We start from the raw sequence: 269,930 nt of genomic DNA, 5'->3' as shown, positions 1-269,930 counted from the left end.
GCATTATCAGCTCAGCCATTGTCTTATGAAGCAATCTCTTCTTGAACCATCCTGTGCTCCCTCATCCTTTAAACACGCGCAGCCGGAAGCAGCTCGATTCTCTCCAGCTAAGGCTGTATGGTGATGGTGAGGAATGAAGATGAATATCCTCATGCCTGTGACCTTGGCAGCAGCCAGCCTTGTCCTTGGCACTCGGAGCACCACCAAAGATTCCTGTTTGCTTTTTTTCATTCTCCAGGGATGGGTTGACAGTGCTGTCCTTCAGGCTGAAAAACGTGTCAAAGGGAAAAGCTGGGAGAGCATGAGGGAGCGGGTGACACCCTGCAGTGCACGAGGGCCAGGCTGGACCACGCACTGGGCAGGGAGGAGATGGGGGCCCTGTGTTCTTGGAGGGAAGCACCAGCACCGAGGCACATCCCCCAGCAGGGAGGACCCAGTTCTGCAGCACAGAGCAGCATCGTGGTGAACAGGGACCATCCTTCCAGCAGCCTCCAAATGTCCCAGGGCAGTGTGATGGCATGATTTTTGCTGTCGTGATGGATTAAAAACATCCTGCTGTGTGGAGGACAAAGCAAGGGGTCCTGGGGGAGGATGAGATGGGAGCCAGGAGCTGCTGCGGTGCTTCAGGCAAGAAAGACGATTTCAGCTTTAGAAGAAAGACTTGGGCACTTCCCCACAGTGATTAAGGGGGGTTTACATGCTGGACTTGTAAGGATGATTTCTAGAAAATGGGGATACACAGCTCTGGAAATCAGGAAGAAGAGAAGCAAAGGGATGAGGTGTGCTGACTGGATTGGCTGAGGGAGTGCTGACAGTGCCATGCCTGCCCAGGGACAGGGGAATCCTGATGGCGTGTGGCTGGGCAGAGGGATAGGGAAAGGCAAAATGATCCTTAGTGGTTAGGAATGAAAGTAAGACAAATTCTGGCAAGAAATATGGGACAAATTCTTAGCAGCATGGTCATAAAACATGGGAACGGTTTACCTAGGGATGGCAGTGCAGCTTCCCAGAGTCTTTAAATCAACACCAGGTATCACACGATCTCCAGGCAGAGAGCATCTGCAATCTTCTGAAGGCTTCCTTTGGGCTACGCTACCTCTGCTCTTAATTAGGGTGGTTTTAAAAAATTAAAAATCCTACTGGTTGATTTGCCTTTGCAGTGAATTTCCCCATTGGTTTCCATCTGAGTCCCATGAAACCAGGACTGTGTCTGCTGTTCTTATTTCCAGCTTCAGATAATTCTTCCAAAATGCCCTCTTGTACAAATTGAGCCCAATATGTGTGTGCTGTGGTAGCTAGGAGACTGGCAGGAACAGTGCTCTCCATGATTATCCAAAGCAGTTGTCATGTTATTCTCATTGCTAATGGTATATAATTATGTATTAAGGCTCTCTGCAGGTAGAGCATCTCGGGGCAATTAGAGCACGCAGCAGAGGACACGGAAAATACCCCAAGACAAGTCACTTTGTCCCTCTGGAAAGGGAAATAATTGTCCCAGAACATATTGTTCGCATTTTTGCTGCCTGACACGAAAGCGGATCCATTACAGTGAGCCAGGACATGGTGTGGTCAGAACCAGGCACAGCAGGATCCTTTCTCCATGGTGCTGACGGTGCCTCAGTGCATCCAGTGCATGCAGCACTCCTGGTTGGAGCCATGCAGCCGTTCACGCCAGGAATACGTTCCCCTCGTTTCCTTTACTTATCACTGTTTGTTCTGGAGGGGGGGATTTGATTAGCCCTAATTTACCTACTCTGATGATCACAGACTGACTCAGATCTTGTACAAGCTGCCTGTGGCATTTGACTGGGTGGGTGTTTGTGAGCCTGAGGTGGGAAGAGCGCGTTTCTCCAGGGGCTGCGGAGCTGTAGGCTTGCTCCTCAGCTGGTACCTTCCACCTGGGCCCGGTCAGCCTGTCCTCTGCAGAGGCTCACAGACCAAAAACATCATCCCAAACTGCACTGCTGCCTTGGACACGGACCTCAGGTCGGGGAGAAGGCAGGAGTGACAACACCAAGCATGTGACACGGATCACAGGGGAATCGGAGAGGTGGGACTCTCGCCTTCTGTGCTGACACATGCTGATACCTACAGGGGGGTTCAGCCAGGGCTTCTCCCTCCTTGTCTCCCCTGGAAACAAAGAACAAAACAATCCAATTCCTGCAGGAAACTCTTCTTCCCCTTGAGAACAAGGCATTATGTCTAGAAGGGCAGCGTGTACCCTTCAGACCTCCCTTTGACTGCAGGAGCAGTCAAAAAACAGCCACCCATGGGAAACCCATGGGCTCTGTGCAGCATTCCCACCCTGGCCCTGGCTCCATTGCCCGCTCCCTTCTGGAGCCGCTTCTCCGCCCGCTACCTCTGCTCTCAGCTCCGCAGCTCCCTGTGTTTGGGAGACACCACAAGACCAACTGCAGCAACAGCAGCGATGCCATCAGCAAATGGCAGCTCCGAGGAGTGGGTTGGGGGTGTTTCTCGGGCTGTTCACAAGTGGTGGTTTGAGTGTCAAAACTTGCGCAGGGAAAGGCAAGAGCATCGCAGATACACCTGGCAGGGAACGTCCCACAGCCCCTGGGCCTCCCTGCTAAAAAAAGCAGCTCCTGTCAGGGGTGTTGGCGAGCAGAGCACAGAAAATGGAAGCATGCAACAGGTTGGAGGACTCATGGGGACGTTGAGGGGATACAGACGTCCAGAGTCGACAGTAAGGACAGCAGGGGAGCCTTCCACGCTGCTCCCCAGCCCTCGGGGCATGGATGAGGGCTTGCTGCAGATACCACTACAGGCAGATACCTACTCCAAGAAAGGGCTGGGCTTTGAGTGTGTGATGGCACTGGGAATCCAGAGCCACCTTCTCTGTCGTTATCAGGAGTTTTATTCTGACTGGCGGGAGCAACGAGAACAAACACTGCAGAGTGCTGGCTGGCAATGAAAGTTTCTCTGAACCAACAGAGATTTGCTTCAAAGGGGCCTATGAAGAGGTTCCATTTAATTATGAGGCAGAAAGTGCCACATAACCAGTACATGCACGTTAATATGTACCCATGCATGCAGCAGTCCCCCAAAAGACTGAGCAATGCAGAGAACCAGGCAGATCCTTTCTGTGCCGTGGCCCTGGCAGCTCATGGACCAGACTGCTGCACTGGAGTCACGTTGCTGCCAAAGGGACGCGAAACTCAGTTTTATTTTTAACTTGGCTGGAGGGAAAGCGGAAGGAATATCTTACAGTGGAAGAAGTAGATGAGGACCCTGGAGATCTCAGCTCAGTTCTTGGCTCTGCTACAAATTCCCATGCGACCTTATGGAGGTCACTTCATCTCTCTGCGCTTCATTTCCCTTCTGCAAAGTTTGGAGAGCGTGATCCTCCCTCTGGTCTTGTCTGTTGGGTCGGGAGCAGACACTGATTTTATTCCCTTGCAAGTGCAGTGCAGGAGAGGACTCTGTCTGGGGAAGGTGCAGGGCAGCTTCCCCAGCTGTGCCCTCACATAGGCTGCATGGTTTTTCAGAACAGAGTTCCCCCCAGACTTCCCAGGAAAGGGGATTTTGAGGGTAAACAACAAAGCCTGGTCTTAGGCAAGCAGAAGGATTTGCACCCTGTAACCTGCCCTCAGTGCCCAGAGCTGAGGGGTCAATAGGTGCCACTTGACTCACCAGATGATTGTTTTCTTTTCCAAAATATGGTGTCTGCTAGGCCCTATCACACCATTATCACACCCATTTATGTTCTTCTCGCCGCTGGTGTTAGTGCCGGGGAATGGATCTCACTGACTGTCACCTCTCCCTCCCCGCACCGCTTGGCATTTGACTGACAGCCCGTGCCCCGCACGTGGCACTGTGCCGCTGCTGGCGGCTCCTCCGGCACGGGGATAAAACATTGCTGCAGCACCTGGCAATTTATGGCCATTTGGATCCCATCCATCAGTGGGGAGGTGGCAGAGAGACAGGTCCCTGATTCCAGAGGGACCCTCCGTCCCCATGGCTTGGGAGGCTCCTCCTCACGCTAACTGCTGTTTTGCCCCTTTCCCTCTCTTCCCTCTCCCCATGCTATTCCACTTGCTCTGCTGCTGGAAGGACAGTCCTGGGAGGGATGGGGGTGCCCCATCCTCCTGGGGCCTGAGCGGCTGTGGCAACTTCCTGACAAGTTGTGTTTTACGGAGTAGTCGCGGGGTAATCTTGCACGTCCTTGTTTTGTCATTTAGGGCACTTAAAGTGTCACAGAGATTTCACTACCCTAAAAGCTTATCTGTCAGCAGGAGAGAGTTATTCCAGTAAAAGGGTATCATCAGCGGCAGTGGGAGGAAAAAAAAAGAGACAAAAATCATGTCTGAAGGTTTTCTATTCCAGGCTCTCTGCAGCCGACCTTGAGCCGATGCAGCTGCACCCAGCAGCTCCCAAGGCCAGTGGGCAGCACTGGCAGCGGTGCCAGCGTGGGCTGTGCAGTGTCCCCAACACATCCCTGCCACCTCCAAGCATCCAGCTCGGCCCAAACAAACTGGGGGGGAATGTTTCTTGAGGGTCACTGTTTCATCCCCTGCCTTTATAAGGTTGATGTTATGTCCGTGCCGCAGCTGCCGAGGGCAGAAGTTCTTCTGGACCATTGCGGTGGAGCCAGCAGCTGTGCCTGGGAGCAGAAGGATTTCTCTAAAAAATGGGAACGGGAGAAAATCGCAGGAAGCTGGGCAAAAGTGTAGCATGAGCTGATATTTTTCCTAATTTCTGTGGTTTGCACCCAAAGAGTGCAGTGTGGATGGATGGATGGATGGATGGATGGATGGATGGATGGATGGATGGACAGAATGAGAGATGCAGGGAAGGGCAGAGAAAAGATGAAGGAGAGAGGGAGGGAGGGATAACTGGTTGCTTTTTGCCAAATGGAGGCTCAAATGGCTCCTGTCTGGAAGGAGCTTCCACATGGGAAACTCTCCATCCTGGCAGTGGCTGGAGCTGTGGGGATTCCTGTTCTGAACACTGAGAACGGGAACACAAACTCCTTGTGCAGTTAGAGGTTCAACGTGCTGTTAACCACCTCGATCCAAGAGATTTCCACAAGCATTCAGGGGTGGAGCCAAGGGCTCCCAGGAATACTTTGTACTTGCCTTTGAAGAATTTTTTTAGCTACCATATCCAAAAACACAGTAATTTGCATCCCTGTATCTGGAACCTCCATGATTGTGTGATGGTGATGGAGCTTTCAGAGCCTGCGAACAACAACTGGTGTAAGTGCTCCTACAGAAGGGAATGGTGTGAAGCCAGGGGGTCCTTGCCCATTCCCTCTACCCAGCCCCTGCTGCAGAAGGCAGCTTTGTTTCCAGACCAAAATAATACCCCACTTTGGTAGGGTTTATCTGTGCTCTGCCACGTGCATGACAAATTTGTACTAAACTGGAACCTCAAATAATGCCAGCACAGAAAACCAGGAATGCTATTGCATAACACAAGGAAATGAGATAAAAATCCTCCATACGGCACTGTTACTTCAGAAGCAAGAATAAACAATATTTAAAAATGTATAAACACAGGTGGCATACGTTCCTTAGAAAACATTTTGAGAAAAACAAAAGCATCTTAACAAGGAATAAAATTTGAAAAGCAGGAGAAGTAGGTCAGAAAGAAGAAGTCAAAGGAAGGGGAGAAAACCAACAACATGGAAATGAAAGCCAGAGTGGATTCTGCTGGCATGCAGCTGTGACGTGGGTCTGGGGAGCTGCTGGGACAAGGGTGAACCAAGAGTCCTTGGCTCCAACACGGTGCCATCCCAGGGCCCCAGCGGGTGGGGCCAGCAGCTCTATAGGGATGCATCCAGACATCTCTGCAGCTGCTGGCAGTGGTGGATAACCCTGTGCAGGGATGTCCCTCAGCTCTGCCTTGCTCCAAGCCTGCCCACACAGAAAACAAACCTCGTTGGAATTGCCGACTTACCTGGGAGTTGGTGACAGAGGAGAGAGACATTTCAGAGACTCATTTATTTGCCCCATTAACCATTTTAATGGCCTCTCTGCAGTAACAATCATTCCCAGGGTTGGCAGAGCAGGTGTTCCAACAATCAGCAGGACTGAGAAGCCCTGGATGGCCATTATTATTAATGCCCATAATAAAAACATGCCTGGGAGCTGCACACCCCGTGCTCCAATACACCCTCTGGTTTATGGGCTAGCAGCTCCCGCTCCAGGACTGCCCAGGGGAGACCAGGAACAGCAGTTCACCTGGCAGTGTGGTGAGCACCAAAGAAAGGCTGTCCAAAACCACCATCTTTCAACTGAACTGTTTTATTGTGTCATGAAAGACTGCACCTAAAACCAGGTGTAAGGAGTATCAAACAGCACGTTTTACCTACACCATCCGAACCTGGGCGCTGCTGAGGCCCAGTGTGCTGATTCCCCACTCAAAGTGAAAAGCAGCAGCAACTCAGGCTCCTGTCTGCATTGAACAGCTGGTAAGAAACAAGGTAACCCAGGGTGCAGCTTCCCAAGAGACTGGCAAACATAAAAGAACCAGGAGACGCATCTAGTGTGTGCTACGGGCTGGCATGGTGGGAGGAGAAATCAGCTGGCAGCTTTATCACTTTCCCCGTTCTCAATCAGTTTCCTTTTCTTCTCATCCGTTTTCCTCTTGAAGATGTGGTCTCTGTAGAACTGGAGTTCTTTGATGCTTTCCCTGATGTCATCAAGTGCTCTGAAAGAGAATTAAGGAGGGTTTCAAAGCGTCTGGGTCCAGCTCCAGCTACGCCCGGATCCTAATGCCGCTGAAAACTTCCAGGCTGCAGGAAACCAAACTGATGCACATGGAAGGTGCATCTGTCAGAAATGAAAATAACCCTCATTGTCTCAGGGAAGCAATAAAAGTCCAGCGGTGCCAACAGCTTATTAGTTTATGTCACCGTGGGACACAGCTGCTGGAAGCCAGCGGGGTCTACAGCGTTGGCTGTTAAAAACAATTCGATCCAAGGGAAGAGACGAGCGCTCCAGAGACCTGCCCTCTGCTCCAGCCAGGGCCTGCTCAGGGCTCAGCCCCATGCAGAAGCACACCAACCATGACTTTGCCAGAACCTCTGCCACAGCCAGCCCTCCTCCTTCTCTGTTTGTACCAGAGCCTCCCTCCTGGCCCAGCACGGTCACATCAGAGCGGAGCCACAGAGGTTCCCTGGCTCCTTCCCACTCCCTCTCTGGCACATTCCAAGCTCAGGAAATAGGCAGGAGCAGGACTCACCCCCCATTCACAGTCCTCCAGTTTTTGTGTTTCTGTAACCAACTCTACCCAAAAAAAGGGCAGATAACCCCCATTAAGTGATTGTTTGCATGGCCAACAAACATGCACCTCAAAGAGCTGAGTGAATCAGAAGGACTGAGGAAACTTCTGGTTCTCTGTATTTTAATACTCCATTTCCCTCCACTATCTAGGCTTTGGACAGGAGAATACAAACATCTGACAGGGTGCAGAAGCACACAGCCTCCACCTGCATCAGACACAGGATGCTGCAATTCACAGGGAGCCCCATATCCTGCTCAGGAAGAGCAGAGTTCCCTGCAGGACAAGCCCTGCTCAGTCAGAGACAGAAGCACAAAGCTCACCTGTGAGAAGCCGCCTTCTTTGGTGCAAACTCATACTCCTCTGGATACCAGCGCCTGTGAGCAGAAAAATTGCCACTCAAAAAGAAAACTGGGATTCAAAACCATGTCTGGTGACTGCTGCAGGTTTGTTACACTTGGTGAAGGAATTTTGGTTTCACTGACACCCAGAGGTGCCACAGCCCTGGGAATCTGTCTCCCTGCTGTGATCTGCAGAGCCCCAGCATCACGAATGGGCATCCCGGGGGTATCTTTCAAACCACTTAATTGGGGGAACATTTACCTGCAAAGTTCCTTGACAGTGCTCACATCAATGATCCTGTAATGAAGGTGCCTCATGAACTGCGGCATGTATTTGTCAAGGAATTTCTTATCTGCATGAACAGAGTTACCTACAAAGACACAAAACAAGATGTTTCTTCAAAGACGCTACAGAGCGACATAGAAACGAGCAGCGAGCTGGGAGAGATCACAGGGGACGAAAAGCCATTCACAAGCAGCTCATTTATCCCATTTTCTAGCAAACATGATTGTAAAGGTTTGTCAGATTTTCATTGCAGGATCAGATCACACAGGGTTTAATACTAACACCTCTAGTAATTCCTCAGTTACTACTCCCACAGTTTGTGTCACACAGATAAGTATCAAAGAATTATGCCAACATTGGGTTTCTTCCCAAGTGAAAATGGCCATTGGTATTAATTTCACTCAGCACCTGTCCCAAGATCATATATGAACATTCTGAAAGCAATTCTGGGTAAGAGGACACCTGGAAGATCCTTATTTGGCCTTTGGTTGGATACCCAGGGAGGAAAAGACACAGCATAGAACAGGAACACATCCCTGCCACAGGTGCCAGTGTGTGTTTGCATCCCACTGGGAGTGCAGGATGGATGATGATGTTGTAGTTAAGAAAGAAGATGCTTCACCTGCGAGAGGACAGAGCCCCGGGGGTGTCTGCTGCCGCACGAAGGACAGGAACTCGTACTCTGCCTGCTGCAGTGAGATTTTACTCTCCTTCACAGCCTTAGTAAGGCCAGACTGCAAAAAAGAGCCAAGTCATAAATCAGAAACACTCTGTCACAGACACTGCCAGGAATACTCCAGTTCTCAAGTAAATGTTTAACTCTGCAGTGAAAGGTCAACCCTTTGAGCGCTGTTTGTTCCCCAGGTACCTCCTGAACTCTGCATCTCAGTTCTCTGGGGCACCCCCAGCCTCTACTCTCCCCAGGGACCTCCTGCTTGGGAAGTAAAACCAAGGCAGGTAAATAGTCCTGGCAGCACTGACCTTGCTGTGGGGTTTGGGGTTTTTTCTTTCCCTTTTTTTGATTTCTTCGCTCAGACTTGTTCTCAGTTACCAAGACGTGAGGTGTTGTTTATCCACCTGCACATCCTTGAGCCAGGAGAGCGTTACATCCCCTTATATCCCTGTTTCAGGAGAGGCACTCGCCTCCCCAGCAGGGAGCAGCAGGTACCAGTGAACACAAACAAACAGGATCCTGCCTTCAGGGTTTATCAAGATTCCTATAAATCAGAGAAGTTCCTCCCTTCTTTTTTTTCAATAGTTAAATGTCAAATCCTCTCCAAGTGTTCTCAGTGATTTATTTCCATCTGGCTACGCTATATATTTCCACGACTGTGCCGCAAAAATCTACTTGACAGATCCAAGTGGTGGTTAAAAAATTCATTATGTGGCAGCATTTTCATCTATATTCTAATTGCTTCTCTTCTCTTAGTCAATTAAAAATAAGTAGCTCCTCAGGAGCAGCAAGGACGCATGCTACCATCTCCAATTCACTCCCGAGCTGAAGCCGAGCCGGAATCCTCAACTGGAGCAGGGAAAAGCACCCATCACAGTAAATTAATATTCATTTCCCAAACTCTTGCTAATTCTTCCTAGGGAGAGCAAGACGCCGAAGGGGGAGGAAGGGGGGTTATGGGTATCTTAAAACTAACTTGAATTTCAATTCATCATCAGGGACTGGAAAATCCATTTGCTCTCTTGCTGCTGGCAAGGAGGAACCTTTCTCTGGTGGCCCAAAGACCAAAAAATAATCTCTTACTGCAAAAGTGAAGCCTTCAGTGAAAAAATCCGCAAGGCTCACAGCACTGAGGGGACAGGCAAAAGCCCAGTGCTTACAGACCTGTTTAATCCCACATGCATCAGAATCCACAGGAAGAAATCTGCATTTCTCTGGCTCTGGACTCTTCTGCACTGATCCTGCACCTGTTCTTACTCAGGCATTCAAGCTTCACCTTCCCCTTCTCCACTGGAATTATTCTGAATTGTTTTATGCAAGACTTCAGCAGGAGGAGCTGTCAAGAGGAGCCCACCCACCCCACCTACACCATGGCTCCCACACAGGCAGGAGGTGGCCAGCAGCTCTTTGAGAGGACCAAGGAACCAAACCCCAATTCCCAACCTCACACTGAGAGAGGGAGGCTGAGCCCTTGTCTTAGGAGATGCGAGCCAGTGGCACATCCCTGAGCAACAGACCCTATTCTGGCCCCTCCTGCCTGCTCCAGCCCTCTCAGGGGAGCCTCACTGCTGCTGGGCTGTGCTGATGCTCCCGAGCTCTCTCAAACCACGAAGTAGCTTCCAGCACTATTCCAACTTATCAGAAACCAGCCTGCGAAGCACAGGCTCCTTCAGGCAAGCTGGAAGCTGAAGGCTAAAGATCCCCGAGCGCAGTTTGAACTGTGCCGCAGATGACTTGTGACACCTTGGGCAAAACATTCCACAGAGGCTCCTCAATACAAAATAATACAGATACTGTCTCCTGTCTTTCAACCCTCTGTCTGACTGCAAACTGCTCAGCACAGGAGTTCTGCCTGCTAAGGCGGCCGTACTGCAGCTCATCACTCAGAATTACACGTCATTCTCATCGCGGCCAAGACGAAGGGCTTTACCTTCCCGTGATGCTCCTTGCACCACTCGGACATGCTCTCCAACAGCTCGTCGGGCTGGTTGATAATCAGGTTCGGGCCCTGTCGGGGAGAGGAAAACAGAAAGGTAATGGAATAAAAGTTTACAAGCATGTAAAAGTTTAGTCCCAAACACAAGCAGAGCACGGAGCAGTTTCAGCCTGGAGACCCGAAGTGCAGTGTGACGCAGGTCCCCGCGCTCCGGTGCCGCTCCCACGCTCCCGGTGCGGAGCAGCGGATCCCAGCGCGGCCGGAGCAGGGCATCGCCCGGGGTTACTTTGTTCCAGCATCCCCCGCAAGCGGCGCGGTCCTGCCGGGGCCGGGGGTGCCCGCTGGGTCCCGCCCGGCCCCCTCACCTCGGCCAGCACGTTGAGGTCGCAGTCGGTGATCAGACACGCCATCTCCAAGATCTGGTCCTTCTCCACGTCCAGGCCCGTCATCTGCCAGGGGCGAGCGGCAGCGTCAGCGCGCCCGGGGGCCCGCGCCCCCCGTCCCGTCCGCTCCTTCCCCGCGCCCCCCGCCGCCCCGCGCCGCTGCCCCGCACCTCCAGGTCCACCCAGACCATGCGCTGCCCCATGTCGCCGCCGGCCATGGCCGCTGCCCTCCGCCGGCCCCGCCACAGCCGCCCGGCGCAGATCCGCAGGCGGCCCAGGCCGGCGCGGCCGCCGCCCAGCATAGCCGCCGCACTACAGCTCCCGGTGGCCCCCGCGCCGCCGTCCGCGCTTCGTGGGGGTGGACGCGCCGCAAGGGCTGCTGGGAGATGTAGTCCGGCGTAACCTGGGGCCCTCCTCCCGTCACCGATCCCACGGAGGAGCTCCGCTCCCCCCGCTTCAAAAGAGGGGGCTCACCCAGGGGCTTTGCCCAGGGAGACTTTTAATGTTCTCCAAGACGATACTGTCATATTTTAAATGGACAACGGGGAATGGGTTCAAATTGAAAGAGAGTAGGTTTGGATTACGTATTAGGAAAAAATTCTTTACTGTGGGGGTGCTTAAGCACTGTAAAAGGTTACCCAGGGAAATTGTGAACGCCCCATCGCTGGAGGCGTTCAAGGCCGGGTTGAATGGGGCTCTGAGCAACCTGGTCTAGTGGAAGGTGTCCCTGCCTTTGGCAGGGGGCTGGAATGAGGTGGTCTTTAAAGTACCTACCAACCTAGACCATTCTGTGATTCTACGACTGTATAAAAAACGACATGAGGAATGCTGCAGATACCAGGCAGCATCTGTCCCACCTCAACCCTGCTTAAAAGGCTAGACCCTTCCATCTGACACAGATGTTCCTTTCTCCTAAAAAATACTAACAGCACTTCTCTGTGACACAAGGACAGAGTAGTTGTTTCTCCAAATCTTCACCACAGCTTTGTTACCCCGTGAAAAGCCCTGAAGTGTGAGTTAAGACATTTAATACTGAGACCAGAGTTTGGCAGGACTGCACTGCTGGTATTTTTACAAACACTAAAAGGTGACTTCACTGGGGGTTTTGGGGGGGATTTATACATGTATTCAGTGAGAAACAGGTCACATTTGCTTTGCCCTCGAGTCCATCAATGCCGCGATGAGTGCCACTTGGCCTCTCTGTAGCTCTCCCTGCGGTAGTCGTAGCTCCAGCCGTCCCGGTGCCTGTCGTCGTAGTGCTCCTCCCGGCCGCCCCGGTAGTGGTGCTCGGCGTCGTGGCCCCTCTCATCAAAGCCGTACTCATCCCGTTTGCCCCGGCCGTAGTCGGGGCCGCGCTCCCCAAAGCGCTCGCGGCCGAAGTGGCGGGTGTCTGGGGGGTAGGGGTGGGCACCCAGCCGGCCCTTGCGCAGGGCCGGCCCCTCAGAGCGCCGCGGCCCCGGGGAGCCCGGAGGGGCGTGGAAGGAGTGCGGGTAGCCAGGAGGGGCAAAGCCGGGCTGCTCATATTTCCCCCCGAACTGCGGTTGCTGCCGAGCCGCACTGTTCATCTGGAAGGGAAAGAGGGAAAGGCATGCTTGGTTTGGTACACTCGCTGCCCAGTGCAGTGCTTGAACTAAACCCTGGGCTGGACCCTAACTCACACTGTAAATACCAGGAGAACGGAATAGGTTGGTTTGGAAGTGAGACCGAATGCAAGCTTAATAACCACTACCCACTACTTCACCCACAGCTGGACTCCCACAGCCCAGAGCCCTCCCAACAGACCCCCAACTGTTCCAGGAGCTTCAAATCTTCTGGAATTGTCATCTCAGCACTCCAAAAGTACATTCCCACAACCTGTGCCTCTGAGTGTGCGCACGTACCACTGCTTGTCTCTGCAGGCTCGACGGGAACCCTGGTGCGGCCATGCCATCTGGAACCCTCTCATACCTGCACGGAAAACAGATCAGGAGTTTCAGCCTTAAACACACAACAGCTGCAGTCCAAGGGGTGTCGGTATCCCACTGGTGTTCCCTCCACAGGGAAGAAACACCAAATTGCCCTTGGAAGTAGCCAGGAACGCTGTGAGCCATGCAATGTCTATCTCCACTCCACGCTCCTGTGCCAACAAGACTCATACCTGCTGCAGTTGGATGCTGGATGAGGCATCCCAGGCGGGCTGGTGCCAGCAGCTGTGAGCGGGGGACAGGATGGATTGATATCCTGGGCTGCATGACTGCTCCCTGGGGAGAGACAAATATTTCAGGAGACCCACAAATACCAGATAAGGAACTTGGGTGTGAACTTGCAGGACATCAACACGTTTTGAATTGGCTCTCCAGTTTCCACGTGTTTAATTGGCTCTCACATTTCATCAGTGACCTGCAAAAGCACATGGTCCAGTTACCAAAATATGGCACTGCAACTGTCTTAATTCCCACCAGGAAAGGGCAGAGATATTGTAGCCAATGTGCCTCATTTAACCACCACCAGATGCAATTTTTAGTGCTTGTGTGATAATTTATAACAGATCTCAGAGGTGCTGCAGGAATAACCAATAAAAACACAAAGAGAAGGCTCAGCCAAGGGGGTTACACCGGCCACGAGGGACAAAAAGTCCCTGGTGGAAGCACTGGGACAGGAGTGTGTGAAGGGAGCAGAGCTGGCAGAGGAGGGTGAGCCTTGGTGAGAGGCTCCTGCAATTTCCCCGATTAACTGTGATTCTGTTGCAGGCTGGGGGCAGTTGACAGCAGTTCACTTTCCCTCTAGAAAACGGGTTATTTAAGGTTCCTCCGGTACCTGATCGGAACTGGATGCGCATGGGCCGCCCGTACAGCTTGATCCCGTTGAGCAGCCGCAGTCCGTACGGCACCGACTCCTCGTGCTTGAAATTGACGAAGGCGAACTGCTTGGGCCGTCCATCCCGGTCCTTCGGGATCTTCACGGTGATCACGGGACCCGCCTGGCATCGGGGGCGAAGGCATTAAGCAAACACCGGGAGGGAGCGACCGCCGCCGAGCACGTGCGCCCCGCCGAACCCTGTCCCGCGGCGGCCGCCGTAGCCCCGCCGGCCATGGCGGCCGCGGCCCCCCCGCCGCGTCCCCCCCCGGTACGCACAGCACGGGCGCCGGGCGATACCTGGTGGAAGAGCTCGAAGATGAGCTCCTCGGTGACCTTGGGGTCCAGGTTCCCCACGAACAGCGTCCGGTTCGCCTCGGCAGCCGCCGCCCCCATCGCCGCGCCGAGATCTGAGCGCCCGCGCTCGCCAGCGGCTGCGCCCCCACCCCGCGCGCCGCGCTTGGCGTGACGTCACCGGCGGCGCGTGCGTGCAGGGCCCGCCCTTCCGGCGGGGGCGGAACGGGAACGGGGCAGTGGGGAATGGGAACGGGGAACGGGAACGGGGCAGTGGGGAACGGGGAACGGGGAACGGGAACGGGAACGGGAACGGGGCAGTGGGGAATGGGGAACGGGAACGGGGCAGTGGGGAATGGGAACGGGGAACGGGGCAGTGGGGAACGGGAACGGGGAACGGGAATGGGGCAGTGGGGAATGGGAACGGGGAACGGGAACGGGGCAGTGGGGAATGGGGAACGGGAATGGGGCAGTGGGGAACGGGGAACGGGGAACGGGAATGGGGCAGTGGGGAATGGGGAACGGGAACGGGGCAGTGGGGAATGGGAACGGGGAACGGGGCAATGGGGAACGGGAACGGGGAACGGGAATGGGGCAGTGGGGAATGGGAACGGGGAACGGGAATGGGGCAGTGGGGAACGGGGAACGGGAACGGGGCAGTGGGGAATGGGAACGGGGAACGGGGCAGTGGGGAATGGGAACGGGGAACGGGAATGGGGCAGTGGGGAACGGGGAACGGGAACGGGGCAGTGGGGAATGGGAACGGGGAACGGGAACGGGGCAGTGGGGAATGGGAACGGGGAACGGGGCAGTGGGGAATGGGAACGGGGCAATGGGGAACGGGAACGGGGAACGGGAATGGGGCAGTGGGGAACGGGGAACGGGAACGGGGCAGTGGGGAATGGGAACGGGGAACGGGAACGGGGCAGTGGGGAATGGGAACGGGGCCATGGGGAACGGGAACGGGGAACGGGAACGGGGCAGTGGGGAACGGGGCAGTGGGGAATGGGAACGGGGAACGGGGCAGTGGGGAATGGGAACGGGGCAATGGGGAACGGGAACGGGGAACGGGAATGGGGCAGTGGGGAACGGGGAACGGGGAACGGGGCAGTGGGGAACGGGAATGGGGCCATGGGGAACGGGGAACGGGAATCGGGCAGTGGGGAACGGGGAACGGGAACGGGGCAGTGGGGAACGGGAACGGGGCAGTGGGGAACGGGAACGGGGAACGGGGCAGTGGGGAATGGGAACGGGGAACGGGAACGGGGCAATGGAGAACGGGAACGGGGCAGTGGGGAATGGGAACGGGGCAATGGGGAACGGGAACGGGAACGGGGCAGTGGGGAATGGGAACGGGGCAATGGGGAACGGGAACGGGGCAGTGGGGAATGGGAACGGGGCAATGGGGAATGGGAACGGGAACGGGGCAGTGGGGAATGGGAACGGGGCAATGGGGAATGGGAACGGGGAACGGGGCAGTGGGGAACGGGAACGGGGCAATGGGGAATGGGAACGGGGAACGGGGCAGTGGGGAACGGGAACGGGGCAATGGGGAATGGGAACGGGGAACGGGGCAGTGGGGACGGGGGAACGGGGCAGTGGGGAAGGCGGGAATGGGAACGGGGCCAGGGACGGGAACGGGAATAGGAATGGAGCCAGGCATGGGAAAGGGAACGTGGACAGGACCGGGGCCTCGTGAGCACGGGCTCGGCGGCAGCTGCGGGCGCAGAGTGCGGGCGGGACGGGCCCGCGTGTGCCGGGGCGCACGGGACGTGCGAAGCCCCCGCCTGCGGCCCGCGGGCCCCGGGAACTCTCTGATGACCTGTAATTAGCCAGTAACTGGCAATAGGCCCCGTTTGCCGTAAGGAAGTCGTTGATGCGTCACGTGCACCGGCCCCGCTATCGCGACAGCGCATCCCTGTCACCAGCTTGCGTCCAGGTCCTGCCGCTTGGCAGCCAGTGCCGCGTTTTCTCCGTTTCCCCGTTATTCCCACGCTGTTGTGAAACTGATGGGAAACTGAAAGGGTCTGAGGCAGCCAGTTAAAAACCGGGATGCAGGTGAAAAACCCCCAGATGGGTTCTTTGGGAGCAGGGAAGCCGCGAGGGCTCTGCATTCCGGGGGGGCTGCAGTGGGACACCGGGGGTTCTCCCCGGGGCCTCCAAGCCCAGCTGCTCCTATGGCTGGATCCCGTCGGAGTGGGACTCACATCAGCCTTCCCAGGGATTTCACTTCTCCAAAAAGTGGGGGGGGGGAAAAGTGGAAAAGTTGGAAAGCATCCGGTCGGCTCTCCCCAGCCACTGCAATCCCCTGGGTATCCCAGAAGATGCCGGATGTAAAACGGGTGTTCTCCATCTGGAAAAATTTTGAAAGGGGCAGTTGAGCCTTCATTTTTCATTAGATCCCCCCGCGTTGCGGCAGATCCGATTTCCTTGTTAATTGGGTGCTGTTCATTTTCTCCACTTCATTACTTGCCGCCGCACCTAGAATTTATATCCATTTGGTTTAATCGCGTTCGCCTGGTTAAATTCCAAACAGTCACTCGTTCAGAAAGGGAATTATTACCTCGCTTTGCCAGGACTTCCACTTTGCCTTAATTTCCCTGGAGCCTCATTTACTTTCGCTCTGCCTGTTTTCTCTCTCTGGGTCTCCTCAGGCTTGGCTGGGAGCGTGTGGCGCTCATGCCACCCTGGCTTGTTCCACGTGCAGGTGCCACGGCCCTGGCCAGAGACCACGGTAGGAGCTGGTGGGCTCAGGCATTGCCTGGTGCAGCCTCACCGAGCCCAGGCTTGAAAAATACACAGTGAGAGAAAAGGAACCACTTCAGGTGCTTCAGAGATGCTATTGGAATTCTGTTGTGCTTGTTTGCGTCACTTTTTGGTGCCCTTTTTGCTCTTCAAAGTAGCAAAGTGGAAACCCCCATTCTTTGGCTGCCTGTTTTCACTCTTAATGTGCAGGCACTTGGAAATATTGCTGAGATTTCAACCAATTCCACTTGCCAGTTTCAACTTTAGAAGAGGCTTGATGGTTTATTTGTTTGGAGAGTTTGTTTTGGGGTTTTTGTTTGCTTTTTTATGTGTTTATATAATTATACCCTTCTTCCTTCCAGGCACTATCCCTGTCCCTGGGCTGGGGGGAGCTGCTGGGGTTACCCCAAGCCTGGGTGCTGTGTGTGCTGCACAAATCCCAGCTCACAGACACAGCTGGAGCACTCAGGAGTTTATTTAGTGCCAGAAAAAGGGCTGTAGTAGGTGTCCCCAAGGGCAGTCACCATGACCAGGTGCCTCCCTGGCTTCAGGAGGGTGCTGATGTTCCTCAGGGCACTGCGGAAGGTGCCAGGTCCTTGCAGGCACCCTCCAAGCACAGGGTGGAGACGATGCAGTCGGCTGGCAGCAGGGACACGGGGCCCCTGGGGTTAACTTTGGTCACATCACACTTCAGAACCTGCTTCACCGTCTTCCTCAATTTCTCCTGCTTCTCAGCCCATTTCTCCCTGGCAAGAAAATGCAAAAATAAGTAGATGAAGGCTCATTCTGTGGATATTTAGCGTCTGTGCCTGTGGCTTCCTGTCACCGCACACAGCCTGTGCCACTGCCATGGTTGGTGACAGGCAGTAAGACACCAGCCTCACCTGTCCCCTTCCAGTTCACAAATTTATTTCACTGCTGGCTCCCAGTGAAAGGCTCCTGCTTTGTTCTTCAGCCACTTCTTCGTCTCCTGGTGGTTCTGGTCAGTGTAGTCCAAGGTGATCATCAGCAGACAGGAGCTGGTAGGTGGTGGGGCCACAGCCGACATCTATCAGGATGTCACCTCTCAGCCCATCTGGTGCAGAGTGGGGGGCAAACCATCCCGGTGAGGATGGAAACTGCCCCAGGGCAGAAACATCTCAGAGCCCCTCAGGCTGTGTTCCCCCTAACCCAGAAATGTGACCCCAAATGCCACAGACCCATGGCACAGCCCCATAGCCCAATGCCAGGGCTCCCTGGCCACAGCCCGGCCCAGGGGCAACTGCTGCAGTGGGTCCACAGCCTGTGGCAGGGGCAGTGCCAGCTCCTGGGGCAGAGGCACTGTCCTCATGTCCCCCGGCCCCAGCTGGGCTTGATGGTGATCCCAGAAACTGTGGCACAGCTCCAGCTGCAATTCCCTGTCTGCACGGACACACGTGCAGGCAGAGGGGTGTTCTTGACAAAGCAGGTGTGCGTCTGTGTCTCTCACAGCTCGCTCCATGTTCGGCAGCCCGGGAAATGATGCCGTCCCACGCCTCCGAACGCCTCGGGAGTGCTCACTTAAGGAGAAGATTTTACGCAGGTTCCCCAAGTTCAGCATCATAAACGCGCTTGCCCCTTCCCGGCTGGTGCTCATGCTGTAAAATTCTTTCAAATACTCGCGAGGGTCAAAATTCCGCTGGTAAAACTGCCTCCATGAAGATCGCTGGCGCTTCCATCCTGCCGAGAGCCAGCTCGGCTCCTCGCTCCTCCCGTGCTCCTGTTGTACTTTCAGTTTGCACGTCCCCTCTGCCTGCTTCGCTCCAGCTCCAGCTGGACACGTTCGTCCGCAGGACTTAGGCTCGCCCTCCAGTTTTCTGCTGAGCCTTGCTTTTTCATAATAACTCACTTCTGCAGCCCCCGGCAGCCTCTCGCCCGCCGTCCTGAGCAGCACGGAGGGGACACGGTGGTGACAACCCCTTCGCCGTCACCGCCACAAAGAGGCAGCAGAGCCCCGCACTTCTCGCGCTGACGGGTCCCCACAGCAGCTCGTCCTCCTCCCACTCGCCCAGCTGGAGCCGAAATGATCAAACAGTTTTAGGCTCATTACGGACTCCAAATCTATATAATTGGCCTTTTCTTTTTTGAGGATCCATCGTTAGAAGTGACAGCAGAGGAGCTGCCGCATCATCGTCAAACTAATAAGTGCGATTGTAGATCCAAGGTGCATTTGCTTCAAAACCCCCTCACTGAGCCAGACCTGCCCCTGCCAAACCCTTCTGCTGAGCATGTGAGGTGTATAGAGGACGTCAGCTTGAAAGATGAACATGGTAAAGAGGTTTTCTTCTGACAGCAAAGCCAACAATCAGTGCTCCCTGCAGCTGCAGTGCTGGGACACGGGGCCCTGCAAGAGCCCTGCTGGCCAGGCAAGCTGACCCAAGGGCATTTGCCAGTGCAGTACTTGGGTTTCAATCCTTAGAGCCTGGTTTTGTTCACTGAATGACATAATCTGGGGATAAAAGTACAAACTGTCAGCACCAAGAAGCCTCTCAGCAGGAGTGGCAGAGCATCTTGGAGCTGGCAAGACTTATTGCCCTCACTGTCAGCCTGGCACTGCCTGGTCCTGGGAATCGTAGAATCATAGAATGTTCTGGGATTGGCCTGCCATGGGCAGGGACACCTTCCACCAGACCAGGGTGCTCCAGGCCCCATCCAGCCTGGCCTTGGACGCTTCCAGGAATGGGGCAGCCACAGCTTCTCTGGGCAACCTGTGCCAGGGCCTCCCCACCCTCACAGGGAAGAATTTCTTCCTAATAACTGATCTAAACCTACTCTCTGTCAGTGTGAAGCCTTTCTCCCTTGTCCTGTCACTCCAGGCTGTAAATAGTAAATGCTCTAAACAGTCTCTTCCCATCTTTCCTGTAGGCTCCCTTCAAGCACTAGAAGGCCACGATTAGGTCAGCCCAAAGAGCCAGCCCCCGAGCTTGTGGCAGCCCCCAGGATGGTTCTGACACTCCAGCTTCCCAGCTCCATGAGAGCTTGGCTCCAGGCATCTGATTTCCATTTTCCCCTGTACTCTTATTTCAGTCAAAGTGTGTGATTAGGGCTGCACGAGCTCCATTGTCATCTCCACCTAAGTGCTGCTCTGATGGGTGGAAACAGCATCTTGATGTTTACAGCGAGGAATGCATCACTCTGCTTTCCTGGATAACGCACAAAATCTGCCACTGCAGGGAGGGAAAATCACACAAAAAAGGAGCAACACCTGCGGAAGGCTGGGGAGGGAGGAGGGGAGCTCTTCCAGCCTATGGAGGAGCACCTTGGCCTCATCCCCCTCACCTGGGCAGCAGCTGGGAGATTATAAAGGGCAGAGGGAGGAGGGTTGTTTTAGTACTTGCAGCACATCGAGGTGTTTCTGAGTTAGGCTCTACACGGCCTCTGCCATAAGCACAGCTCCTGTTGGTGTCCCAGAGGAGGTTTGGAAGCAGCCAGCTTGTGTGGCGGAACACTGGCCTAGGGAGGTGCTGTGGTGAGGATAAGCGTCCTTTAAGGGCACTACTGGGTGCTGCTGCTTTTGCGGGGGTTGGTTCAAGGTGGCTGGTTGTTTTGGTTGTTGTAGAAAACATTTTGAGTTTTCCCCTGTATTTCTGTGGTCAGAAATATTGTGCTTCAAGGTTCCCATCAGGGTCAGAGGAATCCACCCACTGCTGTGCCCTTCCCTCTGCCCCCTTCCTCCCAGGGACAGATGTTTGGCTGAGTCTCTGTCGCATGGGCATCAATGGGATCTTATAAACGATGTGTAATTAACAACTGGCCGTGCTGCTGGGCCCCTGCCCCGGGTCTCGCTCCCCAGAGGCTCTGCCCACAGAGGGGAGCGGGAGCAGCCAAGCTCCAGGAACAAAAGGCATCTCTTCTCCACGTGGTGCAGAGGATCCCAAACAAAAGGTTCCCATTCCCTGCACTCCTCTCTCTGCTTCTCACTCTCCTCTCTGTGCTCCCACTCTTCGATGGGGATTTAAGCTGTTCTTCTCCTGGTTTGAATTTCTCTGGGCTGCAACAAGAAAGTAGCAATTAACTGTTATAAGGCTGTTTTATAGTCCTGTGCAAACCCTTTCCATCCACTCTGCTTTAAATGGGTACATCTTTTATTCCCAGTTTTCAGGAGTGTAAAACTTTACAGCATTTGCTGCAAACCTTCATACTTTGCTTTGCGGTTTATTGCTCCCTCTGCGGATATATCTCACTCATAAATACGGCTTCCAGCTCCCAGTACTTGACTAGGAGCCGCAGTGCCTCGGAGTGGTTCCGTTAATGGGACTTTGCCTCCATATCGTGGTGTGATTCATCCCAAACCTCTGTCTCTCCTCTGCTCAAAGGTGCAGAGCTCTGTAGAAGAGCTGTGGCAGCAGCAGGTCACTCAGCCAGGGCATTCCAGTGCCGGCAGCACTTCCCTGTGGCTCTGGGAGGTGTCGAAGGTGGCTGTGGAAAGCTCAGTGTGAGCTGGGGCTCTGTGCTGGGGTGGCTTTGGGCACTGCCACTGTGGAGCCTTGGAGCAAAGGTTGTCTTAGGTGGAGAGTTTCCTCTCTCTCCTATGGATTTTTTACAGGTTATTTATAAAAAACATTTCTTTTCCTAGGATTAGCATGGAGTCTCTCTGTTCTCCCTGTACTAAGAGGGACAAATAAAGAGGTCAAATCTTGAGGTTCCTGTGGGTTTAGGTCGGACATGGGTGTGTTGTTTCTGACCCCCCTGTAGTTTTTATTTCCATGGGAACATTGAGGAGCTCTTTTACCCTACCACCCATTTTTGGAACACTTTGGAGATGTGCTGTGCTTGACACAGGCTCAGGTGTCCATGAATGGAGCCAGCCAGGTTTGTGGACACCAAGCGCCAGTGCCTTTGTTCTTCAGCAGCCAAGCCAAAAGCTGAAGCTGAAGGTGGAGGCAGAGCAGGGTTCTGTGTACTGCTGGTCCTGCCAGGGCTCTGGGAAGGGGACAGAGCACTTGGCACCCGTGCACTGGTGGTGGGCTTAAGGGGAGGAGTGGGGGTCCCTGCTGCAGATCCCAACCAGCTGCCATTATTCTGGGACTGTCATGACACAAAGGATTTGGAAAGGTGTGGGATATTAAGTGCAGCTTTCAGACCCCTGCATCCTACATGGTAATTTCCTTGCATTACAGTGATGGCGGCTTTAAAACCACCCTCCTCCCATCCCCTTTTAACAAAACAGAAAAGCATTTAGGGCCGATTTGTTTGGAGTCCAGAATGGCAGCGATTACAGCAGCGTGGTGCATTTGGGGTAAATAGAGTGATACTGGTGTAAGAATGACCTCTGTTGAAAGGGTGACACAGGGTAGGGGCTGCTGCTTATCCCCTTGCATGTGCCCTGCCCCATTACCAAAAGCAGGGTGCTTTGTCTCATCCCTTTGAGCATCCCACCACTGCATTAAAGCTGCTTTACCAGGGAAAAATAAGATCTATTTTAAAAAGCCTTGGTTGCCTGTGTCCATCCCCACAGGCAGGCCAGGTGCTCCCCTCAGCCCCGCAGCTGCAGGAGGGAGGAAAGCAGGGAGGGCACACGTTGGCAGCACCGCGTTAGCGGATGGTTTATGGGACCATTTGCCAGTGCCGGTACCTGCCGATGAGGCTCCAAATGTCAGAGCTGGGCGAGGGAACAGGTGGGCTCTGTGCATCTCTGGGGCCCCACTTATTCACAGGCAGTAAATTAATGACAGGAACAGGGACAAAGTCCTATTCTGGGTGCCGGTGACTGAGCAATTCCCTTCTGGCAGGCGGAGGGAGGGAGACCTGCCACTGTCAGGCTGCCTTTGATTGTGTTGTCTGAGCCAGCCTTAAAGGTAGCCCGCACTCGAAACCAGCTTTGCTCCTGCTCAGGGCTTTGGAAGCAATGGCAAGTCTCGCTTAAAATAATGAGCACCTCTGCTAATTACCTGAGGCTGCCTCTTTGAACCGCAGGCTGTCGCTTGCATCATCCCCATAAAGGAACCGAAGGTTTCCGTCAATCCCAGAGAGACAGGAGATGTTCAGAGCCAATGACATCAGCCCTGTCAGGAGAGGGTGTAAACTGCACCTATACAGACCTGGTCCTGGTGCCAGGCATGGGGCAGGAGGTGATGCTGAGAAAGCCCTCTCCCGGTATCCACTTTTATCCCACCTGCCTCCAGGAAGGAGAGCTGGCGCTGTGCAGGAGGGAAAGTATGGGTGAGGGTGTGCTTTTGTAGCGAACAGGGCCAAAAATAGTGGGGAGAAAAAGAAAAGTACAGGAGTGATACCATATTAAACAAGCTGTACAACAAGCTGTCGTACACAGACAGACCCAGTATCAGCGCGGTTTCGGTTTTGTCTGTGCCATCTTTATAGAATTCCCGAGGGATTGTGAGCTGGGAGCAGTGATCCGGCGCCGGATGGGAGAGCTGTGCCGGCGGGAGGCAGGGAGCGCTGGGCTCTCTCTCTCGCCTCTAGGAAGCACTCTGACCTCAGGGAAGTGCTGCTGCACTCCCCGAAACGGGGAGGATCGCTCCGAGCAGTGCTGCGAGTGTGCGCAGGGTCCTTAGGCTTGGCAAAGTGCTTTTTTTGGAGAACCTTGGCTTGGGAGTGGGCGAGAAGTGAGGTCGAGGGATCCCAGCATGGCAGAGCTTGGGTCTCGGCAGTTGTCTGTCAGCTCAAGGGAGAGGGCTCTGGGAAATGCCCCATGGGGATGCACCAGCCTGGTCCCAGAGCCGGGAAACCCCTTCCCCTGCAGGGATTCCCTCCGAAGTGGGGGTGAGGCGAATGCCAGCCTTGGAGGATGTGGTTAGATACGGGGGCCTGGTGCCTGGAGAGGTTGGATCGCTCAGGAGCCACTCTGGGCTCTGCTGACGAGCCTCCTCGCCCTGCAAAGTGCAGGAGGGACGAGGCTTCCCGGAGCAGGCGGCTGCGCCCCGGCCCGATGAGCCCGTGCAGATGGCGGAGAGATAAACGACACCATCTCCGTACTGTAGTGGCTCGGCCGTAATTCCTGAAAGACATTTATTTGGAGGCAGCCTTCCCTTTTTCAGGGCTGTGACTCCTCGGGCAGGGGGAATTGCGACGGGGAAGGTGGAAAGAGCAACCCGGCGTTACTGATGAGACCGGTGCCCAAACCCCCATCCATTCCTCTCCTCCAATTTTCTCCTCTGACAATTTATAGGTTAGTTTGATGCTTGAATAGCTGAGTCTCTCTAGTAATATGTATTCTCCGTAAGTATTCCCTGCTGTGGCATATCCTAAGAGAACTCCATCAAATAATTATCTTCCCTTTTATTTATTCACAGTCTTTTCACTCGATCTGCATCACGATAAAATATTCCAATGGCTTCCTCTTAGCACTGAGCCTTCCCCAGATTGTAAAGTGTATTTATGTACAGTATTAAATCCGCCCTGTGCTGCTCTTTATCTCGCCGCTCTGCCCGTTCGATGCTGCCGTCGTGCACTGGCCCTGGCCACCTCCTGCCCTGATTCCCTGTGCCACGGGTGGAGCCTGTGCCACGTGCCCGAAGCCCAGGGCAGGAGAGGTCTGCAGGTGGCCAAGACCCGGCTGCAGCTGGTGCTAAGGGATGGAGAGGGGCAGTCCCACCAGGGAACCTTCCTGTCCTCCCTCGCCAGTGCTTCCAGCCGGGATTTTGCTGCCTGGCAGAGCTGGGCTGCCCACCGTCAGCGGGAGACGTGACTGCAGGGCAGCTGAGCGCAATCAGAACAGGGAAGAAACCAATAACCTCCTGTCTCCCCTCCAGAGGTGCTGGAGGAGCAGCACTACTCTTCTCCAAGGACTCCGCGGGTCTCCCTGTGGAGCCAGTGGCCTCTGGGGAAGGATGAATCCCTAAAAAGGGGCTGCAGCTTTTCATACTAAAAGAGGCTATTTCAGGGGATGATGTGCAGAGTCTGAGCGAAGGTTTCCTATGCTGATGAGCACTTGGAGTGCTTGGAGCGGCCCTCAGAAGGTGCAGGCATGCTGCAGCACAGCTCTGACCTGTGGTAAGGGATACCCTTTCTCCATGGGATAGCAGGTCCATGTTTGCACCTGGGATTGCTGCAGGTTTTGAAAATAGTCCTTCCAACACCAGTATTTCCTCTTTGTCTTTCTGTGGATTTCTGTGTGCTGCACAGCAGCCTAACAGGGAATACTTGGTGTTGTGCATCCCTCCTTGCTGCTTTAAAAGACCCCATGCAGGAGCAGTGGCCTCTCCACCCCGGGATGCACAGAAGGCATCTTGACATCTCTGCAGGCATGAGTTATCCAAGGGCGTTCTGGACTGAAGGGGCTCTTGTGGTCACATTCAGAGTCTGTAGCAGTGCCAGAGATTCTGTTGGGCCAGAAGAGCTCTCCCCACTCCAGGGCTGAGGGAGTAAAAGCATGTTTAACTGTGTTTTTAGCTTTGCTTCTGCTGCTCTGCCCACAGGAGCATTTCCTGGGAGCCATGGGGCAGCAGCAGCACTTTCTGCTATGCTGTGTCACTGTGATGCGGGAACAGCAGTTATTAGGTTGGTCACAGAGAGAAGTAGCAGTGACCATTCACAACTGTGGCTCTTCTTCCTGGCTTTGCCCACAGTCAGCTTGGTTGGTAGGCAGGTGGGCCAGGGAAAGGGGTGTTTCCCAGAAGAGGGAGATGCCAGGGTAGAGGGCCAGTCATGGTGAGGAGGATGAGGATGATAACCATGATGCTCCAACTCACTTGGCTCTGGTACCTCTTTGGAGTGGCATCCCCTCAACTCCTGGAGAGCCAAGTTCCCCAGCAAGGGTTAACAGAGTGTATAAAATTGATTGCGATTTTAGTAATTCAGTATAATCACAGTCTACCAGCAGGTTGCTTTTCCAGCAGGAGGGTTTGGAATTATTTTCTGGAGTTTGCAATATAGAACTTAAATTAAGCCTCAGAAGTCAGAGGAGCTCTGCTGCATCTCTAATGTGGTGCTAAATTCTCAGCAGCACATTCCCTGTATTAAAGCCTTTGCTGGCAATTAGGTTCATTAACTATCACAATACCTTATTTATTACTCGGCATGCCATATGGTTTCCCAGCTAAAGAATGGCACCCGTTCTAGCACAGACCATTTGGCATCATAAAAATGTTAACAAATAATGTTATGGCTCTCAAGGGCAAAAGGGCTCGCCGGGCTGCAGGTCTGCACGGCAGGAGAGAATATGAAAACATTTTTCTTCTATGGCAAAATAAAGAATTCCTCGAGACAGAAGTATTCAAAGACTATCCCGCTTGCATCACGCAAATGGGAGTTTTATACATGCCCATAATGGTTCTGTCAATATTTGCAGCAGGCAGCGCGCTCACTCATCTCCTTTCCTTCCCCTCGCTCCCTCTGAGCACGGACAGTGTTGGAGCACCAACAGGAAGGACCCACCTCCATCTAATCGTGCCGCGTTTATGCCTCTTGATTTTTATTTCTTCTGATGCCACTGGCTCTTTCATGTATGCAGCTCTTGGGGAGAGGATTAATTATCCAGCACCAGCCTTTATTACTGTCCAAGCTTCAGCACTGGGCACTGCACCGAGGCACCCAGTGTGTCAGAGAGTGTACATGGCATCAATGCCTACACAGCAGAAGAGAGAGAGTGTGTGTGTGTGTATTTGTGTGTGTAGGGGGTGAAGCTGCACCAGTAGAAACAGCTCTTTGGGACCCCCATGACAGAACATGAAGTTAGGCATTCTGACCCTGAAAAGGGGGAAATCCTAATTGTAGTTAGTTTAGTGCTCTTGGGAGGAGATCAGGACCTGTTGCAGCCCAGGCTGTGAGCGTCACACAGGGTATACCACACTCGGTTCCTATTTTCAGCAGGATTAGGATTACGAGAGCCAGGGACATCATTTCAGGTCACAGGGACTCGGACTGTCTCCTCTTGGGTACTGTGTGGCCAACAAGGAAAAGGTACTTCTCCATTCCTGTTCTGTGAGTGGATTCTCCTAGAATAAACGTGTCCAAAGGGTGACTTTGGCAAAGTGCAACTTAAAGTGGTACTGAAAGCACAGATTAAACCAGACTTTGTGATCCTGTTACAGTACCCCTTGACAACCTCTGAATTTCCAGAAATGGGTCAGAAAGCCGAGTTTGAGGCACAAGTAGCACTGCTGCCAAGTTTCCTAGGCGATGCTCATTTGGTGCCTAGGTGAAGTTGTTTCCTGGATCCTGCTCTTCACTGATTCCCCCGTCAGCTTTCTGATTTGCAGGAAGACAATTCTTCCAGCATGAGCTGAGGAATGGCTCTGGGCTCCTGCAGGTGGGCCCCGGTGGTCTGTGCACAGGTAGCTGCAGTAGCACAGTGCCAGCTCCCCGATTTCCTGCCGAAGATCGGGTGGGTCAGGGCATGCCCAGGGCTCGGTGCCCTCCTGCCAAGAGGAGGTGGTGAGGCTGGAGCAGCTCTTGGATAACTGCCATGGTGATGACCGCTTCAAGAATGCTTTGGTGTACAGAACAGCTGCTCTTCCCGTGGGTAGTGGCAGCAGTTAGGTGTTCGGCTGGCACCAGGCTCAGCCTGTGTGCAGCAACTTCACTGTGCCCTGGTCTGTCGGTGCCCACTCCAGAGCCGCCTGTGTCCTGCTGGAACTGCTCTTTCCAGGGAGGGATGTGACAAAGAGCTGTATTGCTGCAAAACTCACAGGCTTTAAGCCAGCTTGGATTATTTCTCATCACCTCATCTGAACTCTCAAGCAATGTGGGTGAAGTATTCTACCTGCCAGTTCACACAGCACTGCTTCCCATTGGGATTCCAGCCATTTCTTTGGGAGCCCCTCTGTTTTGTTTTTTATTGCAGTGGATGGCACACAGTACTCTAACATAGGCAGAGCCTGGTCCTGAGAATAGCTGTGCTCCACGGGAGGATGAGTGTGGCCAAAGATGAAGCTCTGTCCCCCCAGACAGTTGCTGTAATGTCCCCTTTCTGCTGGCCTCAGTGCCTGTCTCCAGAGTCTGCCAGTTCCTCTACCACCTAGTACGTCTGGGTTTTCACTATTCCATGTCCTCCATTTTCAGCTGATTGCCTTCTTCATGGAAGTTGTGATTTGGTTTTTTTCCCCTTCAGGTCCCTTGAAGAGACATTCCAAAATGTGCCCCTTCAAAAAGCCTCTGGGCTGGAATATCTCACCCCACCTCTCCAAGCAATTTCGCTCCCCACCTACCCTGTCGGTGTGTCCTTTGCAGAGCTGCAAGGACCCTCGGCCATCTGGTGATACTTAACCCAGTTTTGTAGGTAGCACGGTGATGCCAGTGCTCCAACACTGAACTTTTCATGGAGAATTCTTTGTGAATGGAGAGCTGTTTTCCAAATGGCAGAAAGAAATGGGATTCTGGTCCATTGGTGGTGGAATTGGCATTTCCCAACCAAAGGATGTAGCACCTGAGGCAGCAGAAGCAGTGGAGGGAGAGGCACAACAGTGAGAAAGAATGGACTGGGTTCCAAAGAGAATTAATACCTGGAGAGGAGCTGCGGGGTGGTGGAAGCAGCTGCACTCCAGTGACAGCCATGTCGCACACCCTGCTGCCTCCCCCCGTTTGCATCCCTGGCTGCTGGCAGGGACACGTGGAGCCTCTGGCCCTGGGCAGATAGGTCTTATCCAGGAATGACTTTGCAGGAGTGTTTACTTTCATTCCTGGGAGGCTGATCGAGCTGTTCCAGCTAGGAATGTGCCCTGGCTGAAGGGGGACCCTGCCAAGCTCCCTCCAGCATGAACATTGCATGGTCCAAGGGCATTGGAGCCCTGGCTGGACTCGCCCCCTGCTCCCAGGGCTGACCCCACTGCACGACTGGAATGTAAAAGCCTATGTCCATGGGACTTGTGGCAATGGATGTGTGTGCTGTGACCAAGCTGGAACACACCAATTCCTCACGACCTTTGGGAAGGATTCATAAATATCTGCCCTGAAAGGGCAGATTGTGAGCTGCCTTGCTGCACCAATGTTATCTGATTTGGTCACTGAGGAATCTGTGACCAGATAAGATACTGGGGGTTTATTGTATTTTCTGGTAATTATTAAGAAAATAAAATCAGTTAATATCTAACCTTGAACCTAGACCAAAACATTTAGCTTCAGACTTCGTTCTGCCTCTCTTGTAAATTCAAGAGTTGTACAGTTTAGAGGGCTGTTAGGAATGATGGAAGAGATGAACAGGAATTTAATCTGAGCCTAAAATACCATCATTATGCAGCTTGAGCATCTCAGAAATGAGGTCTGTGCCATGTGTGATGCAGCCACTCGATCTTTTTGTCCTGGTGCAAGAAAGGGAAGGAGGAGGAGGAGCTCCTTTGGCAGAAGTTTCCCCAGCTGTGAAGGCATTTTGTGTGAATATTTAATGCAGAGATATGTTAAGAGCAGGGAAAGGAGCGGGGGGGAAAGTCTTCCATGAGTGTGGGCTTTTGTTTGCCCTGTCAGAAACAGTAATGCGTTCTCTGTGCGCACACGGAGCACATAAATACATATAAATATCCTCTCCCCTGGAAAGGGAGAGCAGAGGACTGTGCAGCTGGAAATGGGACATGGAGCGCTGCTAGAGAGGAAAGATTGAATTAGGGCTGAAGGTGTTTACCGAGTGATTGGGATTCAGGATGTGGCTTGCTTCCCCCAGTAAATGAACTTGAGCATTATAAGGGTACAGAAACTGGCTGCTTCCAGTGGGACTGAGGATGCTGCTTGTGGTCCTGGATGACTTTTTGGTTTTAAACTCTAAAGCCATTCAGGGGCTCTTGGAAACCATCCTGTTAAAGGAAGGGAGAGTTTTAATTGTTGATCTTGTGCTCAGATAAGCATGCAATGAGTCTTTAACTCACCTGGAATTCTTATTAGAATGAAATTGGGCATGATCCTCCTGGAGAAGGAACTGGGTGGAGGTGCAGCCCTGTCCCCCCACTCCTGAGAGGACCAACCAGCATGAATGGTGTCTGGACAGACTAAGAACATCTCCTTCTCCAGTGCTGTATCCATCCTGAGGAGAGTCAAAACCAAAGGGAGACAGAGGAAAAGCAGGATGAAACTGGAACACAATCCCTCACTAGAGTATCCCCTGTTTTGGGAGGCAGAACAAGCCCCCAGAAGTGCTTTGCTGAGGTTCTGGTGTAGATTCTGCTCTATTTAAAGGACTTTTTTCTGGGATGAACTTTACTGAACACACATGCAGCCTCCACACCACCATAAAGTCGGGACTGACATTTAATGCCTCGGCACATCTCTTTCCTTGTCCCATGCAAGATATCAAATATGTCAGGTTAAGAGAAGAGAAAAAGAGGAAAAATAATTACACAGTAAATTAAACAAGGCCAACCCCCTCCCATTTATTAGGGCTTCAAAAGTTGCTACCTCTGGCTTGAGCTCTCTCAGATACATACCAAGGGTAACACTAAAAATAGGTCCTGTACTGATGGTTGGGTCACAGCCTGCTAGAGGGAGACATTTTTATTTAATTACAAGCCCAGCAGCACGTTGCTGGGGGGGAATACATAAACACGATGCTCGAAACCTGGCTGTAAAGTTTGTGCTTCTTCGCTGAGTCACTGTGGCTAAATTCCCCTTTGTGTGGGGGGATTTAGGGGAGGAATGTGGGAAGGCTGGCCCAGGCTGCCGCCCTCCTGAGTTACCACTCAGCTCATCCTCCAGCCCTGGCAGGCTCAGGGCCCTAAGCCACTAATTAGCCTCATTGTCTTAGGGCTGCAGCATCCATAACCTGGCACAGGGAGGGGGGAGCATGGAGGGACAAGCTCCTGGAAACCCATGAGCTGCTTGTATCTCCTGGCACTTGTGTTCCGTGTGTCACAACCCACTTCTCAACAGTCTCAGAGGGACACTGATCCACTCCTTCCGTAGGATGGCACTGATTCCACCAACCCTATATGCGAGCGAAGCTGTAACTTGGAGCGGTGCTCATAAGCAGGAAGGATTTTAGCGCACAGACCCCGGCGTGCAGCAGCCTCGTTTGGAGCCGTGCGGATGCGTGCAGGTACCCTGGCTGCTCGCTCACGTGGCGGCGACACGATGATCCTCATCTCTGCTGCCTGTGCCTCTGTCACATGCTCGAGCATGGCTGGGTGGCATCCCACATCCAGCCAGGGCCAGGAGGTTGACGGGAAAAGACAGGCTTGTGGGGAAGGGCAGATGAGGGTTTCTGCAGTGTGACAGCACACATGTCCAGTCGGCTCTGTCCGAATTATCAGGCTGGGCGTGTTCTCCTTTTCCACGACAGTGGGCAGCTCCTGTGCAGCTCCACTGGGCTGGCTACAGCCAAGCTTCAGCAATAACTTATTTTAGGATTAACTGCAATGTGGATAACTTGTGTCCCACCACCCCATGCCACAGCCCCCGATCCAGTTGCATCCTCGGCGCGACTCTCAGGTTCCCTTTGTGCAGCATGCAGGGGCACAATGAGGGGCCTGTTCCAGGCCCCTCCACTCCCCCGGGCTGCCACAGCGCGTGCGGGTCCAGTGGCCGTGCTCGGATGGAGCCTGGTGCTAATCAGTGGGGTACAGAGGAAGCTTAATGCACCGTGGCTGCACACTGAGCAGCTTTCCTGGGGCTTCTGCCCTCCCCCTTGCAAACAGCTTTGTGCATTTAGAATTTTTTTTTTTTTAAATAAAGTCTAACACATTTAATCATCTTTTCATAAGCTGTCAGCCTGCCGCGTGCCAAAGCAGAGCAGCACGCTCTGCCCCGGCTCCCAGCAAAGCAAATATGCCTGGAGAAATCCTGGTCCTGGGAGCGTGCATGCAGGGGATCAGGAGCTGTGAACCCCCCAGGAGTCTGGGGTGAGACCAAAAATAAGTTTTTGGAAGTCATGGATTTTTCACTGAAGTCGAAACAGATCTTATTTTGCACAGCATCCTTGCTCCAGTGTTTCATAACTCAGCTCTGCACCAGCAGGGCTGGAAAACTCAGAATACTGGAAAACTCCAAATACATCAAAAGCAAAACACAACTAATCCTAGGAAAACATGGGAATGTGCCTGTCCCCCACCCTGTAAGGAGCTGGTTCTCTGCAGGAGCAGGGAGAACAGGTCCAGGGGGCAGAGCTGGGGTGGGCACAGCTGAAGTCAGGGCCTAGCAAGCTGAAGAAGTTGGAGCTGTGTCCTTGCATCCCTCTATGGGGTGGAAGGTGGAGGTTATGTGTCTAACAGCGCTGGAGGAGTGTGTGTGATGGAAAAAAGCATTCGTCTGCAGAGAGGTGAAGAAGACATTGTTTTGGGCTTGATGGAGAGGAACTGCTCCTCTTCCCTTTCCACTCATACAGGGCGGGTGATGTTGGGGCAGCTTCTGGCTGAAGTTATCTTCCAGGATGTTTTTTGTGGACTAAGCATCCTGAGCAAGGAATTTCCTTTCTTACTGCAGTTGCAGAGACTGCTCAGTTTTACTCTCCTCTCCACACACTAGGTGCCTCTTGGAGAAGCATCCCAAGGCTGCCCTTGCCATCATCCCTCGAAATGGTTACAGGCTGCTGCATTGCCCAGTCCTTGTCTTCCTGCAGACCTGGTGCTGCTGGTCAGGTTATTTCCACTGGGAAAATAAATGTTTGTGTCTCCCTGTCCAAGTAACTGATTGGGCTGGGGGCTAGAAGTGGATCTGAATGGATGCGTCATTTTCCTGGGAAGGATGACCATGTTTCACCTGGTCCTCACACAGAAAGCCCTTCCTGAGGAACCACCGACTCAGGGGTTTAATGCTGGAGGTTAATAATAATCGCACCAGGCAGCACATCATTGCCCCGTATCTGGTTGAGAGATTTACAAGTGAAACTCGTGGCAGAGGAAGAAATTGCCTCAATCACTTGGAGTAATGGCACATGGAGAGGCACTTGGGCATGACTGCTACTTAACACGGAGCCCAGCTTGGCTTCATTTAGCTGCTGGTGCCTTTCTAATAAACACGTTACACTACAAGGTGGGGATTAAGATCAGAAAAGTAAATAAATTGGAAACTGATGGGGACAGATGGGAGGAAAACGGAAGATACTGGGGAGGAGTGAGGAGGGATTGACTCCCATGCCTGGATGTGGGGAAATGACCCTGAAGACCATGGTTATAGCTTCCCAAGCATCTCTGTGGGCCTCAGCTGTGGGCTGCAGGTGCTGGGCAGCCCACTGCCGAGGCACGCAGGGCGTCCCTGCTCAGGGTCACCAAGCTGGTCGCTGTCTTTGGCAAATGGTGGCCATGGGAAGTTGGTGTCTTAAACAATTCAGTAGCTTTTACTATATGTATTAGAGGAGCAACAAAAAAGTGCAATGCACCAGTTGACAAGAAGGACTGGGGGGTTAATTTTCAGGATGCTGCCTGGGAATTTAGCCGTGGGATTTCCATTATTGCTAATGGGACTCACGCAGCTTAATTTCATGTGAGCTACACTAAAAACATACCCCTAACCGCCTGCAAAATTTCAGTCCTGAAATCAAGCCTTTTAAAAGTTAGAGAAGGGTAAACAAACACCTGAAACCACAGTATCTCGCTATTTCCCCCTCTCAGCTGTTTGGATTTTCAAGTCAGGAAGAGGGAGGAACTCAAGCAGTTTGACACAATTAAAAACCCCATCCCGCAGGCACGCTGGCTGCCTGTGCAGCGCGTCCCTGCTCTCTGCCAATTACAGCGGCAGAGTTATAACCCCCGAAAAAATAGGAGTAAGCTGATGCCTTACCCTTAACTATAGTACGGCGAGCGCGGCGTTGTCATACGCATCTAATAACCCACGCAGCGCTGCCGTGCATCATGAGGCCTCCGTTATTAGGCTGTTCTCGTTAAATGACTGCTATCATCTGGTCCCAAAGTACATTAAATCCCATTATAATTATAAACACACTTCCCCATAACGTTCTCCTTAGATTACATTTGCGCTGCTTTACCCCAAGGGTATCTTTGTACTAATGCCGTCCGCGTTTGTTGTTTTAGCTGACGACGCCGGGCCCTGCGCTGGCTGTGTTGTGCCACGGGTGCAGCAGGGAGGGTAGGAAGAAGGGAGAGCTGCGCGGCTGCCACGCTGCCCCTCCCTGAGGATTACACAGGTCTCTGGGCACCGCCAAGGAGCTGAGACACGCGCAGGGCCGAGGGTCGAGGACGCTCAGGGCACACAGAGCTGCTGGGCTCGTGGCCCGCTGCCGCTGCCAGCGCTGTTGTCGGTGTCACGGTGTGGCCGGTGCCTTCCCGTGTGTTTCGCTCCCTTCCCGAGGCCGACCCTTGCGGCAGAGCCCCATGGCCCGTCCTGGGCTGCGGGCACCCGCCACATCCCTACATACAAGTGGTGCCGTCACGGCGTCAGTATTTCATCGCGGGGGGGGGGGGAAGGGAAAGCAGCTTCGTCGGGGCGACAACGTGCTCGGCGTCACACCATGTCACAACCACCGGCTTGCGGTCGGAATCCGCCACCGGACCCCAAACTGGGCTCTGGGGTTGGTTTTTACCGTCTCCACCCCCGGGGCCGGGGGTCCGCCCAGGCGCGGCGCGGGGGGCGGCTTTGTCTGGCGCGGGCGCGGCGGTGGCGCAGCCCGTCGGGGCGGTGGGCGCAGCCCGTCGGGGCGCGCAGCCCCGCTCGCACGGGGCCGGGGGCAGCCGCGCCGCTGCCCGGTGCCGCTCCCCGGTGCCGCCGGGCTTCCGGGTGCCGGGCTCCCCGCCGCCGCCTGCGGCTCCTCCATGTTTGTTGTCGGCAGCGCTGTCCAGCCGCTCCCGCTCGGCTCCCGCAAGGTGCGGGGCTGCGCGGGGCGGGGCGGGGCCGGGCGGGGGCGCCCGCACTCAGCCCGGCGCGGCGCGGGGGGCGCGGGCGGAGGGGTGGGGGCGGGGGGCGGCCTGACGCGGGCGCGGGGCGGCCCGTGGGCCGGCGCCGCCGTGATTTGCTGCGCGGCGCGGCGAGCGGCGGCGGCGGCGATGAGAGCGGGCAGTGCGAACTGCCGGAGCAGCCGCCGGCCGCCGTGAGTGCGGGCGGGGGGGGGCGGCACCGGGACCCCCCGCGTCCCGCGCCCCGGCACCGCCGTGGGGCCGGGGCTCCGCCGCTTCGCCGCGCACCTGATGGGGCCGCGCTGCCGGCGGGACGGGGCGGCCGGAGCTGCGGCCGGGCGGCGGCGGGGGATGCGCACCTTCCTCTCCCTTCCCTCCCTTGCCTTCCCCAGGCGGCGGCAGCGGGGACGCGGCTCCGGCAGCTGCGGATCCGCCGAGAAGCGCGGAAACTTTTGGGCGAGTCGCTGCTGGGCTGCGGGCTAACTTCTCTCTCCTCCCCGCTCCCTTCTCCTCTCCTTTCTCCCCCCGGCTTTTCTCTCTCCCTCTCCTTTTTTTCTCTTTTTCCCCCTTTTCGCTCTCTTTCGTCTCTTCCCTCACCGCTCCCCCTTCCCGCTCCACTCTGCTCCTCTCCCCCTCCGCCTTTTGTTTTCGCAGATAGTCGGCACACAAAGCTGGTCCCAGATTTGAGCGACGGCGAGACACCCTGATGTGTGAGCCTGGGGCGCGCCATGGATCTTACTAAGATGGGGCTGATCCAGCTGCAGAACCCCTGCCACCCCACCGGGCTGCTGCACAAAGCCAACCAGATGCGCCTGGCGGGGACGCTGTGCGACGTGGTCATCATGGTGGACAGCCAGGAGTTCCATGCGCACCGAACCGTGCTGGCCTGCACCAGCAAGATGTTCGAGATCCTCTTCCACCGCAACAGCCAGCACTACACCCTGGACTTCCTCTCACCAAAGACGTTCCAGCAGATCCTGGAGTACGCGTACACTGCCACCCTACAAGCCAAGGTCGAGGACCTGGACGATCTGCTCTATGCCGCCGAGATCCTGGAAATTGAGTACCTGGAGGAGCAGTGCCTGAAGATCCTGGAGACTATACAGGCCTCCGAGGAAAATGACACCGAGGTCACCATGGCTGATGGAGGTGCCACTGCCACCACTGAGGAAGAGGAGGAGAGGAAGTCGAGGTACATCAAGGGCCTCTTTATCTCCAGGCCCACTGGTGAGGAGAGTGGCTATGCTGGCATGGCCAGCCAGAGTCTGCCAGCAGCCACAGCGGAGCAGAGCCCCTCTGCCTCCGCATCCTACTGCTCCCTCTCTTCCATGAGCCCCACCAAGGCGGCAGTGGACAGCTTAATGACCATTGGGCAGTCACTGCTGCAGGGTGCCCTGCCACCCAGTGCCCCCGAGGACTCACGCCCCGCCACCACCTGCCGCCCCCCTGGCCTCGCTGAAGTCAAAACGGAAGCGATGCAGGTGGATGAGGCCTCCAGCCACGACAGCCCCCGGACAGCCGAGCCCGGTGCCTCCAGTGGGGAGAAGCCTGACGAGAAGGGCAAGGAAGGACCTGGCACCCCAACCCGCAGCAGTGTCATCACTAGTGCCCGTGAACTGCACTATACCCGTGAGGAGGGTGCCGAGCCAGCCCCTGAGCCTGGCCAGGGGCTGCCACTGGGGCCAGAGCCGTCCGGCACTGCCCCGGGCGAGAAGCCCTTGGGCATCTACTCGCTGCTGCCGAACCACAAGACTGAGCCGGTGCTCGGCGTGCCGCCCACTGTGGCGTCCGCCCTGCACGTGCAGCCGGCCCTGGCTGTCTCCATGGACTTCAGTGCCTATGGCGGGCTGCTGCCCCAGGGCTTCATCCAGCGGGAGCTGTTCAGTAAGCTGGGGGAGCTGGCAGCCGGCATGAAGACGGAGAGCAGAGCCTTGGGTGAGCAGTGCAGCGTGTGTGGGGCAGAGCTGCCGGACAACGAGACCCTCGAGCAGCACAGGTGAGTGCCGAGGCCGTGCTGTGGCATGCTGCACCGGGCAGCCAGGATCTCGTCAGAGGGTTTCGTTTCTGGCTGAGCATCGTACGTGCTGGTGCAAAGTTTCCATCACGTACCCCAAAAACAGCTTGTGGAGTAGCATTCGCAGAGGGATGGCTGTTGCAGCTCCCCCACATCTGGCAACCGTGCCAGAAGGTTCCTTCCAGTGAGTGCTGGCTGGGGAGAACAGCTCGGATGAGCTGGGGCCGTCGGTGTTTCCTGCGACCATAAACCCCACCAGTTTCCCTGGCCGGCATCAACCAAGCAGCCCACAGTTGCTACGCTTTGAGTTCAGGGATCTGTGTGTGGAGAGATGCAGTGGGGACAGGCAGCACTTGCCCACCACCCTCTGCTGAGAGCTGGTCCCTCCTGTGCCAGTGCTGGGGCACACCAGCACGGGCAGTGGTGGCACTATGCGGTGACTTGCCAGCTCGGGGGGAATTTGTGTTGCTCAGCTTCCCGGTTTATGAAACATTTACACTTTGCACAAAGTGGCGCGGGGGTCAGGCTGGGTAACGGCGGGGCGAGCGCAGAGGGCTCAGGCTGCCGCAGAGCCGAGGGTCTGTCCCTGCGGGGACGGTGAAGGGCTGAACATCCAATCGCTGCGGATGCGGTTTTGGGGCTCCCCTGCTCAGTGTGGGGGCATCTGTGTGCTCACTCCAAGCCCTGCACCCTGGGGACTTGCTGCGGGGTGCGAGCGTGGTGGTGGTTACTGACACGTGAGCTCAGTGCTCCGCTGTTTGCTGCCTCCTGGTCGTGGTTCAGGGATCAGGGCTTGTTCCCCGATTTGGCTGGGGAAGGAAGCCACGATAATTACCACACCAGAATTGACATCGCCAGTCAAATCCCACGGCTCTGGACGTGCTTTGGCGAGCGCTGCTCTGGCCCCCGGTGTGGCTGCAGCCCCGCGACAGGACAGCAGCGTCCTGCCTAGAGAAGGCATCACCAGCACGGTGCCGTAGCTTCTCCCTGCCTCCCCTGGCTGCGCACCCCATCAGATTTTTAATGAATCAACAGGTTAATTAGTCCTGATGCGCATAAGGCGCTCCAGGGCCAGTGTCCGTGCCGGCACGCGCCTCCGGCGGGGAAGTCGGGGCTGCCGGCACGCTTGCTGCCCGTGAGCCGTGCGGGATATCTGCTGTCGGGTGCCGGAGCAGTGGCTCCCCGTACGCTCAGCCCGTGAACACTCCGGGTGCAGGGCGGCAGCTGCCGAGCCGGGATCCTCAGCCCTGCGCGAGTTCTGGCAGCATCGCCCCTCGCTCAGCCGCGTGGACCCTGCGGGGAGCAGCCTTCACCCCTTGAGGGTCCTCGGCTCCGTGTGGGTGCACAGCCGCTTTCGGCTTTGTTTCCCCTTCTCACAAGTGGGAGAGCTGGGGCTGGCGTTGGTTACGTGCCCGAAGCCGCCTCGGCCGTGCGGTGATGCAGACCGAACGTCACCGGGAGAGCTGCAGTGAGGGCTCAGAGAGAATTTTAACGTGCCTTTCCGCCACGGTCTCAAGGCTCTCCCTTTCCCCCTCCAAGCCCAGAGCAGCAATTGCTGTGGCCGCAGTGGAGGGCGATGCTGGGGCTGTCCGAAGGCTCCTATCACCAGCCGTGGATCTGTCCAGAGGGAGGGAGAGCTGCACGGTCAGATTCTTCCCCGTGCGGTCGAGAGATGAGGGAGCACGGCCCAGCTGTCCAGCACAGCAGCCCCTATTTCACAGCGCCTTCCCGGGTTCAGCTTGTTTTGACAGCCGCGGCTGCAACCGTGGCTTATTTCTCACTTATTCATGATCCTTATCGGGAGGCTGGGCACACACCATGCTCTGCGGGGCTCAGGGTCTACCTGGAGCATGGAGCTCAGCACTGGCCCCTGCCAGCGGAGTCTTAAAGGCAGTTGCTGAAGCCAACGCCAAACTCCGTTTGCCTGTTCTTGCTTTCAGACCGATTACCTGGCACTGGCAAACTTTGCAGGGTTAGCCAAATCCTTTGAGCCGTGTTTAAACTGATCTGTAAGACTGTCCATGTTGAAAGGCATTGGGTCACAGTCCAATGAACTCACTCCTCGGCCCCCAAAGTCTAAATCCCAGGCGGTTTGTGTGTAGACAGGGTCTCATGTGGCTTTTTTATAGTGTTTGCTTTCTAATACGTTGTGAGAATTACCATTTGGGGAGGATTTGTGCGATCCTATTGTATTCATGGAGCTGTTAAACAGCATCTGCGCTGGGTTGGGATCCGCAGCTCTCTGCCGGAGCAGCTCTGGTGGCAGCTGCACCGTGCTGGCTGCGGGCTCCTCTTCGCTCCACTGCCTGGTGGTAAGGGGGCCTGGGGATCTGCACCCTGCACTGGCGTCTGTGCACCGGCTGGAGATGGGGGCAGGAAGTGCCAGGGGCGCCACGGTGTCACTCGTCAGCTTTCGCTGACCTCTTTCTGCCGTGCACTCGCTGCTGTGGTTTTGCTTTCCGACCCTGATGCGAGCGCGGAGGTGCCCGATCAGAGCCGCTCCCAGCTGTGGTGAGCTGGGGGCCAGGGGCAGGGGGCCAGGGCTGGGGGTACCTCGCTGTTCCGTGGGGTGTTTGGCTGCCAGTGTGACAGCTTCCATGTGCTGCTTCCCTAGCAGGTGACAGAGCCCAAAGCCACCCAGCACCAATGGTGCTCTTTGCACAAGGATTTCGGTGAGCCAGTGCGCGCCGAGCCTGTTTACAGAGCACAGGCAGCCCATGCATATGGCGGGGCTGTTTGTTTACACACACACATGCCTATAGAAGTGTAAACATATATGTTTATAGTCTTGGAGCCTTCTGAGTGTTGTTCCTGTCTTCCTTAGTATGGGAAGCATGTGCATGAAAAAGGAGAGCAGAGGGTTGGCCTGGCCTCGGTGAGCACAGGGGGCCACTGGCCCTGGGTGACAGACGGTGCCCGAGGGACGGTCATCTGCCCTAGCCCAGCGTGGTAACACGGCTCCTTGGCCTCGTGGCAGCATCGTCTGTGCCGTGTCATATCCAAGAGCACTGAGTTGTGACCTTTGGGGGGCCAAGTGGCCACAAGCCTTGGCTCTGCCTCTGATCGGGGTTTTCAGGTCCCTGAACGCACCGGCTGCTGCATGATACATTTTTTTCTCCCTTACTGAGCTTATGATTTTGACTAATTGAGTGTAGATTGAGTCGTCGAGTCTTTAATTTTTTTTATAAAAGATTTCCTTCTGGGTTCAGCAAAGTTCAAACTTAATCTAATGTTAGTATCGATCATCGCTTCTAATTGCAGACAAAAAAGCCATAGTTCAGTGGCCCTTTTTGGGGTTGTTTTGTGAAGGAAAACCTCCAAGCTGCAAGGCGAGAGCTGTGCCGAGCTGCCAACTGAGCCTGGCATAATTTGTCATTGGGAAGTTAAATACCTTTAAACTTTAAAAAAATTAAACCACGTCTTTTATAAAGTGATAGCGGCTGGGAAGGCTGTCAGTGGGATGTGATCCCATACGCTTCATTTATGGCACAGTTGAGGATCCCAAGCCAGTGCTGCCTGGGAATTGGCCCTCCATGGCAATGCAGCTGCTGGCAGTGCTCGCCACGTGTGTCAGTGCGAGATGGAGATGCTGGTCGGGAAAGTAAAAGTGCCTTGTGGTGGTGGTGTCATGAGGCCAGTGGAGGCCAGTGGTGTGCATATGCTCCTTGTGGGGCAATTTTGGGTGGAAGGTGCTTGTTCTCACTGTCATATGGGGGGATGGACCTTGGGGAAAAGCTTCCATGCCAACTGTCAGGTCTGTTCTGCATTTCGAGGTTCCATGGCTGAGCTGTCAGCTAAAGATGTGTGTGCGCCAGTGAAGGACTTAAAGACAGGGGTAAGGAGGCTCGCTCTGCTCCAGTGACTGCTGGCCAGCCACTGTACCTCAAACTCCAGATTTGTGCCCTCTTTCCCCATTGAAAGACAGAAAAGCAGTGGATCTGCCTGTCTGCTCCCAGCAGCACCAGTGTTCAGGGCGGGCCAGGCATCGATGCTCCCACCAGTCTGAAAGGCTCCTGCTTGGGAAAACTGCAGCTTCCCATGGGGATCCAGCCTTTGGCTCTTCCTCTGGCAGCCTCACCTCCCCTGTCTCCACCTGGATTAGCTGAGCGTTGTACTGCTAATGCCATTAGGCACGTTGGCACTGCTCGGCATGTCACAGTGAGAAACAGATGCAGTGTACCATTAAAGCAATAAACGTGATAAATCGGATCCCAAGTGCTTTGTGAGATGTTATTAGTGTTAATTTCAGTAGCCGAATACAGTAGTTATTTTTATTTTATTTTAAGCATTCGTCAATTTATGTTCCACTGCAATTTAAACTTTTGAAAAAAGGAGGAAAAATAGAAAGCAAGGGGGAGAGGGAAGGAAAAAGCCAGGGCAGCAGCCCCCCAAACTCTGCCCATGATTACTTCCAGAGTTCGAGGATGACCTGGCAGCTCTTGTTTCTTGCTGATGGGCCTTATTAGCAGCACCTGGCATCATAAGGGGCTAATGGAAACCAGCGTTCCCGGCTGCTGGGCTGCAGTGCAGGGCAGCCGGGCGAGGAAGCTCTTATTAGCTTTATGGTCAGGGGGACGTGCCCCGCTCAGGAAATGAATGTTGCAGCTAAGGTCCACAGCGCTGACCCTGAGCATGTAACCTGTGAGCGCCGGCCGAGACCCCGTGCAGGATGCTTGGGATTTCGGGGGCTCTCTGGTTCTTGTCATGGGCAGAGGGGGAATACAGCATGGTATGTTGCAGCCTTGAACTTTTGATTTATTCAGTGGGTGACTTAACTATTTCCATACTCAGCTCCAAGTGTGGAGGGAGAAAAGCCCCCTTCGGCTTCTACATTATTCCATCCATTATTCTGCATCAGTTTAGTTATGCATGCACTGCATTTGAAAGTGAAGCTCTGAGGTTCCCATCAGAAAACACCTATTTTCTATGTATTTGTTTGTTTGTTTCCCCCTGCCCAGTGGAACTCTGGTTTCTCCTGGCCATGATGCCTGGTGCTTCTGATACTTTGCAGAGGGACATCCAGGGGCGTGATAGGGTCATTGCCTGCTCTCTGCCTGGTGTGCAGCCCCTTCCCCAGCACCGCTCAATTCCCAGGGACCAGGACCCCATTGGCTGCAGGGCTGGGACCCCAATGCATGAAACCTGCCGCGCTGAGGACACTTGGGTGGCTCTTCCCCAAAGCTGGCTGTGGCTGCAGCAGCTCGATGAGATTTGCAGAGCATCCTCAGTCCTCGTGACACCTTGCAGAGTGATGTTGGTTAAAAAGCCTTTTCAGCTGTACAGAGGGCCCCTCCGAGAGCCTGTGCTAGTTCAGGAGTGACTCTCCAATGTTTCTTCCTTTCCTTGTGGAGCACGGGAGTGGTGCAGAGCAGCCTGGGCTGTTGGTGACTGAGCATTCCTGCAGCCTTCCCCGCTTCTGTGGGATGTTGGCTCTTTAGTTACACCAGTCTGTAAATCTGTTTTCCTTGGATAGAGTAAAATGATCTGCATTTTCCTTTTTGCCTGCAATTAGCAAGATTTTTCTTTTATTCCCCCTCTACCCCCCTTGACAGCTTCAAGAGAGGCTTTAAATGAGTAATTACTAAATATTTCCCGGCAGCCAAACACGGGGCCATGGCATCTCCTGTTGCAAAAGTGAAAAATATTTCTGTTTGCAGTTAATTTTAGTGGCAGGCAGATCATGTTAACTGGGTGTAATTGCTTCCAGATATGGCAGAGGGTTTTGTGTGTTGGGATGAAGGGTCTGGTAAGTGCTCACTTCCTGTGTAAATTAGCCTATTCCATTCATTCCTCCTCACCCGGCAGTCCTGGCTTGTGTCATTCTGCCGGTGAGGGGTTCTTCCCCCCGGCCTGGCTCAGCGCTTTATGGTGGAAGGGATCTGCATCCCACTCTGCGGCCGGTGACCTGGACAGAGCTTGGTGTGCACACTGGCCCTGGTAGAGATTGGTGGTGTGACAGGTACCAGCTGAAACAGGGAGAGTGGCACATAGGGAATTTCAGACAGGATGGATTCATATAATATGAGCAACAGGAAAGGGTTCATGCATCCTCTGGAATACATGCAGACATGGCAGGGGAGTCTGTGTGTGGCCAGAGGCCTTTTCATATGGGCTGATGAGTTTCCACTGCAGTCGTGACATCTGCTTTTGTTCGCAGGCTCAAGCCCAGTTGCTCAGACCTGCTGTGGGGTGTTAAGGAGCATCACCTGTGCGTCCGATCTGGATAATCTTTATTCAGGCTGAGGCATGCCTGAACCACTTGGTTTCGGTTTGGAACACGCTGGTTTGCCTTGGCAGCGCTTTGGGTAACATCTGTGCTGACAGCAGAGCAGCAGGTACCTCTGATAGAGTACAAGTGCTGTTGGACCACGTCATTCACAAGAAAGGTGGATTCCTCTTTTTGGCAAGAGGTCACTCTGCGTCTGAAGGAGGGAGCATTGCCTAAAACTGGGGTTGCGGGAGCGAGCCTTTGTGGCCCAGGCTTATGCGCTGGCCAGGGGCCAGGGCCGCCCAGATCATTTTCGCTGTAGTGTTCTTAACTGATTTTAAGTAGATTATGGTTGGATACGCGCCCTGCTGTGCTGGTTCAGGTTTCCATCGGCCTTCGTTGTCTCATTGCTGTTTTATTGGCATGTTGTTTAGCAAACAAGCCGGCAATGTGCGATTGAGGAAAGGCTTCTCCACGTAGGCACGAGCGCTGCAAGGCGCGCAAAGCCTGGCTAGCGCTGCCCGCCCACCATAAATCAGCGTTAAACACCCTGCTTTGTTACCAGTGTCAGCGCGGGAGATGGGCTGGTTATCTGCGTGTATCAGCCGGGCTGATAACCCCTGCTCTGTTCAGTGCTGTGCGAGGAGCGGCAGGCTCGCTGCAGCGGGGGAGTGCACTGGATGCCAGCACGGGTGATGCTGTGGTGTTTGCCGTACACACCGCCAAGGGGACCTGTGCACCCCCTTCTTGAAACAATGCACTTTCATCCATCTGCAGCTTGTGGTGGGGAGGAAGATGCCTGCTTTCACCTTGGTGACCTATAAGGAAGGGGAGCATCGGCTGAGCGTAAAAACAAAGAGAAACTCAAAAAACCCACAGCCCCAAGCGCCAGGCCATTTCCGTTGCCAGTGGAGGGCTTCAAAAGGCGTGTGGTAGTGGTACCCAGAGACGTGCTTTAGTGGTGGGTTTGGCAGTGCTGGGGGAACTGTTGGACTCAATGCTCTCAGACATCTTTCCCAACCATTGTGATTCCCAAACACCAACTCTGCCACAGAGTCCAAGGAGCATTTGGACAATGCTCTCAGGCACATGGTGGGATTTTTGGGGCTGTCCTGTGCAGTGCCAGTAGCTGGATGTTGATGATCCTTTTGGGTTCAGGGTATTCTGTGATTTTATGATTTCCACACCAGGTACTGCACCAGTTACAATCCACGTGTGGTTTGCTGCTCCCTCATAACTACTGGATGTGCTTTTGATGCCGTTTTGGTTTTTACCCTTTTTTCTTTTATATATTCTCTGTATCCTTTACACATATACTTGTAGCTTTGTAGCTTCATATTGTAGCTTAGTTTCAACATTTTCCTAGGCAGAAAGACAAAACAAATTCCAGGATCCCTGTGCTATCTTGGTTCTCCTTAGAAACCAAGGCTGAAACCAGCTTTCCGAAATATACTTTTGTAAACAGGGCCTGGGTGTCATCCTGAGGTGGGAGAATCTAGAAGGTACTAGAACTGGGGGAATTACTTCACCAGGCAGGTTCCTAATTGGGGGTTCTTGTCAGATATGCTAATTTGCAGGATCTGTAAAAATTGTACACACCTCACACGGGATGTGCATCTTCGGCCTTTTCTACCTGACGAATCTGTGCGTCTGAGGATCCTCGTATAAAAGTACCCTTTTTTATCACCGTAACTGTGTTTGACACATGTTTTTAGGACCAGAGGAAAAGGCATCACTTTTATGCTTTTGCCACTGAGTCTGGGGATGGTGCTGGACTCCACATGCTTTGCCCTTGGTCACCTTCCCTCATTCTTGTCTCCACGCAGTATTTATAGTAAATCATATTAGAAAGGAGTGCTAAGGAGGAAGCATGATTCATCCTCCTTGAAACCAGCACTGACATAAATAAAGGCAAAGTGCTTACTACGCGTTTTTTATTATGGTACTTAGGGACAGGTTGTACTAATTTTGGGGTGCACAGAGTAAACCCAGGAAGGCTACGACTCCAAGAAGTCCAGTTTCACCACAGCACAGGCTGTGTTTTTAAAAAACCCAACCAAAACCCAGCTGGCCTTCTTGAAAGTGCATGTGCATGGCAGCACAAGGCTTTTGGGACAGCTCGTTGCCTTCCAGATTTCACTGCGTGTCTTTGGCTGTTCCATTGGTTTCTCAGGGCTTTGCTGTCACGCAGGAGCAGAGATGGCTGTGAGCTCAGGTATCATCTTTACCTGTGAGGATGGTGAGGCCCTGGCACTAGTTGCCCAGAGAGGCTGTGGCTGCCCCTGGGATAGTGGAAGGTGTCCCTGTCCATGGCAGGGGGTTGAAATGAGATGAGCTTTAAGGTCCCTCCCAATTTAAGCCATTCTAAGCCATTCTATTGTCACAGGTCTGGAATAGGATGTGCAAATTGTAGCAGAAAAGGGTTCTCTGATGAGGGGATGGACAGAGAGGATGTACAGAGGATGCTGGGTGCAGAGACACCCTGCCAGCGGCTCTCAGACCGTGTGAATCTGGGCTGCCAGCAGCGCGGCACAGGCAGCGCCGGTGACAGATCGTATCTCAGCTGGGCACGGGCTGCGGTCCCAGCCGGCTGCACAGCACACTCGGACGGCCTTTGCGTGGGAGGGATGAGGCCCCGGCGCTGTGCAGCAGCCGCACCTCGCTGGCCCCTCGCCCCGTGCGCCGCGGCACCGGGCTGGCTCCTCTGTGCCCTGGGGTGGTCGGGGCACAGCAGAGCGCCACCAGCCCACAAACCGGGGCCCCTTTCTGCGAAATGGAACAGCGCTCAGAACCGAAACCCTCTGTATGTCCCGCCCGCCCGCCTCCCCTCCGGGGCGGTCTGCTATTTTTACCAGGAACGAGGTGATTTCCTCTTCTCTTTCTTCCTTCCCCCTGTTCGTAGAAAAGATCCCAAGTGCCGAGCACAGGGCAGGGCACTCCTGCGAATAAGAGCAGTGACCAGAGGCACTTGTCACAGAGAAGCCTCTTTGGTCAGCTCTGGCCACACTGCCCTTGCCTTCTCTTGCACGTGTTGCCTTGGTGGGAACCAGAAGTGTGCAATGAAACTGGCAGAAAACCTGCTTCCCTGTGGCAGGAATCATCTTAGGAACATTTTAACTTGGATGAAAACCTTTCCAGTGGAAGAAAAGTGAAAAGCAATTGGTTTTGCTTCCCAGGTTCCTGTCCTCTCCTTGGGTGAGGGATGAGGAAATGCCATCCTGACTTTGCTGTGCCTCCCCCAGCCTTTCAGATCATCATCACCCTAGCTGAAGGGCAGCATTTGGTTGGGGTTTTTGGGGGGAATTTGGGATTTGCATTTCTGGGTCTGTGGGGAAGATTGCACATAGGGCAGGGTTGTAGGAAATGGGTGCTGTGGTGGGAACCGGGCCACTGGCAGCTCCCAGCCTGCAGGGTGCTGAGTCAGCAGTACCCGAGAGTTGGGGCAGCGCTGGAGCTGCCAGGGGATGCCCCAGACCTGCATGTGGGATTCCCCCAGCCCAGCCCTGCCCACGGATCTGGGGAGGGACACTGGGATCTCGGGATGCAGAGGCAAGCACTTGTATTGATTTCTGGCTTCTCTGACCCTTTAGCTGGAGGCAGCTCTTCCCTCAGTGTTGAACCAAACGTAGCTTAAAGCGGTGCAGAAATGTTTATCAACCCTTCCCTTGCAGCAATGAGCACTGGCCAATGCATTATTTAGCAGGGTGGGATCTGTGGCAGGCTGCCCTGGAGCAGGGGCCATGACCAGCCAGCACATGGGTGGTGGGAGCAGGGGCCTCTGGTGGGTTGTGTGCCAAGGATGCAGGCATCACTGGGAGGAGAGCTTACACTGGACCTTGCTCTGGGAGAGAGACCCGTCCAGCTCTGCCTGGCCAGAAGATGGGAAGAGGATGGCAGAAGAGTGGACCGTGGTGCTGGGGGGGCTGAGTGAGGCGTCACAGAGGTGGCATCTCCTGAGGATGGCACTCAGGATGCTTTTTGCCTTATCCCGTAGTGCCGTTGCCGCATGGTGGGGCACCAAAGGCTCAGCCGGCACCGGCAGCTGTGCCACATCCTCCTCTGGCTGGAGGTGGAGAACAGCTCGCTCCCTAATTAGCACCTTTGTTGCTAAGTGAATGAAGCGGCCGTGCATGGCGAGCTTCCCGCCAGCAATCCGTGTGTCGAGGAAGGGGCCTTCCATCATCACCACATGCAGTGCTGCGGCGTGCAGCCGTGGGGACCAGGGTGCCAGAGCCGAGCTGCTCACAGCCCTCCTGCTCTGGGGACCGTGTGCTCCAGGGACTGTGGCTCTGCTGCTCCGCATGCCCCGGGCAGCCCAGCCCTGCCTCAGCAAAGTACTGATTTACCGTGGGCCCGTGACGGTCATCCTCCAGGTGCCACCACTGTCACCTCTTGTGCCGAGGGTTGCTGCTGAGGCAGCCCTTCTGCTCCGGTCTGCCGCACGTGTATTTTCAATTACCTCTGGTCACCTCTCACACAGCATCTGCCCTGGCTGGCTGGGTCAGACATGAGTTAGCTGCAAGTGTCACTGTGTTAAAGGGAATAACCGTGCTGTCTTCGGAGGGATGGTAACGACGGATGCCTGTGGAATGACAGCCTGTGGCAGTGCTCATTAAACAAGACTCCATTTGGATTGCCAAATCCCTTTGACTCTTCCCGAATCATCTTCTGCCCCATCCTGGCTCTGCATCCCGGCATTGGGGTTTTATTATTTTATAGGTGCTGTAACGTTCAGGCTGTGCCGTGCGGCAGTGGTCAATACGCTCTCCCCATCATCCTCCTCCTCCTCCTTTTCAGAGAAGTGTTGGGTGCCTGGAGCATGTGGGGGCTCCTGGCCTCCAGACGTGTTTTGGAGCCAGAATATCCCGTGTTTAGGGGTGTTTGTTGGAAAATACATAATATTTGTACTTATGAGTGATGGTTTTGTCATTTTCAGTGTCTGTTGCTGGTGACTGTATATACTTTGTGTATAAACTTTGCCTTTTCCTTAGTAAATAATGCCAGGGAAACGAGGGTTAAAAGCATCATGACTGTCTGGGCACAGAGGTGGGGCTGTCCCTGTACTGCTGCCTGTCCCAGCCCAGCTCTGGAGTGGCCAGGCAGTCCCAAAAGGATGTGCAGAGCAAGCTGGATGCAGCCCCAGCTGCCGACACTTCCAGCGCGGCACTGAGCCGTCCACGGGAAGGACCAGCTGGGGAGCAGGAATGGTGCTGAGCATCATTTTCTCCCAACAAATTATTGTTCTTGCAAGAGCAGATTTGAAATCTATTTAACTTTTCAGTGCCCTGTACCCCTTTAAACGTTACCCCTTTAAACGTTTCCAGTGTGTTCTCGCTGATGGGTTACCTTTTCTTTCCCCTTGGGCTATAATTAGTGTCCTTTACACAGAATTGCCTTAGAATTGGATTTGAAGAAGATAAGAATCAAATTACCAGTATTTATCTTGTAAATTCCAAAAGATCTACTGAGAGGCACTGTACAAGAAGGATTTTTAAAATATCGTGCTCTAAAAACACCAACCTCCCCTGAGGGTCACATCTGCAAAATACCTTGGGATGCAGGACAGGGTCAGAAGGGAGACCGGATGGTTCCTTCCCCACCAAAACCCTGCTGGTGGGCTGGGGGAACAGCTTGCTGGCAAAATATCTCCCCAGGTAGGTGAAGGTGCCGAGTCAGGGCAAGCATCCCCACTCCCAGTGGGTGACTGGACGCAGGTAGGGAGCATTTATCTCAGGCTGGGCTTTGGTCTTGGCTTTCATGTCTGGTCCCATGTAGGCTGGAGAGGAGGAGCCTTTGAAATGCCACCTCTCTCCCACTTTTCCAGGCTCTGACCTTTTCCCCATTCTGACAGGCAGTTCTCAGATGATGAGGTGAGTTGAGCGCCAGAAGTGGATGGAGGTAATTTTGGTGGGCTCTGTTTTGGCAGAAATTAAGCATCTGCATTTAAATGAAGGAGATGGAGAGCCCGGCCAGCTAAGACTGTATTTTCATAGCATAAACAGTTACAGAAGAAGATTAATGGCATCTGTGTAAACAGTTCGTCGCAGCAGCGAGGGGTTGGGGTTTTTTAATAGTTAGAAAATACTAAGGGTGGCTGGAGGCAGGAGACACCATACTTCCCTCCTGCTCACACCTTCCACCTCCCTGTCCATCCCACAGTAAATATTCCAGCCACCCTCAGCCCCTCTCTCCCTTCTCACCGTAAATTACATATTAAAGTAGCCTGGTAACTGAGCGCTGGTTGCTGCGCGATAAGCTCCGGGAAATCGATATGTTTGCCATGTGCCTGCTTGTTTATGACACCTGCCTGCCGAGCAGTCGAGCAATGCTCCGCGGGCCCGGGCTGCGCTCACGGGAGGGGCTGCAGCAGCACTAAAGGATTTTTTTGTTCCCCAAGTGAGATGTTGCCCCGAGCTGCCTGGCAGCATCCTGTCAGGGGGGTAAAATAACAGCAGTGATGATATTTGGTGATGCAGAGCACAGGGAGGCGGGTACGATCAGGGTGTGGTTCACAGCTTTGTTCATTTTTGGGGCTTCTCCCGGCCCCTCCAAAGGTTTCTGCTCTGCTTCCATTTGCCACCTCCATGGGTAGGTGTGGGAGTGGAGCCCAGGAGTTTAAGCACTCATTTTGTGCACCCTGGGCAGGGAGGAAGCTGCCCACACACAGCACTTTGCAGGGGGGGTTTGGCATCTTCAGAGCACTGTGCCACGAGCCGCGAGGCAGGGACCGTGCATTCGGCACTGTGACACAGAGGGCCCGTTGGCTGCATCCCGGTGCTCGGGATGTGCCCCAACCCCTCAGTCTGCAAGCAGCCAACCCCAGCTCAGCTCATGAAATGGGATAGCCCTGACTTGAGAAAATTCTCCTCAGCTTCCCAGCCCAAGAGTTTGGGTGCTTTGCCAGTGCAAGGGTGGGTGCCTGCTCCTGTCCCCCATGCACCAGTGGGGCTTTGGGGTGGGAGCAGACATTTTTTTCTGAAATCCCAACTCAGCAAGCTGCATTAATTGACCTTTTGACCCAGTTGTGAAGTTGGGAGGTAAAAGATACAGCTTGCAAGATTTTTATAAAACTGTTGACCTCTCACAAGATTAACTCAGAGATAATAGTAATTATCAACAGCTTATGGTGAGTCCAATCGATGGTGAACTTTACCTCCTGCCTAAAACTGAAGGTCGGTCATCTGCTGCAGCGGAGATAACTGCCACGGGCGTTCCGACCGCCGTCAGCCAGCAAACGTCCCTGTACAGAGGAAATCCCTGAATGGAGCATGTGTGGTTCCTGTGGGAAAATGGACTCACGGGACAGCTCAGTGCAGTGCCCAGGCATGGGGTTTGGGGATGCTGAATGCTGCAGCTGAGCTTCAGTACAGAGCAAACAGCCTCCCTGGCACTGTGCTGGCACACCAGGACAGTGGCTCCCTTGGGATGCTTGGATCGGGGAAGTGGACAAGGAGAGGCAGCACCCTGCTCCAAAAAGATACTTCATCTTCCCTAGCTTTTGATTGTGTGCTTTCACTTTTTATGTACAAAAGATTGTCTATTTAATTAACTTGAGAATGCAATTTCAAAACCACTAATGCTTTACACATGACAGCTTTTAAAATACAAGTAGTGTTCCAGTACTGCTCCGTGCTCCCTCTGCCTCTTCTGGGTTGTTTTGGAGACAAACATTCCCTCCCAGCAGACCCCGATTCTTGAACAGGATTTGAACCGATTTGGGGTGTTTGATCCTGGGTTTGACTTGTCAGTGTGCCTGGGCTGGCAGGAGCCCTCCATAAGCAATGGCAGCAATTCTCTCCATGTCTTTGTCTTTTCCTGGATGTCACCTGTTAAGCTCCAGCCAGCCAGTACTGTGAGCAGGAGCATCTTCTCTCTGGCACTGGCGAGCAGGCCTAATTTCTGTTCCTTAAGCCTTGGGTTTCTCTTTATTACCTTTTTTTTGGTAGAGCTGGTTTCTAATGGACATGCTTCTGTGCACACCCTCACTTTGACTCCTCACCTGAAACACCCTTCAGCCTTTCCAGGTTCATTAGTTTTTACCAGGCATCTTTAAGTTGTCCTGAATGGATGAGGTGGGGGGATGCTGCAAAGGCTGGCCAAGTGGATGCAGCATGGTCAGCCCAGGCAACTTATCCAAAACCTGCCCACCCTTGCTGGTGTGAGACCCCAGGGTGCCCTCACTGCGACCCCCACCCAGCGCATGGATGAGCCCCAGAGCCGACTCCTCTCACTTCCCTCCCTATCAAGGGGAGTTGCAGGTGGCTCTGGGGAAACCCCCGATTTTCCCTCCCACGTGCCTTTCCCCCAGCCTGGCGCAGGGAAACCGGGTGGGAACCTGGAGGCGAGTACTGGATTTGTGGTTAAAAACTTGCATGCGCCACCCCCCCCCCCGCCCCGTTTTTTTTTTCCCCTTTTTTTTTTGTAGCTTAGAAACCTCTCTTTGTGGCAGAAGGCTGGGAGGGTTTGAATGCCACATCCCGGCGTAGGAGGCTGACTGGGACCATACGGCTTTATCATTCATTAATTCCTGTGCTCATTCATCCCCCTATTTAAACTTCTCTGTAAAGACGGGAGCTACAGATGGTCTTTTGGTACCCGCTTTAGCCGTCAGCCCTCGGCCCTGACAAAGGGGTACAGAGGGAGCAGCAGAGTGTACAAAATATTTCCAACCATTAGAAATCAAGGTCTCATTCACCGGCAGCTCCTGTTTTGAAAGCGAATTTATGCGAGAGCATCGTAACCCCTGAGCCAGAGCATGGCCAGGAGTGCGGCTGCACTGAGGGGCAGCATCAGCCACTTTTGCCTGCGATAGTTTGGTGCCAGGTCACTGTTTCCAGTTTTCTTTGAGAATTTGTTACCGTTATGACACCAACATCACGCTCTGGTGCGGGAAGCAGTGACCAGAGTGTGCCTGGCAGGGATGCTGTACCTCAGGTATCCCAGGGCATCTCGTGCTGGGTGGTGGTTTGTCCTTGCTGTTTGCTGGCACAGCGGCCACCACGTTCCCAGTGTGTCGTTTTACATGTGGTGGCAATGACATGCTGAGCCAGGGATGCGCTGGGGCTGCAGTGCTGGGAGTGACACCCATGACACCTCTACCTGCCCATGCCCCAGTTCCCACAGGTGTTTCAAGTCCCACAGGCACAGGGGGAGCTCAGGGCTCCCACAGGGCTGCCCTCAGGAAAGGTTTTCAGGGAGGCACTAGGGCTGCGGGGATGCCGGCGTGTGAGGGGGTCGCAGTCGCACTCCTTGGCAGAGGAGGAATTGCCAAGGTCGTGGAGAGACTGTGGAGCTGCTGGGGCACACGGGGGACATTTCCTTAACAAACAGACTGGCTGGCTGCTGCCAAGGGGGCTCCAGACCTGATCCTGGGCACAGCATTCCTTGGCGTGCTCCATCCTTTCTGCAGGAAAGTCGGGACCAAAAGTTTTCTCATGGAAAAACCAAATTCTGCGATCTCGTTTTTGCACATGCTGTGCTTAAATATTAACACCAATTGAGCAAATTGCCTTTTAACTGCCTTTATTTGCTTTCATTAACGGTATAATTTAAAAGCTCCCGAATTTGCATGGAACCTGTTGTGCATGTTGGGGAGGGGATGAGGCTGCTCATAAATGAATTAATTGTGAGCGAGCCTCCTTGGGGAGGTCCCATGGTGCCAGGATGGCTCAGCAACGCCTGGGTTTGGGACGCCGCGTACTTTTGGCCGGGGCCAGGGGGAGTGGAGTGTGTTGTCAGTGCTGGCGTCCCACTCAGAGCTTGGCTCGCCCGGAAGGTATTTATTTATTTTTCAGCAAAACATGTTGTACACTGAGCAAAACTAATTATGGAGAGCTGAGGCAGCGTCTTCCTGTTGGTGCACCGGTACTGGAACCAGTGCAGGAGGGTAAAACTGCAGGGGAGAGTTGCCAGTGCCGTGCCCCTGTCACTGTGCCCCGGTGTGGGGCCCTGCAGCAGCCAGCAGCATCTGCCTGCATAGCTGTGCCATGAGATGACAGGTTCCAGCGTGACTCCAGCCAGCGGCCGCTCGCTCCCTCTGCGCAGATGTTTGTGTGGTTTTGGGAGCAAAGCCAGCTCGGACACAGTGCATGCAATGCGGTCCTGTGTGCTGCACCATGCAGTGCTGACGGCTCCGCTCAGCCTGTGTGAGCTCCTTTGACACCTCCCATTTCCATGGTGTTTCCCAAAAATACATGTTTTCCAAGGGAGATTTTGCAGTCAGATGGGCAGCAGTGGCCCCAGTCCCTGAGCTGCTGAGGTGCTTCCTTTGCTGCCACCTCCTCACCCTGGGCACTTGGGGCTCTCCCCAAAGGCCAGTGCAGTGCAGATACATTAATTTGCTGCCTTGACAAGGTGCATAATGTTCACTTCCCAACTTGTAATTGGAAATAATTAGTTCTTTGTCCTCCCCGGGAACTCCTGAGGAGGCGGCGCAGACCTGGGCAAAGGCAGCGGCACTGGCGGAGGACAGGAGGAGACCAGTCCATGGCTGGGAGAAACCTCTGGGGAATCCTTGTGGAGGGAGGCGTTTCCAGCCTGTCCGAGGGCATCTCTCCTGGCGGAGAAGGACTGTGTAAGAGCCCAGCGTTACAGTTTCATTAATCAAAGACACTTCCACTGCCCCTGTACAGCAGTATGGCTGCTGCACCTGTCCCTCCCTGATGGCTCCCTAATTTATCTTCTCAGGGAAAGGGGGGATGCACTGCTGCTCCCCAGTCCTGCTGCCAGTGCTGAGGCCATCGCACTGTGCTGTTCTCCTTCCCAAACTTCTGAAGCCCAGCCAGCATGAGGAATACTTCAGGAGACTATCTGGAAGCCCGTGAGCACAGGGCAGGCAGTGTGCACAGAGCAAAGGCAAGACCCCCAGCTGGACTCCTGCATGCTTGAGGTTCTCTGATCCCCTCTCCAAGGGAGATGTCTCTGCCCGTCCCCAAAATACAGGCATAAAACCCCAGTGGGTGCCAGACAGTCACATCCCAGGAGCCCAAACCGTCCCTCCAGAAAGGAGGACAATGCACAGATCCAGGCGGTGGCAGATTGGAATTGGGCATCCTTAATTCTAGCTACAAAAACACAGTATTTTGGAGTTGCTAATAATAAGAAAGTGTTTTCATCAAAGCTTTATTCGTCTGTGTGCTGACATCTGGAGAGCCAAGATAGATATTTTCCTTACGACTGTATTTCCAAGCCATGAGCTCTTCCCTGGCTGTTAATTAATCCTTTGTAGTTTAGCAACTGATGAAATCATGACTCTATGAAATTTTAATCCTTGCACTGTATAGGCACAGCTGACATTATCAGAGGACCCCAGGTGTGTGCTTGAAATTAGTTTGTTGAATCTCTTGCATATTTGATTACCTTATAAAACTCCTCGGGATCTAGGCCGCTCATGGGAGCGGCAGCGTTTGTCTGTGGTTCGTGCCGATTCCTGGCTGCAGTTCCCAGGCAGGTGAGCCAGGGCAGAAACCAGGGATGCACCAGGGAGGGGCATTGGCATCGTCAGCATCTCCATAGGGAAGTGAGGGGTGGGAAGCACATGTCTCCCTCATGGAACAGAGCAGCCAAGCTGTGGATTGATTCCATCTGGTACCTGGGGGCTGTTCCTACTCCCTGAAGGTGCAGTGCTCAGTGCAGGGAAGCAGCTCCTGGGCTCATCCGAGCTCATCCCTGCGGCAGCTCTGTGGGTACCACCCTCTTCCTGATGCATGTCCAGCCTTAGCCCTGTGGTCGGGTCATCGGTGAGAGTGGAAATTAAGACAGAATTCCCCCTACCCTAAAGTTCTCCCCCTCATTTAAGTTGCTCTGTGCTCCAGCACCCCAGTAGCATATCCACTTTCCCCTGTCTCCCTGCTTTTGGCTCCATGGGGACTTCTGCCATTTCCTTGGGGCTTCAGGAGCTACAGGCTCCCCCTTCTCTGGGGAGCAGCAGCATGATGCTGCCTGGACCATCCCAGGACTGTTGTCTCTGGAAAGCATCCAATGCGTCGTGCTGAATGCTTTCCCTGTGTCACAGAATCCCAGAATGGTTTGGCTTGCAAGGGCCCTTAAAGCTCATCCAGCTCCAATCCCCTGCCATAGACAGGCACATCTTCCACTAGCCCAGGCTGCTCAGAGCCAGGTGTCCCAACCATCCTGAAGGTCAGGAGGAAGGAGTGGCCGAGGCCAGCACTTCGCTGGTGCTCCAATGGCACACGTGCTGCTACGGAAACCAGATGACGAATATATTTTTAAACTTGGAATCTGTGAACCGCTTATTATTTCTGAATTAGGAATCAAAACATCTGCATAATCATGCCGCTGCTGCGGCAGATGTACTCAGCACGAAGGTCACTTTGCTGTTTTGTCGAGATCTTGTATGATTTTAAAGAAGCAGCTCCCCCCGTGCTCTCCTGACGCCTCTGACACCCGTGTCACGTCGGCTCACCACGATGCCCGGCGCAGCCCGGGGCCGAGTTTGCCCGGCACAGCAGCAAGCGCTCCTCTCCCAGTGCTCAGCACGTCACTGTCACCAGATGCCTGAAGAATGGGGATGATGATTTTGGACGGCGCATTAGCGCCGGCTATTCCGAGCAGGGCCGCGTGCATTGCCACGCGTTAACCCCTCGGTGCTCAGCGCTCCAGCCCCACTGTGACAGTGTGGAATCATGGAGCTGTTTGCATCGGTCTCCGGTATCCAGGCAGTGCAGCAGAGATGCAGGGCCAACCCCTGGGGTGGCAGAAGCTGCTGACACCCAGTACCATCACTCAGTGGACCTTCAGTAAATTGTGCAGTGGCTGCATTCCGAATCCCCTTTTGAAAGCTGCAGATCCACCCAACTCTGGGCCTGGGCAGCATCTGTGCCCCCATGGTCCTGCTGTGACGGACAGGGGAAACTTCCCTCTGCCAGCTGCACCCCTTGGATACAGCTGATGGCTTCCCATCTGTGCTTGTCCCACCTGGTGCGAGCCCATGGACCCTCTTGCTCGGGGGTCTGGAACACACAAAGGGAATGTTCACATGGATAAAGCTTTCTCCTGGGGAATTCCATTCAATAATGAATATTGAACACAGATCTGAAACCAGGACCTCAGAATAAGTTTAAAAAAGAAAAATCTGTATGCTGCCCTTTTTGCTGTGGCCAGTTTGTCTTTTCCCAACCTGTGGAGCTCAAGGCATCATTCCGGTGGGATGCTGGGAGCAGCGGATGGGAGATGCTCCACACGTGCTTGGCCCTGGCCAGCAGTGCATTTTGAGAGTCACTGCCCTTTGGCAGCATTTGTTCACATTTGTTGTGGGCAAGCTCTAAAAAAAGATTGGAATTGTATGTTCGGTGTTTGTGGCCTGGTTCTTTTCAGGTAAGGCAGGACAGCAGGATCCTTTCCTTGGCTTTTTTCAAAGGGGAAGTGTTGGCATCATGTGGAATGATGTCACTCCGCAGCATCTGGTTTGAACTCATAAATTAGCTCATGGTAAGTATAAATATTGTACGGGCAGGGAATTTCAGTGCTCTCTATTGATAGCTGTCCCCTCCCCCTGGTTGTTTGTTTGGGATTTTTTATATTAAACCATTCAGAAATAGTAAAATCTTTATTTCCAGCTCCTGTAAGATTTCTTTATTTATTTGCTTATTTTTAGCAGCAGTGGTGGTTTGAGGGCAGGTTTTTTTTGTTAGTTTTTTTTTTCTTCTTAATTTATTAAAGCGAAAGGAAGGTCTCAGCTCCCTTCCCCCTTCCCCGTGTCCTTAATAGCTCTCCCTGCTATTTTAATCCACCGGGCTGGAAGCTGAGGCCAGAGCAGTGACTGCAGGAGCTGAGCCACCAGGACCATGGCCCGCACGCTCCGGTATCAGTCACCGAGTGTTGTAAATAGCCATGTCAGGAGAAAGATCACCCTCTTGGCAGCTCAGGTGTGATGCTGGTGTCGGATGATGGAGAATGTGGGGTTTGCAGCCGCTTGGTGCCCGCTGACCTTGGCTTCCTGCTCTGTCCCCGCTACAAACAAGATGTGGCTCCACTGCCTTGATCTTGATAAAATAGATCGGGGATGAATCAGTTTCATATCAATTTACCCAGGCAAGGGAGGCACCAGTGGAAAGGGGGTGGCGGGGAGGTTTTTTGGGGAATGCAGAGTGGCTCTGGTCCCGTTTTGGCTGTCCAGTGTTCAGTGCACCACATGTGCCGTGGTGGGGCTGTGCTGGCTGGCGGCTGTCCCTCTGGCAGGGCACTGCCATGGTGGCCCAGTATAAATAAAATCAGAAGGCTCCCATAAAACTCCATTATTGCTGTGGCACAAAGTTAGCACCACTGGAGGTTTGTGCTCCCTGGCACTTGTGCACAGCAATGAATATTTTATAGGAAAGGAAATACTTAACGTCTGAATCTTTTTATAGCTCTGACATTCCCATGGGTGTGAGCTGCCCCTCGCACCCTCACCCTTCGCCAGCACTCATGGGGCTGAGCCCCCGCAGCATCCCCCGCTCCCGCAGCATCCTCTGGTCCCACTGCCCACAGCATCTGCCAGCCCCACATCCGCGCAGGACCCCCGTCCATCCCATGGCATGGCGTTCCTGGGAGATGCAGGGGAGCAAACCAGGGAAATGCAGCAGGATGGATGGGGAAGATCTGTGGAATGGGGATCTCGACCTGATGCATGGGCATTGGGAGATGCAGAAAAACTGCCGTGGAAGTCCCAAGTACAGATTTCTGGTGCAGGACTCTGAGCACTGCACTTTTGCATGCTTTTGCCTGGCTTTGGGCTGGTCAGGACTCAGCTGTTTTGCTTGTATCATGCAGCCTCCCAATTCCCCCACTGTGTTTTGTGTCCAAAATTTGGATTGGGCAGGATGTGGGCAGGGATGTGCAAGCCCCTGCAGCCGTGGCTCTCCCATGCCAGGCTGTGTTTCAGCCACACACTGCTCCAGGCTTTGTCTCGGGGCTCACTGCTCCAACAGGTACCGAGTGAACCTCAGCTGCGCCGGTGCCTTTCCTCGGCAGCGAGTGGTTCTTGCCTCCCCTCGGTAGCTGGCCACCCTGCCAAGCTGTGCCCTGGCCTGGAGATGACAAAGTGCCCTTTAGTTAATTGCAGAACGGATCGCCTGGAGTTAAAAGTTCTGATTTATATGACTATGGCTCTAACTGCTCAATAACATGGGCCCGTAATCTACTTTCATTTCAAACAGAAGGGTGATTTATGGGGCAGCATGCCACTTTAGCTCAGAAATGAGGTGTTCAACATATGCTCTGTTGACATAAATTTGGAATTTATCGCTCCTGTCAAAACTGCCTGTTGGACAAAGGTGCGCATTAAGGCAATAAATGGCTTGGAATAGTTTTCTGTCAAATTTCCTAACCATTGTATTCACTCTGTTTGTGGGGGAAAATACACACTTAAAAGTAATCAAACGGCCAAGAGCCATGCGTCTTGTTCAGGGTGGAGGGAGGGGAGGGGGTCTCCTCCTGCTTCCCGAAAGGGGTGGTGGGGAGGGGCTGGGATACAAGAGTTCCTCAAGTAAGGACAGCAGAAGGCCATTTTAGGCAGGGTTTTAAGCAGCCAGAGCAGAGATTTACTTGTGGTGGTAGTGGGACACTTGCAGTGGTCTTTAGGTACCAGGGCTGCACCCATACCCACACCCTGGTATGCTCCACCAAACTCCTGCACCCTGAGATGCTCTGCCAAACCCCTGCATCCCCGAGGAGTGGTCATCCGCGTTTGCCACCAACCCCAGCCTTTTCACACAAAGCACCCTGTGGAGAAAACTCATAATTTTTACACCACGCAGTCTCGCTGGAGTCGCCGTCCCTTTGAAGTGCTTTTTGTGGGGCATTTACAGGCCTTTTTAATTACTGGCAGCTTGCGAGGGGCCAGCCTCTCGCCCAGCTTTTGTTTGCCGGTGCTGGGCGGGGAGGGAGTGTAGCTCGGTTTGCATTCTGCCTGGAGAGCCCCTAGCCAAAGCCCTGTGCTGGGGCTCACTTGGGAAAGTCGGATCCAGCCCTGGGACACTGTGCCACGGGCATCCTTGTTGCCCTGGGCATCCTCATCGCCCTGGGCCATCCTCTATGCAGGAGCATCCTTGAGTGATACCTCACAGCCTGGAAGCTTTGGCTGACTTTGTTTCCATGCAGTTCAAGTGGGACACTGAGTAGGAATTAGAGGAAAACCCCCTTCTTACAAAAAAGGTGCTTTATCCGCTTGCCTCTGTTCTCCATCCCATGGGCGCCTTCTCGGCTCATGTGCTTGTAGGGACCTTGCAACAGAAAGGAGCACGATTTCAGCCTCAGATCAGAATAATAAAGCATGGTTTATCTTTTGGCACAGAGTTTGGGCAGCACTGGAGCACTGGGATGTATTATAACGCCCTTCACTCCCCCACCCACTCTTTCTGGAGGCACAACTTCAGAAGCACATATTGATCTTTCTCCTCAGATCTTAACAGCCCAAGCAGCCGTAATACCTTGCTTACATCTGCCAGGTTTTTGTGCAGTTTTGCAACATCTCCTTAATCCGGCAAGCAGAAATAGAACATTTCAATCATATTTCGCTACCGGGAAATGGAGCAGATAAAGCGCTTTAAGACCTTGTTGAAAGGGACCGTGCAAGATGGCGAGTGATAAGAACGTCCTAGAAGCAGGCGCTCAGCGGAAAACTTTTGTCGCCACTAAAATTTGTTGATAGAGATATTGCAACTAAATTACTCATTGAGCACCCCTGTGCCCCATTGAAACAATAGAGAGAGGATGTGACTTGGGGATATCGTAGCGCCCTGGGCAGTAGCAGGTGCAGATTTCCAGGGCACCATGGCACCCGTGGGGTTGGGGGTCTCCTCATTTCATTGTTGCCCCACTCTGCGCTGGGAAGAGGGGAGAAGAGGTCGTGCTTGCCATAGGTTTGGGAGATGGAGAGGAAGGAAACTTGTCATTCTGTTTCTCTGTTTCTTGAGACTCACTTTAAAAACCCCCAAACCTCCATGTTGTACTTCTCAATTAGACTGTAATTTGGGAAAAAGGCGTTCTGGCCTCAGAAGGAGCAGTGTGGACCTGGAGTTTGCAGTGCTCTTCCTAACAAAGTGGTTTTAACCTGGTGTTAAGTGCAGGAGTGAACACAGCCCAAGCCAGGGAGTGTGACAGGCATGTCCCAAATTAAAAATGCAAAATGAGAAGGTTGTCACTTATTGAGCTGCTCGTTGGCAGAGGAGCCCTGTCAGGAGGCTGGTGTTTTATTTATTTTTGCCAGGCGGATAAATCCTTTGGATTGTAAACCTTCTTGGCCTGAATTCGTGCATGACTCCTAATCCTCTGCTATGACACAGTGAATTCAGGACAAGCCTGATTAATAATTACATTATACAGCAAAGTTGAGAGTTGAAACCAGCTCCTGCTCCTTTCCCTTCTGCTCTGCAACATTCACTCACTGCTGAACATCACAGGGTCTTCTCCTGCTGACTCTTCCTGTGCTGCTGTTCAGTATCCTGCAAGGTGGGATGTGGGGCTGGCAGCCAGGGAACAAGCCCCTGAGCCCCATGGGGCAGGGGTGGTTTGGGGCTCTGGGCTCTCTGAAGCAGTGAGGGGTGATCCTGCTTGGAGTCAGAGCAGCAGCAGCTTTGCGCCAATAAAACTTACACCTCGGGGGAAGTACGGCGGGAGCTCGCAGGCACATGGTCCTCGCAAGCCTGCACAGCTGGGGCTGAGCCCTCCCACAAGAGGATCCACATCCAGCCCTGGACAGGACCATCCCTGTTTTGTCTTTGGCAGCAAGGCAATAGAAATACTCTCGTCCTGCTGCCGCGCGATGATAAGTGGTGGCTGCGATCAGAGGTCAGCAGGCAGCTATGGGCTGTGTTACTCCTCAACACACACAAATACTTCTCTGTTTACAGCATCTGATGTTGAAACTTTGCACATGCTGCTGTCCGGAGTCCTCCCCAGCCATAGGTCTGAGTGGTTCATGGTGACTGAGGGCTGGCGGGCAGCAGCCTATGCATTTGGGGCTCAGGGGCATTGATCAGCATGGCTGTCCAGCCCAGAGCCAGGTGGCTTTGTAAAGAGTCTATTTGTCACCAGTGGAGGTTGTGAAATAAAGCACCAAGCCCCCATTCCGGGGCTGTGCAACTGCTAGTTCCGGGCACTGTGTCCCTCCATGCGCCCTTAGCAGCAGAGGCTGTCGTGGGGACCAAGCCTCAGGGTGCTCCCCTGCAGGGTGGTGGGGGCTAAGCAATGGCTGGTCCCAAAGGGGAGGGGAAATGGGTCTGGAGGGGCTGCCAGGGGCAGCAGCGATGTCTTTGGAGAGAGATGGGATTAGGTTGAGTTCATTGATAGTTGTAGACTTGGACAGTGCTCCTGTAATGCTGCCTGTTAAAGGTCATTCCACTTGGTCCAGAGCTTGATCACCCAAAGATGGAGCATCAACGTCTTCACAGCAAAGAATGGGCAATAACGCAGAGTTTGGCCACTGTGGCCGAGCCTGGCACCCCTTGCTGTGATCAGTGCCTGTGGCCAGTGCCCTGGGCAGAAAGGCCCTTCCTGGTCGCCAGGATGTGGGGGATGCTCAGCCCTCCAGCACGCTGTGGGGTGGGAGACGCAATCGGAGGTTGTGCAATGCCGCCTGGGCGTAGCTCGGTGTGTACCTGGGGCTGCCAGGAAACGGTGAGTGGCATGTTTCCTGTTTGCAAGCTGGTGGTTGTGTTTGTTGCTTGTGATTTGTGTCGTGCTGAATTTGGATGGAAATTGGGATTTGGTAGGAAATGCACACAAACAACCTCTTAAAGTGGTCAGGATTTTTTCTTGGAGTACAGTGCCTTTTTCAAAAGCACTCCGAACATGGGGAAGGAGTTTGCCAACACAGACCTTGCCTTAACTCCAGATTTCAGATGTATTGAGTTTATCAAAAGACTCCAACAATAGCAACAATGACAAACACTGATGGGAAGAGGGTTGTCTCCTCAGTCCTGGGGAGTCACATGGGACCCCCCGTCCATGCCCTCCCTGCAGTGCTTCTCAAGCCAACACTTACTTTGGTCAATGTGTGGGTTGCGGGAAGCACCAGGTGGTTTTTTAGTGTTGTTTTGGGTCACTTTCCCCCCATTTCAGGACTAACCCTTCTTTGTTCTCCCCTAGGAAGCTGCACAGTGGGATGAAGACATACGGATGCGAGCTGTGCGGGAAGCGGTTCCTGGACAGCTTGCGGCTGCGAATGCACTTACTGGCTCACTCAGGTGGGTTGGGAGGGGGTGCTGGGCTGGGGGTGGGGGGCTGCTCTGTGTGTCCACCCAGGGATGCTGTGGCCGCCCAGCTCACACGTCTCCTCTACAGCAGACACGTGCAGAGCTGGCTGCACCCTTCCCCGGGCAGCACATTGCAAACTTGTTCTCCAGTGCCCAGTAATTTGATTTATTTAAATTTTCTTTTTTGGAGTTTGTTTTCAATTCCTTAATTCTGGAAATATTTACCAGACTAAGGAGCTCAGAATAACAAACTCTACATGCCACGCAGCTGCTCATGGTCAGCCCTGCTCGTAGCGTGAGCATTGCTTTTACCTCGGGCCCCCGCCGCAGGTTCGTTAGCAAAACTGCAGAATTAGGCATTCTCTGACTAATGAATCCAAGTAGCAGGTTCACGGGCTGCAGGGTCTTTAATTAAATAGATAGGGGAGGGCTGGAGTGCTGCACTGGAGGGAAGATTTGTGCTCTGCAAGTCCTTGTCAGCTGATGTTTCCCTTGGGGGTGCAGTCCTGGCACAGCTGGGGGTCTGATGTGGAGAACTGGAGACAGCCAGGGGACCCCTGGACTCAGACACAGTCGGGAGCCCTTGTTCCTCCTGTTCCAAGGACCGATCTCTAGGGGTTGGCAGGTACTGTAGCCACAGATCTGCTTGCACATAGCTTGGCAGGGAAGCTGTATTATATTTTAAATGCTTTTATACACTTTTATCTAGTTTTTCACCTGTTTTCACTTTTTTTTCCCCCACTGCCTCTTGTTCCTGAGGTAGGGGGGTGCTCCATCTGGCCAGGTGCTGCTTTCTGGTTTTTGGGTCAATAGACCCAGCCCTGACCCCACCCCCATCCCACCATTATGTGGGCCAGGTACCAGCTCCTCAGGGTGCCCGCAGGCAGCAGCAGGTTGCTGGAGGAGGTCCCTGGGATGCTGGTCCCCTCCAGGACTGGGGTTAAGGATGCTGTTCCCCCCCCAGCACTGGTGCACACGGCTTGTGTTTGTTATGGTCGTGCTGGCTCAGAGCCTGTCCCTGGCAGGCAGCCAGCTTTGTGGGTACAGTATGTACAGTGAACGCTGAGCCAAGCTCGTCATCGCACAGGATTAATTTTTTTTTTTTTTTTGGTAAATCCGGCGAGGATGGGGGGGGGTGGGGTGGGGCGGGGAGAGCGCTGCCTCGAGCTCACAAACAGCCGCTGTGAATTCCAGCGCTGTTATTTATTAAAGCAGGAGACCTTTGCACCTCTTCCCTCGCCTCCCCCCCGCCACCAGCCCTGGACGCAGCAAGGTTGTACTCGAGCAGTGGTGTGGGGCTTGTTTTCAGCTCTGAAGGCAGCTTTGCCTCCATACCAATGGAGTGTGTGTTTAACTGAGAGTTGCAGTGGGATGTCTTGTGCCCCCTGGCACCCTTCTCCAGCCCCAGTGCCAAAGGGTTTAAGGAGGTTAACATCTGCAGCTTCCCCATCCGAGTGTTGATGCGTTATGGTAAAGGTTCCTATTGAGGACCTGGTTGGGGACCAGCCCTGGGGGGCTGTGGTGCTCTGTGGCAGGGTGGGCTGGGTGCACAGTGCTGTTGTGCCGCAGCCTTGCAGGTGCAGGGTAAATACTCGTCCCCATGTTGACTCTCAGTATAAAGCGTAAATGTAAAGCCTTTAATGCCATGCAGAGTCTTTCCCTACCTGCTGCCCGCTCTGCTGGCAGGCAAGCTCTCAGAGACCTCTAAGGCTGATGAAGAGAGTTGCTCCTCTCTCAGAAAAGCAAATTGCCAGGGAAGGCGAGGTGGGAGACCCAGCTTGTTGGTTCTGTGGTTCAGAGCACCATTGGTTTGACCAGGGAGGCTGATCCCAGCACTGCTGCTCCCTCAGTTGTATCCTCTCCAGAGCTGATGCTCAGTGGGTGCTCATTCTCAGCCTGGGATGTCGGTTACTCAGCACCTGCTGTGAGCTTGGTTTGTTCCCCAGGATAGGGAGGAAGGGGGGCTTCTGCCTGTCCCCACTTGCTTTGCCTCTCCATCCAGCAGAAATGGCTGCTGTGGAGATGGCTGTGCACCCCTTCTCCACTCTGGTCTGGGAACAGTGGGAATAGCCGATAGTGTGCAGGGATGCTCATGGGCAGCGTGGGCAATGTACAGGCAGCAGCCCTGCAGACCCCTGCCCTGTTGCTTCACACCCTCCCTCCCCACCCAAATATGCTCCTTCATCATCAGGAGGGGCAGAAGAAAGCCCCAAGGTCCTGTTGGGTTATGGACACCTGTCCAGGCAGCAGAGGTTACTGAGGGAGTGGGGTCCAACGGGCTGGTAGGGATGGTACCTCAGACAGAAGGGATGGGCACATCCCACCCTTGCCTCTCTCTGCCCAGTGGAAGGAGAGGGGGCTCATCCCAGGCCATTCACCTGCACCGAGCATTGCCCCTCTGCCCCGGTGTCGGCGGTGCCCCGCGCGGGTGGGATGTCGGGGGCGGAGGGGGGTGACCGCGGCTCTGGCCCCCTTGCCCCGGCCGGTACCCGCGGCGGCTCCCGGGGGAGGCCTCCGCCCCCCCGGCCCGGCTGGCCGGCGTCCCGCGCTCCGTCCCGGGTGATGTCAGCGGCCTGCCGGCAGGTCTGGATGTTCTGCCAGCGTTCCCGCGTTTATGATCATCCGCAGATGTGCATCCAAGAACACACTGTACCCACAGCAGAAATTAATGCAGGCTTGACTGCCGGCCAAGCCGTGTACACGGGGGAGAGGAAGAAAGAAAACAAAAACTGTTTAGTGCTGTTTATAAATTATACACTGGCTGATGAAAAATACATTTCTCCTATTCCGCCCCCTCCCCCCCCCAATCCTCTCTGCCTCAAGAGCCTGAGCTGAGACCAGAAAAATATGGTTTGCTTTTTAGCTCCTGTTTTGGCCGAGTTCCTGGACCTGGCCACTGGCTTGAAGCCAGCTTCTTGCTTCTCCCCACCCTCACCTGATGAAATATGTTTATTTTTCACTCACTGTCTCTCACCGCTCCCTTGGTTTGGCCACCCCTTGTTATTGACATTATTGACATTATTGACATTATTGAAGGCAGCGTGCCAGGACCCCTCGCACATGCCCAAAGCATCCGACGGCCATCCCTCCGTCTTGCTCCCTCACAATGTCCGTGGCCATCGCCACCCACTCGATTTCTGCTGGAGGGGCGAAACTTCCCTAACTTCCCCCAAGGTTGTGGTGCTGGAGACCCCCCTCACTTGGGCTGGGGGGCAAATGGGGCAGGACCCCCCCCATCCCTGCCCACCCCTGCCCGTGCGCTCGCCAGCCATTTACGCAGCTTTTGTGTTGTTTTTAATACTGCTAATGTTTATCATTTGCCCAACAGGCTTGACAGATTTTGTTTCCTGTCGAGCGGCGGCGGTGGCGAAGCCCCCCCGGTTGCCAAGGAGCCGCCTCCCCGCACCGTCACGGGCTGATTTGGTATTCCGCGCGGCGCCCCGCCGCATTTCTGTATGCAAGACAAAGTGTTTTGATGGAGGACGATTGCAGGAGTGTCTGGAGGCTGTTTGGAGTTTTATGGGCTGTGCAGTACGCGCCGTGCTCGCTCGCCGCGCGGGGCTGCCAGGGATGGGGTCTGTCATTTTTTCCCTGTGGAGAGGATGCTGCTGGAAAGAGTGGCACTGGCAGGGGCAGCAGGAAAGGGGGTTATGTAAAAACCTGCCGGTTTAGGATCGCAAGTTAAAAATCTGCATTTTAATTATTATTTTTTAAATTAAAATACCCCCTGCTCCACCAGTCCCTGTGTGGTGCAGGAGTTGGTGGCACTGCCTGGCCAAGGTTGGGTGATGGTGTTGCCACTGGCCACCACCTCACCCATCCCCAAGCCCCTGCTCCATCACTCCAGGTGCTTTCCCAGAGCTCTCCAGGGCAGCCCTTGAGATGTTGCCACAGCATCCTTCTCAGATAAGTCTCCGGCACTCCAACTCAAGGTCCCTCCTCACTCTGTAATGCCCACACCTCACTCTTTCTTATATTATTATTGCCTTCCCATGGCACTTTGGGAAGCAGGAGCTGAAGCTGACTCTCCAGGCCTGCTCTGCAGCTCCGTCTTTTTTCGACCCTTCTCGGGTTTCTCCACAGTATTTTTTTAGCACAGGATTGCTAGACTTGTCTCTTCCACTTGGGTGAAACAGGGGAGAAGAGAAATAATAATAGTAATAATAATAGTAGTAATAATAATAATAATAATAGCAATAATAAAAACCCCAAAGGGGCTTGATATGGGCAAAAGAAGAAAACAAGAGAATGGGGTAGAGAACAGGCTAAATTTAAAATTGTAATTGGCTGACTTCCACAGGCTTGCGGGTGTTTTAATGACTCATAATAACTTCATTTAAAACCAGCTGAGCAGAAAATAGATTGGAGAGGAGCCTCAGGCCATTATGGATTTGTTTTTTTTTTTTGACAAGCTCTGTTTTCGGCAGCCAGGAAGGCACTCGCAGAGGGCTCGGCTGCTGCGCTCCCCGAGTTGGTGGTCTGCCCAGCAGAGATTGTATAGAAGCCTGGCTGGTTCTTCTCTTTTTTTCCCTTTTTTTTTAACTGATTAAAAATAGATGCCTTGAGGTATTATTTTAGCATCACTGTGGTTTGGTGATTTTTTTCTTTGCACTTCTGATGTGGTAAACGGAACATAAATAAAATTGTTTTTGAAATTACTGAATTAATTAGGTAGTAAAGCAACGGCAGCGCATAAATTTTCTTGCCAATTTTTTTTAATCCATATTTCCCCCCCCCATCTCTATCTTCTCACCAATTACAGCCTGTTAATAATATATAATCCCAAATTTTTATTAATCCTTTCTACTGAGGGAGGGGATGTCACATTCTACTGATGGGGCCATTGTGCCGAAACAGCAGCAGGGAAGGCTGGATCCTCCCCCACCACTCTCCTCACCAATTTCCCATCTTCCTCCTCCCTTAGCCATCTTCCTCCTCCTCCAGAGGATGCTGGCAGCCCCTCTTTTTCTTTTATTCCTTCTTTTTTCCTGAGCTGGAGTTCAGAGCGCCTCTTCCATAGCCCCACGGAAGTTTCTCCTCCCCAATAAAGTAATTAAGTGATGGACATTGGGGGGATCTGTTGGGATAAAGGTGGCTGAAACAAGATGGTCTCTGTCATCCAACCCACCGAGCTAAGCCTGGCTGGTTGGGAGGGAGCTGCAGCCCCTGCCTGTGTCATGATCCATGGGGCATCCTGCTCCCAAGAGCCACTGTACACCCCTGCAGCCTGTTCCCTCACATTTATTGGAGGGGAAATTAGAATCATAGAACCATTAAGGTTTGAAAAGACCTCCAAGATCATGAAGTCCAACCTGAGTTCTGCCCCTCCTTGTGGCTTTGCTGGGGACACTGCAGACCTGGGCAGTTGCAACCTTACTTGGAGGCAGATGGGGCAGCAATGACTACGCAGATCGTGCAGGATGGAACAAGCAGCGGCTCCTCACCCGTTTGCACCAGGGACCTTTATTAGGTGGGGGTTATAAATTTGCTTGTGCAGATATAAATGTACGGCAGGGGGGTTGGTGCCAACAGCAAGGCTCACGCTGAAACACGGCTGATACTTGGCAGCACGCGGCGTCCTGTCCCATCCCATCGATAAGATCATCTGGAGATATCTATATATTGTAGGCAATACGAGGCACTGGCTAAATATACCCTGCCCAAACCTGCGTGTGTGTTCAGAGAGGCTGATGGTTTCTGTTTAAAGCAGGGAGAAAGGCAGGGGGGGAGAAGAGAGCCCTGCCATGAGCTCCGCTTTCCAACGTGTCCTGCTCCCTTTCATAACAAACAGCAAGCCATGGTGGTTTTTTTTCAGAGCCCTGTTATAATAAGCTCAGATGTTGGATGACATTTTCCCGGTGACTCACATAGTAAAATTAACCTTGAACTATTTACATATTCAATCGCCGCCCTCCTCCTCCTCCCCCTCCCCGCCGGCGTGTGTACATTACAGGAATTCTGGCTCCGTTTCAGTTTTTGTTTTGCTGATGAGAAAAAAAAAAAAAAGAAAAAAAAAAAAAGAAAAAATTCCCCCCGCCTGGAGTACACATCTACTTGAGGGAAAGAACACGCAGTCCTGGCCTTTGGAAATTGGCAGGCGGCGTGCTGTTCCCGCGCTGATAAGAGGTACTGTAAATAAAACTGTACGGCAGCGCCTGCTGTAAATGCCCCGCGTCTGTACTCATTGTTCTGACAGCTCCGGCTTTTTTTGGGTCCGCTGTTTTGGTACACACTGTGCTTCCTTATGTAAGCCAGTGCGCCCAGCTCCTCCCTGCGTTCACCCTGTTTATTTTCGCCTCGCCAGGAATTTTTCCTCCCCCCCCCTCCGCCCGCCCCCCAGCCAGATGCTGGCTGCCTTTGCCTCGCTTGGCTGTGCCTCCCTGCGTCTCTGCGGCCCCTCTGGCCACAGCTTGTGGAGGGCACTGGCACATCTCTCCTCCCCACTAATCCCACGTGGAAATGGGGGAAGTAAAAGCAAACCCCGTGTTTAGCAGGACCCTGCTGTGTCTCAGCCTGCGGATGCAGCGAGCCCCTCCAAGCACAGAATGCCCACTATTGCTGGTGCACAGCCGCAGGGAGGGGGCAACACACCAGCAGCCGCCCTGCCTGGGGAGAACCTGTTGCTGCCACAGTTGTTGCATCCTCACAGATCATGGGTTGCCATATCCTCATGGATCACACTTTGCTGCGGTGGGGCCGGCAGAGCTTTGAGTGGCGATGGAGAGCCATTGCCTTGGCAACTGCCGGCTGCGCGTTGCCCGCACCGTGTGCCGAGCGGAGGGCAGCCCGCGCTGCTGCCCTATCGATCCGGCCCCTCGCCGCCCTGGCAGCTTCTCCCCATCCTGGCACCTTCGTGGACACACTCTTCTCCCTGCTGTGCCTGGAGGGGGGACCTCTGGCAGTACCCGCATCTCAGGGATGCCCCACATCCCTGATGGAGTCCCGGGCGCGGGGTCCCCTGGCCGGTGGCAGGTGCGAGGGAGCCACCCTGGAGCCCCCCAGAGTTGGGGTGTGTTCGCCCCTTTGGAGCAGCTAACAGCCCAGGTGCACTCGGGTTGTTTTGAATGCAAACTTGACATCGCAGCGAGGGCGGCGACGAACAGCATATGCACAGTAAACAGGCAGACTGTCATATTGATTAACAGATGAGACCTCTATTATCGATCAGCTCTTGGCGAGAAAATTTATCACTTTTAATTTCGCCGCTGCCAAATATTTCTGCCTGCGAGCCAGCCGTTACCGAGACAATTTAAAGGCAAAGGAATTCTCTTTTCAATGCATCTCGTGATACCTCTCTCCCTGTCGCCTTCTCTGCCCACCCTTCCTCAAATCCCACCTTGACTATGGGACAGAGGGCTCAGTGGGGTAGGAAGGAGGGGGGAGAGGCAGTGTGGACCCCGAAAATGGGCAGCACAGCATTCTGCGGGGCAGTGCCCCCACCTTGAATGCTGCTCTGTCACATTCAGCTCCTCACAACGGATGAATCAAACCTTGAAATGGGGCCGTGGCTTTGTCCCGCAATGCTGTTGGATATGGTGTGTCATTAATCTGGTTTCATCTGGAAGTTACGTGTCTGCTGCTGGGTATCCTCGGTTTTTCCTCACCCAGACCAGCAGCACATGCTGATAGTAATTTTCTAAGAATTGCCCCCAATCCCATGTCTCTTTCCAATAGTCAAAGATGCCTCTGAGCTTCTCACTCAGTTGCCCCATTCCAGCCACATCCCTGATCAGGTGCATCTTTGGGTACCGGCAGCAGCAGCCACGATGGGAAGGGACAGGAAACCAATTGCAATTGGATAAGTTACAGTGCTAATGAAATGCACTGATGTTTAATGATTTAAAAAATAATAATAATCTTTTCCTGGCAAGCAGCTCTGTATTGTGCTGTGATGTGCAAGGAACGGGAGCACAGGGCTGAATGAGGCACTGCTTTTGCTGGCTGCACAGGGGACATTAAACATGAAACCCCTCCATGGCTCTGGTCCTGCAGTGTTAATGGCAGCAGCAGTGTCCATGTGCACGTTCAGGTGTGGATCTTTCTGTCCCTTGAATAACCCTCCTCTCTCTTTTCTCTCCCCAGCGGGTGCCAAAGCCCTGGTCTGCGATCAGTGTGGTGCCCAGTTCTCGAAGGAAGATGCCCTGGAGACGCACCGGCAGACGCACACTGGTACGTGGCACTCCCTTTCCACCCTTCGCTTAGGCACAGGATTTAACTTTTGGGCTGCCTTTGTCACCCTTTGCCCAACAGAGAGCTGGACCCTCTGCGGTTCCTGCGTCTGGGCTGCCCAGGCAGCCCCAGTTCCTCTTAGACTAAAGCACAGGTTTAGGCACCAGTTGGTGCAGTCCTGTTACACCATTGCTCAGCATTAACATGGGAAACAACAGCAGAATAAACATGAGGTCTTTGTCCCCTTTGCAAGCAAAGCTTGTCCCTGTCCAAACACCTCCCAGAAGCTAGTTTCTGCCATGTTTCTTCTCTGGCACTTCCCAGTCCTTCAGTGGTGCCACCATCAGGAGCATGAAGATCTCTTTAAGCCTCTTGCAAAGGCTGCCATGCCTGGGAAAGGTTTGCTTGGGGGAATTCACAGCTGGGCAGTCCCAGGTGGAGCCCTTCACCCTCCAAATCTAGACTGGAGCAGGACAGAGCGCCTGCTCCTTCTGTGCTATATCAGGAGCAGTTTAACCAAGCACAGGTTCGTCTTTCAGTGCTGAAAACCCTGATAAATGCCACTGGCAGTGAGTTTGTGCTCAGGGCTGGCACAGAGAACCTGGCCAGCTTCACGCTGGGGATGCAAGGATCGATGCAAAGTGCTGTGTCACCGGGCAGGAATGGCTCTGGCTATCACACGGTCATGGAGCTCTGCTGGCCAAGCACCAGTCCATAAATCCTAAAGTACTTGCCCTCCCTGTCCATAGCCATACAGCTGTAAGCTGGGTTTTGCCATTCCAGGTCTGTTTGGAAATGCTGTATGCTGTAAGCTGAGGAGAAGGGCTGTGAAGGGGCAGCCAGCACGAGGGACTGGCTGCACAGGGCTGAACGACCCAAGCCCAGGCAGGGGGTTCAAAGTGGCCAAGCAAATAGCAGCTAGTTCCCCCTTTCCTTCTGTTTCCCAGACCCCTTGAGCGTCCTGGGGTGACCAGTGGGAGCCCAGCCGTGGAGCTCAATGATGCCTGCACCAAAACCATCCTGCAGATACAGAGCAGTTTGGCTCACAACCCTGACACTCCTGTAGGGATTAAACCCCCTTTGGCTGGTGAATCCTTGGGGCTGGACTGTGCCAAAGCTCAAAGGGCAATGGGCAACCAGAGCGGCGGGACATGGTGACCCAAGGGGAGCTTGTCATCACCACCTCCAGCTGTAAGCATAGCAGAGAGGGGCTGGGTGGCCAGGGCAACCAAAATGAATTGCTTCCTCTCCTCTGCTGGCATGGAAAGCATCCCTCCCCTGCATTGCTATGATTAAACCCCTTCCCAAATAACAGCATCTCCCAGAATGTGTTTGTTTTGGGCATCCTCCCTTTGCCCTTAGCTGCAGTTTGGCTGGCAAAAGTCCTTCCAGCTTTCCAGGTAAAAGAAATGCATAACCCCTTTTGGTAGAGGGGCAGGTAGAAGCCTTCAGGGATGGCATCAAAAGCTGAGTAGGGTGTCTGGTAGAGGTTGACCAAATCCACCCACATTACTCAAAAACAGTGTTCAGGGGAGACATGGGACCTCTCCACAAGAGCTTTGTGCAGGAGATGAACAGTTCTTGGGGTTTCCTTTCAGCATATGGCACTATTTCTCAAGTGGACTGTCAGCACCCAGGACCCCCTTTATGTTATTTCTTTTCCCACTGCCCTCCCTGCTGCTTCAAATGACAGTAACACAGAGCCAGGCTGTTGTACATGTGCTGCACCAAGCACTTCTCATCTCTACAGCAGAAAACTAACACCCCACTTCCTGAGGCAAGGCAAAAAACAAGAATAAATACAAAAAAATAGTTCCTGCTTGTAAGCACAGTGCTGGCAGTACTGCTTGCAGCCCCGTCGACACGGGGCCGAGACGCCCTCTCCGGGTGTGTGCTGTCCTTGGCCCCCGTCCCGTCGCAATAGGAAAAGCAGCAACTGTTTTGGCTCATCTGCCAGCAGCACAAGCTTGGTGCTGGGGGGGAGAGCATGGAAAATTCCTCACCCTTCTCCTCAAATGTAGAGGGAAAACCAGAATGCATTGAGATGGCAGCCTGAGTACCCCCAGGCAGCACCGCTGGCAGTCGGGATGTGCACACGGGCGGTGTTCGTGCTAACAGGTTTTGGGCTCGTGCCAACGTTTATAAATATCAGAGGTGACTCGTCTCGAGTTTCCTCCCGTGTGCCAAGGCAGTTAGCGCACGGCAGCCGGTGTCAGTCAGCGGGACAGCACAGATTTACTCCTGACCCAATTTCACGTGGGCATGATCGACACCTAATACAGAGCAAGTTTGCTTTGGCAAGTAGTTGGCTTTTTGATTTGTGGGGTTGGCGTGCCCCTGGCCGTGCTGCCAAGGATGTGCAGAATCCTTCACTCTCCCTTGCCCACATCCCCTGGGAGCATTCACTTCCTACATACCATCCTCACATCCCTCATACCCCTCTTATCCTCTGCCCTGAGACACCAGTAGCAGAAAAGAGTTAATGAAACCAACATGTAACTGAAAATTGAAAAGCTCTATATCTTCCCCCCTTTTCTTCCCCCCCATTTTTTTCTTTTGCTGGGATGTTGGTAGCGTTTTGATTTAATAGTTGGCCAAACACAAGGGTCTATTTTATTCAGAGTTTACAGGCCTCAGGGCTGTTATTCCTCCAAATTTAATAGCATTGAAATTGCAGGGTTGGCGATAATTTGCCTATCACTTTCTGCTCTCCCATTGATGTTTATTGTCAGCGGGATGGAATCTCAATCCGATTCACTTAGATAACATGTCTGTTAAACATTTAGATAATTGTGCCATCATTAACTTGTCACATTATTTTAGAGATTCAAAACAGTTGTGCAGTATAAACGGAGGTACAAAGGGAGAAAGATCTGGCGTGTGAGAGCAGGAACCCGGGAGCAGAGGTGGCAGGATGCCCCCACACTGGGTCCCGTGGCAAGTGTTGCTCAACAACCACACAGGGATTTTTAAAATTTTTAAATTATTTTTGTGCTATATGCCAGAGCTCTCGGTGTTTTTCCATGGACGAGCATCCCAGCAACCCCGTTACTGGCTTGGGTTTGCCAAGGGATGCGTGGGAGCCTGGAGGAGGTGGAGGGGGCATTGCGCCGGAGCTGCGCTGTCACACAGGCACACACCGCCCCTGTTCTTGGCAAATGTACATTGAGTCCAATTTATTACATAGTCGTGTTAATCTCCTCACATTTGCTTTGCTTTCTCTGCCTCAAAATGGTTGCAGCCCAAAACCTGACAGTGATGCTGCAGATGTATGGCACACTGCTTCTTCTAGTGTGGAAATGACAAATTTTGAGCAAGTGGAACGTAACACGTGAGTTTGGTGATGTGAGCTATAAATCACACTGGAACACAAATTCTGTTTGCCTCACACTCAGTGTGGCACTGCAAGTAATGGTCAGGCCAGCACTCCGCTAGGATGCTGGTATGACTCTGCCGGTGGCTGGGGCTTGTCTCAGTGGTGCCGCTGGCCACCATCAGCCATCTGCAATGTCCCCAACAGCAGATTTGGGAGACGCTGTTTGTGGCTCGTCCTGCTGCATTCTCTTCCACAGCTTGATCAGAGCAATGCCTGGCACAAGCAGCCAGCACAAGCAGTTGGCACACTTCCTTACCAAAACCAACCTGACGTCTTTCTGGGCTGCCTGTGACTTCCTATTACCATTTCACAGGAATCAGGAGGGTTTTCTGAGAGCAGCCCAATGAGGCTTTGGGGGGAAATACCTCCAGATCATGCTTTTCTCCATAGCTAGAGATAATGCACTGTAGTATTAAGTACGCTTAGAGGTAATTATCCCTCCCGTGCTCGCCTCGGCTCCACAGTCCCACGGCAGGAGGGAGTGCCGGCAATGCTGTGCTGTGATGGACAGTTGATGCTTCTTTGGGTGCAAGAGTGGATTTTGGATGCTCAGGTGCCGGCCCCAGCTCACAGAGGGTCTGGGGGAAGTGGGTCCTAGGGGCACAGCACAGAGCCCCTTTGTCTGACAGTAATGTCCTGTGACAGCACTTGAAATCTGAGTCCTGGCGCGCATTCCTGCAGCCGGGAATCTCCCTGCCTCCCAAACCACAGTTGCTTCTGCCACCTTGACAGCAAATGGCAGCAAGAATTCCCTGTGCTTCTTGGTGCACACGTGGGGAAATGTGATGAGGCCAGTCGTCATGCAAGCTGGTGGATTCACCAAAACAAGCAAGGAGATGGGAGTGTGGCAGAGCCATGCAGCCACGATGGCATCAGGGCCAATGGTCCGCCTTTAATTTTCCTGTGCAAATACTATTTAAACTGCAATGAGAAAAGCCCTCTCGCTAAGCTACGGAGAAATCTTTCTTGTCCCTTAATTCTAGATGAAGGGGATTAGTGTGAACATATTTAACCTCTGACCCGTGGACAAAAGCATTATCAAATTTAGTTGCCAAGTGGCTCCCCATTTAACTGAACCAGTGCGGTATCACAGCAAGTTTTTTCCCTTCCCTCTCTTGAAAGTTTTAGCATCCATTGTTGCCCTGGAGCACCAGAGGGACTCAGCAGCCTTCCTCTGCTGGCAGTCAGGGTGCTGGTCAGAGCCCCATAAGGGAGCACAGCATGACACGGTAGTCACTGCTAGAACCCACAAAGGCTTCACAAAGCCAGCCCCCCAGAAAGCAAAGCCTTCTGTAAATGGGGCTGGTTTCTCCCTGGTTTCTGCATGCCCAACTCAGTGCTGACCACGTGCTGGCCTGTGGTGGCACGGAGGATGCTTGGCCATCTCTCCAGAGCACAAAGAGAAGTCTCTGTCCCCCTTTGCTCTGGAGCACGAGGGATCAGCTATGGCAAGCTTGAGGATGCTCAGCATTTCCATGCTGGGCTTCATAAAAGAGGGATGAAACACGGTCTCAGAGGCGGCCGGGGTCTCCTGGTCCAGCAGAGGAATGCCGAGAGGGGCCTCCCGTCAGGAGCCGGTGTCCGTTTACAGTGCATCTCTCATAAACCCGGCGGCGGGGGCGAGGGCAGGGGGACCGGCCCTCCTGGTATGTGATTGATTATCTGGTATTTATGCCATTGAGGACTTTTCAGCGGCTCAGGGTCAGGGGGTCATCTCATGTGTCTTGCTGCAAATCCGCTTCCTTTTGTACAGTGCGGGCTGGGTGAGCAGACACACAAAAACAGCTTTTTCTTTTCCTTGGGAAAAAGGGGAGGGGGGCGGGCTGGTGTCAATGAATTTTTTTTTTCAGCCTTTCCTGAATAGTGTCCTTTTTAATTCCAAAGAACTTTTAATTAAAAGTAGCAGGAAAGTTCATCTCGACAAGGTTTAACTTACCTTAGCAGTTACTTTTGTCCCCCAGGATTCGCGTCTCCCCGCTGTACAAAAACCCCCAACAACTGGGGGCCAGGCTGAGCTCGGTGCCGCTCCACGTCTCCCCAGCTTTCCCGAGGGGGCCTTTTCATCTTTTCTCTTTTTTTAGTGATGGGGGTGCAGGAATAATAAGCAGATGCTGCGAGTCCCAGCTTTGTGCCTCACGGCAGCCGGTCACTCCACTGGCCAGGCTCTGCCAGGCAGCCGCCTCAGCGCCAAAAAGGTCATTTTGTTGCATGAGGTGTGAACCAGGGCTTCACGACAGCTCCGTGAGACTGGGGGATGCCAGAATGGTGCCACCCTGAACAGGAGAGATGCACGAGTGAATGGATTGGCAATGGGCAGGTGGAGCTCTGTGCCGGGTGAGATGATGGCAGTGGTGATGGTCATAGTGGTCTCCCATGGGAAGACCCCTCGGTCTCCTCACCAAAGCTCTTCGTTGGGAGATGGAGCAGTTTCTAGCACATCAGTTGAACCACGGTTTAGAAGCACTGGGGGAAATACACTGGGTTTTCAGCAGAAAGTCAAATTGTTTTTTCAGCTGGTTTCAGTCCAAATTCCAACTGGGAAATCTGGGAAGCTGGTGCACTGATGACAAGTAAGTGTGTAGATGGCAGCTTCCCATCTGATGCAATGGCCAGAAATGCCACCATGATTTGCCGCTGGTTGCCCCAGAGAAACTGGTCCTCAGGAAGGGCAGAGGTGGTCCCTCAATGCACAGCTTCCTTGGGAATGGCAGGGGTGAATCCAGCATTCTCCAGAATGGTGTCAGCTTAGGGGAAAGCAGCACAAAAGGGAAGTGTTGCACATAGGTGTTCAGATACCAGATTACTGGATTTTGGCCAGGTGATGAGTTTTGCCAGGAAAGGGGGCAGTTTTCCATCAGTACCTTTAGGGCTAAAACAGCTGAGTGACAGTTTTTGCCAAGGATGATCGTGAGTGAGGCTGCCTGAATGGGTTTAATATGTACTGATATATTTTGACAGATATCCAGTACAATAAAAAGGCTTTGAGGGTTACAGCTTTGCAAGGAGGATGTGCCTCCAGCTTCAGCCAGAAGGCTTTAGGGACTGCAAATGGTTTCAAACAACTGTTTGGCCTGAAAAAATGGAAATTGGGCTGGAGAGCACAGTGCACCATAGGTGTGAAGTGTTTGCAGTGCAATCCCAGGCTAGAAGTATTAAAAGCTCAGGAACCTCCCACCTTCCCCAGCCAGGAGGTGGAAATGCAATAAAAAGGATATGCCCTTAAAAACTCCGTCTGCCAGGTTTGCGTAGCAATCAGTTTCTTCAGGGAGAGGAGGAAAGCCTGCTCAGGCTGTGTCAGTGTGGGCTGGGATGATGCTGAGCACATCCCTTCCTTCCAAAGCCTGGGGACCACATTCAGGGAGCAGACCAGGGAGCAGAGGTGGCGCTTTCCAGTGCTGGAAGAAGGGGTCAGGCATGCAGCGCTCCAGGGTGGCTTGTTCTGGGGACAGGGGTGTGTCTGGATCAGGAGCATTCCTCACAGGCCCAGAGCTGCCCATATCCCTTGGACTGCATCTCCATGGTGGGCTCAGCATCCTGCCCTAGAGATGGGGGATGCGTTGCGGTCCCCCACAACAGCTGATCCCACACCCACCCAAAAACGTATTTCCCGTTGAATTCCCCATTTGGGCCCACAGGCAGCCGCGGAGCCTCACCCAGCGCGGGTCCAGCTGCCGCCGTGATTGACGCAAAGCCAGTCTATAAATAAAGTCTTTCTCTCCTCTCATAAAGACTTTGCAGTTTAGTTTGCTTTCAAGGTCAAGATCAGACCTTTCTAAATAAACACATATCAAAGGATCATTAGCGGAGCAGCACTGTTAAATTGAGATATTAACTTCTGTCAGCCGCGCGTTTCCTTTTTGTTCTGTAACTCACGACTGCAGCGGGTTTTTATTATTTTGGCCCTAGGCGGTAGCATCTGGCTTCTGTAGAGACTGTAAAAATTAAAAAGCAACACAAATCATTGCGAGAGAAAAGCAGTAAATTCAATGATAAGAATTTAAAATTAAAATGTTTCAGCGCTTTTATATTCTGCAAAACATGAAACGAATGAGTTGTGTGCCTGTTGCCATAAAGCCACCGCCGCTAATCGTCGCCAGGCTCCTTCCCTCCCCGCACATGCCCTTGTAATCGCTCTGCCTGAGCAATCGCAGGAAACATGGTGAGGGAAGGTGGTGATGATGGCAACGGTGACAGTGATGGAGGTGGAGGGTGGTGGGGAAGGCACAAGGTGCCATCAGCTGGGCACAGGGGAGCAATGGGCCACCAAAAGGGAGGTGAGAGGGGGATGCTCTTGTCCCACCATACTCAAGGGAAGACGAAGAGGTCAAGCTGCGAGGGTGTGACTAATGAGCCAGGTCACCAGGATATGGGACCACATTGTCCCCCAGGTCCAGATGGCCCCTGGAATAAATCACCCCCAGCAGTCATGAGCTGCCCATGCCAGAGCTGCAGCTCAAGGCCTGACACCCATTGCCCACGCTGCTGGGGGCACCAGCATCCCATACATCCTCCATGTGCATTCTGCCCCAGGCAAGGGTGAGAGCAGGAGCATGGCTGGGTGGGAAGCAGCCCTGTGCATCACTGCAGGAGCAAAAAATGAGGCATCTAATTTGGGGGGGTTGTTAATCCCCTGTGCTTGCAAGGTCAATGTTGTACAACTGCTCTGAAATGCCGGCGTTCTCCTCAGCATTTGTAAAAGTGTGAGCTGGCACGGAGGCAGCAGGCAGTGCCAGAAGCTTGCCCTGCCCTCCTGTTGCAGCCATCCAGCCCAGGAGGAAAACCAGCAGGGGCAGGAGAGCAGGCAGCAACGGCTGCTTTTTAAGAATTAATTTTCCATAGTCAGTTAAAGTTGGGAAGAAAGCTAGGCTATCTCTAAGTAAATAATAATAATCAAACAAATGCCCCCTTGGGAGAAGTTGCCTTCCATAAAGATGTTAATTAGCACAGAAGCTGAGCTGTGGAGTCCAGAGGCAGCCTTTGAAACTGGGATGATTTGGTGACTCTGGCACAAAATGCCTGTATTTCCTCTGTTTATCTTAGGGGGTTCCCCCCCTTTCTCCACTGAACCATGAAGGTTGTAGGGGCTGTTTGGCTCAGCACAGTAATGAATGCCACCATCACCCCTCAATAGCACCGGAGCAGGTGGCTCCGCACGACACAGCTCTGCACAGCACCCCTACATCCAGGCAGGCATCTGCAGGTGTTGTGTCCCAACAGCAGCATTCAGGGAGAGCTCCTTTGCACCTGCCCGTGGGTGCACTTCAGTGCTGCCACCAAAAACACCACTTTGGGTTTCATAAGAATCCTGAAAGCAGACACCAAAACTGGGTTAATTTTCTTACCCTGCACATGCATCCACCATCATCCTGGGGAAAAACACAGCCTTCATGCTGGTGCCACCACCAGTGTCCCCAGGGTCCCTTGTGTCCAGCTGAGCCGGGCGTCTTCAGGCTGTCCTTCAGGCCAGCTGTGCCTGGGCTTGGGTGCTGGAGCTGTGACAGGGATGCTCCAGGCAGTGTGCCCCTTGCCAGCACTGTTGCCTCTCCCAGCCTTCCTGTGGGCAGGGCTGAAAGGGAGGGTTCTCTGCCACTCTTTGGCCACTGTTGCCAATGGCACCTTCCTCCCCAGTGCTGCCGTTCCTGCACACTAGGGCCTGCAGCTTCCCCTGCAGCAGCAGCCAGCAGTGTTGGCTGGGAGGTGGAGGCTGGTAGAGGGCCTTTGACATGCTGACAAAAATCATCAAATGTCCCTGAAATCTCATCTCAGGAGAGCCAACAGCCCTTGGGCTCCTGCTTTGCATGGCCAGGATGTTTTGGAGCCATTCACCTTCGTTGTAAGGACAGCAGCAGTGTCAGGTCTACTCAGGCACATGCATCATGTAAGAGATGATGTTAAACATGAAGAGTGAAGGAGGGGCGAGCCTTGTGGGAGACCCTGAATTAGCAGGACATGAGCTGAGGGTTTGGGGGTTTTAGGGTGTGTGCGTAAGGCAGCAACAGGCTCTGTCAGCATCCTTTGATGTGAGCGTGCTCGTGCCCATGGTAATGCTGGAGCCTTCCTAGTGTGCCCCTCTACAGCCTTTCATTCTGTGTTCCTGATTATTGCAACAGTGGATGGATCTGCCTCATTTTTCAAGTCTGATAACATGGCTCTGAGGACAGGCAGGGAAAGATGGCAGTGTTATGAAGTGGACTCAGGGAGGGGCAGTTTGGTTTGCACATTGCGACGTTGGCGCTGCGTGCCTGGGGACTCCCAGCCCTGTGCTGCCTCCATGCTGGGGCTCAGCGGGGATTGCTTCACCAGCATGGTGGCTCCGCTCCCTTTCTCCCCCCTCCCCTGCTGCCACAGCATCCCCGAGTCACCCCATTCCCAGCCACACAGCAGGTCTGGACTTGGCAGTGCTGCTGGGGGCTCTGGGGGGCCGGCAGGCTGGCACACGCACGTGTGCTCTAGCATGGGGGGAAAAACTTGAAGTCAAATGTCTGAAAGTCAGATCCCTTTTTAGTATGAATTTGCTGTATCTCATTCTAAGCACTAATTCCAATTTAATTGCAAGTGGCCTGAAGCCTCTTCAATAGGAGTAACAAATGGTTTGATTTTGTAAACTTCATCAGACTGCATTTTAAATGCGACACACTAGCCCGGCTCGAATGCCAATGAAGCACTGAAGTAGCTCTCTGTTTACTAATTATCCGTTTTTACTTCAAGCCACGCTGGCTGGCTTGTCTGATTAAATCGGATTTGTGGGATAGAGAACAGCTAGCAGAGTTTTCTCTATAGTAAACGAGATTGAAACTATGGCCCGCCTGGCTGCACACTGTAAATTATATTTCCTTTTAAAGGGGACGTGTCGCCTTTCTCCTGCGGTGCACCTCCCGCATCCGTAACTCCACCAGAGCCCAGTGCCGAGGGAGTCCCACCCCACCCTGCCTCTCTCACCCGTCGCCACGCCGGTTTTTAGTTTAATTCCTGCTCTGGCAGAGGCAGCGGGTGGGGGGCGGTGCCACGCTCGACGCCGCGGTGCTGCAGCATCCCTCACTGTGACTCGGACGGGGCACGCTGTCACACGTCGCATCTTGCTCGTCATCACGTCTCTGGCGATTGCACTGCTTTGGGATCAAGCTGCTGGAGAACAGGGATGTGTATCTGCAGGCTTGCAGCCACTGGGTTTTCCCTCCCTCCATCAAGCATCCCTCCCCTAAAGATCAGTTTTGGGACCACCTCCTAGTTAAAAAGGCCCTGCAAGCTGTGGCCAACATGCTTACCAAAAGAGCATCTAACACCCAAATCACTCCGGCTTCCACCTCAGAACCCTGCGGCAGTGCTAACAGCTGCTCCACTAGTGGCTTTCAGCTGCTGGCCCAGCATTGGGTCTGGCAGGGACACAGAAACCAGGGACAGTGGGCAAAGGTGGCAGCTGAACGCAGCGTGCGGGGCTGTGCTTAAACCTCCCCAGCTGCTAAGAATCCAATTCTACAAGCATGACCTATGCTGCCCCCTCCCTCAGTATCTATCTTTGAGCCCGGGGGCTTTTATATTTTAATTTGCTTTTGAACGTCCTGCAAAATTAATGGTGCGCTCGGGGCCATTGTGCGGTGTACAGTAGAGGGAAGGGCCGCCGGCGCCCGCCGAGAGCCAGCGCGTTTCCCGGGGAATGAATTGCTCACCCGCCTTCACCCCTTTTAATTGTTGACAGTAAAAAGCATTTAAATGCTGCTTAATTTGTAATCATCTTCCCGCAAAAAGGGGAGAAACCATTAAAATGTCAGGGAAATGAATAAATCCGTCTCTCACTGATTTGGGGTGGCAGCATTTCTTTATCAGGGGTGATTTTTCTTCCGATGGCTGAGGGCTGGCTCAGGGCTTCTGTGGCTGGAGCCCAGGGATGCATTCACGACAGGACACAGGGCTGAGTCCTGTGTCGCACCCTGTCAAGAGTTCTGCCATTTTTTCCCACTTCCCATCCTCTCTCCAAAGGTGTGACATAGTTGACATGCAGCTTAAAAAAAAATCAAACAACTTGAAGGCTGGCAGTGGGACGGTACCCAGCAGACCCCCCGGCATGGTGCCTGCCGCGCCCCTTGGCTGCTGGACAGTGTCATCTGCGGAGCCTCAGGGCTGGGAACAAGCGGTGCCTGAGCTCTGTGCTCCGTGTGCCACTGCTGAGCTCAATGCTGGGATGCAGGGCCATCTCCCACACCCTCCACCTCTGCGCCCGGCCGGTATCAGGCTTTGTGTCACGCAGATGCTCTGCTCTCGGAGCACAACCGGAGCCCGGTGCCTTCACAGGCCATGCCAGTACACGTTGACCTCCTGGTCTGGGGTATTTATTTACTGATGCATTATTTGGGGGGGGAAAAAAAAAAAAATTAAAAACTGCCTTTTGCAGGTCCCAAGAAGCAGTACCTGGGGGATGCCCAGGTCCAGCAACCAGCCCCGTCCCCCCACGCATGCACAAGGCAGCTCGTCTCCATCACTGTGGCTGCTGGAGTCAGCCCATTTTTTTTTCAAGCGGGGGCCAATTAGTTTCACAAATGAGGGCCCTACGGTGCCAGGGAGGATTTGTTACGGCCCCGCGCGCCGGCCCGGCGGCATTGTCCTGCCCTCCGCCCCCACGGGAGCCCATTGTCCCCGGCCCCAGCGGGGGCTACTGGCGGCAGATTTATCGGGGCCGGCGTCCCGCCGGCCAGGGCCTCCGCTCCGCAGCTGGCCGCGGCGCTGGGGGCTCAGCCCCGGGGACCTTTGACCCGTCCTGCTGTCACCGCCGGGGCCGCCGAGGGCCGCGGGGCCACATACCTCTTGGGATTTGCTTCGCACTGCCCGTTTGGGGCTGCCTGCTTTTTTTTTTGCTTTTTTTTTTTTTTTTAATTTTTTTTTTTTTTTTGTCTCAGGAGCGTTTTGTCCGCAGCTGCGTGGGGGGCACAAGAGCCTGCAACCCCCCTGGGTAAATCCCTGCAGAGGGAGAAAGGCAGCTCCCGTGCGGGGCCACCTCTCTTGCTGCTTTTATTCCCATTTCACTGGGGTTTTTCTTCAGATTTCGGAGCATTTTTGGGTAGCCCAGCACACGGCTGGGATTGAGCATCCCCCCAGGCAGCTCCTGCATCCCCAGCAGGACAGAGCTAGCCATGGCATGCCACCACACCTGGGTGGGTGATGGCACAATGCCAGAGCAGGTGACGGTGTGAACTGAGATGCTCTCTGGGATGCCCATTGCCCATGGTTCCCAAGCTGGAGGGGTGGGTCTGCCCAGGAGCATCCTTCGCTGTCACCTGCCTGCATGCTGGGCAGGACCGTGACGCCGATAGTGCCACTGCCCACCATGTCCCTGCCCTGTGCTGCTGTGGTCCTGGTGGTCTCCCCAGGGTTGGTTTTGGCAGTGTGGCACTCCACCCTTGCTATTCCTGAAGGCTGCATGGATCTGTTGGTTACCTTGAACATCTTGTGCTGCTAATGAATTGCTAATACAATTTTCTAGCTAATTTTATTTCCATAGTCCTCACATTTTAATGTCTCCAAAAAGCGAGCATTTATTTGCTTAATCTCCCTGTGTAACACAATTTGCAGTGACTCACAGTTCTGAACAATCAGCTATGCATAAGCAAAAACAAACTGTTTAACGGCACAGAGGTCTGAGATGTTTATGGACAGGGTAGGAGCACCTGGGTTGGGGTTTTGTCCCTGTTCTGTTGCTGCAGCCAGGTTTGTACCCATGAGCAATGGGATGGAGCCTGGATCTGAGTTGGGGCTTGGGGTCGCACACAGCGCAAGGGGTGGGCACATCGCCCTCTCGCATCCTGCCTCCTGCCCCCCAGGGCAGCTTCGTGGGGCACTTCTTGGGATCTCCTTTCCCCTGGGCATCACAAGGTCTGAGCTCAGCAGCTGCCAGAGGTGTGTGGGGATGCAGTGATCACTCAACAGCTGCCTCGTGTTTGGCCATCCCTCGGCATTGCCAGGGCTCCCAGCTGCCTTCAGTGCAATAAGAGCCACTTGTCCTCTTCAGCTGTTCCCCTCGGAGGGCCAGTGTCAGCAGGCTCAGGGTGGCCAGGGTTCTGATGTTGGGACTTCCAATGACACCCAGAGCCCTGCAGCTGTTGGGGTCCCTTCTGCTGCCAGAGCATCCCTGCTGCCATGTAGGAGTAGGTACCCCCACACAGTGGGGTGATGGGACAGCGGGCTGGGGGTCCTGGGTGCCAGGCAGTGCCTAAGCAGGGTCTCTCCCTCTCCCACAGGTACAGACATGGCTGTTTTCTGCCTGCTGTGCGGCAAGCGGTTCCAGACGCAGAGCGCCCTGCAGCAGCACATGGAGGTGCACGCTGGGGTGCGCAGCTACATCTGCAGCGAGTGCAACCGCACCTTCCCCAGCCACACCGCGCTCAAGAGGCACCTGCGCTCCCACACAGGTACGGCAGCACCACCGTGGGGACTTGGGGCTGGGGCAGCCGGGACATGCTGTTTCCCCATAAAAAAGAAATAGGGGGAAGAAAGGTGATTTGTATTAAAAGTGTGGAGGTGACTGAAGTGGCTTGGATTTGAAAAACAGAACAAAAAAAGGTGCATGTAATGAGTTGATCCGGCCTGAGGTGGCACGTGACCTTCGTAGGGGGTGTGCGATCATATCTGCCTCATCAGCTTACGGCGGTAGATGCACATAATCAGCTGGTGCTCGGCCCTAATGGGATTAGGGCGACCTGCGCTACGTGTAGCTGGTGCTGCCGTGGCCCCACGGGGGCAGGGCTTGGCTGCAGGATTGCCAGGCGGGAGAGCACGGCTTGGCTGCCTCACGCCGTATCCTCAAAGGGCCCGCACCGTGTCCTCAGCTCCTCTGATGGCGTCCCTGGGCAGCTGTGTGGTCCTAGCCACACCATCAGCACCATCATTTGGGGCCAGTCACAAAACACTCCAAGCTGATTCTTGGGGGATGAGCAGGGTTGTGCAGGATCACAGCCAGTGCCATGGCTCCTCACAGCTGCCTGGGTGAAGCATTCCTCGCCCATCCTTTGCCCACACAAGTGGGAGGCTCATGCGCCCTCCTTGACAGCACTGCTGTTGCTGACAGGGAACAAAATGTGTGCTGAGCCAGGATGCCCCTTCTTTCTCTTGTCAGGCAGGGGGCACGCACACAATCTCCAAAAGGGATGCAAAGGTGGCTGCTGGGGGTTGTGCGGGTGGTGTCGCAGAGGGTCACTCTGTCCAGCCTGTGGCTGGCAGCTGCCAGACCCACACATGGGCTAGGGGTCCCAGTGTGGGAAACGGGAATCCTGTGTTGATGATAAGCATGTTAATGCTGAGCACTGGAGCTATTTATAGCCAGTAATCCGGTGACCTGGGCTGCGGGTCGGGCTGCGCGTGTCCCAGCCCAACCTCTGCTGCTTTAGTAGCTCCCGGCTGTGAAAAAACACTGGGATCATCGGTGCTTTAGGAGCATTTAATCGTGCCACGTGGTGCCATCCTGCACAGCTGCAGGATGCTCCCTCTTCTCCCAGGGCCAGGGTGCTCTGTGGGCTCAGGCTCCCCTGAAAAGTGGGCGGGTGGAAATGCTAGCTGCCTCTGGCTGCAAAATTGCTGTCTTTGACTGTAGGATCAAAAGCCGAAGTGGCAGCTTGGAACTGGGCACAGGGAGGGGAAAGTCAACAGCAGCCCACAGGCACCACCTGCATTGCCTTTGGAGGGGTGCTCCAAACTGCATCCCAAGCATCCTCCTCCCCCCAGGTGGACAGGCAGCAGCTGTGGGAGGGGGTGAGGGGCCGCAGGGCTGGGCTGCGGCAAATGGGGAGAGAGTAAAATACCATTTTAAAGAGGAAGCGAAAGCACAGGCATGTGAGTATATAACGAGAAGGACAATTTATGCCCAGGCACGAGTGCAGTTTGACACGGGGATAATGAAAAAACGTAGGTCATTGTGGATGACTTAAGCCTTCACAGCTGAAGAAAATGTATGAAATGCGGGGAACATTACACGCTTGGCAGCTCCGCACATCTGCAGCAGGACAAGTGAAATACAGTTCACCATTCTTTACCATAAACTGTGCTTGTAGGATATGCGGCACAGAGAAATTGTAATTACAGTGACAAGACAAATCAGTAATATTTAAATATTCATGAACAAAGTCTCGGACGATCAATCTATCTTTATTGTCCTTGCCTTCGCGGCTGTAATAAATAAGTAGCTGGAGCCCTCACCTTTCCTTCAAATCATTCTGCCTTTGGTGCCGAACCAGAGTTCATTTATCAGCCGCCTGGTCTGGAGTGTGGGAGATGCCCAGGGCTGGGTCTGTGCCAGTGCTGCTGGGTGAAAAACCTGGGAATTGGTGGTGGGAGGGTTGCAGCACGCTCCAGTCTCTCTGCCATGCCGTGGACCTGAGCATCCCCTCTGTACAGGCATGAAGGGACCAGCACACTGCACTGGGGAGACGGGGGTGCTCTCTCCTCAGGATGGCACTGGGTGCCAGTGATAAAAAGGCATGGGAGCTGGTTTTGGTGTGGCCCAGCGGTCACGGCAGCCCTGACCCCCACGTGTGCTTGCAGGCGACCACCCCTACGAGTGCGAGTTCTGCGGCAGCTGCTTCCGGGACGAGAGCACACTGAAGGGCCACAAGCGCATCCACACCGGTGAGAAGCCCTATGAGTGCAACGGCTGTGGCAAGAAGTTCAGCCTCAAGCACCAGCTGGAGACCCACTACCGGGTCCACACAGGTACATGCTGGGGTGTCTGTGGTGAGGCTGGCAATGCCAGACCGGTCCCCCGGCAGAAATGCTGGCACGTGGACCAGGGCAGCAGCCAGGGATACTGGACCCCCGGATGCACCGGCACGTTACTATCATAAACAGGGGATCAATAGTCACATTGGTTCTGCTGTTCATTACTTGGTTATCGGCTGTGCCCGCTGCAGCAGCATCGATGCCGGGCAGTTGATTAGCACCTGGAGACCCCGAGCCCCCGCTGACACCCCTGTATCCCTGTCTCCCACAGGCGAGAAGCCGTTTGAGTGCAAGCTGTGCCACCAGCGCTCCCGGGACTACTCGGCCATGATCAAACACCTTCGGACCCACAATGGCGCTTCCCCCTACCAGTGCACCATCTGCCTGGAGTACTGCCCCAGCCTCTCCGCCATGCAGAAGCACATGAAGGGCCACAAACCAGAGGAGATCCCCACCGACTGGCGGATAGAGAAGACCTATCTCTACCTCTGCTATGTCTAAGGGAGGAGGCACAGGGGCAGCAGGGCCAAGTGGCAGATGACTGGGCAAAAAAAATCCCACCAAACCCGCAGCATCCATGGCCTTGTTTGTTTTCAGTTCTCATTCATTTCTTCTCACCGGAAGGATCCTGCAGCTCATGCTGGAGCGAGGGATGCACCAGCCCCTTCCCCAGCCCCATCCACACTGCTGTCCCAGCTGCTCATGCGCCTGCTGCCCTCGCACCCTTGCTGCAGGGCAGATTTCACCCTTTGCAACCCCGGGCCAGCCCCTCCATCACCCTTGGCATTGGCCACTGGTGCTGCTGGGAAGACCATGTAGTAAAGAGGCGCTTCCCTGAAAGTGTGAGTACAGCCAGTGCTCTGGGAAGGCTTTAATTCCTGGTGTCCTGTGTCACTGCGTAGACCCTGCCGTAGATGCCCTGCAGAAGACCTGAGCTCCCGTGTGAGGCTTGGGCCCCATTCTGGCAGGTTCTCATGCTCCCAGGCTGTGGCATTGCAGGCAGGAGAGCCACAAATGCTTTGGCAAGAGCGTCCTGGGGGGATCCTGGCCAGAGGAGGGTGTTTGGGGCAGGGAGCTGGCTGTGAGCCAGGCTGCCTTGAGGTGTTGCCTGGTGTCTGGGTGGGCTCAAGGGGCACAGGAGGCTGCTGCTCTCCCCATGACCAAAGACCTCTCTATGCATTTCTCCCTCCTTCCCTGCCTTCCCAGGGCAAGAGTGAAGCCCCCCCATGGGGAGATGCAGTTGGTTTGGTGATGTGCAGTCAGTGCCACTGTTGGGGCTGTTAGTATGTGGCATCACTCCGAATGCAGGGATCCTCTTTTCTTCTGCTGATTTGGGGCACCTGGAAGGTGCCACGTGTGGGGTTTTTTGCCCAGCCCTCAGCCGCAGGAGCCCACAAGCAAGGGGTGTCCGGTGGCAGGCAGCTTTGCTCGCCACTTTCTTTGCTTTTTTTTGGGGTTTTTTTGAACTTTCTTTTGGAATATTTCCACGTTTAGCACATTTTACTTGAAATTACCTCGTTTTTTTGTGACCTCATGAGCTTTTATTGATTTGGGAGGGACAGGGGACGGCATGGCTGGGGTGCACCAGCCATGTGCCCAGCATTGATGGTGGAGAGGTGGTGGGGCAGTGGTGTCCCTGCCCACCTCCTGTTGTGCATTATCCTTACCAAAACTGGTATTTTTTGCCTGGCCCCATGGGGCTGGGGGTGTTGGTTCTGAAGCTACCTCTTGTGTTCGTTTTTGTTGTGTTTCTCCTGCGCAGCCACGGGCTTGGTGGTTCCATCCCGTGGCTCTTTTTTTGTCGTTTTGCTGCGTTTGGGTGAAAAGGGGGAGGAGGGGTTGGGGAGAGTGGGACAGTGTCTGGATACAGTTTGGAGGGACACAAACCTCTGGGTTTGGGGTGCCCATCCCACCTCTCCTGGTGCCAAGCAGGGATACGGCTGTGGGAGCAGCATCCTCCCTCGCGCCCCAGTCCGGCTTCGCACGTGCGTGTGCCTCTGCGCGTGGGACCGTTGCTGCTCTGCGCAGGGTGGACACCGCTGCTGTACAATCCGGGATGTGACTGTGGAGAACGGCTCGTTTAATTGTTGTGCCTAAGAAAAAAACAGAAAAAATATTAAAAAGAGTAAACAGTTCTTTCACACAGAAAGTTGCTGCAATTTCTGGCATGTGCACGGCAGGCCCCTGTGGTGTCCTGGCGCTGCCAGACGCGGGTGCCATGGTGCCATGGAGCACATGGCCGAGCTCATGTGGCTCTTTTTTTTTTGCTTTAACCTCCCCTTCCATCTCACCATCCCTCTCCCTCAGAGACACAGCCCCCATTGCAACAGTGTTGGGGTCAGCATTGGAATGATGCTGCCGTATCCTGGGCGCACGTCCCTGCACTGTTTGCCGTGGCGCAGCCCCCGCCACCTCTCCATATATATATATATAAGTATATATATGTGTATCATAGCAGTGAGGACCAAGCGCCGCACGGGGCCCCGTGGTCCCGGGCTCCCTCTCCCCTGGCTTGTTGTCAGTGTCGTGAGCGCCCGCCTGCCCGTCCCGTTGCTCTGTGTTGCCGCTCGTGGTTCGGGTCCGTCGCTGTCCTCGTTCCGTCTACCTCAGCACCTCTCTGAGCCCGGGCGCAGAAGGTGCCCAAGTTCCCCTTTGGTTTTCTCAGAGTATCTATCAGCTCCTATTTTTTGTATGACTTTTCCTGTCTCCCCTCGCCGTTCGCTCCCCTGCGGTTCTGCTTGCAAGTCCTCTCTCTGTCCTCTAGCCACAGATGCCGTTAGCTAAAAGTTTCCTGAAAAATAAAGAAAAAGAAAAAAAAAAAAAAACCAGTTGTGGTGTCTCCTAGTTGCAGCTCTCCGCATCTGCCTTCGTCCTGTGTAGATTCAGATGCATTTCTTTGTAAGACTTCAGTGTTTCTGACAGAGGAAAAAAAAAAGACAAAAAAAAGAGAATATACTGCTGCAGGTTTTTTTCTCTCCATGTGTCACTAAGTGAAGTTCGTGCCTTCTATAGCAAAGAGAATATTTTTTACATCCTACTAACGGTAGATTTTTTTGTAGTAAACATTTTTTGTATTTTTATTTATAAGTCTCATAAGGAAAATAGCAATGTTCAGTTGTATACCTTGAATCTGCAGTTAGAAAACAAAAAAACTACCAATAAAGTTAATTCCGTTGTCTCGGCCTGCTGTCTCCTGTTCCTGTGCCTGCCGAGAGGAGGAAGAGGAGGAGGAGGAGGAGGAAGGATGCATTCCACAAGCTTGGGGTGAGCCGTGGGGGTACCCACGGTGGTGAGTTCGGGGGTGCCTGTTCTGAGGCGGAATCGCGAGGTCCTAGTCCTAAACCAACCCCAGTGGGCAGGGGCTCTCCCTGGACTGTCAGTGTCCCCACAGACAGGGAGCATCCACAGCATGCTGCCTTGTGCTGCTGCCTGCCCATGTGGCTCACCAGGGAGCGGAGCAAGTTTGCCTCAATGAAAGTGAACTCGTTCATTTAAACCTGCCTGCAGAGCCGTCCGGCCCCCCGCTGCGTTAATTATCCTGTAGTTCCCGACTGATTGCTGTACACTAAGCTTAAGCCCTCCTTTATTTATTTACTGACTACATTAACGGCAGCGCCTGCTCTCCTTTTGTGCTGTGGCAAACCGCACAACACCGCACACCGCAGCTGGGCCAAGTGGGTGCTGCCATCACCACCCAGCCGTGCCTGTGCCCGACGGGTCCTGTCCACCGCCAGCCTCGGCCTTGTGATGCTATTAGACATTTGTTACAGCACAGTTGGAGTCACCAAGTCCAGAGCATAATTTAGTTTTTCCCAGGGATGGATGGCATGTGCCAGTGTCAAGGCCAGGCTCATCCCCTGCCCCTGCATTTCCCAGCAGGTTTGAGGGGCTGCGTGTCCATTCCAAGGTCCTGATGGTGGTCCTGCGTCCCCCAGTCCACCCCAACACAGCTCTTCCAGGAAGGCTTTGGGCAAGTGGTGAGGAACTTTGGTCCAGTTTGGGGCAAGCAGAGGTGGTCCTGCTGTGAGCAACCTGCGGGCTGCAGCACCCCAGGAGAAGGGGGGGCAAAGCCCCTTGCCGGCGTTCAGCCTGGCACAAAGGCGTTGTTACAATAACGGGGAAATCGTGGTAGGACCGGGCCTTTGTGTGCACACTCACACAGCAGCTGGGAGCGATTATGCTGCAACAATGTTCTGTTCCATCAACATTATGTCCTCATTAAACCTTTATTAGGAGATTAGATTCAGATTTATTGATTTTTTTTTTTTTTTAAAGAGGAAAATCCAAGCTCCTCTCAGAGAGATGCCTGGAACTTTTTCCCGCATGCAGCACTTCCCAAAGTAGCAAGAGGGCAAAGGGAGAATCAATCTTTCCTCCAGCATGGGCAACCTGTCCTTCCAGGGGAAAGGACCGCTGAGCTGCTTGAGGAGGTTAGGTTGGGTGCATGATGGCTTCCTAGCACGGGGAGGACAAGGATAAGGACCAAAACGTTCCATGGGATACAGCAGCACAGGTGAGAATCTTGCAGTGCAGCCCTGGGGGACTTCAGGGTCACGGTGGGCAGGAGAGGGATTGGCAAGGCTGGCTCAGGAGTCTTGCTGCCCAATCCCCTCATCAAACACATGGGCTGGGCGGCATCGCACACCCGGGTCAATGGCCCCATTGGATTTGTCTGTTGGAGCGTTTGATGTTACACGAAGGCAGCTCATTCCAGAGGGTGTTAATTGCCTGCTGCACTGATCAGGTCTGTAGCACCATCGATCTCAGCAGGATCAATGGGCTGATTTAGTGTCTCACGAACTCTTTAACTGGACACCTCATCAATAGGCAGCCACTTACAGACCATCAGTGCATTAGTGCGGGCCGGCGCTGGCAGGAGCCCACTCCACCCGTCCTCAGCCCCCGTCACTCAGAGGTAAGTTTTCCTGCAGGTGATGGCTCTGGGATGGTGAGCGGGAGTCTTGTTCTGGGGCTGGTGTGTTTGAGGGCGGATGTGTGAGAGCCAGGTGGTGTCGATCCACCTGTCTCCCATCACCTGCAGGCCCACTATATGCAGAGATGCTCCTAGAGCATGGGATGGGCCCTTGCAGCATCTACAGCACTTTCCTCTGCTCTTCACCTTGTGCCTCTGCCCTGGCAGGGGCAGATCGACAGCAGGAGCTGGGACCTACCGCAGCTGTGATGGCATCTCTCCCAGTACCGCGTGCTCGCGGAATCCGCCCCGTTGCCATCCCGGTTTGTCCGCGGCCTGACACTGGGTCTCTCCCAGTTTGCTGAAACTGCTGAGCGCAAGCATGGTGGGGATCTGCTGGGCAAGCGTACCCGGGGGCCCGGGGTAGGGAATAAAGGCAGCAGCCGGGGTGAGGGGTAGGGGAGCCGAGGACAGCGGGACCCCTGTGGCGGTGGGGATCCCCCGGGGCAGGGGGGACCCCACCCGAGGCCGGGGGACCCCCGGTCGGGAGGCGGCTGGGCCGGGCGGCGGCGCCGCTGTCCGCGGTGCTGAAGCTGCGGCCGTGGCCGGGCCGGGCCGGGCCGGGGGCGCTCCCGGGGGTGGCAGGGGAAGCATGCAGAGAGCTTTGGGCAGGGTCATGGAGTCCTGGGGGCTCCTGCTCAGCTCTGCCTTCCCGCTGCAGAGCTGAGGGACGTGAGAGATGTGCCCGCCTGGGTGGACAGACACTGGCGAATCCCAGAGCCAGGGACAACGTGCCAGAGTGAGGTCCCCCGTCTCCCGCCCTGAACAACGGGCATTGCTCAGGCATCCCGCCACACCGACCAGAGGGTGCCCAGTGTGATGCTGTAAGCCAGGACGGCTGCCAAGTATACCCGGAACAGCAGGACATCCAACACGTAGCCCACTTGCAGCCACTCGCGGGCGACATCGCGGAATTCCTCGCGTTTCTCCAGAAGCTGGCGGATAGCCGTGGTCTCGCGCAGGACCTCCTGCAGTGCTGCTAAGCCCTCTGTCCGGCCAGCAAAGGCCAGTGTGGACCTCGTGCCCCCCACTGACCCGCACTCCCGGGGGTCCTCACAGCCGTAGGGGGTCAGCTTGGCTGAGGGATCAAAAGAAGCAAATGTGAAAAACCTATTAAGATGGGGAACTGGGGTTTCTGAGGATGAACTAGGCACCCAGTTCACCATCCAAACAGGGGCTATGTTGGTGTCGATGGCTACAGAGCACTTAGACTCCTTCAGATCCCACAGGCCCTCTCTGTGCAACCCTTACCTGTGCTGTCATTGTTCTCCACCTGCCTGGAGATGTCCAAGCTTTGCGTCCTGCTTTGGCTGAATTTCTTCCTGTCCCAGACACAGAGCAGGATGGTGGCTCGTTCCAGCAGCAGGTGTTTCACCCACTCAGGGACATGGGGTTGCAGGTCTTGCTTGTGCACCAGGCGCACGATCAGGATGGTTTCCGTCAGGCTGATGACGAGCAGTGCCATGCACACCACAAAGTAGATGCCTGCAGAGGCATCAGTGAGGTGAGTGACCTGCAAAGGCTCATGCACAGAGCACAGGCCCAAGCAAATCCTCCCTGCTCAACTCTCAGGGCCCTGTGGTCTCTGCTCACGACTGCCGTGGCAGTTGGATAGGCGTGTAGAACCACCGTACCTATCAACGGGGTGCCGACGGCAGTAGCTGGCAATGTGTCGGACACAATAATGAGGAAAACCGAGTAGCCCAGCAGGAGAGTGATCTTGAAAGAGACCCTCTCACCACTGTGGGGAGGAAGGTAGAAGCCCACAATGTCCATAACCATCAGAAAGATGCTGGGGAGCAGCAGGCTGACGGTGTAGAAGAGGGGGCGTCTCCGGATGACTACCTGCAGGACAGAGAGACAGAAAAGGCTGTGAAGGGTTGAAATGAGGCTTGCAGCTGGTGTGGCTCTTTGCCAAGGCAGGTGAGGATGGTGGGAGGCACTAAGGTGAGCCAGAGGAAGGGCCCACTACCGGGAGCCTCCCACCTGCAGGCAGGAGCTGCAGCACAGAGCAGCGACAGGGATGGGGCAAGACCCTTCCCTCGTGCCGTATCCCTGAGAAACACGGTGGCCAAAGGCTCTTACGTAGAACTTCATCTCAGCATAGCTGTCACTGCTCTTGACACTGAACTCCTGGAAGCGGCTGAGGACGTAGAGCAGCTCCCATTCGCCCTGGTTCATGAAGACACTTCGGTCGAACTTGACCAGCTCCGGCTGACGCCACAGCGAGAGGTTGATATCACGAACTGGGGGGCGGAGGAGAGGTGAGAACTAGGGGTGCCCTGCCCAAAGCGCCGGCAGCTGCCGGCACCTCCACACCGGCTGCGTGCCTGCCCGCCCCTGCACCCTTCCCCGATCCGCTGGGGCCATCTAGAGGGACGAGTTGCCTCCTGCACGGAGCTCCGGCCCAGCGGAGGTCCTGCCCGCTCCCTCGAGTCCCCCAGCCGTGGGCGTCCCGGCACTCACTGTGGTGCAGCCAGCTGGTGAAGGTGAGCGAGCAGTTCTGGACGTCGAAGGGGAAGCTGTAGATGTCCAGGCTGCAGGCGGTCATCACCTGGATGGGTTTGAGGTTCTGCACCTCCCCGTGATGGCTGACATAAACATAGGGGACGTGCGGGGACTTTCCAACATCCACACTGGGGGACATGAGGGACAGAGATGTGGACTGGAGAGCACTCTGGGCAGGGGTTCCTTCTGTCAAATAGCATTTCAGGGGGGAACTGCCCAAGAGACAGGGATTTGCCCCCCGTTCTGCTTTTTTGGTAATATCCTTGCAGGCATTTCTACCTGGCATCACCTCTGCACTGCCCAGACTGCTGCTTTCTCCCAGCCCGAGAAGTGTCTGTGTCATTGTCCCAGAACCCTCAGGAGGCAGTGGGAACAACTTAAATCCCCACGGAGTGGGAAGGACACCAGATAGCTTCATGGGAAGAGCCAGCAGCTCTGCAGCTGCCCTTGCATTGTACTGTCTTCACAAAGCCTTTCTCCTGATATCTGGATCTCACCCCCAGCACAGTGAGGGTAATTAACAATGGTTGTGGTTAGCCAGCATTGGAAATGGCCCAACTGCCGAGCCGATCCCCATCTGCAGTTCCCTGATGTGGGGAGGCTGCCAGCTCTGTGCCAGGAATACAAAGCATGGGACGGTACGTGCCCATGGTGGGCGAGGGAGTTCCAGTCCCAGGCTATCTCGCTCCGGACTTTGGCTGCACTCACAACTCATTGATGAGGATGTCGGGCACCCAGATGCTCTCTACGGGGAGGGAGATCTGCGTCAGGTTGTCGAAGCGAGCTGGGTCCCACCTGAGGAACTCATCTGTCCAGTGCTGGGGACAAGGGAGAGGGGACTTGGTGGGTGAGGTCCTTCCACTCTGCCAGCACACAGACCCCAGACTAGCACCAAGCAATCTTCCCACCCATAGGAGGGAGGGAGGAGTTATCCTTCAGCTCACACAACACCAAACAGTGCAGAAGATGGAGCATGAAAGCTGAGCCTTGAGGTTCATGTGCTACAGAGGTCTCGCCAGCCCCCAGGATAGGTTTCCCCTCACTGCTCTCCTGCAGGACTGCACGCTTCTCCCACAGGAAAACATGGGGTTTTGGGGGTACTTGACCCTGGGGGGGGGAGGGGGGCCCAGCAAGGAAGGGGTGAGGTTTCACGGCTACTCACCTGCCTGTACCAGATGTAGGTGGTCAGCACCTGGTTCTTCTCATCCTGTGGGAAGATGAGCACACAGTGTCAGAGCAGGGACATTTACACTTCGGAAGATGGGCAGAGCATGCTGGGGGTACGTTGCATGCCAGGTACCAGTCCCCTCCCTGTGGACACATGCAGATGGGAGCAGAAGACTCACCACACTGAGGATGGCATAGACCATGAGGTCGATGGCCACATTAGTGGTCGTTCGCCAGTCCCGCACAGGCCGGCTGCCCTTCTGGTAGTGGGCCAGGAGGTAGTGGGACAGGCGGCGCAGGGTGGGTTCGGACGGCTCCGGCATCCGGCCCCTGTGCTGGGTACCTGCTTAGCAGAGGGAGGAAGGGAGGGAGCGAGGGAGGCTGCTCGCACTGGGGCAGCGGCTGCCATCACCCTGCGGTGTGCCATGGGCTGCGGGATGCTGCCAGCTGCCAGCCCTCACTTACCTGTTGGGATTTCCTATTCAAGTTAAATAGGAGCATCCTGATGGGAAACAAGCCTGGCCAACCAGAACCATCACCTAATATGTGTGTGCTGTGCAGGTGGTCAGCGCTGTGACCTTCCCCAGCCTCAGAGGGCACAGCTGCCAGCCTCCGTCTTTCTGGACAGGTGCCAGGACAGCAGCAGCAGGGACCACGAGGGACACACTGCCCCTGGGTAAGTTTCATACCACTCACTCCCTCGAGGGCCCGTTTTTTGTTCAGCAGGTGGAGGCGGTGAAGGTTAGAGATGAAGCAGGATGCTAAATTCATTTATTAGGTATCTTGGTGTTTGCTTCCTGTGAAAACAGTCCCTTGACTGGTGACAGCAGCATCAATCAAGGCCAAATTGCTTTCAGCACCATGTCCTCACTGCCAGGCAGCTGGAACGCAAGGCAGCTGGAAAGCCACGGCTGGACCAGGGCAGCAGTGCTACACTTGTGGCTGTGCTCTACAGCACACCCAGCCCCAGAGTCCAATTCCAGCATAATGGAAGAGACTAATTGGAATAGATCTACAAGAACTTGGGAAAAGCTGCTGGAAGGGAATTTTATTCTGTATTTTAAGCTAAAAAAAAGAAAAAGCAGCAGCCTCAGCCCCTCTGACATTGCTCACTAGCGGTAATACTGGGGAGCCAGCCAGGTGCATGATGCTCACCCAGGCAGGTATGAACCGACAGAGGCAGCGAGATGGGGGGAGAGGCAGCAATTAGGGTGAGGCGAGGAAATAACAGGTGCTGCCATCACCACAGCTTGGGCCAAGGGGCCTTTCCTGCTGCAGCTGATGGCAGCTGGCTCACGCTTGCACTCCTCCTCACACCTTCTCCTCCTCACATCCATGCCACCCAGGTCTGCGTCAGGATGCTTTGGCAGCAGGGAAATGGCTTTGCAGAGGAGGACTGGGCTGGGTTCACCTCAGATGCTCTTTGCCTCTTCTCCAGACACCACGCTGGTCTGCTCAGCCCAAAGCTGTGCCAGGATTGTGCTGGCAACTCACCTGCTGCAACTCGGCACAACCCTGGCACAGCCCTGACACATGGGGATCTGTCTGCACAGCCCTTCCTGCCTCCTGGCCGGCATTGCCAGGGTGAGAGTATCACTGTTCCCACTCCTTTTCTGCCACCTTTGGTGTGCTAACGGTGGGAGAAGGTTTGGGAGTTGGGTGACAGGAGCTACATGACCTATCCAGAGATTTGAGTCACTAGCCTGCTGAACACTTTCAGCTGTGCTGGTGCAAAACAGCACAAGGATTTTTGTGCTATTTCCCAGGAATATTAGGTAAGAAAATAACAATGGAATAACAAGGGAATATGTTGGCCGTCAATTTTGCACTGTGCAGAGCTGCAATTACAAACTATAGGCACAGCATCATGCCCAAAACCCAGCTCTAGGTTATGACGGACTAAGCATTATATCGGAGAAAGCCCTTCATCAGGCAGGGGGCTCGGGCAGCACCTCTCAGGCAGTGGGGTGCAGACAGGAGACCCCCATGTCTCTCTCTGTCCTCAGGGCTGTCTCTTGGCACAGCTCTAGAGTACCTCAAGACCCCGCAGTGACGAACCCACATCGTAGAGCTGGGTTCTAATGCCCCGTTGCGTTGCTGCCAGCGTTACCCAGGCAGGATGCACCTTCAGGCTCCGCACCGGAGCTCTCCCATGCTCCAGCTTCTCCCAGGTATGTCGCTTCCCAGTAGCATGAAGGCTTCCTTAAAAGCAGCCTTTGCCTGCCACTCAGCACGGCTCAGGTTCTGGGAAGCTGCTGCTCCGTGCCAGGAGCAACCCGCTCTGCCTCAGCTCCCCAGCTCTGCCCACGGGTCCCTCACCTTACCTGGGCTCTGCAGCGTCGAGGCCAGCGGCAGCAGGGCCAGGAGCGCCCCGAGAGCCGTGGGCACCATGGATCCGCTGGCTCCAGCCGCCGCCGGCTCGGCGGAGGACTGAGCGGAGCAGGGAGGAAGGCGGCACTCGTATGGCTTTCCCCCCGCCGTCGGGTTTTTGAGAACGCCCAATTAATCTCGCGATCAGCCTCTCCCGCTGCATCAAGTTTCAGGCTGGGAGGATGCGAGAGGGGCCCACCCCGCTATCCCCCCACCCCCGCCCAGCTTTCAAAGAGCTTCCCCGTCCTCTGCCCAGGCGCCTGGTTGTGGCAAAGCAGATTTTGGGGTTGTACATCACGCCCATGGGCAGTGGGGGGCACGATGGGGGGAGAGGGTGCTGCAGGTGCCAGGGCTGTGCCAGGAGATCCTCAGCAGTTGGAAAGACGGGGTAAATCCTCTGAGAGGCAGGGGAGGGGAGCCTGTCCAGGGATGTGGTACTGACACAGGGTGGGTTTCCATCAGCAGGGGAGAGGGGAGCTCTGGAGGTACCGGGCTGCCCTTCACACCCTGCAGCAGGTGGGTCTGTCCCACTGACAGTGGCTCTGACAGTCGCAGGTGGGGGCCGCACGTGCAGCCTGGGGCAGCAGCTTTCCCCCAAACCCTCAGACCTGCACCTACACCGGGGTCCATTTTCACCGCAGCAATTTGCATTTGCTGTAAATTTCAGCAAACAAAGTGCTTCCTACTGGTATCAGTTTCCCAAAATATTTAACACCTTGGGGCAAACAAGACTAGAAGCAAAGCCTGGTCAGGTATTACTGAGAGTCAAAAGGCCCTCGGTGTCCACCCATGCATGGGTTCCCTGCTCAGGCTGCCCATTCATCCCTCCATGTGACAGCATCATAGCCTTGGGCTGGGCAATGTCCCTCTACCCGGCAGGGGAGCCTTCCCTCGACCCTCAGCCTCTATAATCTTCTGTATTCCTCAATGTCTACACTGTCCTTGTGTGTGTTGCAGGTGCCCGTGCTCCCACAAAGCTGCCAGCTGCTGGAAATCCTGGGGAAGCAGCGGGCAGGGACCAAAGCCTGCAGCAGTGGCGTAGAGCAAATTGCATCAGATGCCGGCATGGAGTCACTTAAACGAGATAAGAATTAGTGCGGGGCCCTGATGAACTCCCCCTTGGCTGCCAACAGCGGTGTCAGGGAGAGAGCAAGAGCAGAGCTGGGGCTAATTTGATTTCTCAGCTCCGTTAGTGGCTGGCAAGTCACCTCCCAAGGAGCGCCAGCAGCTCACAGCACTCTCCCCTTATTGAATCTGGGTAATGAAAATCACGGGCAGCGCCGCCATGGTGCTGGGGACTGTGCCCCACTCTGCCCCCTCTCCTCCAGCCTCCTGCGTCTGCAGCCGGCAGGATGAGGCCAAGGGGACGTGGACTGCTCCAGTGGAGCCTCTGCTGCAGCATCATTAACTGAATTTTCTCCCTTGGGTTTTACATCTTCAACTTAAAGAGATTTTAATGTAGTTCCTATCAGCCCTCCTGTTATTGGATATCTAATTAGCATGATCTACTGTAGCCTCATGTTACGCGCGCACGCAGGGGGCTCTTGCAGGACATTTTGTGGGATGGCTGATATCAATCGGCAGCGCCCAGATCAGATTTACTTTCCGAAATAGCATAATGGGATTTTATTAGCCCTGTAATCTGCTGCACGGTAATTGCTTTTCTGGGAATCGAAGTGCTCAGTGCCTGGGGCTTCCCACAGCTCAGACCCACGTCCTGTCCAGGCTCCGCTGCAGCCAGGCATGGCAGCATCTCTGCACTGGGATGGGCACTCAGGCCTCTCTCCTGGAGCAGCCACGCTGCAAGCAGGTTCCCTGGCTGGGCAAGCAGGTATTTAGCCCAGAGCTGCAGCGATCTCAGAGGCTGGGGGGAGCACAGGGGCACAAGCACAAGATCCCCAGCATGTGATGGCACAAGTGACGCCCTGCATTCCCTCCTCACCCCAACCTGACCTCATCCCAAGTCCTGGGTGTGCAGCATTATGCACTGTATTCCTTCAGCAGCTCCCACCCCGTGCCATGGAATGTGCTGGGGGCTGTCAGGCTGTGGCAGGAGCATGGCTGGGCCCTGTGCAGGATGGGGTGTTGTAGCCAGGCTGGGGACCACAGCGGGAACAGGGAGGGAGGCCTCAATTGTGTTGCTTGCCGGTTCGGAGCGGGCAGGAGACGGAAGCAGCTACTCCTCCAGGCTGCCAGGGTTCGCCTTTCAGAGCGCGTTTGGAGCGTCAGAAGCAATAAAGCATCAGCAAGGAGCCCTGGCAGCACAGCTGCCTGATGGCCCCGGCCCCATCACACGCCTGAGGCCGCCCATTACGGAGCCTCATGCTCCCCGAATTGCATGTCTGCTATGATTTAACGCTGCGAGACATGAAATAAACACTGCAGGCAGGCAGGGCTGCCGGCATGGGCATGACCAGGCTCACAGCAGCCCCCACTCCCATGGGGCCCTGTACCCAGGGACAGTGGTCCTCAGGGATCCCTGGATCACTGCAAAGGTCCTGGGGGACATACAGGATCTCTCCTCTGGCACTCGCCTTGTGCAGCTCCAAGACCGAAGCACAGACCAAATGCCATGAACAGCTGCTCAGTGTGGTGCCCTTGGCTAATTTAATTTAATTTGGGGATGCTGGTAGCTTTGTCCCGTGGGCGCAAACTGCATGGCCCTTGGAGAAGCCAAAAATTGCCCATTGCAGGTACCAAGCCCGTCCTCACCCCAGTGAAGGAGCCCAATGCTTTTAAATCCCCCAGAGAAGGGATGGGAGCGCTTTCCTTTCAAGTCCTCTCTTCCATTAGACACCCTTCAGGTGTTTGCAATATTCTTCTACCATTTCATTACCATTAAAGCCAGGTAATAATAAGTACATGAAGGTATTTGGAGCCCATTGCTGTTAATGAAGGAGATATGGCTGATACTGAGTGGGACGGCAACTATGCATCACAGGCTGAGCACCATCCAAGGTCAGGCAAGAATTGCCTTGCTGAGAGCTGAGACTTGGCTGTTTTTTCTTGTATGGCTGTCTTTTCCTTTTACCTTTTACTTTTGAAGGAGACCTGTGCTGGAGGCTTACTGGCCAGGAGAGGGACAGGGGGCTCCAGTGCTGTTGTGGCTGCATGCTACCACCTTGGAAAAGTCCCCATCCCCAAAGCAGGTTTGCAGCAAGGATTGTGCACACGATGACTGCCTTGATGTAAAAGCCTCGTGTCTGAAAAAGTCTTGCAGAAAAGTCTTCTGCCTCTTGTTTCTCTTGGAATTCAATCCATGGAGGACTGTGGCAATGCTTGAGAGGCTGGACATGCTGCAGGGTGTGGGGACAGCCCTAGAGGGCACAGTGACAGAAGACAGTCCACTCTGAGGGTTTTATTTTTAAAGCACTTATTGCTTCCTTTTGCTAAGTTGAGGCTGTATGGAAGGCTCTCAGGACATGGAAGGAGAGGGCATGTCTGCAGCTTGCTCTGTCTGAAGGTGTACAATGGTAAATTATCTGGGACGTAACAGTGCTGTGACTGCACTTAATGCTGCAAACAAATTGTTCTACACCCTAGTTAGTTATCACAGCATTAATCAGGCCGCTAAGCATTAAACACAGCCTGGACAAACCTGGAGCTAAAAATATGGGTCTGAGTTTATCTTTGTAACTGGGACATTCAGAATTTTTATGGTTAATAGTTTTTTTTAAGGTAGGAAAATCCTGGGGACTCTTCCCCGAGCAACGAAGTTCAGGTAAAGCACCACTCCCTCAGCAGCACATGGGGGTTCCAGAGTGTAAATCACAGTGCCCAGCACTACGTCCCTATCTCTCACTATTAATAGCCTAGCAGGATCCCAAAATGAGTGGAATTTCTTACTTTGATGCATTTAAACATTACTGGTTGTCTTGTTTTTCCTTTGCACATCAGGGAAATTGGCTAACAGTGGCTTCCTCAGTTTTACCTTATCTACACTGCTACCTCCTCCTTCTTGCCTCCCGAATTCCTCATCTGGAGTACCTGTGAGAACCAGGGAGCTGGGGCAATCCCAGAACAGCCTACACTGAGATTCCCACAGCTCTTCCAAAACAAAAGGCAAGGGATGGTCTGTGACTGCCCAGGAAAACAAGTGTGGGAGATGCCCACCCAGCTGGGAAAGGGCATTTTCGCGGGAGAATTGGCAACCAGGGTACGGCAGAGGCACCGTCTGACCCTACTATCTCCTTCCTCCTGCAGTGCCGCAGCTCCGCTGGAAATGCCAATGCCATCAGTATTGCAGGAGCTTCAGTGCCCAGTGGGGGACAAACCTAGGCTGTCAGTTGCAACCGACACGTCCCTGATGATGCAGGAGGACAGTTTTTCACCAGTTTCCCCCAAGAGAGCTCAGCCCTGCTGGCTCGTCAGGTCGAGCCAAGTTGCCCAGGTGCCTGAGCCAATCTCATCCGCGGGTCCAGTGGCTGAGCTGTGGACAGCGTCGGGTCTGCACAGATATACCCGGTCCTGCGCAGCCCCCGGGGGCCCCTTGCTGGAACGTCTCCATTTCAGCATCGTTTTATTAAGAGAAAGGCAGAATCCGGGCTGTGAGGAGAACACAGGGCCCTTTGGCTCAGCAAGTCTGAGAAATGCCTATCTCCTGCTTATTTATCAAGGCCCGGCAAAGTGTGGGTTTGGATGGAACAGGAAGCAGGTGCCGACCCCTCGGTTGTTTTGAACCTTTTCCTCGCGATTTTCCCCTGGGGCGCATCCACCCCTGGAGCATCCCAGGGGTGCATCCTCCATTCACCGCCCTGCTCGCAGCTTCCCGCCCTGGCAGCCTCGGGCCAGCACAGGCGGACACGTGTCAGCCGCAGCTTGGACCAAAACAGGGTTAAAAAAAAAAAAAAAAAGGGGGCGGAGGGGGTTGTTATGGTTGTAATTAAAAGAAAATAATTCACTTTTATCAGTCTAGAGGGGCGCGGCCGGGGCAGAGCGCCGGCTAGGGGCCGGTGTTCCCGGCTGCTGGGGTGGGGACGGGGGAGAACGGGCTCGGCGGCCAAGGCGATGCTCGAGGGCTTCTCGGGGGGAACACTGCCGGAACCACGGCCGGACAGACAGACACAGAGATGAGCACGGCCGGACCCACGGCCAGGCACGGCTGGACACGACCCCGGCGGGGGCGGCGCGCCCGGAACCGGAGCGGCCGCGCGTGCGCGCTGTGCGGCGACGGCGCCGCTGCCGGCGGCCTTATGACGGCCGAGCTGTGGGCCCGGGGCGGCGGCGGCGAGGTGAGACCGCGGGCCGGGCGGGGCCGGCGGGGTGAGACCGCGGGGCCGGCGGGGTATGTTGGGGGGGAGAGGAGCGGCAGGGCGAGACCGCGGAGCGGGGAGGAGGGTGGCGGGCGGTGACCCCCGTGCGGGGCCGGGGCTGCCGCCGGACCGACCCTCCCGCCGCGGCGGCCCCGCTGCGCCCCGAGTCTGCCGCTCGGGGCCGGTCCGCAGCGCTTCCCCGCTCTGCGCGCTCCGGGTGCCCCGTCCCGTCGGGCCGCGGTGCCGTCCGCGCGTGTTTCGTTGGGAATAACGGGCTCCGCGCGGTGACGCGCGCGATGCGCCGGTACCACGGAAAAGGGCTCGGGCGGGCGCTCAGACACCCTCCTCCTCCTCCTCTGCAGGGGCCAGAAACGCGTGTTCCCTCCCTGCCGCTGAGCAGCATCTCCTGGGGCAAGTTAACGAAAACTGTTCCTCCCAAACTTCAGGGCTCTGCGTAAATTGTCTCTGAAGGGACCCGGACGCGAGCCTGTGTCAGTGCTCAGGGGACTGCAGCCCAGACCCTCCCGAACTGACACAGGGCTCTACACTGTTCTGTAGCGTCTCTGTGCTCTTAGGACCCAAGAGATGCGTTTCAGAGAGGTCAGAGTTACAGGGCGGGATGGGATGAGGGTATCAGCCTTTTGGTTGTGCGTTAGAAGTGACATTAGTGCAGCAACCGTGCCCCGGCCGTGTGGGGGTGGTGACCAGACAGTGCCTACTGTGTGCATCTTAATGCAGGATGAAGTTGCTGCCTGCTCTTCTTCTCGTGATGGATATTGGTTTGTGAAAGCCTTGGCAAGGAACGTGGGCTTTGTTCCTGCTGCTGCCTGTGGGTTTCCAGCCCCCTCCATATCCAGTTTCCCCCACGATAAAAAGCATGGCTGAGGTGCAGAGGCTGAAGGCCAAGGCTCTGTGTGCCTCTTCTGTGCCACCTTCCTTCTCCTTGTGTCCAGTTATTTCTGGAACACCCTTGAACTCCTGCACTGCATTTGGTCCCTTCCCTGTTCACAGTTTCTCATCAAAACAAACTTTTGAGGGCAGTGAGTCACCGCGGAGCAGGGAAAGCAGCAAAACCTTTCTGTTCCATCATTCCTGGCTGACCTTGTAATTTTATCTCTAGTACCCTACTTCCTCTCAGCCTTTTGCTTTGGTACTCATCTCCTATTGCTGTAATTTAATACTAATAGGATTTGGGTTTGGGTTGTTATTTTTCCAGCAGGTAGGGCCTTGGTTCAGTTTGGGCTTGCAAGTGCAGGGTGTGTTAGCAGCAGCAGTACACTGGTGTTAATTACCAGCTACAGAGCTTGTTTTATAGCCCCATGGTGCGTAACCTCAGAAAGCAATAACCAGACTAGTTATGGCAACAAAACCACATGCACCCCCCAAAATCTTAACAAATTGGTTGCAGAGAGTGTGGTTCCTGGTGGCTTTTGTGGGCTGCCAGGCAGCCATGAGCCTCTCAAAAGTGGTATGGGATAAGCTCTCTGCTGTTAGCACAAACCTTTTCTCAAAGGCTGAATAAAAGCATACAGAAATCATTGAAAGATTAAATGGTAACTTAGAGCAGAGGATCCGTAATTGGCTTTTATGCTTACAGCAGCCTTTGTGAGTTCTCTGCTGTAACAGAAAAACCCCAGAAAATCATGCCCTGTCCTGCCTCAGATCTCATTATTATAGTGCAGTGTATTAGCAAGGGTGTTTGGGGATTTTTTTCTCCGCTGGAAAAATCCGCCCTGCGGCGTAAGGTGGGGTCAGCCGACATGCACGGCACGCGCTAAGGCAGCAAAATTAGCAACATGATTTAAGCGGTTTGCCTTTGTGAGAGTATGCCCACCCTGAGCCTCTCAGCCTTGGCTCCTCATTGGGCAGCTCCTCCTGGGGCTGCTGAGGTGTTCCAGTGCGTCTTGAATTTTCTCAGGATAAAAAGAGTGTGTGGGATGAGTTGAGGGGGTTTGCACACACGTATGTACTCTTTCTTGTAAAAGTTGAGTAAAAGTAGTATTTCAAATGGGACCACCATGAATAACTTGATGAGAGAATTCCCACCGAAAATAATCTAGGAGGTTTTTTGTTTTAACAGCTGACGTGGATGCGTGCTGTCTTTGTGCGTGGAGTAGCATCCATCACCAGTATATGTGGGGGGCTCAAAAAAGTAGTTGACTCATTACTCACTGAGTGAAACTTGTGCTCCAGGGGCCTGGAAGCATCTTACATTTTTTCTTAATGGTGAGAGTAAGTAGAAACTTGAGTTTATTTGCCTGCAGCTTTGCTGGTTCAAGATTAATTAAAAGTGTGATCTTAAGGAACTGGGATTGGTCAGGCTGTGCTGACAGCAGGATCCTAGACAGCCTCTGTAAATCAGGATACACGACACAGACCCAGCCGTTGTTCCTGTGGTAACGTCCTTCCCATACCACATTCAATGCCGGCATTACGGAGCTGCATCTCAGTTGTCACCTAGACTGGGCCGTTGGCAGCAGCATCAGCTGAACTGCAACCATGAACAGGGCTGGTGGGACCTCCAGCGCCAGGAGGCTCCTTGTGGAGAGCTGCCTCTCCTGGTAGTCATTGACTGAGGTTATTTGTGCTTGCCAAGTGCAGTGACTAACCTGTGGTAAGCCTAGGCTGCAAAGATTTTATAAGTCTGGTAAGGAGAATTTTTGTAATCATTTGTTTTAAGTGGCAGAACTGGCCAAAAGTTGTGAACCGTAGCTTGGGGCCTTGAGCAGTGAGTGTATCGCCAAACCTCAAGTGGTTTGTGTGGAGTGGGAAGGAGGAGTAACAACAGGCTCCTGGGCCCTTGCTCTGACACCTCATTGTCAGTGAGAAGTGACATGCACAAATGGCATGTGCCACAATGCTGAAAATAGCTCCTGCCAGCGCCCTGGGAGCAGGCGGCCGCCTTATATGTCCAGCTGCACATGCCACTGCCTCGGGGGGTGGGGAAGCCCCTTCCCACCACAGGTGCTGCACAGCCAACAGCGGGGGTAGCCTGTCCTCCCAGGCCTGCCTGCATTCTCCTGAGGATACAAGGGATTGAATGTTAGTCTGTGAATTTAGCAGGGAAAAAACCTGAGTGCGGTGTTCAAGCCGATGTTGGTATTTGCATCAAGCAAGTGTGACTGGGCTTGTGTGTCAGTCTGTCAGCAGAAGGGAAGGAAAGAAGCAGTGCTCCACTGAGCCCTCAGCAAGCCTTGCAGAAACAGCTTAATGTCCATCCTGGTCACCTTTTCACGTGAGCTTTCTTTATTTATTGCACATAGGATTGCCAGGTGCTCTTAAACCAAATGAAAGAGATCACAGGAATTCAGGATTCAGCATTCCTGCTTGCCGCTCTAAAGGTTTGTGTATATTGCCGTTGTTCTGGGGAAAGAGAGCTCTGATTTTGTCCAAAAAGTCAGGCAAGTTCAGGCCCCTGCCCAACATAGCACACAGGTGTTCGCTGGTGTGTTTGTCAGCTGATGATGAGCTGGTCCTTGTTAGAATGGTCCATGTGTGGCCTGTGAGAGCGATCCAGGATCAGCCTGGATGCATGAGAGGCAAAGGGTAAATCCTTTGCTGTTCTGCTCCTCACTGGTGCTTCGCTTTTCCCCTATCATTCTGCCAGGCTGCTGATGGAGACTTCATGGAAGCAGTCACCTTCCTGACGGAGGACCCTGCTCCGGAGCCAGTGCAGGACCCAGCCGCTGCAGAGCCATCCGCCTGGGAAGGGAGCGCAGTGGGCAAACAACTCCCACAGGGTAAGTCCTTCACTTCTGCTCACCCCTAAGCTTCATGTGTTTGTATGAGCTCAAAGGGGAAGTATCCATCCTCCCTGCTGCTGCTAGCAGTACATCCCTGCAGCTTCTGTTCTGGTGCAGATTTTGCCAGTACTGATCACCTAGTAGTGTTTTAATAATGTTTGGAGGTGACACATCACAGTTAAAAAGCTGATGATCCTGTTTTGTTCTTTCAAGAGCTTTGAATTGTTTCCTTAAGCTCTGAATTTGGCTGTAAGGAAATCTGGGTAGTGCCCAGCTGCATGCTCTGCTCTGTTCTCCTCATCCAGCTCACTCAGTGGCTCTTAGGTTGCCTGGCATGATCTGAAACAGGGATTTCTGTTTAAAACCTGAGCTAGAAAATGTTGCTTGTATTGATTGAAGAGCTGTATTTGTGGAGTGTGATGTTTCCTAGAAGTTCCTTTCAAAGAGAATGTTTGCTGCTGCTGGTGGAAAACTGATCAGAATGCTGCCTCCAATTCCAGATGTTAGTGCTGCACCTGCCCCTCACAACCAAGACAACCTCCGCACAGCCAACACTGTCAGATCACTGGAGTCACCAAAAGCTCCAGCTGCAGAAAGGGATGCAGCTGAAAGGTCAGTGAGGCCATAAATGGCCCCCCACTTTGGTTTTCCCAGGTATCATAAGTGGGTTCTGAAGCTGGTAACTGCAGAACTAACACGGATCACCTGCCTGGTGGACACCTATTGGCCGGAGGGGAGTTTGATTCCTGCAGCTTTAGGCAATCTTTGGCAGGTGTTTTACAGCACAGTGTTTCTCTCTCATGACAGACCACAGGACACCCATTCCGCTGAAAACAAATACCGCTCCAAAAGGAAACGCTGTGAAATGCTCTCTCTGTGGGTAGAGAGCCCCAAGCAGAATGACTGGAGAAGAGCGGGTGACTGGCCTGTTGGAATGAAAAATATTGGAAACACGTGTTGGTTTAGTGCTGTTATACAGGTAACCTGTAAGAAAGTTCTCTTTTTCTGATACAGACTTGCTGTGGTCTTGGAGTCAGTGTTTCTCAGTCAGAAGTAGACATGCAGCAGTTTTGTGAGGGAGTCATTGTATGCAGATGAGTGAATATGACCCTGCTCAAACAAAAACTTGTGGGTTTATGTGATGTGACTGTGATGTGTTCTGGGCCTGTACAGAAACAGCCAAAGAGCAGTTAAATAGGCTTTGCTTAAAAATAGCTACAGATACAGAGAATCTGTGTGTCTGTACACAGGGAGTTGTGCAGCAATGGCCAAGTGCCTACTGAAATGATAGAAGCTTGCCTGGCAAAGTGAACTGATAATTTAATTTTATGGCAGTTATTGTTGGCTCGATAACACACGGTGTATCGTATTTCAGTTAATGGAATACACTGGCATAGATGCTTGGACAAATAAACAACTAGGCAGCATATATTATTAGTAATGACCTAAGGAAGAGACAACAGTAAGTGGAACTGAGCAGATTTGTTTCTCCTAACCATTTCACATCAGCAGAGAGATGTTATCATTTGTCTTCAGCTCTGAGAGGAAGTAAGAAAGCTGCAAATGGGTTTTTCTCACCATGGCTTGTTCCTGGATGCTTTTCTGAGCCTGCCTGTGCAGAATAGAATGGTCTTTCCGAAAAGGTTTATATCTATCCTAGAAATGGCAGGATGAGATTTTGTCCTTGGGTGGGTACAAACATGCTGATGATCTTAAAGGTCTTTTCCAGACTAGTTAATTCTATGAGTCTGATTCTGTGCTGGTCCAGCACAGGGGCTGCTCACATTGTAAACATGCGTTCAGTAACACAGGACCACTGGGAATGTAAAGTTCGCAAAATAAACCTGTCAAGTCAGAGAGTGACAACAGGGCATCAAATTGTAGTGAGTCCAATCCTTGCAGGTGCTGACCGAGCTTTACCTCTCCTCTCCTTTCAGTCTCTGTTTCAGTTGCCAGAATTCCGGAGGCTGGTCCTTGGGTACTCCCTGCCACAGAATGTGCTTGAAAGTTGTCGTCACACTGTAAGTTTTGATTCAGTAACACTGTCAAGTGTCCTTCTTTTGTGGTGTAGCATTCTGCTCGTCCTCTAACCAGATTTAATTTGGGGCTATCTGAGACCTGTGGCTTTAAAATCATCTGGCTGCATTAAAGACAATTTTGGGAAATTCTCAAAGACAGAATCAGGATAGGAGAAAAAAAAGAGCTGCTTCTTGTACCGCTGTCCTCTAGAGACTTTAACTGCTGTGCATGGAGATGTTTTTCCCATAAAACTTCTTTGGCAGCTCCAGATTACTTGTTGGTTTGCATGCACGGTAGAAGAACTGGTATTTGAGCCAGTGCGCAGCTCGTTGGGTACGTTTTATGATATGTGCACATGGTGTTCAGTAGCACTAAGTTTTAAGATGCTGCTTTTTAGAGCTGCAGGAAGGCTTTGACTTTTCTTCTTTTTGCAATGCAGGGAAAAAGAAATATTGCGTTCATGCAAGAACTTCAGTGCCTGTTTGCATTAATGCTGGGGACGTGGCGTAAGTTCGTAGACCCTTCTGCAGCACTGGAACTCTTGAGGGATGTGTTTAGATCCGCTGAACAACCGCAGGTAAAACCACGTTTAAAAGCCTTTTGCTCTCTTCAAACCAGCAGTCACAGCCACAGCGACCCCATTTTGCCTCATCCTGCTGGTACTTTCAGAGGCCTTTTCCCATGTTTGTCAGCCGACAAGCAGCTGTCCCTGTGTCATTAGAGCAGAATGTACGTGCGTGCTAATTAACCAGCCAGCATAGCATGGCACTACCCAGTGCCATCTGCATAGTTGGGTAGCAATCATGATAATTTCCTCTGATCTAGTGTTCAGATGAGCGGTGTTCATTATCAGTCTAAATCAGCACAGCACTTCAGTCTCACACGTAGTTCGGCTGAGTGGGTACAGCAGTACCAGTCAGGTTGTGTTCAGTGGGTCTGTGGCACCAGCACACCGGGGGAACACTTTCTGGTGGACGTCACGATTGACTCTCCACTTTCATCTCTCTTCTAGCAAGACGTGAGTGAATTTACACATAAACTACTGGACTGGCTGGAGGACGCATTCCAGCTCACTGTGAATGCCACGTGAGTTCTGTGTGATCTCGGGAGTTTGACCTAAGGAGAGTTTTAATAAATGAGAGGACTTTATGTGAAAATTTTGAGCAAATGAGTGTTCTTTGTTTCCTGTGGATGAGGCTCCGTATGCTTGAAGCGTTGTGTCTGCGTCTCCTGTTGGTGAGTGTGGGACTTCACTCAGTGCCAATGTGGCCTGCAGAGTAAATTGGCTTTTGAGGGGAGCTCAGCAGCCCTGGTGAACAGAAAAGCTCTGGGTGTTTGAAACTTCCTTTCAGAAGCTGGCACCTTAACTTTTTTTCTGCTCTTGTCGGTGTAAGTGTTATAATGTGCTTTGGAACATGAAAATTAATGAGAAGCTTCCTCTTTATTTAGTGCTTGAGTAGAAAACTGTACTTTTGCCTGTAGGCTCCCAAGCAGAGGCTTAGATTACAACTTGGGGTTTTTTTGCAACCTCTAGCTGCAAATGAAAGTGTGCTTTTGCTCTCTGAAACAGGAGCCCTGGGGACAAATCCGAAAACCCAATGGTGCAGCTCTTCTACGGGACTTTCCTGACTGAGGGTGTCCATGAGGGTGAGTTAAGGCTTTGGTAGATTCAACTTTTTAACTCCTTTGAGTGTTTTAGAGTTAACCAGAATTTTTTGTTCTCTTGAGTTAGCTCATGGTTTCTGTATGGTTTCCATCATCCAGGCAACACCTTTTCCAAGATTGAGACCTTTGGTCAGTATCCCCTTCAGGTAAATGGTTACCAGAACTTGAATGAGTGCTTGGAAGGAGCCATGGTGGAGGGAGAGATGGATGAGGCAACAACATCTCAGTCAGTGAAGTATGGACAGGAGGTTAGTTTGACCTTTTTTGTTGAGCCTTCGGTTGCCTGCTGCAGAAAAGTGCAGCACACAGAGTGCAGGGGTGTGTCATGTATTCTGATAACTTTAAATGTCAACTTGTGAGTGTTCTCTAAGAATTGAACACAAAACATTTTCTGGATACCTGGAATCTCATGTAAATGTCTGTTAGTGCTAGGTGGTGAGACACTTAAGTCTTTGCTGATTTATAAAGATGTGTTGTCCTATGTAACCAGTTCAAAGACTTTATTTTAAATTGCAAAGGTCAACGTCTGCCTCTGAGTCAAGTGTGATCAAGTCTCTCTCTTTCTGTTGAAGCCTACCTGTACCTGAGTAGGGGGAGACCTACTGCCTCCATATTTTCGGAGGGTAAAAGTACAGTGCTTAACTCCATGGTATGCCATTTGGAATTTGTCTCTTTCTCCCTATTATATTGTGTATGGTTTGGAGTTTTTCTTCTTGCTTTCACTCTTATTTTCTGACTGTGATGGGGGTTTTTTTTGTTTTGTTTTGGTTTTATCTCACTAATCACAAACCAGTCATAAAAAACTTAGTTGCAGCAAGGTGAAGAAGCACCATTGCATTCAGCATCCTCTGTGTGTAAGTGCAGCAGAAGTTAGCTTGGACAAAGGCTGGGAAACAACATTGGCAAAAGTATCTGGTGTAGGTGGGGCAGGGAAGAGTATTTCAGTTCTATGAGAATGTCTGAAAATTGTGTTGCTGTGGTTTAAACTAGCAAAGGAGAAACGAGGTATTGGGCAGGGGAGCCCTGTTCTGACTCTGGACTCAAATGTTTGTTCTGGGTTTTCCTGGTTTCTGCCTGAAGCAGTTTAAGTGCATTTACAGGGGATGTGGGTGAAGCTGGTGTTGGCTGGCACTGGAGACAAAGGCACATTGGAGCTCATCAGGCAGGTTCATTTCAATCCAAGCTTTTTAGTTCCTCAAAATTCTTCTCCCAAAATTATGGGAAATTTGACCAATCATGGAGCTGGTTTAATTCTTTTCTGTGCACAGATAGGAGGAAAAGGCTCTGGCTTAATTTCTGAGAAGCCTTACTGGGAAAATTGTGCATCTTAGTTTCACTTCCTAGGATGTGGTGGGTAAAGGGTGGCATGATAGGGGACATAGGGTATAAGGTGATTTTGTCCTTTGAGCGCTTAGGCAAGTGTGCTGAAAGACAAAGCAACAGTGGGATTAACAGGAGCTTCTCCCAGACTACAGGAGCATAAATCGTTCTGTCTTTGTGGTTATGGGCTGCTTCTTAGAAAGCTCTGGTGTGGGGGAGGTTTGTTGTCGCAGCACATCTGACATGAATCCCACAAAGAAAAATTAGCTTGGTGTGCTCATCCTGAATCCAGAGGGGAGCATGAAGTGGGTAGTGCCAAGCTAAGATAGGTGAAGGAAGTTTCTGGCAGTGGATGCTGGAAGTCTTTGTGAATCCAGGAAGAGTGAGAGGAAGTGTAAATCCAACTGAGAATTTTTCTTTCAGCATGGTTCTTTGAAACAGTGTATGAAGCTGCAGAAAGTGGAGGTCTTCTCTGAATCCCCTAAATCAAATAGTTTGTAAATAGACTGAGAGAGGATGAGGAATCTGGTGCTGCAAGAGGACTCCTGGTTTGTTCATCACTGCATGTGATCTGCCTCAGAAAAGAGCTCTCTTGGGGGCTCTTAGATGATGTGCAGATTGTGTGTAGCCTCTGCTAATTTGTGAAATTCAGTGCTGGACTTGTTAATAATCCGTCAAGCTGGATGCATCAGGCAATGACGAGTAACTCTGAGAGCAATCATGAGGCTTTTTCACAGCAAAAATGTAAAATGGAAGCACACATTTTTAACTTGTAAAATTTGGCTTTCTGACTAGTCATTCTGCAAACAAAACCTGATTCAGTGCTTAAAGACAGAGACTTTTAAATCAGTCTGAAATCATACAGGATCAGTCTAAAATGTGCCATTAGCAGTCATCTTAAAACAAGTCCCTTCGGGGGCATTTCTGCTTTTGTTACAGCGCTGGTTTACAAAACTGCCACCAGTTCTGACCTTTGAACTCTCCCGATTTAAGTTCAATCAGTCACTAGGACAGCCAGAGAAAATTCACACCAAGCTAGAGTTTCCCCAGACTATATATATGGACAGGTGAGTTATCCTGTTGTATGGTATGTTTAAAGCTATTGCTTTGTTATAAATAAAGAAATTAAAAAGGTTGTTTGGGTGAGCAAGGAAAGATTCTAAAATATTTACAGAAGATTGTGGATGTTAGAAGTAAACAAATCTCACCTGGCAAACAGGGCTCTGTATTTTTGTTTAGGTACCTCTACTGCAATAAAGATCTTATTCAGATGAAAAGAGAGGAAATGAAGAGATCGAAGGAGAAAATGGTGACTCTGCAGCAGAAACTGGAAAGGTGAGTAGTCAGCTCGCTTTATTTTTATGCCCTCTGGAATATTGCAAGTGTTTCCTTTGAAATGTGCTTTCCAATAGCAGAGAAACTTGTAGGGGAAGGACAAACAGCAACATGTTTGTTCTGAAACATGTGGAGGGAGGAAGTGTGTTTTCAAAAACCAAACCTGTCTCTTCGATGGTTTCTAAATTTTACTGATACTGTTACAGAAATAAATTCTTTAAAGAGCACAGTTGACACTGTCAGCTGCACTGGCAATGGAGGTGAGGAAGCCCAGTAGTACATTACAGAAAAAGTTGTTCTTCTCTTGTCCCATGAGGTTTAACCCATCTCATTCCTTCATTCGTACAACACCTTGCGTTTTTCCGTAGGTACATGGAATATGGCTCTGGCCCAGCCCGCTTTCCACTACCTGACATGCTGCAGTACGTGCTCGAGTTCATTGTTACGAAGCCAGCTGTGGCTGTTTCCTCTGCTCAGAGCTCTCAAACAACACTACCGCACTCCCCAGCCAAGCCTCATGTTTTGGACGTGCTTTCACAGCCAAATGGGTCAGTAAGCAGAAATAAAAAGGATTCACAGGAGAACACTCCCAACCAAATGGTCCTGGGTGGCATTCCAAAAGCGGGTTATTTATCTGGGCACTGGTGAACACGATGCTGTAATGTGCAAATGCTTGTGCAAGTAGTGGGTCACTGCTTTGCTGGTCATTTGGTTCTGTTGATGTAAACAGAACACTGCATCTTGGTCTGTTCTTTCTCCTTGTCCAAAAGCATACCTATATTCCTTGCCTAAGCAGCAGTTAAGAACTAAATGACGTGCTCTTTTTGGTTAGGCTGCTCATTCTTTTGCTTCATTGACCAGTAAATTACAGCAATATTGGATTATTATAACCCTGGACAGCATGGTTGGTTTAACACTCTAAATTAAGCTGAGTAAATACACACGTTTCTTAGTAGTAATGGAAGGAATTTTTAGAATTGCTCATTGTGGATTTGTGCTTGGAGAGTTCTATAAGAATTTTCCCTAGTATTTTTCCTATATTTTAGTTTGTTCTGTGAAGGCAGAAGCACCTTTCAGTGTACTTGTTCTCTCTACATTTTATACTACTCTGGAAAGAAATCCTGCTCCCGCTCTGGAATAATTTTTGTTTGCTTTATTTCATATTCTTTTCCAAAAAAAGAAAAACTAGAGAAATATTTAAAAACCTGCCTGCTACTCTGGGATTTTTCTCCGCAGCATACAAGAGAGGACCGATATTAGGACTGAAGATGAGGCTTTCCTTGTGGCAAATTCTTTGCTGCAGCAGAACTCCAGTATGGAGCTCCAGCCTCCTGTTTCACCAGCAGAACTGTCTGAACGTCCAGCTCCTCACGTGGTCTCCGAGGAAGAGATGAAGCTGGTTCAGACATGTCTGCAGCGATGGAGAAACGAGATCGAACAAGACGTGCAAGGTTGGCCCCAAATGCATTTGTAGTGATTTTCCTCCTGAATGCCAGCCTGGTTTCCCCTCTGTAGCTTTGCGGGATACAGCCTGAACTACAAATAATTTTGTCCCTGTTTGAGCTCTGATGTTGAGTCTATCTGATAGTCTCTGCATGGCTTCAAACTCTTTGAAGTGAAAGGGGCTAGCATAGCCTGATGAGTAGTCATTAATTTTTATGTATTTCTCTCACTGATGATGTTTTTGGCAGATCTGAAGGAGTCTATTGCCAGAATCAACCTGTCCATCGAACAAATGTACTGTGACCCTCTCCTCCAACAGGTAGGAAATGAAGCTTCAGTACATGAATATTAAACTAATACTGCTGATCCTCATTTTCGTTTGTAGATGTTGGTTTGAATTGCCCTCTTCACTGTATCTTTAAATTTCCAGTGATGAAGCAGAGAAAGATTTACTTACGAAAATCTTGTTTCTTCTTTCCCTAAAAGTCAGTTTTCACATAGTAAGAAATTTATCAAATTGATCAACTCTTGTGCTATGCTACACCTACAAACACTCCTGCTGTTTGTGTACAGAGGTCAGGCAGAATCAGTCCCTAACTGCACATCTGAATGATGTCCATGTCACTTTGCAGGTTCCCTATCGTTTGCATGCAGTCCTGGTCCATGAAGGGCAAGCAAATGCTGGGCACTACTGGGCCTTCATATATGACCAGCCTCGGAAAAGATGGCTCAAATACAATGACATCTGGGTGACAGAGTCATCGTGGGAAGAGCTGGAGCGAGAGTCATTTGGAGGCTTGAGGAGTGCCAGTGCCTACTGCCTGATGTACATCAGTGAACAGGTGTCCCATGTTGGTGCAGGTACAGAGCCACAACTGCTGGTTAATGAGATGTTTGTGTGCTGGTGTGTCTCTCTGGCCTGCATGATCATTACGTTTCTCGGCTTCCCCAGCACAGCTGTCTTTTGACAAAGCACAAAACTTCAGATGGGATTTGAAATAATCTGCTTCATGCTCAATTCGTTTCTAAATCCCTGATAGGGCTGAAAACTGCCATCCGGGTGAGATTGGAAGCAGCACCTTATGTGTGTACAGACTCACACTGCCCTTTTGCCCCATTTAACATGCATCTAGTGCTGGAGTTCTTAATTTTGACTCTTTGTGGTGTTTATATGGTGTTGTGGTTTTAGGAGTTCTCCTTTTGGTTTTTTTTCTCTTAAGGAATTTTCCCCCATATGTGTTGCTAGGAGACAATAACAACTGGATATGTAAGAGAGACAAAAGACATGGCCACAGCTCAGGGGAGGGGTGCAGCTGGCTACTCTCTTTTACCTGGGTTTTTCTCGTGTAGGGCAGAGATGCCAAGAGATTTGGACTTGGAAAAAGGGGTTGGGTGCAGCCCCTGGCTCTCTTGTTCTCTCAGTGTGCACGGGTGGAGCGGGGGAGAGAGGCCGTGGTTGCTGTGGGGAGAATTCGTCACCATTGCGGGGTTCTGTCTTCTGCTGCCTTTCTTCCACTGTGCGTGGAGCCCTGCTCAGGGGAGCGGTTGTTGCACTGGGAGCTTATTAAAACCCTACCTCACTAAAAGAGGGACTTTTCACCATCTGCTTGGGTGCCTCAGGGGAAAACCCTGGGCTCCTGAGCCCACCTTTCCCTACCACGCTCGGAGCTGGGCCGCCGCTGCCCTGCCCCGCCGTTCCTTTGCCACTGCTCCGAGCCTTCGCTATTCTGTAGCTCCGCATGCCCTGCCTGCCGAGACCTCCCGGGGTTCCCGCTGCAGCTCCGGAGTTTGATACATCTCATCTGCCACCCGGGATTTGTGCTTGTCCCTGCCGTTCCAGCCTGCCGTTCCCAAGGGTCCGGCCGGACACCGGGATCGGCTGCCCAGGGGTTTGTGAAGCTTTTTTTGTTCCATCCCTTCCCGGGATCCCGGGGCACCGGTGCCGCGTGCTCCCCGAGCTCGCTCCGGAGCGCCCCCTGCAGCCGCGGGGGAACCATCGCACCTGCCCTGCTCACCGGGAGCCGCCAGCGCCCCTGCCGGCTGCGAGCGGAACTGCACCGGGGGAAAGGGCCCGGCAGCCGAGAAGGCTGGGACTGGGTTTGGGATTGTTTGATGTTACTGCCATAGGTATTGCTGTTTGTTTGCCTTGGTGTGTGTATATATATATATATATATATATATAAGGAACTGTTATTCCTATTTCTTGTATCTTTGCCTGAAAGCCCCAGTTATAATAACTCAGAGGGAAAGGGGTTACATTTTCCATTCCCAGGGAGGCTCCTGCCTTCCTTAGCAGACACCTGTCTTTCAAACCAAGACATATGGCAGCATTTGTTTCCTAAGGGCATGTGAAATGCCTCCTACTTTATGTCTCCCATTTTTATCACACATCCTGACTCATTTGCTTGGTCTTTGGTGATTCTGTTACACTGAATCTAAATGGGCTTTTTTGTGCAGCCTTTCCCTGAGAGGTATCCATATCTGAGTGGCTCAGACATACAAGTGTGTTTGCAGTGCCAGTGTATAAATAGTTTTGTGGAGAAATTGCTGTGCACATGGCTCTAGACATGGCAAGCAGCTGTACAAGAACCCAGTAATTTCACACGTGGCTCATTTTGATGTAATAAATAGAAAGAAACAATGGAGAGCTGTCTTCTGTTCATTGCTAAATGTAGCTGATGAGGATGTGGAGGTTGTTCTTTGTTTTCTTATGACAGTTCTGAAATGAACCCATGGGGTGGGTTTTTTTCTCCTGTTTAATGCAATTTTTGTTGTTTTTTAAAGCATTTTGCAATGGGTGCATGAAAATATCTGCTGTAGAAAGTTGCCATTTGCTTTTGGTAAATTTTAGGACTTGTTTAAAGCTGATGCTGCTTGGGTTTTGTGCTATTTTAAAAGTGAATACTGAAGTAGATCTAAAAAGCACTAACAAATGTCAATATGACACTCATGCTATGGAACCCATGCTGACCTTACCTTTACCTGGTGTACAGTGATGAAGGTGTGACATCTCTGGCTGAGCTGTGAACTTTCCAGCTGTTTGCAGTTCAGTGCTGTTCCCTGTACAACTGGAGGCCTTGGATCAGGATGTGTCTGACCTGCATCAGCAGGCGCTGGTTCTGGAATTGTTCTGTGTAAATGCTGTCCAGTGGTAGAACAAAACTGGGGTTTGCTTTAGAAAACTCTGTAGATTTGTTTTTATTTTTGCACCTTTGCTTCGGGATTACCTTAAATTACAAAGCTAGTAGAAAGTTGGCCTTCTTTCCCCATTTATCCCTCAGCCAATTTGCTTGTGGCTGCCCATGATGCTGTGGGTGTGCTTAGTCCCTAAGGGTGGTGCCCTGCCACAATGTGTTTCCTTATGCCAGTCTTGCATTTCCTCCAGATGAGGATGAGGGCCCAGAGGCTAGACAGTTCCAGAAGGAAGTGGAAGCTTTGTCCCCAGAACTGAGACACTACATCCAGGAGGACAACTGGCGCCTGGAGCAGGAGGCAGAGGAGTGGGAGGAGGAGCAATCTTGTAAGATTCCTCAGATGGAGCCTTCGCCTACTTCTGAATTGCAGGACCTCTCCTCTGAGTCAGGACCAGGTAATCCCACTCTGAATTTGCAAACCATGTTTGAACCAGGAACAGCCAGCTGGTCACCATTACCACTGCGTTGAAGCCTTGCACAAATGTGTCTGAATGAATGCAGGAGCAGGCGTGAATGAAGCAGCAAAGGCAGCTGCCAGAGGCTCTGCCCTGACAGTACAAAAGACTTCTGCTGGTTTTGGACGTGCATCCTTCCAGGCTTGTCCCCAGAAATGCTGTTTCCCATTCACTTAATAATCATGGGCTAATATCAGTTCATTTCCAGCTTTTTCTCATAAATACTGAGTGGGCAAGTGCTGTTCTCCAGAGTGGGAAACGTTACTTGGCCATCCCTAATGATGTACACCATTCCTGCTGGAAAGGGGTACGCGCACGCTCGCGTCAAGTGCCTTCACCTTGGGGATGAAAGCGTCTTGTGGTTTGATGCTGGCCCAACGCCAGGCACCCATGAGAGTTGCTTGCTCACCCTCCCCCGCCACAGCTGGGCAGAGGAGAGAGAAAAAATTAATGAAGGGAAAACACTTCAAGGGCAAAAGAGGTTCAACTTAAGGTTGCAAAGTGAATTTATCACTAACAGAATCAGAGGAAGATAAGGAGAAGTAAAATAAGCCCTTAAAAACACTTTTTTACCCCCACCCCCTCCCTCCTTCCCCCCAACAGTGCAGGGAGACAGGGCATGGGAGTTTTGGTCAGGTCATCATCAAGATTTCCTTCTGGTACTCCAGGAGAGGAGTCCTTCCCCTGTGAGGCCATGGGGTCCCTCCCACAGGAGACAGTTCTCCATGAACCTCTCCGACGTGGGTCCACTCTTACGAGCAGCAGCCACACCACCCCTGCTGCAGCCTGAGCCCCTCCCACGGGCACACAGCCCCCCAAAACTGCTGCACTGTGGCTCTCTCTTTCCACGGGGTGCAGCATTCCAAGGATGGGCTACTCCAGCCTGGGAGCAGGGGCCCCTCTCTCCACCAGGTCTCCCACTGGATCACAGCCCCCTGCAGGCATCCACCTGCTCCGGCGTGGGCACCTCCCCCAGGGGCTGCGGGTGGATCTCTGCATCCCCCGGGGATCCCCAGGGGCTGCGGGTGGATCTCTGCATCCCCATGGATCCCCAGGGGCTGTGGGTAGATCTCTGCATCCCCATGGATCCCCAGGGGCTGCAGGGGCACAGCTGCATTACCACGGCCTGCAGAGGAATCTTGGCTCCGGCGCCTGGAGCACCTCCTCCCCCTCCTTCTCCAATGACGTTGGTGTCTCCATGTTGTTTTCCCTCACATGTTCCCACCTCCTCCTCTTCTCTGGCTAGAAAAAACTGTTTGACTTTGTTTTGATTTTCTTCTTAAATATGTCATCACAGAGGCATTACCAACCTCTCTCATTGGCGCAGTTTTGGCCAGCAGCATGTCCATCTTCAGGGATTGGCTCTGCTGAACATGGTGATAGCTTCTAGCAGCTTTTCACAGAAACCACTACTGTGGCCCCCCTGCTACCAAACCCAGGCTGTGCAAAACCAGTACAAGGCAGCAGCTCTGTAAAACTGCATGGACAAGCTGCAAAACGTTCACGAACAAGAGAGAAAAAATCTTGCAGCTCTTGCTGACTAGTACCACACTGTCCTGACAGAGCAATCGTCAGTCTGTGAGCAGAGCGTGCGCTCCCTGTCCTCAGAGCATGCCAGGATTGCCAAGGAGCAGACTGCCAAGGCCATTGCCAACACTGCCGATGCCTACGAGAAGAACGGTGTCGAGGCAGCTCTGTGCGAGGTAGGAGCTGAGCCTTGGCCCTAGAACCTACCCCTTCTTGTCTCCATGTTATTCTTCTTGATAGACCCTTGCTTTTCCCATTTCTGTGAAGTTCTGTAGCTGTGCCATGTTTAGCTCAGTCCCCTTTGGCTTTCCTGTATTTTGCTTTGGATTTTCTTACTCTCTTCTTTTTCTTCTTGGCCACAGCGCAAGGAGGTAGAGCCGCTGAAGGCTCATCCGGGAGAAGCATCCCCCACAGTTCAGGCAGAGCAGCCCCAGGACACTCAGGAAGCAGAGGCTGCTGCCCAAACTAGCTCACAGGTCTCTGAAGTGGAAATCCCCAGTGTGGGGAAGATTCCCGTTAGATCCGATGCAGATGGATATAATGAGGAGGTACAGATCCCAGTGCAAGGGTTAATTACTGCTGCTTGTTAGCCTGTAGCTTTGTAGTTAGCTGGCTTTGAGCTGGGCTAAGGATGGGTGTGATAAGTGTCTGTCATAGGAACAATGCCCTGTACTAAGTTAGTTTTCCTAGTGCGGAAGGGAAGGGGGACAGACCACATCATTCCATAACTCCATTTTTAAATGCCATCAGAAAAGCAGCTCTGTAAGAGCACTCGATTTGTCGATCTGCATGTTGGTTGTAAGTCCTCTTTCTGGCAGGACTGTATCAAAATTGATCCTACCTATGTTAATTTCTTTACAACTCTCTTTGCTGGCTTCAGTTACTGTTTTGTCCCTAGTCAAAGACCTTAATCCCAACAGCATAATTTACGTACCCTGCCCGCTGATTTTTTGGGGTCTGACTTTAACCGCTCTCATACATGCTCAAGCAGTGTTTTGGAAGTTCTCTCACTTTCACAAGTTGGGTTTCACACAAACACTGGGGCTGTCACTCCTTGAGTAGGTTTGAGATGCACTTGTGTGAGGTTGACTCAAGGAACTGCTGCACCACAGGTTCTGCATTCATTTTACGTGTCTTAGGAAGATTAAGTGGGACATGGTGGGGACATGGCCAGCATGCTTTACTTTCTCACTTGTTGAATTTAAAAATTCAAGGGTTTGGAGTGACCAGCCTTGAGATCTTAAATCCCTAAAAAAAAACCCTGCATGTAAAGTGCATGTGATGGATAGAGTCAGTAGCATGCAAGTAACTCACAGCTGCAGTTCACACAGTTATCACACCTGTACTCATGCAATTTCCTTTAAACCTTACCTTGTGAAAGTTTCTGCCATTCTTCACTATGCCATCTCTTCTTTCCCTGTCCGTTACTGTTTTCCTTGTTCCTGTTTGTGTCTGTTCTCCTGCTTTCGTGGTAGGTGATGCTGAGTCCAGCCATGCAAGGTGTCATCCTGGCTATTGCAAAAGCCCGCCAGACCTTTGATCGTGATGGGTCTGAAGCAGGGCTTGTTAAGGTATTGATTTGTTTGCTAAATCCAATAGTATGGATATCTGTTTTCCCAGAATAGAGAATATGTGCCATATTGACAGATCAGGAATGTAAAGGGAGCGATTTGTGCAGTTTTTCTTCAGCTAATGGCCCTTGCCCTGCATTTCAGTTCCTTCTCTCTTACTGTGATGACATAACCATGAGCTCAAAATAATTTTTAGAGCTTGTAAGAGAACACCCTTCTCCCAAGACAGACAGCAACTTTTCATTCTGCTTATTCTTTTAGTACTGTAAAATTTGGTTTTTTTGGTCCTGAACATACTTGCTTACTGTGACCTCTGTTGTCAAAGATGTCCTCAAGAAATATCTGTGTGAACAGGGATTTGAAAGCATAACCAGTGCTGAATGCTGAAGCTGGGGTTAAGATTTTACAGGCAGGTAGATTTAACTAAAAATACCACATGGAAAGAACCATCTGTGCTGCTAATCTATGGGAATATAAATCACAAGATACTCTTGCACCTCCTGCAGGTACAAGTGTGTTCCAGTCGATTTTTGCAGCCTGAGCACTTGTAGGAGGGTTGCCAAATCTGTCTAAGGCAGCTGTACCCCCTCCCTCAAAGGCATTTAGACACTCTGGCACATTTGGAAGCTCACACTTCACACGTGGGGTTTGCCTGGCTGTGAGGGCCATTGGTTTAGAGTTGAGGTGTTGGTGGGCTTCCATTCACCACTGGAATATCACCAGCAGGGGAGGCTCCATGTCACCACAGGAGTCCCATCGAACAGGACAGGTTTGAGCTCCTGTTGGCTGCTGTGGCATTCCCACGGGCATAGGTGGATCTGTCAGTACATATGTTCCATTGGCAGGCATTCCATGAGGAGTACTCTCGCCTGTACCTGCTTTCCAAAGAGACCCCAACCCCCCAGAACGATGCCCGGTTGCAGCACGTGCTCATTTACTTCCTGCAGAACAATGCTCCACAGCAGGTGGTGGAACGGACCCTCCTTGAGCAGTTTGCAGACAAAAACCTCAGCTATGATGAACGGTGAGTGCCTGGGATTCCAGGGTAGGCTTTTCCCACTTGGATGTGGCCAGGGCCACTGTTCTGATTTTTTGTCTTTTCGGATCACGTGGAACAGGTCCATCAGCATCATGAAGGTGGCACGGGCAAAGCTGAGTGAAATCGGTCCTGACGATGTTGACATGGAGGAGTACAAGGTAAGGGACCAGAGAGCTGCTTCTGATCCTTCACACTGTCCTAGCTGGCTCTGTCCAAACTGGGAAATGGGGAGCATGGCGTGGAGCTGTGTGGCCAACACAGTGGTCATTGCATGCCTGTTAGCAGCGGGTGTCTGCAGGAGGGTGTTGAGGGAGAAGGAATACACTGGGAATCTGAGCTTGGAGGAGTGTCTGCAGTTGGCTAAATTCATTGATGTGTCACTTACGAGAGACATTTAAACGCTTCAAAGGGTAAAATCGGGGACCCCAAACTATGCATGTGAGTGTTCCAGATGAAGCTGATGCTCTGCTTCTCTGCTGCTCCTCACAGAGATGGCACGAAGACTACAGCCTTTTTCGCAAGGTGTCCATTTACCTGCTGACGGGGTTGGAGCTCTACCAGAATAGAAAGTAAGTTCCTCTAATTGTATTTGGACAAGATAAGCTGTAGCTAAAAGTAAAAGCCACTTTGACAAAAATTCTTCTTTCTGAACCACAATGGCCTGTGTTTGAGGTCAGTGGGTGCTTTTTTGACCTGCTAGTAGCTGTTCTTAAATCCACAATCGAGCTTGGTTAGCAGCTCAAAAAATATGAGGCTGACTGCTGGCTTGCTGCCTGACAGTTTCTGAGAGTTTCCCCTAAGGAAAACTTGCCTTTGGGAAGTAGAGCTTAGTATTCTGTTTTCCAGAGATGGGTTTGCAGGAATGATTGCATCACTTTGGGATATTTCGCCTTGGACTCCTGTATTAAAATGAAACTGTCTCAAAATGGGATGTTTTGTTTTGTGTAAACACACACTTTGGAGTCCTCTAGACTCAAAGGGCCTTGGTTTTCTCCTTACCATTCTAGAACCTGTATTTTCCATAAATGGTGCAGGCTTTCAGAAATTATTCCTGGATGGAAACAGAATTGAATTCCGAGGTGGTTCACAGTAACGAGCCACCAAATTCAGGTGGACAAATTGACGTGAGGCACGACAAGAGCAGCTTAGAGCTCCCCCGAATTGACCTAATCCCTGTCAGCGTTTCTGTTTTCTCACCTGAAGCTTGAAATGTGTGAGGGACTCAAAAAACACAACCTTCTGCCCTTCTTGGGGTGTCCTCTCATAGTGCAGTTCCTGAAGCAGTACAGAAAATGAACACGAACAAACACATTGCACATGAACTTGGTTTTAAGGGTCTCTGCCCAGACAGTTGTTTGGCATTCTGGGCAAAAAGGAGCAGGAATGGCTTGACATGGGGCATCTGTTCATTTGTGCTTTGGCAAGGAAATACAGCTTTTCCCATCCGGCCTGATGCTATTCCAGCCAGGCCCAGCAGGAAAGGTTTCCTGAGCTGAGCCAAGGGAATGGTTGTAGTCAGGGCCCTCACAGAGCCCGAGGCCTGCAGAGCTGACCCTCTTCTTCCAGGTATCAGGAATCACTCACCTACCTGGTCTACGCCTACCAAAGCAACACCAAACTGCTGCTGAAGGGAACCAACCGAGGCGTGAGCGAGTCACTGATCGCCTTGTACAGAAGGAAGTGTCTCCTGGTTTGTATTGAGGAGCTCAGCACTCACTTTTGGAGAGGAGGGGAGGGAGCAGCCAGGGTGCCTTGGTAGCCAAGACCAGTGTAACTGTTTTTCTTGCGTCTATTGCCGTGATTCTGCCCCTTGCTGAGTACCAGCAGCAATATGGAAAGCTAATAATAATCATAATTCAATTGAAGAACATGCCACATAAGTTTCAGGGAATCCAGGTGAAGGCAGATCTGGATCTTGCCATCTTAAAACGAGAATTGTAAATAAGCTGTATGCTCTCTGTATACAGATACAGCAAATTGCATGTATGTGTATGAATGTATATATTTACAAGTTTGTTTTCTGTGGTGTGTTTCCCATGACTGAAAGTGGCTGTCTCACCAGAGCCTGGTGCTGTCCTTGTTCTCTGCACGGCTGCTGGTGCAGGGCCCAAGCTGGGCCTTTCCTGGATGGTTATCCATGGTCCCTGCTTGCTCTTCACAAGTCTGTCCCCAATTCTCCTTCCACCCCCAGAAGCTGAACGAGGTGGCAGCTTCTCTTTTTGTCAGCTGTGAAGAAGCTCATGTGTCAGAGGGTGTGAACATCTTGAATGAGCTGATCATCCCCTGCATGCATCTCATGAACAACTTTGAGATCTCCAAAGAGGACCTGGATGCCATTGAGGTCATGAGAAACCGCTGGTGCTCCTATTTGGGACGAGAAGACATGGACGGTAGGAAACGGCTGCTGTTCATGGGCAGGGTAGTGTCTGGATCTGAACTGGGAAAGAATTAAAGGACCATTTAAAATTAAATTCCTGGTGTCTGCACTTCAGCACATCAGGGCCCTTCTAATGTGGGAGGAGAAATGCATTTGAATCACCCATTAAATTCTGTTACAGAAGAAATCATTGTTTTGCACTAAAACAAGCTGCAGAAGGGTCCCTCATCCCTGAAATGGGACAGCTGATGTCCCAAGAATGGCTTAGAGTTCCCTTGAGAGGCTTCTGTTAGGGTTTCTCCCTGACTGGAGGTACCCAGGGATGGCAGGTGAATGCAGACATGCTTGGTGGCGTGGTATGCCCCTCTTCAAGAGGGAGGAGTGGTGTTATCAGAGGCCAAGGTTATGGAAGATGGAACGGGGGAGCAGATTGGGGGCATCTCTGCCTTCTGAGGAGGAGTTTGTCATTGTAGAGCTGAATGTTGGTTCTGGGCAGCTGTTCTTGCTGTGTATTTCCTTCTGGAGTTGGGCTGCTGTGACTCCCCTCAGGTCATTTCTCTTCAGACAAATCGGTCCTGACTTGCCTTGTTCTGTGCGTGAATGTCTGGGGAGGCCCTGCAGAGTTTTTATCACTAACAGAGGGTAAACTTGATGAAAGAAAATTATGCAAAAACATAGAGGTTTATTCTCAAAATACTGTTGTAAAAATTAATATTGGATAAATTTATCCCAGTTCCTGTGCTGGATGTGACAGCCTTTGTTAACACAGAAGGTTTTAAAGAACCAGAAGTTGAGTGCTCACCCCTCCCGGGTCGTGTGAGGCTCAGGTGTTGCCTGCTCTTCTTCACCCCGCAGTGGCTGTGCTGTATCGTGCACTCCAGTGGCATCCGGGCACAGACCTTCACCAGGAGTGGACGGTACCAGCTCAGCACGGGCTGAACTGCCCTGTCTGAGGGGGTATAGGCTGTGAAGGCTCCGTCCCCCTCAATTGCACAGTCAATATTTGAGTGTCACCCTGAAGCGTGCAGTTACTCTCGACCTGGCAGCTCATAGAGCAGCGCCTTTCCTGGGAAAGCCCCGTGTCTCAGTGGGACGTGGCCCTGTGCTCAGGCAGCCAGGTGGCAGTGGAGCTTCCCTCACAGAGCCCTGGCTCGGCGGGCAGGACACGAGCCAGGCGGCAGCTGGTGCGAGGCCTCCTCTGCGTCAGCAGCCACTGCTCGTCCCTGGGGATGGGCTGGGCAGCTCTCAGCACAGGGAGAGGAGTCTGCGAAAGGCATCACAGCTCCTTAACTTGGGGCCTGGAGCCCTCTGCCATCTGCTGCCACTGACTGTTTCCTCCTCTCCCCCTTGACAGCAAAGCTGCAGATGAAGCTGGGCGAGCTGCTGCCCCGGCTCCTCGACGGCTCCACTGAGGTCATTGTGCTGAAGGAGCCCCCGAAGATCCGACCCAATTCCCCTTACGACCTATGCAGCCGCTTCGCGGCCGTGATGGAGTCCATTCACGGGGCCTCAACCGTGACCGTGAAATAGCCCAGGGGCTGCTCATCGTGCTGCAGTGCCACGCTGCCGGCCTGCCCGGGGCCTCCCTCGGGTAGTGCTGGACTGGGGGAGGAGAGGGAGCGGTTTGGATTCCAAGCTGTGTTCTTTGTAAATACGAGCGGATAAAAAGCAGTATTGCACTTCTGAGGCAGTAACACGAAGGACTTAACCACTGTTATAGTGCAAGGCGCAGGCCCCGGCAGCACCACGGGGCCCAACCAGGCTCCAGAGGTTCTTCTGTCCTGGCAACCTTCTAGATGCAGCCCCATGGCCCATGATGGCACAGGAGCCCAGCCCTGCTCAGCACTGCACACTGTGGCTGGGCTGTCAGGCGCTTTCACAGCTCCCTGAATGGTCACTGCCAGAGGTTGCATGTTCCAATCCAGCCAGACTCCTGCTTGCAGGAGCCTGGGCTGAGCGAGGAGGAGGCAGTGAGGAGCAGTGGCTCCCGCTCTGTCGCATGGGCAGTCATGCACGCAGCTGCGTGTTCTGCTCAAGTCAAGCAGGCTTTTGCCTTTTGTATTCCAGCTGGCACCAGAAAACACACAGGAGCCTTCCTCAGAGAGGCACAGGCAAATCCTGGCAGTGAGGAGCCAGAACGGGGCTGTGGGTTTGTGCCTGGCACAAGCTGACTGGCTCGGGGCAATCACATCACCTCAAAGGATATTCCCCTCCCGGCCAGAAGGCAAACTTCCTTCTCCCCTTGGGTGGTGTGTCAGGGCTGTATTAGTGTCAATGACAGCTGTGAGGGCTCTGATCAGCCCATTGTGTTGGTGGTGGGTATTTGTGTTGACTCTGTTAACGAAGTGCCCTGTTGGCATTTCTTTTTGTTGTTGCCCTGAGCTTGCGTTTCAGCTGCAGCAGTTGTAAGCCAAAAGTTCTGAGTCAGTGGAGGGAGATCCTGTTTTTTGGGACTATGCAGAGTTTTCTAACAGTGCAATAAAAGCATTTATTCTATGTTAGAATGAAAAAGCTCCCTCCGTGTCTTTATTTCACTCTAGGGTTCTGCCCGAAGGTTCCTCCTGTACAAAATGTGTTGTCAGCAGAGCTGCCTTAGGATGGTTCCACCATCCTGTCGGGGGGTGTTTCCCCAGTATTTAGGAATAAACTGCTCATGTGGGAGAATCTTGCACTCTCCCAGTGACTTTATGGTGAAGTAGAACTGTCATTATCCACAGGCACTCTGGCTGCCAGTGTCCCAGCAGTGACCCGTGCCTCCTCAGGGACCAGAGTGCTGCAGTGCCAGGGTGCTGCTTTTTCAGCTTTTTTCCCCCGTTGTTGTGACAGAGCAGTGGGATGAGGCCTTCAACTCACTGCTCAGGGTGCTTGACCTTCAGTGAATGAAAACATGGAGCTCTTGAACAGAGCCCCCAGGCCGTCACCCACCCGGAGGAGGCACGCTCCCTCCTCCCAGTCAACACTTGGCATTGCCAGGCAGCTTTTGTGCACTTGCAGGCTCCACTTGCTCTCCTCTTGGGGAGAGGAGAGTCCCTTTGTTCTGACTCACGAAGCAGTGGCTTTGCCGTGTTCTTTGTGTTGCTGCCAGAAGCTGAAATGCCCAGCCCATGCCCAAAGCCTGCTTTAAGAAACCAACCAAAAGTGTCAGGAATACAGTGGTGCCAGGGAGGTCATGGTATTTGGATTGGGCTGGACAGGAGGTGTGTTCCCAGGCTGGAAGCCTTTGCTCACTGTCCTGTCCTCCCATTTCCCAAGGGAGTCACAGCCAAAACAGCCTCTCTATGTTCCCTGGGTTGGTCAGCCCTCCAAGAGCAGCTGGAATGGGGTGCAGCTTCTTGGAAGGTGATGGCCAGGAACACTGCCCCCTCAGTTCTACCTCCTTTGATTCTTCTTTGGAAGAACTGAGCACCTGCCTCTCCCGCTTCACTCTCAGCACCACTAACTCTGTCCCCAGTCCTGCAGCATCAGAATTTTCAGGGATCATCACTGTTCCCTTTCCTTGCCCACCCACTCCCTCTCCTCCAAGTGAGCAAAGTGCAGGTTTCAAAATGGGACTTAGAGGGGAGCGGACTTTGCTTCCCCGAGGAATGCCGCTGTCAGCTGGGCCTTCCTCGAGATGGGTCACGCGCCCACAGCTTTGAGCCTGCAGGGATTAAACCAGCGGTGAACTCAGTTTTCAACCAGTGCCGTAGCAGCGGGCAGGCCCCTGTCAGGACTCCAGGTGCTAATCCAGCCTGATGGTCCATGCTCTTGCTCACAGAGGTGTGTAAGCAGCCTTTATTTTTACAGCTGAATCAGGAAAATGTGGAAGAACCCTTTCTTGCCTCTTGTGCACAGGTAAATGATGCAGTCGAGGAACTTTGACACAAAGGTCTGTGGCACTTATCGGCTTTATCATCTTAGCCATGAGAAGGTGAGGCTCCTGCAGGGCACGCGGTCACTGCCATCCCACCTTTGCAGCAGGAGTAGAACTTGGTGCCGCCTTGTTTCACATTTTCCTCCTTCCCCCTTGTTTTCCATTTTTCTCTCTCTTTTCCTCCAATCTTTTCTGGATGGACCAAACCATAGCTGCAGCAGCAGTGCTGCCCCTTGCAACTCCCACCCCGCATCCCACTTTTGCAAGATACAGCTGCATGTTCAGAGCACAGACACGCTGCCAACAGACATGATAATTTATTGCAAATACATCAGAGCGACACAGACATGCAAGGAAGGAGCTGCTGCACTGGGGCGCAGCATTAGCCATGACAGACTTGGCTACGAGGGACTTGCCAGGGATGCCAACGCAGTGTCGCCCATCAGTGATGGTACCACAATGTCACCAGCAGTACACAGTGCTGCCCGCTGCTTGTTGCCTTCCCTTGCTCGCTTGGTGAGTGCTGCGGGGAAATCTGCGGCTCCTTAACAGAGAAAAAGTGAAGCAGACACGCAGAGGAAGGAGAGAAACCTGCAGAGCTGGCATAGCAATTAGCAAATCATCCTGTGAAACAAGCAGGAGCCCTCCCTGCCAGGGGAAGAGCCATGAGGTGCACAGGGCACGGCACCCTGAGGCCCTAGATGACCAAGTCTGCATTTCTGGGGTGCAGGTGGTGGCCCCCACCCAGACCTCGCACAGCGGGGGCCTGGTGGCAGGCGGGGGCCAGCGGCGTTGCGGTCCTCGTGGAGCGGGCACTGCAGGCAAGGAGCAGCCCGCCAGCGACAAGGAAGGCTCCAGCAAACCACCCCAGGAAGGTGGCCTCCCCAAACTCCCACCTGGGGACGATGTCGGGGACAGTCTCGTCCCAGAAGTCGAGGACAGTGTTGTAGGCGACCCAGGAGATTGGCACCAGGGTGGTGATCCCTGCCATGCCAAGTGTCACTCCCCCAGCAAGCAGGAGCCGCTGCTTTCGCCCAGGTTTGTCCTCGCAGGTTCTCCAGCCCTCCAGCCCCAGGGCGGCAAGGAGACAGCCCAGCAGCCCCAGCCCGTTGGAGAGGCACATCAGGAGGCGAGAGATGCGCAGCTCGGGGGGCAGCGCCAGGAAGGAGCCGTGGGCTTGGCATTCAACCACGCCCTCCTCCTGGGTGATGCAGACCTGCCAGAGCCCCATGTTCCAGACCTCCAGCTCGTTCAGGTCCAGATTGAGGTTCTTCCAGAGCGGCAAGAAGGTGGTGACGCAGGAGCTGACCCATCCGAGGAGAGCCAGCAGCATCCCCCCCACCTGCGCCTTCGCCCACCAGCCCCCGGCCATGCTGTCGCCGCCCCGCTAACCTCTGGGCCCAGATGAGCCGCCCTGCGCGGCGGCCGCGGGCATTAACGCTTGTGGAGCAGTGTCCGCCCGGCCGCCGGCCGCGTCTGCCGCCCGGGGGGGCGAATTCAAGCCTGTTCCTCTAACGCCGGGGTGTGGCCACGGTCGTTTTTCAGCTCTTGTTGGTTTTTCCACGCTAAAAGGAGAGCGCGCCCGGCTCAGCAGGAAAAGCCGAGTGCATCCCCGCGGTAACTCCGGGCCGGGTCCCGCCGGTGCCTCGCCGTGCCCGGGAGGGTTAAGCCAAAGCATGCAAATCCTCCGAGCCTTGGCCACCCCGAAGCGAGAGCCTTGGCAGGGAAAACGCTTCTGGGCAGCAGCAGCTCCGGCCTCGGTGGGACACGGCTGGCACCCCAGCACAAGATGCAGGAAGCAGAGAGCTGGCATCAGGCTTTTCTCAGGAGTCAGTGCCTCGGTTGGAGGTCCTGATCCTCATTCGGTCATTAATTAAATATCCAAAGGAGCCTTTGAGAGCTGCGTTGAGAGTGGGGATGTCCAAGGGAGGAAGCAGGTTGCAGGTGGCCCTGCTTCTCGCAGGTGGGCATTGATCACCCTGTCATGTGCCCAGCACTTCGCCACCAGACACAGCTCATGGTGCTTGTATGTGAGGAAACTGTTGTCCTGACAGGAGACACCCTGATGCAAACACAAAGATGGGGAAAACCCATGTACATCAGCCTGGTCTGGTGGAAGGTGTTCCTGCCCGTGGCAGAGGACTGGAGCTGGACTGATCTTTAAGGCCCCTTCCAACCCAAACCGTTCTGGGATTCTATGAAAAGGACGAAAAGAAACGTCAGGAAAATCCCAACTTTTTGCTGGCATTCAGCTCCCATCCTCCCCCACGTTCCCTCTGCGGGGTCCAGCTTGCAGATTCATCTTCCCTGGGAGATTAGCGACTAATCTCTCCTTCATCCGCCGTCTTTCTTATCTGTATCGGGAGCCAGACTGGAAATTACTGAGTCCTGCTGGTCCCGGGGTCCAGCCCTGGTGAGTGTCAGGAGGATCTTTGCAGGGGGCTCCCACAAGGAGGGGGCGAGGGAGCACGGACCACATTCAACGTGGAAGCACAGACCAGGCAGGAGAGGGGGGATGTTCTCCAGCCCTTGCTGACCATCCTGTCCCTAAGAGCAGACAGGGAGCATCATCCCAAGGGCAAGAGCAGGGAAATCCGCTGGGAAACCCCTCCTGCTCCTTCCCCCAGGCATTGGGGCACCTGCTCCTTCCGATTAAGTCGTCTCAAAGTAATTGTGCCTGTCATTGAGACAGATTAACGGGTGACCTTCTGCTGCTGGAGCAGGATTGGCGGCCGCCACCAAGCTCCCAGTCCTCCTTTCCCTCCCACCGGCCACGGTGGCACAGCCCGGCAGAGGATTCCCATCCACAACCGGTGGGAAGATGCTTGGCAGTGGCCAGGGCACGGCGGGAGCCACAAGCCGAGAACGACGTCTGCCGGGCTGCCAGCCGCTCTGCCTGGACATGAGGTGGGTGTCCCGCGCGCCAAGGGGTCTGGGGAGCCGGGAGGTTGGTCCGTAGAGTGACATCCTCCATCGTGGCACTGAGGACCTCTGGTCCCGCTGCTCTGCAGTGGCAGGGGATGCTCGGAGGAGGCAGAGCACCAACACTCCCACCCTATCACCACCCCCAACCCCGCAGGTCGCTGCACTCCGGGTTGCGTTTCCAGGACCATGACCTCCCATCACGTCTCCCCATGGGCACCGGCTGGACTCAGCCTGTCCCGAGGAGCCCGGCTATGGGGTCTGCATCTCTCTCACAGGCTGTCCTTCCTCCGCACCTAGGGGCCATCCATTTCTGCTCAGAGCTTCTTAGAGAACCGGCAGCTACCGCCACGGCCTGGAACAAGTGTGGAACAGTGCCTTAGGCGCTCACCCAGAGCTTGCCGGCTGCCGGGGCTGCTTCCCACCGGAGACGAATGCGTCCTTCCCCGGCCTTGCGATGCAATTATGGCCCCTAATGGGCTTAGCCATCTGGAGCCAGCCCACAGCCACCCCGGCATAGCTCCGGGGCTGGCACATGCATTGCTGGGCAAGGGGGCCCCCCGCAGACCCTGGCCCCTGGGGATGCGGAGAAGGGACCGGAGCCGCAAGCTGCTTTCCGGGTCCAAAATAACTCCCTGCTTTGTCTCCCCCATGGCAGGACCTCGCACCCAGCCCGGGGCTGAGCCCCCGCCCCGGCGCCGCCATGGTGCTCCCCTACGCCCGCAACAGCGGCGGCGCCGGCGGCTGGCTGGCCCCCGAGGAGCCCCGCGGCCGCAGCAACTCCATCCCCCCGGCGCAGACCCCCACGGCCAAGCACATGCTGGCTTACCTGCCCCGGCCACCCACCGACACCAGCCGCTACGGCACCTTCCCCCAGAAGGTATGGCTCGCCCCGAGGCTCTGGGCATCCTCGGCACATGATGCCGCCGGGTGCTCGCGGTTGTTGTCGGAGGCGATTTCTCACCGACGGACTCCTTTCCCCCCCGCAGCCAGATCTCCCGCCCGCCCCTGGGGCTCTGGGGGAGGACAGCGGGCAGCAAGCCGCCGCCACCACTGCCAAGAGAAGCGCCCCGATGCCAAACCATCCATCTGCACCCCGTCACAGCGGCTTTGTCCCTGGTGAGCCATCCCTGCTGCCAAGCCGCGGGAGCCTGACCACCCAGCACCACCGTGGCCGTCCGTCCTGGTGCCCACCACCTGCCCCACAAGAGGCAGGTGCCCGCTTGTATCCGCTGCATGCACTGAGCGTGGCCAACATCCCCAACTCGTCACACGGCAAGACCTCTGCCCGCAGCTCCACCATCCCCACCCCGGAGGGGCTGCAGAGCCGGCGCTGCAAGCTGCTGGAGGAGGACAGCCCGATGGTCCAGGCTAGCAAGCGGCAGCGGCAGCGCTATGTGACAAAAGTGGGCAAGTGCCAGGTGAATCTGGGCAACATCCAGGACAAGAAGAGGTTCCTCTCGGACATCTTCACCACCATTGTAGACCTCAAGTACCGCTGGTTCCTCTTCGTCTTCATGATGTGCTACATCATCACCTGGCTGGTCTTTGGCTTTATCTACTTCTTTGACGCCTGGGTGCGGGGTGACGTTGGGCACCAGGGCGATCCCGAGTGGCGGGCGTGCATCGAGAATGTGGATGGCTTTGTCTCTGCCTTGCTCCTCTCAGTGGAAAGCCAGCGGACCATTGGCTATGGCACCCGGATGGTGACAGCCAACTGTGCCGAGGGCGTCATCCTGTTGATGGCACAGTCCATCGTCGGTTCCATGATCGATGCCATGATGGTTGGCTGCATGTTCGTTAAGATCTCCCGGCCCAAGAAGCGTGCCCAGACCCTCATCTTCAGCAAGAACTGCGTCATCTCCCGCCGGGACGAGAAGCTCTGCCTGATGTTTCGTGTGGGGGACCTGCGGGAAAGCCACATGGTGGATGCCAAGATCAGGGCAAAGCTGATCAAGTCCCGTCAGACGGCTGAGGGGGAGTTCATCCCCCTGGAGCAGTCGGAACTGAACCTGGGCTATGACACAGGGGAGGACCGTCTGTTCCTGGTGGAGCCCCAGATCATCTGCCATGTCATCAACCGTCACAGCCCTTTCTGGGACATGTCAGCCGAGTCACTGCGCCGGGAGCAGTTCGAAATCATTATCATCCTCGAGGGCATCGTGGAAGCCACAGGCAAGTGATCTGGGGGGGTCAGGGTGGAGAGGGGTGGCTCCCCTGGGGTCCTGGAGATGCTGGGGAAACCTGGGCCCAGGAGTGACATCAGGTCAAGAGATGCTCAGGGTCAAAACTGGCTGCAGTGGGCCATGGGTGATGCAGGGCTGGAAGCCCCTCATTAGGAGCAGGGGGCTCGCTGCGGTGCCCCGGAACAGCTCAGCCGTTGTCTTGCCGCAGGAATGACGTGCCAAGCCCGCACCTCCTACACAGAGGACGAGATCCTCTGGGGATACCGCTTCGAGCCCTGCATGTCCCTGGAGAAAGGCGCCTTCCAGGTGGACTACAGCCGCTTCGAGATGACCTTCGAGGTGCAGACACCAGCGGCCAGCGCCAAGGAGCTGCACGAGCTGAAGGAGCTGGAACAGCAGGAACACTCCACGCTCAGCCTCTACTGGGACCACCTCCTGCAGCCCTGTGTGCTGCCGGGACCCAGCGAGGACGTGCTGGTGGGGATGAGTGTTCCTGGCAGCGTGGCTGAGGGCATCCGGGATGAGCCACCGGAGCAGGAATTACCTGCCTGAGCCGCTCCGGGGACCGTGGGACGGGCCGCCTGGCCATGCCCCGGCCCGGTTGGTGCCCGTGGGTGCCCCACGCCAACAGTGCCATAGCCCACCCTCCTCTGCGGGGCTGAGACCTTGTGCCCTCGCCCCACACATTCCCCCAGCTGCAGCCACAGGGCATTATTTTTGTTACGCTTCTTTTGTAACAAGGAACAAGAAGTGTGACTAGTGGGCAAGTAAAGGCTGTTCATGACAAAACCACCCAACCATCAGCCGTGTTTGTTCTGGGGGAACCCTCGGGGGGCCAGGTGAAGAGGAGGCAAAGCCCAGAGCCCCCCAGTGCCATGGGCTCAGTCCTGCACCATGCCATCCCCCCCCAACACCCCAAGCTGCTCCCCCTCCCTGCCTGACATGGTGCCCCAGGACTCCTCTGGCATGGAAATGTTGCACCGGGCTGATGCTGGGAGAGGGTGGACACGGTGTAGTAGAATTAAAGTAATATTACAGGAGTGACATCACTGGAGTCACCTGCAGCATTTGGCAGGGCAGTGCCCAGGCCTGAGCCAGGGGCCTGGATTGAAAAAAAATCAGTAAGATCTGTGTACGCAGGGTCTGGCTGTGCTGGGGACCCTCCTGCAGTGCCCAGCCAGCTTTGCCTCAGGGAGCATTTCATGGGTTGCAGAATAACCCTTTGGATCTAACCCCCTTTGTCCGCCTTTGCTTTCCCTCTATCAGCCTACCTTTGTATCTTCCCATGGAGTCTTGGGCAGGGTCTTTTCTGACCCCACCTGAAATCTACTCAGAGGGGTGAGAAGGAGGGCTGGAGCAGCTGGGGGGGCCCTGGAGCCGATGTCAGCCCAGCACAGAGGGATGGATGGGAGCAGGGGTGTAATATAAACATAGACATCAGTGTCCCTACACCACACCCCCCCTGCAGCCCCAGCCCAAATCCCCTACAAACATAAAACTCCCCACACAAGAAAAAGGATTAAAAAAAAAAAAAAGCTGCAGCTTTTGCTGTGTTTATGCAGCTGCAAACAAGTGTTTGTAGGTGCAAAGTTAATAAGGGTCAATATGCGCATTGATTCGATATAAAATCGTGATTTGCATACTAAGCATGCCATTTACATCTCGTTACTATTCAAATGCAGGTCACTGGGCGAATAACAAACACAAACTCGGTTATCGCACAGACGATCGCGTTTCACAGTACGGGACACGCTCGGGTCCGTGTCCGTGTGCCCGTCCCTGTCCCGTTCTCCGCTCCGCTCCCGTTTCCCGGTGTCCTTCCCTCTCCGCGCCGCCAGGAGGCGCTGCCGCCCCCCTCACGCGCTAAGTTCCGCCTCCCGCAGCTTCGCTTCCGGCGCGTCGCGGTGACGTCATTACTGAGCGACGCGGTGACGCGCAGCGCTGTCCGGCGACGGCCGAGGTGGGACCGGAGGGAGCAGCTTTGGGACCGGAGGGAGCAGCTTCGGACCGGAGGGAGCAGCTTCGGACCGGAGCCCCCGCACCGGGCGGGACGAGCCCGCCGCGCCCGGGGGAGCGGGCCCGGGCCCTGAAGGCGGCCCTCCCTGCAGCCTTGCCCCGGCCCCCCCGTATGGCGCGGCTCTGAGGGGAGATGACCGACCAGGAGAACAACAACAGCATTTCCAGCAACCCCTTCGCTGCCCTCTTCGGCTCCGTTGCTGCCGCCAAGCACTTCGCCGCCGTCCAGAAGCAGCAGCAGCTGCGGCATCTGACAGGTGGGGGGGGCGAGGCTGGCCCTGGGACAGGGGCCGGCCCTTGGGGAGGGGGCGAGGCGGTCCCCTTGGGCGAGGGCTGGCCCCTGAGGCGCTGAGGGCTCTGTCATACAGGCGAGGAGACGTCCATCAGCCAGGATGACTCCGACAACAGTGTCTCCGAGAGCCTGGACGACTGTGACTATTCGGTGGCCGAGATCAGCCGCTCCTTCCGCTCGCAGCGGGAGCTCTGTGAGCAGCTTAACATCAACCACATGATCCAGAGGATCTTCCTCATCACCCTGGACAACAGTGAGCCCGGGAACCGCCCGGGTTGGCGGGGGTGCCGTACAGGCTGGGGCAGCTCTGCATGTCGGGTTTGTCTGACAGCAGAAGGAACAGCTGGGAGGGGGCAGTGCCAGGGGCTGTGCTAGGGGCAGGTCCTGCCTGCGGGTTCCCCGTCCATGTAGGTAGAACAGGTCCCTCTGCCCTTCCCAGGTGACCCCAGCATGAAGAGTGGGAATGGGATCCCAGCACGCTGTGTCTACCTGGAGGAAATGGCTGCAGACCTGGATGACCAGGACTGGTTGGACATGGACAATGTGGAGCAGGTGAGGACGCCTGCCTGGAGCCATCTGCAGACTTTGGCCACAGGACTGAGTTTTGTTTCCTCAGAATGTGCATATGATGTATCCCAAATCCTTGTCCAAAACTTGACGTGAAGCTGCTACTCGTGGTTTTGCTGGAAAAGTCCATGAGGTTTTTTGGGATATGAGACTGAGAAAAGTGTAGAATTTGGGGAATCCAGCCCTTTCTCCTGGAGGCTTCAGGAGTTTGCTGCCCTGCAGGTCTTTGTGGGTGGGGAAGGGAACAAAAACCAAAGAGAGCTCAGTCAGCATCGTCCATGCACTCACTCGTCTTCATTTGTGGCTGTATCAGTCATTCTTGCTGAGAATTTCAGTGGAAATGGTTTCTGTTGGGGGTATTGTTACTCCGTGAGGGACTGGAGGATTTGCTTAGGCCAGAAGCAGCTGAGGGTTCTTACTCCAGCACTCTGTTACTTAATGAGGGATAGAGAGAGCTCTTCCCAGCAGGAATCAATTAGCCTGTGTGGTGTGGAGCTTCCTACTCTGGAGGGATGAGCTCTGTGCTGGGACTGTGTCACTGTACCCTGTCTCTGCCGGTGCCCAGGCCCTGTTCACCCGCCTGCTGCTGCCGGAGCCTGGGAGCCACTTGATCCACATGACCTCTGCCAGCAGCCAGAACCTCTCGGCTGACCGTGACGCTGGGGAGAGGCAGATCCTGCGCTACCTCTATGCCTGCTTCCGCAGGGCACAGGAAGAGGTGGGCACAGGTTGCCAAGCAGGAAGGCAGCTCCGTCACCCAGCTCTGTGCTCTGGAGTGACCGAGCTAAAGTTGTAATGCCTGGGGTCCCTACACTGCCTTGTTCTCCTTGCACAGATAACCAAGGTCCCGGAGAATCTTCTGCCCTTCGCAGTGCGCTGCCGCAACCTGACAGTGTCAAACACTCGTACTGTCCTTCTCACCCCGGAGATCTACGTCAACCAGAACGTGTATGAGCAGCTGGTGGACCTGATGCTGGAGACACTTAGAGGGGCACGTAAGTGCGGCCGGGTTATGCCACTGCCTCAGCGCTGCGAGGCTGCCCTGGATCATTGTGGAGTTGGGTGAAGCTTTGGCTCCCCTCGCTGCCAAAAGAGGGGGTTGTGTTTGGGTCAGTTTGGCTGTTGGATCACTGTGAGTAACAGCCTTGTGTCGCCTGCCAGAGTTCGAAGACATGACCGAGTTCCTTGAGGAGGTCATAGAAGCCTTAATGATGGATGAGGAGGTGCGGACGTTCGGGGAGGTCATGGTTCCTGTGTTTGACATTCTGTTGGGGAGAATCAAGGAGCTGGACCTCTGCCAGATCCTGCTGTACACATACCTCGATGTGCTCCTCTACTTCACAAAGCAGAAGGACATAGCAAAGGTGGGTATCTGGGCTTAGGCAGGAGCTTTTTGCAGGGGCACATTTACAAGACCTGATCTGCAGAGGCCAGACCAGCAGTGTGGTGTAACAACACCTGATGTGTGTAGTCGTACCCCTCCCCTCCTTTCTCATAGCCTGTCACAAACCCATCAGTTTTTTGGGGTTTTTTACTGGGATTTTGGGCAACTGTCAGCATGTCCTGATGCGTTCCCCAGGTTTTTGCAGGCTACATCCAGCCCAAGGATCCCAGCAATGGGCAGATGTACCAGAAGACTTTGCTTGGTGCCGTTTCAAATATCTCCTGTTTGTTGAAGACGCCTGGCGTGGTGGAGAACCATGGCTACTTTCTGAATCCATCCCGATCCAGCCCACAGGAGATTAAAGTGCAGGAGTCCAACATCCATCAGGTGGGAGAAGCGGGGCTGTTCTGCTTCCTGTGGTGTTTAGTGGCCTCTCATTGCCTGAGGGTTCAAGATGTGGTATCGGGGCTTGAGTTCCACCACTGGTTCAGGAATAGCCTGGCTTGCAACTAGGCACATCCCAAAACCACTTTGAATTCTCCAGCTGGAGCATGGGAACAGTTTCACCAGCTGCCTTGGGTGATTGTAACCAAAGTTTTTGTGTCTTGTCAAAGTTGCTTGAGCTTTGGGAAAAAGGTTGGGTGGTACTGGTGGAACAGACATCAGTAACTTGAGGTGCTAAGTGGAGATCATCTACCTCAGGTGTTGCAATCACCAGGGAATAGCTTTCAGTACCTGTCTGGTAATTAAAACAATTCCCCAGTTGAGAAAGTGACAGGCAACATTCTCTGTCACTATGCAAGTAAATATCTTATTCAGAGGAACAGCACTAGGAACATTCCAGTAGGTCAGGAGTGAAACATAAGGATGCAGGATATAAATACAGGAGTGAACTGGGCTGCAGAGGTGATTCTTGAGAGGGTCTTTTTCACTAAGGTGAAATCTTTTTCACTAAGGCTGCCAGATTAGGCAAAGATACCTGGATTTACTCCGTAGGGGAACAAATTGCTCTCAACTATGCTTTTGAGGACATCCCTAACTGTTCTTTGCTGACAGCCCCAGGATCTGACCTGCTTGTAACACTGTGTGTGAGATGGGTGATTCACAGGGGTAGCATGAGGAGCAGGACACGGTCTGGATCCGGAAAGAGTCGATAGCAGTAATACCAGAGAGGCAAAAGAACAAACCCCAAGGACTCATTCAACTGTGTTATGTTTCCTGTAACAGTTCATGGCTCAGTTCCATGAGAAGATCTACCAGATGCTGAAGAACCTGTTGCAGCTGTCACCAGAGATGAAGCACAGGATTCTCTCCTGGCTCGGAAACTGCCTCCATGCAAATGCAGGCCGCACCAAAATTTGGGCTAACCAGATGCCGGAGATTTTCTTCCAGATGTATGCCTCAGATGCCTTCTTCCTCAACCTGGGGGCTGCCCTCCTGAAGCTGTGCCAGCCCTTCTGCAAACCCAGATCTCCAAAGCTGCTAACCTTCAACCCTACCTACTGTGCTCTGAAGGAGCTGAACGAAGAAGAGAGGAGGAGCAAGAACGTACACATGAAAGGTACACCTAAACACTGGGAGTAAGAGAATGGGAAAGGGGGTCTCCTCAGGTCCCCACTTTACCCAGTGGTGCCCTCTCAGTGGGTGCCATTAGGCTTAGGGAAGAATTAGAGGTGTGACTAGAGAGAAAGAGAAAGAGAGCTGAATACAAATAAAACGCTGCCAGCATCACCAGGAGCCCTTTTGTGTCCTCAGGAGAACCCTCTCAAGCCCTCTCCTCACCAGCACTGCTGGGTGGGACCTGATGCAGAGATGCTTTTCCTTACAGGTTTGGAAAAAGAAACATGTTTGATCCCTGCTCTGAGTGAGCAAGAGCCACAGTCTGCAAACAGCTACAACTTGGTGACGGAAAACCTGGTGCTCACGCAGTATACCCTGCACTTGGGGTTTCACAGGTACCTGCTCTCAGTTCCCCTGGGGCTGCTTTCCACCCATGTGCAGCTATGGGAATTTCAGTAAATACTCTGAACACAGAGTGGCCAGCTGAGCTGCTGCCTGAACTTCAGCCTGACTGACTGCAGGAAGAAATTTTGCTCACATTTTTGCTGATCTGGATACACTCAGGCTTTAAACAATCATTGTGGGTTTTGATTCTCAAATCCCCTTGGCCTTTCTGCAAGTGTTTTATCCTAATAAAGGAGTCCTACAGGCTCCACGTTATTTGTAGACACCAGTAGCCAAATGCTGTGTATTTGTGGGTTGCTCCATTCCCCCCTCTCTTTGGGGCAGGGGCCGCTGGCACCTCCCTTCACAACTAGAGAGCATCCAGGTAGCAGAGCACCTACCCACTGGGAGTGACCTAAATGCCCTGATAGCTGGGCTGTATGTGAAGCAGGAATGTGAGGTAGCTGTCAGCTTCTAGAAGAGGATTTTCTGGACACCAAAACACTCTGTTTTGCACAGCTTCCCTCTGCAAATCGTTGCCTGGATACTGTGAGGTCATGGCTGATCCAAGCAGAGTCCCCTTCTGGTTTATTCTCTAAATATAGACATTGACAAAAAAGTTATTATGCAAGTGGCTTGTTGCTGGGAGACTGAAGTGTCACCTTGCAGGCCTCTCTGGGCTGTGCTGGATCCCTGACCTCAGTGGCCCAAGGGAGCTCGGTGCTGCAAGAGGGCTCTGCCATGTGCCCAGGCCACTCTGCAGGTGCCATGGTCCCTCACAGGGTCTCGTATCCTCCCAGGACCTGGCAAGCCTTTCCCCAAGGCTTCCCATTGCCAGAGCCCCAGACAGGGTACCCACAAGAAATAATCTGAATCCACTGGCACAAACAGTCTCTCACCAGCTTCTGCATTGGTGAGGCAGGATGTGTTTCTGTCTGTCTGTCTCCTCAGCCCCTTCTTGCCTCCTTTCCTGGGCAGGTTGCATGACCAGATGGTAAAGATAAACCAAAGCCTTCACCGCCTGCAAGTGGCATGGCGAGAAGCTCAGCAGAGCTCCAGCCCCGCTGCTGACAGCCTCAGGGAGCAGTTTGAGCGCCTGATGACCATCTATCTCTCCACCAAGACAGCAATGACGGAACCACAGATGCTGCAAAACTGCCTGAACCTGCAGGTGTCCATGGCAGTGCTGCTGGTGCAGCTGGCTGTGGGGAACCATGGGACGGAGCCGCTGGAGCTGACCTTCCCACTGCCGGAGGTGGAGCACAGTGCACTGGCCTACGTGCCAGGTGAAGCCCCGGGTCCTGCTGGGGGTCTGTGCCAACACCTGTCATACATGAGCACTGGCAGAGATGCCTGAGCAAGTGCTTCCCTGTCCAGGGCAGGACACGGTGCTACTGCTGACATGGTGCAGAATAGTCTCTCTGAAGAGGATCACTCTTAGAAAATTTGGGGCTGTTTGAGGGGCCATACTTAGGGTAGTGAAGCTGCTGACCTTTTAAAAGGTCATTACTCATTGGCAAGTGGCAAATTCTGCATTGATTTACTATTTTCTCTATGTGTAAACTCTTTCTTCTGCGGTCTGCTTCAGATTCTTCCCTTGGGGGTTGTGTAACTGTGATCAGCAGACAGATGCTGGATTCACCCCATAAGTGACCTGACTTCTGGGAGGGGAGATGGGAAGTGAATCCCTGGTATTGGGCCATCAGGCTGGGCATCCTTCTCCATGGCAGGTTCTAATACAGCTTGTTAATTGCCAATACTTAATAAACATCAGGGTGGTGAGGGGAGAGTGGATGGGAGGCTGGAAAAGGGCAAGGTGAGCTGCCTGGGGAGGAGCTCAGCTACAATCTCTGTTTGCAGAGTTCTTTGCTGATAATTTGGGCGACTTCTTCATTTTCCTGCGGCGTTTTGCGGATGACATCTTGGAGACTTCTGCCGATTCCCTGGAGCACATCCTTCACTTTGTTACTGTTTTCATGGGTGATGTGGAGAGGTAGGTGCAGCCCTGGGTGCTTGTTGCAGAACACCCGGGGTGACCAAGCAAGCAGAAATTGCAGAGCTGTCTTGAGGCTTGGTTTGTGCAGCTGTGAGCAGGTTGATCTTTTTGGAACAGCTGAAATCTGCCTGCAGGAGGCACAGAGGGAACAAAGGCGTGCCTGGAGGCCACAGGCTTCATGCAAGGTTTAGATGGGATTTGGTGCTTAAATATGTGTTCGGTTGTATGATGCAGAAATCTCATCAGCTACAGCCATTTTGTACTTGTTAAAGGGAGCTTCTGGGGCTGATCTGTTGGGAGTGTCTCTATAATGTCCACTGAACAGAACTGAGTAGTTCTATCGATCTTCCTGGTAAGACATTGCCCTGCTTTCTGCATTTCTGCTGTTCGATCACTTACACTTACGTGTGTAAATGCAGTGAGCTCCTGGCAGCAGCAGCAGCAGATGGAGGTTTCCCGTGGTAGGCAGCTCTCATTGTTCCCGCTGTCCCCGGGAGATGGAGGCTTTAGTTCTTCCTGGCAGTCCCCTACAGTGTCACATGGGGCAGGTGGTTTGGCTTCTGCCCCACAGGTGCAGCAGAGGTATACTCTGACCTCAGTGCTTGGTGCTAGACAGCAGATGCAGCAGGCAAAGCACTTGGAGATTAGCAGGGTAAAAAGGAAGAAGGTCTATGGGCAGTAGGAAAATAGCTGGGATAGCTGGTGGGGTTTGCTCAGGAGCTCCAGCTGACAAGCAGGCATTGGGCTGTGAGTGGGAGAGCTGCTGTGGGAAGGGTGAGAGCAGCAGCTTGGCTGTTCCCACACTCTCTGGCCTCTGCCTGCGATTTCACTGCGGCATTGAGTGTGTGCGAGGGACTGCTGACCCGGGGCTGGCTTTACAGACGGTCTGCACTCGAGCATGGATGGGCACAGCTCCTGGAGTGATTCCTGAGCAGCTCCATTCTGCACCATGGCCCTCATGCCATCCTGGATTTGCTTTCTATTTTTTCTTGCAGGATGAAAAATCCTCACCTGCGAGCCAAGCTGGCTGAAGTGTTGGAAGCTGTGATGCCTCACTTGGATCAGGCTCAGAACCCACTCGTCTCGAGTGTGTTTCATCGCAAGCGAGTGTTCTGCTCTTACCAACATGCTGCCCACCTGGCCGAGGCACTCATCAAAGTCTTTGTGGATATCGAGTTTACAGGTAATCGTAGAATGGAAGAGTTGTGTTCCCTGTGTAGCACTTGTGTGGAACTGTCCACCTGAGAGGCTCTTTGGCTTGTGCCCAGGTGACCCGCACCAGTTTGAACAGAAGTTCAACTACCGCCGTCCCATGTATCCCATCCTGAGGTACATGTGGGACACTGATTCCTACCGGGACAGCATAAAGGTGAGGCAAGAGGTGCAAGTTGGAGTGTGCCCATGTGAGTGTGCAGCTCTGCATGGAGCACATGGGTCCATGTCCTGCCATTGGGGAACTGTGCTGCAGAATTTGCTGTTCTCCCTTTCCTTGCAGGCTCTGGCTGATTATGCCTCAGAGAACCTGGAGGCAATGAATCCCCCTCTCTTCTTGCGCTTCCTTAACCTGCTCATGAACGATGCCATTTTCCTGTTGGATGAAGCCATACAGGTAGGGCTGAGCTCACGTTCCGTCAGCACCACATAAACAAGTTTGCATTTCCCTGGTGTGATACTGACCTCCAGAACAGGCCAGCTTGCCTGGCCCTGCGTGGTGAATCTCTGCAGTAGGTACTATGCAGGAAGCAATCCCAAGATGGTGTGGCCAACGCCCTGGCAGAAGGGGCAAAGGCAGGAGGAAGGGGGGAGTCTGGGGCCCTGTCTGCAGGTTACCCTTCCTTCCTTTGGGCTCGGGAGGCAGCTCAGAACTAAGAGGAGCAGAAGGGCTTTTTCAGATCCAACAGGAAGCATGCTGGGAAATCTGCCTGTTGCTGATCTGGATACACTCAGGCTTTAAACAATCATTGTGGATTTTGATTCTCAAACCCCCTTGGCCTGTCTGCAAGTGTTTTATCCTAATAAAGGCCTCTTGTCTCCAGGCAGTTCTCCTTTGGGATCACAAGGGAATTCCAGGTGCCCTCATGTCCCTGGTGTGTGTTGAATGTCTCTCCACTCCTTTCAGAGCTGCTGTTGCTGCTAGAAAGGGCTTTTTTTGGGGAGCTGTTACCTGCCAGAGAACCGATAACCGGAAGGCTGGCAGATAAGATGGGTGATACAGATGTTGCCCGACTGGTTTTGACCATTTCTGGAGCTCCTTGGCATCACCATCCAACCAAACAGTCCATGTGTTCTGTCTTGCAGTACCTCAGCAAGATCAAAGTTCAGCAGATCGAGAAGGACCGAGGAGAGTGGGACAGCCTGTCCCCGGAGGCTCGCCGTGAGAAGGAGTCCAGCCTGCAGATGTTTGGTCAGCTGGCGCGTTTCCACAACATCATGTCCAATGAAACCATTGGCACTCTGGCTTTTCTGACTTCAGGTAGGTAAAAGAGCCCCTCCTGCCTGCCAGGACCTAGAGAAGAGCCCTGCCAGGGAGTGAGCAGGCAGGAACTTGGTTTCAGTGTGGTCAAATCAGGATGGAATTGCTGTGAATCTCTGCACTGTTGTTTTCCTTTCCAGAAATCAAGTCCCTGTTTGTGCATCCTTTCCTTGCTGAGCGCATCATCTCCATGCTCAACTACTTCCTGCAACACCTGGTTGGGCCTAAAATGGGAGCTTTGAAAGTGAAGGATTTCAGTGAGTTTGACTTCAAGCCGCAGCAGCTCGTGTCTGACATCTGCACCATCTACCTAAACCTTGGGTAGGTGACGAGGGGAGTGAGCCTGTCGGTGGCAGGAGCCATCCAGGAGCCGTCTTGGTGATACTGGGGGAGAAATGCTTAGTTACACGCAAGCTTTTCTTTAGCTTTTAGTTCCTTGCTATAGGAATGTGGCTGCTGTGGGGACTGTTCTGCAGCCCTGATAAATGGGGATTCTTAAACCTTTTCTCTCACGTAACCTGTGGTGCAGGGATGAAGAAAACTTCTGTGCCACAGTCCCCAAGGACGGCCGCTCCTACTCACCGACGCTCTTTGCCCAGACCGTGAGAGTTCTGAAGAAGATCAACAAGCCTGGAAACATGATAGTGTCTTTTAGTAACCTGGCTGAGAGGATCAAGGTGAGCACTGAAGAGAATTTAACATACAAAAAAAGATGGAGCTGGTTCCCTATGTCCTTTTCCCTCTGTGTATTGCTGCATCTTTGCTATGGTGCTGGATTTCTGGGAGTGGAGCTTTGTCCAAGGTCCAGGTGGGGCAGCTGGGAGGGTTCCCTGGTTTTTAAAGAACAGGGAGGCTGAATCCCTCAAAGCCACGTGTGCTCCCTAGTCTCTTGCAGACCGGCAGCAGCAGGAAGAGGAGACATATGCGGATGCCTGTGATGAATTCCTGGATCCAATCATGAGCACTCTGATGTCAGACCCTGTCATCCTGCCCTCCTCCCGCGTCACCGTGGACCGATCGACTATAGCCCGACACCTCCTCAGGTGTGCAGCACAGCCTTCATACCTTGATACTTTTGGGGATCTATTTCATATGTCCAGTGACTCTTCCTGACCTCTCTCTCTTTTTTTTTTTTTATCTCTAGCACCAGAATTGTCCAAATAATCTCCTTGATGTTTTATTTTTCAGTGATCAGACAGATCCTTTCAATCGGAGTCCCCTCACTATGGACCAGATCAGACCAAACACAGAGCTAAAAGAGAAGATCCAGCGATGGCTTGCAGAGAGGAAAAAGCAGAAGGAGGAGGAGCTGCAGGACACGCTGAATTGAAAAACAGGATCTCATCTCCAAACCTCCTGTCGCAGACAGGATTACAGCCATGCAGGGGTAATGGCTGGAGCTGCCACCCTAATGATGACCACAATTAATGCATTGCCACCACCTTTGGAGTCTCTTCTCGGATCTTCCCTGCTAGCCCTTGTTCTCTCTTTTCCTTTCAAGACTCACTCTTTAATACTAAGACTTTCCACTGCACTACAGCTTTGAGCCTCAGCCTCGGGGGAAGAGCACAGCCTCTTCACGATGTGGTGCCCTGGCCCTCTATTACCTGCTCTTTGTGTTGGCCACGTTCTTTTCCAGCAATACCAAACGCCTCCCTCTGTTCTGTGTTTAAACTGTAACCATCATTCACTTGGTGAAAGCAATGCCTCCAGCCACTCCCAGAGTGGGATGGGGGGATGAACAGGAGGGGGATGTTTTGCCAACTTGTACATGCCAGGGGTGTAGCAGGGTTTACTTCCCCAATGAGTGTTGGGAATGGTGGGCGTTGGAAATTAAACATAGAGATCATCTTAAAGCTGGTGGTGGAGGTCTGGCAGTGCCGGCAGCTGTAGAAAAGCTTCTTCGGGCTTGGTGCAGGGACCGGGGTGGTCCCGGGGCGGGAGCGGTCTCGGCCCTGCGCGGGTCTCGAACCCGCGGATCCGGCCCAGCCCCGCCCCGCCCCGCCCCGCCCCGCGCACGTGGCCCGGGGTCCTCGCTGCGGGCTGCCCGCGGCGAGCGCCGGGTGCGGTGAGCGGCGGTGACATTGAGCGCGCGCAGCGATGGCCAAGGCCGCACAGGGGCTCGTGCAGCGGCTCGTGCAGCGCGGGCCGGAGCTGATCGGGGGTGAGGGACGGGAAGGGCGACGGGGGAGCGGGGAGGGAACGGGCTTGGAATGGGATGGGCTGAGCTGAGGGGAGTGAGAACGGGCCGGGGGGGGCGGAGGGGAGGGGATGGGGAACAGGGCTAGGGGCAGCGGGGCCTGGGCCCGGGGAGGCCTCGCGGGCTCCCGCCGTTAGGAAAACACCGTCCGCTCCGGTCCCCCTCCCCGCAGCCGCCGTGACGTACTCGAAGCCGCGCTTGGCCACGTTCTGGTACTACGCCAAGGTGGAGCTCGCCCCGCCGACCCCCGCCGAGATTCCCCGAGCCATCGACAGCATGAAGGGCCTGGTCAGGGCCTTCCAGAGCGGCCGCCTGGCGCAGCTCACTGTCAAGGTACCGGCCGGGGCGGGATGTGACGGTGCCGAGGGACAGCTCCAACGGGAGCCTCCTGGCCACCCAGGAAATGCTCTGCTCCTGCCTTGGGAAGCAGTGGGAACTGTTGTCAACGACATATGAAGCTCATGGAGTTCAGGGGTCGAGAGTTTAAAGGGTTTTATTTTATCGGCTTTGCTTTAACTCTTTCTTGCCTGGCTCAAGCTGTGATTGTTCCCCTCTGGTCCCATCGCCTTCTATCCCAGGGAAGGGAGTATCCATAGGTGGCTGAATGAGCCCAGCCCTCTGATCAGCTGTGTCGTCAGTTGGCCTTGAAATTAATGTGTTTCCCGTGTGTGGGCTAGGAAATGATCCTTGAAAGGGCTGTAAAAAGCCACGAACAGCTGACAGTGTACTTAATGTTGTAGAACATTTCTGTGATGGGACATGTTGAGGGGTGGCTGAACACAGCAAACACTCTGCTCCACTTCTGGGTTTTTGCCTTGAGAACTGCTGGAGGGCATGGATGTGGCAGTGGGAGTGAGGGAGGAGCTGTTAAGGGAGCCTGGGATCTAACCAGTGGCTTTTTCCTTTCAGGACGCGTTGAGAAACGGCCTGGTGGCCACAGAGGTGCTGATGTGGTTTTACATCGGGGAGATAATCGGCAAGGGCGGCATCATCGGGTACAATGTGTGAACACTCACCTCAGCAATGCCAGCAGCGCCACGGTGCAGGGTCTGTAATGGGGTCTGCGACAATAAAGCCAGGAGCCCATATCAAGCTGTTGTGGTCCTTGTCTGGCACTCTGACAGGTGCCAGCCTGTCCTGGGGGCAGTGCTGGTGGGGATGGCTCCTCAAGAGGGATCTGCGGGCCAGTCCCGAGGGTGCCAGAGCTGCTTTGGTGAGGCCACTTTTGGTCACCAGAGCTCTGTTCGCTCTGGGACACTCACTGTGCTTCAACTGTGGCTCCAGGGGAGGTCTGCAAAGGGGAAACATTCCATTTGTTCCTGAATGTACTTCCCATCAGCTAGTGGGAACCAAAAGCAAATTCCAGTACTTTTTACATTATCAAAAGCAATTTCCATGGCTTATGCCATAGGGAATGTAGCGTAGTTACAGGCAGCTCTGCTGGTTTGGTGTCTGACTGGTGCAGTGGAAGCCTGTGTAAGTAAGCAGAGCTTTGCTGCATGTGTCACCTCAGCTCCCACTGGTCAAAGGTTGAGCTGTCCAGGGTTCTACCACCTTGCTCGTTGTCATCCAGCTCTTGTAGGGTTCTCTACAAAACCTGGTGAGTCACCTGTACTCTGCTGTGTTCAGAAAATAATTTGTAGGAGTTCTCTGAAGCTAGCAGCCTGTTTTTACTGTCTTAGAAGATGGTTTTAGTCAGTATTGCTCCTTGTTGATACTGTTGCTGTCTCAGCCTGCTCCTTTGCTCCTCTGGGCCTTGTGTTGTGCACACCAGTGACCCTGATGTCCCTGGGGTGACTGTGCCAGTGGCACATCACTTGCTCGTCTCCCTGCAGCAGAACTGGCCTTCTCAGCACGTCATCCCAGTAGGAGGCCTTGTGCGCTTCTGACAGGGAGTGCAGGTGAGCTCACACACTCCAGATGTGGTAACCAGTAGGTTGGTTGTGGATGGAAAGCTTTTCTTTTTTCTTGTTGAAAAGCAGCTCTGGGTCACAACTGGTCACAGGTCACTTCTGTGCCACAGATGGCAAAACTGAGGCTCAGTGAACTCCCCAGCTTCTGTGGGAGAGTCTGCAACAGGAGCAGTGACTGACTAGCTCCCTGCCCAGCCTGTGTCCTGTGCTTGCTTCTCCCACCAGCCTGGCCAGGACACCATGACTGCCTCGCATGGCCCTCCTCCCAGTGCTGGGGAGGGTATTGTGATTGCTCATTCCCATGGAGGAGGTGAGGCATCCTCCCAAAGAGCCCCAGCAAACCTGAGCTTTTTGCTCCTGTCATCACAAACCCTTCACCCAGCAGGTACAGAGACCAAGGAGGGGAATGGGCTGGGCCCTGCTGTGGGAGTCTGCAGCATACGTTCCTTAAAGAGAGAGAGATCACACAGGGGATTTAGTGTGTGAGCTTGAGTGGAAGGAGGATTCTGAACCCAAGAGAACCTCACTGAGAGCAAGGCTGTCTGATCTGGCTCCAAGACCTGCCTCTCCTCTCTGACTTGTTCTTGCCTGTGCGTGCCCCTCTCGAGGCAGCAGCTCACACCAGCACTGGCCTGGCAAATGCTTCAGTGGGAGGATGGGATTAAGCCTCACTAGTAAAGCATGGGAGAGCTCAGAAATGCTCCTGTCCCTTTCACAGTCCCTAGAGAGGAAGAAACCATCTAATTTTAGTTCTACTCCTTGGAAGTCCTCGGGAGGAGTCCCCCCAGCCCCGCTCCCGCAGCAGGGCCCCAGGCAGAAGCATCATCTGATCTGTGGACCCCAAAGGGCTCCAGCAGCTTGCCCACAACAGTGTCTGGCTCCCTCTCTGGGAGACAAACAGCCTCCCCTCCCCGCCCCTCGCTCCTTCCCTGCCCTCAGCTGATGCACTTCGGAAGAAAATGGGTATTTTATGTCCCCAAGCAGATGGATTTACATCTTATCCGTGTGTTTGCAGTGCTGTTCTCAGAGAATACGGCGGGCACTTGTTGGATGTTAACCCTGTTCTTGCTGTGCTGTGCACGACGGGGTTGCCAGCCCGGTGCTTTCGCCGTCACCTCCCTCCCCGGGGTGGCACCCAGCGGGACGCGGCACCGGCGGGGCGGGCCGCAGGTAGGACACGGCCGGGGCCGGGAGGGTAGGGCGGAGCCGCCCGCCCTCGGTGCCACAGCTCGGGGCCGCGGTCCCCCCCGCACGGAGCGGCTCGTACCCGGGGCCGCGCCCCGCGCCCCGCATACGACCCAGCGCTATGCAGGGGGTCGGCAGCGCCGCCTATGCAGTATGCGCGGTCCCGGGCGCCGGCGGCTCGTTCTCCCGCTCGGCATCGCCGTCAGGGTTATGCGGGTTGCTTGCGGCTCGATTATACGTCAGGCAGGTTCCGGGGCTGGCTCGCGAGGAGCCCCGCGCCTGTATAGCAGTGCGAGCTATGAGGGGCCGCGGCGGCCCGAAGCTGCGCTATCCAGGACGGGAGGCTCCACTAGGGCTCGGGCCTGGGGCCCTGCATATCGCTCAGCGTTATGCCGGGCTAGCACTGATCGAGCATGGCTTATTCATGTGTCCGGGCACGGGGATGGCGGAACCCCACAACCTGCATGATACCCGCTGTTATGCAGCGCCTCCGCGGGCCGGCAAAGCGCTATGCAGGGCGCGGGGCGCGGCCCGGCCCCGCTCTCTGGCTCGTCGCCTCTCAGTAAAGATGGCGCACAGCGGTCGGTGGCGCTTCCCCGCCCGGCCCGGCAGCGGCGGCTGGGGCCGCCGGGGCCCGGGGGGTCCCGCCTACGGGTGCCGGCCGTGCACAGCCTGCGGCCCGCCGAACCTGCGGCGGCGCCGGCGACGGCGGGCGAGGGCGAGCGCGGCGGCCCGTGCTCCGGCGGGGCGGCGGGAAGCGGCGGAGGCGGGGCAGCGCCGGGCCCCGGCGGCCCCGCGGCCGCGGCCGGTCCCGGCTTCGACGCGGCGCTCCAGGTCTCGGCCACTATCGGCATCAACTTGCGGCGGTTCCGCGCGGCCTGCGGCACCGAGGCGGGCAGCGGAGAGGTGAGAGGGGCAGCGGGGCGGGGGCGGGGGGGCGCGGCGGGCGGGCGGGTCCCGGGCGCAGCATCCCCGACGCCCCGGCGGCGGCGGCCCGAGCACACCCGGGCGCACCCACCCACCCCTGGCCGCACAGTCCGCCCGTCGCCGGGCACACCTCCCGCGCCCCGCACAAAGGGCGCGCCCAGCGGGAGGGGGGGGGGGTGTGGGGGGGTGGTGGGAGTCGGCGGGCGGGACCCGGTGCCGGTCCTGGTCCGGCCGCCCTCGCGGTCCCTCCCCGCGCACGCGACTTGCCGCCGGTGCGTCCTCCCTGCCGCCGCCTCCATTATCCGCCTCCCGCCGCTCCCGCGCCCGCGGCGGGGCGGGATGCGGTGCGCACAACCCGCCGCCGGGAGCGAGGTAGGATGGATGGGGCCGAGGGGCTCCCGGTGCGCCCCGGTGCCGAGGATGCTCGGTGGGGTGACGCGTCCTTCCCCGGGCGCGGGGGCTCGAGGGGGCTGGGCTGCGGGCCCGGCGGTGGGTGCCGCGCACCGGCCCTCCTCCTTCTCCTCCTCCTCTTCCTCCTCCTCCTCCTCTTCCTCCCTTTCGCCGCTGTGGATACCCAGGCGGAGCTTGGGGCGGCGGGCCCGGTGCGAGGCCGTTCGCCGGCACTCGGAGCGCTGGCTCTCCTTTTCTTTTGGTTTTTTTGGGGGGTTTTGTGGTTTTTTTGTTGGTTTTTTTGTTTGGTTGGTTGGTTTTGGGGGTTTTTTTTGTTGTTGTTTTTTTAGTTGCTCTTCTTCCTGCCTTCATTTTTTTTTTTTTTTAAGCCTTTCTAAGGCAGCCGGAGTGGGAGTGCGACAACAACCCACCTATTGACAGAACAGGGAAGACATGATGGGGGTGTGTTACTACGAGCTGCAGCGTTCCTTTCCCCCAGTTGTTTTGCATCACTCGTTAGCAGCATCCTTGCGCCAGCAAGAGAATTCCCCAGGTCCTTTGTACCAGGAGGGCTTTATTGATTTTTGAAGGCCAGTTCTGTCTCGTCTTCTCCAGGCAGGTTGTCAGCTGTAGGGTAGGTGGACGTATCTTTGTATTTTGCCTATATGAAGAGCAGTTGTTTTCTTTTCCCATTGCTGGCTGTAGCAAAGTTTATTAAAATGCACATGAAAATACAGTTTTCCTGTGTTTTTCTGACCCGGTTTTGGCATTTTCTATTGGATGCCTTGAAGTGGAGCTCTTCACTCATGGCTGAGCTGGAGGAATTCCTTGCCTGCAGAGTGGCAGCTCCTGTGGGCCACGGTGCTGGAGGAATGGGGCTGTGTTTGCACACACAGAGCTGAGCATGGGGACACTCCTACTGTCACCTGTGCAGACTTTGGGGCGTGAGTCGCACTGCTCTCATTAACGCCATCATCTCAGGGGCTGCACTTTGGGGTACTTCTCTTTTTTGCTGTTTGCAGTAGACATGGCTTGATGGAATTCATGGAGTCCTCTGGGAAGCAGTTAATACCTCACCAGTGCTAGTTCAGGGACAGAAATGACTGAGATCTGGCTAACCAAGCTGACCACAGAGTTAACAATCCAGGAGGTTTTTCATGTGGGGGGAGGCAAGTTGCTTTGTTTCTTTTTCTTTCTTTTTTTTTTTTTCTAAGATGACATTGGGCTGTGGTTTGTTGTTTAATTCTAGTTGTCTTAAAATATATTTCTGCATCTCAAAAAAGGCCTAAAACATCTTTGAGATATCTTTTTGAGTTTGGCCTTTAGGGTATTTTTGCTTTAAAATAAAATAGTTGGAATGCATTCCAGGTGTGGCAGCTTGATTAACACAGGGTCTCCTGGATTTTAAGAATTCTACTTATTACATCACTTTTCTGTTTAGCTGCTAAACACTTCTCTCTAATAACATTGCATACAGTAGAAAGTAATGAAAAATGTTGATTTGTGGCTTGGTGTTTGTAGGTTGAGTTTTACCTGACCCCTCATGAGCCAGGCAGGGGCAGACCCCAGGTGTTTTCCCTCACTCTGCATTTGCAGCATGCCAGTGCTCTTTAGCGTACTCAGAGAGGATCCCCACAAACATTCAGATTGAGTTAACTCACCCAGTTGGTTCCTTTCCTTTGGTGATGCGTAAGAAACAAAACACTTTTGCATCAAAGGACATAGTTCTCTTAGCTGGTGACTTGTGCTCTCGTCGTAGTCCTAGTGAAGATTACAGTCACCAGAGGCTGCTTTTCTGTCCTGCAGTACAAGTTCTCTGTGAGTTGGGGGTGAGGGTGTGAAAAGAGCTCTGGCAGATGTAGGAAGTCAGCACATGGGTGCTGCCTGTGGTCTCTCCAGAGGAGAGGGTGGCTGTGTGCAATGCAGCAATGGTGCAGTTTCTGCTGCCCATGTGGCAGCTGCTCTGGGGGAGGTGTTCTTCTAGAAGGGGGCTTCCAGGAGACCCCTTCATATTAGGGCTCACCATGTCCTCTCAGTAACTGCCTAGTGCTCTTGCTGTTCTTTTCCACAAGGTTGAGGGTCCTTCCTGAACCAAGCCAGTTGCAGTCTTCAACCGAGTTGGCATTCCTCATCAGGAATAAGCTCTGAGCAGTTGCTTTGAGGTCAGGAGCCAGTGGGAATCAGAGGAAGAAGCTGTGTTACCTTTTTATGTACAACTTCTGCTCTGCATGCTTATTTTTTTTCTACTTCGTTCTTGTGTGCGCTTGTGTGTGTAGGTACCTGTTGAAATTGGGTATTACCACCCAAGTTAGATGCAGGAGAAATGTTGTCTACAGCAAGTATTAGACTCAGTCTTTCCTGTGTCTTCTTGGCAGTTTCATAGTACATAGCAGGATGCATTTCTCATTTAAAAGGTACCTGAATTCTGGGGTGTCAGGGCATCCTCCTCAGATTCAGGTCACTTTGTACAAGCCCTTGTCTTCTGCTGCAGCTCAGTGATGCGCTGAGTTATCTCGAAACCAGCTCACATTAAAGGAGGCACGTTCTGATACTTGATTTTAACACCACAAGAGTTGCTGGGGGGACTTTTCGCACAGTGAAGCTGTAACTGGTTGAACAGTAGTGTTTGTACTGTGTGCTGACCTTTCACCTTGGTGTGAGTGGCACTGTAGGAATAAGAAAAATTTGGTTGCGTTTTCTTGATTCATTATGTCAATATTTGGTATAAAAGAAGCCTAGACGTACTTGTTAAATATCTGCTCTGCCTGTCAGTTTAGAGCTCCATGTCCATCTCTGAAGTGGGATTGAGGCTTTGGGACATAAAAGTTGAGAGTGTGCTGGATGCATGCTGACAGTTACCTCTATAAGTCTGTATTGGCTGAAAGTTGCAGAAGCTCGAGTTTGGCAGTAGGATGTGGTGGTGATGGTGGTGTCCCTGGTAGCACTGCTGTAATTATATGTGGGGTGTAATGTTTTATGACATGAATGTTGGAGCTGTGGATGTTCACCAGTGGCGTGTTGGAAATGGTACTAGATACATGTCCTGGGGACAAGGAGTAGCTTCCATACTGCCACCAGGGTCATGCCTGAGCTGGAAGTACAGATAATTTCTTCTGTTTGTCTCAAAATTTCCTCTCCTAGTGCTAGGTTGAATGGTCGCTGTCAAAATGCTTGAGTGTTTAATGTGTGAGTTGGAGGTGTAGAGCCTTTCCTGTCATGGGTAAGGTGGTCACTGCACGTGAACAGGGAGGGGACTGCTGCAGGTATTGATATCTTAACAAGAGGCACGTGGTGAGGATGATGCAGATCATGGCCCAAGAGATGGAGGCTCCTTCATGCACTTTCCCTTCCTGAAGAATTGGGTGCTGCTTTGTCAGATGTGTGAAAATAAAAGTATGTTTTAACCATCTTGGTGATGTTTCCGTTTCTGTTGTTTGGTCAGCTTTCTGCAGTGCTCCAAACCCTCAGAGGAGTGGTTTTGGGAAGTTTGTTAGGAGTTTGGGAAGCTGTTTTCAAACGAAAGGTGGTGTGGCTCGTCCCACTGGCACCAGCAGTGGGCAGGTAAGGCAACTTCAGAGCAGCAGCAGTGCACTGATGAGTTTGTTCCAGGGGCTTTTGGACATTGTGCTTCCTTCATCTGGAAAGCTCCTGGGACAGACTTGCAACAGTGCTTGACCAATCACTTCTGTATTAGCATCAGAGTGCTGACCTGCAGGTTTCACAGCACCATGTGGGAGGAGACAAGGGAAGAGAATGGGTAACTCCTTGAGTCAGTGGTTCATCACTTCTCAAGAATACCACAAAATTCCTAGAGTGGGGTTAGCTGTTCCCCCCAGGCTGAGCTACAGAGCATAGTTTGACTTTAGTACTGTTTCTTTAGGAAATATATGTTTAGGAGTGAAAGATGAGTTGACCACCACAAAAGACTTTTTTTATGCATCCATACAGCAGCTCTAGAGCTTTTTTCTCACCATCTGCAAGCTGGATCTTTCTAGGTAGTGGTTTGACTGACTGTCTTCCCTGGAAGTGGTATTATTGAAAGCTCGTTGTGGCCAGAATGAGAGTGTCTTGGGTGTTCTCATAAGCATTCCTCTGTATTCAGATTGGAAAGCATAAATCAGAATTTCTCATCCAGGTTGGGACCGGGACTCTGGCAAAACAGATCTGTGTGCTCAGTAACACAGTTGTAACAGACCCACCCTGAGCCTCAGCCCCATAAAGAGCAACATATTCTTTCTAATTCTAAAAAAACTGGACTCTGGAGGCTGCAGCCCTAATCACCATTGTATTGCCATGGGTGATGCCTGAGGGTATGGCTGTAGTGGTGTAGTTTGGGGGTTGTCATGTGGAGGTGACCAGGTCAGGAGCTGTTCTGTGCTCTCAGGATGTTCTCTGTAGGTCGGTGCTGCTCCGAGGTGAAGCCCCAGCAAAGTCTGTGCGTCGCTCCTGCTCAGAGCTTTCGTTGAATTGAACAATGAAGGGATGAATGTCCCCTCATCTGAGTTGGTGCATAACGGTCACCCCAAGTGCTCAGCTGTTTATTATTGAAGTTGCATCACAAGTAATGGCTTGGGAAGCATCTCCCTGAACTCCCAGCGGGCTCCGCTCGTCTCCCAACACCCAATGTTTGTCTTGGGGTTACTAACTGCCAACCTCCAAGGGTGTTTACTCTGCTGAAAGCAGAGGAGTCTGGTAGATATTGTGCTGCAGTCACTAAGTAGGCATCTGAATGAGCTTCTAAAAATAGCTTATCCCTTTCCAAGAAAATGAGGTGGTGTCTAACTGGGACCAAGCCCAAGATGGGGAGTGGGAAGTACAGCACTGGTCAGGTGACTCTATTGTAAAATAAAATTTTTCAGGTGCTGATTGGAGCGGCTGCATTGCTGGTTTAGTGCTGGTGACAGTCCCATGCAACTGTACAGATCCATAGTGGTATGGTTTATACTGTTACTCCTCGGACAGAGATCAGAACATCAGTTAGTGTCTGCAGGATAGTTTCTCCTTTGAAGGTGGATTTTCCTCTGAGATCTTTAATTGGAAAATGTTTGAAAAGTAATACTGCTCAAGAGCATTGTGATAAATATTTGCTTGCAACTTCTCTGTTCTTTGGTAGCTGGGTTACTTCAGGAAAAGTCCTCCTTCATCTGTGCACAGCTCTGAGGTTGAACCCAGTTGGGATAGTGTAACGTTTGAGTGGGAGATGTACATGGAAGCTGTGTAGCCCACAGAGAGATCATCCCATGCTTACTTGGTTAGTCTTCATGTCTGGCACGAGGCAAGCCTTCCCTCATCCTTTAATTTATAATCCTGAGTGGCCTTTTTTGCATTGCATTATTCTTTTCCAGGTAAATGAGGCCACGTTCAAAATCTTTACGGTTTTTAATCACTCTCCATCTGTCATGTTTATAGTCATTTCTGAAAAACTGGAAGGAGGCTGTTCTGCCTAGTTTGCCTCAAAGCTGCATTTTGACATGTGATGGCCAACTGGATGGTTTAGCCTGGCACATGCTTAGTGGTACTTAGTGGCTTTCTTGATCTTCTCTGACAGGTCACAGGGTTGCCTTCTCAGGTAGTGACAGCAACCGTTTTGAGGTCACCAATACACTCAGGAATGTCACCGAACAAGCAAACACAAGTGACATATTGGTCATACTACTTGTGGTTGTAAATGAAGCAAAAGTGACCGTTTTGTGGAAGGAGCCTTTTTGCTGTAGACACTTCTGGTGACTGCTTGGTAAGAAATGGAAAAAATTATCATTCCCAGGCTATTGGGCCAAAACCAGAATTAATGTATCCCACTGGAAAAGTAAGATAACAGAGCTCAGTTTGAAAATAATGCAAGTTCTAATAGTGGATTATGGCAGGTGATTGTCAAGAATATGGCGAGTACTGGTTTAGTAGTCAGAGATAAAATAATAATGACTGTAGGACCCAGAATAACAAAATGAAGAAAAGATCTGTAGCAGCCACAGGAACTTGGAGGTCAGTGCGAGTCAGGAAATTGCACAGGGTGAGCAGCTGATCCTGTAGTGTTTCTAAACCTGACTGTTCTTAGGTACTTGTTGTTTCTCTGTGCCTTCTCTGGGTTTCAGCCCACACCTGTCTCTGCTGACAGCCTCTCCCCCTGTCAGGGCTGGGGACCCCTTCCCTGCCCACGCCCACAAAGGCAGTGCTGCTCCGCACAGCAGTGTTTACATCCTGCTGTAGCCCACGTGCTCTGGAGCAGCAGGCAGGCGTGACGGGCCGTGTATCCGCAGTGCTGGGAGCGGGCAGCTGGGCACTCCCACAGCTGCTCTTGCTCTGCTTGCAGTGCTGCAGGACTGAACTTTGGAAGCAGTAGCTTCTCCCTTTCTGGGAATGGCCTTCAGGGGTTCTGTGTGATGCAAGGTGCCTCAGAAGCAATGTCTTGTGGCATCATTTTATTTCTTTTATGCTGCTTTATCATTGCTTTTTCTGGTTTTCATGTCATCTTTGCTGCAAGTGCAAAGAGCAGATAGGCAGCAGGGATGGGAGGAGGGACAGGGCCACCCTGTGCTCCAGCAGGTGTATGTGCTGGTGATGGCTTACAGCGATTAACTGCAGCCCAAGGGGGTACATGATGTATTTAGCTGGCCAGAGCATTATCTGCATTGAGAACCTGGATGTCCACCTGGTCAGAGCATACCGTGTTTGAATTGTTTACACTGGGACTCATCAGACACAAACCAGGCAGAAAATTTTGAGAAATACTTTGGTCTAAAGCCTTGCTGCTTTTCATCACATCGTGACTCTCCTGTAGACGCAGGTGCGGGTCTGCCAGACTGCAGTGTCAGTAGCCGAGATGCTCTTCCTGATCTTCCCTGTAAGTAGATGAAGTAGGAATTCCGTGTAAAAAAGATGAGGCAGAACACAAAGAAATAGTGTTATTTCTTTGTGCAGCTCACCTTGTCCTTTCACAGTCTTGTCCCTTTTCACTTGCAGGATACTGTTCTTGCAGTGCCTGCCCTTCTCAAAGCTTAGTGGCCACATTACACAGTGCTTTGAAAAAGAGAGCAACAAGTGGCATCTCTGTTTCCAAAGTTCATAGGAAAGTTAAGACTGGCCAACATAAATACGTGAGGTGAAAATGGATTAGGAAAGGTGGAATGACATATAAACAAAAAGATGTCACCACACATTTGGGTGGCCCATGAACTGGATTGATGCTTACAGACTCCCTGACACACCTGCCTCAGTGGGGACAGCGAGCCTTTAACCTCATGCCTCTTTCAGAGGGAGGAGCTTTCCAGCAGGTCAGGTTTTCATCAGTGAATTAAAAAGAGAGGATTTGCATAAGTTTGCAGGAAGTTGGGCTACATTTGTACTAGAATAATACGCACAGAAACATTTCTTTTGCTGGAATGTGTCTTTAGGGTGGTTTGAATAATAGCTTACAGGAGGAAAGCTTTGTTGTTTGATATGAGCAGCAGATTTTATGCATTAAGGGTTTGTTTCTGTATATATTTGGCCTTTGTTTTCCTGTAACTCTTTTTGGTTGTTCCACAGCTGTAAACTGTAGTTGCTGTATATGTGTATATGAAAGTTTTATTTCCTTTTTAGCAATTGTTTGTTAGAAGAAAAAATGCCAGTATCTTTTTGGGGGAAGGAAAATCCTCTAGAATCCTTTTGTGCTTCAATCACAGTGGAGTTCATTTCAACATTAATATCCACGTCCTCAAACTTCCATCCTCTTTCTCATTGCAGGATGAACAGTTTTTAGGTTTTGGTTCAGATGAAGAAGTCAAAGTACGAAGTCCCACCAGGTCCCCCACAGGTAAGTTCAAGTTGCAGGATTGGGTGTTGACTTTCTGTTTTCTTTTGTGATAGTTTTGCTGTGCCTCCCCTGTTTATTCCACCAAATCTCATCCACCATAAAAGCCACACCAGTCTTTAGATTCAGTGCAGTTAGTTTTGGATTCTCTGTGTCTGATCTGTAAAGGAACAGGGAAACTTTGAGTAAAAGAGTTATACCGATAAACCAGTATTTGAAACCTCATGTCAGTGTTCTGGAGAGGCAGCTATTTAACAGTAACGGTCTGAAACTGGTTTGGCTATTTCAGTATCTTTCAGTAGACTCCTTGTTGCCTTACTGTCAATAAATGCTCTCACCAGAGCACTCTGCTCTGCCACCATAATCATCTGCTCAGCTTGGCCTCAACAGCAAACTGTGGTGGAGCGCCTTGCTAGCACAAGGGCAGATCCAGAACTGAAATAGCTGGGCTTGGTGAGGGTGCAGTGAAATGCATTGATCAAGGTGAGTAATCAAAGTCTTGTGCTTGACGGCTCCAAGTCAATGCCAAGTATTAACTGTGCTTCGAAACTAAAACCAGTGTTTTGCAAATTGTCTTGTATCAGCCTCCTGTTGGTCTTGCTCTCTTGACCTCTCCCTTAGCAGTGCAGATGGATGGCACTTGAAAAAAAGGATTTTTTTTCCTTTCAACCAGCTGTGCTCTGTTTAAAAAAAAAATTAATGTGTTTAAAAGGTGGCATGTGCCCTTGAGAATTATTCCCAACATGAGGTTGGTACTGGGCTTGTGCCATTGCATATGTAGTTGTTGGGAAAAGACAAACTTGCATTTTTAAACAAGTTATCTGTGTGGTATTTTATGTGGGAAGAGACGTTTGTTGGGAAGTACACTACATGTACTCTATACATGTAGTGATAAAACTATTTTTATTTGTTGATTATCTGAAGCATTTTGGCAACGTATGGGCAGCATGACTGATACTGAGTATATACTTGTGTGACCTGGGTAGTGCTTATCCCACACTTGGAGAAATTTAATATGTTGCCTGCATTCTCTACTTCCCTCTCAGTTAAATCTAGTCCACGGAAACCTCGTGGGAGGCCCCGGAGCAGTTCTGACCGAAGTTCAGCTGTACTGTCAGACTCTTCATCAGTGTGTTCCCCTTCAAGCAAATCTGAAACCACATCCATGGAGAAAGTAAAGAAGAAGGAGTCGAAGAGTGGGGAAAAAAGACGAGGAAGACCTCCAACACTTACAAGTGTGAAGTTCAAATTGTCACAGGAGAAGGACACATCGGACACTCAGAAGGGCAGCAAAGAAGAAAAAGAGAGTCTGAAAAAAATCAAGAGATCACCATCCACTACATTTCAGCAAGCAACTAAAATCAAGAAATTAAGAACTAGTAAGCTTTCCCCACTGAAATCTAAATTTAAGCCTGGGGCAAAACTTCAGATTGGGAGGAAGAGTGTTCAGATTGTGCGCAGGAGAGGCAGGCCACCGTCCTCTGAACGTTTAAAGACTTCCTCAACTTTAGTCATAAACTCACAGCTGGAGAAGCCCCAGAGGATTCGCAAAGAAAAGGATGGCACACCACCTCTCACAAAGGAAGAGAAGGCTGCTATCAGACAGAGTCCACGCAGGATTAAACCCGTTAGGATTATACCTTCCACCAAGAGGACGGATGCTGCGATTGCTAAGCAACTCTTGCAGAGGGCTAAAAAGGGAGCACAAAAAAAGATTGAGAAAGAAGCGGCCAAACTGCAGGGCAGGAAGGGGAGAACCCAGCTCAAAAATATTCGACAGTTCATCATGCCAGTTGTGAGTGCAATCTCTTCACGGATTATCAAAACACCCAAACGGTTTATTGAGGATGAAGACTACGATCCTCCTATTAAAATATCCAGACTAGAATCCACACCAAACAGCAGGTTTAGCGCTACATCTTGTGGCTCCAGTGAAAAGTCCAGCGCTGCTTCTCAGCATTCGTCTCAGATGTCTTCAGATTCCTCACGGTCCAGCAGCCCCAGCGTGGATACATCTACAGACTCCCAGGCTTCTGAGGAGATGCAGATGCTTTCTGAGGAGCGAAGCAATACTCCAGAAGTTCACACTCCCCTGCCTGTTTCTCAGTCCCCTGAAAATGATAACGGTGATAGGAGAAACAGAAGGTTTTCGATAACAGAAAGAAGTTTTGGCCAGAGGACTGCAAAAAAGCTGTCAGCCTTACCAAGCGTGCCGCAGCAGCAGACCTCCTCCTCTCCTCCTCCCCCTTTGCTCACTCCCCCGCCACCGCTGCAGCCTGCTTCAAGCATCTCAGACCATACCCCTTGGCTTATGCCTCCAACCATACCGTTAGCCTCACCCTTTCTCCCTGCTTCTGCTGCGCCAATGCAAGAGAAGCGAAAGTCGATTCTGCGAGAGCCAACATTTAGGTGGACCTCCCTGAAACATTCCAGGTCAGAGCCACAGTACTTCTCATCAGCAAAGTATGCCAAAGAGGGTCTTATTCGCAAACCGATATTTGATAACTTCAGACCCCCGCCGCTGACACCGGAGGACGTTGGCTTTGCATCTGGCTTCTCAACACCAGGTGCGACAGCTCCCACTCGTCTCTTTTCACTGCACTCTGGAGCCAGGTTTGATATGCACAAGAGGAGTCCTCTGCTGCGAGCACCACGATTCACGCCAAGTGAGGCCCACTCCCGGATCTTCGAGTCTGTAACCTTGCCCTCATCAGTCGGTCGCGCCACTACAGGGACCTCTGCCACAGGCACGTCCTCTCGGAGACGGAAGAGGAAAGCGTTCAGCCCCATCCGATCAGAACCCAGATCTCCTTCGCACTCCATGAGGACGAGGAGCGGAAGGCTTAGTACCTCTGACCTGACAACTCTCACCCCACAGTCTTCTGTCTCTTCCTCATTAACTAGTATTTCAGTTAGTTCTCTTGCCACTAGTGCCTTAAATTCAACTTTTACTTTTCCCTCCCATTCCCTATCACAGTCTGGGGAATCAGCAGAAAGAAGCCAGAGACCAAGGAAGCAGACAAGCACTCCAGCAGAGCCTTTCTCATCTGGTAGCCCTACTCCTCTCTTCCCCTGGTTCACATCAAGTCCCCAGACAGAGAGAGGCAAAAACAAGGACAGGGCAGCAGAAGAACTCTCCAAAGATAAAGATGCTGACAAAGGCCTGGAGAAGGACAAGAACAGAGAGAAAGACAGAGAGAGAGAAAAGGAGAACAAACGGGAGTCAAGGAAAGAGAAAAGGAGAAAAGGGTCAGAAATACAGAGTAGCGCTGCTTTGTTTCCTGTAGGTAAAATGCCCAAAGAAAAAGCCAGTGAAGATGCTGCAGCATCATCGTCTGCCAAAAAAACTGCCGGGCGGAAGAAGTCTACAGCAGTAGATCCCGTGACAGACATTTCCACTGCTGCTCTGGTAGATATGGCAGCTGTCAAAACCAAAACATCCAAGAAAGGTAGAGGGGGGCTGGACAAATCAGACCTGGACCTCAGCCCCACCGTGCCATCTTTGGAGAAGGAAAAAGCTCTGCGTCTTTCTGCTCCTTCATCAAGCACTGTTAAACATTCTGCTTCCTCCATCAGTTCAATGTTGGCTCAAGCAGACAAACTGCCAATGACTGACAAGAGGGTAGCCAGTCTTCTGAAAAAGGCAAAAGCCCAGCTGTACAAGATTGAGAAGAGCAAGTCCCTCAAACAAGCAGATCAGCCAAAAGCACAGGTATTCCTTTTTCCAAGTTGGGTTTTTTGCTAGAGTGCATCTTACTTTGAACTTGTCCTGAAAGTCACAAGTAGCTTTTGTATACTGAGCGTGAAGAATTAATGTGCCAAGCTAAGCAGCTGTTAGTGCAACAGATGGCAAACGACGCGAAAATAAGGAGTCCTGGGCAGAAGCTGAGGGGAAGAGGGAGCTGCTGTGTAGTCAGCTCAGAGGGGAGCTGCATGCATTTTGGAGACCAGTACAGCATAGCTGCTTATTGGGTTTCTCTGAATAAATCTAAGCAAAGCAATTATCTAGAGCAGTACTTGCTCTGAAAAGTGTGGTTCCAGCAAAATGCAGTGTCTGTCTTGGCCTCGATGTTTCTCGGGGACCCTCCTCGAGTGTAAAGCTGGCTTCTGAAGAGAAAGTTGTTCCTTGATCTTTCTCTCTGTTTTTTAACTTTATGCAGTGATCTCTGACTTATGGAAGGGAGGAAAATCCATTGGAATTTTGCATGTGATTTGGGGAACTATTTCCTACCACTTTCCTCTTTTCCCTCTTCCCCACCCCAAAACCACCCTTTTCTGCAGTCCTCTTTACCTGCCAGAAAGGGAGGTGAGATACGTTTTCAGGGAACACTTTTTATTTAAATTTTTGCTTTTTGTAGCGGCGCTAGTGTTGAAAATCACTAGTACATACTTCAAATAGAGAAGCCTTCAGCTGTTTGTCTCTGAAATGAAGACGCCCATGCATCTGTATGACTGGCCTGGTATAGCAGAATCCCAGATTCTCACAGTTGCTTGTTTGGGACAGTTCTTTCAGTGGGAGAGATTCCAGAATCTTAGGAAAACATGGAAAATTGCACTAAAATGCTCCATTTGTTTAGCACCTCAGTAAACCCAACCTCCTCATCTGAAACATCAGCAGGTGCAAAGCTCTCAGCCTCATCTACTACTGGCTTCTGCTGGATCAGTCAGCACCAGGTGCTGCTTCAGTTCCAGTGGACTCTTGATTTTTTTATGTCGGTGTCTTGATAACATGGCTTCATGAGCAAGTTGGCTTTCCTGTAGTGGATAGAGACTTACCTTGTAGTTCTAATTGAGTCAAACCTTTTGTTCTCTTGCATTTATCCTTTCTTGGATAACTGAGGCTCAGAAGGCAGAGTCTTTGTTTTTATCTTGATTCTTACAAAATGCAAGCTAAGATATAATTTGCTTAGAAGTTTCCATTACATGTTTCTCAGCCTCATTTTGGTAACTTTCTTAGGAATACTGTCTGCTCTCATGTTCTGAAATCTAGGGGCAAGAGAGTGATTCATCAGAAACGTCAGTCCGAGGACCCCGAATAAAACATGTGTGCAGGAGAGCAGCTGTTGCACTGGGCCGCAAGCGAGCAGTGTTTCCTGATGACATGCCCACTCTGAGTGCCTTACCGTGGGAAGAGCGGGAGAAGATACTGTCTTCCATGGGGAATGATGGTGAGTTAGGATTTCTAGTTTTCATCTGTGGGTCCATACAGAGTCAGCTTCTATTGACTGCTTAAAATGAGGACTTCAAGTGATTAACAAGGGAAAGTATGTTAAAGATCTCTGGGCTCTCTGTTACAGTGCCACTCAAACAGGGTTAATCCTTTAAGCTATTAGGAACTGTGTTAAATACGTGTGTTCTGCACCAAACCTGTGTCCTGCTGAGGGGCGTGTGCACACGTGTATACACAGAATCACATGCATCCGTGTGGCTCTGCAGATGAACTTAGGCTTCATGGGCTAAATTAGACACTCCTGAAACATTCTTTGACATCAGCAAATTCACATTAGAAATATTCTTTTGGTAGATAAGTCATCGATAGCTGGCTCAGAAGAGGCTGAACCTCTTGCTCCACCTATCAAGCCCATTAAGCCGGTTACCAGAAACAAGGCACAGCAAGAACCTCCGGTGAAGAAGGGCCGGCGCTCCAGGCGCTGCGGGCAGTGTTCGGGCTGTCAGGTTCCAGAGGACTGTGGTGTCTGCACTAACTGTCTAGACAAACCCAAGTTTGGTGGGCGCAATATAAAGAAGCAGTGCTGCAAGTAAGTGTGTCTGGGAGACTGTTGAGCTAATCCGTGCTCGGAGTGGGATAAGTGTACTCACACACTGGGCCAGGAACAGCAGATTTGCCCTGTGTCATGGGCTTGGACTGAGCTTGACCTGGGCTGAAGCTGGATCAAAGCAAGGGACTGTAAACAGTTCGAGACTCTAAACCACAATTCAGAGCTCTTTCTCTGGAGTTCACTTCTGGTTTATTCTCCTCAGTTTGATGAAAGTGGCAGAGTATTGAGAATTGTTCGGTGTGGGATCTGTGGCTTTTGTTAGGCAGTACAGGATTTTGCAAGGAAGGCAGTGTGCACGTAAATATTTCTCTTATTTTCCCAAACTGCATTCATGAAGAGCTTGTGTTTTCAAGCTGGTGTTTATTTAGCTTATATACACTTTGTATATCAAAGGTGTCTCTGGATATCATTAAGAAATGCCATTCTTCCTTGATTTCTTCTGTCATTTTTTATACAGATCACTTAGACTGAACCTTTTCGTTTTTTATATTGCTGTATTAAATTGATTTTACCAGACTAGGTAATCTATCTGAAAAGGCAGCAGCTAAAGTGGCACCAGTAGATTGTTGTGGTATAAGAGCTATTTATAAAGACTTGCTGTGAGAATTGCTGTGTGAGAACACTCTGCAGACTAGAAGGAGTCTTGCTCTCAGCAGCTTTGCCCGGGCTTTCTGCTGGATTTCAGAGTCACGAGCCCTGCTGCAGGAATGGAGGAGGAAACAAATCCTGGCCCAATCTACAGAAGACAGTATATGCCAAGCATAAGACAAATAGGGAATAAAGTTGAATCAGGTTAGCAAAAGACTTGGTCCCCTAATCCAGTCTCACTCCAAAGAGTATTCAGTTTTGTCTGAACAAAAGTAGTGTGTGTATTGGTAATGTTATTTTCAGTTTTTGATGTTGAGTATTTACGGACTGCCCTCTTAATGTCTGCATCTTTGTTCTGATTTCATGACATGTTCTTTCTTTTTAGAATGAGGAAATGTCAGAATCTACAGTGGATGCCTTCAAAAGCTTATCTCCAGAAGCAAGCTAAAGGTAGGCTGGAAGATTTGCCTTGCATATAGCACAAGACAGAAGTTTTAGTTTCGTAGGTTTTGCTCTCTGTGCTGCTGTTGTGGCTACACTGAGCTTATAAAGGTTATTCTGCAGGGTGCCAACCTGCCTGCACTGTTGGTGGCAGGTGCAAGGGGCAGGAGAGATGTGAGTACTGACAGACATTGTACACCCCAGTGTCTCTCACTGGACTGGACTGGTGCTGACTGGACTGGTTCGCTTCCTTCCTTTTGCTTCCTTTTCCTTCCTCGCAAAGTCTGCTCTCAGCTCTGAATCTGTGTTATTGCAGGAGGGTGTTGCTTATTGCTGTTGCAAAATAGGGGCCCAAGGTGTGAGAGAATATGGATTGAAGTATAAGCCAAGTTTATTTTTTGAGTACAGTTTTTTCTTTTGTATGACAGAATGACAAAGTTCTGAATCAAAGTGTCTGTATCCTTGTTTTAAAAGAGCAGCAAATCATTTGAAGTCCCACCATTTTGTCTGTGTTGCTTTATCTGTGCTTCTTTTTCTTAGCTGCAAAAAAGAAAGAGAAGAAATCCAAGACAAATGAGAAGAAAGAAAGCCATTCTGGAAAAAACCAGTTGGACTCTGGACAGAAACAAACTCCTCAGGCTGTTGTACCAAGAGAAGACAATTCTGGGAAGAAGAGCAGTGAGCCTGCCCGTAAGCCTGTTGAGGAAAAGCATGAGGATGGGAATTCCTCCGTTTCTGTGTCAGAGCCCAAACAGGTCCCTGCATCTGGTACCAGAAAGACTGGCAAGCAGATGTGTCAGCCAGTCCAGCTCTCTCCTTCTCAGCCACCAAGCTCAGGACCTTTGAAAAAAGAAGCACCTAAACTTAGCACTTCTGAGCCCAAGAAAAAGCAGACTCCCCAACCAGAAATAGGTAAATGGGACTATTTATCCTCGATATGTTTGAGTCCTGTTAAGTAACAATACTGCTAAAAGCTGGTGCATTTTAAATCTGATGAATGCTTTATGGTGTGTTAAAATTTCAGCAGATTATTTTGAAAATTTTGCTTAGAACTGTCTTCCTTTTTATTGAGCCACAGTGTATGTTAGGGCAAGGAGAAAGATGGCTATCCTGGTTGGGACTCTGAGTCTTATAGTTGTGCCAGTCTTGAAGAGTGTTTTCAGTATTGTTAAGTCTGTCAACTTCCCATTCTGAATGTGAAACCAGGAGGATGTAATCTTTTACTGCAAAAGTATAGTCCACTATTGTATGTAGTGCAGAGCAGCGTGAACAGTCACCAGCCAGGTCGCTCTGGGATTTCTGTGGCTTTGTACCCACAGTGCTCCAGATTGTGAGCAGAGCAAACTCTTCTTGTAGTCTTGCCTCAAAGAGACTGCTCATAGCTGGGGAGGTGCAGCCACAGAAGAAGGTGGAAAAATTCTAGTCTAAAACTCATCGCACATTACCCAGCTGATTTTTTTCCCTTTTCTTCTCTACAGGTGGCTGTTAGTTACTTGAAATACTCATAATTTTTCCCCCCCTTCCTAGGCACAGAACAAAGCAAACAGAAAAAAATTGCTCCCCGTCCAACTTTCCCTGTGAAACAGAAACCAAAAGAAAAGGTGAATACTGTTTTTTATACAGTCAGTAAAATTTCAAGCACCTGGAACTTCTGTCTAGAAAGTAGAACTGTATTGCTTAACTCTTGGCAGGTTTTTTTATTTGGTTCTTAAACATGTTAGATTTCCCTTGTATGTGGCAGTATGTGGACAGCAAAAAACGTGGCTTATGCCTAAGATTCAGTTCAGATGTTATTTTGCAGATTTGTGTGTTGGAGGGTGGAGGCTAGCTTTTCCATAAAATATGCAACTGCCTTTGTCTCAGAAATAGCTCGATCGTGGAAAAAAACTATTGTCTTGTGTAAACCTGAGGGAGAAGTGAGTAGAGCCTGTTTATACCCAGAGTTGCCCCACTGCAGCAAAACACCAGCCCATGCTCTGATGAGAGAACAGTGTGATGGTAGAGCACATGGAATTAGGACTGTAATTGCATATGGAATGCTCTTAGGGAATGGTTTGTAGAACGGTCACTTCCCTGCAGCTTTGTAACACTTGTTAATTTTGTGCTGCTTTGGGGGTTCGTGAATTATTACTGGATATAAATGCTGGTTAAGTTGTAACGTCCAGAGTCGGGATTAATGCAGGCTCCTTTGCTTGACCAGGAAAAGCCCCCTCCTCTAAGCAAGCCAGAGAGCAGCACACTGAACTTGCTCAGCACTCTGACTAATGGCAGCAGTTCCAAGCAAAAGCCACCTACAGATGGAGTCCACAGAATCCGAGTGGATTTCAAGGTAGAGGACAACATGTTTTAAGTATTTGAATCTCCCTTGGCTCTAGACACTGGAACTAGAGTCCTCTGAAAGTGCTGGCAGTAATTGCTGAGTTTGTGTGTCTGGTACCTTTCAGAGGGAACTGCAAAATAGGAGCCTCATGACAAGTCACTTGGTTGATTCTTAAAAGCTTGTTATGCCTTTTTTTTCTTATAATTAGAGTACTGGATGAAGAGACACTTAAAGCTTTAAAACCTTAACTGTCAATGTGTGAGGATGAGCAAGAATTTGAGGTTTATGAAGAATTATTCCATTAAGATGGAACTTTAAAACCTTACCACAACTTGAGCCAACAAGATTTGGGGAAAATGTTAGTAACTTGTAATTCACAACGTTTGGGGTATATCTGGGGTTTTAAAATGATAAATCATGTACATTTTTGAACAACAGTGTTGAAATAATAATAAAAATTAATATTTTCCTAATAATTTTTCAGTCCATCTATAAGTGTTGATACTGGAGATCATAGTGAGATCTCATAAGTGTTTATACAAATATGGAGCTTTAATAAAGTATAATTCTTTTGAAATTTCACTTTTAGTAATACTCGTGCAATTGTGAAAAGCATTGTCCTGTTCCTTAGGTTTGCTTTCCCTAGAAGGAAGGCTCTAGCATGCCACTGAGCGCTCTCGGCAGGAACAGCGCCGAGGTGTGACTCTCCCAGAATACACTGTAAAGTAGACTGAGGTAGACGTTCAAATTATTTCAGTTTGAGACATCTTAATCACAGGCCCAGAACCAAGCAGTCGCGTGAGCAATTTGTACTGATGTTGTATTGCCTTGTTCTGCATGGTGATGTGTCCTTTTGTACTTTCAGGAGGACTGTGAAGTGGAGAATATTTGGGAGATGGGTGGGTTAGGCATCGTCACCTCGGTACCTATTACTCCCAGGGTGGTGTGTTTTCTCTGTGCCAGCAGTGGACATGTGGAGGTAAAGCATTGTATTCTGCTGTTGATGACTTAATTACAGCACTGTATTGTTACAAAAATAAATAAATAAAAATTATAATTACCTTAATCCAGAAGAAATTAAAATAATACCTGTAAATCTGTCCTTGCTAGAATTTGTCCCAAGATACTAACGGGCAAGGTATTTAAAATCAGTTTGGAAACTTCAAGGGTGCTTTTTTTGGAGGCGTATGAGTTGTGAAGAACAGCATATTTGAGAGCACCCATGTCTCTAAATTTGGGAACTCACATCTGGTGTAAAGCAGGAGCTTTGCTCTCTTTTAACCTGAAATAAGAAGGACTGCCCAATGGTGCTAAAGGGTTTTAGGCAGCATTGACTTTTCCAGGTGCGTCTGTATCCGCCAAGAGCTGCAAACTGTTACAGAAACATGACTGGAAAGGTTCTGGCGCTGCCTAAGGAGCTGGATTGAGATGTGTTAAATGCATTTCCAGGTGTAGATAGGTGCCTTCTCAGCATCTCCAGACCAGCTGACCTGGGAAAGTGGTGCTAGTCCTCTAGGAGGGCCTGGGTTCTGATGATTGGGCAGGGGAAAAGGGGGTTAAGGTCTGGATGTGGACATCAGTGCACTTGAGGTCCATGAAGGCCCTGTGGGGCATGGAGCCATCCCCTTCTTAGTCAGGGGCCCCCAGGGGACAAATGATTCCCACGTTCCCTGTGAGCCTACGGTGTCTGTGCCCTGAGGATGATTGTTTTTCTGATACGACCAGCCTTGGACAGAATACAGAGAAATTAGAAGAGCTTTGTAATGGCAAAGTGGACTGAACGGAGGGAGAGACTCTCTTTGCTCTGCATGTCCCTACTTCACGCACCAAGTGTGTCTTCTGGTGCAGTTGGCTTGTAATACAGGGAGGAAGTGAGGGAGGGAGATCCTGAAGAATCCTATAGGCCTTTGTCAATGCTCAAAGCACTTAGTTAACAGGTACCAGACTCCCAGTGGGCGTGAGGTGTCCAGTCGGTGTTTAGGTTACCTGAAATACACAGTTTCCCTCCTAAAATCTTGTCCTGTCAGTTGTAAAGCAGAATTCAAAATAGTTCGGAGCACAAGGGGGCTGGTTTGGGAACATGGAGCAGCTTCTGCTTTGCTAAAACCTGCCTCTCCCCCCTTGCAGTTTGTATATTGCCAGGTCTGCTGTGAGCCCTTCCACAAATTCTGCCTGGAGGAGAGCGAGCGGCCCCAGGAAGACCAGCTGGAGAACTGGTGCTGCCGTCGCTGCAAGTTCTGCCACGTCTGTGGGAGACAGCACCAGGCCACCAAGGTACCCCAAAACCACTGGGAGACTGAGCAGCACCCCCACTGCTCCCAGGGCTCCTCTCGCTCCGGAGGGTGGCCAGCAAGCATGTGCCAGGAGCAGAGTCTCTGTGCGCTGGGGAGGAGACCTCTTGAGTTGCTCCATTGCAGCTTCTTTCTCATGACCTGAGTGGGGGGATCCAATCAAAAATGGCAAAGTCCAGAATTTTGCATCCCTTTGCAGGGTGTCTGTACTAATGCTTTTTTTCCTTATTCTTGTAGCAGTTGCTGGAGTGTAACAAGTGCCGAAACAGCTATCACCCTGAGTGCCTGGGCCCAAACTACCCAACAAAACCCACCAAGAAAAAGAAAGTTTGGGTGAGGGATTTTAATTTCTTTTTTGGGTAATTCATTTGTTGACTGATGGTAATGCCATGGAGCAGAGCTCTGCAGGTGATTTCCTCTGATGCAGTTCCTCATCTCTTCAAGGCAAGGTGCCTATTGCATCAGAAAGTACATTTGGAAATAGATGGTGAGGTGGTTGGTTGATGTTTGAAGAAAGCAGAATTTTTAAAGAGATTACCCCTTTTTTCAGTTGTAAGTCATAAGATCATAGTGAGTTTTTTGATCATAGTCTCATAACATGGAAGAAGGTCTTTAAAATGGAAGCATTTACCTTGTTAACAAACCCATTGATACTGGTATTGAGAGACAATTCGGATTAATGTGCTAATTTGTGTCTTTCAGGCTTTTGTTCTAAACAAGCGCCTGTAGTGTATTTGCTTCTAAGACTTCGTATGTGTTTCCTTCTACAATATACAGAGTTTAAAAACTGTTAAAATAGGACTTTATGTTTTAGATCAGAAGAACTGCCACAACTACGTGTGTTTTATGTGAGGGAAAGGTGATATTTTCTTCAGTGCAAATATGAAGGACAAAAAAACTATACTGTGATTTGGTGTCATGTTTTTTCTTGTTGCATTATCACCATCTTACCATAAAGGAAATGAGCTCGGTTCTTTTCAGTGAAAGTTTCAGCATTTAAAACTCCTTGTTCTGTTAGGTAACATCTCTGCACTTATGAAATAATAAAAATTATGAAATGTGTTGAAAGCACAGAAACTGCTGGATAAAAGCAAGTAATTCTTGCCAAATGTATTCATTTTCCAGATATGTACCAAGTGTGTTCGCTGCAAGAGCTGTGGATCAACAACACCAGGCAAAGGGTGGGATGCACAGTGGTCTCATGACTTTTCCCTGTGTCATGATTGTGCCAAACTCTTTGCTAAAGGTACATAAAGTTGTGATTCTTTACAGCAGGAGCTTCCTCAGCTGCTTGGTTTTGAATCAGCCAGTGTGAGTGGGCAGAGGGCCAGTGTGGCACCTGAGCTTGGCACGGTCCAGCCAGCAGTGCAGGCTGGTTATGGTCGAGCCTGAAAGCACACGTAATAGTTCAAAGCCAGGATCTTAGGTTGTGCAGTGGCTCACCGAAGTCACCACTGCTTTAAGTTTGGGGCTTTCAGCATGTAAACACTCTGCCATATAAAGGAATTATTGCACACTTGTTGCCCCAGAGTTTCAAGTAGCAGTTGAGGTGAGGAAAAGACATTTTAAAATACTTTTGACTTAAAAGCAATTTAAAAGCAAAATTTCTATTGTAAAGTGGTTGTTCCTTGTGTTAGTTGCTGTACACGATGCCTTTGTACCTCAGAGGGCATTCTGGGGAAAAATCTTGAAACAGAAAGTTTCTAATGTTCCACCTAATTTCTTGCCTATGTGTCATCTTTGTCCTTTCATTTTGCTCTTGAATATAGTATTTTGTTAGTCTCGCCGTGCCCAAAAAATGGCTGCCCAGCCATGGAATTCTTAAGTAGTTGTTGGCCTTCCAAAGTTATTTTTTGTAGCCTCATAATAGTAGAGGGGACTGTGCTGGCAGTTTACTGGGAGGGGTGTTCAGAGCTGCTTTCTTTTTAAGTAACCAGTGAGTAACCACACAGCCTTTAAGGTGTGTTTGGCACCCAAACTTCTGATAAGATCCCATTTTGTTTGCAGGAAATTTTTGTCCTCTCTGTGACAAATGCTACGATGATGATGACTACGAGAGCAAGATGATGCAGTGTGGGAAATGCGACCGCTGGGTCCACTCCAAATGTGAAAACCTTTCTGGTACGGAAAACCTCATCCTCTCAGTACTGAAAAACATGGGGCAGTGATTAGACCAAAGCAATCAAGTCTTGGACCTTTCTACTAGAGTGTTACTTTAACATGCTCACCTGTTGTGACCTACCTGAAAAATACCTGTAGAGTGACAACAGGTAAACCAGTGCTAATACCAATGACATCCTGAAAGCACAGGACTTTCCTCAAAGGCATTGTCCCTCAATTAGCTGTACAAGGGGCTTTTGTTACGTGAAAAGTGTTTCAGTTAGGCAGGAAGTGCAGGGCAGGGATTTTTCCCTGTATCCTTCAGTAAAGCAGTTCAGATGGTTATCTTGTCTTCTTTTGTCTCCAGATGAAATGTATGAGATACTCTCCAACTTGCCCGAGAGTGTTGCGTACACCTGCATTAACTGTACAGAGCAGCATCCTGCAGAATGGCGTCTGGCACTGGAAAAGGAGCTGCAGATTTCCTTGAAGCAGGTTTTAACAGCCCTGTTGAATTCCAGAACTACCAGCCACTTACTGCGGTATCGACAGGTAAGCTGGGGCCTGTGCCCTGTTGGTGTTACTCTGACTTGAAGTGTACGTGGAACTCAGTTGAGTTGTTGAGGTGTTGCTGTGCCTCAAACTGCAGAAGTGTCTGCATCGTACTTGGAACAACGTTGTGCTGTGATTTATTTCTATTTTTTCTGTCTTTTGTTGATTCCTTTGGAAGCAGAGAAGTGGGTATCTGTGATACAACTTCTGAAGCTGAAAGAAAAATAGGGTAAAGTTCTTCAAGGAATGGGAGGATTTAGCTCTGTGATGGTGAAGGTGCTTTTCTGACTGAAGAACAGGATCTTTGTCTTGAAATAACGCATTCAGAAATAAGACTTCTGAGCAATGAGTCTGATCCTTACGCCTGATGGCTCTGTCCTGCTGTGCACCTTACAGGTCTCAGCAGAAAGCTGGTTAAGAGCTTTTCATTGTTGCCCCTACATTTCGGACAGAAATTCAGAACTCTGGTCTCCTTTCCTTCACATTAGCGAGAATCTTTGGGCCAATAAATGTGCTTGAGAGTGTATCTTCAGGAGTAGCTGCATTTCAGTAGTCAACATCTCTCTGTCTCGTTGCTGGTGTTCACAGGCAGCAAAACCACCTGATTTAAATCCTGAGACAGAAGAGAGTATCCCATCCAGAAGCTCTCCTGAGGGTCCCGATCCTCCTGTTCTAACAGAAGTCAGTAAACAGGAGGAGCAGCAACCTCTGGATCTGGAAGGAGTGAAAAGGAAAATGGATCAAGGAGGTTATACTTCTGTGGTATGTCAAAGTTATCATGTTCCACTCTGTTACTAGACACTGAATTGCTTCATCACCTGTGGTGTTCATAACTGATGAGTTTAAGCCTTTTCTTTAGGAACAAGGAAGTGGGTTATCATGCTGCTAAAAATCTGGCTGATGCTGGTTAATATTGGTCCAGACACAAGTAATTGATGCTTTTGTGGGGCTCTCTGTAGCCAGCAGTGGTACTTGGTTATACCCCATTTGCTCTTAGTCAGACATTTATGTAGATAAAAGCAGGACAGGTCATTCTGAACATGCAAATTCTGACTGAAGGCCTGGCCAAATAGCCCTGCTGCAGTTGGTTAGCTGGAAACTAAAGCTTCATGGTTCGGTTCTCTTTGCAGAGAGCAGCCTTTTCCTCTTTTTTTCCTACAAAATTTTTAATCTTGGGGAACATTGTATATTGCAAAGTGGTTGGCAAATGTCCTGGCACCAGATTTTGGTCAAATCCTTGTGAGACAGCTAGTTTAGTGGATTTAAAACCAGTCAGCAGTCAGCTGAAGTGAACAGTTGTGGGTGTAGCAGCTCTGCCAGCCAGTTTACAAATGCAGAGGGCTGCTTGTTTCTTCTCAGCCAAATACCCTTTCTGCTTTTAAGTTGATGCTCTGGTTCAATCTTACAGTTACCTCAAAGTTTACTTGATGCCTTAAAAAATTAGTGGTTGGTATAGCTGTGCAAAAGACAATCCTGTTAATGTGAAGTTTTGTGGATTTCTTACAGTTGGATTTTAGTGATGACATTGTGAAGATAATTCAAGCAGCCATTAATTCTGATGGGGGGCAGCCAGAGATTAAGAAGGCCAACAGCATGGTCAAGTCCTTCTTTATTCGGGTGAGCTGGCCTTCAGTTACTTTGAAATCTGCTTGGTATCCTACCACTGCTTGTTGATGTTGGAGTCCAAAGGGCCACCACATTTAGCCTTGCTTGGGTCTTTCCAGGAATAAAATAATACATTGTCAGAATTGTTAATGTTAATGAAATGTTACTAGTTGTGCATTTACATGTGTATATCTTGGCTGAACATCTTTGAATTTTTTGGTATGTTGTCCAACTTTTCTCATGGGATGTTGTTTTCCTTTAGCAAATGGAGCGTGTTTTTCCATGGTTCAGTGTAAAAAAGTCCAGATTTTGGGAGCCAAATAAAGTAACAAGCAAGTAAGTAATTGTTCTCTATCTGACTGCAACACCCTGCTGTTTGCCAGCTGGCCAAGCAAAACGTATTGAAAGAGCCTGTTTGTGGGGTTGGAATTTCTGTTTTTCCCTTTTTCTTTTCCTTTTTAGATTTTCCTAAGAAGTTACACAATAATCCCATTCCCGTGTTTTGTACACACTTCCTTGTTTTAAGCAGAGTAACTGAAATTCTTATTTAGAACTAGGTATACTGTGTGTTGGCTTGTCAGTCCTGACCTTCCTTCCCTCTCCTCCTTCTCACACCCCCATTTGGGGTAGCCCTCCTGCATCTGTTACCCTTCAAAGAAGCAGGCAGCCACATCACTAACCTTAAGATGTGACTGGTGGGAGGGCATGCGGGCTGTAGGTAATTAATGGAGTTGTTGCTGGGGGGTGGACGTCAGGTAGGCAGGGCATAAGGTCCCCTGGTGCAGCCAGGTGTGACACTGACTCCTTGCTGCATCTCAGCAGTGGTATGTTGCCGAATGCGGTGCTGCCCCCGTCGCTCGACCATAATTATGCTCAGTGGCAGGAGCGTGAGGAGAACAACCGCACTGAACAGCCCCCTCTGATGAAGAAAATCATTCCAGCTCCAAAACTCAAAGGGCCTGGAGAGCCAGATTCACCAACTCCTCTACATCCTCCTACACCTCCCATCTCTGGTAAGAGAACCAATGTCAAGATTGCCAATCACAAACCCAGAAATGCAGCTGTCTTGGAGACCTCTGTGACCTGAAATCATTCAGAGGCAGTAACATATGAGATGTTTCTGAGCCGAACTTGGACCCAGGAATGCTTTTGCACCCACCTCTTTTCCCCCGGAATGAAGGTTCTGCAGAGGCTGACATCTGCTTTGCTTTCCAAGCTGGCTATTGAAAACTCTTCTACCATGTTCACTTACTGACAATCCCTCCAGATGAATTTTTGCCTCCCTGAATTTCAAGAAAAAATACTGTTCTTTCTTTTAACTCTAAGGCTCTGACGGAAGCAGAGAGGATAGTCCTGAACTGAACCCACCTCCGGATGTGGAAGACAACAGGCAGTGTGCGTTGTGCCTGAAATATGGTGATGACAGTGCTAACGTGAGTATCTGCCCCATGCCCGTCTCTGTAGGACCCCATTTAAGCAGTGCTGTAGATTTGGTGCTGTGGGTAGGCTGGATGGGTTTTGTGAATTGTTGTGTCTTCTAGAGCATCTGAAAAGAACATTTCCTTCTATTCTTCAGGATGCTGGACGTCTTCTCTATATTGGCCAAAACGAATGGACACATGTGAACTGTGCTTTGTGGTCAGCAGAAGTGTTTGAAGATGATGATGGTTCTCTGAAAAACGTGCACATGGCTGTGATCCGGGGAAAGCAGCTGGTGGGTAGAAGCAAAGAACACTTTGTTAAACTTCACGCTGATTTAGAATCACAAGATGGGAGCCCAGCTAAAAGATGCCTTGTGTGCATTTGTTCTTCTCTGTCCTTTCCTTGCAGTTTTTGTTTAACACTATATGTAATAGAACTGACTGAAGGTATTTGGAAAGTTATTTTATCCTTGCTCGGTTCAGAAATATTGTGGAGACCAAGTGGAGCTTGCAAATGTGAGGATTGGATATGAAGCACAAGCAGGAAAGTTTGGGAAAGGCCTGGAAGAACCAGTCCACAAATGAAAAAGTTGTTCCATGTGAGGGATCCTTCTTCCTCTCACCTCCTCCTCCATGTCTCGCTTGTGTGTGTGAGTCACTGTAGTGAAACGGAGTGGCAATGAAGCGGGAGATCAGGCATTACTCTTAACAACTGTCTGTGCCAAAAAAACCCAACTGACAATAGCAATGGTGGTCTGGTTTTAGAAGGGATTAATTTTTTGGTTTTTGTTTTTGCAGCGGTGTGAGTTCTGCCAGAAGTCAGGCGCCACAGTAGGCTGCTGCCTCACTTCCTGTACCAGTAACTATCATTTCATGTGCTCACGAGCCAAGAACTGTGTCTTTCTGGATGATAAGAAAGTTTACTGCCAGAGGCATCGTGACTTGATCAAAGGAGAGGTAAGATTCTTCACTCTCTGCCTCACACTCTGAGGGTGGGGTTAGCCTGTAACTATGAACACTTTTTAGAAGTTTGTGTTGAACGTGTTTCTTGCTAACAAGGGCTGGACCACAGTGCTCTTAAAAAGAAGTCACTAATACAACTGGCCCAGAGAAGTTTGGCAAGTGGTGCTGTGTGGTAGTTCAAAAACCAAAAGACCAAACTGAGCGTCAATTAGGACAAACTGCGTACCATCCATGTGGTGGTTCCTTTAATTAACAAGTGGTTTTGTTGGTTCTTGTTCCAGGTGGTTCCTGAGAATGGGTTTGAAGTTCTTAGGAGAGTTTTTGTGGACTTTGAAGGGATCAGTTTGAGAAGAAAATTTCTTAGTGGCTTGGAACCAGAGAACATCCACATGATGATTGGTATGATCTAGTCTCTGGATACTTGATCCATCTTTGGTGCTGGAATCTGGTTCACAGAACTGTTCCTCTCTCTGCTCAGGTTCAATGACGATAGACTGCTTAGGAATTCTGAATGACCTCTCAGACTGTGAAGATAAGTTGTTTCCCATTGGCTATCAGTGAGTATAAGCTGTTTCAAGAGTTTATGTCTTTCATTGTATTTCATGTCAAACAAGCACTGAAGTAACATATGGGAAAATTGACTGTAGCTTTTCCTACACTTCTGAGGAATCTCTGATTAAGCTGGGTGTGCAGTGCATTCTGCCAGGAGGGCTTTGGCCAGTGTAGTTTTGAGAAATGGAAAATTTAGAACAGAAATGAGGTTTACTCAGCTGTTGAGTAAATTGGTTTGTTTGAATTATCTTCCAGGTGCTCCAGGGTGTACTGGAGCACAACAGATGCCAGGAAGCGCTGTGTGTATACCTGCAAAATCATGGAGTGCCGACCTCCGGTCGTAGAACCTGACATCAACAGCACTGTAGAGCATGATGATAATAGAACAATTGCCCATAGCCCAGTTCCCCTTTCAGGTAATCTTTTAAGGACTTCATAGAAGTATATTCTCTGTATGGTATTGCCATAGTGTATCTCCTAAACCAAATCTCTTAAATTTGGACTAAAATCCAATTCAGGCTTCCATGTTACAGCATCTTAAGACTTTAAGCTCCTGGATTTACTGCTAACTTTGAAAACTTGAGCCAAACGAACACTGCTACACGGATGGTTTCTAGTCTACAACTCAGAGAATTTTCTAGTGATCTAAAATTTCAAACTGTATTTGGAGTGTTGGTGTTGGTCTGTAATACGGGAGTTGTTCAATACAATGTTGAATAGTTATATTGTGCTTCTGTATTTCCAAATTGCTTCCTTGTATCCAAGGGTAAAGCTGTGAAAGATTTTTTAAATGTTTATAGTTGTCGTCATTGTTAACACAGAATCTTAAACTCTATAAATGCATGGTGAAATTTCATGTGTAAGCTGAGCAATTGCTACAAGTATTTGAAAACGTTCTTTCAAGAAGAAACCAGACATTATCTGATGTCAGATCTTTGACTTCGTGTTTATTTAACAAATACCCTGATTCTCCAAGTGGAACATGGTAATAGTATATACTTTATCAGATCATAGCTTTTTAGCGTTCAGTGATGGCTTATACTGTCGTTTCTCTTTTTTTCAACAACAGAAATTCTACCAAAAGACACCCGAAATGCACCTGAAATTGTAAACCCACCATCACCAGATCGTCCCTTGCATTCTCAGACCTCTAGTTCCTGTTACTATCCAGTGGTCTCAAAGGGTCCCAGGATCAGGGCGCCAAGTTACCCATCCGCACAGAGGTCTCCTGGCTCTAGGCCGTTACCCTCTGCAGGTATTTCTAGTCCTGTTGACTTTGATTGAGGTTTGTTTTGGAAGTATTTTTGGTTTAGTTCCTGTCTTTCTTGGCTTCTTTCAGGATGGGGTGTTTAGTTTACTGTTTCTAGAGAAAGCAGTGAAATGGCAATAGTTTGAGGAGGGGAAAGTTCTAACAATACACAGTAGAGATGGCCTGCCAAGAAATGCACAACTGAAACAAACATTCCCTTGGGATGAAGAAGAGGCAGCATTTGGGCCATGTAGTAGTAGTGAGCCAAAAGCGCTGTGATACCAGTTAGGGACTTAATATTTCAGTCAGTACTTTTCCAGAGAGAACTGGAAATCTGCTATTGTAATTCAGCAGCTGTTTCTGACTAATGTTTTCTTTCAAACTAATGTTGAACATACACATCTGAAGTTGAGATAGCAAACCCTGAGATACAAACTTGCTGGATCCTGGTTGATGGTATCAGGTCTTTAACACCTACCCAAAAGTATCAACACGGTGTTGGCATTGTTTGGCCAAAAACTTTTGCTGCGTTTTAATTTCTTGTGTTTTGTATGGAGGAATTGGATGTGCGTTGATTGTGAAGGTTTAAAATCACCTGACAGTCTTTCTTGCCTTTGTTTCTCAGGAAGTCCTACCCCAGTGACCCATGAAATAGTGACAGTAGGAGATCCTTTGCTGTCCTCGGGACTTAAGAGCATTGGTTCTCGGAGACACAGCACCTCTTCTTTGTCACAGCAACAATCAAAACTCCGGATGATTTCCCCTACACGAGCTGGAAACACTTACTCCAGGCACAGTGTGTCTTCAGTTTCCAGCATGGGGGCCTCTTCAGAATATGAACCGACTGCCAAAAGTACTGACCGCTTTGTGGGGTCAGTGTGCACAGGTCCTCCAAGCGCTCCAGTTCAAAGTTGCTCTACCAGTTCAGGCTCCCAGAAAACAGTGGCTACAACTGGAAATAAAACTTACCAGCTGGATGCATCTCAATCTACAGAAGGGAAACATTCCAGCAGTTCAGATTTAATAGCCAAAGGTGCGGCTTCTAAGGGAGAGAAGATGAAAACCTCAAAGGACACAGATTATCCGTCTCATACTTTTGTTTCTGGAGGAAGCTCTAAAGTGTCCACTCAGCCAACAAGTTCATTGGGCACAGAAATGAATGTTAAAATAGGAACCTTTCAAGAGTGTTCAGGATCATTTTCTTCCAAAGAAGCAATACCCTTTCCACCTTTGCATCAGAGAGGCCCAAGGAAAGACAGAGATCAGCACATGGAACCTGTACAGCCAGAGAAAACAACTGTGGTTGATGAGATGGATGCAAAGGCCTTGAAGGCTGCTGGAGTAAACAATAGATCTCCTGCAGCAAGTGAGCAGGTAGTTACTGCCCCCAGAGACAGGCGTCAGAAAGGCAAAAAGTTAACGAAAGACAGTTTTAAAGAGAAGCATTCCCTGAAATCTCTTACAGAGACAGGTCAAGCAGTGGGCAGCGATGAACTGAAACCAGAATTTGGCAATCAGGGTTTGGCAACTGAACAAATTAGCCCGAGGTTATGTAATAATATTCCTGCTGAAAAGTCTGGTGAGAAGTCTCCACCTTCACAAGGGCCATCTAAAGGGTCTGCAGTGCAGGTTGAAGCAGCCCCTAAGGAATCGCAGGCACCCAGGAAACGCACTGTTAAAGTCACTCTGACTCCTCTCAAGATGGAAAGTGAAAACCAGTCTAAAAATGCACAGCTGGAAAGTGATGCCGAAACTCAGTCTGCAGGGGCAGACCTGGCTGCTCTGGCAGAGCCCTCCTCAGCTTCAGAAAGCCCGGAAGAGAACCCTGTAATTCAGGGAAGTCCAAATGAAGCACCAACACAGGAATCTCAGAATAACACATACGAAAATTTGCCCATGCAAGATAACAGCTTGATGCTCCAGGATGGCACTAAAGCTCAAGAAGAAGGGTCATACAAGCGGAGGTATCCAAGGAGAAGTGCTCGGGCCAGATCCAATATGTTCTTTGGATTGACTCCTCTGTATGGTGTGAGGTCCTATGGAGAGGAAGACATTCCCTTCTACAGTAACTCAACTGGCAAGAAGCGAGGGAAGCGGTCTGCGGAAGGCCAAGTGGATGGGGCAGATGACTTGAGCACATCAGATGAAGACGACTTATACTACTACAATTTTACAAGGACGGTGGTTTCCTCAAACACAGAGGAGAGGCTCACATCCCATAGCTTATTCAGGGAGGAGGAGCAGTGTGATCTTCCAAAAATCTCACAGCTAGATGGTGTGGATGATGGAACTGAAAGTGATACAAGTGTCACAGCAACAACCAGAAAAGTCAGCCAGGTAACTAAAAGGAGTGGCAAAGAGAATGGGACAGAGACCTTAAAGCTGGATAGAACTGAAGAAGCTGGTGAGAAAGTGCAAGTCACCAAGAGCTCCACTGTCCACAAAACTGACCCCAAGATTGATAACTGCCACCCTGTGAGCAGGGTTAAAGCGCAGAGTCAGGACTCTCTGGAAGCACAGCTGAGCTCATTGGAAACGGGCCGCAGGGCTCACGCAAGCACACCTGCTGACAAGAACTTACTGGACACATTCAACACAGAACTTCTGAAATCTGACTCTGACAATAACAACAGTGATGACTGTGGGAACATACTCCCTTCTGACATCATGGACTTTGTGCTGAAGAACACACCATCTATGCAGGCTTTGGGAGAAAGTCCGGAGTCCTCGTCATCTGAACTCCTGACGCTTGGAGAAGGTTTAGGTCTTGACAGCAACCGTGGCAAGGATATGGGTTTGTTTGAGGTGTTCTCCCAGCAGCTGCCCACCACCGAACCAGTGGACAGCAGTGTCTCTTCCTCCATATCAGCAGAGGAGCAGTTTGAATTGCCACTGGAGCTTCCTTCCGATCTCTCTGTTCTGACCACTCGCAGCCCTACGGTGCCCAGCCAAAATCACAATAGGCTTGCCGTTATCTCAGAGTCTTCACTTTCCTCCTCGGGAGAGAGGTCGATGCTTGCCTTGCCTTCCACAGAGTCTGGAGAGAAGAGAGTGACAGTCACAGAAAAATCTGCCTCAGGGGAAGGTGATGCAGCTCTCTTGAGTCCAGGGGTAGACCCCAGCCCTGAAGGACACATGACTCCCGATCACTTCATCCAGGGTCACATAGATGCAGAGCATATAGCCAGCCCAGCCTGCGGCCCTGTCGAGCAAGGGCATGGCAGCAACCAAGATTTAACAAGAAACAGCGGGACTCCGGGTATCCAGGTGCCGGTATCACCCACTGTTCCCCTCCAGAGCCAGAAGTATGTGCCAAACTCCACAGAGAGTCCTGGCCCCTCGCAGATCTCCAATGCTGCGGTGCAAACGACACCACCCCACCTCAAGCCAGCCGCAGAAAAACTTCTGGTTGTTAATCAAAACATGCAGCCCCTGTATGTCCTCCAAACTCTTCCCAATGGTGTCACCCAAAAGATACAGTTAACACCCTCCGTTAGTTCTGCGCAGAGTGTGATGGAAACCAGCACTTCAGTTCTGGGGCCCATGGGGAGCGGACTCACACTGACCACAGGATTAAATCCGAGCCTGCCCCCATCTCAGTCGTTATTCCCTCCCACGAGCAAGGGTCTCCTGCCCATGTCCCATCACCAGCATATACATCCCTTCTCCACACCCGCTCAGACAGGCTTCCCACCAAACATCAGCAGTCCTTCACCAGGTCTTCTAATTGGGGTGCAGCCACCCCCTGATCCTCAGCTCTTAGTGTCTGAAGCTAGTCAGAGGACAGACCTTGGTACTGCTGCTTCTACACCAGCTGCTGCCCTGGGCAAGAAACGGCCCATATCTCGTCTGCAGTCACGGAAGAACAAGAAGCTGGCTCCTTCTGGAACCCCTTCTGCTATAGCTCCTTCTGATATGGTCTCCAACATGACCTTAATTAATTTTGCTCCTTCCCAGATTTCTAATCACCCGTTGGATTTGGGAACCATTGCAAATTCAACATCCCATAGAACTGTCCCCAATATTATCAAAAGGTCAAAGTCTGGGGTCATGTATTTTGAGCAAACATCTTTGCTTCCGCAAGGTGGGACCACTACTGCAGTCAGCACATCTCCCAGCATTATTGGTCCAGATGCCAGTCACCTTCCAGCAGGGCCTGTATCAGGCCTAACATCGAGTTCCTCAGTGCTGAATGTCGTGTCCATGCAGGCCACGGCAGCCCCTAGTACTGGTGGGTCAGTTCCTGGTCACGTTTTGGGACAAAGTTCAGTAACGTTAACAAGCCCTGGATTATTGGGGGACCTTGGTTCAATAAGCAACCTCCTGATCAAAGCTAGTCAGCAAAGCCTTGGTCTTCAGGAGCAGCACATGACTTTACCGCCAAGTTCTGGGATGTTTTCACAACTGGGAGCATCTCAAACTCCATCTACAGCAGCCATGACGGCTGCATCAAGCATATGTGTTCTACCCTCAGCACAGACAATGGGCATGACAGTCGCTCCATCCTCTGCTGACCCAGAGGGCTCGTACCAGCTTCAGCACATGACACAGCTCTTAGCCAACAAAACCGGGGTTGCATCCTCCCAGCTGGACCTTAGCACGGTTCCAGCAACGACGCAGTTGTCAAGCTTTCCACAGCTGGTTGATGTTCCAAACAATACCGGACTCGAACAGAGCAAGGCTTCCTCGTCAGTGATGCATGCCAGCTCAGCATCTCCAGGAGGCTCCCCATCACCTGGTCAGCAGTCTGCGAGTAGCTCTGTGCTGGGTGCCACAAAAATGAAGCCAAAAATCAAACGCATCCAGCCATTGTTAGACAAAGGGAATGGAAAGAAGCACAAAACTTCTCACATGTGGGCTGGTTCTTCTGAAGCTCATGTTCCTGACAAAGGGGCTGTTGCTGTACCCCAGGTCTCAGCTACAGGGTAAGAGGAGAGTTTGGTTTTGCTCATTCCTGAGGTGTTTTGTAACAGTATGAGAGAATCTTGCACTAGTTTCTCCAGCAAGTTGTGCAAGTCAAGGCAAATTGTGAAGTGCAACTTTTGATTCTGATGCGGTGCTGGAAGTGTGATCTGGTTCTCTGTATCTTAGGAACTGTTGTTGCTACTTGTGCAATTCTGCAGAACTGCCGAGTCCGTCGTGGCAATCCCCAGTGGATCCATTCCTGCTTTCCAGTCTCATTCATGGCACACACGGGTTGGCAGATATTTTGAATGTTCCCAAATCTTTTTGTTCCAGGACTCCTGCTGTGAAGGCAGATGCGCAGGATGCAGCCAGCGTAGATCAGCTGTTGCAGAAGCCACGGGGGCAGTCTGCAGGGTAAGAGATGAACAGACCTTTATATGTGATTCTGCTCGCTTGAGCTGAAGGGCATTTGTATGGAGAATGTGGGAAGTCTGGCATTCCTAGTTAAAATGCCTGGGGAGATTTCAGTGGGGAATGTACAGTCACATTTAGACGAAATATGGAAGCATTTTGCATTAAGCTGTGTGTAGTTCTGGGAAGCTCAGTGCCCGCTGACGAGATGCTCGTTCAGCAGTGTCTGACTGTTGGCCTGCACCTTATTCCTGAGTGGGGGTGACACAGAGAGCGGGTCACTGGCTGTGTGAAATTAGGCTGCTGCCCACAGACTGATAGAGGCTGCAAACAGAAATGCTGTTGAGTAGAATCTTTTGTTTGTTCGTTTCCAACTGAACTGATGTCAGAACATTTGATCTGGAAAAGGTTCTTGTATCTGTCTAGTTCTCAAGTTTTCATGGACTACTGCTCAGGGTCGGTGAGGAAATGAGGCAGGTTGTTAGCTATTTTTCCCCATGTTCTCCTCCTTCCCTCCCAAGGCAACCAGCTGTGGTCCCAGAACCTCAATCAACACAGAACTCAATAAATGAGCAAGAAAATGCAGGTATGTCACTTCTTCAAAAACAATCTAGTCTTGGAATTCTCCAGGACTGGGAAGGTGATGTTTGAAGATTTGATTTTTATGTTAGTCATTCTGTCAGGAAAAGGCTCAGAGCTATTAGTTTGTGTTCCCTTGCTATAAGGGGAGGAAAGATTTATTTGCTATTTGTAGATCTTGGACAAATAGTTTTGTCTCTGTTTTTAGTTTGTGAGAATTTCAGCACTTGAGATTTCACATTCTTACTGCAACGGTCTGTAGCATTTTTTTCTTGGCTGGATTTGCTGGTGAAAAGGCAAGTCAGTAAGTTATTTTCAGTCGTGGGACACCAGGTGTAAAAAGCATTGTTCTTTCCAATTCCCATCTTCGTGCTGGCTTCTGTCTTTCTAGGCTCAAAAGCTCTCGAGGAGGAAGAGAGCACTTTCAGCTCCCCTCTTATGTTTTGGCTTCAGCAAGAACAAAAGAGGAAAGAGTGTCTTGGTGAGAAGAAACCAAAAAAAGGTTTGGTTTTTGAGATCTCTAGTGATGATGGCTTTCAGATCTGCGCAGAAAGCATTGAAGGTGAGAACCGTGCAGTATTGGTTGTACTGGTTTTACCTGTCCTTACTAGAAGTAAAATTATTACTTCTGAGAACCTCTTATTTGCTTTATTTATAGATTTTTAAAAAAGAGAGAGAGAAATCTCTTGTTTTGCAGCCCTAGAACAATCCTAGTTCCTGATAATGCCTGGATTCTATTCTTTTTCTTCTTTTTTTGCAACATAATATATTCAGTGGAATGTATATCACTGACCCATTTTGTTTTATCAATTGACCAATGATGTTGAACCATAGTTTGTCAAGAAATAGGCAATGTGGATCACACAGTGGAGTATTGGGTGTCCAGACTTTTTAATTGCTGAATACCCTGCCTTCCCTTATGCCAATGTGACTTTTCAAGAGAATTAAAGCAACTGGATCCAAGGATCTTAATTTATGGCCTATGGAAAGTTGCAAACTTCATATTCTCCAATTAGTTTGTTTAAATATGAGTATCCCAGCACTTTGGATACCCTGTCACCGTTTGTCACCTGTGTGTGTGCTGCAGATGCCTGGAAGTCGCTGACTGACAAGGTGCAAGAGGCCCGTTCCAACGCCCGCCTGAAGCAGCTGTCCTTTGCAGGTAACACCCTCCGCTGAACGCAGGAGAGCAAACAGATCTTTCTGTGAGGGTCTTAGTGTCTTAATAGTTCCAGTTAACCTGCTGCGTGCTTTATGGAGGGTAATGGAAGGATTAGAAACTCTCGCATAGAATGCAATAGCTAATACAGAGCTGCTGTGACAGCAGTGTGGTGTCCCAGCTCTTTGTGACAAGCTGCTGTATCTTCCTGCTCTAAGTCTGCATTGATAGTTAGTGTTTGTTGTGCTCTATTTCTTGTTCCAGGTGTGAATGGTTTGAGGATGTTGGGGATTATCCATGATACTGTTGTGTTCCTGATTGAGCAGCTGTATGGAGCGAAGCACTGCCACAACTACAAGTTCAGATTTCACAAGCCAGAGGAGGCCAATGAACCTCCTTTGAACCCACATGGCTCTGCTCGGGCCGAAGTCCACCTGAGGCAAGTGTGAGCCTTGTTGGTATTGGGGTTAACAGCCCTTTGGCTCTATAACTAATGCTGTGGCAGGACAGAAGCAACAAATCTCAGCAGCACTAAAGCTCTCAGTTAAATGTTAACAGCTGGCACATGAAAAATCAACCATTTGGCATCTTCGAAGTCTGCGCATTGTCCTGTGCCACTTTGTGGCCCTTGGCTTAACAAAGCTTTCCTGGCTGGGGCTATTACAGGAGGTTGTCAGAACCTGCTGTGCCTACCCTGATGTGCAGGGGCTGTAAGAGAGGACAGAGCAGGCAAGGTGTGAGGCAGTAAACACATCAGACTGTTGTGGCAACCACATGTTTATTTTCAGACAGTAAAACAAACTCCCTTTGGTCTCTCTAAATTGCAGGAAATCTGCATTTGATATGTTTAATTTCTTGGCTTCTAAACACCGACAGCCACCAGAATACAACCCGCATGACGAGGAAGAGGAAGAAGTGCAGCTGAAATCAGCCCGGTACGCAGCAGGGCGTAAAGGTTCAAAGGGGAAAATAGTGTTGGGGTGTTAAAACGAGCAGATTTGGCTCAGGTAAGGGTTGCGTGCTTTGAGGGGTGTGTAAACCTTGAAAGCTGCCAAGCACTGCCAGACATAGAGGTGACTCCTGCAATAACAAGAGAGGTGACAGCTGAAGGTGACCGCCAGACCAGTCTGCCTTCAAATGCTTCTTTTCCTTGCTAATGTAAAACAATCTGATGAGAATTTGAGGAGGAAAGGGAGGAAATGATCCTTTTACATATATGTATATGAAAACACTGCATTAATTTTGATTGTGTTCTCTGTAGGCTGCAGTGTCACAGTGTATAAATTACTCCATCTTGGAAAGTGCCCCAGTTAATAGATGGCACAGAGTCTCAAATGCAGGTCGTCACTTAGCAGTGCCTCTTTGTTCTAGGAGAGCGACCAGTATGGATCTGCCAATGCCCATGCGCTTCCGGCACTTGAAGAAGACCTCGAAGGAGGCAGTTGGTGTCTACAGGTACGGTTTTGCTCTGGTACCATTGCCTATAGGATAGGGGAAGGTGGAAACTGGCAACCCTCTGTGAAGCCAGACTGCAAAATTGAGGGGGAAAAGCAGGCTTGGGGCTTTTTCCTTCTTCCTTCTCCCTGGATTTACCTTGGCAATAGCTCAGATGTGGGCAGAGTGACCTGCTGGTGTTCTTGTTAGTGTTCCCTTAGAGAAGGGTTAACAGTACCACGGTGGTCCTTGTCACAAATAGCCTGCTTTCTGCAGCCTTTGCAATCTGATGCTCTTGAGTTTTGCTTGTCTCATTTGAAATAATTCACTTTTCTTGTTGCATTTTAGGTCTCCTATCCATGGCCGGGGTCTGTTCTGCAAAAGGAACATCGATGCAGGTGAGATGGTGATAGAATATTCAGGCAATGTCATTCGCTCCATCCTCACTGACAAACGAGAGAAATACTACGACAGTAAGGTGAGTTTTGGGCTTTTGTAGATGTTCTTAAAGAGTTTGGGAGAGCTAGAAAGTGGCTGTGAAGGTAGGACAGGCCTGTATGAAAATTCTGTTGGGAACATCAGAAATTGGGATGACAAATTTGGGCTATTTTCATTTTTGCTGGAGCTTTAGAGGCACTTCTCATTTCCTTCTGTGGTCTGGGCAGGGTCTCAAATTAGTCTCAGTGAATGTGGGCATGAAAGGATTCAGGCAGGAGTGTGTGAGGCCTGGTGGAGAGAGGCTGCAGAGCTCCCTCAGAGCTGGGCTGTCTGCTGGGGTGGCTGTGCTGCCCTGCCTGCGCTAACACTCCTCTGTCCTCCCTGCACAGGGCATCGGGTGCTACATGTTCCGCATTGATGACTCTGAAGTGGTGGATGCCACCATGCACGGGAATGCGGCCCGCTTCATCAACCACTCCTGCGAGCCCAACTGCTACTCCCGGGTCATCAACATCGATGGCCAGAAACACATTGTCATCTTTGCCATGCGCAAAATCTACAGAGGGGAAGAGCTCACCTATGACTACAAGTTCCCCATTGAAGACGCCAGCAACAAACTGCCCTGTAACTGCGGTGCCAAGAAATGTAGGAAGTTTTTAAACTAGAACTTCCATCAGCTGCAAGTGAGCCCTGCAGGGCCTGGGATGAACCAAAGCTTCGAGTGAGCCCCTCCCTGGCCGCTCGGATGGGACAGAGAGGCCAGAAGCAGGAGTGAAGATGGGCTGGGCTCAGGGACCTGAGACTGGCGGCTGTGTTTGTCCGAGTCCACATCTTCATGTCTCGCATGTGCACACTCACCCTTGTGAGAGACATGGGCGGCTGGAGAAGATCCTCAGCGTGGTTATGTTTTTGCTATTCTCATTTCCCCCTGCCCCCATATTTGTTTCTCAGCGTGGGGCTAATGAGTGGGAGGGGGGGGAGGTCACCCCAGGCCCAGGCGCGGGGCAGCAGTCATGGGTCGTGTCCCTCTCTGTCTCCTGGCTCAAAGCTCTGCTTCCGAGGGCTGAGTCGGTGGTTGGGTAGCGCAGTATTTGAGCTTGCCTCCTGGGGAGAAGAGCTGTGCCTCACCAATGACCCCCTGGAACTGCATGTCTGCAAAACACTATGTGTGAGTGGGAGTAGGTGTGCTGCCTGCGCAGGGCTCTGTGGCGCAGGGGGCTGGCTTGGCTGCTCATGAGGAGAGTGGAACAGAGCAGCCCACAACTAGACACAAGAAGAGTTCTGCTGGCATCTTGCTCTGAAATCCCTGCCTGAGAGTAGGGGAACTCCTGGCATTCTTTGGCAAGAAGAGAGGGCTTGTGCCAACAGTTGGGGCACTGTAAGTCTTTGCCAGCAAAGGCTCCCGTTTACCAACGCCCTCCCTCTGTAGCCATGTGGGAGGGAAGTGGTCCTCTGGGTCCTGTCTCCAGTAGCTGGCTTCCCCCTCTGCCCAGTGAGCTGCTGGCGCAGCCAGCCAGTGGTGTCCCAAGGAACCGGGCAGAAGTCTCTAGGGAGAGAGGGGGAGTGCGAGCCAGCCTCAGCCTTGGCTGCACACTGTTGCAGAGCAGGAACTAGGGAGGACTGGTGTGGAGGCACCCGCTCTGCTCCGCCGTGCCACAGTGTCCGAAGGCTGTGGGAGGCAGGCAGGAGAGTGACCCTGCAGGCTGGTGCCTGTCATGGTCAGTCGTCTGGGTGTAGTCATGTTGCATTCCCCAGAAGACACAGCAAGGGCACCAAAACAGAGCCAAAGTTCTCTGCAAAGGCAAGGCCAAGCACCAGCCGGCCTCGTCCGCCCAGCATCCCCTAACTTACAGGAAATGCGTGAGGCATTGGCGCAGTGGACGAGGAACCAGGCCAGGTCTGAGCAAGTTGAGGGACACCACCATCCTGGTTGGAGCAGTGTGAGTCCTCCTTCCCATGGGGTCTGCCCTGTGCCTCAGAGCAAAACCAGAGAGAGAGGTGAGAGACCCAAGCCTGACAGTGACAACATTGGATTCTGCTCTGTTCTGTTTACAGTTTAGTATTTAAGGTTTTATAAATGTAAATATATTTTGTATATTTTTCTATGAGAAGCACTTCATAGGGGAAAGCACTTATGACGAGGCTTTTTACAGTGGTATTATCCTAATTTAAGAGAATCTCTTTTTAATGATTTTTTTTATTTTCATAGGACGGTTCTAGGAAATACCTGGCTGGACACAGTCTGAGCCTTTCTCCAGTGGGGGGGTTGCTTTAGTTTTGTTTTCTACTCTTGTTCTGCCTTTTTGACTTCAGTAACTGTCTCCAGGAGGGTTGGCTGGACCTTAAACTGTATTTGCCCGTAAGGACAGGGGCAGGAGGGAGAGCTGCCCAGCATGGTATGAGTTTGGCTCTGTGGGAGGAGAATGTGTGACTCGGGCAGAAAGTTTGATTCTGCCTTGCCTGCACTGGCATCCTGCAAGGGTTTAAAAAGGAAAAACAAGATAGGATGAGACCTGATCCTCGATACCTCTCTGCTGCGAGGCCAGTCTGAGACACGCACTTCCTCCCACAGTCTATCCCCCAAAGGCAGATGGGTTTTTCTGCGTAGAAAGGAAAGCAGAAAGCACCCTTGCTTTTCTGAGTTTTCCTTTTGGTTAGGTTGCAGTTGATACGGGAGCCTCTCTTCCTGGAGCCGACATATCCGAGGGCTGCTCTGAACTGGCACCAGCAGTTGGTGGGGAAGGGACTGGGAGTGCCTGCTGACTCCCCAGGTCTCTCAGAGGGGCATCCCCAATCCACACCTCTCTGGTCTTGAGACTTCTTCCTCTGCCCTGAGAAGGAAAAGCAGCGCTCGGGAGGTTCGGAACCTGCCGATTTCCTTTTGTTATTGCACTGTGTGAGGATTATTTGTGGGTAACTGTTGAAAACGAAGTCACATTGACGCTGCATTTGTTACTGAGATGATTTGATGCACTGACAGTTTGGGAACGCACATACCTTGGGGAGCCCAGAGAGTGCCCACCTGGGGGATCTCGGCCCCGGGCACAGCTGCTCTTGGCCCTTTTCCTTCCATTTCTGATGCAGGGTGGGGGCACAGCCCTCGCCATGGCAAAGCCCCTGAGTTTATCCCAGAGCTCCGCTACGCCGTGCTTTCTCACCCCTGCGCTGCTGCCGCCTCCCGATTTCCTGGCTGCGGGAGGAGGCTCCACTGGGAAGCGCTGCCCAGAGCCACCCCCCATGGGGAGAAGTGGGAAGGAGGGTCAGGGGGAGCGCTGTGTCTCAGGAGTCCCCCAGGATCCAAGTGCCAGGCAACCTCCTCCCGCCGGGACCAGCCGAGCCGGCGGGCTGCCTGCTTTGCTGCTATTCCCGTTGCGGCTGCCTTGGCAGGAGCCGCTGTGGCCAGTGAAACTGTCTGTGTACCCCCAGGGAGCTGCGCCCGCCATGGCCAGCCTGGGCCCGTGGGGCAAGTGGCAGCAGGGCTGGGGCAACCAGGGCAGCTGAGCCCGCCCATCCTCAGCCTGGGCTGGCCAGGAGCACCCAGCTCCCCGTGTATGAATGTATATTTTCTAAGGACTGACGCAGATCATGGTATCTGAAAATACTAAAAAAGGAACCTTAGGGCGTTTTTGGTTTTTTTTGTACAAACCGACATGTTTTTTTTAAAGGAGAAGCGGGTCATTGCAAAGGGCTGGGTATCTTTTCTTTCTGGTTTTCTTTCATTTCAAAGCAATACCGGGTTCTTCAACAGGACGGTCTGTGCAGAATCATGCCATTCACCCATACACTGGTCCACTCCCGACACCTGCAAATTTTTTTATAACTATAAATACAATATATATAGGAACTAATATAGTAATGCACCGTGTAATGAAGCCTAGTTCAGTATCGGTTCATGGCTTTTAATTCTCTTAACACTATAGATAAGGATTGTGTTACAGTTGCTCACGGCTCCGGGAAGGCCTTGCTCCACATTCCCACCGGCAGCCAGGGCCGGGAGCTGGGAGCGGGCGGCTCGGCCTTTCCTGGCCCTTCTTGTTACAGTCAGTACTTGTACAACTTGGTTTCTTCCTTTCCTTCCTCTCATTTTGGTTATGAATGTTGGGGTACCACCTACATATAGGGAAAAATGTGCTCTGTGCTTTCCTGGTATCTTTTTAACAAGGTACAGTAGCTTTGTCTATCAGCCGAGAACTATACTTGTGGTGTTTCTTTTATTGAACTTACAGTCTCTTTAGTAACTACAGGTAGGTGAATAATTGTTTCAAAAAAAAAAAAAAAAAAGAAAAAAAAAAGCTCTGCAAAGGCAAGGTTATGTTCTAGAAATACATTTCTTGACAACTTATCATGTATAACAAAACCTTTTTTTTCTTGTGTTCTTCCAATCTTCTGGCTGTTTGGGGTTTTTTGTTGTTTTGTTTGGTTTGTTTGTTTTTTTTTTTTTTTTAAGAGGAAATGTGTCTAAAGTACATCAGTGTTAACTCCCTGCCACAGGGAAGAAGGAAATACTTTAATAGTTAAAAAAAATGCTGAAAGCTCTGCAAAAGACTGAATGTAAAAATAAAAAGTGTACATAGTTGTAAAAAAAAAACCAAAAAAACAAAAAAAAAAAACAAAAAAAGGAGTTTTTAAACATGTTTATTTTCTATGCACTTTTTTTTATTTAAGTGATAGTTTAATTAATAAACATGTCAAGTTTATTGCTGCAGAGGGCTCTCTCCATTTCTTCTTGAGAACTGAAGAGCTGCTGTTTCTCCAGGACACTCACAAGGCATGGGATCCCCTGGCCAGCACCAAGGACTGCACAGGGTGTTCATTGAGGAGCCCTCGGCTCGAGTGTGTGTGGGTCACCTTGGGCCACTGTCTGGGGGCACTGGCCAGGTGGTGGGGCCTCACACCCAGGCTGCGATAGGATGAGGCAGGGTGAACATTAACCGGGCCGTGGCAGCCTGCTTGTGCCTGCAGCCCCCTCACAGAGAGCACCATGGCCATGGCGAATGACAGGGCTGTCCTGCAGACCATCTTTAACCCCAGCACCCCTTTTGGGGATATCCCAGGGTTGGATGAGGAGGAGGACGATGTCCAGGATGAAGGTCAGTGATGCTGCACCAGGTTCTCGTTGGAATTGGCAGCAGGGTCCCCATGGGGCAAGCAGGCAGGCAGGGAAGGCGGCTCTGCAGGCTGGGAGCAGTGCCTGCTTGAGGCTGGACATGGGCACCCTGCGTGTGTCTGTTCCCTTCCTGGACAGGGAGTGTAGGGTGGCAGTGGGACTGAGCCTCGTGGGGTGTCCTGGTGCCGCCGCTTCCCAGTCAAGGTCTCCCCTTTACACTGCAATAGTGGAAGCTTTTCCGTTGGAGCTGCTGGATCAAGTCCGGGAGCTGGAGCTGCAGGGGGTTTCTGCGGCCGAGTCAGGAGACATAAGCACGGCCCTGGAGCGGTTCAATGAGGCCATTCGCCTGCTTCCTGAGCGCGCCTCGGGCTACAATAACCGGGCCCAAGCCCTACGCCTGCGCGGGGACGTGGCAGGTGAGCAGCGCAGGTGCCGGTGGTCCCCTGGTACCCCCCAGCCCCCACCAATGCCTCCCCTCGTTGCCAGGGGCCCTGCAGGACCTGGACGCCGCCATCCGCCTGAGCCGCGGCCGCGGCCGTGCCGCCTGCCAGAGCTTCGTGCAGCGCGGCCTCATCCGCCGACTGCAAGCGCGGGACGAGGAGGCCCGGCGGGACTGGGAGCGCGCAGCGCGCTTGGGCAGCGCCTTCGCCCGACAGCAGCTCGTGCTTCTCAACCCGTACTCTGCGCTCTGCAACCAGATGCTCTGCGAGATGCTCGGTCGGCTGCGCAACCCCGACGGCACTGGAAGCGACTGAGACGGGCAGGACATGGGCCAGGCAGCGAGCGGGCTGGGTAGAGCCGTGCTCCTGAGGTGGCCCAGGCAGACATGTCCTGGCGGCCGGAGAAGGTCCACCTCAGGTGCCAGACCTCCTGTTCCTCCTCCTCCTGGCTAACAGCCAGGGACTGGGAAGTACCAAAGCACTTTGCTGCGTTTGTCTCGCTCTGCTCCACCCCCAATAAACCTCCCTCTGTTTCCAGCACCTGGGCTCTGCTTGTGGTATTGCAGGCATTGTGGTGTGATTCCCAAGCGTGCACAGCCGCGGTGAGATGTGTGGCCTGGTGGGTGCAAGTCTGGGCCGCCTTCCTTGACGAGGGCAGACTGGAGGCACGGGGACGCGCAGACCCCGTCCTGTCTGGGCGGTCTCCGGCCGCTCTCGCAAGCGGCAGGACTGACCCCGCGGCTGCGCGCAGCAACCGCGCTCCGGGAAGGCGGCGGCGGCGGCCCGGCGGGAGGGATGACTGCTCGCAGCCGTGCTGGGGCCCGCCCCTGCGCCGCATGCACTGCCCTGCGTGCCGGGGCCCAGGCGCAGAGCCGCACTGCAGACTGGGCTGGACACAGTAGCAGCAATGCTGCAGGTAAGGTGCAGCTGGGCCACATCCTCCGACCCTGCTCTGTGCCGGAACACCGGGGCCCAGCGTGGTGGACGCCCCCGTGTCCCTGCTCTAGCTGCCTCTCTCCTAGTGCTGAGCACGGCTGATATGCCATGGGGTGTCCCAGGGGCTGGCCGGGGGCTGCCCTTGCCCTCCTGCTGCTACTGCTGCTCAGCCGCCTGGTGCTCTGCTTGGCAGGTGAGGCTGTGGTAGGGTCCGGTGCATGACTCCGGGAGCAGGACCGCTGCTGCAGCTCTGATGTGTCGCGGGCTCTCTGGCAGCACTGGGGGAACTGGACCCCACCACTGACGGGCAGCCGCGAGCAGTGTGCACACTGCAGCACGGGGAGAGTCATGTCTTCACCTGCTGGGTTCCCCGGCCAGTCCGCGGTGCCACACTGGCCTGGTACCTCAACGATCAGAAACAGGAAGTCAACCTCTCGACTGCGGACGCTGCCAGAATCCTCACCCTCACCGGCCAGCACTCCGACCACCAGCTCAACTGTTCCCTGACCAACCTGACCTCCACTGAGACCTACAACACCTCCATCCTCCTCAATGTACAGTGTAAGGTCCGCGGTGTCGGCCTGCTCCAGACCAGGATGTGGGGAGGGCGTGTGGGGCTCCCATCCAACTCGGGCGGGACCATAACCCACATCTGTCACAGCCACAGCAGGGCAGCATCTTGTCAGTCTTGTGCAAACAAGGTGGACAAGCACTCCTGGACCCTGGCGAGACAAATCCTGCTCCCAGCTGTGTTGCCCCCATCCCACCTGCCCATCTCTCTACCTCTGTTTTTTTACCCAGATAAGCCAGAGATCCTGCAGAAAGGTGCCCGCTACCAGGAGGTCAAGGGCTCTGGCCTTCTCCTGGTGCTCTTTGTGCTGGTGCAAGCCAACCCACCCACCAGCATCACCTGGATGGACCAGGATGGGCATGTGATGGCCAATGCCTCCAAGTTTCTCCTCCTCGGTGCCACAAGCTACCCAGGGCTGGCAAACCGCTTGCTTCACATCCATCTCAGCTGCACAGCTGGAAACCTCTCCGTCAGTGCAGCCAAGAGTGTGGGAATCACTACTGCCTCCCTCCTGCCCACAGGTAGCTGCTGAGGGGTGGGCATGGTGCAATGGCTGGGTGGAAGGGTGCTGAGGGGGTCTGTGCTGCCCATGCAGGTCTGCTGGATGCCCGTGTGGAGCTGCCTGTCCTGGGTGTTGCCATTGGAGCAGCCCTGGCCCTAGCTGCCCTGCTCAGCCTGGGATCCTGTGCTGCCTGCCTGGCATGCCGCTTGCCCAAGCTGGTGCAAGGTCCAGGGCAAGCAGAGGGCAACAGCCCACCCAGCCAATGCTCCCATTGCAACAGCTCTGAGTCCCCGCAGCCCCAGGGCACACGTCTGCCCCGCCAGACCCGGTCCCTGCCACCCAACCTGCGCCTCGGTGACCTTGCACAGGAAGATGGAGGTAAAGCCCTGATGTGCCAGTGCAGCGAGACACGTGGGGCCCCAGTTCCTGCCTGGGTGAGGAATAGATGTCCTGGCTCTCATCCCCTTCCTTCCTTGCAGCTTCCCCCAAGGATGCAGGAGCTGGTGCTGGGGGAGAAGAGAGTGCTCTGCTGGGTCTGGAGAACTCCCTGGTCCTCAGCAAGCTTGGTAAGGGGAGCAGGTGGGCCAGCAGCCCCAAAAGATGTGTTGTGGGACATGGAGCTCCGTGGCTGCCCCAACAGGCAGTGAATTCTTTGTCCTGCAGGTTTTGTCCAGCTCCCAATGTCTGGGCGCATCTACAAAGTGCCCAGCATGAGCAGTGATGAGATCTGGCTGTGAGCTGCAGCGTGGTGCCTGTGAGCCAGGGCTGCCCAGCACCAGGTACGTACCAGCCCCCGGAGCCACGCAGCCGAGGGTGCCAGGAAGGCTGTGATCGAAGTGGGAGTTGGCCAGCCCCAGCTCTGTGCTATGCTATGTGATGCAGGGTTTGGGAGCTGTGCTGTCAGCCAAGGCACGGTTTTATGTAGTCCACAAACTTTACCAATATTCTATTATAATCAAAATGCATCAAAGCTGTTTATAGCCAGGCACTAGTACTGTGATTCCTCCCGGGGTAAAGCCAAGCACCAGCTTTGCTTTAGCAGGTTTGCGACTCGCTTGCTGCATGATCCTCTCTGTCCCTGTCCCTGCTGCTGTGGCAGACAGGTGGGAGCTCAGCAGAGCAGAGCCGTCCCAACAGCAATAAACTGAATTCAAGCATCTCTGTGGTGCCGCACAGGTTATTTCTGCTTGGCAGGAGCTAAGGGACTGTTCTCAACAGGAAAGGGGGTTCAATAATAAGGAGCAGAGGAGATTCAAGATCTCCAGGTCAGAGCTTGCAACACCCTGAGCAGATCTGCGTGTTGTATCTGAGTGTGGAATTTATTCCTGTTTGCTCCAGCCCTCGTAGCATGTGCTCAAGGAGCCTCTGCTCTGCTGCACCTGTGGCACAGAGAGCCTGACACTGGGAAAGGCTGGTTTAATGCTGAACTCCTTGGGAACAAGTCAGAAATGGAGCCATTAGGCAGCTTCTGCAACAAATACAGTGAGTCGAGCCCTACTCCCTAACACAGAACAGCCCGGCGATGTCTCTTAGACCAGAGAGGCTTCTGATTTGCTGTGTGACATCTCACAACCTGCTCTGGGTACATCTCAGTGTCCAGCGGCAGATGGTGATCCAGGAGATAAGGCTTTAATGTGAAGCATCAATTAAAGCTCAGCACCTCTGCCTCCGCTGCTTGTGAGGGTGGGTTGGATGGTGGGCTCCTACTCTTCTGCCCATCAGCCAGGGGCTTGAAGTGCTGCAGGGAAAAGAACACGCTCATGCAAAGATTTGACTCCCGTTGCTCAGAGCACACACATGCGTCTAAACCCGCTGGCCACACTGGCTCTGCGTGAGCAGTCATCCCAAGGAAACGCATTCTGGCTTGTGTTGGCCTGTTGATCAACACAGCACCTCAGCCCGGAGCATGGCCTAGCTCCCTGCGTCAGGCAGAGGCACCAGGGACAGGAGCGGCTGAGAACACGTTCTCTGAGGCCCAACAGCCCTTTGTACACCCATTGCACCGCAAAGCCAAACGTGAAGGGAGCAGCTGTGCAGTGCTGCTAGCTGAGTGAGCAGCACCTGGGTGGAGCTGCATACCTGCGAGTTCTTGAACTCCAAGAACAGAGAGAAGAGGACATGCAGAGGGTGGATCCGGCTCTTGTACACGGGGATGTCCAGAATGGCTGCGGGTGAGATCAGAAGTGCATGAGGGCACCTGGTCTGTACTGCCCCACACAGAGAATTGTCAGGAAGGGCTGAGCTCCCCACTGCCCACCACCACCTGGGCCTCCACGCACCAAAGACCCCTGTAGTACAAGAGCCCACCTCCCACTGAAGCAGCGGGGAATGATCCCGACTGCTCGGGGCTGAGCCTGCAGCTAAAGCTCTCGCTTTCAGTGAGCGTGCCAGGCCAGTGTCACATTGTGACAGCAGCACAGCCTCCCCAGCTCACCACAGATCATGTCGATGTATTCGGCAAGGTCACAGCTCATCTCCGCGGGCGGAAGGCCCACCTGGAACAGAGGGGGCTGTCAGATCTGCTCCCAGACCGCAGGAGCCTGGCAGCATACAGAGGCCACTGGGGCAGCAGCTGGGAATTCCAGTGTTGGGCTGCTCCCCAACTTCTGGCAAGGGCGGAGTCGTGAGGAGGAACAAGCCCAAGAGGACTGGGCTGTGGGATGGAGCAGGCACCCAGCTTTCATGGCAGATGGTTTCTAAGACCATGTGCTGAGCTAACTACTGGTCAGGCAGACAGTATACCTTTCCCAGGAGCTCCTCAAACTCTGGTGACCATTCCTGCATCAGGGTCTCGATGTCAGGCATTGGCCTGCCGGGGAAGAGAAGAACATCAGCTTCAGGATCACACACAGCCTTCCACTGCCAACATCAGGGCTCACCTGGAATAATGGACTGTGGCAGGAGGTTTGCAGCGATGCAGTTCACTAATACTTTCAATCCAGCTCTCAATGGCTTTGGGGTTCTTTTCTGCATTCTCCAAACTCTTCACTTTTATCTGCTGCTAAAAACACATATATAAACCTGGAAGTGTTTCACGATGTTTTGGGGCTTTTTGGGAAACCTGCATTCACTCCTGGTGAACCAGGCCTTCTCTCTTTCCCAGCTGCACTTTACCAACGGATTTCTGCAGGCAAAATGCCGACTAAAACTGGGCATGAACAACCAAAAGGAAATAAAGCATCACCTGAAGTGAACAGACCCAGAGTTTGTATCAAGACTTGCCTGAAGCAAGGCTCAGATCCACTGCAGTTTAAAACTATGGATTAAAGCAAAAGGTCTGGTTTTGCTGCTTTTAATGTGAAGTTCTCAGTTCTAAGAGTAAAATGCCATGGTTTTACTCCAGGAAGTGTGCAGCAAGTGTGACCTCCCTCTCCCTGACTCACTGTGATGTTGTGCTGCTTGGAGTTCTCTGTCAGCCAGAGGGAGAGCACAGTGGGATCCGACTGCTTCGTTGAGGGCTCATCCAGGACCAGCAGGCCAAGGTTGTCAGGCTTGCCATCAGGACGAGGAACCTGCAGGAAAACAGAGCCCTGTTCTCTGTGGAGTCCAGGGCAGGTTTGTACAGAGCCTCCCTGTGGGCTCTCTCAGATGTGCATTCTGAATACGGTGCTGCCTGAAAAGCACACGGTGTTGGGAGAAGGAAAAACCCAGCCTTTGCCCCACGTTACCCAAGTGCTGTTTGAGAGGTGACCAAGCCACCAGTGTAGTTTCCCAGGTGTCCCTGCCCATCACGTCTGACAGCGCAGGGACAGCCCAGGCCCCAGGCTGCACGGCCTGGCCGCCTGCGTGGCCTGACGCTGTGTTCCACTTCAGTTCATGGGGCAGGACAGAGAGAGGAACCTGAAGAAACTGTACCTTTAGGAATGCATCAATGTCTCCAACAGCAGGAATGAAGTCTGGAATAAAAGGCTGCAGCTTGTGCTCAATCTCTATTGTTTTGGGTGTGTACCTGGAAAAAAACCACCACCACAGCATTCGTGACTGGGAACTGTGCTGCAGTAATTGACACAAAGGAGAGCCAAAAGCAGGCTAAACCCTTCCACTCACCTCTTGATATATTCAAAGAGATCTTTGATTTCAGAGGACACTTGCAGGTAGTCAAAATCTGCTGGATTGAAGTCACTAGTAAAAGGAAGAGAATAGTGGGGAAAGATTAACGTGTGGCAAGTTCTGTACAACAGAAACCAGGCCCCAGTTGGGGCAGACAAGTGTGGGAAGCCTAACTACCAAGCAGCAAATCCTCTCTGGAAAACACTTCTTGCACAGGGAAAGCACTATTGGGCCCCATTTCGCCTTGGACCTGCTGGCCAAGAAAAGCACCTGAGTGATGGACATCTGTGATCATTCAGTCCCACACAGTGCTGTCAAAAGAGGGCTAAGTGCTCTGCACAAAGGCAGCAATAGGATAGCAATTAGGGGGTCAGCAATAGCTTAGAAGTTGAAAACGATGGAAAAGAAGAAGAATTATCAGGACCTGAGTGACATGTTCGAGATGGTCCTTCCCTTTGCTGGACCTCTCCTGCCAGCCCGGCCTGGCTGACACCTTGGGTGTGGCCTCTCCTGGGCACAGCAAACAAGCCCGGGACCGGTTCACCACCTGGAGGAACCACCACCCTGGAGCATCGGGGACGAGGAGGGAGGAGCTGCCTGTCCCGATGCCCACGACTCTGCTCAACCTCGTGGGATCAGGGGAAACCGGCAGAGCCGACAGGGCCCGAACGGCACCCACCAGCCTCAGCCCCTGCCCCTCTGGCCAGGAACACCGCTCACCCCTCCAACGCGGCCCCGTGCTCCTCCGAGTCCTCCTCCGAGTCGCTCTCCGAGGAATCTTCCTCCGAGTCCTCATCGTCCTCGTCGTCATCCTCGCTGAGGGTGGCGGGGCCGGGGAGGTGTGCCGCTGCCTCCTCCTGGACGAGAGAACCGGGTCTCACGGGCTATCACCAAGTCTCACCGAGCCGTGCCCCCGCCCGTTCCGCTCGTACCTTCCCTCCGCTGCCGCGCTCGGCCGCTCCGACAGACACCCCGGCCCGACGGGAGTCCCGCAGGCGGCCCGCGCCCCCCGCCCGCGGCGAGCGGGCTCCGGCTTCGGGCAGCTCCAGGCTCTCGTCGTACGGCTGGTTCTCTACCGGGCGGGGCTGCGCCGAGAAGCAAAGTCAGGGGCCGGGCGGCCCGGCGCCCGCACCCACGGCCCGCCGTGTCCTGCCCCGCTGAGTCCCGTGCCCCACCTCCGCCCGCGCCCCCATGTCCCGCTCTGTCCCGCCGTGTCCCCATGTCCCGCTCTGTCCCGCCGTGTCCCCCGTGCCCCACCTCCGCCCGCCTCGCGTCCCGCTCTGTCCCGCCGTGTCCCCATGTCCCGCTCTGTCCCGCCGTGTCCCCGTGCCCCACCTCCGCCCGCGCCCCCATGTCCCGCTCTGTCCCGCCGTGTCCCCATGTCCCGTTCTGTCCCGCCGTGTCCCCCGTGCCCCACCTCCGCCCGCGCCCCCATGTCCCGCTCTGTCCCGCCGTGTCCCCATGTCCCGCTCTGTCCCTCCGTGTCCCCCGTGCCCCACCTCCGCCCGCCTCGCGTCCCGCCGCGCCGCCGCCGCCGCCGTCGCCATGGCGACCCCGCCCCGCCGCGCTCCGCTCGGCCGGCCAGAGCGGCCCGGCCTCGCGCGCCCCCTGGCGGCTGGGAGGTGCCCCCGCCGCGCCCCGCCCCGCCGTGACGGCACTTCCTGGTGCGGACGTGGCGCGGCGCCGCCATCTTGCGGGGCCGCCCGGGAACCGGAGAGAGCGGAGGGACCGAGCGCGGATCCCGCCGCCGCCGCCGCTGCTATGGTAAGGGAAGGGCCTGTCCGCCGAGGGCAGCGCGGGGCTTGGGGCAGCCCCCGGGACAGCCCCTAGGCTCGCCCCACCCGCCCGGCCTGCGCGCAGGCCGGAGCTGGAGCCCGCGGCCTGGCGGGACGGAGCGCGGCGTTGCCGTCCCGAGTCGGGGCAGGGCCCTTGGGGGCGGAGGGGACGCGGCACTTTTTCTCTGGTGACTCGGAGCCACGATACCTCCTCAGCACGGCCTCACGCCTGCTCTAAAGGGCATTCGGGGTCTCAGGTGTAGCCGGGCGGGTAGTGCCCGCCTGCTCCCTGGTGTGACTCTGAGAGCCCTGTGTCTCAGGGCTGGTTCGGCTCATTTTGTCCGTCGCGGCGGTGTTTGGGTCAGCACAGACCCGCACACGGCTCCGTCAGAGCTAAACTGTACCCGAGGTGCGGCAGGGATCAGCACTGCCGCGTTTGAGGTTTTCTGATACTTTCTGTCAATAACAGCAGCTGCGGATTTAAAACATCTGAAGTGCAGAACAGAGTTGTCCTGACAAAGGTAATTAACTTCTGTAAGAGAGAAATATAGGGAGGAAGTCTGGGCAGACTGAGAGAAGGAGAAAGTGCAGCTGGTGAGTGCCTTGCTGCTCTGTCGGTGTGATAACGCCTGCGAGCTGCCCGGGAGTCGTTCAAGGGCTGTAAGTGATAGCCAGGGCTTCGTTAACCTGGCTGCGCTGTGCATATGGCACTGGAGAGAGATGTTACATTTCACAGCGTTCCTGTGTGTAGTTGTAAGCTTGGGCAGCCTGATGGAAAAAGTCGATAACCTGGCGCCTCCCCTAACGTTTCCAGGGGATGTTACACCTCGGTGTGTGTGAAATCTGGAATGATCGTTTGCCTGACAGGAGCAGGGAGAGCTCTCAGGGTCATGTCGGAATGGAATGTGAAACGGAGAGAGAAAAGCAGAGATGTCTCTGCTCTTGACATAGTTCATTTCTTGGTCACAGAGAAAGATTTAAGATCTTGTTTAAGGGAGGGTGTGCAGGTGAAGTGTGGTGCGAAGAGATCCTTTCCGTGAGCACGGACCGGGAGGCCCGGCTCACACGCTGCCCTCCTCCAGGTGCTGTTGGCAGCCGCTGTGTGCACAAAGGCAGGGAAGGCCATCGTGTCCCGGCAGTTCGTGGAGATGACTCGCACCCGCATCGAGGGGCTGCTGGCAGCATTCCCAAAGCTGATGAACACGGGGAAGCAGCACACGTTTGTGGAGACAGAGAGCGTGCGGTACGTCTACCAGCCCATGGAGAAGCTCTACATGGTGCTGATTACCACAAAAAACAGCAACATCCTGGAAGATCTGGAAACACTCCGACTCTTCTCTAGAGTGGTAAGGATTCGTCACTTGGTGACGTGCCTATAGCCCAGAATGGTGCTGTTGTCAGGGATCTGTTTTTGAGCTGGTGCAGGAGCACTGCCTGCCTCTACCTGCTTCCCATCCTGACTGGACAGAAAGCTCTGAACTTCTGGTGGTAGTTTTGAACTCCACATAAAAAAATCATCAGTCATACTTCAGCTGGTGAGACCAAAGGGCTGACTGTGATTTAGCATTAAATATCCTCTGTATAGTGTGAGGCTGTTGAAAGTGCAGCGCTGCTATGCAGGGATCCTGAAGCAGCGAGTTTGTGTCTTCACACAACCAAAGGATTTTCAGGAAATTCGCTGTCCCCAGCATGCAGTTGGGTTCGTTTGAGTTAGTGTTACGAGGAACTGAGAGGTTCTATAAGGATTTTAGTGTAGAAAAACTAACAATGGCAAAACTTAATCTTGTTTCTTGATGATGTAATGGTACGAAGAGCAGCGTAAAGGTGTGCTGGGCTTGGGAGGGTCTGGCACAGTTGTGACCTCTGGGATGGTAGAAAGAAAGTGTTTACACAGTACTGTTTGTGGGTACTCCTTTAAAATGTTCTCCCCTTCTAGATCCCTGAGTATTGTCGAGCTCTGGAAGAGAATGAGATCTCTGAACACTGCTTTGACCTGATCTTTGCCTTTGATGAAATTGTCGCCCTGGGCTACCGTGAGAATGTAAATCTGGCACAAATTCGGACCTTCACTGAGATGGACTCGCACGAGGAAAAGGTGTTTCGGGCAGTCAGAGAGGTGAGCGGGGACACCTGCAACCCAGACACGAGGTGCCCTGTCTGGGAAACACCACCTTTGCTATACAGAGGCGTTCCTTCACTTTGGTGGGACCATGCAGTTATTTAGCTTTTCTGACGGCTAAATGCCCATGTCTTGTTTCTTTTTTCTTGGCAAGGGGTTTGTGGGCGACTGCACTTAGTTCCTGTGCAGGGCAGGGCTTAGGTTGCAAAGCTCCATCAGCCTCTTACCTTTTCCTTCAGACCCAGGAACGGGAAGCGAAAGCTGAGATGCGCCGTAAAGCGAAGGAGTTGCAGCAGGCCAGGAGAGATGCGGAGAGACACGGCAAGAAGGCACCAGGGTTCGGGGGCTTCGGCAGCTCGGCCGTGTCTGGGGGCACAACGACGGCGATGATCACAGAGACCATTATTGAGACCGAGAAGCCCAAAGTGGCACCCGCGCCAGCCAGGTAGGGGGACAGCAGGTGGCAGATGTTGGAGTCAGCGTTGGCTCAAACCATGTGCCCAAACAGAGGGTCTAACATGAGTTCCTCATCTGTGTAAATATTGAGGAGCATTTGTGCCACATGCCACAGTAGCACCCCATGGTCTCTCTGGATTCTTGGAGGAACAATGGGCTTCCATTTTGTGTGAGAAGAAGTGGTCCCAGCTCCTGATAATACATGGAACCGTATCCAAATCTAAATTATAACTTGGCACCCTACACATAAGATGATTAGTTCCATTCATGTTCTCCCCCAAAAAGGCTGCCGAGTTGAATGCTCTGTTGATGGGATGGTCAAGTTACAGCATTTGAAGATAACCCGAAGGGGGAACCCGTTGCTGTCAGCTGACTTGGTGATTATTATACCTTTTATTTAGGCCTTCAGGTCCCAGTAAAGCCTTGAAACTCGGCGCTAAAGGGAAGGAGGTGGACAACTTTGTGGACAAGCTGAAATCGGAAGGAGAAAATATCATGACTTCTGTAGGCAAGCGCTCTGCAGAAGCAGCCAAAGTTCTCGCTCCTCCCGTTAACATGGAGAGGTGAGTGCTGCCCTTGCTTTGGAAGCAGTCTCCTCATGGCTCTCCCTGCGCGTGGCCTTGGGAGAGAGCTTCCCTGCTCTTCTTTGGATTTTCTGTGTTTTCTTACCTTGTAACTGTAAAAGATGGGCAAAATCTGGGAAAGCATGTCAGCAAAAAAGCAGATAGATGGTTTGGTTAGGCATCCTCTTAACTAAAATGGGCCGTCCATCCACTGTTGAGCTGAGGTTGGGAATTTTCCTGTGCTTTTTTTCCTGCACCATTCTCCCTGCTTCGCAGCCTTGTTGCTCCTCAGGATGGAGGTGTTCACGGTTCGTTTTACACACAGCAGTTCAGAGCTTTTTAGTGCCCTGAGCCATGCTGCAGCCTGTCAGAGGGGATTTGAATGACCAGCATGTCAAGGTGCTGCATCACTGGTGTTTAACTGAGCTCCCATCCCTTGCAGACCCATACACATGGCTCTTCCTGGCCCTGAGTTCCTTGTCGGAGCAGTATTAGCCCCCACTGTCCCAGCCGTGCTGTTGTTTGTGAGGCCCTGCTCAGTACACACAGCCTGTCCTTACTGAGCACTGATCTCTCTGCTGTCTGGGAGATACTGAATGTAGGACTTGAGCTTTTTCTCTGTCTGTCTAGCGTGCACATGAAAATAGAGGAGAAAATCTCCTTGACCTGTGGCCGTGATGGAGGGTTGCAGAACATGGAGCTTCACGGCATGATCATGCTGCACATCTCTGATGAAAAGTTTGCACGGATTCGCCTGCATGTAGAAAATGAAGACAAGAGGGGAGTGCAGCTACAGGTAAAGCCTGTTTGGAGTCCCATGCTGTTGAACATGCTTTTGTTGCTTTCCAGGGAAAAAGTATTGGAAATACTCAAGTATGTTGCTGTCCTATGTTCTTGTCCAAGCCTTCTCAGCAAATGCATTGGAAATGGGAGTGTGCAGGTATTAGCAGAAGTGCAGGGCCAGTCGTGCTCAAGGGATTGAAGTTCACTGGAGAAATGTGATCTCAATCGCCATCCTGCCCTCAGAGCCTTATCTGCCCAGTAGTGCACCTTGGCATGCCAGGTGACCTCACTTGGACTTTGCAGCAGCCTGGTGTGTTGCTTAGTGCCTGTTTGTGTGATGTCAGCTGCAGCTGTGGAGTGGAAATGGGATAACAAACTTCCTGTGCCAATGGGGAATGAATTTATTCTCTTGGAAGCTGTTTATTTCTGGGGTTGTTTGTTCTGTCACTGCTGTACCTGGGATGATTGCTGAAGCATTTGATTGCAGTCAGCAGTAGCATCTCAGAAGGTTCTTGGGAGACTCGTCCTTCCCTTTCTCCCTCTTTATGTGACCTGACTGATCCCTGGAAGTGGTGCTGCTTTGACACACTCTGGCTCACTCCTCGCTAGGGACTTGTCTGTACATCATCACTGTCTCCAAGTTCACTTCCTTCCAGTGCATCCCATGAGCGAGTTGCTAACAGCACTCCCACAAGCAATGCTTCAGGTGGAAGATGAGACCAAACCCTGTGCTGACTCCTGTCTTTCTAGTGTAACTGGAACGGTGTCTTGCAAAAATCCTCTGCTTCTAAAAAGCTGCTCGCACTTGAGGTTGTGAAGAGAGTGTTTAAATGGAGTTTGGCCACTGACACGTACGTGCATTAAGGTTGCTGAGGGGAGATGGTAGTGTTACGGTGTCAGGCTGTTTTTTCCCAACAGCATTAGATTGATTTTTCTGTCTGCTGTGAATGTTCAGGATGGTCTTTGACTTACAGTTGTTCTGTAGATGTGAGCCTGCATCGCTAGAGTCTCTGGTGCAGTAGCACGTAAGGACAGTGGTGCAGATCCTTCTTGTCACATTAGCATTTCCTGGAAGGAATCCCAGATTGATAAGCAGTTGTGCTCCAGATGGACTTCTGAGCCAGGAGGAAACCTGACATGTGTTTTGTCAAAGCAAACACTCTGGAATGTGTAGGCCTGTCCTGCTAGAACCTGCATTACCTATGGTTCTGTCCTTGGGCTTAGACCTACAGTCTGTTCCTCTTTCAGACTCACCCAAATGTGGACAAGAAGCTCTTCACTACAGAGTCACAGATCGGTTTGAAGAACCCAGAGAAGTCATTCCCTATTAACAGTGACGTGGGCGTGCTGAAGTGGAGGTTGCAGACCACAGAGGAGTCCTTCATTCCATTGACAAGTGAGTGCGAGTCCCGGGGCTCAGGCAGAAGAAGCCAGTGTTTGTCCATGAGCTGCTGGTAGCTGCCTGGAGCCCGGCATGTTGTGAGACCTTGGAGATACTATGTGTATCCATTGGATAGTGCCTGTCCTTGGCAGTGTGTGTTTTCTGTAACACCTCAAAGAAAACAGAGAGCTTTTCTTAAAGTCAGAATTTCTTGAGGGTGACTTTGCCAGGCGTTTTGAAGTGCATCATCTTGTGAAAGCCTATTCCACATGAAGGGCCTGTGTGGTTCACATACTGTATCTGTTTCCTCAGTTAACTGCTGGCCATCAGAGAGTGGGAACAGTTGTGATGTTAACATTGAATATGAGTTGCAAGAGGAGAGCCTAGAGCTGAATGATGTGATCATCACCATCCCCTTGCCGTAAGTAATGCTCCTTATCCACACAGCGTTAATGAGTCCCATCACCTCCTTCCCCTCCTTCCCCTCCCTGTTTTGTGGCTCTGGCCAAGCCAATGGGTGTTAAGAGGTGTTTCCTTAGCTCTGTGCAGGGAAGTGATTGTCACTTCTCACTGCCTGCTCTAGGTCTGGTGTTGGCGCCCCAGTGATTGGGGAGATTGATGGTGAGTATCGCCACGACAGCCGGAGAAACCTCCTTGAGTGGTGCCTGCCAGTGATCGATGCCAAAAACAAGAGCGGTAGCCTGGAGTTCAGCATAGCAGGGCAGCCAAACGACTTCTTCCCCGTGCAAGTCTCCTTCATCTCCAAAAAGAACTATTGCAACATACAGGTATGGTCACTGCTGATGCTCCACAGGTGGCGTGTCACCCTTGCCTCAGTCCCTGGCTGGCTGACACTGGCCACGCTGCAGTGGGGCCATGCTGTCCTGCTGGCCATGGCTAAAGGGTTGGCATTAACCTGCCTCTGAGATAGCTGGATTCAGGAGTGCCAGCAAACAGCACTGGCAGCTGACACTTCATGGAGTTTGCCTGAAGTTTTAGTTGTGTCTTCAAGTCTCTGAGTAATCATTAATTCCCCTTAGACTTTGTTGGAGAATGCATCGGCCTTGTAGCCAAAACACTGCTTGGCATACAACCATCTTCACTGAAGTGTAGCAAGTGGCTGCCACTTTGCTCCTCAGTGGAGACACAGTTACCACAGAAAATCACTCCCCTCTTTTAGGTTTCCTGGGAAAAAAGATCTTTGTTTCAGGGCTGAGTTGCGGTTTGAAGGCGCCAGGTTGGTTGTGCCCTCGTGGCCATCATGGCATTGGGAAGCGTGGTATCGCTGTGGTAGGGAGTGATGTTCAGTGCTGAGCTAACGTTGCCTGTTGTCTCCACAGGTTACCAAAGTGACCCAGGTAGACGGGAACAGCCCTGTAAGGTTTTCCACTGAAACCACCTTCCTGGTGGACAAGTACGAAATCCTGTAATGCCAGACGTGGTGACGCGCAAAGGAAGAAATTTTTAAATTAAAAAAAAAAAACAAGGCCGACGTTTATTCTGAATGTTGGGAACGCCACAGCCCACTCTGCTAAGACACGTGGCTCTGTCTGCCATCTGCAGTGTTCCTGGGTCACAGACATTTTTTGCAGAGAAGTGACATGCTCGTGGGGGGAAAGGCCACGAATTTCTTTGGCAGATTTTACCGACTGGCAAAAAAGCAAGATCTCCGCAGAGAGCCTGACTTTGACATGTCCCCCTCCCCCGGAGATGCTCGGAGCTCAGCCCAGAGCCGACCAGACATCATTCTCTTCTCTCCTGAAGCATCACATGCTGTTCCATTGTTGGTGCTGCCATTTTAATTTCTCCTTGGCCTCTGGTTCTTGTGCGTGGGGCCACCTGCTGGTCCTGAGCCTTCCATCTGGTGGAAGCTGAGCGAGTTGACCTTGGCTTCAGAGGTGGGGGGGTCATGGCAGGAGCGCAGGGTGGGGAAGAGGAATCTGGGGGTTCAGTTCTTTTGCCCAGCACAGTTACTGCTGTTCCTCCAGCTGTGCTGTGTGGCAGTGGCCCAGCTCCAGGTGGTCTGGTTCCTGCTGCAGCAGGGAGAGTGTCCAAAGGGGACTGCGTCCTCACTGTCTTCCACAGCTGTTCTCAGGCCAGGCTTCGGAGGAAGCTTAGTTAGGTTAGAACCAGTTGCGTATCCTTTGCAAGGCCCTTTTGGTGTCTGGGGAGGCAGAAGGCTTTGCCTGCCTGGGTGAAAGGAGCTGTGGAGCCTGGTTGACTTACTTGGCCTGCATGTCAGGACCTGTCTCAAACCAGTGTTGGTTCAGCACTGGCAGGTGTAGGAGAAGGAAATGCTGGTTTCCAGGGAATGTGGGGGCTGATCCGAGCCATTTCTCCTACTGCTGCCTCACTAGCGTTATTTGCCTCATCTCAAAGACCTGTGCTTCCCTCACAACTCATCTCACCTGCATGGCTGGGGCCTGTCATGAGCATCACCTGCCCCTGGGCACACCTCACCTCTGCAGCCAGAGGGCCCGAGTGCAGGTGGAAGGCAACGGCCCTAAAAGTGTGTGTACTGTGCTCTGTGAGAGACAGCCAGCCTGTCACGGGCCCCTGGGGTCCTCTGCCAAAGAAGTTCGTAGTCTCTCCTCTGCTGGCAGCACCTGAGAGGAAATCAACCCTGGTCCTGTCCTGAGAGGGCAAGCCCTCTCCCCTAGCAAAGTAGGCAATGAATCCCATTAACCCAGTCCTGTTCCAGATCTGCTTGTCTGTATGATTTTTAAAATTGAGTCAAGGTTAGTTCAAGCATCCAAGCAGCTGCTTTTTTTTTTTTTTTTTTTTTTTCTTACATTCATTGGAGGGTGATATTTAAACCGAGCCGAGATCCCCACTTTTTGTAACCCTGTATGATCCTGGCCTAGGGAATAGAGCACATTCCAGTGTACACAGAGAATTCTGAGTCTTTAATCAAATAAAGTACCGTTAAAGGAGCTGGCTGGGGGTCGTGAGATCCTTCCGGAGCCGGGACGGGTCAGCCCTGGCCATGCGGGGGCGGGACGTGTCGACACCGGCTGGGGCGGGGACACGCCGAGGCCGGCAGTGGTGGACAGCGGAGCGGCGGCAGAGAGCGGGAAGGGACCAGGGAAGTGAAGGTGAGCAGCCGCTGGCATGGGGTGGGACACCCCCCATTTGTGCCTCAGGTGACCACGGCCCTTGGGGAGCCTGTGAGGCTGAGGTCGGTGTGTCTTGTAGCGCAAGGACACCCCCAGTGCTTCAGGGGCAGCGTTGGGACATGGTGGGGGCAAGAGAAAGGAGCTCAGCTGACTTGGCCCGTGTTGGGGCCAGGTATGGGGCGCCCTAGGAGGGGTGCAAGGAAGGAGCTGCAGACAGGGAAGTAGGAAAAACACGGTCACCCATAAAACCAATCATTGCAGAATGTTTTGGTGGTGTGTGGGTGGGACCAGATCCGGTTGTCCACGTCAGTGGTGCGTTTGCTGGTGTGGGAGCTCTGAGAGCAGCTTGGTGTGGTAAGGCAGCCAGAGAAGGTTCTTCTGTCCCCAAATCCTGCTGCAGCTCGTGGGCAGTCACAGGAGAAGACGGTGCTTGGCCCAAGGCCACCCCTGCTGTGTCCAACACCTCTTGGGGAGCCTGGGAACGGTACTGGCCTGGCTGGATCCTGCTCCACGGCTGGACCCTGCTCTATGGCTGGACTTTATTTACTCCAGCTTCCTGCCACGCTCCTGCCACAGCCCCTTCAGCTGCTGTCAGAAAGCCAGAGGAATCTGGCAGTCCCAGAAGGTCCAGCTGCTGTGCTGAAGGGCCACTGTCTCTCCCACTCCTCCAGCTGCCCTGCAAGCCCCCAGCCCTCTCTGAGCACTAGGCAGAGGCTGCAGGGGGCAGGTCCTCTGGCTGAGCACCACAGGCAGTAGCAAGGCAGCACGGCCGGGTACTTTTTCGTAACTCCTTGTACATTTGGGTTTGCTGTGTGCTGCCATATGTTGGTACATGTGGGGCAGCAGGGGCAGGGTGCCGTGCAGGGGGATGGAACCACAGGATTACATGGCAAGGGGTCCTTGCTGGCAGCCAGAAAGAGGGGAGTGATCAATGCCTGATTTGGACAGGTGAGGTTCATCCCACCCCTCTCCCAGCAAACAAAGGGCTGGGTGATGGGTTTGTGCCAGGGATTCGATTCAAGACCCACCAAACCCATCCTGCGTCATGGTCCCCAAGATGTCATTAGCGGGAGGTTGCAGATGCTCCTTGCTGAGCCGAACCTCTGGCCTGCAGGTGAGAAATTGTCTTTTTGATATGAGAGCATTTTGAGGAGCAGCTCTCCATTGTGCAGTCTTGTGAGGGGTCTGGAGCTTGTGTCTGTGCTGTGGTGTCCGGAGGCACGTGCTAATGCTGGGGTCAGTGCTTGAGCTGCAGCAGTGTTTGGGTCTCTGTATGGCTCACCGGCCCTTGGAGCTGGCTCGCCTCTGGGAGTGCTGGGTGCTGTAGGCGGGGCTGCACGCCCTCCCCGACCTGAGCACATGGTGAGCATCCCCCAGTCTGTGGAGACCCTGAGGCGTGATGCCGGCAGGCCCTCGGCCGGAGCGCAGCTGTGCCGCGGTGGTGCGGGAGCACTTTGCGGGGGAGCGATGAAATCAGCGGGTGTGGCCAGGATTCCTCGGCTCCCGCCGGGGCTGTCCGGTGGCTGATTTATGGTGGTGTTATTGCCAGGATCATGGCGTTGTCGCAGCAACAGCAATGCAGCCCCCACCATCCCTCGACTGGGTGGGGTGGGACTGGCTGGGTCTCCCCCCACCCCCGCTCAGTTGTCAGCCCCAGGCCGGGAGGAAGCGGCCAGGAGCAGGCTCCTCACCCGCCTCTGGCTTTGTGCAGGAGACAGGCTCCCCCTTCCCAGCTGCCGGCGGAAGGGCCGGTTGTTTACCAGGGCAGAGGGTGTGGGAAGGGGTGAGCGCACCCTAAGTACATTAGCAGATGGGGAGCAAACAGGCAGCCAAGTTGGCTGGAGGCTGTGATGCTCCACAGCGTGCACCCATTAGCTCGGCCACTCAGGCTTCCTCCTGTGACTCATCCAGCCAGCCATAAGTGGGGATGAGAGACCATGCAAGGGGGTGCCATGCGCCTGCCTCTGACGTGCTGTTGCTTCATCCCAGCCTGGCTGACACTGCATGGCAGGGCCTGCCAGGCTGTGCTCCTTCACAAGCACGGGCTGAATGCCCATGCCCTGGCCGTGTCCTGGCCAGTGGCGCACAGTGCAGCTCTGGGGTCTGCTGGTACCTGATGTGGGGTGAGTCAGGATGTGCCGTGCCGCGGGTGGGTCTTGGTGAGCAACAGCAGACCAGGCAGGAGTGGACCCCCAGAGCACCCCTGCCCAAGTGGGCTTGGGGCAGGCAGGCAGATTGCAGCCTGTGGGCAGTGGGATGCAGGGGCTCCCCGGGAGCACGGTAGGGCAGCATGTCTCTGTGCAGCCTGCACTGCATTAGCAGGGCCCCTGCAGCGGTGGGGCTGGGCGTCCTCCCAGGTGAGGCTTTTGGCTGTACCAGGTGGAGAAAGGGGCTTTTGTCTTCCAGGAGGCCGGGGCTGAGTAGGCAGCCCTGCGCGGGATGCACGAGGACCGTGGGCTGTTTGGTGGTAACTGAGCCCGACCCCTTGGCATTTGCTGCCTTCACCGCTTCCCACGGCGGGAACAAGCGGCGCGTTCTGCAGGCGGCGGCGGGAGAAGAAAGGCCGCCTTGTCCGCCCGAGCAGTGGGGCGCCGGCTGGGGCGGCCGCGCTCCCGCCCCGCATTCCTACAGCAGAGCCGGCTGGAGAGGGGCTGCATCCCCGGCAGGACGGGCTGGGGTGGCGGCAGGCGTTCCCTGTGTGTTGACGAGCCAGGTGAGGGGCTCTGTTGGAGGGCAATGCTGCGGTGGGACTGGGGGCATCGGGAAGCCAAGGGATGCCAGGGTCACCCTCCAGCTCATGGGCAGGCAGGGCTGCCTGTGGAGTGGGGGGTGTTGGGTGGAGAGTTTGGGCAGCAGGAGGGGGGCAGAATCGGAGACAATCCCCCAAGTGGCCGGGATGCGGGTCCCCCATGGTTCTCACTAGGTCTCACCAGTACAGCCGTGCTGGGAAGGGGTTAACACCGGCGCGAGATCCCACTCTGGCCCCGCTCCCTTCCTATGTAGCAGCCTGTCCCCTCCTGGCTTTTCCTCCTTCCTGAACAGTGTGACAGTATGTGGGTGTGAGGGGCAGGGGCTCGGCTGGGCTGCGGGGTCTCCAGATGCTGGGAAGCGCAGCACCCCAGTGCCTGGGGAACATGGGCACCCTGCCGCGGAGGGTCCCGCTCGGCACCAGGACCAGGTGGCAGGTAAGAGAGAGCAGGGATCCTGCCTCGGCAGCCGGTGAGCGCTTGTGAACTACTCTCGGGGTACCTTATCTCTGCGCTCCCCCTGCTCCATCTGAGCTGTCCCCATCCCACGTGGTGTGGCTGTGGTCCCCACGGAGCCCTTGCCGTGGGGCGGCCAGTCCTGGTGTTGCAGGAGACGCCTGGGCTTCATCCCAGTCCTGGATCCCACGCCTGGTGTTTTCCAGCGTTTCATTTTTTCCACAGTGTGTAATAGCCGTTCACTCGCCCCCGCAGCTGAGCCCAGTGCTGGCCGAGCGGGGGGGGTCCCTCCGGGGGCTGGCGGGACAGTGGGCGATGCTGGCGGGAGCCGAGCCGGGGGCTCCTCCTGGCGGCCCCGGGACCGGCGTCCCCTAACGGGGATGGAGTACTTCCTATCTACACTGCCCGGGAAGGGTTAAGCCCCAGTCAGCTAGTCCAGGGCGGAAGGGAGGGACGTGGGGAGCAGCAGACGGCAAATTTAGATCCCCGGAGCATCCGACACGGCGTGAGCGCCGGGTGACGGAAATTGTTCCTCCTCAAGTTGCCTCCCACTCACGCAGAGAATGTGTGGCAGCATGGCTGCTCCATGGGTGGTGGCCCTGCCTGCCGCCCCGCAGGCCTGTGGGCCACATGGGCAGGGATACGGAGCACTCAGCCGGACTTGTGCACCATGAGCTGTTGCTGGGCTGCATGGAAGCAGAGGCGTGTGCCTGGGTGCCAGAGTTGGGCATTGGTGGCATGCACAGGGGTGCCCAGGTGTGCCATGCATGGCAGGCAGGTGTTGCTGGGGACAGGCAGAACCTGTGCTTGTGTGTCTTTTTCCACTGGAAGACATTGGGGTCTGGCTGCCCACAGCTCTTGGCGTTTAAAGCATGTATTTCCAACACCATGTCTCCAAAACTGAGCCCATGTGTCGTTTTCCTTCTGGGACTGTGTCTTGTCCCGATTCCTGGCACATGCATGGGTCTCCCTGGATGGATGGGGATGTGTGCCTAGGTAGGATGCATGCCTCGGCAGGCAGGGATGCTCACTGGCTTCAGACAGCTGCTGGTGTGATGAAGACAGGAGCACAGGATGGTAATCCTCTTGGTGGCAAATGCTAGTTTGGAATGGGTAGGGTTTGTGCTCAGGCTGCTGTCCGGGATATGCAGGGAAAATGCATAAAGGCCATGCCCAGTGTGGTCACTTGTACTGCCGTTCTCTGTTTCTGCTGGCAGCCCGTGTCCAGTACCATCCAACGTCTCCAAGAAGGCACCATGGAGGCATCTGGCAGGACCCCCACCAGCCCAATCCACAGAGTCCAGACTGTCATCCAGGTGAGCATGCAGGATCACAGGACCTCTTCTCTGTGGGAACAGGGGAATCTGGCTGGGAGTCCTCTGCAGCCAGCCCTACCACCGGCACTGGCGCTGCACTCCAGCCTCTCCTCAGTCTCAGCAAATCCTATTACGGGATCGTCAGCAAAGCCCATTGAGCTAAGCGGCTGGCAGCTTGGATCCTCTTAGATGCAGCCCAAGCCCCAGGGATCTCCAGCTCCCGTGGCAGCTCATCTCTGCTTGCCGGGATAGGCAGCACAGGCAGGAGAGCCCTCCTCTCCTGCGTCGTGCTGCTGGACAGTCCTGCTGGCGTGTGGCTGTGCCTGGGCATTGACCCTGGTTATGTGGCCATTTTGGAGCAGCCCAGCCAGGTGGACAGTGCAGGGGAGTGGGCTGCAGCTGCGGGAGCTGTGAGCATCCCTCCCTCTCCTCCTACAGAACAGCCCCCTGGACCTGATCGACACGGGCAAGGGGCTTAAAGTGCAGACAGAGAAGCCGCATTTGGTGAGCCTGGGCAGCGGCCGGCTCAGCACTGCCATCACACTCCTGCCCCTGGAGGAAGGTGAGTGCCAGGGGATCTCGATCTCCACGGGCACGCTGGTGACAGAGACACTGAGACGCCCTCTCTACTGGCAGGGAGGACCACCATTGGCACGGCTGCGACAGACATCGTCCTGCAGGGCCCCGGGCTGGCGCCCCAGCACTGCTACATCGAGAACGTGCGAGGGACACTCACCCTGCATCCCTGTGGCAACGCCTGTGCCATCGACGGTGTGCCACTCCAGCGGCCCATGCACCTCACCCAAGGTAGGAACAGGCTGTGGTTCACCAGAGCCTTTGCCCGTGGAGTTGTGCCGTTGAGTGTGGGGGTGTTTGCGGACCCATCCTGTAACTGCATAGCCCAGCTGGCATACTCCTGGCCTCTGTGCTTTGTGGTGGGAACCTGTCAGGTCCTGGCACAGTTTTGAAAGCTGGCTTTGCTGCGTGTATCAAGTGAGGTGGGAATGGAGAGACCCAGGCGGGCTTTGAAGAACAGCAGAGATGCTGAGCCGACTTTGGGAAGGGAGATGACAGAGGAAAACATCTCGGGTGTCCTCCCGACGGATGGCTGCCGGGACACTGCCGGTCTGCCTGCGTGGCTACAGGGCTTGGACCCGGCCGGCCCCACCATGGCCGCTTTAGGGAGCGTGGACAAAGCCTCAGGCCCTTCCCACGCGATCCCCGCCCCGCCACAGCCCGTGTCTCGCTTCCCGGGGAGGACCCTCGGGCGGGGCGGGTGAGGCCCGGCCTCCGGCCCCTCCCCGGGGGCGGTGCGGCGCTGCCCGGGCGGCGGCGGCGGCGGCGGTGGCGGCGAGGTGAGTGCGGGGCTGCGGGCCACGCGTGTCCGCGCCGGGCGGGAGGTTCGCTCCCGTTCCTCCTTGGGTCACAAAGCCACGGTGCCCCTCGCAGGCGGTGGCGCTGCAGCCCCCCCGCGCTGGCCCCGTCCCTCCCGGGAGGGGGGACCCACCCGCGTGGGCGCTGCTGCGGGCGTCTCCGCGGGGGACAATGGGAGCCACGTGGCCGCCGGAGAAGGCTCCGGGCGCGACGGTCCGCGGAGTCCTGCCAGGTCCCGCTGGTACCACAGTAGGCACTGAGGGCCATGGTAGGCTGCGGGGTGCAGGCAGGGGTCAGCCGAGCTGCTCATCCTCCTGCCCGCGGGGGCAGGCAGGGACACGACAGAGCAGGGACAGCATCTGTGCAAGGCTACAGCGGGATGAACTGCGGGGCTGTCAGGCCGACACTCTGGGTGCAGTTCGTTGGTTGGTTACTCGCTTTGCCGGGCGACCTGTGGCTCCACTGGTGCCGGCACGGGGCAGTGATGCATCTCTCCGGGGCAGCAGTTGCCGGGCTGGGCGGCGGCATTGCCCCCTGGAAGCAGGATTGCCCTCGTTCAGCCGGGGCGAGCAGGACGGCGTTCCACCCTGGCGCTCAGACAGGGGAACCAGGCCCCCGCGACGGCAATGGCAGTTAATCTGTACTGCCTCTCGCTCACCTTGCTGCGAGCTGGGCTGACGAGTGCTCCAAAACACACGTCCCCTCCGGCGAGGGATTTTCAGCAGCGGCTGTTGGTACGGAGCGAGCCTCTCCCCAGGGCCCTGGCAGGCGCTTCAACGTGGGGTGTGTCGGCAGCACCCCGCCCTCTAGCCGCCTGATGCTCCACGCTGCCAGCACATGCCTCCCCAGCACCACGGGCAGCAGGTGAACGGACAGCGGGCGGCCCAGGGCTCTGCTCCCCTTTCTGAGGTGCCTTACCCCTCAGGGCTGCTTGGCAGCCTTGCCCCAAGCGGGCTGCTGCTTTGGGCCAAGAAGAGACGCTTTTCAAGCAGGGACAGGAGCTGTCTTGTCTGCAGCTGGCAGCCACGCAAGCCCTGGAGCGCCGCCAACTCCCCGCGGCCCCTGGCGGGGACCCCAGCTGTGCCTGCGCCTGAGATGCGCTGCCGGCAGCTGCCGGGGAGTGACCTGGATTTCAGCCTCCCCCTAAGCCTCTGCTGACAGCAGGAGCCCGCTCCCCTCCCGAGGGTGCATCTCAGGGCCAGCAATGCCCGACTGCTTCCCTGCGCTCTCCAGCACCACTCTGATGTTGCTGGCTAGTAGCTGAACTCTCTCTCCTCTCTCCCAAGGGTGCACCATCTGCCTGGGCCAGGCCACCTTCCTCCGCTTCAACCACCCTGCTGAGGCCAAGTGGATTAAGAGCATGATCCCAGCGGGGGGCAGAAGCCCAGCAGCTGTCTATGGGCTACCAGCAAGTAGGTGTCCCCCCTTGTCCCAGGTGGGGCAGGGCAGATGCTGAGGTGCTCCCTGACCCATGCCATCAGCCTTCGCAGTGCCCAATGCTCTCACAGCCCTGTCCTGTTGTATTCAGGAGTGAGGCTCACACCTGGCTGCAGGTGTGCCATCCATCAGCTCAGCATGGTATGGCAGCTGCACTGGCATTTGTTAATGATTGATATCACCTCAAAGAGGGTGACTGTGGGGGCACTGAGGTGTGGCTTTCACTTCTGGCGAGCCTGGCCATGGCAGAGCCATCGCCCGTCGGAGCCCCCCCGGCTGCCTGAAAGAGGGTGTTTATGTGCTGGGGCTGTGAAGGCCATTTCCCGAGCTCCTGTCCTTCATCTCATGAGCTTATCTTGCTGTGTCTGCCTGTCCGTGGAGCAATGGGCCAGGTGCCAGTACTGTGCCCAGTTCCCGGGGATGTCCAAATCTCCAGCACTGATGCCTGGGCTGGTAGCCCTTCTCCCTGCCCCAACCAGCACGCCCTGGCACCGGGGAGAGGAGCTTGGCAGCCTTCCCGTGCCACGTGTGTGTTGGGAAGGCAGCATGCCTGCAGCTGGGGGGCGTGAGGAGGGACGCGGGGAGGTGCTGTGCCCGAGGAGCATCATGCAACCATGCAGCATCCCGTGTGGGCCCTGCGTGGTCACTCTCTGCCACACGGGACTGGGTGGGATCACATGGACAGGGCTGCGGCACATCTTTCCAGGCATGAAGGCAGTGCCAGCTGCCATGGGGGAGCTGCTGGGTGCCAGGGGGTGACGCAGCCTGGGTGGCACGCTGTCCTGGCTGGGCTCCGCGCCTGCTGCGATTCGCTCGTTCCCTGAGTGACAGGCACATCGGTGCTACGCAGGGAGGACGGGGCAGCCCAGGCAGGGGCACCCTGGCCAGGGTGCAGGGGGGCTGCAGGCAACGTGGTGGGTCCGGACGCGCTGCAGGTCAGCAGCTTTTGGCTATTGCATCTCTGACGCCTTGCTGGGAAGCCAGAGAGTGCAGGGGGCAAGTGGTGGGTGCGGGCAGCTGCTTTCCAGGGAGTGGAGCTGGGGTCTGTGATGCAGGGATGGCGGCTGGGCCATACTCTCAGGTTTCTGTCTCCTGGGTGATGGGGCTAGCAGGATTCCGGCCTCCTCCCTGGCCCGGCAGCCCGAGTGGGAACGGGTGGCAGCGGGGTGCAGGCAGCTCGGGGTGCAGTGAAGAGAGGCTGCAATCCAGCTCTGACTCTACAAGGCTGCGTGGAAGAATGATGGCAGGCTGCCCTGTAGGACCCAGCCCAGGCAGGGGCTGCGGTGCAGTCACGCCACACTGATGCCTGCTCCTGTGTTTCCCTGCAGAATCCGAGGCCCAGGTGAATGGTGGCCACCAGCTGTCAGAACGTGGGTGTCACAGCCACAGCTCCCTTGTCAGCTCCATCGAGAAGGATCTGCAGGACATCATGGACTCGCTGGTGCTGGAGGAGTCGGCATCCCCTGGCATCCAGAAGCCACCTGCCTGCAGCCGATCCCCCCTCTCCCCTGTGGTGAATGGGGGTGGGCGCTGCCTCCTGTCCCCTCCACCCAGCCCTGGGGCCGCCTCAGGGGGCTCCAGCTATGAGAACTTCTCTCCCCTCTCCTCTCCGGCCAGCAGCGGCAGCTACACCAGCCCCTCACTCAGCAGCCAAGAGCAGGGCCCAGCCGTGCCCCCCCTTGTCCCACTTCGCTCCTCCAGTTACAACCACACTGTGCAGCCACCCACTCTGCCTGGTGGGGGTTCCAGTGAGCCTTGGCCAGCTGAGAGGCTCGGGGACCACCGTGGGGGCAGCCCTTGGCTAACACCCAGGGTGGCGCCACGGCCACGGGTGGCCCTGCAGGAGCGGCCCCCCAGTCCCTTCCGGGAGCCACGGGACTCTCTGGCACCCAGCCGGCAGCCCACCAGCAGGGCAGTCCCAGAGGCCCGGTTGCAGCCACCCGAGAGCCCACGGGTGGCCCGGAGGAACATTGAGAGCATGCGGGAGCTGCCTCCCCTGAGCCCCTCCTTGTCACGCCGGGCTGCCAGCCCTCGGGCAGCCCCTGACACCCCCTCCCCACAGCCCCGGCTGGGCAGGGAAGTGCCTGGCAGTCCTCGTGCCAGGCTCAAGGGCCCAGAGGAGTCAAAAGGTGCTGGGGGCCCCTCACCCCCACTGCTGGCAGAGAACCCCGCACGCCGTCCCAGTTTCAGTAGTTGCCTGAGCCCAACATATGGGCTGGGCTCCCCAGCTGTGCCCTCGCCCCAGCAGAGCCCCCGCACCCCCAGGAAGCCTTTGGGGAACCCACGGCTGCCAGCAGGATCACGGGAGCGCAAGAATAGCATCACTGAGATCAGTGACAATGAGGACGAACTGCTGGAGTACCATCGGCGGCAGCGGCAGGAGCGGGTTCGGGAGCAGGAGATGGAGCGCCTGGTGAGCCTTGGGGCTGGGAGGGGACACATTTGAGTGTGGGACACCCCCGTTGCAAATACCTTTTGTCATTTGCTGCTTTAAAACCCGGCCTTTCCCTTTTGGGGATTTGCCACAGCTGCCAGGCTGCTGGCTTATCCAGGGGTATTATGGCCAGGAGCAGCCATCGGTGCTCAGCAGCTCTCCAGGAATACAAAGCCCCCAAGTTACAGCAGCCTGTGGAAGCTGCCTGGGGCCAGCATGGCCCCAGGGCTGCTGGCTAAAACGGTGGTGGCCCGCCCTGCCTTTGCAAAACTCCCCATATCTTGTCCATCCCTGCCAGGGCCCATCTGCTGGTGGTGGTGCCATGGCTCTGTGGACATTGTGGACATCGGTTTAGGGCTGATGGAGTTTTTATGGAGATGGCATCTGCCTGGGTGAGGTTTGCGGTGTCTCTGCCAGTCCTGCAGGCCGAGCCACCAGGGCCCTGTTTGCTCAGCTCTGACTCACGCCTGGTGCAGGCAGCATGAGTCACCGCCTGGAAATAGCGGGCAGCCACTGCTGCCTGTAATTAGTCTGTCTCAAGATCCCAGCACATCGAGTGCCTGGTTCTGGTGTGGGGTCGAGCTGGCTGCATTGCGCTTTGTAATGTTGGCTGCCCATCCCAGCGTGCGGGCCCGTATTCTGGTGGCCACCGTTGTCACGGGGTTCCGTCTGCTCCTGCCACAGCATGTGCTGGATGGGTGCCTTGCTGACCATTCTTCCCCACAGGAGCGGCAGCGCCTGGAGACCATCCTGAACCTCTGTGCTGAGTACACCAAGACAGATGGCACTGAGCCAGGTGACGTGCACAGGCTCCTGGCTGGTGACACAGATGCTGGCCGGTGGGTGCCCAGGGGTGCCATGGCTCTGGGCCATGCTGTCGAAGAGCTGCAGCAGAGGGAGATCCTGGAGAGGTCGGATGAGGAGAACCTGAAGGAGGAGTGCAGCAGCACTGAGAGTACCCACCACGAGGTGAGGGGACAGCTGTGCCATTCTGCACCATGCCGTGCTGTGCTGTGCCATGCCAATTGGCCCTCTCCACAGCACGAGAAGCTGACGGGCCCCCGGGCCAAGGAGGCGCAGCGGCTTGGAGGAGGAGCGCGCCAGCGTCCTCGGACGCCTGGACCAGCTGAAGGGCCGTGTCAAGGAGCTGGAGCAGCAGCTGCAGGAGACGTCACGAGAGGTTAGGGGTCAGGGGACACTGCTGGGTCCCTTGCTGCTTGCTGCCCTCACCAGTCAGCACTGAATCCTAAGGGTATGAGCTAGATCCAGCTGGAGCAGCCATCCTGATATTGCTTTGCCTGTCCAGGCAGAGATGGAGCGGGCACTGCTGCAGGGTGAGCGGGAATCAGAGGTGTTGCGGCTGCGGCAGGAGCAGGAAGCAGTGCAGCAGCTGCAGGAGAAGCTCTCCAGCCTGGACGCCAGCATCCGCAAGGAGCGGGACAAGGTGAGCCCAGTCACAGGTTCCTGTTGTCACCAGCTGTACCATACCCTCCCTGGCACTCACAGCCAGTGCTGCAGCATTCCCATGCGGACATGTTCTCCAGACCCTGGGCTCCACAGAGGCTTTTGGGAGCAGCCCCTGTGGTGTGCGTTGTGGGAGGATCTGTCTGTCTGCCTGGGGTTGGTCAAACAGCCCTGCTGGAGGAGAGCAGGGCCAATGCTCAGGAAGCATTTTGGCTGCTGCCTGTTGCTCTGGCAGCAAGACTGGTGTGAGGCTTTCCGGATGGCTGCTGCCTGTGGTGGGCAGTGCCAAAGCAGAGGCCTTGGCACTCCCCATTACCTGCCCTTGCTAGGGAACTGTGTCTTGCAGCAAGTCACCTCACTCTGCTGCACCTTCGTGTGTGATGGCAGCTGTTGCTGTAGCGTTCAGCTTGATGGAGGTGGCTGGGAAACCACTGTTTAACTTGGTGGCTTTAGGAGGGGGTCCTGGTCCCCTTTCCCATGATGTTGTCTGTGGTGCAGTTACTGCTTGAAGGCACCCATGATGCTGCGTGTGTGGCACATTTATCCCAGCTGCTGGTTGCTGGTTATCCCACAGCCTTGCAGGCAATGTGGCATGGCCTTGGACAAGCTGCTCTGTGGCAGAAGAGATGCTGGGATTCGGTTGCCTGCTGCCTGAAGTCATTGTCCCTCTGCAGCCTATGCCGGGGTCCCACCAGCAGCTCTGTGCCACCATGATGTGGCACCAGCGTCCCTCGGGGTCTGGCCAGCCCCATGGCTGTGGGTGCCGGGGCTGTTGGGGTGCCTGTGGCCAGGCAGAGCAGCCATTGGTGCCTGCCAGCAGTGCTCCTGCAGCATTTGGCTGTTTTGTTCTGGTTTTGGTCTTCCAGCCCTTTGTAGGCATCTTCTGTAGCCAGGGACAGCCTAATGTAGAGCCAGGGAAAGCCCTCTCCCAACCTCTCTGCTGACCTAACCGCCCACTTTCCTAACCCACCTGCACTACTCGCACTAACAGTGCCTGCTCTGAACTCTGCCATCACCTCTGATAACTCTGCATGTTCAGGAGCCCCCAGGCAATCCACAGCTCCTCTCCTCGGGCACCTGCCTGTGCCAGCCTTGCCTCCCTGCCAGCATGTCCCCTCATAGCCCTTTTCATGATGTCCCATCTGTGTGGAGCACAGGATTCCTTGCAGCAAGCATTTCTCAATGCCAAGCCCCTGTATGGTACTGCCAGACCTGCAGGAGGTGGTTCCCCTATGCCTGTCCAGTGTTGCTGGCCCCATTTTACTGCTCCTGTGGCCAGGCCCCTCATCCCAGGCCCAGGAGCAAGTGTCTACTCTGCTGCTGACTCAGCATAGCCTGAGTAGATCTTGCTGGACCACAGCCTCCTGTTTCCACTGCTGCCCCCTGGGCAACCCTCTCCTTCTGACGGATGAGGGTGGTCCATGCCCTCAGGCTGCACTCAGGGCCAGTTCATTCCGTTCCTAACTGGCAGTATCCTGAGTAGCAGTTAACAAAGCCAGCTAGTGGTTATTCAGAGGGTGCATGTGATGCAGCTGTGTGCAGGATTGGGATGACATTAACCATGCTGTCAGCATTGATCTTTCTGCTGCCTGCAAGTTTGTTTTTGGAAACACAAAGCTGAGGTCAAGGTTTGGCTGTAACCGCTCTAACACTGCCTGGCCCCAGCTCCTGTGTCTCTTGATCTCTCGATCCCCCTGTAGCTGCCATGATGCTCCTTCTCCTGAGCCCCCTCTGTCTCCAGCTGAGCTCCTCTCTAACTCACAGCTTCTGCATGGCGCCCATTTGAGATGTGTGTTTTCTCTCTTCTTTCTTTTTTTTTTCCTTTTTCTTTTTCTTTTTTTTTTGTTTTGTCTTGTTCTCCCCTGATTCAGGAAAGGGCAAAGGTTGATGCTGAAAGGAAGGAGCTAGAGCAACTCCGGGCGCTTTACCATGAGTCGAAGAGCCACCTTGATAAGTGCCCCGAGTCAATGCGGGAGCAATTGCGGGAGCAGATGCGAAGGGTCAGTGTCTTCCCCCACCCCTCCCGGACCATGGCCCACCTCCCTCCGCTCCAGCTTAGGCCAGCTCTTCCCTGCCAGCCGGGGCCGCACTGGGAGCGTCGCACCCGGGCTGGAGGCGGCTGGCACCGGGCACCATCGTCCTGGTAAGCTTGCCGCTCGCCCGGGCCCGGGGCGCGGGACCGGCTCGGCAGAGCTCCTCGGGACCGGCTCGGCAGAGCTCCTCGGGACCGGGCAGGGCACGAGCATGGACCCTGCCCTGCAAAGGCTGGGGAGTCTTGGGGGCTGCTGCATCCTCATCTGCCTGCCTCCAGCTCTTTCCTGAGAACGTTTATTTACACAGTGATGTTGATCTATGTTACTACTAGTCCTCAGCACTTTTTCCTATTATCCGGTGTTTTCTGGAAGTGGTTGACTTTCCCCAGCCCATGGCTGGTGCCTCCCCAAATAAACCCACATTGCCACAGCCTGCTCCAGCCAGGCACCCACATGCTGGAGGAGGCTCTGGTGTATAGTGGGCAGGGGGGCAATGGAGCAGTGTCTGTGTGTGGGAGCCCTCAGGAGCCACCACATCAGCACTGTGCCACAAGAGCACTGGCTGCCCGGCTCACAGAGCAGGATGAAACACATCTCCATGGGGTGCATGGTGCAGTGGCGGCCAGGGTGGCACCAGCAGGCCCGGAGCTGAGGGCTGCCATGTGCTGTCGGTGCCTGAAGGCTGGAAGGGCACACAGGAGTTTGTCCAGCATGGTGCTCGTCTGTGGGGGCTTTGCCACCTGTAGGCTTGGTGGCACAGTGTTGCATGTTGGTGGTTATGCTGGCACATGGTGTTTTGCTATCTGTCAGGGCACAGCTTTAGCCCATATGTGGTTCAGCAGGGGCAGCTGGTCTCCAGGGGCTGGCAAAGCCCCTGGCTGTGGCAAACTCATCTCATAGGGGTGACTGCTCTGTTCTGGCCAATTCTGGGTGCCTCCATTGCCTTCTTCTGACAGCAGACACTCCTGTCAGTATCTCTCATGTTTCTGGTGCCCAGCAGAAGGCAAAACTGCCTGCCTGCCCACACCAGGCACAGGGGACAGGCTTGGCCACCAGCTCTTGTTCCTGGCCAGCACCAGTAGGATGTGGAGACATGGCAGGAGGTTTTGCTGGGGGAGACCTGCCTGCAGGATGCAGAGGTGCCCATCCAGTGGGACTGATCCACTCATGGTGCTCTTGTGTGTTCAAAGGAGGCAGAGGCACTGGAGACGGAGGCCAAGCTGTTTGAGGATCTGGAGTTCCAGCAGCTGGAGCGGGAGAGCCACCTCGAAGAGGAGCACGAGGCACGAGGCCAGCAGCTCCTGCAGAGCCGGGCTGAGTGCCACCGTAGCATTGCCCGCAGGAAGGTAAGGGTGGAGGGGCAGTAGGTCCAGTGTGGCTGGGTCTGGCATGGCCAGGCAGCATCCCATGGCTCATCAACAGCCACCTCATCTCTACTGCCTGCTCCTCAGGAGAGAGTGGCTGCCCTGGATGCCCAGGCTGCCCAGATTCGGCTTCAGAGTGCCCAGGAGGCCGAGCGCCTGGCCAGGGAGCGGAGCAGCATCCTGCAGCTCCTGCAGAAGGTAATGCCATGATTGTGTGCTCCTGAGGGTGCTCGAGGCAGGGGACAAGATCATTCCAGCTCTTTCCAGGTTGCTGGCAGGCAGGGTGAGCTTGGGGGTGACCGGCCATGGGGCGCCAGTAACCATCAGCTGCCTCTGATCTGTCACCCCATGCACAGGAGAAGGAGAAGCTCGTGTCTCTGGAGAGGCGGTATCAGCTCGTCACAGGTGGCAGGAGCTTCCCCAGAATGTCCTCGGCTCTCCGAGAGGTAAGTGGGTCGAGGGGGCTATGGTGCGTAGAGCTGCTTTCCTAAGCTGCTGTCGCGAGTGAGGACGAGCCTTGTGCACCACTAGCTTTGCTCTGCAGCAGTTTCTATGTTCCCAAGTACCTTCTGACCAGAGCCAGGTGCTTCCAGCTGCTCAAAGTCTCTCTGTGGGCTCCAGAGGTTGGGAGGGAGGGAAGGAAATGCAACAGAGCAGCACATAGGACAGCACTGCCTGGGCTCCCATCCTTGCTGGAGAGCAAGCATGGGGGTGTCTTGGTGCTGGTACAGGGGACTTCTAGGTGGAAGTGAGTTGCCCGTTACCCTGCTTGTGGCTCTGAATGGGGAGCCAGAACCATGATGCCCTCAGGGGCTGTGGTGCTGCCTGACCTGCTGCTGGGAAGAGGCACAGGATGGCAGACTCCCCTCATGCCTGACTGAAGTGGGACTCCTGCTGCTGCTGCCACCTTGCTGTCTGTGCCCACCTTGCCTACGTGATCTTTCTCCTTCAACAGGAGACCCTCCACACCTCAGAAACTTATGAGCTGTTGGAGGGAACTAAGCCCCTGAGCCCCCTGCCAACAGCAGCTGCCTCCTTAGCTTCTCCTGCCACCTACTCCTACCCCAAGGCACAAGAGGTAACTAACTAGAGGGACTAGCTGCATGTGCTTGCTCGCTTACCCCTCCTTGGCTGAGACCCCTTTTGTGTACTGATGTCACTCCCAGGCAGCAGGACAGCCCCACAGCAGCATGGCTGGGGCACTTATCATATAGCTCTCTGGCTGTGCTCATTAACACTCAATCCTCGATTCCAGGTGCTCTCCTGAGCCCACAGGGGATCCCAGTTCCTGCTGCTGCTGCCCTCTGTTTTAATCCCGGTGCAGCGCTGTGGGGCACAGGCATCCCTGTGCTTCCCCCTAGCCCACTGCTGGCCATCTGGCTGGGCACCTCCTGACAGCATCCTGTAGGGTCCTGCTAGCCTGGCTTTCCCAAAATAAGAGCAAGTCCCCAGCTTTAGCATGTTTGGTTCAGAAAGGACAAGGAAGTGGATTTTAAGCTGGTAGCACAGCTTGAGGTGCCTCATCCAGTGCTGCTGCTCTAGGGAGGACTTGTGGCCAGTGACCGTACAAGACCCTGAGGCATCCCTGTCCCTTGTAGGCACTCAGCAAAGCTGTGCTGAGGGCTAGGGCAAGATGGGTGCCAGCACACCCAGCCCAGCTCGAGCACCATGCTTCCCGCACGGTGCTGCACACTGGGGACACCATGGGCAGCAGGGCAGGGTTGGGGAGACAGTGCTGGGGCATGAAGGCACAGGGAGGTTTGTTCCCACTATGCAGTCAGTGCCATGATGCCAGCACACGGGTCTAACTCTTCTCCTTCTCCCTTGCCGTGGATTTCTAGGAGTACATGAGGCTGTCTGACGTTTTCAGGTTCTGCAGTAATGCACATGGCCCCAGCCTGGACACTAAAGCTTCTGCTGCTGCCCCCGCTGCCACTCAGCGCTCTTTCTTGCTTGCTGTACCTCCCACAGCCGATGAGGTACCTGCCCCAGAGCATGCTCAAGTTTGCTCCCTCGGGTTGCCCGCTGCATCCCAGGCAGTGAGGAAGCTGCGGACGCGCGGCCTCCCTGTGTGCCTTGGTGCTTGGAACCCACATCTCTCTGGGGTCAGGACACTTGTCTGGCTGCAGCTGAGTGGGGAGCAAAGGCTCAAGCTGCCCAGTCTCCTTGCTGGGGTGCACTTCTTGCCTGCTCTGGATGTAATGGCAGAGTTCGGGAGCAGAGTGGGTGCCCAGCAGTGGGAGGGCAGCCTTTTTGTCTGTTGGATGCAGTCCTGGCTGCTTGTCCCAAGCAAGGAGGATGCAGAGTAGGCAGGGACCTGACCCAGTGCCCAGCACCAGGGTGGCTGCAGCACCAACTGCTTTTCCTCCCAGGACAATGAACCCTCCTTTGGGGGTTGGAGCTGCCTGCTCATTCCTCTGTGCCTGCTTGCCCTTGCTCTTCTTCTGGTTTAATCTGCTTCTCTCTGCTCAGTATGTGACCATTGAGCAACTCTCGGGTATCCTGGGCAGCCTCCACACCCCTGCTGCTTCCCTGCTGGGCTGTACCCCTCCGGCTCCTTCATCCTCAGGCAGTGCTCCTCCTCTTCCATCTCTCCCTTCTCCCTTCGTCTCTGCAGAGGTTGGTGCCCTGTTTCCCCCCTTTGGCCCCTTGCACTCTCCCTGGGAGGTGATGGAGATGCACGGGAAGGGCTGAGCTGCAGATGGAGCTGAGCAGCAGCTTGGGCTCTTGACAGTCCGCACACCCGTGGCTGTCCTGCCTGGTGCTCCACTGCCCCCAGGGCAGGGGGTCTCTGTGCTTGATCAGTTCTCATGTCCTCGTGAACAGCAAATGGCTCCTACAGCTGCTGGGACTTAGCCAGGGAGTGCGCAGGATACCCAGGGGTCTGCACGTTAAGTTCTGGGGGAATGGTGCAGGCACAGCCAGGGATGCTCCAGCCTCTTCTCTGTGCATCTGTCCCTCTTTCTGCATTTGTCCTTCATCCTTTCTCATGCAGCCTCTCTCTCCAGATGGAGCAGCAGCTGTTGGGAGGCCCTGTGTGTCTCCCGGCTCTTGATTTAGAGAAGTGGTACCAGGAGGTTATGGCTGGCTTTGAGACCTCCTCTTCCTCTGTCTCTCCTTCTTCTTCCCCTCCTCCACTTCCAGCTAAAGCTCACTCCTCTCACAAGGCTCTCCAGGTAATCCTGACTACCTGCTGCCGAGGTTCAGGCTTTGGGGCCGCTGGTTGTGGCAAAAGTGGGACAGTGTGGGAATATTCCTGTGGACCCTGTACCCTGAGTGCTGCTGGGGCCCTGTCTGCCACAGCAGACAAAGGCAGAGCAGACCTGTGGCCTAGGGCAGGCAATCTCTGCTTTCTCTTGCCTGCATCCCTGCCAGGATGGCACCAACACAGAGCAGGATCTGGGGAGGGTGAGCAGGGCTCAGCCCTGCTGACAGACGAGCCATCTGTCCAGGGTGCAGTTCCCCCACGTATCTCTCACGTCTGCGTCTCTGTGCTCAGGTCTACCGCGCAAAAACAGAGGGTGGTGCTGGTGTCCTCACCCCTCGGATGAAGAGTGGGACCCCCTCGTCCTCACAGCTCAACCTCTCCATGCTGGAGTGTAGCCCCTCACCCAAGGTATGGCTGCCAGGGGGACCGAGGCACCCTGGCCATGGCTCACACATGCCTGGTGCCAGCCCCCATCCCCATCCTTGCGGCTGACCAACTGCTGTCCTGCCCAGGGCCCCCCAAGCCCGGCGGGCAGCCTGTCCCGCAACCTGGTGGCCACGCTGCAGGACATCGAGACCAAGCGCCAGCTGGCCCTGCAGCAGAAGGGTGAGCTCTGGCTCTGCGTCCTGGCTGTATGGGGTGGTGGGACTTCGGGAGACACTATCCCCGCTGCCACTTGGGCAGTGGAGAAGGGAGCCTGGCTGAGGGTGGCAGCAGCAGCAGTGCTCTGGCAGGATGCAGTGCCTCTCTCATGGTCTCTTGCTTTTCCCCCCTCTCTTTCCTCCTGACCCCTCCACCTGACGGCCTGTCTCCAGCTGAGCTGCTCCCAGCAGAGCCCTTGCAGCCAGGCGATCCACCAGGTAGAGATGTGGGGTGACTTGGACTGCCTAAGGCAGCCCAGAGGCAGCAGCATGGCTGTTTGCTGGCACCTTCTGCCATATATAAGAGGGGCATGACCGGTCCAGGACCCCAGGTGCTTATTGACATCTGCTTAGGGACAGCCCTGTGCATCCCTAACCCGCTAATGCTTTGCTCAGCCTGTTCCTACCAGCCTGGCGCATGTGCCCCCCTGCTCCTGCCCAGACAGATTGCTGTGCCTGCCAGAGAGCTGTGACAGCAGCTCCCACCTCTGCCCCTACCATGCCTTCGTGGCTCCAGCAGTGCCTATAGTGTCTTCTGCCTGTGCCACCCCGCCTCGTCCACCATCGATGCAGCTCTGAATGTGGCACATTTAACTTGATGTTGTCACCTTTCCATGGCACAGGTCAGCAGGTGATTGAGGAGCAGAAACGGAGGCTTGCAGAGCTGAAGCAGAAAGCAGCTGCTGAGGCACAGTCCCAGTGGGAAGCCCTGCATGGGCAGCCCCCCTTCCCCACTGCCTTCCCCCGGCTCGTGCACCACTCCATCCTCCACCACCACCGGCCCCATGGTGCCGGGCCCCGGGCTGAGGAGCTGGACCACGCATACGACACACTCAGCCTGGAGAGCTCAGACAGCATGGAGACCAGCATCTCCCTCGGCAACAACTCTGCATGCTCCCCTGACACCATCTCCAGGTAACCCTGGGGCCAGCTCGTCTGGCCAGAGGACAGCCTGCTCTGCTGATGTGCTGCTGGCTCAAGGTCCTTCCTGCTGGGGCAGCAGCTGTGGCTGTCTTGCAGTGCCAGCGGGATGGAGACAGGGAAGATTGAGGAGATGGAGAAGATGCTGAAGGAGGCACACGAGGAGAAGTCGCGGTTGATGGAATCCCGGGTGAGTGGGAGCACCAGCACCACGGCTGGACGGCAAGCAGGTCCCCAGTCCTTGGGGCTGAACGCCTGTGTGTGCTGGCAGGAGAGGGAAATGGAGCTGCGGCAACAGGCGCTGGAGGATGAGCGCTGGCGCCGGGAGCAGCTCGAACGCCGACTGCAGGACGAGACTGTGCGCCGGCAGAAGCTGGTGGAGAAGGAGGTCAAACTGCGGGAGAAGCACTTCTCACAGGTGTGAGGCAGGCTGCCATCCCCCTCTCCCAGCCTGGACAGTGAGGCACACGCAGCTTGCTACTGATGTCCCAGCTCGCAGGGGGGGGACGTGGGTCTTGTCACCATTGGTGGGCTTTGCAGGGCTCTGTTGCTTTTCCAGGCTCGTCCCCTGACACGGTACCTCCCCATCCGCAAGGAGGATTTCAACCTGCGGCTGCACATCGAGTCGTCAGGCCACAACATTGACACCTGCTACCACGTAATCCTGACAGAGAAGATGTGCAAGGGCTACCTGGTCAAAATGGGCGGGAAGATCAAATCTTGGAAGAAGCGTTGGTTTGTCTTTGACCGCATGAAGCGCACCCTCTCATACTACGTGGGTGAGTCCCTATGCTGCCTCACATCCCCTCCCCACGCCGTCGCCCACAGTCGACAATGGTTCCCTCTCTTGGGCAGATAAACATGAGACGAAGCTGAAGGGTGTTATCTACTTTCAAGCCATTGAAGAGGTTTACTATGACCACCTCCGCAGTGCTGCAAAGGTGAGAGCCGGGCACTGCCCCTGCTCCCGTGTCCACTGGGACCCGCCATGGGCATCCCCATTCTCCTGCGTTGTCCTCTGTCACGCAGGTAGGAGGTAGTACGGCAGTGCATGCCAGGGATGCTCCTGCAGTGCTCCATGGCCCCTAATGGTGCCAGCTTTCCTTCCTGCCAAGGGCAGGACCCCACTGCTGGGTTTTGTGGGGGGACAAGGAAGGGATTGCTGCTGCTCAGAGGGGGCCAGTGCTGATTCCATCCTCCCCTCCAGAGCCCCAACCCTGCGCTCACTTTCTGTGTCAAGACCCACGACCGACTCTACTACATGGTGGCACCCTCAGCCGAGGCCATGCGCATCTGGATGGATGTCATTGTCACTGGGGCAGAGGGCTATACCCAGTTCATGAACTGAGGAGGGATGCTGCGCACCCCAGATCCACCAGCTGGACGGACTTCTGAGCATCCCAAGCAGCAAGGAGCTCCTGAGGGGACCATGGTCCCTGCTGTGCCTCACGCCACAGGCTGTGCACACCACGTTTGTGGACCTGCATTGGGCCCAGCTGGGCGGTACTGAATGTTGCCTGTTCGGGCAAGGGAATAAGTTTTTTTATGTTGACTTTTTAAAAACAAACTTTATTGGAACAATATCAAAGTGCTGAAATGTAAAAAGCTGCCAAAGACCTGCTGGGGCCTGAGCTTTCTGCCTTGGGGAGGTGCTAGTTTTGAGGCTGATGCTGATAGTTACTGCCATAGTGTTCCAGGGAAGGAAACGGTGAGGTCATGCTGTGCTTCCAGCTGGCCCCATGTGGCTAGGACCCCCTACTGTGGTAGACTCAGACCCCTCTTCGTAAACCCTTTGCAACTTCGGATCGTTGTCCCCCCCGTGCCGGGGCCAGATGGGGATTGCGGTGTGGACTGCCCAGTCACAAAGCATTTCGTGACCTGGGCTGTCCCTTCTGTGTGGCCTCTGAACTGGCAGCACCTTCCAGACAGACCAGAGTCTGCCCCTGGGCTGGGGGGATGGACGGGGGGGCACTGGGCAGGGGCTGTGGCCCCTCGGAGCTCACTGGATGTGAGCTGGTGGGCACGGCATCGTGCCTACGAGATTGTGGGGGCCGCAGGAAGGTGCAGGAGATACCAGCAGGAAGCGACCGGAACAGCGGGATGGAGATGCGCCCATGGAAGGGGCCGAGCCCGAAAAAGGGCCAGGCTGAGTCCACGCGAGCCGTGCCGAGCCTGAACCCAATCCGAGCAGTGCCGAACCCGAGTCAAGCCAAAATCGGGGCCGAGCAAAGGTGGGACCAGGGCGGGGTCTGGGGGCACGGTCGGTAGGGGGCACGGTCTGTAGGGGGCACGGTCTGTAGGGGGCACGGTCTATAGGGGGCACGGTCTGTAGGGGGCACGGTCTATAAGGGGCACGGTCTATAAGGGGCACGGTCTATAAGGGGCACGGTCTATAAGGGGCGTGGCCGGCAGGGGGCGTGGCCGGCAGGGGCGTGGCCGGCAGGGGGCGTGGCCGCGAGGCGGCCCCCCGGCCGGCAGAGGCGCGCACGCGCTGTGCCGCCGGAATCGCGCGCGGGTTCGGTTGCCGTGCCGCGCGCAAGCGCACGCGCGATGCCAGCACGCGCGCCGCTCGGGCCGGCCCCGCCCCCGGTACTCTCGGCCAATGGGGCCGCGGCTCTCGGCCGTGACCGCTTCCGGCTTCCCTGGACGTGGCCCAATGGGTGCGCTCGCGCTGCGGGATTGGCGCGCGGGGCTTGCCTGGCAGCCGCGCCAATGGCGCGCGCGCCGCGTGCGGGCGGGGGCGGGGCCAGACGGCGGGGCCGCCGCGGCGGGCTGCTCCGCGCGCCGGGTCGGGCCCAGCCGAGTCCAGCCGAGCCTGACCGAACCCCGCCGAGTCCAGCAGGGCCGAGCTAAGCTGAGCCGCGTCCAGCTGAGCCGCGCTCAGCCGAGTCCAGCCCAGCGGTGCCGAGCATGGCGCGGTTGCCCGGCTGGCGCTGCCCTGGCTGCTTCTCTTCTGGCTCCTGCCCGCCGCAGTACGTGCGGGGAGGCGGCGGCTCCCCGGGCCTCCCAGCCTGGGCCGGGACGCCGACGGTGCGGGGCTGGCGGGAGGAGCGGCCGGTGCTTAAGTGCTCCCCCCCACCCCAGCGCCCTGTCCGGGCCCGTCCTTGTCCTGGCCGCCCCACAACGGGAGCACGTTCTCACCGAGGTGTGTTTCCAGAGCCGGTGGCGGTGATGTCGGTGGACGTGGGCAGCGAGTCGATGAAGATCGCCATTGTGAAGCCTGGGGTGCCCATGGAGATCGTCCTGAACAAGTGAGTGGCTATTCCAGCCCGCCGAGTGCTGCCGCGGGAGGTTACCGGCGGGATCCGGTGTGTCCTGCCGCGGGAGGTGTACCGGAGGGGATCCGGTGTGTCCTGCGCGGGAGGTGTACCGGCCGGGGATCCGGTGTGTCCTGCCCGGGAGGTGTACCGGAGGGCATCCGCTCTGTCCTGCCGCGGCCCCACCGCCGGCGGCGGGAGCGGCCGGGAAATGAGGGTGGCTGAGACTCGGCCGTCGCTGTTCCTCCGTTGCCAGAGGAAGGCTCCCATCCTGCCACGCAGGGTCGTGGCTCACTCTTGCCCCAGGTGGGCAGCTGCGGGACATCGTCCAGGGCAGTTTGTTAACTCACCTTTGAGGTGTTTGGCTGCATTTTGGGTGCCTTTCGAGCAAGTGCCGAAAGCCCACGTGGTTAAGGACACGTTGTGGTGCAAATCCAAAAGGGCACCCTGTTTCCCCCTGTCCCCTGATTCTTAGTTCCCCACAAGGGAGCCCAGGGCCGGATTTGTTTTGCTGCAGCTGTTCAGGGCCAACACTCGTAACGCAGGTAAATCTCTTCTTGCATTCAGCTGCTGCTGCAGCCCATCCTCAAGCCACTAAGTGAAGAATCTGTAGGTGAGAGAGGACATATGATCAGGAACATCCTTGGTTTCTGGGAGTTTGGAGATAACAAGGAGATTTCTCACCCACCTCCCTGAAATTCGGCAGTCATAGACAGAATGAGGGAACTGTCTTGCCTTGCTTATGGGTGGAGGACAGGAAAAATAAAGTCTTATCAAAGCACTGGAGGGGGTGGGGGGGCTTCTCTGGTAGCCCCTCAGCTGAGAAGGGGCTGGCCCCCCTCTCCACAGCAGGTATCCAAGCACCTTCCCTTAGTCCTTCTGGAATGGGATCAGCATCACTTTTCACTGGAGACTGGAACGTTCACCTGTTTCAACTGGTTTATTCCTCCCTCTCTCTCCTCAGGGAGTCACGAAGGAAAACACCCGTGGCTGTTTCTTTGAAAGAGAATGAGCGTCTCTTTGGTGATAGCGCGCTGGGGATGGTAAGAGTTCCTGTTCTCAGAATACATGTACCCTGCATTGTGATAAATGTCCAAGCCAGTGTTTTATTGTTGTCCTGTGCTTCTCATCTCCTTGATGTGTTATTGGCTCTGGGTAGCGGTGTGTGCTTCTACTCCCATAGCAAGAGTTGTTCCCCACATAGTCTGGGAGGGGTTGGTTTGAGAACAGCATAGCTGAAGGAATGCAAGTGGGTGATGTAGGTTTGTTTTTTTTTTTTTCTGCAGTCCATAAGGACCCCCAGGGTGGCATTCCGATACTTCCAGGATCTGCTGGGTAAGCGGATTGATAATCCCCACGTGGCGCTGTACCGGTCCCGATTCCCGGAGCACGAGCTGGTGAAGGATGAGACAAGACAGACTGTTATCTTCAAGTTGTCCCCGTAAGTGGCTGCTTTTAGGTTCTTTGTGGGATGGGCTTTGGCTGCCAGGCTTCTGCAGCTCACTGTTGATGCCATAATTTTCTTCCCTATTGTAGAACAATACAGTATTCTCCTGAGGAGATGCTGGGGATGGTCCTGAACTATTCACGTGGTCTGGCTGAGGAATTTGCAGGTTGGAAGGATTTAGCTTTTTCTTGTCTGTGCGTATATGTGTTTGTCCATTATAGGATTCGAGTAGAGATCAAAAGCATTCAGAAACCCAGGGTTTTAGAAACAAGATGTTGGTTCTCTCCAGCTGTAGACTGTCAGCAAGACTTAGCAGTTATCTAGTTACCATTTGTTTCTAATCTGATGCAAGTTTGGGATCTTAATCCTGCTCTTGGGGGCAGACACCCCATTTACCACCTAGCCTTGCAATGAAGAAGCCTTACAGGCAGTCTCTGGAGAAAAGTGTTTTCTTTCTCACATGTGTGATCAGAGTGGAGGCACATGGGAAGTGGCTGCAGGGGAGGGTGGAAGTGGCTCTGTGAAGGCTATGCTGTAGCTGTTCTGGATGGAGACTTGTTGCTGGAGCTGAACTAAAAGAGCAAAAACGGCCCTTTGCTGTGAAACTTGCTAACAGAGAAGAGGCCGTCATGTCTATTTTGTGCTGTTGCTAATGAAACACCATAGTAATGGAAACTGGAGGAGGCTTTGTCATGTGGTCAGTGACACTGCAGCCAGTCCAAAGACTTTTTACTGGAGAGTGGATATGATCCAGTGATAATGTAAGGCTCCATTAATATAGTATTTGTTGAAATGGAAGGCTGCCCAGAGCATCTGAGAGTATCCTGACATATGAAAGAGAGATCAGTAGACTGGTGGCTTTGTGCGAATATGCCAGGTCTGCTTGGTTTCAGCAGGCTACAGAGATTTATCCCTAGGCATCCTGGCTGCTGCTGCAGGATTACATTCTGTACAAGTCTTCACCTTGGGTCCTCTGGGTTTGCTGCTGTCACTCCATCTCAACAAGTCTTTGCATGTGGCTGTGCTGATGCAGGGTTCCCTGCAACTGTTTCAGAGCAGCCCATCAAAGATGCAGTGATCACAGTTCCTGCCTACTTCAACCAAGCGGAGAGGAGAGCAGTTCTGCATGCTGCCCGCATGGCTGACCTCAAGGTGCTGCAGCTGATCAACGACAACACGGCTGTAGCATTGAACTACGGGGTTTTTAGGAGGAAAGACATCAATGCCACAGCACAGGTAGGTGCATTTGGGAGATGCGGAGAGTCCTGCCAAGTTGCCTGCATGCAGGGGAGAAAGTGCTGCAGAAAAAATCCAAAGAACTTAAAGTGGACTCTGCTGGTCAGCCAGTCTCCTCTGTTTTCATGTGTTCATCAACAAGACAAAGAAAGTTAAACCCTGTGTGCACATGTTGAAGCCCGAAAGCTTCTGGAGTGAGGGCAGGTGCTGTGAGCTCCCTTTTTGTAAACCTATATTTGTTCCTTGCCCATCAACTGGGGGAAATAACTGCAGTGATTACTTGAAGTATTGGAACACCAACTCAGAAAAGTACTTGATTTTCCTGAGGCTGAAGAAAGAGCAAAACTTTGGGTTTTGAACTATGAAATAGATGAGAAGTTTTCTTGTCTCCTTCTGTCAGAGGTAACCCTGAACATCTCCTGTGTTTGGTCAAAGTATGAGTCCTGCCCTCAGGGTATAATGTCAGTCTGGGAGTGGATAGTTGTGACCTGTATCACATTGAAAGGGTTCTTTCCTTATTTGTGGGGGATATCCAGCTGCTTCTGCTTCACTGTCCCAACTTTTCTTTTCAGAATATCATGTTTTACGACATGGGAGCAGGAAGCACTGTTTGTACTATTGTTACGTATCAGACAGTGAAAACTAAGGACTCGGGAACTCAACCTCAATTGCAGATCCAGGGCATTGGGTAAGAATTCCACGTGAGTTGCACAAACCCCACAGGTCTCAGGAAAGAAACCATTTGTTTCACAACCTCTTCATCACGTAGAATTTTGCAGTAAGGCGTCAGTACAGTAATTTGGATGGCTGAGGGGGAAACATTCAGAGCGAGAAGGTTCCAGTTGGGAATAATTTTGGTATTGCTCTGTTGTGCAGAAGGTAACTGAGAACTTCCAGGAGCCCAGGAGGGAACCAGTGTACTTAGTTTGCTTTAGGCTTGCTTTTTGATAGCCTCAAGCCATGTAAGCCTATTCCATTTCATGTAACCTATATAGAGTGTATCAGTTTGAAAAAGAGGAATACACTTCTAGAGACGAATGAAAATGCAGTGTACTTAATGTATTGCCACATAAAGAGGGGGGTGCTGTGCATACCCAGCCCTGCAATTTTAACTCCAAAGCGTTTATATTGCTGTTTTCAAGAAAATCCCTGGGACCTGATACTGTTGTCCTTTGGCTTCTCAGCTGTTTGACTTGCTTGGCAATATGGCATTTACCTCAAATGTAATGGAATTTCCCGTTGAAAGGCTGTTGTGGTGGTGAATCTCTTCTTTCTATCTTTCATTATAATGTGTTATTTTGGGGACAACCATTGTTCTTTCAAAGTCATCACAGCTGATAATACTGCAGCTACTTTTGACCACTTGCTGCTCTGCATATTTGTGAAATATTACATGAAATTTGTTTGTATTTCAATTTGGTTTCGGTTATTACACCTCTGTTCATTCGTCTGCTCAGGTTTGACCGTACTCTTGGAGGTTTAGAGATGGAGCTTCGTCTCCGGGACTACTTGGCCAAACTCTTTAATGAGCAGCACCCTTCAAAAGATGTCCGGAAGAATCCTCGGGCCATGGCCAAGCTGCTGAAGGAGGCCAACCGCCTGAAAACTGTGCTGAGTGCAAATGCCGACCACGTGGCGCAGGTCTGACCTTCTGCCGGGGGTTCCTGCTTTTTTTGGGCTAAGCGTGGGGTGGGTTGAGGACTGGTGTAAGGGAACATTGTCCCTCTGCAGCGCAGGTCTGCTGAGGAGCATCGCTCCCGGTGGTCCCTCTCAGCTTGTGCCCGCTTGGTAGCACCGGTGATTGAGTGGATTGAAGAAGAGTTATTCGTGTCAAGTATGTTAAATAAACTTTCACTGAGAGAAGCTGTCCGTTACACCCATGTTCCATCCTCTCATCACCTTAGCAATGGTAGGGTTCAGATGAGTTTGGTCAGGTCTGTTGTATGTTACAAAAGCCAGAACTTTTTGCACACTGGGCAAAGATTTTGCTTGGAGGATGCTCCACAATTAATTTAATTCTGGCTGTTTTTTTTTTTTTTTCTGGACAGATCGAGGGACTACTGGATGACATAGACTTCAAAGCCAAGGTCTCAAGACAGGAGTTTGAGGATCTGTGCTCTGACTTGTTCAAGCGTGTCCCAGGACCCGTGCAGCAGGCTCTGAGTAGCGCAGAGATGAACATGGTGTGTTTAAGAAAATGCATTACCAAGCCTGAAGCTTCTGTGTGTGGAGCTGCTGTCACATCATGATTGAGGCATCAGTGGTTGTGTTATCAGGACTGTTGGGAGGTAGATGCCTGCTATTGTGACAGTGATGTTGATGCTACAGAGAGTTTGCCTGGTGCAGTGTCCAGCAGGAGTGTGTCACACTTCCCCTGCACTATCCACCTGAAATTAAGGACTTGGAGGAGGGGCTTCTTTCTCTTAAAACACTTTACTCTTGTGCTGTAGGTTTGAAATAATGATTTTTCCTCTTTTTGTCTTGGATACTGGTTCTGATCTCACTCCTGAAGTTTTAACTGAATGAGTCTGAAAACAGAATTATTGGTGTTTGGGCTTCTCCTTTGCACACTCCCTAAAGGGAGCCCTGTAGTGGGCTGCAGTTGGACCAAACCTGAGCCAGTCCTTTGGAGGGAGTCACTGTGGGGTTAAATGCTCGCTTTCCAGGGTGCCATAACTCTCTTGAGCAGCCTTGGGCTCTGGTACTCAATGCAAGACACTGAGTTATCTCTTAGAGTCTGGATTTCTGTCTGTTCTGGTCCAACTGGCTCTTGGGGTCACTGTCTCCTCTGGTATTGAACTATCGTTTGTCTTAATTTTGAATCAAGCCCCATGTTTCAGGTGGCTTGAAGCCACAGTCACATAGTCCCTGTTTGACAGACCTGACCCCAGGTGCCTCGTTGTTGGCACGGCTGATGTCTGTCTGAGATCTGTTGGGTGCTGGCCTGCACGGGGACAGCAGAGTGTAGTGTGGGTGTTCTCAGAGCACCATGTCAGCATGTGGTGACCGGGGAAGGAGCATAAGGAAGCCCTGGACTTAGCTTTCCAAAATTGCTTTCTTAAGACAAGGTGACTGTTTCCAATCCCCAGGATGGAATTGACCAGGTGATTCTAGTTGGCGGTGCCACACGGGTCCCCAAAGTGCAGGAGGTTTTGCTGAAAGCTGTGGGCAAGTGAGTATGTGAGGCCCCTCCCTTCTAGTCTGTCTGCCATTGACAAGCTGCTGTTTATGGAAAGGCTGCAAACTTCATGTCTGTTGCTTTTCCCTTCGTAGAGAAGAGCTGGGCAAAAATATCAATGCCGATGAGGCTGCTGCTATGGGTGCAGTCTACCAGGCAGCTGCTCTGAGCAAAGCCTTTAAGGTGAAGCCCTTCATTGTTCGGGATGCTGCTGTGTTTCCTATCCAGGTAACCTTTGGCTTTCCTTCTCTTGTGTAAGGTACAGGGCTGTGCTGGGAGAAATGATCCAGGTTGGAACCTGTTGGCTTCCTTTGAGTATAGAAGCTCTGGAGACCTTTCTGCCAATCTAATAAAGAAAGCAGAAGGAAGTCTTCTGTATAACAGAAATGCAGTATCCAAGGAGCCAGGCATATGCAAATATCAGTTGAGGAATATTTTCCTGCCCCCCAACTTTTGCATGAAGCAGAGCAGCTGAATGCTGCTGATGTAAGATGCCACAGTTTGCAGTTGCTGAGTCTTATTTTCTGTTTGTGATACAGGTGGAGTTTACTCGTGAAGTTGAGGAGGAGGATAAATCCAAGAGTTTAAAGCATAACAAGAGGATTTTGTTCCAGCGCATGGCGCCCTATCCCCAGCGCAAAGTAATCACTTTCAACCGCTACACTGATGACTTTGAGTTCTATGTCAACTACGGAGATCTGACATTCCTGAACCAGGATGACTTGCGGTGAGTTGAGCCCAGCACCTGAGCTGGCAGCTCTGTGGCAATGCAATTTGCCTGGCTGGAAATGTATTGCCAGTGTGTCTAACTGGCACAACTGTTCTCCGAGCTGCATGTCCTTTAGCAAACCGAGCTCTGCCAGTTCCTGCTTTTTGCAGTTGCCCATCGCTGCCAGCATGAGCATGAGCAGGGATTGGCTGTTCTGTAGCACTATTATCCTGACTGCTCTCTCTGCTTTTTGTCTCTGTGTCATCAGAGTTTTTGGTTCTCTCAATCTCACTACTGTGAGGCTAAAGGGAGTTGGGGACAGTTTCAAGAAGCACTCGGACTATGAATCCAAAGGCATCAAAGCACACTTCAACATGGATGACAGTGGTGTACTGAGCCTTGACCGGGTAAGCACCACCTACTGGGATGGTTGTCAGCTGATGTAATTTTCAGTACTGTCCTTCTCTCTGGTCCCTACTTAAAACTAATCCTGAGCTTCTATTTCCAAGGTGGAATCTGTGTTTGAGACTTTGGTGGAAGACAAGCTGGAGGAGGAGTCAACACTGACAAGTAAACGCTGAACTCTGATATTCGTGCTGACTGTTTCATTACCTGTAGTGGCTGAGATAACTGCAAGCATTGTGTTTCTTTGGGTTTGGGGTGTGGAACTTACACAGTCTGACTGTATGGGTGGCTGTCTGTGCACACAGGGACATGGAGGGAGGTTGGAGAAGGATGAGTTTGGAGCACGTAAAGCTCACCTACACCACCAAGGGAGCCCCTTGGTGATCGTTGTGGTTGTGAGGGGAAGACTGAGAGCTGAAGATTACTTTCTTCCTCTGGATATGTAACATTCTGAATTTTTTGTCTCCCATCAACAGAACTTGGAAACACCATCTCAAGCCTGTTTGGGGGTGGTGGCCCTACACCAGAGACCGGAGAGAACCTGACAGACTCAGTTCAGGTGAGCCCCAGGGCGACTGCTCCAGAAAGGAAGCCCTTTTGTCTTGCTGTGGCAATTATGTAGAAATACCTGTTCTGGGAAACATTGCGTGGAATTTCTTAATTTAAAACCCTGTTTTGCTTTCCCCTTTACTTGCTTGTGATGACCAGGAAGAGGAAGAGAGCCTAGCAGAAACAGGTAAAGAAGAGCAGGGGGAGAAGCAAGACCAGAAAAGCAGTACTGCAGATGCTGGTGAAGAGCAGGAACAAGAGAAACAGCAGTCTTCAGGTCAAGCAGAAACTGCCTCTCCGAAAGTAGAGTCACAGAGAAAGGAAGAAGGCGAGAAATTAGAGCCTCAGGTGAGCACCAGCTTGAAGGAATGGGACTGGTTTTAATACCTAAGAAACGGCATTTCCTCAGTGAAATTCTCCCTTCTCTGAAGTGCCATGCCTTTAAAAAAAGTTGCAGAATCTGAAGATCTGTTCCCTTGCTTGAGAATGTACTTTGTGTTACAGGGTACCAAAGAAAATAGGGAAACTGCAAAAGAGGAAGAACCATCCAAAAGTTCCAGTGACAGCACAGCTACCAAAACAGAGGAAGAGAAGATCAAAGTACCTAAGAAGCAGAAGCTTGTCCATGAGATCACCATGGAGCTGGATGTAAACGATGTGCCTGACCTGGTGGAAGATGAACTGAAGAGCTCGATGAAAAAGTAGGTTTGGACTGGCTCTGCTAAGTTAGAACTCTAGATAAAGGAAGTGAATTGCTTTGGAATAGTGATGGCTCACATAGAGCACTGCTGACCTCAGAAACTGGTGTGTGTGATGTGCTGCTCAACCAAAGGCACTTGCTACCTTTGATTTCTGTTCTCTTTGCATGTTAGACTCCAAGACTTGACGATCAGAGATCTAGAGAAACAGGAAAGAGAAAAATCAGCCAACAGCTTGGAGTCATTCATCTTTGAGACCCAGGTAGGAGAGGGATATAAAGAAATGAGAATTCCACGACAGCAGTAGAAGTGTTCTGCACAGCTTTTGGCTAATCTGAGTGCAGGGGAGTTGTTAGAGCTGGGGGAAGCTGATTTGAAGAGCCCAGGTTTTGTCTTTCAGTCACTTTTTCTAATGCCATTAGGCTTCCCAGGCCCATGTTCCCTCAATACAAAATGAGCCTTCCCTTCAGCATGTTTAACACATTGAACAATTGACCCCAACTGTAAAGAAGCTACAGCTTCTCAGGAACTGTTGTGCAGAAGAAGCAACTAGTGTTACGTGTGTGTTAAATAATGACTGTTGCAGCGTTACCATCATGGGATGTGGGTGTATCTATACCTGCTGTATTACCATTATGCTCCTGGCAATGCTAGGAGCAGAGCTCAGATTTGGGTAGGTGCAGGCAGCACCCCTGCCCAGTTGCAAGTGAGTGCTCTGGTTGTTATATGCTTCCAGGCTCAGTGGTGTTTGACCAGAGTGCTCGCTCTGTTTTCTTAGGACAAGCTTTACCAAGAGGAGTATCAGTTTGTCTCAACAGAGGAGCAGAGAGAAGAAATTTCCAAAAAGCTTAATGAGGCTTCCAGTTGGATGGAGGAAGAGGGCTATGCAGCTGCAACAAAGGTATTGCTGCGTGCAGTCAGGATACCAGTCAGCTGTCGCTGACATGGAAATGACCACAGAGGCTGACAGAACCTTTGTAACCTGGTTCTTGAGAGCTTCTTGCTTCCTCAGTGCATTATGCACAGAACAAAATAAGAAGTTGTTCCAGCTGTGGATGTTTCTACAAAAGCTTCAGCAGGAACCTGTTGATTCCACTGAAAGCTTAGTCATGTGGCTCTTTGTACTGCGCTGGAATGGTGTATTTGATAGAGCAAACAACAAATGCGGTTATAACTTCTGAAGTTGCCAGTGTTAGACAGTGGTCAAACTAACTGTCTCCTTTCTCCTCTCCCCCATTTTCAGGAGCTGAAAGACAAGCTTTCAGAGCTGAAAAAGCTTTGTAGGAACCTTTTCTTCCGTGTTGAGGAAAGGAGAAAGTGGCCGGAACGCCTGGCTGCTCTGGAAAGTCTGCTCAATCACTCCACCATCTTCCTCAGGTAAGGGCAGGCTTTTGGGAAGGAATGTCATGCAACTGGTCATGTAGGAGCTGCCAGCAGAATGAGACCAGAGAGAATGTGGTCTGAAAGTCAGTGGCACTTCCTGAGAAAAGGCGAGCAGAACCTTGGTGCTCCCTGGTGTCCTTTCTGCGGTACCTGTGAACAGGCTCACGTGAGCTCTGTCCAAAATGGGGGGCAGGAAGGGTCCAGCGTGGTGGCTGTGATGTTTTTGTATTACTGGAGCTGTAACCACAGAGTTGCCAAGGTGCTGTCTGCTTGGCTTAACAAAAATAAGCTTTCTTATCTACAAGGGGAGCCCGAATGATTCCAGAGTCTGACCAGATATTCACAGAAGTGGAACTGAGTACACTGGAAAAAGCCATCAATGAAACAACGGTACTAAAGGATGGAGTGATGCTGGGGGAGGGTGGGGTGGCAGTTTGGGTTATGTTTCCTGCCCTATACTTTCACTCAAGGTCATGGAATAGATTGTGCGTGTTTTGTTTTCGTACCACCAGCAAACCTTTTGTGTGTCTCAGTGGTTCCTGTGTTGCATGTGGAATTGTCTCTGGGGTGGGGGTGGAGCCCAGTGATCTGACTGCACTTGGTTTTTAAAGGCAGGCACTGGGTTTTGTTTCTCTTTGTCCTTTGTCTGGGTAACTGAGAGGCTGGTGGAAATGTAGCACGGAGGAGAGCTGTCCTGAGTAAAGCAGAATAGCCAGGGGCAGTGACTTTGAGATACTGTGATATACAGCAGTTCCTGGAACCCAGAAGCATTCCAAAAGCACCTCTTCCCTCGCGCTCCACAGATTTGGAAAAATGAGACGCTGGCTGAACAGAACAAGCTCACTCCTACTGAGAAACCTGTGCTGCTCTCTAAAGATATAGAGTTCAAGATAGCAGCCCTGGACAGGGAAGTGCAGTATCTCCTGAATAAAGCCAAGTTTGCAAAACCCAAACCCAAAAGGGAGAAGAATGCCACAAAAACTGATTCAGGCAAGAATACTACAGCAGCCCCTGAGACTGAGAATACTATCCCTCCCACGGAGGGGAAACAAGAAGGTAAGTAGCAGGTTGGGAGCATGTAGGTAACTCCCTATTATATAATTTTATATTATATATAATGGTGTTTCTCTTGATTGAAAGGGAGCTAAAGAAGGGAGGCCAGTAGTTAGCTGTGAGATTGAGTTTGCTCTTAATTTCCAAAGACAGCTGGGAATATCTATGTATTGCCAAACCACCATTTGTTTGGTTTTTTGTAAAGAAACAGAAATTATGTATAAACTTCCCAGGACAGTCAGTAGCTGTCTTGCTGGCTGATTGAATTCTAGGAAAGATAATCCATTGACTGCACTTCAGTGTGCAGAGCCAAATACTCAAGGTCCTGTCCTAGATCAATGAGTAGAATGAATTGTTGATTAGAAATGTTTGTGGCCTAGATGGACCCCAGGAGAAAAAATCTCTTGGGGCACTAGGATGTACAGTTTTTTTAACTTTGTAAGATCCTCAGGTCCCAAGTGCCCCGGTCCTTTTAAATCTGGAGTGCTGTTTGTCAGCATTCCTGCCGGTTCCTCTGGTCTGAGCAAGGGATTCTGCTCATAGCCAGCTACAAAGGTCACTTGCCTGTGCAACCAGTCAGGCTCCAGGGCTTCTGGGGACATAGAGCCTGGCACTCAGAGGGGAATACGGAGCAGTTTTGTGGTGCTTCTCTGAGTGTTGTAGAGTGATCTGCTGTGAGAGTGAACTATTACAGTCCTGCTGAGGCACCACAGCTGGCTCACCTTTACTCACCTAATCTCTTTGCACCTTGTCTCCTTTGTGTTCTCCCTTGACTTGTGTTTCTTTCTGCTTTAAATGTAGACAAACCAGAGGATATTGATCCAGCCAAGGAACCTCCTACAGCTGAGAAAGCAGCAATAGATGATAAGCCTGGATCAGACTCTGGTGGGTAAAAGTTTTGCTAACAATCTGGAACTTGGGAGCTGGAAGTGCAAGGTGTCTGGGGGCTCCTTTGCAGATTAGAACCCCTGAATTTTTTCAAACCCCAAATAATTCTGGTTTGCAGAATTAACTGTGCTGATCCATAGTTAATTCTGCGAACAGGAATACAAATTTTGGTTCCTTGCTGTTCCTATGTTTTTGTTGTTCAGAGTGCAATTCTTACGCGCCACTGCTGCTTTGTGCCCCTGTCCCTGCAGTTTGCAGCCAGTCCCATGGCTGTGAGACTGGCTCTGCTTGAGAGCTGCTGTGCCCCTCCTGCTGCTAGGGCAGCACTTGTTAACAGGGGCAGAGAGTTCATGTCTTCAGCTCCATGGGGCTGAGTATCAATCCCCAAAACCTCTGTACCATGGACTGCAAGTTTCGTGGCAAATTTTGCGAATGTGGGAGACTCTCTGTGCTGCTTTGTGCACTGTGAAAACCACTGCAGTGTGAAATTGAGTTTGCTTCATTACACAGGGTCCAAAAAAGAGAAGGCAGAAGCTGGAGGAGAAAGCAGGAAAAACGATGAATTGTAACACCCTGAAATCCCACGAGTGTCAGCATCTATTTATTTCATAGTTACTTTCTTGTTTTTCTTATGGACCTGGTTAGCCATGATGTAAATGGAACACAACAAGAGTCTGACAACACAATGGGATAGAGATGTAAATTTATTTTTTTGTTCTTTCTGCGGATTTTGCCTCTACTAACTTAGTGAATTGGTTGTTGTTTTTCTTTTATTATGTGTGGCAGAGTGCCCACCAAGAATTGTCTCTGTTTCAGTACAGAAGTCACCAAAGTGACTTTCCTGTGGGGAGAAAGCAGTAAAGAAACATCTTAAGGTTTAGGAAGTAACTTGGAACATAAACCCTGTGCCCTACCTCTTGTGAAGATGATTGCATAGGGATATAGACCTGAAGTGCTGTTGTCTTTGCATATGAGGCCCTGACTTAGAGCAAATGTGCGATTTCAGCTGGTGGGAGGTGTATTAATACTTGGATTAATGGGAAGGCGGAACAGAACTGGGAAGGCAGATGATCTGTGTCTGTTTTCCATAGGCTGTTTGTTAAAACTATCTGTGCTCTGTAGCAGAGTCCAAACACCATGAAGTGAGACTTGACAAGTCAAGATTCTGTTTATAGTTTTAAAAGTTCAGAAAAGGCAACATTGAATGCAGAGGAGAGGGAAAGATGGGCCGTGTTGGCACATCCTGTAGTCAGTCACAAGGACAGTGATACGGATCAAACAACCAAACCTGGAAAGTCTTAATGGCAACTGCCCTACTTCCTCTGTGTTTTGTGCACTCGGACCGACTTAATCGTGTGACCTTCCCCGTCCCCGGCCGTGACCTCCTGCCTCCTCGGACCGTCCCTGCCGCTGCCACACACACGAGTGGGGTCCGACGGCTGCGAATGTGCATCTGACATTGTTCTCCATTCTGGCCTCTTCAACCAAAAATAAAAACGACACTTCCTGACGGGCTGTGCAGAGCAGTGCCTTGTGTGCCGGGAGCTGCGGGCGGGGCCGGGGCGGGACTTCCGCGGGCGGGGCGGGGCCGTGCCCTGGCCCGGTGCGGCCCGGCCGGGGCGGCCCCGCGGGGAGCGCGGCGCGATGGCGGCCGGCGGCTACGGGCGGTACCGGGCCGTGATCTTCGCGGCCATGTTCGTGGGGTACACGCTGTATTACTTCAACCGTAAAACCTTCTCGTTTGTCATGCCCGCCGTCATGGCCGAGGTGCCGCTGGGGAAGGACGACCTGGGTGAGTGTCGGTCCCGGGCCCCGCCGCCCCGCCGGCCCCCGCCGCCCCGCCGGCCCGGAGGTGGCCGTGCCGCGGGCTGAGGCACCCCCGGGCTCTGCCCGCCGCAGGTCTTATCACCAGCAGCCAGTCTGCAGCCTACGCCATCAGCAAGTTCATCAGCGGCGTCCTTTCGGACCAGATGAGTGCCCGCTGGCTCTTCTCCTCCGGCCTCCTCATGGTGGGCTTGGTCAACGTGGTCTTCTCCTGGAGCTCCACCGTCGTGGCCTTCGCCGGGCTCTGGTTCCTCAACGGCCTGGCCCAGGGACTGGGCTGGCCGCCCTGCGGGAAGATCCTGCGGAAGGTGAGTGCTGGGAAAGGTGGGGGAACTTGCCGCTGCTCTCTTGACCTGTCCTGGCATCAGGGCTGTGCAGACCATGCTTGCTCAGAATCCAGGGGGACTTGCAGCTTTTCCCACTCCCTTCCAGCCAAGGAGGTCTAGAGCACTATCTGCATTCTGCTGCCTGTGGAACAAGTTTCTGTGCACGGGGATCCGCTTATTCTAGCAAAGATTCAGTCTGTAGCCCTTGCCCCTGTGTGCCTTGAATCTAGCTCAGTTCGGTGAGTAACATCTCCTGGTAGCAGAGTTCTGCCTTGTAGAGACGGACTTTGTTGGAATTAAGTATTTTAGGTGTGGACACACACGACTGCTTGTCTGCTGCTGCAAGTCAGGTTTTGCTGTGGGTCGGGGGCAGTGAGCACAGTTCCATCTGCACGCTTGGGCAGCTCAGGAATTCCAAGTCACAGGTGGTTCAGACTCAGGAATTCCAAGTCACATCTTACCCAGAAAACTGGGTAAGATGGAGGAACAGCGTGAAATGAATCTTCAAGCTGTGTGTACTTGGGGTTTGTGACAATCTAAAAGGAACAGATTGATTTTTCCCTAGGACAGAAGGAAAGGAGGTTGGTCAGCTTTATGCTGATCCCTCATGGAAGATGTAAAATCCAGGAATGAATGTACTGCATGTACTGGTGGGGTGGGGTGGGGAAGAGATAAACAACTTCGATGCCCTTCTGCGAGGCACCTAGCCTCCCCTAACTGACAAGGAGAGGGCTGTCCAGGACAGTTGAATGCACAGAAAAGAAGGGCCCAAATAACAGAAATATCAGCCATGGTGTTTTCTGAAGATGTTTATGAATGTAGATCTCAGACATTTTCCTGCTGACAAGAACCACCCAAGTGGTTCTGGCTCCGAGTGCTCATTGCAATGTGGAGTCCATCATGTCTGATACTTAATGCAAAAGCAAGTCCTAAAGTTACCCTGTGACTCTCTGCGTATCCATCCAAGTTCCTGAGCCAGCAGACCTCTCCAGGAGGACCCTGTTCCTAGCAAGTGAGTACGCAGAACCATGTGCTCTTAAGCTTGCCTCTCCTGCCCCACGTCTCAGTTTCATGGTCTGTAAATGGAAATAGCTTTGAGCTGGCTCACGGTGTGAGCACCTGTCAAGCTCTTACAGCTGACGCTTGAGTAACATTTGGAGTTCCCTGCATGACTAAAGTATGGAGGTGGGGGTGTTCCCTCTACCTGCTTTTGGAGTTCTGTGTCTGAATTGCCCCAACCTCACATCATGGGCCTCAAGGGAGGGTTTTCAGGTGTGCTGTCACTCTCTTACACTTCATGCTGTTTGTCTTGTTGTTGCACAGTGGTTTGAGCCCTCTCAGTTTGGGACTTGGTGGGCAATCCTGTCTACAAGCATGAACTTGGCTGGAGGCTTAGGTCCCATTGTTGCTGCTCTCGTGTCTATGAACTACGATTGGCGCAAGACTTTGTCCTTCTCTGGCTTCACCTGCGTGGTTGTCTCTTTTGTTTGCCTTGTCCTGGTTAAAAATGAGCCATCAGATGTTGGGCTGCCCAACATTGAACAAGGAGCCAAGAAAGGGAAGAAAGGTGAGCATGTGACTTCCATGCAAGCAGGCAGCCGCAGGAGAAGGTGCGGTGCCTTCTGTCTGTATTCTGGTACAGATGTGTTGTTCTCACATACTGACACCCTCATCCTCCCCAATTTCTGAAATCACAGCTTGGCAGACATGTGGTTAAGGGGTTGATTTTGGCAGCTTTATTCTGGTAATTGAAGGTAGAAATGGTATAAACCAAGGCCCACTGTGATCTTGTGGGAAGCGGCTGATGTAGGGATTCCTGAGAATGTGACAGAGCAGGGGAAAAGCCTGCTGTTAGCCCTCTGTTAGCCTTGCTCCTTAGCCTGCCAGCAGCCTATCTGTGTGTTGCTGAGATGCTCACAGCTGGCTCTCCCTGTATATGTCACATCTTCCTGCTACCAGCATCCCTGTTTTCTTGGAGCCTTGTGTGTTTAGGTTGCGAATGCAGTTTTGGTGGGGTGGTGGAGAGAGAAGTAGTACAACAGCAGGGAATGCTTCCTTAAGCCTGACCTTCTGCTCCTCCGCTTTGGCAGCAGACGGGCAGTTCTCCCCTCACCCCACCTTAGGCTCTCTTGACCCCTGGCTCACGATGGACTCTGCTCAGTGTTTCTGTCCTAACCTATGACATCTAGTTAGTAAATGTTTGTTCAGACCACTGAGTGTAGTGCTTCTCTGAAAGCAGAACATGTAGATGAGAATTGCAACACAGGTTTTCAGTAGGATTTTAAGGGCCAGTGGAAACTCAGCCTATGTTCCATGCTGTCCCATGCTGCCTGTGCTGCCAGACTTGACCCCTTTGCATAAGGAAAGAATATTGTTTCCCTGGAGCATTATCTGGGGAGAGCAAGTCTGTTGGTGTTCCTGGAAGACTGATGCAAAAGTCAAGGTAGAATCTGAAAGTCAGCATCTTTGTTTGGGTCTGTGCAGTGGCTTTCACAGGCACAGCTTAAAAATGCTCCCTAAGAATCTGGAGGTAATTTTTCTAACAAGCTGTGTGAAGGATTTATTGGCAACTGCAATACAGAAAATTACTGGGAGTAGTGTTTTGATTATTCTTTTCAAATCTTTAATGAATGTGGGATAAAATGACAGAAATTATTCTGAAATCACCAGAACAAGGGGGAGGTAGAGCCATTCGCTACCATTCAGCAGCTGTGAATACCTCCCTGTGTGGGGATGTTCTTGTGCTTGGATCCTGCCTGCAGATCTGTCTGCTGGGCCGCTGGTTGGTGTGCCTTGGGCTGTGGTAACACTCCTCCCAACCTTCCTACAGGTTCCTCCAGCGACAACAGCACCTTGACAGAGCTTCTGCTCTCACCATACCTTTGGGTGCTCTCAACAGGCTACCTGGTCGTTTTTGGAGTGAAAACGTGCTGTACTGACTGGGGACAGCTCTTCCTGATCCAGGAGAGGGGACAGTCCATGCTTGTGGGTAAGATGCAAAACTGCATTGTTAAGCTCTGGGGCTGCAATCTTGGAGGTGTTGCCCAGAGTTCGCCTGGGTAGAGGTCCTTCCACCTGAGGGACTTGTTTGCCCACCTCCTAGCTGTCTGCTTAGATACACATAGGTTTTGAAATAAACCAGTAATGGAGTTACTGCATGCACCAAGCACCCCAGTGCCAGGACTTTCCTGGGACTGCCAGACAGGCATTCCTGAGCAGGGATGAGCCAGAGGGTTGTGTCCAGCAGAGCTGCTCAAGTGCTCTGTGAGCTTACAGCAGTGGGGCTGGTCTGGAGCCCACAGCAGCTTTTCTGTTTTGACCAAATCTGATGGACCATTCTTTGCTTCATCTGTGTTCTAGGCAGTTCCTACATGAGTGCCTTGGAGATTGGGGGCCTGGTGGGAAGCATTGCTGCTGGATACCTTTCTGATAGAGCAGTAGCAAAAGTAAGTCGTGTGCACCCTCGGGCACGCTGGGCAGGTAACACGGTGGCAATCTGAGCTTCTTCACTGAGGTGCTCAGGCAGGGTGCTGTCCCTGTGAGCACAGCAGAGAAACCAGCCCATACTCAGTTCTGCCATGGGCATGGGCACAGCTGCTGAACACTCCAGAAGGTGCTGGAGAACAGATGCACTGATGTTAGGGGTTGCAGTATGCCTGTCATGTTTGAGATATTTAATCTGTTTTTAATTTTTTTGCTTTACTGTGGTCTCCAGATTCTCGTTTTGAAGAACTGGTTGCTGATAGTTTTCTTCTGGCTGGAAAAAAAAACCCCACATTAAAATCCAGGAGTGGGATCTAGAGCCAAATTCAGGGTGGAAGTGGTTGATAACTGAAGTATCGTTCATCACTAAGAGCTTTTGTTTAGCACAGTTTGACTGTGGGCAGCCCTTAAACCACACTAACAAGGTGTGCCAACAGATGTGCTGTTGATGGGCCATCCATATTTCTGACTGGGCTGTGGATGGCGTTAGTCACTACAAGTATAAAAGAAAGTGCCTCCAGTTTGTGACTCTCAGCTGTCCTTCCTTGTGTCACAGGTGGGTCTGTCAAGCTATGGGAATCCTCGGCATGCGTTGCTGCTTTCCATGATGGCTGGGATGTGTGTGTCCATGTTCCTCTTTCGGGTCACAGTCACAGGTGACTCTCCCAAGGTAATTCACATGCAGCAGCTGGCCATCAGTTATAAGGATAGCTCTGGAATGGGGCGGGTTTGATGACAGGGAGCATGATGGTTTTCTTCACCATTCCCAAGGGTTTCTTTGTTTGCACTATGGAGAAGCACTGACTTAGCCTGGCTTGGGGTGCTCCTGCTGTCCTGTTGTTGCAGGCAGCCTGCCTTCTCAGCTTTGCATTAGATGTGACTTGCACCTGTCCTCATGCTTGCTAAATAAATAAAACTTCTTTCCTCCTTTCGTTTTTTTCTTCTTCTTCAGGAAAACCACTTCTGGACTGTAGCCTTGCAACCTCTAGCTGATCTTACAGGCCTAAAAGAACATGAGGTTTCTGCTTGCATTTTTTCTCCCTCTTCCTGTTTCTTCTTTCCCTGGTCTGCCTTACTCCTATCCTGAGAGGTTGGTTAGCACCTCAGAACTTAGAACCAGGGCATTGAGAAGAGATTACTGTAAGTTTGGTAAAAGCAACATTTTCTTACGATAGTTTGAGTGCACTAACTGACTTCAAAACGTCTAACTATGTAACTGTTTAAGTTTTATACAGAAGGGTCTGAGGACTTCTGTTCATCATATAGCCACCTAAGGGGTCTTGTGGGTGAGATCAGAAAGAATTATTCTGCTCTGGCAGATGCATTCTTACTTAGTTTCTGGCAAGTGTTTTCCTAACCCGTTTCTGTTTCACATCTGGAAAATAAGATGGTGTAGGGTATGCCCAGCCACTGCTGCCACAGTTGGCACTTACTTCTTCCTGGGCTTTTTGAAATGGTGTTTGCAGTTCTAAAAGCATGCTGTAACATGGAGGTGTTACTTATCCTTCGTTGTGCAAACAAGAGACTGATAATTCTGGGCCAGATAGGTTTCTTAGAGCATAAGCTAACACTGAAGTTCAGACTGTTGGGGTTTTTTTGTGGGTTTTTTTGATGGTTTTTTTTGGTTTCTCAGTTTAGTAACATAGAGGTTATCAGAGAGAGGTGTCTCACAAATAAACATGCTCTGATCAGTCCCATGCATCTAAACTGAGAAAAGCTTTCAGTTGGTAGCTCCAGGATTGTTTATGAAAGCAACCTGATTCGCAGTTCTTTCCTGCGATTTCACAGGCTCATTGCCCTTCTCTCTTTAATGTTCTGTTTCTTGCAAATCAGCACGGGATGTGCTACATGGTGTGGGGGGCAGAATTGTGGGAAGGAGAGCTTGCACTGGCCAGCAAGACGGGGTGGTGGAGATGCAGCTGGGCTTTATGGATGTGGGGTCTCTACAGGCTTGAGCTCTTCTGGCTGCAGGCTGGGGAGCTGGTGTCAGCCTGAAAATGTCAGAACTCCCTGGCCCTGTGTATGGAATCTGAGAATTGTCAACAGTTGCTAACTGACAGTGGTGAGATTCACAGATCCTGTTTCTGATTTTAACTTACTTTGACAGCTGTGGATTCTGACTCTGGGAGCTGTGTTTGGGTTCTCCTCGTATGGGCCGATTGCCCTCTTTGGGGTCATAGCCAACGAAAGTGCCCCTGCCAACCTGTGCGGCACCTCCCATGCCATAGTGGCCCTCATGGCCAATGGTAAGTAATACCCGTTTCCCCAAAAAACAAACAAAACCCATGCACGTTCTTGATGAAGCGTGGTCTGTCCCCTGGGTGCCAAGTTACTGATCGTGGGAAGCCACCTAAGGAGCGAGATAATGGAGCTGGAAGCCTCAGGGATGCTTCGTGCTGTGCCTGACAGGTTTTGCGTTGTGCTTTAAGTTCAAACCAGGCCTGAGGAATGTTTATATATGCTAAACCAGGTACTGGTAGATAATATGGGAGTGCACAAGTGTTGTTAGCTTTCTGTTTGTGTTTTGTTACAGTTGGAGGCTTCCTGGCTGGACTGCCTTTCAGTACAATTGCCAAGCACTACAGCTGGGCTACAGCCTTCTGGGTAGCTGAAGTCACCTGTATCGCTGGCACGGTGGCTTTCTTCTTTCTACGAAACATCCGCACCAAGATGGGCCGGATTTCCAGGAAGGCTGACTGAGGATAAGCTGCTTGGTGGAAGGGATGTTCCCACGCTGACGTGAATGATGCTCGTTTTTGTTTAACTGGCCTAGAAGTGAGTTTACCTATTGCTACAACCTAGATAAAAATGTCTCAATTTCTCATCCAGTGTCAGGTTCCAGAGGGCACAAGGTTCCTGCTACTGATCACTTTTTCCCTCAAGATGTGATAATTCACCTAGTTTACATTTGCAATGATTTTACTGTACCTCTTCCTCACAGCACTGTTAGTGAAGCAAGCAGGCTCTGCAGTCTGAGCTTCCCCACTACAAGTGGTCTGAAATGACTGGCTTCAGGTGCACTTACCTCTAGTTTTGTCATTATTGTTTGTCTCAGCCATTAACTGAGACATTAATCAGTTCAGCTTCACTGCTCAGGGGCCCTGAACTGAGCCTTTGCCACCTGCATCCGTCCCATCCAGCTGTCCTAAGTACAGCTGTCCCAGGTCACTTCAGCATGAGCTCTGTGTGTGCTCAGCCACACGACAGCAACAGAGCAGGGAATGGTGACATCTGGCCTGCTTTGACAGCAGCAAGGCTTTAGCTGTACCTGGGGTTAGTTGCTAGGAGCAATGGAGTGTGTTGCTGTGGACAAGTGGAACAGCAGGACAAGCTGCAGCAGGGCTCTCTGCAGCATTTGGATATAGGCATGCTCCCTGGGAATTCGTTTAGAGAAGCTCCTTCTAGTGAACTGATCCCACGTGGTGCAATGTCTGTGTGCAGTGTTAATGATTTACAAAGCAGGCAGCTGCTGCCAAGGCAGCTCGTAGCCAGTGCTCTGCAAATCTGCCAGGAAAACTATCCCAGCAGAAAGAATTGCAACAGCAGCCACCACCACCCCACAATTTCTGCAGCTGGGTTTCGTGATAACCCACATTTCGAGCACTGGCTTGTATTTTTTCAGTACAAGGTGTGAAGACTGGGGTGGTTTTGGTCAAGAGTTGCGTCTCTCACAGCTGCACGCAGGGGTTTGGGCTGCCTCTGAGTCAGCCTTAGCAGAGCCATCACTGACAGCAGTCAGGCCCGGCACCCTGCAGTAAGTACACTCAGGTTTTTAACCAGGATTTTGTTGAATACTCTTGTTTTTTCCCAAAAGGATTTACTGCTTTAGGGTCCTGAAAGAGGCAAATTCAACTCGTAAAGAGCCTGCATGCAGGTATTTTGCTGAATACCTTGGTTGCAAGAGTAGTTAGCTAGCCTTAATTAAAAAAATGGAAGTGAATTGCATTTTGTACTTAATTACATGATCCTCTTCTATATGTGAAATAAAAATGGAGCAGTGTCACAAGGGCCCTGGTTGTCTTATGGAGAGTGGTGCAAGCAAAACCACCCCAACCCACTTATCCTCTTGAGGGGCCACCGGCACAAATGTCCCTGTCAACAGAAAGCAAGCAGCCATTTGCCTCATTAATAAACACTTATTACTTCTATACAGAAACCCTCTGCAAGACCGTAAGTTAGAGCTATACAGGAAAAATACATATGTACATTTATGACAGGAATGAAAAGCACTGACTGTGGTAAGGCCACAGACCTGCACCTTCTCCTTCACCCAAGTGCAGCGGAGCTGCAACAGGAATAAGGAAGGCCCTGTGGCCCGGTGTAAACAGTGCTAAGGAATCTGTTTAAGGTAAGTTTCCCAACAAAGGGGATAAACCGGTATTTTGGGAGATACTGAAGCACGTTTTGGGGATGTGCAGTCTCTGCTGTGGAGAGGGGAGCTTTGTGAGAGGCCAGCCAGGGAAGAGAGAGGCCCTGCTCTTCAGACGAATGAATCTGTGCAACAGGCAAGGCTTTCTCTATGATCCAGGTCCGAAGGGTCCAGCTTTCTCTGCCACCTCCAGAGCAAGCTTCAAGTTCTGATCAAACAACTCGCACCTGAAACAATCAGAAAAGCAAAAGGGATGACTTTTACCTACAGAAGCGAGTTAACAAAGCTAACAAAGGATCTCCACATCCTTTGGCTCTGCATCCTTCAAGGAGAGATTCAGGAAGTTATGACACAGCAACGTGACTGCTGTCGAGGTCTGACTTGGTCCTTAATTAAGATTAAAGCTTCTTGTATGGATCTGAACAGATGGTAGGACAGCAGGGTTTGTGCCAAGGAAGTGCAGCTCCCAATTCCCCAGCAGAGCCAGCACTGGTCTGTGTCCTCTCTCTGCAGCAGTGTGCTGTGGCTTGCTTCCCCTTCCCTCAGCCAGTTTTGCTACTTAAGGACTGTCAGCATTTGCTACTGCGTAGGTAGAAAGCAATGAGGGGTTGCAGCCAGGTTACTAGAAGTGGGCTTCTCCTTACCTTATTGGCATCTCCAGGGAGTAGAAAGGATTCTTCAGAGCGAAGTCTGAGTAAATCTCATAGATTTTGCGGAGAAGAGCATCTATCCCTGTCTGCCTTGGGTCAGCCAGAACCATGAATTTGATCCCTGGAGCCATAATGCCAGGAGCATAAGGAAGGCCAAGCACAGAGACAGCCCTGGCAAAGCCAAGGGGTGCCGGGTGCCCAGGGCCCGATGGTACCTGTCAGTGTCTGGAAGCAGTGCAACTTGAAGGTGTCGGTCTCCAGCATCTCGATCCCGGAGCTCCCAACTTCAGGTGACAGCTGTGACCCGATGGCAAACAGCCTGTGGGGACAGGCCCCTCAGCACCCCTCACCGCCCGTGCCACCCCCATCCCGTCACGGCCCACCCTGACTCACGAGTGGAACATGGAGGCCAGCATAAGCTTCTCGTTGGAGGAGAGCCGGTGGCGGCCGAAGCGGATGGACACCGGGTAGTTGGCGGGGTTACCCAGGAACTCCAGCACGTCCTTCCCGTCCGCCGTGAAGCGGCCGTTGACCTCGGCGCCGTTGATGGCGAGCACGGCGTGACCCACTGCGGGGACAGCGGCGTCAGTCGCTCAGTCAATAAGCCCGGCCCGGCCCGGCCCGCCCGGCCCTTCCCACCCGCCGCACCGCGGATGCCGTCCCGCTGCCCGAAGGCGACGACGACGCGCTCGTCGTGCGGGCGTAGGACGAGATCTAGCGGAAAGCTGAACGTCTTCTCGGTGTCGGCGCGGGGCGCGTAGTGGTCCAGCTGGTAGATGAGGCCGCCCGCCTTGTTAACCACGTAGACGCTGAAGATCGCCATGGCGCAGCGCCCCGGCAGCAGCACCGCCCTTCCGCCCCGGCAGCGCCGCCGCGCCCGCCCCGGCAGTGACGTCCGGCCCGCCCGGGGCCCGCCCCCGCCCCACGCCGGGCTCTTCCTTTCTCGCCGACATCTTGCGGAGCAGCCGCGGCCGCATCATGGTGAGTGGGGCCGGGCCGGGGGGCGGCTGGCGAGCCGGGCCGGGGCCCCCAGGAGACACTGGCGGTTCCCGGAGCGGGGCGGGAACCCCTTGCGGGCATCTCGAGGGGGCGGCCCCGCGCCTCGCCCTTCACCCCCCATCCTTCTCACCCTCTCGCAGCCGCCCAAAGACGACAAGAAGAAGAAGGACGCGGGCAAGTCCGCCAAGAAGGACAAGGACCCGGTCAACAAATCCGGCGGCAAAGCCAAGAAGAAGGTGGGAGTCGGCGGGGCTGAGGGCTCGGGGGGCTCGGGGATCCCCGGGCCTGGCGCGTGGGCAGCGTGGCCGGGCCCCGGGAGCCTTGTGAAGGCGGGGCGGGCGTCCTGTTAGAGGAGCCAGCTCTTTATCTGCCAGCAAGGTGTACATAATAGCTTTAAGCCCGAGTAACAGAAGGCTTTAGTCCTTTTATTTTTAGATACTGCAGGTATTATCTGCAGCACGTTCATTTACAAAGGCGCTTTTGTGCATCTCATTAGTCCTTTAGTTTTGGATGTGATACGGACACATTTGATGGTGCAGTTCTCGGGGTATCCTTTAGTTTGTTTTGTTCTTGCTTACAGGATGGCTTAGGGGGCATTGTTTTTTCTCTCTTTTCAAGTAGAAGTGGTCCAAGGGGAAAGTGAGAGACAAGTTGAACAACCTTGTCCTGTTTGACAAGGCCACCTATGACAAACTGTGCAAAGAAGTGCCCAACTACAAACTGATCACACCTGCAGTTGTCTCAGAAAGGCTGAAGATTCGAGGCTCCCTGGCTCGGGCTGCCCTCCAGGAGCTGCTCAGCAAAGGTGAGCACTTAAAACTGGAAAAAGCCCAGAAAGCTGCTTGAATTGGCTGTTTGGTTTGCCCAGCAGCTTTCCTGCAGCATCTGAAGTGCTCCATGCGTAAATTGTTTTTGGGGAGCCACTGCCTCAGCTTGCATTTCAGAAGTGCTCCAAAGTATGGAGCTGCAGTTCTGCTTACATATAGGAGCATTGCTGTACTAAGAAAAATGTTGCCAGAAGGGCTGGGCTGTGATGTAACGGCAGCCAGATGGGAATGAAAGACTTGCATGAGCTGCTACACCCTAGTAGTTCCTCTTGTATGTTGCCCTGCCTCTCTAGGAGGGACCTCAGCATCCCTGGCATCTGTCAGTACATGCACACTGACATAATTTTGGTTTTTTATAGGGTTGATCAAACTGGTGTCCAAGCACCGAGCCCAAGTGATCTATACCCGAAACACGAAAGGCGGAGACGCGCCTGCTGCAGGGGAGGACGCATAGTGAGGTGAGACCGGGTGCTGAGGAGCTGAGTTGTGCTGTCAGGAGCTAATGGACAGCTATACAATGTGTAATGAGCAACTTCCACATGGCTGTGGTGGGCTGTTCTTCCAGAGACTCCAAAAATATTTTGCTCGCATCCTGAGCAACTTCCTGGGGGAACATAACTGGAAACATCGCTTCTCCAGAATTAAAGAGCGATTTCTGATTTTGTCTCTGTGCCCATTGCATGGGGAAAGCATCATTTGTTCCCCTTGCTGCAGGGCAAATGGACACTTGTCCTCCCTGCTCTCATAGGGCACCATGGCCAGGTGTTCCTGCGGGAACAAAACTGTCAAACTGTTTACTTTGTGCTAGCCTGCTTTGACCTGGTTTTCTGATTGGGGACTTCTTGCTTTGCAGGTTCACCAGTGACTTCGTCAACAATGCGTCATACGTAATGCACACAATAAAATTACTGATTATAATATTTCTTGCATTTTCAAGAATGCGTATGTTTCATTACTGATGCATTATTGATAGCGAATTCTAGTAGAGGTCATGGCTGTTGTCCTCTACCAGCTGGTTTTTGCCTTTTATTAGTGTTACAAATGCATTGATAAAAGGGAAGAAACTTCTGCATCACCTACAGCAGCCAGTGATATTAGCCCATGTAAAGGATGAATGTTAGAATGAAGGAAAGCAATACAAATTTGAATGAAAATATCAGGCACCTGGCATTGGTTGCCTGCAGGGTGGACCCTGCATTTGAAATGAGTTTCAGTTGGTTTACAAACACAGAAGCATTTAAAAAAAAAAAAGTTTATTTCTCTGAAAATTCTTTCTTTAATGGGATGTTCCACGTCAGCATAGGCCACTGGCATCACTTGCTGTATAGAGTAGGCTTTCTGGTAGTGAAGATAGGGCATCCACAGGAGCCTGTCCTTGCTGGCAGGACCTGACTTTGTGTGGCTTTAGACGTGATGCTGAGATGGACACTGTGTCCTTACAGGGCAGTCAGCAACAAAACTGCAGCTACCTACAGTCAGCCTTTCCACAGCAGCGCTGGGTGTCTGGTGTTCCTCATCTGATCACCTTTTTTTCTTCTTTTCCCCTGATTCAGTTCTAAACTGATGCCTGAAAGAAAGCATAGAAGTCAGACTGCAGTAGCCTTTAGACAGAGATAATGGAACACTTTCCTCGAAAAAGGAAGTGCTGTACATAGTGTTTTAGCAAGGAAGCTCCCTCAATATTTTTGTTACCTCAGTGAGTGGTAGCTCCAGCTAGCTGACAGAGTTCTGGCACATTAAAAGGTGCCAGTGGGACAGTATGTGGGTCTGAAAGGTGAACCACACAAAATGAGGCAGATGCCTTCATGTGTGCAGCATGCTTCACCTCATAAGCCATGTGTGTGCTGCTCTAGGACAAGAATGATACTCTGCCTGGATTAAGCACTGTGTGGCATAACTCGTATGGCAGGATGTTTCCTTATGCTTGCTGCTACCTCCGAGCCTGCTGCATGAATAGCTTGCATGGACAGAAGCCATGGACTCTCCCCCCTGGCATCCATCTGTGCTTGCCTGAAGCTCACCGGGACTGCCACCTCCTGCCGTGATTCCATACACGCCCAAAGGAAGGGAGCCAGCTGTCACTTGTCTGAGAGGTATGGTCAAAGTTGGCACCAACTCGCTCCACCGGGAGCTTTTTCAGCTTCTGCTTCTCCTCTGAAAAATATAAAATACAGTTGTAGAGTGGTTTGGGTTGGAAGGGAACTTAAGGATCACGTTGCTGCAATGCCCAGCACTATGGATGGGGACACTTTGCCTAGGCCGGGTTGCTCAAAAGCCCAAATACTTTTTTCAGCAAAAGTTTTTCAAATTGTTTTTGGTTCTCTAGCATGGTAAAGTGACTGTAAGGTTAACTAAAAGGTCTGTGAGCTGCTCACTGTGTTTGAGAAATTCCTCATAGGAAGGTCCGATTTGTTGTTTACTTCCATCTTCTTCCTCTGATAGCCATGGAGGTTTTGCTCCTAGAAGTCACAGGAAATACTTACTTAGCCACTGACGTTATCCTAAACTGTGACAGGAAAAAGTGTTCCCTCTTCCCCCCGTCTGCTGCTTGCTCTACCAAGCAAATGACGACATGAACTCTTGAGTGTTCTGAGAAAAAGGAGCTGGCTTCCTCAGTTAAGGCCATGGCAGATCACACCCCGAATCATACAATCCCCACAGCAGCAGCATCAACAGTTTTTACAATGCTGAAGTGTTTTCTTCTCCTCTAGTATGTCAAATATTGCCAAAAGAGTGAGCACTTCCTGGTTATGCTGCAACTGCTTCAAAACTGCTTTGCGTTATCCCTGTGACATTTGCAAGCCATGAGGCAGCAACCCAGTGAGTCATGATGCAGGTGCACTTGCCTGTGTGGACATTTCCTTTTCCTTCTGTTTCCTGTTAATAGGAACATAAAATGCTTATGAGAATCTTATGTTTAAGAGTATCTCTGAACAGAAGAACATTATCTTCATTCCCTTCCAGAATCAAGTTCTATTACAAAAAGGCAGAGGAAAGCTCTTCTCTACTTTTCTTTAAAAGGATGTTTGGTTGTTTTTTCTTCACAGCATACTAAAGAATGTTTGCTTAATGAAAGTTAAACCTGGGTAACTGAAACTGAGCTAGCTGCTTGCCCAAATCCACAAAGCTGGTTTTTTTGTGTTGGAGACCACTCCTTATTCTGCTCTGTGATATGTGCTGTAGGTGATGTGCAGTTGAATCGAAGTCACACTCGCTAGCCAGTCGCCCCTACCTGGTGGCCAATGAAGGTCAGAACCTGGCTTGATTCCATCCAGGCTAAATCAGGTCCTGTCTGCATTCTGCTCGGGCCAGGCTGTTCTGCAGCACAAGGGCTGTCCCTGAAATAAGAGGCCGGTGCTTACCGTAGTGCAGACAAAAAGTTTGCAAAAGATTTGCAAGATCCTGGTAATGCTAGTGTCAAACTGCCCCCGTGTTGGGTGCTTTGAGCAGGGATGCATCAGCCACTGCTAAGGAAAGCGGCGCTTACCGTTCAGGTCCCGCGGGGGGCCTGCAGACAGAAGGTCCTGCACAAAGCTCTGGTTCTCTTTGAAGCTGAGTCAGATTGAGGAAAAAGGAACAATATTTCTGGTACTGAGCCCAGCCTCCACCCACCCGCCCCTAGCTCCTCCCGAGCGCACCCAGGTCCCGGTGGGGATGCGCAGAGCAGTGCCCGGTCCCCGCCAGGGTCCAGCGAGGGCAGGATACAGCTCACCGACCTGGAGCGCAGCCTGCACCGTCTCTCGCTGCCGGCGCTCGGTCTCCCGGATGTCGGCCGCCATCTATGGGGAGAGAGCGGTGAGGCGGGGCCAGCGGAGGCCGGGCCTCCGCCAACGCGGGCAGGTGACCGAGATACCTGGAGGATGCGTTCCTCCTCCCGCCGCTGGTGCTCGCTCAGCGCCTGCTCTAGAGCCTGCGCGAAGCGCTCGTACTCCTCGGCCGGCACCAGGCACCGCTCCCGCAGCGCCGCCTCCGCCCGATTCTCCCGCCAGAACCGCGCCGTCTGCCGGCGGTGCTCGGGCCTGCGGGACACCACGGCACCTTCAGCACCGCCCGCACCCGGCCAAGCGCCGCAGCAGCCTGGCCTGGGGCAGCATCTGCCCTCCCTCCGTTCCTGCCCACGCACCCGGCCAAGTGCCGCAGCAGCCCGGCCTGCAGCAGTGCCCGCCCGCCGCACCGCCTGTCCCTCCGCACGCCGCGCCCGCAGCACGGGCACCACACGCGCCCATCGTGCTCCGCTGGGTCGTAGCGCTGCACGGCCGCGGCCACATCGGCCACAGCCGCCCGCGCCGCCGCCGTCGCCTCCTGCAGCCGAGCCAGCGTCTCCCGCAGCCGCCGGCGATGCCCCGCGCTGTAGAGGTGCCGGCGGCCGGTGAAGGCGCTGCGGCGGCACAGCCCGCAGTAGTGCACGGCCATGGCGCCCGCGCCGCGGAGCGCAGGCGCGGGGCGGGACCGGCCCCTCCGCGCTGAGCATCCCGGGCGGCTCGGCGCTGAGCATCCCGGGCGGCTCGGCGCTGAGCATCCCGGGCGGCTCGGCGCTGAGCATCCCGGGCGGCTCGGCGCTGAGCATCCCGGGCGGCTCCGCGCTGAGCATCCCGGGCGGCTCGGCGCTGAGCATCCCGGGCCCCTCCGCGCTGAGCATCCCGGGCGGCTCCGCGCTGTCGGCCGGCGGAGCGGAGTGCTCCTACTGACTGACTGATTCCCTGCGCGGTCAGGTGTGGCACTGACAGCCGTCTGTATCTCTCTGACGCGTGTCTCATATCCAGAGAAGGGCAACGAAGCTGGTGAAGAGTCTGGAGCGTGTGTCCTACGAGGAGTGGCTGAGGGAGCCGGGATTGTTTAGCCTGGAGGAGGCTCAGGGGTTAGCTTATCACTCTCTACAGCTACTTGAAGGGAGGTTGGAGCCAGGTGGGGGTCGGTCTCTTCTCCCAGGCAGTCAGGGATGAGACAAGAAGACATAGTCTTAAGGTGCACCAGGGGAGGTTTAGGTTGGACCTTAGGAAGAATTTGTTCAGTAAAAGGGTGATTAGATACTGGAATGGGCTGCCCAGGGAGGTGGTAGAGTCCATCCCTGGAGGTGTTTAAGGAAAGACTGGACATGGCTCTTAGTGCCATGGTCTAGCCGACATGGTAGTCTTTGGTTCTAGGTTAGACTCAATGATCTCAGAGGTCTTTTCCAACCTAATTGATTCTGCAACTGCTACAGTGACTCAGGTGATATTAACTACACAGACCTGCCCTGCACGGTAGTTTGTCAGGAAAGCTACCATCCTAGTGTGTGCACTTAGACGTGGTCACATCACTTTAACGTTCTGTTCTTCTACGCTCTCCTGGGCTTGCAGGTGAAAGTAGCTGTCTCAGCCCACTCCCGTGGATCCTTGCCCACTGTTTTTACAGCTGGGCATGTAAAAGCCATATTTCACGGCTTAGAATAGCACTTGCGTGGTAAGGGCTCCTCTCATGTGTTCCTCTGCTCAACCTCTCACCTGCGAGCTGAGACCCTTTGTCAAGGAACAGACGAACCTGCATGTAAGGTGTAGGTATATGCCTTCAGCCAGGCTTATGGCTTCATATGAATGTGCTCTTTGGGGTCTTCTCAGCAAGCCAGAGACACTGTATTTGCTCCTGTTTTTGAAAAATGTTAGGTGCAAGCTCCCCGGAAGATAGGGCAGCTCTATAACTTGGCTTCCAATTCAGAGTTGTTTCTCGAGTCTGGCTTGATGGCTCTGGCATTCCTCAGCCCCTGAAAGCTTTGAATTTGTACAGAGTGACAACTGCTTGTCTGTGGCAACACGAGAGTATCAAGGGTATCATCTCTTGTTTGGGCTTTGCCCAGCCAATGGCATTTGTTTGGAAGCAAGCTCAGTGGATTTGGTGGGGGCCCTTGAGGGATACTGGTCATGCCAAGCAACTGTGGGGTTTATGTATTTTTTTTCCCCCTGTAGTAGAACAGATATTAATTTCCAATTAAGTAAGTGGTCCTTTTTCCTCCTCTTCCTTTTCCCCCTCTTCCTAGTACAGGGTGTACAGTAGATGCCTCCCTTATCACACCAGGCCACTCCTGCTCTGTTGGCATTGCTTCAGTTCCTTGTGCTGCAGTAAATAGCTGATGCTGTATAATACAGACAGAGCTCCCAGGATTTGCATGGGCTGGGGTTAGAAACAATCCTTTCTGTTAAAGAGAGGCAGCAGGGAAAGTACAGGCAGGCTCGATGATAGGGAACACAAGACAGAGATAAGGCTGTGACTGCTGAGAGATGCTTGCTCCATTGGCACAGGACCTGGGGCTGTGTCAGGGTGCCCAGTTATTCCTGCGAATGCCAGCATGTCTTTGATGGTACCATAGGTAGATGCTGCTGTCATTGTAGCTGTTCATAGCCTCCTCAGGATGTGAGAACACCACAGATTTATTTGATGAGCATCACAGCCTGTTTTATTAGCTGTATTCTCTTCTCTCTGAATGGATACACTATTTTTCTGGTGGGGGAAAGGTGGCCTCTTACCTGCCACGTCCTCAAATTCTGTGAAGTTGCAGTAAAAGAGATGAACTCATATCTGCCCCTCCTCCCTGATTTTTAAAACCACTTCAAAGGTGAGCTAGCAGACAACTGAAGCGACCGGTTCCGCCAGGCTCGTTGCTGCTCACCTTTCCTGCCGCTCCCCCGCGGAACAAAGCACAGCATTTCCCTTTGATTTCCCGCTTTGAAAGCCTTAGGGGACAGAGTCTGAAATGGCCCACAACTTTTTTGGTGTCTCGTCTCTGGTACGTTCCTGAAGCGCTGGGTGGATCAGGACAGGACTCCAGGAAGGAGACCTGGCTTGTGGCTCAATCTGCCATCTGAGCAGGTTGGCCAATGGAATGCTCCATCCCTCCTGGGTGTTGTAACCGGCATCCCCCAGGTTTGTGGGTAGGGTGAAGTAACACTGCAGCGACAGGGAGAAGGAGCCACAGCATCTGGGACTCGGTGGCTTTGACTAACACATGCAGGGGTTCCAGAGTCCAGCCTGGCTGCCTGTCACCAGCAGTACATGCTACCTTCTGGCACAGCTACTGCCCCAGGGATGGAGGGGTCTGCCCTGTTCTCCATTTCTTTCTACCAAGAAGAGAGGGCACATGGCAGAGTGGAGCGCATGCTGCCAGACTCCTGCCAGGTAGGGAGGAGAAAAGCAGTGAGTTTGGGTGCCTCTGCCAGTGCCCAAGGCACAGGCTGCTTGCCCTCTCTGAAAGGGATCATGTCACAAGTGTGAGGCTGGATGGAGAGGAGAGGAAAGCAGGGCTTGATTGTGCAATGTGAGTTTCTTGACTTCCTTCTGTGCCATCAGGACCTGAGGGTTTGCAAAGCTTTAAAACACAGGGCTGTCATTTGCATGCAGGCAGTGATACAGCCCATCCCTGGCCTGGTGCAGACTATGTAATACTGAATCTACAACCCCCATCTCAGTGTCCCAGAGCTCTCTTAGCAAAATAAGAACAGAGCTTGTCTCTGCTCAGCTTACAAGATGACAGGATCATGCCTTGCAGCAGTGCAACTGCACAGCACATGCATGGTATTTAGTGCAGGTGCTGCAGGTCGTGGCTGTGATTCTCAGAAACACTGGTATGCTGACTCAGTGCAGGGAGCAGTAGGATAATAAAGCCATAGGAATTGGTCATGTTGAAGGATGTGCCAGATGACAGTCTCAAGTAAAGGTTAATTAATCTGATCTCTATTATTCTGGTGAAACTCTCCATGTTTTATAGTCGCTTTTGTATGTATTGTGAAGCTGCAAGATCAAGAGGAAACCTCCTTTGCCTGCTGGTTCAGGGCCAGGCTGGATGCCTGTAAAAGGCTGCTTATGTGACAGTGTTGGAAATGCAAATACATTTGTGTGTGTGTGTGTTTTTGTGTGCTTCCGTGTGTTTCCCTCTCAGATCCCAGGTGCAGAATTGATGCTGGAATCATACTCAGCTGCTTACAACAGGATGACCCACGTGCTGAGGCTTAAACCTCTGTGTAAGACCACTCTCTGTGATTCATCCCTGCTCATCCTGCTAGTTGAGAGTCACTGAGATTCGGAGGACCATATCAGCAAAGGTTTCGTCTGATAAAAACCATTCTCTTAACACTGCTGCTTGAAACAGGGATATTGTACCTTTAAGGCACCCCCTTCTCATTCCCCTAATACCTCTAGGCCTCTGAATGATTCTGGAGGAGAGGATCAGTGCAGGAGTTTAAGGCATCTTTCCCTGCCCTGCTGCACTGCTCACTTGCTGCTCCGAAGGCTGTGCTTTGCTGTTTCTATGGAAACCATTAGTTGCTAAGCAACTGGAGCATCATCTGTGCTGAGCCCTCGCATCTAATTATCCCATCACAGTGGCTGAGAGGGGCTGGGGGGGGATTAACTCCTCTACCATGGCAGATCCATTGACAACACTTTAGTCACATTTAAAGGGACATTGTCTCCCTTCTGCCACACTTATGAGGAGGAATAGGGTTTTCTGCAAGCAGCGGACACACTGTCTGTGCTCATGGCATGCTTGGAGCTTCCATGCCCTTGCATAGAGCTCTGCAGAAAGCTCTTCTTTCTGTTCAAGTTATGCATGATGCATGTAGCTGTACATTTGGATCATGCAGTCTTTGCCTTGTGGACTGTGTTTGGGCCATACTCATAGTCATTTGTGTATTTTTATTGTGTTGTGGTCACCTCGATGCTGCCCTTACCGGCTCTGTCCCAAGAGCCTGACGTTGTGTCTGCTCTGTGAGGTATTGCCAATTCTTCAGAACTTGGCAATGGAGGAGGTGGGTAGCTCTCTGTCTTCTGTCTGTCTGCAAACATTGCACATAGCTTGGTATTCAGTTTTGTATTACCTTACTGTTTGTTTCTGGGAGGGATAGAGATGGTCATCAAGGAGCACTGAAAGCCCGAGGGGGTCAAGTAACAACTATGGAAAACCTCATTTTCCATAGTTGGATCATTTTCCAGATCTCTGTAAGTGGACAAAGCCACCAGCAGCCTGGTGAATTTTGTACATTCAAATAAAATAGTCAGTCTGAGAGCTGATTCTGATTTTTAGTTTGTGAACACAAGTTTGATGTAGTGTAGGACTCAGATTGCATCTGAATGAGGTTCCCAGATTTGTGAGGAGAGTGGTAGTGGTTTGAGTTACCTTCAGACAAACGCCTGAGTTTAGTGAAAACCTGACTGCACCAGGTCCACGCTTGGGTACGTTGTATCTGCTTCTTGCCTGCTCCCGTCAAGATGGATAGGGACTGATTCCTCCTCAGTTTTCACTTTCTGCCAGAAAATGGATGCTTTGTGATTTACTAAGGTGATTGCTTTTCTAGTGGCTGAATCAGTGAGAGTGGGGAGGTCTATTAGAAAGTTTTCCTGGTTTTTTTACTGCCTAGATCTATGAGCCAGCTGACAGTTACTGCAAAGCTCCCTAGCAGCATTTGCTGTGCTTTGTACAGACAGGGAGGATATAGCTTCAGCAGGAGGGTGGCCTATTCTTACTTCTGAAAACAAGAGAATCCCTAATACCTCCCCAAACTGACTTTGTTTCTGTGTCCACCTTTGAATTGTAATGTCTTTCACTGCAGCCAAAGCCTTCAGGCACCATCCAGCCCTGGCAATATGTCATGCCAACATGTTAGCACTGCTTCTGCCCCTCCCTATTGGCACAGGACCAGAGCATGTGGGTCTCCAAGGACTGAGTGATCCGGGGCTAGGTGGGATAGGGCAACTTGGGAAGATGGAGCAGGTGCCCCCCTGCCTCCCTCTAAGAGTAGACAATGATGGTGATTATTATTAAGAGTTCTCATAATGATCTCAGGGAGGGGCAAGTGGAGGAGGGAGACATATTTTGTCATGAAAATGGGAAATGTAATTAAAGTCCACATGTTAATTAAGAGCTGAAGGGGAGAGATAGAAGGATTTCTTCCTGAAGTCTCACTGGCATTGGCATTGGGCATTTTGCATAATGCTAATCAACAAGGAAGAAAGGCTTTGGAGGAGAGGCATGAAAGAGAGAAGTTTTGCACAAAGGCTCCCATGGCTTTGAATGGAGCACACAGTGTCAAGGAAAAGTTTTGTTTTGCCCAACGCTGGGAAACTGAAAAGAGGAACAGTATCCACAACCTTTTGCATTTGGTTCCTTAGTGTAAATTGGCAGCATCAAGAAGAGGTGGTCCAGGCCTGATCACCCATGTGTGTTTCTCTCTGGCCTGCCCAGGCACCTCCCTCACAGAAGAAATGGATGTGAGAGAGTTCCTGAGCCTCCTGCTGCCCCATCAGCAGTGGGCATTCCAGCCAAGCACAAATCTAGTGCAGCTGCTGGGACAGCAAATGAGGATATCCCAAAGCTCCATGCAGATCAGGGCAGTTGAAACCTACTCCTCTGTCCCTCTGGAAACATGTGAGATGGCTAATCAGGTGCAGGTCCCTGGTGTTTTCAGATGCTCTAATATGGAATTTTATGCTTGCTTTTCTCACACTGGTCAGAAACCTATGAAATTACAGCTCTGCTTCTCTGACAGGGCAGGTACAGTGGGAGGACCTCACAGGTTTGGGTCTTTGACTTTTCTGCCACACAGGAGAGATCTGTAGAAACCCATTTGGAAATATCTTCCCTCTTCGTAGCTTGGCACTAATGTATTTAACAGGGGGATCCTCTGCTCCTTCAGCTGTACCAGAACCCCATTAACACAGTCTGGGGAAAGGGGCTGACTTCTACGCGTGCCTTGTGGGAAGCTCAAGCACTGTATGGGAAGCAGGGTGGGAATGAGTAGAGGGGCTGTGAGTGTAGGGGAGTGTGATGTACCTGCTTATGAGAGGGTACTGCAGAATCTGAATGCATCTGTGAGGAAAGAGTGTAGTGATCCGTGTGTGTATGATGCTATTTAAGGGAGTAGAGGATAATTCTGCTTCTTTGCAAAAGTAAGAAGAAGGTTTTCTGCATGCAGAACTTAAGGGAACTGTTCAAAATGTAGTTTGCCATGTGCTGGGGACTCACAGGGATCAGGGGAAGCAAGTATGCAAGCCTCTGACTCATACATGATGTTCTAGAGTCAGGAAGGAGTAATCTAAAAGCTGCTTGAGCCATGTGCTGCATCTTAATGAGGGAGGCAGCACTCACAAAAATGCTGCAGCCCAGCTCCTGCTGCCCAGCTTTGCTACCAGTGTGGCTATTTCCCTGCAAAGGCCAAAAGGGCTTATGCTGTCAGATTGTGCCTGAGGACTTGTGCCCAACAGTTAGTGTGCCTTCTGATGCCATCCAAAGCTAGGCAGAGCGCTCCCTTTGCACCCATGAGTTTCTTGGTGGAGAGCAGCAGCGCCCCTCTATTCGAGCAGAGCATGGCATTAGGCAGAATCAGGGCAAAATTTGAGAAAGTGCCAAGCACGATGAATTTGATTTGTAAAACTGCCCACGCCTCTCCTAGTGGATGGAACACCCTGCTGGAGCAGCACATGTAACTACACAGTGCCATTGCACAGTAGTTGGGACAAAAAAATTGAAGAAGTGAGGCAAGGAAATTCGGAAGATAGAAAGTCACTGTTAAAGTTGGAGCTTGGACAGAACACTGAGTTGAGCAGCAAGACGTCCGGAAAACGTTGAGGGATTTGTAATCACTTGTTTGAAATGGTGCTTGAAGTATTGAAGTTCCTTCCAGGTGGCTGGCTGCGTGGAATGTTTCCAGCTATCGGATGGCCAGCAGTGTTTGTAGTTTGCTCCCTGATCTAGAAGTGAAATTGGGTAATGTCTTGCTCTGTTGGCTGGGCTATACTGCATCCTTGTTCTTCCTTTTCACTCTTTTGCCCTCTCTTTTGCTTTTCATTTCCTTTTGGCATCTTGGGGCTTAAAGCATTTTCAAGAGGAATTGACATTAGGAGAGCAGCCGCTGAGGAAGCTTGCCAAATGCTCTACACTGGCTGACAGTTTTTCTCAAAACCAGATGGTTACTAATTAAAGGGAGTCAAGTGGGGAGGCTGCATTGGCCTTTCTATTTCTTTTTCCTTCCTTTGATTAACAGAGTTTGTGACCTTGGAGGAAGATCATATTCCTGTCTTTCCAGGGAAGTGCTCTTCTAGTGCTTGTAATCTGTGGCGATCCCAGTGCTATCTGCTGGGTGCAAGACCTTTCTGAGGAAGCAGGCTGACTGTGTGCTCTACGCGCAAGGTAGCTGCCATGGGTGGTAGGACAGAAATGCAGTTGTAAAAAGAAAACACAAAGTGGGAGAGGAAAATTAAATATTGGGAAGAGCTCTTCTTGGAGATCTTCTGTGAGACGTTTTCTTGAAGCCTTATACTGTCAGTAGAAGAAAGACTGCGGGACTTCTTGCTCCTCAGCCTGCTGCACCTTTCACACAGAGGAGCCCTTTACGTGGCCAATCTTAGGCCATCTGTGTGCACGTGGGCTGCTCCACGTGGCTTTTCTCCACGGTACTGGGAGCTGAATGGCTGGGAAGATGAAGGGCAAGCACATGCTTCTTTTATTTTCAAGAACATTTGGTTTCTAGAGCCAATTGTAACAGATGCACTGTCAACGCTTAACGACTCAACCTTGTGTGGAAGAACTGGGTATGAAGAAAACTGCATTGGCAGTAACAAACACCTCCCACTCCAATTCATGTCCAAGAAAAGCGTAGCAGTTTTGTCTTGATTATATTCCAGAGCTGTAGTCCTCCACAGGTTCCCTTGCTGAAATCTTGCTCCTCCCCTCTGCCACTGTCCTTTCCTCCTTCAAATGCAACCTCTTGCCCAATTTAAGTAAATATGCTGTACTGGAAAACACCAGAGCACAATTACTTAAGGAGTAAAGCCATGCACAAATGACAATTCATTAAAATATGTCATTGTAATTGTTTGCGACTTTCTGCGCATGCTCTTAATCTGTGAGGCCAAAGCACAAATTTTCTGAACAAAACAAAAGACAGCATGAGGGTGACAGTCAAGAGCCTGGAACAGTGTCTCCTGCCTGCCTCTCAACCACACAGCAGTCACCACACCAGCTTTCCTGCAGAAACAGGCAGGAAATCGCTCAGCTACAAGGAAAAGCCACCCAGGCCACCAGAGACAAAGCGAGACACACCCTTGAGGCACGAAGGCAAACTCATGGACTCGCTATGTTGAGGACTCCCTTTCATAGGTATGGGATGAAGAAAAGACCAAGCTAAAGACCACATGAGCAGAATTATTTCATCTAGTACCTAACAGTCCTGCCATCTTTCCCCATTTCCTCTCTCTAACCACTGCCTTTATCCCAGTTATCAGAAGCCTTGCAAGCTTCCCCATGCTCTGGCAGCCACAGCTCCATGTGTCTAAGATGGAAAAGGGGAAAGAGACAAGGGGGAAAAAGGAGTTTTTCCAGAAGCCAATGAATAACAATTATGAACATAGTTCCCATGGTAACTGCAGGATCCAGGGGAAGAAAAGGGAATGTAAATCGGATTATCAGAGGGATGAACGAACCAGTTGCATCCACCAACCCAGCCAGGCTGCTCAAACACCACCTTCACTGTGTTCCTGAGTGCTGAATCCTATTCTCACCTTAACACCTGTCCTGTGCTGCATTTCACTCTGCTTCAGAAGGACCCGAGGAGACGAGGTCCCCACTACACAACAGAGCTCATGCAGGTCACTGAGGGAGTCCTATCTCCCCACACTCATGGCCCAGAAACTTCCCCTAGAGTGGAGCAGTCTCCCTATAATTGATGCAATATCTTACTTTCACTGTCTGACATCTTAACCATAAATGAGGAGGAGGCTCAGAAATTCCCTGAACATAAAAGAAAAACTTAAAAAACCCAAGAGAAGTAACTTGCAAGACCCAAGATCTATGCTCTTCCACCCACAGGGGAGAATGAGTACTCCTTCGTGACACTCTACCAAGGACTTACACTCTGGGGAGAGAATACAGTGAAATCAAGGTGGCTTTCAATAACGTCAGGAGAAGCACAGCCATTCCAGCATCAGATTGACTTAAACCAGCACATCCAACAGCAGCAGAGCCTGTTTAAAGCAGGGCTCCCAGGCTCGTGAACAATCTTCTCAACCTGAGAAAGGACTCCAGCATCTGGGGTGCTCTCTAGACCCGTCTCTCCTGCACTGCCTAGGCTGCTTGCTGCAGACTATCTGCCAGTGCTTTCCAGCCTGGAAAGTGTTAAATCTCAAAAGCACCTCCTGGGGTTTTGCTACTTCTTTTCATCTCTGTTTTATTTCCACAAGGACAGAGATCAGCTGTCTGGATCTTGCTTGACCTCACAGCAAAGCCCATGGCCACGCTCTGCAGCATAGATTGCCTGTCTGCAGAGGGACACACAGATTTGCTGTGCTGGAGCCTGTTTGGAGGTGGGCATGAATATTTCATTACAGGGAGAGGATGCTTCAGCAGCATGATGAAGATGTGGATTTGCACTGTGCTGTAGGGGACAAAGGAGAACAGACCCCAGGTCAGCATCTCCAGCTCCCAGGAGGTCCACTGAGAACAGAAGGCTCCCAAAGGTAAAGGGACCTCCTGGGCCCACCCACCTTTTTTCTGCAAGGCCAATGGTACAACAAGCCACAGGGGGTGCCAGCAGCTCCTGTGCACACCTGCCATCCTCTACCTGGATGCAA

At 52.8% G+C, this 269,930-nt stretch overlaps 20 protein-coding genes and 1 long non-coding RNA gene across 33 annotated transcripts; 14 read left to right on the top strand and 7 right to left on the bottom strand.

Annotated features, from left to right (window-relative positions):
* Positions 1-6,245: 6,245 nt before the first annotated feature.
* On the bottom strand, positions 6,246-11,164 carry REXO2 (RNA exonuclease 2). Its single transcript, XM_039565037.1, has 7 exons — positions 11,032-11,164; positions 10,844-10,927; positions 10,473-10,550; positions 8,492-8,603; positions 7,846-7,954; positions 7,566-7,619; positions 6,246-6,669 (listed from the first exon to the last, which is right to left on the bottom strand). The coding sequence occupies exons 1-7, from the start codon at positions 11,161-11,163 to the stop codon at positions 6,540-6,542; spliced, it is 699 nt and encodes a 232-aa protein (XP_039420971.1). The 5' UTR covers position 11,164; the 3' UTR covers positions 6,246-6,539.
* Positions 11,165-11,872: 708 nt separating this feature from the next.
* RBM7 (RNA binding motif protein 7) lies at positions 11,873-14,154 on the bottom strand. The gene is made up of 5 exons (XM_039565047.1): positions 13,997-14,154; positions 13,658-13,820; positions 12,999-13,101; positions 12,742-12,808; positions 11,873-12,426 (listed from the first exon to the last, which is right to left on the bottom strand). The coding sequence occupies exons 1-5, from the start codon at positions 14,090-14,092 to the stop codon at positions 12,031-12,033; spliced, it is 825 nt and encodes a 274-aa protein (XP_039420981.1). The 5' UTR covers positions 14,093-14,154; the 3' UTR covers positions 11,873-12,030.
* A 1,474-nt stretch (positions 14,155-15,628) lies between these two features.
* On the top strand, positions 15,629-17,094 carry LOC120411235. The gene is made up of 2 exons (XR_005603616.1): positions 15,629-15,929; positions 16,698-17,094. It is a non-coding gene; the product is annotated as an uncharacterized LOC120411235 (long non-coding RNA).
* Positions 17,095-34,290: 17,196 nt separating this feature from the next.
* ZBTB16 (zinc finger and BTB domain containing 16) lies at positions 34,291-89,264 on the top strand. 4 transcript variants are annotated; one of them, XM_039564897.1, is made up of 7 exons: positions 34,291-34,389; positions 35,074-36,415; positions 61,731-61,828; positions 69,920-70,006; positions 83,612-83,782; positions 85,908-86,075; positions 86,353-89,264. In XM_039564897.1, the coding sequence occupies exons 2-7, from the start codon at positions 35,148-35,150 to the stop codon at positions 86,580-86,582; spliced, it is 2,022 nt and encodes a 673-aa protein (XP_039420831.1). In that variant the 5' UTR covers positions 34,291-34,389; positions 35,074-35,147; the 3' UTR covers positions 86,583-89,264. The 4 variants fall into 4 exon arrangements, with proteins under 4 accessions (XP_039420831.1, XP_039420832.1, XP_039420829.1 ...); XM_039564898.1 differs by having other exon boundaries at positions 34,292-34,389; positions 35,078-36,415; XM_039564895.1 differs by lacking the exon at positions 34,291-34,389 and adding an exon at positions 34,511-34,613 and having other exon boundaries at positions 35,078-36,415.
* Positions 89,265-90,319: 1,055 nt separating this feature from the next.
* Positions 90,320-97,222, bottom strand: LOC104692054 (5-hydroxytryptamine receptor 3A-like). 2 transcript variants are annotated; one of them, XM_010403783.4, is made up of 9 exons: positions 97,053-97,222; positions 94,908-95,074; positions 94,724-94,768; positions 94,270-94,379; positions 93,520-93,689; positions 93,139-93,299; positions 92,688-92,898; positions 92,305-92,538; positions 90,320-92,131 (listed from the first exon to the last, which is right to left on the bottom strand). In XM_010403783.4, the coding sequence occupies exons 1-9, from the start codon at positions 97,117-97,119 to the stop codon at positions 91,833-91,835; spliced, it is 1,464 nt and encodes a 487-aa protein (XP_010402085.1). In that variant the 5' UTR covers positions 97,120-97,222; the 3' UTR covers positions 90,320-91,832. The 2 variants fall into 2 exon arrangements, with proteins under 2 accessions (XP_010402085.1, XP_010402086.1); XM_010403784.4 differs by having other exon boundaries at positions 94,908-95,071.
* A 4,916-nt stretch (positions 97,223-102,138) lies between these two features.
* Positions 102,139-126,549, top strand: USP28 (ubiquitin specific peptidase 28). Of its 4 annotated transcripts, XM_039564760.1 has the most exons (26): positions 102,139-102,329; positions 105,614-105,691; positions 105,958-106,090; positions 106,594-106,705; positions 106,901-107,072; positions 108,031-108,114; positions 108,552-108,689; positions 109,125-109,198; positions 109,683-109,759; positions 109,877-110,025; positions 112,037-112,164; positions 112,337-112,432; positions 112,801-112,980; positions 113,669-113,883; positions 114,124-114,194; positions 114,508-114,736; positions 117,261-117,464; positions 119,088-119,227; positions 119,414-119,599; positions 120,527-120,622; positions 121,468-121,646; positions 121,741-121,819; positions 122,151-122,230; positions 123,228-123,351; positions 123,853-124,051; positions 125,393-126,549. In XM_039564760.1, the coding sequence occupies exons 1-26, from the start codon at positions 102,168-102,170 to the stop codon at positions 125,566-125,568; spliced, it is 3,561 nt and encodes a 1,186-aa protein (XP_039420694.1). In that variant the 5' UTR covers positions 102,139-102,167; the 3' UTR covers positions 125,569-126,549. The 4 variants fall into 4 exon arrangements, with proteins under 4 accessions (XP_039420694.1, XP_039420696.1, XP_039420697.1 ...); XM_039564762.1 differs by lacking the exon at positions 119,414-119,599 and having other exon boundaries at positions 102,142-102,329; XM_039564761.1 differs by lacking the exon at positions 105,614-105,691 and having other exon boundaries at positions 102,229-102,329.
* A 1,635-nt stretch (positions 126,550-128,184) lies between these two features.
* On the bottom strand, positions 128,185-129,426 carry CLDN25 (claudin 25). The gene has a single exon (XM_039564766.1). The coding sequence runs from the start codon at positions 129,261-129,263 to the stop codon at positions 128,589-128,591; it is 675 nt and encodes a 224-aa protein (XP_039420700.1). The 5' UTR covers positions 129,264-129,426; the 3' UTR covers positions 128,185-128,588.
* Positions 129,427-130,717: 1,291 nt separating this feature from the next.
* On the top strand, positions 130,718-133,791 carry LOC104692051 (G protein-activated inward rectifier potassium channel 4-like). Its single transcript, XM_039564765.1, has 4 exons — positions 130,718-130,798; positions 131,472-131,693; positions 131,803-132,988; positions 133,208-133,791. Exons 2-4 carry the CDS (start codon positions 131,517-131,519, stop codon positions 133,549-133,551), a joined length of 1,707 nt encoding a protein of 568 aa, XP_039420699.1. The 5' UTR covers positions 130,718-130,798; positions 131,472-131,516; the 3' UTR covers positions 133,552-133,791.
* A 1,151-nt stretch (positions 133,792-134,942) lies between these two features.
* On the top strand, positions 134,943-145,527 carry UBE4A (ubiquitination factor E4A). The gene is made up of 19 exons (XM_039564764.1): positions 134,943-135,272; positions 135,384-135,560; positions 135,747-135,859; positions 136,440-136,592; positions 136,710-136,869; positions 137,036-137,238; positions 137,454-137,645; positions 138,486-138,819; positions 139,087-139,213; positions 140,181-140,488; positions 141,063-141,195; positions 142,194-142,381; positions 142,467-142,567; positions 142,694-142,807; positions 143,497-143,671; positions 143,812-143,992; positions 144,201-144,348; positions 144,557-144,714; positions 144,860-145,527. The coding sequence occupies exons 1-19, from the start codon at positions 135,149-135,151 to the stop codon at positions 144,999-145,001; spliced, it is 3,231 nt and encodes a 1,076-aa protein (XP_039420698.1). The 5' UTR covers positions 134,943-135,148; the 3' UTR covers positions 145,002-145,527.
* Positions 145,528-145,693: 166 nt separating this feature from the next.
* ATP5MG (ATP synthase membrane subunit g) lies at positions 145,694-146,963 on the top strand. Its single transcript, XM_039564767.1, has 3 exons — positions 145,694-145,835; positions 146,044-146,204; positions 146,781-146,963. Exons 1-3 carry the CDS (start codon positions 145,772-145,774, stop codon positions 146,877-146,879), a joined length of 324 nt encoding a protein of 107 aa, XP_039420701.1. The 5' UTR covers positions 145,694-145,771; the 3' UTR covers positions 146,880-146,963.
* Positions 146,964-149,537: 2,574 nt separating this feature from the next.
* On the top strand, positions 149,538-191,366 carry KMT2A (lysine methyltransferase 2A). The gene is given in 37 exon segments (XM_039564830.1): positions 149,538-149,601; positions 149,604-149,875; positions 158,009-158,078; positions 159,122-161,787; positions 163,066-163,243; positions 163,600-163,834; positions 164,829-164,893; positions 165,425-165,796; positions 166,412-166,485; positions 167,085-167,213; positions 168,070-168,183; positions 169,332-169,478; positions 169,733-169,828; positions 170,621-170,741; positions 171,503-171,616; positions 171,963-172,147; positions 172,736-172,909; positions 173,654-173,764; positions 174,015-174,088; positions 174,572-174,765; positions 175,079-175,185; positions 175,329-175,466; positions 175,972-176,130; positions 176,418-176,535; positions 176,615-176,693; positions 176,944-177,104; positions 177,758-177,943; positions 178,563-182,862; positions 183,176-183,256; positions 183,775-183,839; positions 184,224-184,394; positions 184,920-184,994; positions 185,256-185,430; positions 185,819-185,926; positions 186,363-186,446; positions 186,774-186,903; positions 187,253-191,366. Coding segments are annotated over 37 exon segments (11,868 nt in total). The 3' UTR covers positions 187,529-191,366.
* A 441-nt stretch (positions 191,367-191,807) lies between these two features.
* On the top strand, positions 191,808-192,950 carry TTC36 (tetratricopeptide repeat domain 36). The gene is made up of 3 exons (XM_039564828.1): positions 191,808-191,953; positions 192,198-192,386; positions 192,457-192,950. The coding sequence occupies exons 1-3, from the start codon at positions 191,845-191,847 to the stop codon at positions 192,723-192,725; spliced, it is 567 nt and encodes a 188-aa protein (XP_039420762.1). The 5' UTR covers positions 191,808-191,844; the 3' UTR covers positions 192,726-192,950.
* Positions 192,951-193,049: 99 nt separating this feature from the next.
* On the top strand, positions 193,050-195,576 carry TMEM25 (transmembrane protein 25). 3 transcript variants are annotated; one of them, XM_039564825.1, is made up of 7 exons: positions 193,235-193,326; positions 193,433-193,539; positions 193,623-193,907; positions 194,148-194,438; positions 194,513-194,797; positions 194,899-194,985; positions 195,083-195,576. In XM_039564825.1, exons 2-7 carry the CDS (start codon positions 193,455-193,457, stop codon positions 195,154-195,156), a joined length of 1,107 nt encoding a protein of 368 aa, XP_039420759.1. In that variant the 5' UTR covers positions 193,235-193,326; positions 193,433-193,454; the 3' UTR covers positions 195,157-195,576. The 3 variants fall into 3 exon arrangements, with proteins under 3 accessions (XP_039420758.1, XP_039420759.1, XP_039420760.1); XM_039564826.1 differs by having other exon boundaries at positions 193,236-193,326; positions 193,418-193,539; XM_039564824.1 differs by lacking the exon at positions 193,433-193,539 and having other exon boundaries at positions 193,050-193,326.
* Positions 195,577-195,717: 141 nt separating this feature from the next.
* IFT46 (intraflagellar transport 46) lies at positions 195,718-200,016 on the bottom strand. The gene is made up of 11 exons (XM_039564728.1): positions 199,969-200,016; positions 199,402-199,554; positions 199,190-199,326; positions 198,467-198,541; positions 198,275-198,368; positions 197,803-197,931; positions 197,299-197,420; positions 197,162-197,228; positions 196,854-196,914; positions 196,499-196,584; positions 195,718-196,157 (listed from the first exon to the last, which is right to left on the bottom strand). Exons 1-11 carry the CDS (start codon positions 200,014-200,016, stop codon positions 196,062-196,064), a joined length of 1,068 nt encoding a protein of 355 aa, XP_039420662.1. The 3' UTR covers positions 195,718-196,061.
* Positions 200,017-200,126: 110 nt separating this feature from the next.
* Positions 200,127-208,480, top strand: ARCN1 (archain 1). Its single transcript, XM_039564823.1, has 10 exons — positions 200,127-200,233; positions 201,327-201,590; positions 202,181-202,360; positions 202,603-202,808; positions 203,221-203,382; positions 204,013-204,178; positions 205,414-205,561; positions 205,859-205,967; positions 206,130-206,334; positions 206,887-208,480. Exons 1-10 carry the CDS (start codon positions 200,231-200,233, stop codon positions 206,974-206,976), a joined length of 1,533 nt encoding a protein of 510 aa, XP_039420757.1. The 5' UTR covers positions 200,127-200,230; the 3' UTR covers positions 206,977-208,480.
* A 2,130-nt stretch (positions 208,481-210,610) lies between these two features.
* PHLDB1 (pleckstrin homology like domain family B member 1) lies at positions 210,611-229,673 on the top strand. The gene is made up of 21 exons (XM_039564829.1): positions 210,611-210,785; positions 211,069-211,375; positions 213,083-213,181; positions 213,620-213,743; positions 213,818-213,988; positions 215,842-215,967; positions 217,321-218,405; positions 219,153-219,409; positions 219,507-219,606; positions 219,733-219,870; positions 223,114-223,269; positions 223,375-223,485; positions 223,644-223,733; positions 226,787-226,903; positions 227,008-227,101; positions 227,760-228,051; positions 228,157-228,247; positions 228,329-228,475; positions 228,617-228,836; positions 228,913-228,998; positions 229,265-229,673. Exons 1-21 carry the CDS (start codon positions 210,712-210,714, stop codon positions 229,403-229,405), a joined length of 4,026 nt encoding a protein of 1,341 aa, XP_039420763.1. The 5' UTR covers positions 210,611-210,711; the 3' UTR covers positions 229,406-229,673.
* Positions 229,674-230,801: 1,128 nt separating this feature from the next.
* Positions 230,802-244,371, top strand: HYOU1 (hypoxia up-regulated 1). 2 transcript variants are annotated; one of them, XM_039564920.1, is made up of 24 exons: positions 230,802-231,027; positions 231,212-231,308; positions 232,279-232,357; positions 232,601-232,755; positions 232,851-232,927; positions 233,816-233,997; positions 234,570-234,685; positions 235,455-235,638; positions 236,046-236,180; positions 237,087-237,169; positions 237,271-237,403; positions 237,715-237,902; positions 238,153-238,291; positions 238,394-238,454; positions 238,766-238,848; positions 238,998-239,186; positions 239,343-239,539; positions 239,711-239,798; positions 240,315-240,437; positions 240,780-240,913; positions 241,225-241,309; positions 241,723-241,975; positions 242,774-242,857; positions 243,371-244,371. In XM_039564920.1, exons 2-24 carry the CDS (start codon positions 231,229-231,231, stop codon positions 243,427-243,429), a joined length of 2,907 nt encoding a protein of 968 aa, XP_039420854.1. In that variant the 5' UTR covers positions 230,802-231,027; positions 231,212-231,228; the 3' UTR covers positions 243,430-244,371. The 2 variants fall into 2 exon arrangements, with proteins under 2 accessions (XP_039420854.1, XP_039420855.1); XM_039564921.1 differs by having other exon boundaries at positions 230,802-231,030; positions 231,215-231,308.
* A 97-nt stretch (positions 244,372-244,468) lies between these two features.
* Positions 244,469-252,501, top strand: SLC37A4 (solute carrier family 37 member 4). 2 transcript variants are annotated; one of them, XM_010403768.1, is made up of 9 exons: positions 244,469-244,652; positions 244,760-244,992; positions 246,334-246,577; positions 247,841-247,999; positions 248,371-248,456; positions 249,050-249,163; positions 249,446-249,511; positions 250,601-250,739; positions 251,027-252,501. In XM_010403768.1, exons 1-9 carry the CDS (start codon positions 244,505-244,507, stop codon positions 251,191-251,193), a joined length of 1,356 nt encoding a protein of 451 aa, XP_010402070.1. In that variant the 5' UTR covers positions 244,469-244,504; the 3' UTR covers positions 251,194-252,501. The 2 variants fall into 2 exon arrangements, with proteins under 2 accessions (XP_010402070.1, XP_010402071.1); XM_010403769.1 differs by lacking the exon at positions 249,446-249,511.
* Positions 252,502-252,609: 108 nt separating this feature from the next.
* TRAPPC4 (trafficking protein particle complex subunit 4) lies at positions 252,610-254,388 on the bottom strand. The gene is made up of 5 exons (XM_039564859.1): positions 254,161-254,388; positions 253,906-254,080; positions 253,728-253,831; positions 253,507-253,633; positions 252,610-253,089 (listed from the first exon to the last, which is right to left on the bottom strand). The coding sequence occupies exons 1-5, from the start codon at positions 254,333-254,335 to the stop codon at positions 253,011-253,013; spliced, it is 660 nt and encodes a 219-aa protein (XP_039420793.1). The 5' UTR covers positions 254,336-254,388; the 3' UTR covers positions 252,610-253,010.
* RPS25 (ribosomal protein S25) lies at positions 254,385-256,274 on the top strand. Its single transcript, XM_039564860.1, has 5 exons — positions 254,385-254,493; positions 254,652-254,747; positions 255,133-255,316; positions 255,698-255,796; positions 256,192-256,274. Exons 1-4 carry the CDS (start codon positions 254,491-254,493, stop codon positions 255,790-255,792), a joined length of 378 nt encoding a protein of 125 aa, XP_039420794.1. The 5' UTR covers positions 254,385-254,490; the 3' UTR covers positions 255,793-255,796; positions 256,192-256,274.
* A 297-nt stretch (positions 256,275-256,571) lies between these two features.
* On the bottom strand, positions 256,572-259,779 carry CENATAC (centrosomal AT-AC splicing factor). Of its 2 annotated transcripts, none has more exons than XM_039564858.1 (9): positions 259,462-259,779; positions 259,192-259,357; positions 259,055-259,117; positions 258,826-258,890; positions 258,571-258,676; positions 258,185-258,215; positions 257,714-257,797; positions 257,349-257,492; positions 256,572-256,905 (listed from the first exon to the last, which is right to left on the bottom strand). In XM_039564858.1, exons 1-8 carry the CDS (start codon positions 259,749-259,751, stop codon positions 257,356-257,358), a joined length of 942 nt encoding a protein of 313 aa, XP_039420792.1. In that variant the 5' UTR covers positions 259,752-259,779; the 3' UTR covers positions 256,572-256,905; positions 257,349-257,355. The 2 variants fall into 2 exon arrangements, with proteins under 2 accessions (XP_039420792.1, XP_039420790.1); XM_039564856.1 differs by having other exon boundaries at positions 257,360-257,492.
* Between the last annotated feature and the right edge of the window lie 10,151 nt (positions 259,780-269,930).

The sequence above is a fragment of the Corvus cornix genome, chromosome 24 (assembly GCF_000738735.6).
Source record: "Corvus cornix cornix isolate S_Up_H32 chromosome 24, ASM73873v5, whole genome shotgun sequence".
NCBI classification, from domain to species: domain Eukaryota; kingdom Metazoa; phylum Chordata; class Aves; order Passeriformes; family Corvidae; genus Corvus; species Corvus cornix.
The sequence above is the reverse complement of the archived record's forward strand: the minus strand, read 5'-3'. Positions and strand labels throughout refer to the sequence as shown.

Coding starts and splice junctions, on each gene's coding strand:
- SLC37A4 (XM_010403768.1), top strand. CDS start 244,505: ATGGCGGCCGGCGGCTACGGGCGGTACCGGGCCGTGATCTTCGCGGCC. Junction 244,993..246,333: donor GCGGGAAGATCCTGCGGAAG/GTGAGTGCTGGG, acceptor GTTGTTGCACAG/TGGTTTGAGCCCTCTCAGTT. Junction 249,512..250,600: donor CAGGCCTAAAAGAACATGAG/GTTTCTGCTTGC, acceptor TTACTTTGACAG/CTGTGGATTCTGACTCTGGG.
- TTC36 (XM_039564828.1), top strand. CDS start 191,845: ATGGCCATGGCGAATGACAGGGCTGTCCTGCAGACCATCTTTAACCCC. Junction 191,954..192,197: donor GGACGATGTCCAGGATGAAG/GTCAGTGATGCT, acceptor ACACTGCAATAG/TGGAAGCTTTTCCGTTGGAG. Junction 192,387..192,456: donor CCTGCGCGGGGACGTGGCAG/GTGAGCAGCGCA, acceptor CCTCGTTGCCAG/GGGCCCTGCAGGACCTGGAC.
- CENATAC (XM_039564856.1), bottom strand. CDS start 259,751: ATGGCCGTGCACTACTGCGGGCTGTGCCGCCGCAGCGCCTTCACCGGC. Junction 258,216..258,570: donor TGACCTTCATTGGCCACCAG/GTAGGGGCGACT, acceptor TCCTATTAACAG/GAAACAGAAGGAAAAGGAAA. Junction 256,906..257,359: donor GGCAGGAGGTGGCAGTCCCG/GTGAGCTTCAGG, acceptor GCTTTCTTTCAG/GCATCAGTTTAGAACTGAAT.
- ARCN1 (XM_039564823.1), top strand. Junction 205,968..206,129: donor ATCATCACCATCCCCTTGCC/GTAAGTAATGCT, acceptor TGCCTGCTCTAG/GTCTGGTGTTGGCGCCCCAG. Junction 206,335..206,886: donor AGAACTATTGCAACATACAG/GTATGGTCACTG, acceptor TTGTCTCCACAG/GTTACCAAAGTGACCCAGGT.
- TMEM25 (XM_039564824.1), top strand. CDS start 193,206: ATGACTGCTCGCAGCCGTGCTGGGGCCCGCCCCTGCGCCGCATGCACT. Junction 193,327..193,622: donor CAGTAGCAGCAATGCTGCAG/GTAAGGTGCAGC, acceptor GCTCTCTGGCAG/CACTGGGGGAACTGGACCCC. Junction 194,439..194,512: donor TGCCTCCCTCCTGCCCACAG/GTAGCTGCTGAG, acceptor CTGCCCATGCAG/GTCTGCTGGATGCCCGTGTG.
- HYOU1 (XM_039564920.1), top strand. CDS start 231,229: ATGTCGGTGGACGTGGGCAGCGAGTCGATGAAGATCGCCATTGTGAAG. Junction 236,181..237,086: donor GTAGCGCAGAGATGAACATG/GTGTGTTTAAGA, acceptor TCCAATCCCCAG/GATGGAATTGACCAGGTGAT. Junction 242,858..243,370: donor TAAGCCTGGATCAGACTCTG/GTGGGTAAAAGT, acceptor TTCATTACACAG/GGTCCAAAAAAGAGAAGGCA.
- TRAPPC4 (XM_039564859.1), bottom strand. CDS start 254,335: ATGGCGATCTTCAGCGTCTACGTGGTTAACAAGGCGGGCGGCCTCATC. Junction 254,081..254,160: donor GCAGCGGGACGGCATCCGCG/GTGCGGCGGGTG, acceptor CTGTCCCCGCAG/TGGGTCACGCCGTGCTCGCC. Junction 253,634..253,727: donor CTGCTTCCAGACACTGACAG/GTACCATCGGGC, acceptor TTATGGCTCCAG/GGATCAAATTCATGGTTCTG.
- IFT46 (XM_039564728.1), bottom strand. CDS start 200,016: ATGGCGACGGCGGCGGCGGCGGCGCGGCGGGACGCGAGGCGGGCGGAG. Junction 198,369..198,466: donor CTCTTTGAATATATCAAGAG/GTGAGTGGAAGG, acceptor GTTTTTTTCCAG/GTACACACCCAAAACAATAG. Junction 196,158..196,498: donor TGGAGTTCAAGAACTCGCAG/GTATGCAGCTCC, acceptor TTTTCCCTGCAG/CACTTCAAGCCCCTGGCTGA.
- USP28 (XM_039564760.1), top strand. CDS start 102,168: ATGAGCACGGCCGGACCCACGGCCAGGCACGGCTGGACACGACCCCGG. Junction 109,760..109,876: donor GACTGAGGGTGTCCATGAGG/GTGAGTTAAGGC, acceptor TCCATCATCCAG/GCAACACCTTTTCCAAGATT. Junction 121,820..122,150: donor TTGACATGGAGGAGTACAAG/GTAAGGGACCAG, acceptor TGCTCCTCACAG/AGATGGCACGAAGACTACAG.
- ZBTB16 (XM_039564897.1), top strand. CDS start 35,148: ATGGATCTTACTAAGATGGGGCTGATCCAGCTGCAGAACCCCTGCCAC. Junction 36,416..61,730: donor GAGACCCTCGAGCAGCACAG/GTGAGTGCCGAG, acceptor GTTCTCCCCTAG/GAAGCTGCACAGTGGGATGA. Junction 61,829..69,919: donor GCACTTACTGGCTCACTCAG/GTGGGTTGGGAG, acceptor TTCTCTCCCCAG/CGGGTGCCAAAGCCCTGGTC.
- CLDN25 (XM_039564766.1), bottom strand. CDS start 129,263: ATGGCCGGGGGCTGGTGGGCGAAGGCGCAGGTGGGGGGGATGCTGCTG.
- PHLDB1 (XM_039564829.1), top strand. CDS start 210,712: ATGCCCATGCCCTGGCCGTGTCCTGGCCAGTGGCGCACAGTGCAGCTC. Junction 218,406..219,152: donor AGCAGGAGATGGAGCGCCTG/GTGAGCCTTGGG, acceptor TCTTCCCCACAG/GAGCGGCAGCGCCTGGAGAC. Junction 223,734..226,786: donor TGTCCTCGGCTCTCCGAGAG/GTAAGTGGGTCG, acceptor CTCTGTGCTCAG/GTCTACCGCGCAAAAACAGA.
- UBE4A (XM_039564764.1), top strand. CDS start 135,149: ATGACCGACCAGGAGAACAACAACAGCATTTCCAGCAACCCCTTCGCT. Junction 141,196..142,193: donor TTCATGGGTGATGTGGAGAG/GTAGGTGCAGCC, acceptor TTTTTCTTGCAG/GATGAAAAATCCTCACCTGC. Junction 144,349..144,556: donor ACCTGGCTGAGAGGATCAAG/GTGAGCACTGAA, acceptor TGTGCTCCCTAG/TCTCTTGCAGACCGGCAGCA.
- RBM7 (XM_039565047.1), bottom strand. CDS start 14,092: ATGGGGGCGGCGGCTGCCGAGGCGAACCGGACGCTGTTCGTGGGGAAC. Junction 13,821..13,996: donor TCTTCGAGCTCTTCCACCAG/GTATCGCCCGGC, acceptor CCCCGATGCCAG/GCGGGTCCCGTGATCACCGT. Junction 13,102..13,657: donor GCGCATCCAGTTCCGATCAG/GTACCGGAGGAA, acceptor GTCTCTCCCCAG/GGAGCAGTCATGCAGCCCAG.
- REXO2 (XM_039565037.1), bottom strand. CDS start 11,163: ATGCTGGGCGGCGGCCGCGCCGGCCTGGGCCGCCTGCGGATCTGCGCC. Junction 10,551..10,843: donor ACCTCAACGTGCTGGCCGAG/GTGAGGGGGCCG, acceptor TCTCCCCGACAG/GGCCCGAACCTGATTATCAA. Junction 7,620..7,845: donor ACTGTCAAGGAACTTTGCAG/GTAAATGTTCCC, acceptor TTCTGCTCACAG/GCGCTGGTATCCAGAGGAGT.
- ATP5MG (XM_039564767.1), top strand. CDS start 145,772: ATGGCCAAGGCCGCACAGGGGCTCGTGCAGCGGCTCGTGCAGCGCGGG. Junction 145,836..146,043: donor CGGGCCGGAGCTGATCGGGG/GTGAGGGACGGG, acceptor CCCTCCCCGCAG/CCGCCGTGACGTACTCGAAG. Junction 146,205..146,780: donor TGGCGCAGCTCACTGTCAAG/GTACCGGCCGGG, acceptor TTTTCCTTTCAG/GACGCGTTGAGAAACGGCCT.
- RPS25 (XM_039564860.1), top strand. Junction 254,748..255,132: donor GCGGCAAAGCCAAGAAGAAG/GTGGGAGTCGGC, acceptor CTTTTCAAGTAG/AAGTGGTCCAAGGGGAAAGT. Junction 255,317..255,697: donor CCAGGAGCTGCTCAGCAAAG/GTGAGCACTTAA, acceptor GGTTTTTTATAG/GGTTGATCAAACTGGTGTCC.
- LOC104692051 (XM_039564765.1), top strand. CDS start 131,517: ATGGTGCTCCCCTACGCCCGCAACAGCGGCGGCGCCGGCGGCTGGCTG. Junction 131,694..131,802: donor ACGGCACCTTCCCCCAGAAG/GTATGGCTCGCC, acceptor TCCCCCCCGCAG/CCAGATCTCCCGCCCGCCCC. Junction 132,989..133,207: donor GGGCATCGTGGAAGCCACAG/GCAAGTGATCTG, acceptor GTCTTGCCGCAG/GAATGACGTGCCAAGCCCGC.
- LOC104692054 (XM_010403783.4), bottom strand. CDS start 97,119: ATGGTGCCCACGGCTCTCGGGGCGCTCCTGGCCCTGCTGCCGCTGGCC. Junction 94,769..94,907: donor TCTATGCCATCCTCAGTGTG/GTGAGTCTTCTG, acceptor ATCTTCCCACAG/GATGAGAAGAACCAGGTGCT. Junction 94,380..94,723: donor CCTACATCTGGTACAGGCAG/GTGAGTAGCCGT, acceptor CCTTGTCCCCAG/CACTGGACAGATGAGTTCCT.